Source organism: Myotis daubentonii, chromosome 3, assembly GCF_963259705.1.
Source record: "Myotis daubentonii chromosome 3, mMyoDau2.1, whole genome shotgun sequence".
In the NCBI taxonomy this organism is placed as follows: domain Eukaryota; kingdom Metazoa; phylum Chordata; class Mammalia; order Chiroptera; family Vespertilionidae; genus Myotis; species Myotis daubentonii.
In genome coordinates, this window is record NC_081842.1 from 136,210,906 (window position 1) to 136,499,263 (window position 288,358).

General features: G+C 45.4%; 3 protein-coding genes, 1 non-coding gene and 1 pseudogene across 11 annotated transcripts in view; 3 read left to right on the forward strand and 2 right to left on the reverse strand.

Moving 5' to 3' along the window:
• Nucleotides 1–18,273: 18,273 nt before the first annotated feature.
• TBC1D7 (TBC1 domain family member 7) lies at nucleotides 18,274–39,216 on the reverse strand. 2 transcript variants are annotated; one of them, XM_059688651.1, is made up of 8 exons: nucleotides 38,970–39,215; nucleotides 37,541–37,660; nucleotides 36,468–36,548; nucleotides 31,879–32,066; nucleotides 27,168–27,305; nucleotides 20,716–20,861; nucleotides 19,847–19,976; nucleotides 18,274–18,607 (listed from the first exon to the last, which is right to left on the reverse strand). In XM_059688651.1, exons 2-8 carry the CDS (start codon nucleotides 37,650–37,652, stop codon nucleotides 18,521–18,523), a joined length of 882 nt encoding a protein of 293 aa, XP_059544634.1. In that variant the 5' UTR covers nucleotides 37,653–37,660; nucleotides 38,970–39,215; the 3' UTR covers nucleotides 18,274–18,520. The 2 variants fall into 2 exon arrangements, with proteins under 2 accessions (XP_059544634.1, XP_059544635.1); XM_059688652.1 differs by lacking the exon at nucleotides 36,468–36,548 and having other exon boundaries at nucleotides 38,970–39,216.
• A 28,541-nt stretch (nucleotides 39,217–67,757) lies between these two features.
• Nucleotides 67,758–189,094, reverse strand: GFOD1 (Gfo/Idh/MocA-like oxidoreductase domain containing 1). 2 transcript variants are annotated; one of them, XM_059688653.1, is made up of 2 exons: nucleotides 188,049–189,094; nucleotides 67,758–73,920 (listed from the first exon to the last, which is right to left on the reverse strand). In XM_059688653.1, the coding sequence occupies exons 1-2, from the start codon at nucleotides 188,299–188,301 to the stop codon at nucleotides 73,001–73,003; spliced, it is 1,173 nt and encodes a 390-aa protein (XP_059544636.1). In that variant the 5' UTR covers nucleotides 188,302–189,094; the 3' UTR covers nucleotides 67,758–73,000. The 2 variants fall into 2 exon arrangements, with proteins under 2 accessions (XP_059544636.1, XP_059544637.1); XM_059688654.1 differs by lacking the exon at nucleotides 188,049–189,094 and adding an exon at nucleotides 182,510–182,527.
• On the forward strand, nucleotides 129,760–129,822 carry LOC132232125 (U7 small nuclear RNA). The gene has a single exon (XR_009452272.1). It is a non-coding gene; the product is annotated as a U7 small nuclear RNA (small nuclear RNA).
• Nucleotides 189,095–243,362: 54,268 nt separating the features above from the next.
• On the forward strand, nucleotides 243,363–244,135 carry LOC132229714 (dolichyl pyrophosphate Man9GlcNAc2 alpha-1,3-glucosyltransferase-like; annotated as a pseudogene).
• A 32,131-nt stretch (nucleotides 244,136–276,266) lies between these two features.
• SIRT5 (sirtuin 5) overlaps nucleotides 276,267–288,358 on the forward strand; it is a 42,619-nt gene continuing 30,527 nt past the window's right edge. For 2 of the 6 annotated variants that reach the window (XM_059688656.1, XM_059688658.1), the window contains exon 1: nucleotides 276,270–276,487. The gene's annotated coding sequence lies outside the window, so the exon portion shown is untranslated. Of the gene's footprint in view, nucleotides 276,488–276,758; nucleotides 276,904–277,199; nucleotides 277,265–288,358 lie in introns of those variants that run through there. The other 4 variants (XM_059688660.1, XM_059688661.1, XM_059688655.1 and 1 more) reach the window with 4 other exon arrangements.

Here is a 288,358-nt window from a genome sequence, read left to right on the forward strand (position 1 = left end):
CGAGTAATTTGAGTTATGAGCTCTGTCATGGAACAAATTAAACTCGTAAGTCAAGGCCCCACTGTATCCAAGTGAGTGAAAGGGCCAGAGAGAAAAGCCTTGGCAGAACCCCCAACAGGCCCTGCCTTGCGAGAGGGAAGGAAACTGGCCTCCAGCCAGAGGGAGCCCTTTCGGAAGGAGCGGGAGCTCGTGGCTTCACGTTCTCAGTAGGTAGAGGCGCTTGGTGTGTCCCTCGGACCTGTTTACAGTATCCTCGGGCAGAGGAGCGGGGTCCCGGTCGCGACATCTAACTGGACAACTTCGGCCAAGTCACTCAATTTCTCTGGGCCTCTATGGCCTGGTCTGGAACGTGGGGGCACTGAATTAGATGTCCTCTATTTCTAAGATTTGGGTTCATCCGAATTTTTAAGACACTAGACTTAGTGCTTAGGAAAGAGTAAGCTCTGGGTAAGTCCTGCCAAGGCAGCCTCCTCTCAAAGAACAGTTTGGGGTCCTCTCCAGACCACCTGCAGGTCTGCCGTGCCTGCCTGCACCCCTCCCGGCCCTGGGTTGGCCTCCTGGGGGGCTGGTTGGTACTGAGAGCTGCCTGCTCCCACACATCTTGGTGGGGGCTTGTTCTAAAGCTGCAGTTAACCAGGTAACTCTGCTTCGTCCTGCCTGTCCCTTCCTCTGAGCAAAGCACCCTGGAGGGGCCCATGGACCTGGAGGGTGATGCTCACACACAGCCTGTTGCCCTCTACCACACCCCAGTGAGGCGCTGCAGAGATGTGGTCTTTACGCCTGCTCGTTAGTCCAATGAACGCTCCCTGGCTGGCTCTCCATGGGTCCTGGGAACAATCCTGGACTCAGGTGACTCTAGCTACAGCTGCAGCTCAGCTCTGCCCTGAGCTCCTGACGCAGGGGCCAGCTGTCAGACGCAAAGAGCCGAAGAGGGTGCTGAGCCCACACGCCCCCGGAGTCAAATTGTGGCTTCGCCCCTTATGAGCTGTGTAACTGGTCAACTTAATCTCACTGTGCCTCAACTTCCTCATCTGTAAAATGGGACTGACCGCACCAATTTTATAGGGCTGGTAAAATGAAGCGATATATGTAAGGGGCTTAACATGTTAGCTCTTATGCTTCCTTCGCATGTATATCTCTCACAGGCACCTCAACTTGGTATGTCCTAGACCTAGATGATGGTTTCCGTATCTTCAAATCCCGTCCCTCTGCTCCTCCTGAGCCTCCTCTTACTCCCTTCTTCGAGGAAAAGCATTGCCCAGAAGTCGCCGCCTCTCCACTTCCACCTGAGAGTGTGACAGACACCTGCCACCCCGCTCTGGAGCCATTCCGCTGCCCTTTCATTGAGGCCTCTTCTCCACCCCGATGACAGTCGTCGTGCCTCCTCGCCTGCGGCGTCCACTCTCCCATCCGGCCGCCTGAGTCCTCTAGCACACAGACTCGCTCACACCACACTCCTGCCTGGCGTCTGCCATGGCCCCCACTGTCCTTCCCATAAAATCCAACTCCAGTGTGCACCCTGGTGTCAGTGTGGTCCGTCCAGCCACGTCCTCCTGCACAGGGTCCGGGCAGGCTGGACTTTGTGGCTCTGCAGCCCTGCGGGGGGCTGTGCTGTACCTATCACCACAGGAACAGCCAGGTCCGACAAGGGGCCTCAGAGACTGAGTGCCTAAGCTGCCCTGGACGGAGTCCGAGAGAGGCCTCGCTCAGGTGACCGTGGACTCCGGTGGGCGGCCAGGGTACTCGTGCGTGCCACAGAGACCAAATAGTACGAACAAACGCTGCCCCTGTGGAGCCTGATGCGTGCACCCTGATTTCTAGCTCTGGCTCTCTGGGCCCTCGGCTCCTGTTGACGCCACCACTGGCTGCTCCCACACAATAGACACTCGGTACACCCGGCTCTGTGCTACACCACTGTCATACGCGGTTTTACTTCATCTTTACAACGCCTGTGGCCTCCAAACCCAGGTCTGTTTGATGCTAAAGCATTGCTCCTCCTTTCCCTGCTAGGCCTCCACTCTGTTCACGCTCTCCAGCTTCTCTCCTGTTATCCCAGGGGCCCATCTTAAGCGATCACATCAGTTTCCGAGACTGAGAAGCCAGATCAGAGGAGAACCACTCTCACCAAGCCTGCAGGTCGCAGAAGCTGTTCCTTCACCCAGCTCCTCCCTCCCCTCCATGGGCAGGCTGCGGCTCCCTGCAGTGGGGACCGCCCACAACCTTGAGACAGTCAGCCAATATTTGTGACTTCCTGCGAGGAAAGTAATGTCACAGGAGGCACCTGCAGGGCATGGGGCCCACCTAGAGCTGCAGCGAAGGCGGAGAGAACAGCATGTGGCTGGTGCCAGATGGGAAGAGCACCTGTCAATCAACCGTAGGCACACAGCCAGTCCCCTTCCTAAATGCTACGTCTGGTAAGAAAGGGCCCTGCTCTTTAGGTGCCATTAATCAAAAAAACGCTCCTGACGTCATAAGAGAAAGTCATCCAATATTTTCGTGGCGCAACAAACACCCCAAGTGACGGCAAGGCGCCCTTGTTAAATGAACCTGTTTGCAGAAGAGGCAGGAAGAGTAAACCGCGAAAGCAGAAGTGGACCTACTCCCCTTCCAGGCTTGGCAGCCAGTGACGATGCAGGAGCTGAGCTGGACACCCAGATGCCAGTTCCCTCCTCCCTCATCGGGGACGGGGACTATCTCGCATGTACCCTCCGAGGTTAGGTGGTTCAGTCGCTCCTGCAGGGTAATGTCGCCACTGTTGTTTCTTTAATAAAAAACAAGAGACAAGTGGTGGAAGGGAGGGAAGTTCCTATCTGTTGTCACTGACACCTTGTCCGGCGGGGTCTCAGGGTCCAGGAGAGGCCATGTCTGTTCAAGCCTGTGATTCCAAGCACCCTCCCCACCTCCACCCACATACCTGTCTCTTCAGCTACGCAGGTAAAAATGCTTGACGCATCGGATGAGCTTACTGCCTCAGAAAGCTCCGCCATGGACTGGACCAGGGAAAAGGGCCGGGTCCCAGCATCCCTGTGGGCCTGCCCCGCTGTGCCACCTGGAGCAGCCTGGACAAGAGCGCTCCCAGGCCTGTTCACCTGGCACCTGTGCCCGCTGAAGTCCTCAGCCACCTCACAAAAGCTCCATGTGGATCTTGGCCGGTGGCTCGGTTGGTTGTGCATAGTCCTGTGTACCAAAAGGTTTTGAGTTCCATTTCCAGTCAGGGAACAAGCCTAGGTTGTGGGTTCTATCCCCCGTTGGGGTGCGTACCAGAGGCAATAGGTCAATGCTTCTCTCTCTTCCTCTCTCTCTCTCTCCCCCTCCCTTCCCCCCTCTCCTTTCCTTTCTCTCTAAAATCAATAGAAACATATCCTCAGGTGAGGATTTTTAAAAAGCTCCAGTGTGCTGGCTTTACAAGTCCCCGGGATTAAAATAGCGACAATATCATCTGGCAAGAGGCTAACCCAGGGGCGGGCAAACTTTTTGACTCGAGGGCCACAATGGGTTCTTAAACTGGATGGGAGGGCCGGAACAAAAGCATGGATGGAGTGTTTGTGTGAACTAATATAAATTCAAAGTAGACATCATTACATAAAAGGGTACGGTCTTTTTTTTCAATAGTTTTATTCATTTCAAACGGGCCGGATCCGGCCCGCGGGCCATAGTTTGCCCGCGGCTGGTAACCTCTTCACACTCGGTGCTGCCTTGCTGATGGGGTGAAGGGGACATTTTTCCTAGCCAGGGTTAAAATGCTCACTGTCACCTGCACCAGCCCCAGCCTCACCCCACTGCTAACACCCATCCAGCCGTAGCCACAAGAGCCCCTTGCTGCAGTTTAACTATCTCAGGTTTTCCTCGGTTCTCTCACAGCTCACTCACAACAGCCCCAAAATGGGCAGGATAAACCGCTGTGCTGCCCCTTCATCCTTCCTGGAAAGATACAAGCAGTACCACGTCCTCAGGCAGCCTAACAGACATGCCTCTGAGGAAGGGAACTTGGGCTAGGCTGTGAAGAGTTACCATTCATTGTAACCCTCTGGTCCTGGTTGCCTTATATATCTGTAGTAGGGGCCCAGTGCACAAATTCATGCACCTTGAAAGACACTGTGGGCCATGAGGCTGCAGTGGGCACAGGGGTGGGTCTCGGTCGATCCTCTGTGCCCCTGCCCAGCCCCTCCAGCCTCAACCCCCACCCCCACCCCCAGTCCCCTGTCTGCCGTCAGCCCTGCTCTCGCCGCCACCACTCCCATGCGCTGACGGCACAGAGCAATTGGGGCTGGTGCCAGCAGTGGGTGTGAGTGGGACTGGCACCGTCAGTAGGTGCAAGTGGTGGCTGCTGCCCTGATAGCCCCTCAGGAGCAGGGTGAGGTAGAGAAGCCCTGAGAGGCGATCGGGGCCAGCAGCTGCCACTCACACCCACTGAAGGCGCTTGGCCAAGCGATCGGGCACCAGCAGTGGGTGCAGGTGGTGGTTCCGGTGCCAGCAGTGGGTTCAAGTGCTGGGTGGGACCATGGCGCACAGGAGCAAAGAATTTTCAGTAACCACCAGAGGCTCACCCTGATGACAGTGACCGGCACCCCGCCTTGGTCTGGCACCCCTGCTCACCTGCTCTACCATCCCACTGCAGCTGACTCCTGCCATGTTCTGCGCTCTGCTGCCTGCTGCCGATGCCGACCATGTTCCACTTGCGCCCCCTGGTGGTCAGCGCACATCATAGCGACTGGTTATTCGTTTGTTCCACTGTTTGGTCTATTTGCATATTAGGGTTTATATATTTAAATTTTTTTATTAATTTCAGAGAGAAAGGGAGAGAGAGAGAGAGAAACATCAATGATGAGAGAGAATCATTGATTGACTGCCTCCTGCACACCCATACTGGGGATCGAGCCCGCAACCCGGGCATGTGACTGTGACTGGAATTGAACCCAGGACCTTTCAGTTCGCAGGCCAACACTCTGCTCACTGAGCAAGACTGGCTAGGGCCTTATATCCCCACATACACATATCCCTTTTCCATTAAAAACTTTAGTTATACGTTTAAAAAGCACATACAGTGCTGATTGCCTTTAGTCTCACTGAACAAGGACACTTACCTGTATATAAAATGCCTACTTGGAAAAACCTGTTTCAATCATACCAAATTTTAAAATCTAGGAACAGGCCACGACACAGAAAAGCATGCATTTTTCAGACCATCTACAGCTGGTCAGAATGGAGCCCCACAGGAAGCAGAGGTTCCCAGCAAGCAGTCCTATCGCAGGTCCCCGCCACCACCTGCTCACCAGAGATAAGTGCACCCTGGGTAGTTTCAGGTCATTGCACAGACAGGGATTTTGTCCTCCGGGGACCAGCTGGCTCTGCCTGAGTTGAAACAGGGCAAGGTGCTAAACAGAACTAATTGGGGTGAAGAAGAGGGAAGGACAAAATGGCTCCAGGCTTGGAGGATGGTTTTGCAAACTTGGAAGCAAAAAAGGTCTCTGATTTGGACAGAGGAGGTGTGGACCATTCTGCTGTGCTTGAAAACCTTTTGCTGTAGGTGCCAATCAGAAGAGAGAGAACACCACTCAACTGGCTCGGACACAAGGAGCTGGGGTAGAGTCCTTGGGTATCAGCAGCAAAGCAATGGGAGCAGTTGAGATGTTGCCTGAACGCCCCGCCCCCCTCCCCCGTCCACCTCTACCCCTAGGCCTCAGCTGGGAGCTCACAAGCTGGTGGACGGAAGATACTGAGGCGGGTTTCTCAAGACCCAAAGGAAGGCTACTTGTGCTCCCCCTCCCCCCTCCTCCCTTCCTCTGAACAAAACCGCATTCACAGAACATGAATGATAATGGGCTCTTAGTTCAACCCTCTTGGTTACAACAGGCAGCGGTGCTCTGCTGTCCCCGGCACACCAAGGTGGGCACCACGAGGGGAGCACCGAGAGGCGCATCGCTGCCTGTACCTAAGCATCACCCTGCAGGTCCCCTCACTGCTCACCTCAGCACCGTCACTGCTGCAGCTGGTCCTTATGTCCTCACACCATCTTCCTGAGCCACCCGCCCAACACCTGCAGAATGAGCTGTGCACGGGCTCAGTGCGGGCACTGCTTTCATCGTCACCCCCATCCTGCAGGGGAGGGGACTGACACCAGCAGCAGGATCACACTGCTAGTGATGGCAGAGCTGAGCTGAGCACCCGGGGCTTCTGACTCTCGACCCGTTCCCTTGCCCCCACATGACTAGGGAATCCCACAAAAGCCTCTCGGAAGAATGATGGTTTAAGACCCAGAGTTAAACCTGTGGCTGCCCTGCTAAGCTGCATCTGCTAACTGCTGTCAGTCAGCACTGGGTTCATCCACCTTTACGAGACAGGAAACCCAAGTGGTGGCTGAAACAACTGGGATTTTTTCGGTGAGTGTTTTGTTTGTTTGTTTGTTTTTTATGCAAAGGAAGTCTGGAGTTAAGCAGGGATGAGCTGTGACACCATCAATATGCCACAGCTCTGGTTTTCTGCCCCACTGTCCTTATCATGTAGCTTCTACCCTCGGAGTTGCCTCATGTTCCACAATGGCTGCTGGGGTTCCGGTCATTAATATGTGCTCCAAGCAGGAAGTAAGAGGAAAGGTTACCTGCTGGCTGAGAACACCATCTTTAAATAAACACCTTTTTTGGAAGTCCTACCGAATGACCTTGCCTTCCATCCTATTGTCCGTTCCTCTTTGCATGAGAGGCTGGGAAATAAAGTTTTCCTAACACATTCCTCCTTCAAATTGCATTTACGTCTGGTTAGTAAGGAAGGAGAGGGTGCATGTGATTGGTTAGCGGCCACAGAGCTATCCTTGGTAATGAGCGGACTTGGGATAAGGTTATAGTGAAACCACTTTCAGTGACCAAGTGGGAAGACAGCAACGAGTAGAGAACATCCATATCTCAGTACTGAGACTATCTTCTGATTTTGATGAAGTGCTTTATAAACTTAAGCAATATCCCTACCATCACCTAGAAATGAAGTCAGATGGCAGGTGGCATATTTCTTTCTTCGCAATCAGGGCTGAACCTGGTACTCGGTGAAATGTACAGTCCCTAGGTCAGGGGTGGGCAACCCCTGGCACGCGTGCCAAACATGGCATGCCAGTAACTTTTGCTGGCACACGAAACCCTCTCTTATAATCTTCCATTTACAATTTTTTTCTTAATATCAACTTTTTTATTTTTCAGATAAATTCAGTGTATGTGCATCTTAGATAAATACATAATTTTACATAAGTTATTTTAAAAATCATAGACATGGATTGACGAGAGAGGGGAAGAGCAATTTCAATAGTGTCGAAAACGAACTATTGAGGACTTGGAATGTCATTCCAGAAAATTTTTTTCTGTTTAAAAAACTTTGCAACAGCATTACTCTTCATGTTTTCATCCACATACGCTTGTGAATCTTTGTTCTCAGTGATGAATTTTGTTAAGTCTCATAATAGGAGTAGCCTGATGGATGAAAGTAGTAGCTCGTGCATATCTCTGAAGGTCACGAAATATAAACCTGATGTAAAATCTCTGTCACCAGTGATGCAGCAGCAAAAGTCCCACTGATAATATCAAACGGAGTCATAAAGTTTTCTGTCGGACTATCAGTGTACATGTATACATTAAACAATAAATGTATTTTTCATCATCATATACTGTGTTTTTGTTGCTTGAATGAATTTTATTATTTCTTCAAGGTTCTTCACATATGTACACCTTAAGAGATATTAAGTAGGCGTAACATGTTCTCAAAAAATTAGGTTTGGCACTCAGAAGAATTTTGAGTCAGAGATTTTGCTGGTTTTGGCACGCACTCACAAAAAGGTTGCCCACCCCTGCCCTAAGTCCTCGCAGCACTGGCAGCCTCAGGGAGACATGAGAAATGCAGAACCTGCCTCACCCAGAGCTGCTCATGGGATCTGAACTTTAACCAGGACCCCGGGGAGTCCTGTGCCCTTGAAGTTTCAGAAGGCCCTTTCTAATGCAGGACTGAAGAACCTGTAATGTGCCTCGCATGTCCTCAGACCTCTTCTCCCGAAGCAAACTCCTCTGAGACAGTCTTGGTGACCCTGTGAGCCACGCTGCCCCTCCCTGATAACACGCAATTATCATGTGTGACACAGTAAACCTAACGGCCACTGAGGGCTTGCTCCTGCCAGGCACTGAGCTAAGGGCTCTGTGTGTCCTCCTGCACTTCATACTCTAACAAGTCTGTGATGTGACTATTACAGTGCTTTGTCCAGGGGAAGGATTTTTATTTATTTTTTATTATTGTCAATTTTTAAAAAATTCGTTATTGTTTAACATATTACATAGGTCTCCTTCCCCCGCCCCCCCATTGACCTCTCCCCGGCCCCTCCCACCCCTCAGCACAGGCCCTCACCCCCCTAGTGTCTGTGCCCATTGGTGAGGCTCACATGCATGTGTACAAGTCCTTTGGTTGATCTCTTACCTCCTCCTCCCCCGCCTTCCCAGGTGGAGGGTTTTTAAGGCTTCGAGAACAGCCTGGGTAGTGTTTCAGCTTGAAGCAAAGTACGCCCTGGACAGGGAGCCGGAATGCCTGAGTTCTAGAGGCTGCGGGGCGACCCACGCGACCTGATGTAACCCCTGGTCCCCAGGAAGCTCACTCTTCTTACTTGTGTGCTGGGAGGGAGCAGCACGGTCTCCTCAGTTCCAACATTCCTCAGTCCAGGTGTGCCACCTGGGGTCTTAATCAGTCGGCCTTAGCAGCTGCTACCCTGGCTGACCTCCTTCAGGTTCACCCAACTGTCACCAGGTCTGGCCGGAGCCCAACTTGCTCTAGAGACCCAGATACTGGACACCCTGAGGGACCCATGAGCCCGCCCCAGCAACCAGAGGCAAATAAACACAGCTGCCGCCGGCCACTCATCCCGGGCCAGGGGAGGAGCGGGGCAAAGCGGACTTTGCGCAGACTTCCAGAATAAACTGGACTCGATGTGGGATGTTCACCAAAGGAAACACCTGCCATGTGAGACAGTTTCCCGGCACTGCCAGGGGGGTGCTCCCACTCTGCCCACCCCCATCGCAGGGCTGGTGTGCCACCCTCAGACTGGTTGACGGAAACCAGGAGTAAGTGATAAAGGACTTAGTTCAAGGCAGAAGCACTTTGCAGAGCACAGAGCAGTCAAGGGGCTTGCTAAATGGAGTGGAAAGCTTCTGAGAGTGTCCTTCCAATTCTCAGTGGACCCTGTGACAATGCCCCTCACTCAGCACCGCTACACTGCCATGGACACGGTGGGGGGGGGGGGGCCTGGTGTCTGTGTGTTTACTGTATGAGCCCTCTGTCTCCATGGCTGCGGATGACCCACACTGGACACAGCCTCTGCCCCTACGTCAGAGACTGGACCTGGACCATACAAGGTTCAGATCGGAGGATAAGGCATCTTTCACCAGAGCAATCTGGATTGAGGAGAGAGAGAGAGAGAGAGAGAGAGAGAGAGAGAGAGAGAGAGAGAGAGAGAGAGGAAGAGAGGGGGGAGGGGTCAAAGAGAAGAGCGTCCGAGGGCCGAGTCTCTTTAGTCTTGTCCCAGATCCCAGCCCTACTCCCTTGGGTCCTAGCCTCACCCTTGTACCCTATACTAAAGTCTCCTGTAAGCAAGCTGGCACCAGAATAATTCTATTACTTGTCACCAGAGAAGTCTTAACACTGAGCCAGGCACTCATGGATTCAGCTAATATTACGGAGAGCCCAGGCAGGCTGGGATGTGCTTGGCACTGAGGGAGTGAAAGAGAGAATAAGGCATGATCTCCACCCTCCAGGATCTCCACCCTCAAGGATCTTGCAGGCTAGTGTGGGACATAAATACACTGGTCACTCTGAACCAATGCATTAACTGTGGTGAAAAGGATACAGAGTGCCAAGGAAGGAAACAAGGAAAGGGCAGAGAGCCAGGAGAGCTTCCTGGAGGAGGGGGTGCTTGAGCTGATCCTTAGAGATAGGAGGATGTAGCCCCGCTGTGGGAAGAGGACGTTCCTGGCAGAGATGACAGTGTGCCCATGGAGGGGTGGGAGGCCTGGTTTCAGGGAGGAACTGTACGAGGCAACTCGGAGTGTGTGGGAGGGAACGAGACAGCCTCTGGCTGCAGAAGCCTGCCTCAGAGGGAGACCGCATGGGAAGGCTAATACAAGTTCAAGACCAAACGCGAGACTTCCAAACAACTCTCGCTACTTGAGGGGCCTGAAACGCTACAGAGGTCAGAGGAAGGAGGACGCACTTTCCGTGTGGAATGGACAGGAGACTTGCAGCGCCAGCCAGACTGAGTCAGGCCTGGGAGCACAGTGCAGATTCCACCCGGGGCCGTGCTGGCCACGCTCCGGCAAACCGTCTATTAAAATAGCCAGCATTCCATGGGGCTCCGCGTTTCTTAAGGTGCTTTCACATTAAACGCATTTGATGTTCAGAAGCACATTGAGGGGTAAGGAATGTAATAGAATTGCCACTTGACAGTGGGGAAACAGAGGCACAGGCTGAGTGGGCAGAGGCCCCACCCCCTCTTCCTCCAGCCAAGGTTCTTTCTGGGACCTCTTCCATTAATAAGGGCAGGGGACAAAGAAGCACGCATCTCAGTATTCTAACCTTCCCTGGAGCTTCTGGGCCAGCCCAGGTGACCTTCTCCCTGTGATGCAAGGTGCTTTACTGGAAGACTAAGAGGACGAAATATGGACTTGTTTAATGTAACACTTGTCTTCTCTGAGTGGTTACAAATTCCAAGAGGGCAGATAGCACACGACTTGGTCAGCAATTAAGCCCAGTACCCGTCCCATATCAAGGAGTGCATTCAAATTTATTTCATGATTGAATGAGAATATATACAAGAACAAATGAACCAAACAGAAGAGAAGAGGGACGAATGGGAGGTGGAGATGCAGGCTCACGGAGAACAGTGCAGCCTTCCGACATTTAGAAGCAAATCATCAAAGCTCTCCTCAGCTTTGCTGCCTCCCTCACACACCTTTGTGGCTCTATGCCCAGCGGGCAGGCAGAGGGAGGAGAGATGCTAAAGCTACCAACAAGGACCAGGAGGAGAGGGTGACAGAGAAGACTAGGGAGAGACTAGAAGTTAGCGAGAGTGCTAGTTATCCCCAGCGTGTGTGTGTGTGTGTGTGTGTGTGTGTGTGTGTGTGTGTGTGTGTGTGTGTGTGAGAGAGAGAGAGAGAGAGAGAGAGAGAGAGAGAGAGAGAGAGAGAGAGTGAGTTTTCTTGGTAAAGCACTAAGTAATGCCTAAACTTGAGGTGTGATTTTGGGGTTGAACACTAAGCGCCTGCTGTGATATTCTAGTTCAGTGATGGCGAACCTTTTGAGCTCGGCGTGTCAGCATTTTGAAAAACCCTAACTTAACTCTGGTGCCGTGTCACATATAGAAATTTTTTGATATTTGCAACCATAGTAAAACAAAGATTTATATTTTTGATATTTATTTTATATATTTAAATGCCATTTATTTCTTTATTTTTTTAAAAATAAATCTTTATTGTTTTTTAATTAAATCTTTATTGTTCAGATTATTACATTTGTTCCTCTTCCCCCCCCCCATAACTCCCCTCCTCCCAGTTCCCGCCCCACCCTCCGCCCTCACTCCCCACCCACTGTCCTCATCCATAGGTGCACGATTTTTGTCCAGTCTCTTCCCACATCTCCCACACCCCTTTCCCCCCAAAAAATAGTCAGACCATTCCCTTTCTATGTCCCTGATTCTATTATAATCACCAGTTCATTCTGTTCATCAGATTATTTATTCACTTGATTCTTAGATTCACTTGTTGATAGATGCATATTTGTTGTTCATAATTTGTATCTTTACCTTTTTCTTCCTCTTCCTCTTCCTCTTCTTAAAGGATACCTTTCAGCATTTCATATAATCCTGGTTTGGTGGTGATGAACTCCTTTAGCTTTTCCTTATCTGTGAAGCTCTTTATCTGACCTTCAATTCTGAATGATAGCTTTGCTGGATAAAGTAATCTTGGTTGTAGGTTCTTGGTATTCATCACTTTGAATATTTCTTGCCATTCCCTTCTGGCCTGCAAAGTTTCTGTTGAGAAATCAGCTGACAGTCGTATGGGTATTCCCTTGTAGGTAACTGAGTTACTTTCTCTTGCTGTTTTTAAGATTCTCTCTTTATCTTTTGCTCTTGGCATTTTAATTATGATGTGTCTTGGTGTGGTCCTCTTTGGATTCCTTTTGTTTGGGGTTCTCCACGCTTCTTGGACCTGTAAGTCCATTTCTTTCACCAGGTGGGGGAAGTTTTCTGTCATTATTTCTTCAAATAGGTTTTCAATATCTTGGTCTCTCTCATCTTCTGGCACCCCTATAATTCTGATGTTGGTACGCTTGAAGCTGTCCCAGAGGCTCCTTACACTATCCTCGCATTTTTGGATTCTTTTTTCATTTTGCTTTTCCCGTTGGGTGTTTTTTGCTTCCTCGCATTTCAAATCATTGACTTGATTCTTGCGCTCCTCTGGTCTGCTGTCGGGAGTCTGTATAATATTCGTTATTTCAGTCCGTGTATGCTTAATTTCTAGTTGGTTCCCCAATATAACATCGAGGGTCTCATTAGTTTTCTTGTAGATCTCATTAAGTTTATCGGCGGCTTCTAAACAGTTCTTGAGAGACCTTAAAAGTGTGGTTCTGAACTCTATATCTTCCATTGACAATTTTGTCCTGTTTCTTTGTCTCCGCATTTTGTTATGCTTCCTTGGTGCACCCCCTAGTGGTCTTTGTTCACAGTCTTATAGTTAAACCTTGATTGTTGTAGCTAATCCCAGGGAGGGTTTGACCTCCAGGCCAAGTGGCTATGAGAATCAGCTGTGTCAGCGGTGAGAGAACTTCTGTCCTCTAGGGAGGTGCTAATCTAGCCTTTGCCTGAGGCTATCCGGCAAATGCCTCTGTGCAGGGCTTGGGCGGGGCGGGTCGCACAGGATCAACAGGGTGGGCCGGAGAGAGCAGTTATGGCGGCTCTCAGTCCTGTCCCAAGGGGCTCTGCCTCTCTGAGTCCCAGCACCCGCTGCAAAGCTGGGAGAGAAAGCTGCACTCCCTCTGACCGAAGCCAGACAGTCCCGCTTCTCCCGTTTGAGTCTGGGTCCCTAAAGACTCGCCTGTATCTGGAGCTCAGAGTCTGCGACTCCCTCCCGATTGAAAACGCCAACCGTGCCCTCCGCCACCAGCCCGCTCCGCGCACTCCGCACCTCAGAATTTGACTTCAGCACTGCACCTCCTCTGAGTGTCCGTATGCGTTTCTCTTTCCTCCTAGTTGTAGGACTTCCACTCAGCCAGCGTTCCTGTGGTTCTGGGTGATGTCCCTTCCATCTTTTAGTTTTACTTTTGAAGTAGTTGTTCAAAGCAGCAAACTCCGGCGTTAACCTATGCCGCCATCTTGGTCTATTTTTTTAATTAAATCTTTATTGTTCAGATTATTACAGTTGTTCCTTTTTTCCCCCCATAGCTCCTCTCCACCCGGTTCCCGCCCCACCCTCTGCCCTTACCCCTGCCACCCAGTGTCCTCATCCATAGGTGTACGATTTTTATCCAGTCTCTTCCCACACCCCCCAAACCCCTTTTCCCCCCGAGAATAGTCAGTCCACTCCCTTTCTATGCCCCTGATTCTATTATATTCACCGGGTTATTCTGTTCATCAGATTATTTATTCACTTGAATTTTACATTCACTTGTTGATAGATGTGTATTTATTGTTCATAATTTGTATCTTTACCTTTTTCTTCTTCTTCCTCTTCTTAAAAAATACCTTTCAGCATTTCACATAATACTGGTTTGGTGGTGATGAACTCCTTTAGCTTTTTCTTATCTGTGAAGCTCTTTATCTGACCTTCAATTCTGAATGATAGCTTTGCTGGATAAAGTAGACTTGGTTGTAGGTTCTTGCTAATCATCACTTTCAATATTTTTTGCCACTCTCTTCTGGCCTGCAAAGTTTCTGTTGAGAAATCAGCTGACAGTCGTATGGGTACTCCCTTGTAGGTAACTGATTGTTTTTCTCTTGCTGCTTTTAAGATTCTCTCTTTGTCTTTTGCTCTTGGCATTTTAATTATGATGTGTCTTTTAGTTGTATTTTTGGAGTGGTTGTGGGAGGCAGCAATTTCTGGTGTTTACCTATGCCACCATCTTGGTTTCTCTCCTATTTAAATGCCATTTAACAAAGAAAAATCAACCAAAAAAAATGAGTTCGCGTGTCACCTCTGTTAGTTGGAGTTCCCCTCAGTCAGAACACACTTCCTGAAGGATTCTTTCCGAGGCCCTTCTCATATCACATTCTCCACTCCCCCTGTGGGTGCCCTACAATAAAACCAGTCCCCAGGAGTAAAGGGGGGAATGGTAACATCACCAGCAACTCACTGTCCACTTCATTTTTCACCTCCATCAGATATGGCTGAGAGAGAGACTGGAAAGGGAGGAAGTGCAGGGAAGCATGAAGGACAGCACCCACCCCCGCCATGGCCCTCCAGGAAAAGTCTCTCCTCCTCTGGTCTCATCACTCCCCCTCCCTTCACCCTTCCTCCTACTCCAATGGGCGCTGCTCTGGAGAAGCAACAGCTGATGCAGAGGCAGTTTCTGCCAAGAGCCACAAGCAGTTTCATTTGGCACAGGCTCTGAAGGAGAAACAGCCCTTTGTTCACCCACCAGAGGGAATGCCACCAACTCCTGCTACAAAAGTTCCCACGCTCCCATCAGGCAGAGCAGAACATGCCCTCCAGCCCTGCCAAAGCCAGCTGGAGACCAAGCCCTTCCCTGCCACGGGGCCAGATGCAATGCAGAGCTGGATGCCCTGCCAGCGCCCCCACCCCCAACTCCGCAAAGACTGCCTTTGACTAAAGAGCTCAGGACACCACTCCTGCTTGAAATCTCCCAGCCCCCGCAGAGGCTGTCACCTTCAGCAGACACTATTTTTATCCTCCTCATTCCCACAGACTTCCCTCCAGATTCTTCTCTCAGGGACAAAAAAGAAACCTCAAGTCACGGTAAGGAGGTGATGACCCACGCATGCCAGAGGCTGGTCAGAGCAAGGGAGGATTCTTAGCAATTCTCACCCCAGAGCAGCAGGGGATGGAGGCCTGCAGAGCGCTTTTTACATACCATGTGAGCTCAGTGTTGCCCACGATTTTCAGGCAAACTTTCCATAAACAAAAAAAAAGCACTTCGTGTGAATGAACCCTGACCTCATTTCTGAAGTAGCCTCACACATACACAAGCCTGTGTACATACAATTTACCAGGTCCACCTGTTATTGGGCAGAAGCTGCACACACATACACACACGCGCACACATGCACAGGCGCGCGTACACACACACACACACACACACACACACACACTCCCCTGGAGTCTCCTATCAGAGCAGATTTAGAGATTCTCTCACCTGTGTTTAAGAAGAAAACACTGTAGAAGGGAAGGACTAGAAAGTATATTTAATGATGTTAAATCCCGGTTTTCCAAGGGAGAACTCCACAAGTTTGGCTACAACAGCAACCCTGGGCTTTAACACAGAGGAATTCTGCAGAATCCTGACCAAAGTTTGCATAAAGGGAAGTAGGGGGTTACTTTATCAGGAGCTGTGCTTCTCACCAAAGGAAGTAGACAGAAACATTTTCAAAATACTTAGCTCTTAGCTAAAGAGAATTCTGGTATTAAAGTGAAATTGAATCCTCACAGTTCTATCACTGTCCTCACAGTATGTCTTAAAAGCCCTCCTACTGAGGTGAAGCGCTTAGTTTTCTAATAAAGAAAATTCTCTTGATGGCTTCAGAATGACTCATTTAAAAAATAATTCCCACCCGACACCCTGTAGCCAGAGAGGCTCTGCCGAAGGTGTGCAGGCCCACCTGCAGCACGCGGTGCTCGTGGTCCAATTCCTCAGCAGGACAGCAGCGGCCCCCCCTTCCAGCTCCCCCGGACCCTCCCCCGACTGTGCGGACCCACACTCAGCCCCTCAGCTTCCTCCCTACCAACAGCCCCAGGTTGGTCTCCCCTGCCTCCCACCCTTCCCCTCGGACACCCTAGTCTCCTCCCAGCATTTAGGCATAAACAGGATCAAAAATCTTGAAATTATCCCCTTGTTGAGAGATGGCTAATTCTTTTTTTCTCCTTTTTCTGTAATAGAGATTCACTAACATCACCTAACTTTCTAAACTCTATTTTACTAAATACTTATACAAATGATATCTGGTGCATAAATTAAACAGACATAAAGTTATTATTGCTTTATGACGTCTCTTTGAATTTCACATATTCTTTGGGGCAAGATCACCAGAGAGCAGACACTGGAGCAGGAATTCCCTCATGCTTTTTTCTTACATCCCCAACTGGACTGAAAGTTGTTCAGAGCGGAGGAATCAATGAATAAAGGGAAAGCATTAACTGTAGGCAGCAGTGGCTTTAAAAGGGTTTCTTCTGAGTGTATTTTTTTTTTAAATGAACTTTATAGTTTATTTAATTGTAATATAAAGGTAATCTATATATATAAAACCCTAATATGCAAATAGGCCAAACAGTGGAACAACCGAACAACCAGTCACTATAATGTGCGCTGAGCACCAGGGGGCGCACACAGAACATGGTGAGCGTCAGCAGCAGGTGGCAGAGCATGGAACATGGTGGGCACCAGCCATGGCAGGATGGTGGAGCAGGTGAGCGGGGATGCCAGACCAAGGCGGGGCACTGGTCTCTGTTATCAGGGCGAGCCACTGGTGGTTGCTAAAAATTCTTTGCTTCCGCACACTGTGGTCCCACCCACCACTCACACCTGCTGCCAGCACCCTGTGCCAGCCCCAATTGCTTGGCACCATCAGCGGGTGTGAGTGGTGGCTGCTGGCCCCAATTGCCCCTCAGGGCTTCTCCACCTCCCCCTGCTCCTGAGGGGCAATCGGGGCCAGCAGCCGCCTCTCAAACCCGCTGCTGGCACCGGCCCCAATCACTCTGCGCCGTCAGCAGGTGCGAGTGGGGCCAGTGCTGTCAGCGCATGGGAGCGGCAGTGGCAGGAGCAGGGCTGCTGGCAGACAGGGGACAGGGGAACACAGCAGGAGGGGCCAGGCGGGGGCGCGGAGGATGGGCCAAGACCCGCCCTTGTGCCTACCGCAGCTTCATGGACCACAGTTCAAGGTGCATGAATTTGTGCACTGGGCCCCTAGTGTAGGAATAACAATGTAAGTAAGCTCTATATTGTATCTATGTTATATCTAAGAAGGCATATTTCTTTTTTTAATTTAATTTTATTGTTGATATATTACAGATGTCCCTCAATCTGAGTGTATTTCTTTATTGTTGCTTTAAAAACTTAAATACTCTTAGGCCCTGGCCAGGTGGCTAAGTTGATTGGAGCATCATCCTATACACTGAAAGTCATGGGTTCGATTCCCAGGCAGGGCACATACACGGGTTTCAGGTTTGATCCCTGGTGGGAGTGTGTATGGGAGGCAACCAATCAATCTCTCTCTCTCTCTCTCTCTCTCTCTCTCTCTCTCATCAATAAAAACATATCCTCAGATGAAAGTTAAAAGAAAACCATCTTAAATACTCTTAGATATGCTCTATTCAGGAGGACATGCTGGTTAACAACTCAGGCTGCTATGAACTCATTTCTGTCAGTTATTTCACACATTTAAGAGGACTGACTGCTCAGATATATAACTCCATAAATGCATGTTCTCCCTCCTCTATTGGGTGGGGTGGGGTGAGGAATCCAGCTCCCCACTCAGGCTCCTGCATGTCTGATAGCTGAATGGGTCTTAAACACAGTCCCAGAGCCTGCCACTGTCCAGTGAGCAGCTACCATTATGTGGTACCACAGGGCCTGGGTCACCAGCTGTTAACCCGAACCTGCTGTTTCCCCCGCTCCTATTCTGCGTGACAGTGCTCCCAGAAGGCCACCCAACACTTAATGACCCACCAGGGAAAAGCATGAGGCCAACAAAATATCAACAAGTATTCTCTCTCCTGGGAGGTAAATTTAGACATATTCTGTTCAATATCTGTTTCATTACAAATGGGACAAAGAGAAAAAACATGCAAGTCCTTTATTTAAACCTACTTAGCAAAATGAAGCCTCAGAAAGCAGTCAGCTTATTTAAACAAGTGCTACATCAACAAAAGCCGACTCAGAGTTGTGAACAAAAGGAAGTTATTCTTTATTCCAGAAATAGACCTTAGCAAGCCACTGGCTTGGTGCTAATTAGAGAGAAGCAGGGCAGGGTGTGGTCATGCACTGCTTGTTAAAGCACCTACCCGAGCCGCCCCCCCCACCCCCACACACACACCATCCCCCCGCCTCCCCTGAACGGCTGTGGAAACTCCCCCCACCTCTAAATTGTATTCGGAGTGGAACTCTGTACATCTGTGTAACCGGAAGATGCTCCTCCACAGCACGCACCCCAGGCATCTTAATTCTGTAATTTTACCGGAGAAGCAATTACACGCTGAGCACAAAGCAGGAATCCTGTGTCAGTTGGCTTAGACCATCCCACAAAGAACACCTGGTGGGCCCGGCGGGCTGTCCACGGCACTCAGGCTGAGTGCACTGGGGTCCCACAGTGTTTGTGCCACAAGTCGATGGCCTTGCTCACAATTGCATCGGAGCTGTCCTGGGGAATCTGTGAATAAGCAAACCAGTTTCCGTGAGGTTTCGGTGCTTATAACTTCAGCATCTCCCTCTCTCATTGGGCATAAACCTTACTGCCACAGGAGTTCTCACCGGTTTCCAGAAAGTGATCGCATAAAAGGCTGCTGCCAGGGTCTCTGCTTCACAGGCCACCTGAGGACATGCTAAGGAACTCAGACAGCCTGGCTCAAATCCTGCACTGCCCACCGAGCCGTGTGCACCTGGGCAGGTTACCTAAGCTACGTGGGTTCAGATCCTATCTCTAAAATGGGGCAGATGGTAGGACCACTCCATAGGGCTGTTACAGGATTACATAAAATAATCCATAAAGAACACTTGCCACAGCCCTGGCACTATTAGCCATTAATTATTATAATGTGAGTAATTTATTCAACACAATGCATATGGTACTTATCAGTTATCGGACCAGTGTTCAAATGGTAATACTGACTGATAAAAATAAAAGAACAGATTTTGGATCCAGTGAAATTCCTCCAGGCATAAGCCTCCTCACTTCTGCCTCTTGCCTGGTTAAAGATATTCTGAGATACACAGAGGGAAAAGCTGACTCCTTTCCAGCGGTTCTCAACCTGTGGGTCCGACCCCTTTGGTGGTCGAACGATCCTTTCACAGGGGTCGCCTAAGACCATCCTGCATATCAGATATTTAGATTACGATTCATAACAGTAGCAACATTACAGTGATGAAGAAGCAATGAAAACAATTTTATGGTTGGGTCACAACATGAGGAACTGTATTTAAAGGGCCGAAAGGTTGAGAACCACTGCTTTAGACCTTTCTCAACATGCACTAAGTTTACACGTAAGCACATTAACAAACCCAACTGGGATTCCAACAGTGATGGTAACAGAAATGAAAGGGCTTACAAAATCCCCCAAACACCAGGACTCCTCTTCCATTAGCGAGGATGACTCATTCTAAAGCGACAGTCTCACCTCTCCCCCTTTCCTCGCAAGCCTCCCAGCAGCCCCACCAGGCAGAGTGTCACAGTGACAGTCTCGCTGCTCAGACCATTGTCCCCCAAACAGAGAATGCAAACTACAATCCACTGATCAAGTGTAAGCTACACGGTTTCAAGGGAAATCTGTTTCTTATAATGTAAAAATATACTGTGTTATATCCCTGAAATAATTTAATGAACAGGAAAATCCGGCTTGCTAAACGGACTTCCTTTCTGGATTCAAAATGAAATAAAATGAAGCATACTTACGTTTTCCAGAAACTTTGTTATCTTCTCTGAACTGTTCAGTGCCATTACTTTTAATTTAAAGGTTAATAAAATTTCCACTGCTACAAAAACTAGGATCTTACAGGATCCACTTACAACTTTATCCCAAACCCTACAAAAATGAAGAGATGTACAATCAAATTAGGTGAGGTTAAAATTGGTTTACCTAGACATCTCAAATTACAAAATTAAATCAAAACACTCTTTTTTAAGTATAAGCTTCACAGAAGAGCTATAAAATAATTACTCTGATAATTCCTACATCTCTTAAAGTTGGTACTGCACTCTATGCTTAGTTATGTATCGTCCTGTAACGCTCTCTGTATTGCCTCTTTGCAGCTACAGTATAACTAACACCTTGGAGAGGAAGGGCCAGGCCTCCAAAATAACCAGAACGACATGTCTGAAACTAGTGCTTTCATTAAACTAGGAACATTGTGTTTGAGTCTCTACTCTTGACTGCCTTCAGCCACTTTCACGATGTCATGATGAAACTAAAAAGTACCAATATTTTCTCTTGATTAGGACTCACCACACTCCTGGAAAAAAAGGCTGTGCCATGATAAACTCCTGGAGACGGTTTCAGATGTAAATATTATACGTCATCTGACATATTGAGGGCTCTCAATTTTTATAATTGTATATTCTAATATTTGTAATGTTTGTTACTATTAAATTAATATTAATATTATTGTATGTATAACAGAATAATGTGTTATGTTAGCTGCTAGAGAAGTTAGCTTTAAATTACTGTGTTGTTCTAGAGCTAATTTATATTGTGAGGGACGATCACATGAAAACCAGGATTCTTCTCCGACTCCAGCTTCAGTATGTTTGCAAGAAATACTTGCCTCTGTAAACTGGATTCGGGCAAGCACCCCGCGAAGCACCTCTTGAACCAGAGATCGTAAGGCAGTCTGGACACTGCAGAACACATCTTCAGGTGGCTCAGCAGCCTGCTATCCTCCAGATTCAAGTACTGTTCAAAAGCCTTTGGCTAGTGATGAAACAGGAAGAGATTACGCACTTCCCGTGACATAACATTACCCACTCTTACAGCCTATGAAGAAAAAATGTACATGATGAATGCAAGCAAGGACTAGGAACCAAAATTTCAGAATAATCCAAGTCACTGGTGATGCAGCGCTTCCCAAGTTAGCATATCCGGAGCCACTACCCATCGGACTGAGGGGTTTCCCAGGACTGTCCCAGGTGAAGTGAACAGCTGGTCACCCTAATGTTATTTGCCCTAACCAGATTCAACAGCCTAAGGCAAAAGTCCAAAGCAAATTTCAATTGTTCTGGGGAGCTTTGATAGGACCTTGATATTCCTGGCTGCTCTAGGAAAAGGGGGAGAAGGGGAGGGGAGGACCAGAGAAACAGAATGGGAATGAAGTGGGAGCGAGAACTAGGAAGAATCAGAAAGAGCTGGAGATGAAAAGGGCTCATGGGTCACTGACCACACACATGTGCTGAGTGCCACTGTGCACCATGCCAAGGAGGTCCACCCACCAGGAATGTCCAGAGGAGGAGCTCTGTACCCAACAAAATGTACGTTGAGAACTCTGTCATCAGAGGAATACCGCAGGGGGAACACAGTACCTGGATTGGTAGCCTCTCCTACATAAGGCTGAGCAGCAGCCAACTCTAGAAGATGGAGAGGCTAACACAGCCGCTCCCCAGGCCAGGCCCCATCCGCCTGGGGCACGCTGCTCTATTTAAGGTCCACTGGCTACGAATGGGCTGTAAGGGCTGAACCCTAAAGTCTATACTCCTTATCTGGAAAAGCACAACCTTTTCACCAAGTGCATGCAAATGTTTATTTTACTAAATACCTGCATCTCTATGCTTCTGCCAAAGAGGTGATTCAAAACCCCGCTGTGTCCATTATAACCAGACACTGCTACATACAGGGAATAAAAGAAAAGATAAGGTCATGTCCCTGCCTTCGAGGAGCTTACGGAGCCCAGGAAAGAGGTAACCAGAACACACTGTAATAAAGCTGTGATGGGGATCACCACAGGATGTGGGCACACCCAGCTGGGAATCCTGACCCAGGCTTTAGACGCCGAAAACAGTTTCCCTGGGAGCTGACATGTGAGCTGGCCCACAGAATGCACAGGAGTTCACCAAGCGGGCCCGCGTATTAATATCTGGTCCAGTTCTCCCCTTTCTCGTTCAGAGGATCTCTAACCTTTTCTGTTTATCCACCTTACCTCTCCTACTTAACATTTCCTAGACCTTCTCAAGAACACCCCACGCAGCTCCCCAAAACAGGAGCTTTTCTCTAAGTACAGATTGCCAGAGGGCTCCTGCTCTAGCCTTTCACCTCTGAAACTCTATTCTAGAATTTTGGTAGGTCCTGCCAATGGCGTGTAGGTGTGCTTTTCCCACAAAGTGACATGGGTGAAAATACACACAAACACATTTATAGATTATGTCTCACAGCAAAGAAAATTTCTTCCAAAAGGCAATACAAATAACAAAATATAGATGAGTGAAGATCTAAAACTATTTATTGTCTTTTTCCTTATCAGACTATAAGCTCAGTGAGGGTAGGGACTGTATCTGTTTTGCTCACTGCTAGTTCTCCAGTATCTAAAACATTACTTGGCATGGTAAGTACTCAATATATAACTATTCAATGAATAAATATTGGAATTAAATGAAATTTTGAAATGTATTAATCAACATCTTGATAATAACTCAATGTACATCTTTTAGCCAGTCTTAAATTCTTCTGAAGTATGTTTCCTGATTTATAATATGCTCATTACAAGAAATCTTGAACATATAGGAGAGAATAGCCCTAACCAGTTTGGCTCAGCAGTTAGAGCATCAGCCTGTGGACTGAAGGGTCCTGGGTTCAATTCCAGTCACGGGCAGGCTCAATCCAAGGCCCCAGTTGGGGCCTGTGTGGGAGGCAACCAATCGATGTGAGTCTCACATTGGTGTCTCTCTCTTTCTGTCTCTCCCCCTCCCTTCCACTCTCTCTAAAGATCAATGGAAAGAATATCCTTGGGTGGGGATTAATAAAACAAAACACAAAAAAAGGAAAATACAGGAAAGAATAAGGAAGGACATAAAGATCACCTATGGTCATGCTACCCAAAGATAACTAGTGATAATATTTAGGTTGTACAGCATTCATTTGTTTTCCTATATACATTACATACACACTTTTCTTTTATCAGTTGAGCTCACCCTGAATATATAACTCAGCATTTTGCTCTGTGTACTCAACATATTGTGGGCATTTTCCCAGATTAACAAACAACCTTAAAGGGTGAGTACCCTAAGTAAAGAGAACTTCTAAAAATAGAAAAGAAAAAAGCCACAAAATATATAGAAAAAAATGCAAATGGCTCTTACCCATATGAAAAGATGCTCCTGTTGTTAATAAAAGAAATGCAACCTAAAACTACACTGAGGTATTGTTTCTCACCTATCAGATTGGCAAAAATGGCATACAATGTTGGCAAGCTGTGGGAAACAGCCACGCTCATCCATTAGTCATGAGGATGCAAAAGAGTGTAAGCTTTATGAAGAGGAATATGAATATTTCTAGCGAAGTAACATATGATCAGTCAATCCATTTCTAGGGAATCTATCCCAAAAGTATACTGGCATATATATGAAAAGATGTACACATAAAACTATTATCTGTAACAGTGGTCGCCAACCTTCTGGACCTCACAGACCACCGGTTGCCAACCACTGATCTATAACATTGTATCATAGTAAAAGACAGGAAACACCCCAAATAGCCAGCAATAGAGGATGGGTTGAATAAACAAGCATATATACACACAATGGAGTAGTATGTAGCCATGAAAAGGAATAAGGAATGTCTCTCTATACTATTATGGCATGACTTCCAGTATATATCAAGTGAAAACAGCAGGATGAAGAAAAATGGGTAACATGTGCTACTGCTAATTCTAAGGAAGAGGGTGAACAGAAATTACATATATGCTTTTTTTTTTTTTTTTTTTAGTGGAAGGAGATAATGTTTATATTACCTGAAATTTTAGTACTTAGTAAATGGTAGATGTGATTATTATATTTTACATATAATAGGTTTAGGTTATTTACAATGTTTCTATGACCCTAAATTCTTACTTTATGGAGAAAATACAATATACCTCATCAATAGAAGGCAAAACCAAACCAAAAAGAAACTTAACTACCCTGAGAGGAATTTATATTAAACATAGATACCTACCCACCCATCTACCCAACCATGCATCCATCCACTCACCCCTTCATCTATTCATCTAGCAGCTACTCAGTGAGCCCCTACTGTATGCGTAGGGCCCATGTCAGGCACTTGGGTTGCAGTACAAGCAGGACAGTTTTCCCACTTTCGTTTGTGTGTGAATTTTGTAATATAATTGTGGAGACATAAAGCATTAAAGCAAGTCAAATGTTTCAGTGAACAAGTTTCAGCAGTTCAACTTTATAACAATATAAATAAACCTGTTAAATTTCTTTGTACAATGCTAGCATTTGGATTTGTTTTTTTTAAACAAGTAAATTTCTTACTGAGGTCAACTAAAATAACAAAACTGCTTTTTAATCTTCAGGTTAGAAAGAGCTTCCTAAATAAGATACAAAAAACAAGAGAGAGATATTGACAAATCCAATTGTATCAAAACTTAAAATCTTCGTACAACAGACAGTGAGAAAATATTTTCAACATGTATAACAGACAAAGGATAAACATCCAGAGTTATCGTTAACTCTTACAAATGAAAAAGGACTCAAACAATGTATTAAAAAGGTGGATAAGTAAAAATGACCAGTAGATATTTAAAGCTGCTCAACTTCACTAGAAAATGAGGATATGCAAATTAAAATGGGTACCATTTCACTATCAGATTAACAAAAATTTAGGAGATAGATACTATCAAGTACTGTCAATGGAGTGGAAAACAGGAAATCTCATAATCTCTTGGAGGAAGCAAAATTGGGTTGGTGAGCAACCTGGCAGTTAAAATTTTAAATGTGTCTCTCCTTCACGTGCACACTCCCCTTATAGGTGACCCATCCTAGAGAAACACGCACAGACATACACAAAGGAACATGGATAAGGGCATGTTGAAGGTCAGCATGGACCTACTATGTTAAATTATGGCAAATTCCTAACGAGAAATACTATGAGGAAATAAAAAAACGCTGGTTCTAAATGAGTAGCTCTCAACCTAAGCCAAGCTTCAGAATCACCTGGAGCTTTTGAAAAATTACAATTCTGGGGCCCCACCCCATTGAGTCTGGCTTAATTGGTCTGCATAGAGGAAATTTTTAAAAGCTCCCATATGGTACTAATAGGAATTCAGGGCTGAAAACTGCTGATCTATCTGTACTAACTTGAAAAGCCTCCAAGACATTAAATTAAAAATAAAGTGTAGGGCCTTGGCCCACATGTGGCTGAGTTGGCTGAGCGTCATCCCACACACCAAGAGATCGCAGGTTCAATTATCTGTCAGAGCACATGCCTGGGTTGAGGCCTCGATCCCCAGTAGGGGGCATGCAGGAGGCAGCTGACATGCTACCCCCTCACATCAATGTTTCTCTCTCTCTCTCTCTCTCTCTCTCTCTCTTCCATTCTCTATTGCCAAAAATCAGTAATAAAAACATATTTAAATAAATAAATAAATTGCAGGGTTATATGAGCAGTGTGGTAATACTTACATTTTTAAAAATATTTATACTAGTATATCTAAAAATATGTATCATTATATGTATGTATATGCACACATGCACACACACTCATCCATGCTAATGTACATAAAATAGTGTAGAAGAATACACATCAAACTGATAACAGGGTTTACTTCTTAGAAAATGGGGGATGAGGAGGTACTGTCACATATCTATGGGAACACAGGATTCATTTGGATTGTTTAATGCTTCAAGAATATATCTGTCTATTACCTGTTTTATCAAAAATAAAGGATGAATTTTTAAACAGAACCTTTCAAAATGTTACTGAATTTACTCCAATAATAAGAAAGAAGGCTAATTAAATCGTGGAATAATTTGGACATCTTGATTTAATGAGGCAACATTATATTTACAGATGCTCCAAAGCCATGCTTAAATTATTTTCATTGTAATAAACTAAATGAATTAAATTTTAAGATTCTAAAAATCATATTTTACTTAAATATTTAAAACCCTCTCTTGTACAGTACTCTCCAGAGCTGAAGGCTTGGCCAGCTGCCCTGCTGACTGACTCAGTTGGAGCAGTGAGCCACAGGGCTCATCCTTACTGCCCCTCCTCGGGCCCTGCAACCCAATGTCACAGTGGCTGCTTCAACAGAACTTTCAAATAAAACTCAATGATTTAAAAAAAAAAAAAAAGACGGATTCATTTTTATAATGAGAGAAATAAGGAAAGAAACGACAAAGAGAATGTCAAAGGCCCACTGGCTTATGCGGATGAAGTCAATGCCATCGGGTTCTCTGGATTCCCAAGTGAGAGTACAGCAGACAGAATCCTGTGTTAATGGGAGGTCCCAGTGGGTCCAGTTAAATGAAAGCACATTTCCCAGCCTCTGCTGCAGATGGGCGGCCAGGCAACACTGTCCTCCACTGACTGACATGCAGCAGGAAAGTCTGTTACAGAAGGACAGGCCTGACTACCTTGCACCTTGTGTTCCTGTGCTTTTTTCTTCAACTTGCCCTTGTTGCCTGCCTAGATGTCACCACTGTCTCTGCAGCATCCGCCTGGTGAGCCCAAGAAGGAGGATCACACCTGAGCACGCTGCCGCAGGCAGGAGCCTGGGTCCCTACGGAAACCGTGCTGCTGGGATGCAGCTCTGAAACGCCTTGCCTCTGCACTTCTCGTTTCAGGAAACACAACAATAAGGCTTCTGTTTTGCGGTCTTCCTATTATGTGCAGCCAAACTTAAACCTTACCTCATACACAGGGAAAATTCTAGATAAAGCCAGTGGATTCTAGACCAGCATTAAGTAATACTATAGGAGTGGACAAACTATGACCCGCAGCAGCCAACTCCAGCCATGGCCTTTCCTTTATGTGGTGCCCTCGGCTGCTTCTGTGTGACAACAGCAGAGCTGAATGACTGCAGTAGAGACACAGAGACCATCTGGCTCGCCAAGCTGGAAAGCATTACTACCTGGCCTTTTACAGAAAACACGTGCTGACTCCTACTCTAGGGGGTCTGCTCCTAATTGTAGCAGCACCAAGAGGTTAGAGCATTTCCCTAAGGTTCCCAGTACCACTGCTCACCCCCCTCTCCCTCCTCCCCACCAACAGCCAAAAAAAGTCCCTCACCAGCTGGGGTAAGGAGTCCCGGTACTTGTTGTTTAACTGGTTCACAAAGCATCGGGTGATCCAGTAACAGTCGACACTATCTTCCACCATCTCTTCCATGGCCTTAGCAATGGCAAGAAACACTTCATCTTCTGGCTTCTGAAAGATGAATAATAAATCTCAAGAGGGAGGTAGCAGAAGGGAGGAATAAATATTTCCTTGATAAAAATGAGAATTTACCCCCTAAACTTTGAAGAGGCGCATTAATAAGTCAAAGTGGAACCAAAAAGCACCCATCCTTCACTGAAGAGAGGAGCAAGGAGGAGGTGAGAATGAGCGACCACAGAAATAAGTCTATGGGAACGTGTGCTACTGATGAGCATCCAGGCTCGGGCTGCACTTGGAGGTTTTCCAGCTTCTACTGCAGTGATGGCGAACCTATGACACGCGTGTCAGAGGTGACACGCAAACTCATTTTTTTGGTTGATTTTTCTTTGTTAAATGGCATTTAAATATCCTATCTAATAAAAGAGAAACATGGTAATTAGCGTACGACCGTTACCCTTCCCATTGGCTAATCAGGGCAATATGCAAATTATCTGCCAGCCAAGATGGCGGCTGGCAGCCAGGCAGCTTGAAACTAACATGAGGCTTGCTTGTTTCAGTGACAGAGGAAACCAACGTTCCCCGCCTGCCTTGCCGGCCTCTGAGCTTGCAGTTTAAGAAACATTGTAACAAATATAGAAGCTAAACAAAACCCCAGAAACCTGCTTTCAGCGAGCCCAGGATCTCAGAGCTGGAGTTATATATTGTTTCGATTATAGAACCCAAACAAACCAGATACCTTCTTTCAGCAGCAGAGGCCTCAGAGCTGGAGCCAGAGCTAAAGCTGGCCCAGAATAACAAAAAAAAAAAAAAGAAAGAAAAGAAAAAAAGGAGCAGTTGGGAGCTTCAGTCGGCCTGAAAACAGCCCTCAGCCCCTCACCCAGACTGGCCAGGCACCCTAGTGGGGACCCCCACCCTGAAGGGTGTGTGACCAGCTGCAAATAGCCATCATCCCCTCACCCAGGCTGGCCAGGCACCCCAGTGGGGACCCCCACCCTGAAGGGTGTGTGACCAGCTGCAAACAGCCATCATCCCCTCACCCAGGCTGGCCAGGCATCCCAGTGGGGACCCCCACCCTGATCCAGGACACCCTTCAGGGCAAAGCAGCTAGCCCCACCCATGCACCAGGCCTCTATTCTATATAGTAAAAGGGTAATATGCCTCCCAGCACTGGGATCAGCGGAGCCGAGAGGCCTCCTGGCACCGGGATCAGCATGACAGGGGGCAGCGCTCAAACCCCCTGATCGCCTTGCGGCTCTGTGTGTGACAGGGGGGCGGGGCCATAACCTCCCTATCCGCCCTGCTCTGTTCGTGACAGGGGAAGGTGCCCCAACCCCCTGATCAGCCCTGCTCTGTGCCTGATAGGGGGGAGCTCCCCAACCCCCTGATCGCCCTGCGGCTCTGTGTGTGACAGGGTGCGGCGCCTCAACCCCCTGATCGGCCCTGCCTTGAGTGTGACAGGGGGCGGTGCCCCAACCCCCCAATCGGCCCTACCCTGAGCATGACTGAGGGTGGCATCGCAACCTCCCAATCTGCCCTGCTCTGTGCATGACAGGGGAAGGCACCCCAACTCCCTAATCGGCCCTGCTCTGAGCCCGACCAGGGGCTGCACCTAGGGATTGGGCCTGCCCTCTGCCACCTGGGAGCAGGCCTAAGCCAGCAGGTCCCAAGGGGTCCCAGACTGCGAGAGGGCACAGGCCGGGCCGGGCTGAGGGACCCCCCCTACCCCCCGAGTGCACAAATTTTTGTGCACCGGGCCTCTAGTATAAAATAAATATCAAAAATATAAGTCTTTGTTTTACTATGGTTGCAAATATCAAAAAATTTCTATATGTGACACGACACCAGAGTTAAGTTAGGGTTTTTCAAAATGCTCACACGCGGAGCTCAAAAGGTTCGTCATCACTGGTCTACCGCCAAGGCTGCCCATGAAAGCATCAGCGCACGCCAGCAGGCACTGCTTCTCTCCACCCAAAAACATTCTCAGTGCTGAGCAGCATTTCTTTCACAACAATGTGTTACACACACAGCACACATAATAACTGGAGACATTGTCAATAAGGTAATTTCCAAAAACTGACTGACTTGGAAAGGACTAAGAAAGCATTGTCTTTATTTCAAAGTGTTCACACAGACCTGCAGAATTTTGTTCTATCTTTAAGCACCTAAAACGTTAGAATGTCCCTCAAATCAGCATGTTAGGATTCAGAAGAATGGTACTTCTCAAACTTTCGTGTCAAGACTCAGAACATGAAAGTAAACCCTCAAGGAAACTTCAACAAAAAAAATCTTATAAAAAGTGAAATCTGTTGAAAATCTATTGTTTCCAAACACCGTATTTTACATGAAAATACATTTTCATCTAGGATTTAAGAGCTGAGTGATTTTAATGCTAAAAAAGAAACTAAAAGTATCTTTCTATTCTCCTAAGAAGTTCCAAGTTAAATCAAAATTCCTATTCTAATAAAACTTCATTTTAGGCCTTCTTTCAACCTATTAATATTCTACTAGTACACAGGTGTGTGTGAATATGTACGTGAATGTGTGTGTACACACATATTTCCTTGCACCTGCTGAGAGAGCCTAGAAGCAATGATACACTAGGAAGAATGACCGTATCTAGTGCCCTATTCTTGGTTTCTAAATACCACACTCCATGGGGGTGGGAGTGGCTGATTCCAGGTCCAACACAGGGAAAGCACAAGATGAACCTGGAATATCTCTTTGTATCAGAAAGTAAGAAAATGCTCAAAATGATGGGGATGCTCAAAAAGACATAAAAGTATACTGATATAAATAAATAAGCGAGGGAGAGGGGAAAACCTTCCTTATAAACGAATAAAGGAGTCAGAAAATCACTATTTGGCCATCAGCAAAATTGTTTCAAGCAAGAATCATAAGTGGTTGGATATTTACATAGTATGAAACTTTCTTCCCAGAAGTTACTTATTAATCATAATGGGAAAAATAGTAACTTTACATTGGAGAAAGCTGGCAGACACCACCTTAACCAAGTGAACAGAGTTAGCAGCAACAGTCCTAAGTATCATACTCCTGCCAAAAATGCAAAACCAGATTTTAATCATGAGGAAACATCAAACAAACCCAAACTGAGCAATGCTCTACTGCCCAGTCGTCTTAAAAAATGCCAGGGTTATGAAAGTTTGTACAAAGAAAGACAGAGGAACTGTCCCAGATTAAAGGGGACTAAGAAGACATGGAAATAAACATAAAGTGTGATCCCAGACTGGATCCAGGGTCAGAAGAAGGACATCAGTGGGACAACCAGCACAATGTCAGTAATGCCCACCAAGGAGTTGACAGTGTTGTGTCAATGCTGATTTTCTGGTTTTGATAATTATACTACAGTACGTGAGATGTAACATTTAAGGTGATAGACGAAGGTATATGGGAACACTAGACTATTTTTACAACTTTTTTCTATGTTTAAAATGATTTCCAAATGAATAGTTAAAACATTAAAAATTTTAAAATCAACAAATCATAAAATTAGTGGGTAAAAGTTTGATAGGAAAGTTTGAAAAGGTTCTGAATTAAAACTTTTACTGTTTGTTTTAATAAAGGGCATTATTGGAACACTGGGTCAAATGTGAATGAAGTGAGTAGATGTTTATATTGTATCAATGTCAACTTCTTGGTTAGCTAGGGGAGTGTTCTTATCTTTAGGAAGTATACACTGAAGAAATCTGAAGTAATGCAGTATCATGTTTGTATCTTATTCTCAAACTAGAAGCCCGGTGCACGAATTTGTGCATGGGTGGGGTCCAGCCTGCCCGCTCCGATCAGGGTTGGGGGAGGGGGGCTGATCAGGGGCAAGGCCAGCCAGGGGAGGGGCCGCAGGCAGTTGGCCAGCCAGCCCCGCCCCCTGGTTGAACTCCTGGTTAAACTCCCAGTCGAAGGAACAATTTGCATATTAGCCTTTTATTAGATAGGATGTTTTAGAAAAAATATCCTATCTAATAAAAGGCTAATATGCAAATCGACCAAATAGCAGAAAGACAGGTCACTATGACGCACAGTGACCACCAGGAAGCAGATGTTCAACTCAGGAGCTGTCCCCTGGTGGTCAGTGTGCTCCCACAAGGGGAATGCCACTCAGCCGGAAGCCCTGAGCCAGGCTCACAGCTGGTGAGCACAGTAGTGGTGGCGGGAGCCTCTCCCACCTCTGCTGCAGCGCTGAGTATGTCGGACTGCCCCCAAGGGCTCCTGGACTGCGAGAGGGCACAGGCTGGGCTGAGAGACCACCCCCTGCGAGTGCACAAATTTCGTGCACCGAGCCTCTAGTGTATACATATATGGGAAAAATGACAAAGCAAATGTTCAAAATTGTAGATGACTGGGGAACATGGGTAAAGAGTATATGGGAATTCTTGATAGTATTCTTGCAACTTCTCTATAAGTTTGAAATTACTTCAAAATAAAACATAGTATCTGAAATAATTAGGCAGATGGAGTCAGATGAATGTTGGGAAAAGATGTGTTGCTTTTAGTCTATAGACAAAGGGGACCCATTGAAAGTTTCTAAGGCAAAACATGATGCAATCAAAGGCTGGCAAGATGGGACAGTGTAGAGTCGAGCTAAGTGTCAAACAAAAGTATCACTAACCAGTGGGAAGGAGGGACTTCGAGGCAACTTTCCAGACTCCAGCTGATACATGCGGAGATAGACTTCAACCTGAGGTGTGGCATCACTGACAAAGCGAACGACTTTCAGGGCATGAAGAACATCCGAGTACTGCCCCTTACGATACATCATCACCTGGGTGTGTGACTCATGGTGTGGAGGCAGGATTCCTATACAGAGATCCAGGAAAAATAAAGGACAAAATATTGAGATACCAATCCAAATCCCTCCTCCATTAAAGAGAATCTTGGAAGAAGCCACCCATCACAATTAAACTAAAACTCACACAGGTATTTACCATATAGATTCGCTATTAGAAATTTTCACTATAAAAGAATTTTAAATACCCTCAATATTTGAATGGCAACTGTATAAAAGAGAAATGAAATGGCATCATAAAGCCCTTGAATAAGCGTGTCATCTAAATTCAAGATAATAACCATATCAATTACAAGATAATAACCGTCCTATATAATAAAAGCCTAGGTGGCATCGTGCGATGTTGTCACAAGATGGCCACCACAAGATGGCCAGCAGGAGAGGGCAGTTGGGGGCGAGATCAGGCCGGCACGGGAGGGCAGCTGGGGGCCATCAGGCCAGCAGGGGAGGGCAGTTGGGGGCAATCAGGCTGGCAGGGGAGCAGTTAGGGGGCGATCAAGGCTGGCAGGCAGGTGAGCAGTTAAGAGCCAGCAGTCCTGGATTGTGAGAAGGATGTTCGACTGCCAGTTTAGGACCGATCCCGCAGGGGGTCCCAGACTGGAGAGGGTACAGGCCGGACTGAGGGACACTGCCCCCCCCCACCCCACCATGCATGAATTTCATGCACCAGGCCTCTAGTATCAATTATAATAATGATTTAATTCAATTACAGCTGCCAGCCTAGGCAACTCTGAGCTCCTGGAGGCCCGTCCAGTTTTCCCACTTGGCCCATGCTATGGATTGGCTTGTGTCCCCTCAAATTCATATGTGAAAGCCCTAACCCCTAACGTGACTATATTTGGAAAGAGGGCCTATAAGAAGGTAAAGTTAAATGAGGTTACAAGGGTAGAGCCCTAATCCAATAGGGATAGCGCCTTCTAAGAAAAGGAAGAAGTACCAGAGCACTCTTATGCTCTGCCATGTGAAGACAGTGACATGGCATGAAACTTTCTCCCCGGTGTTCCATGTCACAGGTGGCCACTGGAAGCCAGGAAGTGAGCTTCACCAGGAATCAAACCAGTTAGCACCGTGGTCTTGGACTTCCAAGCCTCTAAAACCAGGAGAATATAAATTGTTTAAGCCACCCAGTCTGTAGCATTCTGTTATGGCAGCTCTAGCTGACCGTATAGCCCCCTTCATCTCAGAACCACCAATTACCCATCAAACACTTCTCTCCCCAACAACCAAAACTTGCTCACAATGTATCCTACCTTCAGGACCACAGAAATCTCTAATCTGCACTGACAATGCCACTATACATTATACATTCTGATGCCATTTTATACTTATTAACTCACTTAAAGATAGCTTTGGAGCAAGAACCATGTGTTTTTTTTAACAAACAAATGGCATGGAGAAAACAGAGTGGAAAGGACACAGAAGGTCTAGCCCCAGGTCTAACAGCAGGACTCTGAGGAACATCAGCCTGGGCCCTTGTTCCCTCACCTATCAGGGGTGGGCAATGGGAGGGGTAAGCATTTAACCAAACAAGCTTTGCAGGACACTAGCTCCTAGTCTTCATGAGAAAAGGGCGCCGTGATCAAATAGATTTGGAATGAATTTTCAAGGTTCTAAATTTTGCTCTAAAGAAAAACATGTTATTTTATTTATTCCAGCCCCATTAAACTTAACCAAATGGTCTAGCAGCACAGACTACAGAGTTAAAGTTTCTGGGTTTGAATTCTAGCTCTACAATTAACTGGTGGGTGACCATCAGCAACTCATTTGATCTCTTTTCGCTTTTTCAGCGGAAAAATGGGAATCATAATAGCTTTCTCAAACAGCTGTTGTGATGAATAAATGTATCTATATACATAAAGCACTTAGAAAGGTAGCAGAAGTGTTAGCTAGTACACCTAACTATGGATCACTCTTTGGTACAAAATGCCGCACATCCAGTATTCTAAAGAACATTCTGGGAAACAAAAGTTGGATGAGCTTTAAGGACTCTAGCTAGCATGATGCTATGTTAATTCTACTACCAAACTTGCTTAAATGTTCTTTTTCCTGACATAAACCTTTATTTACCTTAGCTATGGGCTCTGTGCCAGGCTTCCAGAAAAGCCAGAGAAATACACTAAAATGTCCTCCAAATCTGGACTAAAACAGTACAGATTAAATGGGTGTAATTAAATCCTTATCATACTAATAGAGGCAGCACAATGTTCTATGTCAAGCCTCACGTTTGTTTTCTAAGACCTAGTCCTAGAAAGTCTTTTTATGATATTTACCTAAAACAATATCATGTGTGGAGGGCTGCTGGCTAGCACACTCGGGCGTTTTTTAAATATCGTCGGCTGGACCCAGAGTACAGGCAGAGCCACGCCCTGGGGGCGGTCCTAGTCAAGAGGCTAGGTCGCCACTCAGTCTGACTTTCCCACCCAGGTGCTAAGGGGGATGGATCCTATTAACTCAAGGCCCACCCGGATGTGATGTAACTTCCTGTTACTTTGAATATATATATTAAATTTACTTCCGGTGCAGCACGTCTGTCTGTCTGTCCCTCCATCAGAGGGGAGACACCACACTCAGACCCAGCTTATTCTATTTTTGTATCCTGTCTCTTTCATTTCTAAATCCCCAGCGCCTCTACTTAAAAGAACCGGTTCATGTCTCTCTCTCTCCGTGCTGGACGTGGAGAAGGGAGCCCCCCGACAATCATGAAGTGGGCATGACAAGGTCCCTGAGTAATCCACAGCCTATGTAGGAGGAGTCAGCCTGTCTCTTACACAGCATGGCAGCCCTAAATCCCCAGGGCCTCTACCACAAAAATAACAACAAAGACTTGCCTGAGAAAGACAGGTGGGGAAACACAGGTGAGGAATAAGCCAGATAGCCTGGCACTTGGGAAGTGTCACAAAGTACAACTGTGCCTCTCCCATTAATCCACTGTCATTGTTCTATATAATAAAAGGCTAATATGCAAATAGACTGAATGGCAGAAGGACCAGTCGCTATGACATGCACTGACCACAGGGGGAGTGCCACTCAGCCAGAAGCCCAGCGGGCCTAAGCTGTCAGTCGGACATCCTCCGAGGGCTCCTGGAATGCGAGAGGGCACAGGCCGGGCTGAGGGACTCCCCCCACCGCCAACCTCAAGTGCACGAATTTCGTGCACCAGGCCTCTAGTTAGACACATAATATTTCCCAACAGAAATAGATAATATCTACACTGCCACCTAAAAAGCATCCTTATTTGGACTGGAAACACTAAGATTTAAGAAAAATAGCTGTCAACCATTTTCTAGATTTCAACTACACAGTGACCTACTAGAAATATAAGTACAAAGATGCACAACAAAAGTCATTATACAGTACTTTCTGAAGTGGTTTGTAGTCAGACTTGGGACTAAGAATTGCCAAGGCCTGAAAATACAGTACATTTTGTAAAGACAAGGTCTGAATCTATCCTACCTTCAAATGGGCTCTACACACCTGAGCTCAAAACCTAGCTTTGCCACTGAGAGGCTATAAGGCCTTAGACTAGTTATTTAGCCTCACAATCCTTTTCCCCAAGTGAAAAATGGGGATACTGATATTTAACTCACAGGGAAATTCTAGGATTACTCTAATTTTTTTTTTAAAGACTAGCCCGCCGATTTCCAGAGAGAGAGAGGAACATTGATGTGAGGGTGTGACACTGATCACTTGCCTCCCGCACACCCTGAACTGAGGATCCAGCCAGCAACCCATACATGTGCCCTGGCTAGGAATCAAACTTGCAACCTCCTGGTGCACAGGACAACACCTAACCAACTGAGCCACACAGGCCAGTCAATTTTTTTTTTTTAAGAAAGAAAAGGAGGGTGGTATATATTTCAGCAGGCTCAGCAATTAAAGAAAAAAAGACCTTGGCTAAAAGGGATAATGTCAGTCACTTGTGGAACCTGATATACTTTTCCTTCCACAGAAACTGAGCAAGGTTCCTTTTCCTTCTTTAGCCACTCATCACTGGAATTGAATTCCTTTGGGCTTCTAACAAGTATACATCTATGACTAGGAATCACAGAAATGACAAACTGAGTGCTAACACCTAAAAGTCAATTTAGCAAAAAATGAGGCCTAGCTAAGTCTTTCTCAAGGTTACCCAGTTGACAGCAAAGCCTAGGCCAGTTAGTTCTACCAGTACAGTGCTCTTCCCCCACCTTGTCTCAGGAACATACTTTACTTTCCCTTCTATCATTAATAAACTGACACTCAGGAGTAATATTTAATGTTTTCCCATTGAAGCCACCTCCTTACAGGCAATCATAGTGAGCAGGAACTCAGTCTCCTAAGATTAGGCCCAATATTCAGTAACTTTTCCTTTTTCTGACTGATTCAATGACAAATGAACATTTTTGAAGATAAATTTCTAATTCTTGGTCTCATACCTAGAAGCACCTTCCATACCAATGCACGGTACATAGACGGGAGAGGAAACCTTTGACTAAAAGTACAAAGTTTCTCAATATCTAAAGGAAGAAAAAACACAATAGTTAGAAGCTTTCTGTGCATTTCATTGTTTACACATTAAAGTATTGTAAGAAAGGGGTTCCACCAACTGTCTTACTATACTTTGTTTTTAATTACTTAAAACAATTAGTGTTTCACAGCATAGGAAATACATTTTGTATATATTACTACATTTACAATAACATTAGCAGTAGTTACTATTTATAGAATTTATTTCATTTAATTCACTTTGCAAGCTTGTTAGCTAGTTCTTGTTTTAAAGATGCAAAAAACTGAAGCTCAAAGCAGTTAAGCCACTTGACTGAGTTAACAGCAAGTGAGTGGCATAGTTAGCCCTCAGATCCCACATTTTCCCATAAAGCACACTCAACTGGTCCTGGATCTAAATTCCCCTGTTTGTCAAATGAGAATGACAATACCAGACATGCTTAAGGCACAGACTGTCTAGCCAGGATCAAAGATCAGGTGGGAAATGTTTTTGAAACTTTAAAAGCATGTAAAGTACTATTTTTAACTATGGTTCAGTTTATTTTACTTTAGTCAACCACAGAACAGACCTTATTATTACTGGCCTGGAAGAAATGAAAATGTTAATACATAATACAGTCTCAGTATTTCCATAAAGGAAAATCACGGCAAGAGTTGTTGTAAATTTACCCAGAAGCTATGATGACACCTCTGAAAATTGAGAAAAGAAAATATATGGGTCTAATGTGAGAAAAAAAAATATTGATTTCTTAGGAGGCCTTTCAAAACCATTTAACTCTGTCTCAGTAGAAATATAAACTTGAAAAATCCATAACTTCTTCATATATATATATACATATATATATTTATACACACACACACACACATAAAATTCTGCAGTCATCTTATCACTAAAAAATACATAAAGTAACAAATACCTCTGGATGCCCTTTGGGTAACATTTATTTCAGAACATTTGGGATGACTGAGAAGCAGTAGGCTTAATTTTACTTATAAAACTCACCCAAACGGTCATCTTTTAGGAGAATTTCTAATGATTTCTTTTCTTCAACTCCACGAAAACCCACTTTCTCATAATATACTGAACGAAAGTTTCTCTGAGAATCCTCAGTCATGTTTCATTCTTGGAGAAGGGGGGAGGGAGTGAGTTTAGAAACAAAGAAGGAAGAATTAAAAATTTTTCAACGATTTTCTCCAACTTTTCAGTGAATCTGATATAATAAACGGTCTGCCCTTGCACGGGACTTAATATTAAATCTTTCTTTTCACACAACTCTAACACCACCTCACCTATGCACCTTGGCCAAAAACCAAGACATAAAACCAGCATCCTCTGAGTTGCTAAAATAGATGGCACAAGGTTCAAGCCCTAGGAATCCTATTTTACTTATGAGAGCACCTAGCCATACCACATGTTCAAAGAAAAAAATGAAATAGGAAGACAAGATGTCATACAAAAGGTGTTACCAAACAGTATACACTATGATTCTGTTCTTGTTTTATAAAACTATGCATTTAAAAATTAGACTGTATTCTGAAATGTTAGCAATGGTTATCTTTAAGTAGTGGAATTCCAGATGATGTTAAATTTTCTTTTGCTTAGCTGTATTTTCTAAAATGGGCATTTTGTAAAATGGAAAAACTAAGTTATACAAAGTAAAAAGCTACAAGTCCCTCACTTAGTTTTCCTTTAAACACAATTCTACCAAAGGTAATTATCAAAATTCAAAACCCATAAAGCTTAACAGCATTAAATCATAAACCTGAAGAGGGGCAGGAATGTACCTGGGTGATAAATTATGGCATAAAGTTGGAGACGGAATAACAATTTATAATCTGTTTTCAGAACTCAAAAAGTTTAATAGCCTTAGGTTCTTTCACAATAACCTTCATAGGTTGATGACAAGTCATCAGGAAAAGGTCAAATTAGGTTGCTGTTTTAAGAATATAGTGGATGTAATGCATTTTCCAGAAAAGTATTGTACTGCCCAACCCAAATGCTTTAAGTGTGAGTGCAAAAAAGAATATAATCCTCAGGTTTCAGAAATTCTGGCACAGGAGGGTTGAGTTCCACACAGCCAAGGTCTTCCTTATAAACAAAATATGCTGAGTCGATGCAATCACAGGAAAGATTAGGATTCGCTTAAAATGAGAAAGAGGGTTCCGAGCTTTGGGGACCACATGTTCTTTTAAGGACAAAATTCCAAAGCATTAAAACCCTCATTGAACTGGGGGGTGTATTTAAAAGAAGCATCCAAACAGCTACACGGCGATACGTGTCTGCTGTCCACAGAAACCAGCCTCAGACTGCACCACGGCAAAGGCGTCCTCTTGGAGGAAATACTGCAAATCGCAAGCCTGCCCTCGGCCGTGCAGCCGACGGCCCGGGAGGCACCTGCCTAAGACCCCGCCCCATCTCCAAGGCGCTTCACCTCCGGTGGTGGAAACCCGGGTGCAGACCAGGCGGTCCGGGGCGGCCGCGGAAGCCAGGCCAGGGGCGCTGACCGGCGGGCGGGCAGGCAGGCGACGTGGGGGCCGGCCTGGGGACCCGGGCGGCGCTTGCGGGCCCGCGGGGCGGAGGGAAACCGCGGGGCATCAGCGCCCGGCGCGGCCCAACCAGAAAACAGCCCCCAGCCGCCGCCTTCGCCGCCGCCGCCGCCGCCGCCACCACCGCCCTCGGCGGACGTGACGTCACTCAGCCGACGGTCCGTGCGGAGAGTGCGCGTGCGCGGAGAGCGTGCGCAGAAGCTGCCCCCTGGCTGTGCGGGGGCTCAGAGACGCCCCGCGCCGGACACGTGGGAGAGCGAAGGTAGCCAGTGTTCCCCGCCCCGAACACCCGTCCTCCCGCTCCCCGGGGCCACTCGTAACCGGGGAATCTCGCGACCACCTGTCCTGGCCGTCCCAGCGGTGCGTGCCCGGGGTGCTCTCCCCGCCCTGGCCCCCCAGGTGCCTGCCTGGAGGGGACCGCCGCACCGCAGGACGGTACGCATCGAGCTAAGCTGTCTGGTGGAGGACCCGTTTTGTTTTGTTTTTGGTTTTTCTTTCCTTTTCTGTCTTTTCTTGTGGTGTGTGGAAATAAATGAAGACCAACCCCAAACGCAAAGGCACTTTATTCAGAGCTTGCCATCCCCTCGCCTGCATTTTGGCAGAGACTCAGAGGCTGGCAGAGGAGTGGGAGGGGCTGATAGTGGAAAGAAGGGAAGGCGCCCAGCCAGCCTGGCCCAGCGGTTGAGCTTGGACCTGTGAACCAGGAGGTCCCGGTTGCGAACCCCATCCCCAGTGTGGGGCGTGCAGGAGGCAGCTGATCGATGATTCTGTACCATCATTGATGTTTCTATCTCTCCCTCTCCCTTCCTTTCTGAAATCAATAGAAATATATTTTTTAAAAGAAAGAAAGGAGGAAGGGAAGGCTTCAGGCGTGCCTTCAGTGGAGGCTGTTGGCACAGGGAAGCTGTAGGCATAGAAGCAGGGCATCCTCTGTCATTGGCTAGCCATGTCTGGCTTTCTCTGGTTGGTTCTAAGCTGGAATCAGGGGCAACAATTCGGGCAGCTGTGCGTTCTTAATCTTGTTCTGGCCGTTTGGGGCCACCTGTCAGAGAAGTTACTGTTTAGCTTCCTGGGTTGGTACTAAAGCTGGCAATCTGGCTTTCTGAAAGTTGAAGGCTGCCTTCCCAGGCTGATTATCGTAGATAAGAGGTGGTTTTTCTAGGCGGGTTGCTGCTTCAGGCTGTGGGTCAGAGTTCTGTACATTCAGCCTCTCAAGTAAAACACTATAAAAAATAAGTTATATGAATAATGAAGTTTAAATACACAATATACTAAACACAAGCCCCAATTTATTAGCTTCAGCAGACATAAAATTACTCTTTAATGTGGCTATTAAAGTTTAGAAATACTTTTCAATTTTTTTTGTTTACCTTGTTACCAACTGGCACTAGTTCTGAAACATTCCTCCGAGCAGCACTGCCTGAGTGGGTTTTTAAATCACTGAGATTTAAGAGGAATCCCCTAGAGCAGCAGTTCTCAACCTGTGGGTCGCGACCCATTTGGGGGTTGAATGACCCTTTCACAGGGGTCTCCTAAGACCATCGGAAAACACATATTGAATATATAATTACATATTGTTCTTGTGATTAATCACTATGCTTTAATTACGTTCAGTTTGTAACAATGAAAATACCTCCTGCATATCAGATATTTACATTACGATTCATAACAGCAGAATTACAGTTATGAAGTAGCAATGAAAATGATTTTATGGTTGGGGGTCACCACAACATGAGGAACTGTATTAAAGGGTCGCGGCATTAGGGAGGTTGAGAACCACTGCCCTAGAGGAAAGTTGGTTCGGTGATGGATGCTGCCTCCTTAAAAGCCCAAGCATGTACAGAACAGACCACACAGAGGCCAGGCTCTGGAGCAGCGGTTCTCAACCTGTGGGTCGCGACCCCTTTGGGGGTGGAATGACCCTTTCACAGGGGTCGCCTGAGACCATCCTGCATATCAGATATTTACATTATGATTCATAACAGTAGCAACATTACAGTTGTGAAGTAGCAACGAAAATTTTATGGTTGGGTCACAACATGAGGAACTGTATTTAAAGGGCCAGAAGGTTGAGAACCACTGCTCTAGAGAGAAACTTAGAAATCAACGGTACAGAAGTCAGTCCAGTTGTTGGCAAGTTTGTGGTGTAATGGCTAGACGAAACTTGAAAATAACGAAGTGGTGGTTGAAATCAAACATCATGCCCTGCCCAGCTCCCCTACCACCACCTTCTTTGGTTCTCAGCACTAGGGCACTAAGCCGCAGGCTGTGTTTTTTCACATGTGTAACTGGAGCTCTTCAAGTTACAGCTTTTAAAAATTCCATGTACTAATCCAGACCGTGGACCAGTCACAAACTTAGCATCTCCTTTTTCTTGTCTTTAAAACAAAGCTAGTAGTGGTGACAGTATCATAGAGGTATTGGAAAGACTAAATGAGAAGGTTTGTAAAGCACTTGGCACAGTGAGGATATCTGAATTGACTGCTGTAAGCTAAATTGTGACAGAATATGGTTGCCTTTAACTGAAATTCTCTGCTTTTTTTTTTTAATTGAATTTATTAGGGTGACATTGGTAAATAAAATTGTGTTTCAGGTGTATAATTCTATAATACATCATCTGTATATTGTATTGTGTTCACCACCCCAAGTCAAATCTCCTCTCATCAACATGTATCCTCCCTTTACCCTCTCCTACCAAGCACCCCCCCCCCCATCCCTCTGGGTCTGTCTATGAATTTTGGTTTTTCTTTTTTGCTTAATCCCTTCACCTTTGTCACCCAGCCCTGCAAACTCCCCTCCCATCTGACAGCTATCAGTCTGTTCTCTGTGAGTCTGTCTCTATTTTGTTTGTTAATTTATTTTGTTCATTAGATTTGACATATGAGTGAAATAATATGGTACTTTGCCGGGGTTCTTGTCCCAGCATCAAGAAGGGTTCAGGAATCTGGAAAAGGCGCTGCGCGTAGATGGCATAGGAATCCAGAGACTAATAAAGAGTCCGGGACGAGATACAATTTTGAAAGGCATTGGGGGTCAGAGGACCTTCAGCTAAAGGAACTGAAGACTCCCTCCTTGTCTAGGACCCTTGCTTTTATTAACACAATTTGTCCTAAGGCAAGGTGAAGATAATACACTTCAAAGGGTTAGGTTTCAAAGGGTACAGAAGCATTGTCAGAATGGGGGAATTAGCCTATGGCTGTTCAGGTGTTTGGCCAGTAGGAGCAGTAACATGTAGATTAAGATGCCCTTTAACTGTCTGGCAGCCACAATCAATTTAATGTATCCTGTTCAGGTTTGGGGAAATGCCTTTAGCCATTCCACCAGGTGACTACATGTGTGACTCAACCCTGTTGAGTCCCCAAGTTTCATCAACTTTTGATGAAACTCTTGAAATTATGACATGCTGGAATTGGTCTACGGCAGTACTTGTCCTTCTTTAACTGGCTTATTTCACTTAGCATAATACTCTCCAGATCAGGGGTCCTCAAACTTTTTAAACAGGGGGCCAGTTCACTGTCCCTCAGACCGTTGGAGGGACGGACTATAGTTTAAAAAAAAACTATGAACACATTCCTATGCACACTGCACATATCTTATTTTGAAGTAAAAAAAAAACAAAACGGGAACAAATACAATATTTGTATTTGCATGTGGCCCGCGGGCCGTAGTTTGAGGACCCCTGCTCCAGATCCACCTATGCTGTTGCAAAAGGTAATATTTCCTTTTTTTTTACGGCCTAGTAGTCTGCTTTTTGGTGAGCTGTTAAATAGAATATTTGGAAGTTTCTGTAAGAGATAAGTCTCTTGGAGACTATTCCTAACACTGCAGCCAAGTGACCCTTTAAAAATGTTTCCTCTGCTCAGAATCCTGTGATGGTTCTGCATTTCACTCAGAGCAAAAAACAAAGTCTTTCTGTTCTCTGCCTCCTTTTACCTCAACCTCATCTACTACCAGGGATGCTCCTGTCTCATGTAAACTCTGCCTGAAATGCTGTTTACCCAGAGAGCCACATGGCCTATTCCCTCACCTCAATTTTGGTCAAAAGTCCCCTTTCTCCATACCTTGCTCTGTGCATCTCTCCCACTGGCACCTGGCTGTTCCTGAGTTATATCCTTTTATAATATGTTGGTAATCTAGTAGAAAAATGTTTCTCTGAGTTCAGTGAGCCATTCTAGCAAATTAATCAAACGTAAGGAAGTCATTGGAACCTATAGTCTATAGAGCGTGGGTTAGAAACCCAGGTGACAACCTGGACTTGCAGTTGGATTCTGAAGTGAGGGTTGGGGAGAAGTCTTGTAGGACAGAGCCCTTACTATATGGAATGTGATGGTCTGTCTGGTAGAAGAGTTGAGTTCAATTGTAGGACACCCAAACTGGTGTCTGAGAATTGCTCAGTGGTGTGGGGAAACATGCCCCCCGCCCCCCAGCATACACGAACACGTCAGAATTGGGTGACATAATCTTAGCTGAAATCATGAAACATTTTCATGAAATTTAATTGAAATAAGAATTTTAAAAGTCACAGTGATATCAAACCCAGGTTCAGCTTCCTGTTGCTTCAAAGCCAATACTCAAAACACAGGTGCTGATGTAAGGAAAGAGAGTTTATTCAAGTGCTGGCAGCTTAAGAATATGGGACCCTCATCCCAAAGACCACCTTAACATGTCCATGCGGGCAGAGATTTTTATAAGGACGGAGAAGGAAAAGAGAAATAGTGGCGGGGGGAGGGGGGGTGTTGAAAAATTCTCTGCAATTAAACCAGTAGAGTCTCTTCTGATAAGGACCTCGAAACTGGTCAAGCAGTGGTCTGGTGTGTGTCACCCTGGTTTTCGGCATCCTGGCTACTTCATCCTGGTTCTACTTCATCCTGGTTCTACACTTGAAGGTCAACAAATCTCCCAGAGCTGGAATGTCTGAAGGTTGGAGTCTGCATCCTTTGAAGTTAGTTCCTAGGATGCTTATACAACAAACATGCTCTTTATCTACAAGTTACATATTAGTCAGAGTCGCATTTACAGAAACATGTCAAAAGAATGGTGGGTGGGTTACAACAGGTGCACTTCATGTGAATGCACTTGCTGTCCATTTGTGGCTTGAGACACTCCTTACTACCTTGGAACCTGAGTGCCCTCTAGTGGTTAATTGTTCGTATTAAATTTGGAAATAGTTGTACTGCTAGTCAATCAAATCTCAAGGTCGAAAAGGATTCAAAGGTTAGCCATCCCATTAAGTCAGCAGTTCTCAACCTGTGGGTCGAGACCCCTTTGGCAGTCGAACGACCCTTTCACAGGGGTCGCCTAAGACCATCCTGCCTATCAGATATTTACATTACGATTCATAATAGTAGCAACATTATAATTATGAAGTAGCAACGAAAATAATTTTATGGTTGGTCACAACATGAGGAACTATATTTAAAGGGCCAGAAGGTTGAGAACCACTGCATTAAGTGCAGTGTAGGGAGCTAGATTTCATGGTATGAAAACAGAAGAATATATTTAGGAAATGGCATTACATCTTTTAATTACTAAATTTACTTGTGATAGGAAATTATCAAATAACATTAACCTCAATATCTTGTCCGTCCTTTTCCAAAAGATAAGGACATGGAGACCCAGTGAGGTTATAGCTAAGGCAACTGTCTTCATTTTTAGTAGTAACTAAAATTAATATAGTAAAAAAATTCATTACAGCATGATTGGCGAATAAGTATATAAATTCAGGGAATTGATGTATCAAATCATTTCTCGAAGACATCTGAAGAGAGACGAATCTGGGTTGTCCTGGATGCTCATTTTTTTTCTTCATTTTAGTCATTCGGCAGAGCACTGGCTCAGCAGGTGTGAACTGGCTCAGTCAATAGGCAGTTACCAGCCATGGGACTCTGGAGGCTCCAACTTTCTGATCAGGTGGCCTTCCTTTAGTGTCATAGCAGTTCTCTAACTTACAAGACCTCATCACTGTAAATACTCAAATAAGGGCACAGGGGCTTCGCTAGATTGGCATGTTGGCCACAGTGCATGCAGACTCTGTGCCTGGCCTAAGCTTGGGATGATTGGATTTGGGAGCTTGCCTGCACTCAACTACTTTCTACTTGTAAGTTTTTCCTCTAATAAACCCTACTTTATACCTACATCATTTGGCACTAGCGATGTGTTTTCATGATCCTTTTTTCAGGATGCATCACTGTATACAGGAATGTCCTAGTAGGGGCAAGGGACAAAACTGGTAGCATGTGTATTCTGTAGATGTGATTATGGACTTCCAATACAGCCCTGGTATATGGACACCTCTGGGTAGAGCCTCAGGTGCCTAGTGCATATGAAGTCATTTAACAAAGAATGAATCCATTAACCACTGATATTACTTGGCCTTGGCCCTATCTCATATCTTTCATGAATCTTGGACCGTCTGGTGTCAAGATGGCCTTTAAGGTCAGATGGGTAAAATGAAAACTCCATCTTCAGTGAAAGAATTATAAAATAGGTGAAGAAATTTCCAAACACGGTGGCGATCAAACAGGTACATGTGAGAGAGAGGGGCTCCGGGGCTGCAGGTCTCTGAAAGAGCCAGCAAAACGCACCTCTGGAAGGTGTTTTTAAAATCAGGAACAGATGTTGGAGTTTGCCAAATGATTTTTCGCATATGTAGAGAGATAATCACATGGCTTTTCATATGTACTTTGTTAATATGGTGAATTACATTGATTGATGTTTAGATGTTAAACAGATTGTGCATTCTTTGAATAAACTCCACTTAATCATGATATATTTTTATTTATTGGTGGATTTTATTTACTAAGATTTTGTTTATAAATTTTGCATCATTTTTATAAGGAATAATGTTTTGTAGTTTAACTTATAAAGTCTTTAGGGTTTTAAAAATTGATTTTGAGAGAGAGAAAGAAAGACAGAGAGAGAGAGAGAGAGAGAGAGAGAGAGAGAGAGAGAGAGAGAGACATCGATTTGTTGTTCTACTTATGTATGCATTTGTTGGTAGATTCCTGTATGTGCCCTGCCTGGAGAACCGAACCTGCAACCCTGGCTCCTCGGGATGACGCTCCAACAACCAAGCCCCCCGGCCAGGGCCTTTATTTGCTTTTAACATCAGAACAAGTTGGTTTTTGGTTTTGACTCAGAACAAGTTGGAAATGTTGCCTCCTCTTCTATTTTGTGGAACAGTCTGTGTAGAGTTGGTGTTATTTCTTCTTGAGTGTTTGGTAGAATACACCAGGGAAACCGTTTGGGCCTAGAGTTTTCTTTTTGAGGTTTTAAACTATATATGCAATGTCCTTAATAGATAAAGAGCATTCAGGGTATCTATTTCTTCTTGACTAAGCTTTGATAGTTTAGGTCTTTCAAAACATTTTTCCATTTCATTTAACTTTAAATTTATTGTCATAAAATTCTTTATAATGTACCCTTACTATCCTTTTAGTGACTGGGGATTTATAGTTATATGTCCTACACTGATGTCACTTCTTCCATTCATAATATTGGTAATTTGTATCTGCTCTTTTTTCTTAATCAGTCTGGCAGGAGGTTTATCAACTTAATTGATCGTCTCAAAGAACCAGCTTTTAATTTCATTGATTTTCTATATTATTTTTCTGTTTCCTATTTCATTGATTTCTACTCTGATCTTTATTCTTTCCTTTCTTTAGCTTTGTATAGTTTATTTTATTCTTCTTTTCTAGATTATAGAGTGGAAACTACTCAGAGACTTTTCTTCTTTACTAATATATGCATTTCGTACTATAAATTTCCCCCTAAGTATGATTGTAACAGCATGCCACAAATTTTAGTATGTTGTGTTTTCATTTTCACTCAGTTCAAAATACTTCCTAATTTCCCTTTGATTTCTTTATTGACCCATCAGTTATTAAAAAGTGGGTTATTTAATTTTCAAATACTTGAGGAATTTTGCAGAGATTCTCCTGTTTTTTATTTTATTTTTTTAATCCTCACCTGGAGATATGTTTTTATTGATTTTAGGGAGAGAGGTAAAGAGAAATATCAATGTGAGAGAGAAACATAAATTGGCTGCCTGCCATACGCACCCTCATAGCAGATTGAACCTGCGACCCGGTTATGTACCCTGACCAGGAATGGAAACAGCAACCGGGTACAGGATGAGGTTCCAACCAACTGAGCCACCCAGTCAGGGCCTGTTTTTGATTTTTAATTTAATTCCATTGTGGTTAGATAATATACTTCTTATGATTTGAATTCTTTTGAAGCTATTGAGAATTGTTTAATAGTTTATCTTATTAAATACTCCAGGTATTCTTAAAGTATATCCTGCTGTTATCAGGGGAGAATTTGATACACACTGATTCTATCATTTAAGTCTTCTGTATCCTTACTGATTTTGTCTACTTGTTCTATCATTTTTTCTCCACCTTTGTTGAAGTATAATTTTCAAATAAAATTGTATATATTTAAAGTGTGCAGTGTGTCTCAAACTAGGATTTCCAGTGTGGTCTTTTTTTATAACTTCCATGCCTCTAGCTTTTTAATGTAAGAAATAGTGTTATAATATCTGTATTAATGTCCTTGTCTGGTAATTTTATCATCTGTGTCAGTTCTGGGTCAGTTTCAATCGATCAAGTTTTCTTCTCATTATGGGTAATATTTTCTTCCATCTTTAAATGCCTGGTAATTTTTTATTGGATGCCAGACTTTGTGAAGTTTACTTTTTTGAGTGTTGAATATAATTGTACTAGAGGCCCGGTGCACAAAAATTTGTGCACTCGGGGGGGTCCCTCAGCCTGGCCTGTGCCCTCTTGCAGTCTGGGACCCCCTCGGGGGATGACCACCTGCTGGCTTAGGCCTGCTCCCTGGGGAATTGGGCCTAAGCTGGCAGTTAGACATCCCTCTGGCAGCCTGGGAGCCCTCAGGGGATGTCCACTTGCCAGCGGGGAGCAGGCCTAAGCTGCAGTTGGACATCCTTAGCACTGCTGAGGAGGTAGGATAGGCTCCCACCACCACTGCTGTACTGGCAGCCGTCAGCCTGGCTTGTGGCTGAGCAGAGCTCCCCCTGTGGGAGCGCACTGACCACCACGGGGCAGCTCCTTCATTGAGCATCTGCCCCCTGGTGGTCAGTGTGTGTCATAGTGACCAGTCATTCCCAGTCGTTCAGCTGTTAGGGTCAATGTGCATATTACCCTTTTATTATATAGGAATGCCTGGCCAGCCTGGGTGAGGGGCTGATGGCTGTTTTCAGGCTGGCCACACCCCCTTCAGTGTCGGGGGGTCCTGCTGGGGTGCCTGGCCAGTCTGGGTGAGTGGCTGATGACAGTTTGCAGGCTAGCTAAGCACCCCAGCGGGGACCCTCACCCCATGAGCATGTGGCCAGCCTGGGTGAGTGGCTGATGGCTGTTTGCAGGCTGGCCACAGCCCCTTCAGTGTGGGGGGTCCCCACTGGAATGCCTGGCCATCCTGGGTGAGTGGCTGAGGGCCATTTGCAGGCTGGCCACAGCCCCTTCAGGATGGGCGGTCTTGCTGGGGTGCCTGGCCAGTCTGGGTGAGGGGCTGAGGGACGTTTTCAGGCTGGCTAAGCCCCCTGGCAGGGACCCTTACCCCATGAGGGTGTGGCCAACCTGGGTGAGGGGCTGGTGGCTATTTGCAGGCTGGCCAAGCCCCCCAGTGGGTACCCTCACCCCATGAGGGTGTGGCCATCCTGGGTGAGGGGCTGATGGCTGTTTGCAGGCTGGCCGTGGCCCCCAGCCACCCAAGCTCCCAGTGGAGGCTGGCTGGAAGCAAGTATCTGGGGTTTACTTGTCTTCTATAATTGAAACTTTGTTGCCATGAGCAGAGGCCACAGCAGGCTCAGGGCAGGGGGGAAGCTTGGCTTCCTCCATCACCTGGGCAACCAAGCCTCCTGCTTGCTCCAGCTCCGTGGCTGCCGGCCGCAATCTTGGTTGGGTTAATTTGCATATAGTCGCTCTGATCGGCTGGTGGGCATGGCTTGGGGCATAGCGAAGGTATGGTCAATTAGCATCTTTGTCTTTTATTAGTGTAGATATCTGTAAATATTTGTGAGCCTTGTTCTGAAATGCTGCTCAGTTACTTGGAAACAGCTTGATGCTTTTGGGTCTTGCTTTTAAGATTTTCTAGATGGAACCAGAGACATGTTTATTTCAGGGCTGATTATTCCTCACTACTGAGGCAAGACCCTTCTCAGTGAGTACTCTACCTGGTGCTCCATGAACTACAAGGCTTCCCAGTCTGGATGGTGGGAAAGGCACTAATTTCCCCCCAACCCATTGGACAGAGTTCTCTCTGATCCTTTGGGTGATTCTTTCCCCAGCTTCAGGTTGTTTCCGGACCTGCATGCACTGACCAGCGCTCTGCTGAGGGGGGATCCTCTGCGTGTCTAGGTCTCGCCAGTACTCTGCCCATGAACTCCAGCCATCATCTCCCTGATCTCTCAGTTCCTTCTCCTCAGCTCAGGGAGTCTGCCAGGCTCCACATGGCGTCCCTGCAGCACAGTTAGAAACTCGCTGGAGGCCGAGAGCTAGAGGAGTCACAGGCATGCCTCGTTGTTTTCCATTCATGGAATCAGTCTTTTGTTGCCTGATATCCAGTGTCCTGAAAACCATTGTTTCACAGATTTTCTCCCGTTTTTTTTTGTTGTTGTTGTTTTAGGTGAGAGATAAGTCTGCCCTTGTTCTGCATCATGGTTAAAAGCAAAAAGCAAAAAAACTGTTTTTAATCTTATCATTATCTTTATTAATTCCAAGAATTTCAACAAAACATTTTGTCAGGAAAAAACTTAAAAAGGAATTTACTCGGGTCTGCATTTGACAAGGGCAACCTGAGGAATACCTAAGAAATGTTTAGACGTGGAGACACTGTTTCCTGGAGTGGTGAGAGAAGAGACTGTGGAGGAAACAGCATTTGAGCTGAGGAATAAAGGATTTTTGTAGAAAAGAGGGTATTTTTGACAAAAGAAGCAGCACCCACTAAACCATTAAGGAAATGCTATGTGTGTATGGAAGGGGAGCTGGCCTGCGCAGCTGTGTGGGTGTCATGAGAGAGAAGGTGCAGATCAGTGAAGGTCACATGTAGAAAGCCAATGGAGCTTGGACCAAGTGTGGGCAGTGGAGAGGTGACTCAGATCAGAGACCTGGACACGGGAGAGACTTGGAGGCAGGAGGGCCTCTTTGGAGGTGCTAGGAAGACCTTGCAGAGGGAGGAAGAGAAGAATTTGGGCAGCTGAGAGAATACGAGAGGTCACAGCTAACTTGGGCCCCGGGTTTGAACATCTTGGATATGGAGGAAGCAAGTATGGAGCAGGTTTGAGAACTTGCTGTTTTCAATTGCAGGTAGGCTGAGTTTGAGGTGACCAAGATCTGCGTATGATGGCAATGTCCAGAAGCAGTTATAGGTTGTGTGTCATGTACCATAAAAATACAAAGCTATGATGTTAGAGATACTGTGAAAAACAAATTCTAGGATATCCAATCAAATCCTGAATAAAGTACATAATGATAATTACCTCCACCTGAGGTTTAATTTTTGCCAGTCTTCCAGCAGTAGAAACTCAGTTCGGTGTAATTCTCAATGGCACCAGCAGAGGGCAACAAAAGTAGGTGGTTGGGATGTTCCTCTCACTAAGCTAAGGGAACTTCAGTCCTAAGGGGCACTTAGGATTTGGCCTCCACCAAGGGACAGCAGGTATTTCCAGATGATGGGGAAGAGAAGACTGGGCCCGGCTTGCCAGGTAAACCACAGGTCCATCTTCTTGCAGTTGGAAATGCTGAGCAAAGCAACAGGGATCTCTATTCCCTCAAGTAAAAAGAATAAGAACTAAATTTATTGAGTGCCTACTGTCCAAGAGCTGTGTGCATATTATGCCATTTAATTGTCCTAACAATTCAAAGAAGTAGCATTTTTACCATCCACATTTTATAGGAAATGGGTTCCAGTGGCTACAATGTGTCAATGTTGAGTCCACATACTTAATCATTACTTTCTGTTACCTCCCTGTGAAGTGGTATTGTTACTGGAGTGAGTGTAGGTGTGTGTGCAGGGCTGCTCTTGTTTAGTTTGTTTAGATGGAGAACTTACAGATGTCTTGATCTATTAAACCAGACTCTGTACGGCAGAAACAAGGTGCTGTGCTTGGCTGGCGCAGAGTACTTGAAGTGTGGCCCTCTGCCTAGTGCTGGTCAAGGGACTACTTGTTATGGGTCTGCGACGGTCAAGTACAGGAGTTCAGAGCAAGCATTAGGTACTTACGGCAGTGTGACAGTCATTCCATGCCTGTTGAACCTAGTAATAATAACTCTGGGCTTGTATGTTGTCTCTTTTATTTCATTTTTCTAGAAATTTATATTATATTTGAGAGAAGGTAAGTCCGCAGCTGATTAGAATTAAAAAATAAAAAGCTGGGGATTTTGCCACAAGATTGCTTGAGAAGCACTGCAGTCGAGTTCATGACACATACATAAAGGTCTGTAGGCTGTTAGATATGTTCTTTTAAAGAGCAAATGAACATCCAAGATAGCTATTAAAACACAGAGGAGCTACCCCTTTAAATCCTCCAACAGCGCCACTGATGAGCATGATTAAAATATAGTGAAGAGGGAGGAGGTGGAAGGGGAAGTGGGAGGTGGGAGGAGAGGAAATGGAAGGAGGAGAAGGAACAGGGAAAAAGGATGGAGAAACTTAATAAGACTTAAGAAACAGGATCCTCTTCGCTTCTTGGCCTTGGGCCAAATCACTGCACTGAGGGTAGGAAAAGCAGGGAGTATGAAGAAGGGGTGGCGTGTGGAATAATCTTGTGTGAAACCTGTGCTTAGGTATTGCGATGCATCTTTTGCATGTACATTTGATCCAGCAAAGGATTCTGAGATCATGTGGTAAACCAGGCTTCCACATTGATTTATTCCTCATCACTCACCATGAAAAATGCCTGATTTTCAGCTGAAAAACGAGTCCTTGCCCTCACTCCAGATTTGACATCAAAGAGTTGCTATTTAGAAATAAAGGGAGAAAGTTCTAGGAGAAGTGGCATTACTCGGAGAAAAACAAAAATCAAAAAGAACTTTTCAAGGCATAAGTAAAACTTAAAAATGGGGAGGGGGGAGTTTGTTAGAGTAAAAGAGAAAAAAAAATGAAACATTTTTGTTCACTTGCAGTTTTGTCCTTCTCTGGGGGAATGCTGAGCTCTGTCTTGATTCAGGAGTACCTGCTTAGCACAAACTCAGGGTAGATGTCCACACAATATGATTTGCCAGTAAGTTTTCCCCAGTTCCCCCCAAATCTTTCCTCCTCTGCCCTGCTCTGCATTGAAAAGCGATGTCTTTGGCTTAAGACTCTTTGCTATTAGAAAGGAGCATTCTCCTTTCTAATAGTAAAGAGCCCTGGAAAGAGCAGCACATTCAACCAAATCGATCATTTGTGTACTGGTATGTAAGAGCTTGTCAGATTCTCCCCAGAAAGCATGATGTGATAGAATTCGATAGAAATGGCTAGGGGCGGGGAGGCGGTGAGGGGGGACTGAAGCATTCATTCTTCTTCAACAAACAGTTTTTAATCCTCACCCGAGGATATGTTTATTGATTTGAGAGAGAGAGAGAGAGAGAGAGAAGGGAGGGGAGGGGAGAGGAAGGGAGAGGAGAGGAGAGGAGAGAGAGAAACATCCATTAGAGAGAAACATCGAACAGTTGCCTCCTATACACATCCGATCAGAGATTGAACCCACAACCTAGGTATGTATGTTCCCTGACCGGGAATCAAGCCCACAACCTTTTGGTGTATGAAACAACGCTTCCACCAACTGAACCACCCAGCCAGCAGCTTCAGCGAACATTTGAGTCCCCACTATGTGCCAAGCACTGGGAATACTTGTCCCTGCCCCCAAGGAGCTTACATTATAATTTACTGAGAGAGACACAGATGAATCCAAAAAACCACACAGATATCTGGTGCTTTAATGCATATACTAGGTCAGTGGTTCTCAACCTTCTGGCCCTTTAAATACAGTTCCTCATGTTGTGGTGACCCCCAACCATAAAATTATTTTCATTGCTACTTCATAACTGTAATGTTGCTACTGTTATGAATTGTAATGTAAATATCTGATATGCAGGATGGCCTTAGGCGATCCCTGTGAAAGGGTCGTTCGACCTGGAAGGGTGTCGCGACCCACAGGTTGAGAACCGCTGTACTAGGTGGTGTATAACGGCAATCGCCAACCTTTCGGACCACTGGTTGGCGACCGCTGGTGTATATGGGTCAGAGGAGAATTCATTCACACTGGGAGGGATCATAACAAGTGAAGAAATGGGGGATTTGCTCTAAGAGCAGTGGGAAGGCATTGGAGGGTAACGCCTAGAGGCGGCACAACTGGGATAGAAATGGGAGCCTGAGCTGATGTTCACCAGTCTTGGGGTAGCTCAGGAGGATGTCAGGCTGTTTTGGTTCCATGTGGGCCTATTAAGACTGATTAAGGATGGTAACTGGGATAGAAATGGGAGCCTGAGCTGATGTTCACCAGTCTTGGGGTAGCTCAGGAGGATGTCAGGCTGTTTTGGTTCCATGTGGGCCTATTAAGACTGATTAAGGATGGTGTACTTTGGAAAATCTCATTTGACTCCCATCTCTCTGTAATTCAGCTCAGAAACAATTTTTAATTCAAACCAGGTTTGGCTCCCTCCAAATCAGTAATTGTCATTTTCATGACACAACAGTCTCTGGCAACAGGGCACAGACACATTTTGGCTTCTCAGTTTGCTAGTTAGACAGATAACTCTTCAATGCCTCACTTGTCTCTTCTGTAAAATGGGGATAAAGAACCTCCCTCATTGGGCTGTCATGAGGGTTAAATAAATCTATAAACTGCTGTAATTAATTATGTGTGAGGTCACACCCAGTAGTTTGGTCAACTGAGTGTCCATGGGGGGAACCTCTTTTCTTACTGTGTGAATACAGTAGTCCCAGGGTTTGGGAAGAGGGGGTTGGGGTGAAGGAGTAGCGTGTGGACACCTGAAGGAATTCTCAGAGAGGCTGGAGCCATTGACAGGGCCAGAGATGTTCCCTAGATTAGAAGCTGACCCTGAAGAAGAGACTTGGCCCAGTTGGGTGGCTCAATTGGTTGAGTATTGTCCCGTTCGCAAAAAAAAAAAAAAAAAAAGAAGAAGGTTATGAGTTCAATTTCCAGTCAGGGTACATCCCTGGGTTTCAGGTTTAACCCTGTGTAGGGACGCATTCAGGAGGCAACCGAAGGATGTTTCTCTCACACATTGATGTCTCTCCCCCCTCCCCCCTCTCCCCTCTCCCTCTCCCTCTCCCCCCTCCCGCTTCTCTCCCTTCCTTTCTCCCTCTCCCTCCCTCCCTTCCCTTCTCTTTAAATAAAAAATATCCTCAAGTGAGGATTAAAAGAAGAAGAGACTTTGGTACAAGGACAAGCTTTTAACAGGAAAAGAAAGTGATTTTCTGCTGGCCGTGTAATGAGCTGAAGTCTGGCCACAGGACACAACTTTTTGTTGAGGACACGCACCAGATTTTTAATTTTCAACTAATGTTACTGAGTTCCTACTAAGTTCCAGGCACTTTTCTAAGTGCTTAGGGTATGTCCATGTACATAAATAAATAGATAAATAAATAATATATTTTTTAAAAATACCTATCCTTACAGAGCATTCATTCTAGTGGGGGTAAATGTACAATAAACAATATATATAGTTAATATATTATTTAACATATTAAATAATAAATTATATAAATAATAAGTGAATCATTTTTTAAAAAGGAGAACACTTAGATGAGGGTATTGGGGTGAGGCGGAGACTGCATGTCTGTTTACTTGAAGAATGACAAGGAGGCCAGTGTGTGTGGAGGGGAGTGACAGTGGGGCAGGGGCAGCGCGGTGATGGCAGTAGTCAGAAAGGTTAGTGGGGGGATGGTGGGGCCACACTGGTGACAGTGAGCACTCTGGCCTTTTCTCTGAGTGAAAGGGGGAGTGCCGAGCCGAGGAATGACACACTCTGACTCACTTGTCGCTTTGTGGACAACAGACTTCAGAGGGGTCTGGGTAGACACCCAGATACCTGTCTGGAACCTTTGCAGAAATTCAAGCAAGGGGTTCTATTAACCATGTTTCTAGCTCCAGTAAATGTGATGTTTTAAAATCTGCCCTACACACCCCATTCTGGACAACCCGAATATGCCTGAGTCACCGTGTGTCTCCTGTGGCCCTCACTGCCCCCTCCTCAGGAGGACTCCTCCTCCTGGGGGTGTGCTTTTCAAATACAAGCCCACCAATCTAGAGCCCGCACCTCAACCACCTCCCTCACTGAGCTCACACACTGGGCCCTGTTCCCAGCCCTGAGTATCCCAGGGCCTGGCATCTGACAACTAGGGGCAGCCCCTGTGCCCGGCGCCCCCTGAAACTGTTCACGCAATCCTAAGCCTGCTTATCTGCCTTGCCTGCTCCTGACCCAACAGGCCCCGGTGCTTCCCCGTGTGGCCTCCCGCAGGGTCGGCTGTGGCGTGCCTTCCCCTCTTGGGACGGAGTCTAACAGCCTGTCTCTTCAGTGGCAGTCATCTCCTGACCCCGTTGGCCTTATTATACCCCAACCCTTCTATTAATACACTGTAGTTTAGAACAGGGATGATGATGACTGGAACAGGGAAAGTAACAGTGGATAGGGTGACAAGTGGTCAGATTACAGAGCTGTTTTGAAGGCAGAGCCAAGAGGTTTTCCTCACCCGCTATATATGAGGAGTGAGAGAAAGCAAGTCAGCAGTGACTTGGAGTGTGGGGCCTGAGCAGCTGGAGGCTGGGAAGAGCACGGGGAGGGCAGCTTTGGGACACGAGTCCCGTTTTGGACACGGTAAGTTTGAGATGTCTATCAGACATCCTAGTGGAAATGTCAGGTAGGCGGTTGATCACAAGTCTGGAGTAGATCAGTTATCAGTTAATTGCCTCTCAGCCCCAAAGTCCACCAGCTCTGTGGTGATAGAGCCAGACATTGTGAATAATTTTACTTTGCCCTCTGGCGTGGTACTAAGTTCCTCAGCCCTAGCACTGGAGCGACACTGCAGGAGGAAGGGGTGCTCTTCCTAGTTCCTGTGAACTCTTCTTGACAGGCGCTACAATGTGCACAATGCCCACAGTGCCCAGCCCCTACAGTGGGTACAGTGTCTGCCATGCCCAGCCCCTGCAGTGGGTACAGTGTCTGCCATGCCCAGCCCCTGCAATGGGTACAGTGTCTGCAGTGCCCAGCCCATGCAATGGGTACTGTGTCTGCAGTGCCCAGCCCCTACAGTGGGTACAGTGTCCGCCGTGCCCAGCCCCTGCAGTGGGTACAGTGTCTGCCATGCCCAGCCCCTGCAATGGGTACAGTGTCTGCAGTGCCCAGCCCATGCAATGGGTACTGTGTCTGCAGTGCCCAGCCCCTACAGTGGGTACAGTGTCCACAGTGCCCAGCCCCTGCAGTGGGTACAGTGTCCGGGGTGCCCAGCCCCTGCAATGGGCACTGTGTCCGAAGTGCCCAGCCCCTGCAGTGGGTACAGTGTCCGGGGTGCCCAGCCCCTGCAATGGGCACTGTGTCCGAAGTGCCCAGCCCCTGCAGTGGGTACAGTGTCCGGGGTGCCCAGCCCCTGCAATGGGCACTGTGTCCGAAGTGCCCAGCCCCTGCAGTGGGTACAGTGTCTGCAGTGCCCAGCCCCTACAGTGGGTACAGTGTCCGCAGTGCCCAGCCCCTGCAGTGGGTACAGTGTCTGCAGTGCCCAGCCCCTGCAGTGGGTACAGTGTCTGCAGTGCCCAGCCCCTGCAGTGGGTACAGTGTCTGCAGTGCCCAGCCCCTGCAGTGGGTACTGTGCCCACCGTGCTCAGCCCCTGCAGTGGGTACAGTGTCCACAGTGCCCAGCCCCTGCAGTGGGTACAGTGTTCACAGTGCCCATCCCCTACAGTGGGTACAGTGTCCGCCGTGCCCAGCCCCTGCAGTGGGTACAGTGTTCGCCGTGCCCAGCCCCTGCAGTGGGTACAGTGTCCGTCGTGCCCAGCCACTGCAGTGGGTACAGTGTCCACAGTGCCCAGCCCCTGCAGTGGGTACAGTGTCCACAGTGCCCAGCCCCTGCAGTGGGTACAGTGTCCGGGGTGCCCAGCCCCTGCAGTGGGTACAGTGCAGTGCCCAGCCCCTGCAGTGGGTACAGTGTCCGGGGTGCCCAGCCCCTGCAGTGGGTACAGTGTCCGCAGTGCCCAGCCCCTGCAGTGGGTACAGTGTCTGCAGTGCCCAGCCCCTGCAGTGGGTACTATGTTCGCCGTGCCCAGCCCCTGCAATGGGTACAGTGTCCACAGTGCCCAGCCCCAGCAGTGGGTACAGTGTCTGCAGTGCCCAGCCCCTGCAGTGGGTACAGTGTCCACAGTGCCCAGCCCCTGCAGTGGGTACAGTGTCTGCCATGCCCAGCCCCTGCAATGGGTACAGTGCAGTGCCCAGCCCCTGCAGTGAGTACAGTGTCTGCAGTGCCCAGCCCCTGCAATGGGCACTGTGTACGCAGTGCCCAGCTCCTGCAGTGGGGCATAGTCGGCACCTGACAGCCAGCAGCATGAGATACCTCTTCATGGATGACTTCCCCAGTACCCTCTCATGCAGCTTTGCAGCAAGTTCCAGGGCGCAGCCCCAAGCAGCAGACAGCTTCCCCAGTGCCCAAGAGGAGCCCCACTGATGCAGCACCATCTTGTGAGCTATAGCTATACCCTCTCCAACTAGCTGCATCTCAGCCCTAGGGGAGTGGCTGTTCCCTATAGCTGCTATTCCTATATTTAGAGTTTTCTTTACTAATTGCTAGCCAATCCTCCGTACTCTAATCCCCTGTTACAATCATATTAAACTATCCATGATCAAATTACTGTGTGGTGTCTGGCTCCTGACTGAGCCCTGACTGATGGGTGGGGTTCAGCAGAGATGTCCAGGCAGAAGATAGAAACTTGGGATTTGTCAGCATTTTTTTCCCCATTGAGTGGAAGGGAGGGGGAGAGATAGGAAGAGAGAGAGAGAGAGAGAGAGAGAGAGAGAGAGAGAGAGAGAGAGAGAGAGAGAGCCCTAGCCAGTTTGGTTCAGTGGATAGAGCATCAGACTGCAGACTGAAGGGTCTCGAATTCGATTCCGGTCAAGGGCATGTGCCCGGGTTGTGGGCTTGATCCCCAGTAGGGGACGTGTAGGAGGCAGCCAATCAGTGATTCTCTCTCATCATTGATGTTTCTATCTCTCTCCCTCTCCCTTCCTCTCTGAAATCAATAAAAATATATATATTTTTTAAAATATGAGAGAGACACATAGATTGGTTGCCTCCCACATGTGCCCTGACCGGGCCGGGGATCCAGCCTACAACTGAGGTTTGTGCCCCTTCAGTCTGCGGGCCAATGCTCTAACCACTGAGCAACGAGCTAGGGCGAGTTGTCAGCATTTAAAGGCTACTTAGATCCATGAGATCGCCAAGGCAGATGGAGGAGAGAAGAAAAATAGATGACACTCCCACCTTTAAAGGACAAGAGAAAAGGATGAATTTGCATAAAAGATCAGGAAGGAACAACCACTTAGATAGGAAGAAAAGCAAGAGATTTTCCTGGAAACCATATTTAAAAAGTGTACCAAGGAGGGAGTGATCTGCTCTGTCAAATATTGCTGATAGGTCCAGTAAAAATAAGATCAGGGACCGACAGGGGAAAGAGGGTGTCATTGATGACATGGGCAATATGGATGAGGGCAAAGGCCTGACTGAAGTGGTTTGGGAGAGACTAGGAGAACTGGAGAGACAGCACATCCGCAGCCCTCTGAGAAGCTGTGTGGCAGAGAAGTAAAGAAATGGGCGATCGCCTAGGAAGTAAAGCCCAGATGAACAGCACGTTTGAATGGTTACAGAAGTGGTGTGGTAGCACAGGAGTAACTGCTGATTTGGTGAGAAGGGAGTTATATTTTGCACGTTTCTTAACCTTTCTGAGTTTGGAATATGTAAAAGAGGGTTAGCAATCGCTAGGGTGGTTGTGAGGATTAAATGAAGGCGCCCTCACACTTCCCCGGCTGAACAGAGCCCAGCTTTCCGTGGACAAAGTTCTTGCCACTTCTCCCCACTCCCGAAAACTCTCAAAAGGAAGCCATGTTGAAAAGGACCTGATAAGTATCATTCAGGAAAAATCAAAAAGCTGCTTTCTCCTGGGGTATTGGTACTTCAGGGTGTGTAAGTCACTAACCAGTAGGGTAAAGTTTTAGGTATGAATAAGATGGAAGAGAAATTTGGGCTCCAGCAGTTCCAGAACCCTCAGATCATACAAGCCAGACCAGCTTATTTCACCATCAGGCAGGTTCTAGTCATTGTAGAATTGTACAGCCAGCTTGTCACCTAAGTAGCCTTAAAAAGACGTCTTGTGACACGAATTATAAAAGCAGAAGGATGGAGAAGTCCTGGAGATGACTCTGCTTCTTCCGGATTTAACAGCAGTTAGAACTCAAAACAGCCCCTCAATTAGAAAATATCCCATTGGTCATGAGGCTGTAGGCACTCCAGGAATTCATGTGTAGAGTCTATACCTGTAAATACCTGCCTCCCTGAGAGACTTCTGGGGGCTGTGGGGGGACTGCAGACCTGGGGTCCAGAACACAAGTCTCAGCAGCAAGGGAACATGTGAAAGAGAATAAAGGGCACTCATCCTGATCAGAGCACCCAATAAAAAGCATGTGATCACTCTCGGCCAGCTGCACTCAGTCTCCCAAACTCCAGCTGGGAGCGCGCGGCTGGTTTAGAGCCTGTACAGCTCGCTGGCTGTGAGCGGCTTTTCCTGCACATCTCTGGGGAAGGGGGTCTCTGATTAAAGAAAGGGAGTAGGGATTGGGGTAAGAATTGAAGGTGGAACAACAGGGTATGGAACATAACACCGTTGTCCCCACAGTGACCTGGGCCACAGCTGGGAAGACCTGGCAGTGTTTTCTGGCCAACTTCCTGAGTTTCTTTTATAGTTTTTCTTTCTGAAGGATTCCTAGACATTACAGGTTTTCTTGGCTATTTACATAGTATGGTGGATACAATATCATCTTAAAGCGGATTACCACCTCCCTCAGCCTTCTAATCTCATTACTTACTGCTGGGAGAGGAATGCAAAACTATCAATTGACCTATTCACATCCTCCTTCCTGGCTGCGTGACTTCTTTCTCATGGGAGTCTGTACATTGGTGGGGTGGGGTGATGAGCTCCATGAAGACTCACCATAGGCTCATTATTGTACAGTTTTTTCAGGGTTAGAAAGAAAAACAAAAGAGGAATTGGGAGGAAAGGTGGGTAGCCAGCTGGAAGTGAAAGGTCGTGGGTGTCCTTGAACATGGAGGAGTCGGGCTGGGCATGGAAGTGTGCCCTCCTGAGAGAGGCTGCCAAGTGCCCACGGGGACACTTTAGGGGAGAGTAAGAATACAAACCATTGTAAGGTTTGCCTGAGTTCTAACTTCTTTTAGACTCAACATATTTATAAATACTGAAAAAGCACAAATTACCAGCTCACAATATTTTCTGCCCATCCTTGAGAGTGTAGAATCAATATTAGCAATTCTATGCTGAAGACAAGTTCTGACTTTGTAAAAGCTCTGTTACTCTAAGACAGTGGTTCTCAACCTTGGCTGCACATTAGAATCACCTGGGAATCTTTTTAAAATCCTGATTTCTGGGCCTCATCCTCCGGAAAATCTGTTTCTTTGTGACTAATGTTGTGGCCCCACCCCATAACAAAGAAACAGACTTTCCGGAGGATGAGGCCCAGAAATCAGGATTTTAAAGAGTCCCAGGTGATTCTCATGTGCAGCCAATGTTGAGAACCACTGCTCTAAGATTTTATTTTTCTGTTAGAAAAGACACCATGAGACTATCAACTAGCTCTCTCACTTGAAGAAAGGAAGTAATTATTAATATAATTTCTGTTTTAGAGATGAGGTAACCAAGGCATGGAAAGATGAGAGGACTTAATTTTCTCCAAGTCCTGCAGCCTGAAAGGGGGCGGGGAGGTAGAAACAGCATCCTGTAGTCTCTGGCTGATGAGTGATCATGATGAATCACAAGGAATAAATTACTTCTGTGCTGGAAGGAGGCAGTGGGAACAAACAGGTGGTTACTTACAAGGCTGCCAAAATCTGCAGCGAAGAGCGTGAGTCCATTAGAGTTGTCTGAACAGCTGCGATGGGGCCATTGGAGGATGAGTGAAATCAGAACCTCTGGAGGGGAGCCAGGCTGTCCCCATAGTTTGTGGAATCCGCAGGTGATTCTAAGATGCAGGGCTGAGCCACTGTTCCAGAACAGTGATTCTTAGAGGGTGATCGATGGAAGGCAGACTCAGCATAGAGCAGGGGGCAGTGAGCATGCGTCAGCCCATCCAGATGGCATGCTGGGCCGCCCCCAGAATTTCTGATTTGGTAGGTCTGGGCTGGGAATGAGGATTTGCCTCTCTCTCTCTCTCTCTCTCTCTCTCTCTCTCTCTCTCTCTCTCTCTTTCTTATTGTTAATCCCCACCTGAGGATATATTTTCATTGATTTTTACAGAGAGAGAGAAAGGAAAAGATAGATAAACATCCATGTGAGAGAGAAACCTCCATCAGTTGCCTCCCAGGTGCATCCCCACGAGGGATGCCTGCAACCGAGGTATGTGCCCTGACCCGGTAGTCAAACCTGCAACCTCCATCCATCCCACCCCACTGGGCCATCTGGCCAGGGTGAGGATTTGCATTTCTAACAAGCTTCCCAGGTGATGCTGGACAACACTTTGAGAACTGCTGACCTAGAGGCTACTTTTCAAACAAACTACCCCTGCCTGGTCTCCAGCCTAAAAGTCTGTTGACCCCGCCCCCTTAGAGTGGATTTGGGGTGCACAGGTAGGAAAGAGGGTAGATCTGATTAAGAATCCAATCAAAAGTGATTGCAGAGTAGGTAACTCCCACTGTAGTCTGTGCCATTTCTCAGGTGTCCTGGAGCAGGAAACAGTTACCAACTAGCAACTCAGAATAGAAAAACCAGAATTGATTATATTTTTTTAAATATATATATATATATATTATTGATTTCAGAGAGGAAGGGAGAGGAAGAAAGAGATAGAAACATCAATGAGAGTGAATCAATGATTGGCTGCTTCCTGCACGCCCCCTACTGGGGATCGAACCTACAACCCAGGCATGTGCCCTTGACTGGAATCGAACCTGGGACCCTTCAGTCCGCAGGCAGATGCTCTGCCCATTGAGCCAAACCAACTGGAGCAATTATATTTCTTTTATTACCTGAAAGTAAAGTCTCTTGAAACTTGTACTAGAACTAGTTAACATTTGGAAAACAGCTCTACAAAGACTATACGTGGCCTGTTCTCAGGCACCATGGCAAGCCAGCAACTGAGGGCAAGAGCTTTATCTCAAGAAAACCAGCCTGGCAGGAACGTGGGACCCGTTGTGGCCTCCATAGGGCTTGTCCTGCTACTTTACTTGACCTTATAGGGTCATTGCCAGGATGTCAGTCACAAAATGAGGTCTGAGGACACCCTGATTTCAGAGGAAAGGCAGCAGTGAATTGAATATACAATTGGTATGGTGGCCCACAGTTCTCTGAATATAGCAGCCAGGGCACTGCCGCTTCTGGATTCCATGTGTTGAATTGAACCATGCTTGGGCCAGGCAAGGCCATAATGGCTCAAAGGAATTGTGTGTGAGCAGATAAAAATCCAGTGGAGGGGGACAGTGTAATTGAGTTCACGAATGCACAAACAACAGGGCAGGGGCAGAGGGGTATACAGTGAGACACTCCAGAGAAGTGCTGTTAGTGACGATGTGGGAAGTAGAATATTGGGAAAAAATCACCGATGAACTAATGAGATAAATTCGTAGTCATTCCTTCCCAAACCAAAGACTCCTTCCGTGACCTGTTGGTGTCTGCAATGACGTGGGATAACACTTTAGGGAGTGACACGACATTGGGAAACGGATCTCCACCGTCACCTCACCTGCAGGACCCCACTGCTGAGGCTCAGACACACTCAGGGAGTCAAGCTGCTTGAACATTGATGGTGTTGAGACTTACAATTGAGATTATAAGTGATTCCTTAATATAATTTGGAGACAAGAATTGGGGTACATAGTAACTTTTCCAGGTTACTGAATGGATGGTGCCCTCAGTCTGCCATAGCCAAGGCAATACTTCCGTGGACTTCTCTGTGACACGGATGGACGAGGCGCTGGGAAGGCCTGCCTGGGGCGGAAGGTTTCACAGTGCTGCTCTCTGGACCAGCTTTTGTTCCCTCAGATCTGAGCCCCTCCAGAGGCCGTGAATGAGTGGAGTGCATCAGACCTTACAGACTTACCGTACGGCCTGACTTCCAGGGGATCTCACTTACCTGAGCAAGTCCCTGTGAAAAGACTTTCTCCAAGCCTTCTAGCTGGGTCAAGGACGCCGAAACACCGGTTCCAGAAAGTACAAGGAGCCTTTCGCCTAGACTTTCTGGTTGTTTGTGACCAGGCTTGCATTGTTGCACAAGCTCTGGCCTAATTTCCGCAAAGCTTTCAACACCGAGGATGAAAGGCATTCCAGGGCTGAAAAGGATTCTGTCCTCAGCCACACTAGGGCTGTCAGTGGTGATGCCAGCTGCCTGCCACTGCTGACAGGATTAGGGAAGAACCCTTTCATGCTACTAACACTGTTAACCGCCACCCGTGGAAAGGAGATCAGTTGTTTCCATAAAGAAATACAAATCGTCATTTTGCTTTCAGATTCCCCAGAATGAGAGGACTCGAAGGGTGGCAAAGAGGCAAAGGAGAGGAGGTGTCCCCTAAATGTCAGGCTGCTGCCCGAGGCAGAAGATGGGGGTTGGGTGAGGAACTACAGCTCAGTTACCTGCGGGGCTTTACAAAAAAAAAAGATCCAGGATTGACCTGAGGACTGAGCCAGCAAGTCCAAGAGCCAGCTAGAGGCAGAGGCCAGGGCCAGCTGTAGCTGGTGAGCGCCTGGCCTGCTGGCCTGGCCTGGTCCTCCTGGGATTGTCTTTAGAAATACTCAGGTGAAAGAGGAGAGAGGAGATGCAGCGAGGGCCGGAGAACAGGGCCTCTGAAAGCCGAGGAGGGGTAAGAGACCCTGTGTGTGCAAGGAAAGGTTAAATGTCCGATTCCTGAGTGCAGAGTTTGTACAGTGGCCCCAGGAATAGACTAATGGCCTTGAGGACTTCAGGTTTGAGGGAACTGCAAATAAGAAAGCAACAAGGAGGATGGGGTCCCAGGGGCCCTTGGGGTCAGGTGCTCAGGTAACACCATTTTTTGTATTAACTCTTTTCTAGCAAATGCAAACAGTTTGATAGCTTCAAATAGCTTTAGCAGTGAATCAGACAGGCTTTTTGAAGTTCCTGTAAGAATTCCTCCCTCATTCCTTCCCATCTGATCTCCTCCTCCTCACACAAGCTGTTCTTAGAGCACAGATAGGACTGTCAGCCACAGTGGGACCACATTTCAGATATCTTATGTAACATTTACTGATCTTCAGAACCTTCCGCTTCCTAAATGTATAGCTCTGACCTTTTCACCTGTTTCCCCCTTCATCTATATTTACCCTTGGCGTAAACTACCACTTTTGCTCCCGCCCTCTATCCTCTTGCTGCCCCCCCGCCCCCACCCTTTACTCCTAGGTCCTTCTCTTTTTTATCCCCATCCCTTCTCTCCTTCTTGCTTTCATGGTGCTGCATGTAGTTTTATATATATATATATATATATATATATATATATATATATATATATATATTTTATTATTGATTTTTTTTTACAGAGAGGAAGGGAGAGGGATAGAGAGTTAGAAACATCGATGAGAGAGAAACATCAATCAGCTGCCTCCTGCACACCCCCTACTGGGGATGTGCCCGCAACCAAGGCACATGCCCTTGACTGGAATCGAACCTGGAACCCTTAAGTCTACAGGCTGACACTCTATCCACTGAGCCAAACCCGTTAGGGTTGCATGTAGTTTTAGCACTCCACAGCCCATGATACACAGCTGTGCTTCTCAAGCTAACTCTCTTTGCCTTCATGGCAGGAAGTTGAATGTCAAGTCCAGGTCCCTTAGCCTGACACACTGAAGAGTGACTGGCTTCTCCAGGCTCACCTGTTCACCCCCACATCCCAACAAGCAGCCTCAGAAGGCCTGAAAAGACAGTGGGGACTCTCATCTTGTTCCCTCCCTTTAGTCTCACTGGCTATACCTTCTTGATCTTGGACTTTGAGGAGTCTGGAGTAATTCATCACTCCAAGTCAGCCTCATGCAGCCCTGGTCTGACTTCAGCCTGATTTAGACCCCTGGGAGTTAGTGGCCTGGGGGAGTTCAAGACTGAGGACTGCCTGAAACCTGTGGGCTTTGTGGACATGGTCTTCACATTCTCTGCAGCCAGTCAAGGCCCTCCTAGAGTTCCTCCTTCCCAGGTGTTCTTCCAAGGCACTGGTGGCCAATGGGGCTTACATACATGTAAGCTCCAGACCGTAATTCTGGGATTGAGCCCCATCAATGTACATATAATTGACCAAGAAATGAATGAATCTATACTTGCACAAGAAGTTTCACTCATGGCTAAAGGAAGAGTTTGGTTTGACCCAAGGCAATCAGAATCTGTAAAATCAGCAGAATCTGTGTAAAATTAAGTGAGAAAGGTGTTCCCATAATCAGGTTTTTTAGAGGAAGTCCAAAAACCAACTTAGATACGGTGAGCTCATCTTGCAGAGCTGTTGTTGGACTCCAGCAATGCTACAAAAGCTCAAGTCCTCACAGGAATTTACCCTGCAGACAGACTCAGAGATAGGATTTCAGAGGAAGCCTGCACTTGGATGAACAAAGCAAAGGATTTTGAATGTTTTGCATCAGCTTTTTTTTTTTTTTTTTTTTTTTAGAGAGTTTGGCTCAATCTGTAATGCCATTTACCTGGTTGTGACTTGGCTCAGAGTTCATAAGCAGGTGTCTTTTTCCATTTCTGTTGTGTACACTTCTTGGACAGCCTCCCAGCAGGGGGCACTGCTACAGCTGAGTGCATGTCAGGGCTGCCTAGGAACACTAACTAGCACAGGGATCTGTTCTGCGTAGGCAAGCTGAGGGTAAATATGGGTTAATAAAATGGGAGCCTACTACTTTGAGGTGAACTTATATATTTTTTTCATGTCTACACAAAATTCTGCAACTCTGTGTAATTCATTCTCATAACAATTATAGCAGTAATTTTATTTTTGGAGATTGAATCACCCTATCTTGTCACGACAGGAGCTACAAATGCCCAAGATAACCAAAGCAGGAGATTATCTGTGCTGGGGGTAGGGGGAAGAGGTAGTGAGCATAGGAAGATAAAGATTTTTCTTCGTTTGACTGGTAAACAATAACCTGAATGACTTCATTGCATCTGTTCTTTTTAAGCATCACTTCAGAGACCAAGGAAGCAACACTGATCATCTCCTTTGATTTAGTAGGAGGCAGTATAATCCCTGGTTTACAAAACAAGAAACGGGTTTAACATGAGAGAAACCAACATCAAAAAGAGACTCCAAATCCATGAAGGAACAACTAGCCCCTGGATTAAAAACGTACATAGATGCGCTGGAGAGCAGAGTCTTTCATCAGGGCCCCACTGCAACCACACCTTGGCACTCTCAGCTTTGACAAAGTGCACTCTCTCCTCTCACTTCCTTCTTCAGATCTGCTCTTAGGTTTATGACAGTATCATAAGGTGTTTACACAGCATCATGAGGTGGGAATGTTATGTGTGCACTACAATAATCCATATGAACGTAGGGATTGGCTGCAATTTACTATCTCACTTGATGGCTGTTCTGAATGCATTAGCATCAGAATCTGCTCCTGAAGGAATGAATAACAAGATCTCAGCTCTTGTATTATTCTTTCTCATTTTAACTGTTTTAAATGAAGAGAAAATATGACCAGAAGAATTACCTCTGTGTGTTCTCTAAAACAGCACAGGTGGGAAGGAGAGGTAGCCTGTCCATGTCATGCAGATTGGAAATTAGGCTGAGCTCAGTTCAAGATGCTTGCCATTGAATACTGCTAAGAACAAAGCAAGCGGTATTCAATGTAAATAGTCATCTGAGACTGTTAGAATGTGTCTTTTAGAGCTTAATGTTAGGTATTGGGTTAAGATAGTAAATTAATAGGGAATTCTAAAATTTGCTCTCCAACCTAAAATATTTGTTGTCCTCTTGTTTATCTTGACTAGTAGGCGCTCTCTCTCTCTCTCTCTCTCTCTCTCTCTCTCTCTCTCACACACACACACACACACACACACACACACACACACACACACTCACACTCACACACACACACATTCTCTCTCCCTGGATGCACCACCGTTGTTCCCAACCCCTTTCTTGCTTCACATTCCAGACTGGCCACGTAGCTAACTCATGAGCTAGAGTACTTGGATCTAATAAACAGAAAAACAGCTGGAACTGTTCTTCTCTTCAGTCTTTATTTGCTACTGTCATTCCTTTATCCATCAATGCAAATTGTGGAGGACAGCAGGCCACCCACGTGTGCAGTGGCACGTGCCAGCTGACTGAGTGATGCTAACCATGGCCCCACGTTAGCAGAGGTAACTGGGCATCAGCCCCTGGGCCTGGAGGGGAGGCCACCTCCCACAGCGGTTTGGCCAATAAAACATGAAGAACAGTTGCATTCTTTGTCCTTTTTATTTCTTTAATAACAAAAAAAGAAAACAAAAACCTATAATTTATAAGCTATTTTTGCTATCTACATTATATAGAAAATATAGACTCTGTTTACTTTATAACACACATCTTTTTCCCTTGATAAATAATTCTTTAAAATATCTAGTATACATGCCTTTTTATACATAAGTTTGGTTTTATACATATACATACATATATACTCAGCTTCTTTTAAAATCGACTTTCTAAGTTGATTCTGATTGTAGGTGATGCAGCAAACCAGAGTTGGGGATTTTCAAAATGTCATTGGCCGATTATTATAGATGGCCTTGGAGTGTGCTCCCGGTGGTTGAGTATAACATAGGAAAATGTCTTTTCTTAGGGAGTGGGCTTTCTAAGTTCATTTTTTTGTGACTCAAAATTTAGCAGTGCATTGCATTTTTACCTTTATACCCTCTTAACTCTCACCCTGTCTCATAGCCACAGCTGTTGAATTTGACCTGTGGTTGTAAATTAGGTTTCTGATTCCATTGTCTTTACTCTGGAGGTGGGGGTTGGGTGGGATTCGGCATTCTAGTGACATCCTTGGTGAAAGTAAATGCAGTTGCATCTGCAGGGACTTTATCTCCTATCCCCCAGAGGTTAAGTGATGGCCACACTGATTTTTAGTGGTAGACCCAGGACTAGACGCCACGTTTTCTGTCTAAGTCACATCCTGCTGCACACAGCACCTTCATAGCTCTCATGTGGGGAGAGGGGGCTCAGAGAGATGAAATGACTTGTCTGAGGTCCCATGGCTACTTAGTGGAAGAGTTTCAATTAGAACTCAGACCTGCAAATGGACTGTATTTCCTGAGTTGTTGCAGCTGAATCAATTTTCTAGAAACTCATTTATGTCTTGAAGGTACTCATAAAAACTAGCTGTTTAAGGTTTCCCACTGTGACTATAATGTGAACAGTTATCTCTAATTTGTATGGTACTTGGCAAGGCTGGAGACATAAGTCCAGATGTGGGCCTTTGGGATTTCCTGAGGCCAGTTCTACTAATACCCTCCCCCCCCCCCCCCCGCTTCCCCCAACACACACACACCCCCCTCCTAGATACAGATCTGGCTTAGGACTCCTGTTCCACCCACTGCCCATGTTTATTGGCCATCAAAGTCCTGAAGTTTATGGAACAGAGGCCATGACATTGGAGAGCTCATGATTAAAAAACGATCAAAGCCCCGCATTTCAATTCCCTTCTGAGAACAGGGAGGAGGACAACGGAAGGAAAGCTGTCTGCGTCTGCTCTGTGGCTTTGTCTTTACCAGCAGCAGGCACTCCCTCCCTAGCGGGCAAGTGTGCAGGTGGGAACGCTGGGTTTCAGGGGACAGCCCTGAGTCCAGCTTCCGGGACAAGTGAAGCTCCCTCCTCCCCCCACCCCCACCCCAATGCTGCTTTAAGAGGTGATGGGCTCAAGTGCTCTCATTTGAGTCTGGAGGTGCAGCCAGTACCATATCTGAGTGACCATATTAGTTAACAGTGGGAAGTGGGGGCCTACCAACCTTTTCCTTCCCCACATCACAGTCCCTGTATCTGGAGCCCTTGAGAGGACCACTGAAGTGTCTGGCTCTCAGGCTATTAAAGTGTCACACTGTTGCATCTTGACTCTTGCGCCCTTTTTTGTTTACACCAGCAGTGAGCAGAGGAATAATGAGACCATGTCCTGGGGGTGGCCCTATGCCTAGTGTGGCAATCACAAGCTTGCCTGGGCTGGCGGCCAGGGCTGACAGTAAAACCATGGGGTCACCCTGTCTCTGCTTCATAGTTGTGTGACTCTGGCAAGTTCCTCTTTCTTTCAGAGCCTTGATTACCTCATGTAAAATGGGAGTAACAATCCCCAATACTAACGGGTTGTTTTTGTGGACTAAATGAGATAATGAACTTAAAATCCCTGCACACAATGGATATCAAGAAATGGTGGAGCACAGGAAGTACTCGTTGGATCTGCAGAGGAAAAAGGCTCTGGGAGAAGTTCGTCATGAGCTGGAGTTGGCCAAGATTACCGCCAGGGGCCAGATACACCGACATAACGGTGTATTTGCTGCCAGGTAGGCTAAGGAGTTTCTGTGGATCCTGCTCCACCTCTCCCATTACAGGGAGCGTCATGAAGAAGCTGAGAGTGGTCATGGACTCTCTCTCCAGAGGAAAACAGAAAGAATCCGACAAGCCCAGAGCATGTCCACACACTGTGGATGCCATGTAGGAATGCCTGGCCTACCACCCTCTCAGAATTTGGAATTTGAGACATCAGCAGAGGCAACCGGTGGCATGAGCCAAAACTTCCAGCAGCAGAGGCATCCACACAAGGATGGGACTAAGTGTGATGACCCTAAAGTGGTGCCCCTATTACACCAGCTCCTTGAAACACTAAAGTGGAAAGAGCTGGATTATTGCTGGGACTTGTCCAGGGTCCAAGTCAGCTGATGGTACCCAGACCCCCAAGGGTGCTGTTCGATGCTGGGCTTTGTTTCAGCAAGCTCTGTTAAAAGCTTGAGATTTGAGCTTCATAGTGCAATTAAGTCTCTGCTAGTGGTAGGCCAGGTGCAAAAGGAGCACTAAAGAAGCAGCTTAACCCCATTTACTACAATTTTTGTATTTTAAAAAATTAACTATCTCAGTCCTTCCTCTCATTCCTGCATTTACCTACTACATGCATGTCAGTAGGTAACATTTGACTACATTTACTAAAATATTTTTCATGCTTTTAAAAAGTATATTCTTTCTATATACCCTAGCCTCAAAGAAGAATTTTTGTTTTAGACACTGAATGTTTTTTTGCAGAGCTCAGACACCTTCAGGGGAAAATAACTCCCAAGTGATTTGGTAAGTACAGAAACTTAAAACCCCAGGAAAATCCCTAGATTATAAATGACTTAGAAAAATGAGGCCCATAGAGTCATTTAGTTTCCTTTTCCTTCATCCTTAATCACAGCCTTTCAGGCTAGCTAGGACCCCACCACTCTCACCCACCCCACCCCCAAAAAACAAAAACAAAACAACAAAAAATACAGGGGAAAAACACACGCACAAAAAGTTCCATTCAGTTTCCACAAAAGCTGTCCAGAGGGCAATTCAGGAGAACCTGAACCAAAACAGCCCATGGCATGACCCTCTGCTCAAATTATTACTGCGAGACTTCCATTCTACCAAATCTCTAGTTTTGAACACGTCATCGTGAAGTCTGAAAACACATCAGGGACTAGAAGGTACCTGGAGAGTTTCGGCTGACTAACCTGACTGTGTTGTGGTGAGGCCCCCAAAGTAGAGAGATGTTTCCAGGGAGGCAGCCCTTGCTCCTCTGAGCTAGAAAATGACCACGATCCCCATGATGCTTGCACAGCCACACCACACCCATGGACAGCCTGGGCTGCACAGTAGATTGTCCTGGGAGAAGCATGGAGGCTGCAACTGATGACACTGTTTGTTTTCAGATTCTGCCTTGGCAGGGCCTGGGAGTGAACTCTTGACCCCTTAAGCTCCCTTCTAGCTCTACTGCCAGGCATAGGAAGAGAAGCCTGAGCCTCCGTTGTGTGAGCTGTGAACAAGTCCTAGCTTCTACCTCCAACCTTGACAAATGTCTGGCTGGGATGAAGGACTAAGACAAGATAAAAGGGTAATTCTGTTTTCAAAATGTATTCTACTTGGCCTTTCTTTCAAGACTTGTCCTGAGTTTTTAAGAGCGATTTTTGGTGACATTTGGTGGCAGCGAGCATTGACAAACCCAGATGTGTGTGTGTCAGCTTGTTCCCTTTTGGCTGCCTGTTCTGAGCCTGCAGTTCGCCATCTCCAGTGAAAGCTCTGTAAGCAGAGGGTGAGAAGAGAGACAAGAGACCAAGGAGTAGAAGAATATGTTTTTTCCAACATCAGCTTCTCAATCCTCCATGAAGATACACCTGAGAGGCCTCTACACCCCATTTTAGAAACATTGAAACTCATGTTCCTTGTTGTCCTTTTGTTTAACACCTGTTACATTTTGGGGGGGGGGGGGGGGGTACCAGAATCATGAAAACAAAGGTCAAAGCTAGAGAAAAGAGCCTTTACTTCTTTTTAAGGGAAGTGGATTATATCTGAGTGGAACTGAAGACTTGCCTTTTACATCCCTCCACAGAGCTGCGTGAAACTCCTAAAAGCCCTTCCCTGGCTTATAGGAGGCATGGGTGTTAGAACACAAATCCAGGGCTGGCTCCCTTTCCCTTCTGGGGGGAACCCCCAGTGCAACACTGGGGCACGCAGCTGCCCCACCTCTTGAGGGCAGCTATAAGCTTGCAGTCAGGCCCAAACCTCCTCCTGTCTCCTTGGCCTTAACTGGGGAGCCAGGTGAAAGGACAACCTCGATACTTCAGCATGGAATCCCTCTTACACTCAACTCTCCACCAGAAGTAGTGTTATAAGATGGCTTCTTGCAGTTTTTAAATTGCTGACGAGTTCAAAGGGATATGCTATTCTCTGCCCCGTCTGTTTCCTTGCGGGTTATGCTCTTGCTCTCTGATTTTGGCTTAAAGAAGCCCTGTCCCTGCTGGCATTCCCGGCACTCCCTTACCCCACCTCAGGCCAAGTGAAGGGCCGTGGGCCAATTGGGAAGACACTCCCTCCTGCTTCCTATGAGGAAGACCAATCAATCAAGAAAGCTGTACACTTTGTTGCCAAGTACTTTTGCCTCCAGACACTTAAAGTGGCTTCCTGGAATTTGAACTTTCTCAGTAGCCCATTGCACCCCCACCTTTCCCCAGGCCAACAGGCTTGTGTGGACATGGAAGGATGTGCCTTCCCCTGCGAGATTGTTTGTGGGGGGCAGAATAGGGAGGCCACACCAACTGAGCTTGACCTCACCGGAGCATTTGGCTTGCAAAGGAGGCCAAGGTATGGGGAGTGGATGAGGTGAAGGGGAAAGGCATCCCTCCTTGCTCCTCACAGTAAAGGGCAGCAGAGGCAGCTAAACCTCCTCCCTCTCATGCAAGTGCCCAGCAGGAATGATCTCAGGAAAGGCAGGTCCTCTGAACACTCCCGGGCTATTTACTCAGCATCCTGACAGTCTTGTTTGGGCCCCTCACCTGGGCTGCGGTTCACCTTCTCAGATACCACCAATTCCCATTGTCCCTCCACCTCCCCATCCCCACACTCCTGGACGCTACCTCTCTCCCACACCTTTCCCTCTGGGCCCCACGCAGAAGACCTAAGTCCCCTAGGTCCCCAGTCTGCGCTAACAGTACAAGGACATCCTGCTCCGGCGCATGGCCTCGCTGATCAGGTAGGCGGGGCTCAGCTCCGGCTCCTCCGTCATGACGGCAATGTTCTGCCACTCGCCCGTCTGGCTGGACCTCTTGATGGTGTCTACCACGCACAGGGCGTACAGGCAGTCGTCGAAGGTGGCAGCCATGGTGAGCGGCCGGCCATCCCAAGTGCGCCGGTCGTCCTGGTCCTGGAAGGCCTGGCGCACGGCCTGCATCATCTTGATGGTGCCCCGCAGGTAGGGCGAGGGGATGTCGCTGAAGGCCTTCTCCGGCAGCAGGGAGTTGCGGACAGGTGTGGAGTCCTGCAGCAGCAGCTCCTGCTCCGGGGCGCTATTGCGCTGCCCGTACAGGTCTGTGCCCACCGCCAGCAGGCGCCCGGCAGAGCCCACCACAGTCACGTCCTGCTTGAACTCTCCGGGCACGTTGAAGTTCAGGGTGACGGTGCAGCACACCCCGCCCTCCAGCACCATCTGGAAGGTGCAGAAGTCATCGCTGGTGATCTGGCGGATGCCCTTGATGTGGTCGGTCTGCTTCACGAAGGTCTTGAGCAGCCCGTGGACCTTGAGGGCCTTCTGGCCAGTGAGGAAGGTGAGCAGGTCGATGATGTAGGTGCCCACCGAGTGCAGGCCGCCTCCGCCCATCAGGTCGTCGCAGCTCCAGTTGTACTTCTTGCCCAGCAGGCTGCCGCTGTGCACCTGCACCTCGCACACCAGCAGCTCGCCCACGTAGCCCTCCTCGATGAGCTGCTTCATGCGCACGAAGGCCGGCAAGAAGCGCAGCACGTTGCCCATGATGCTCATGAGCTTGGGGTAGTAGTGGGCGGCCGACATCATGCGGAAGGCGTCCAGCGGCGTGGCCGTGCGGTCGCAGATGACATTCTTGCCTATGCCTGCGGGCGGGAGGAAAAACAGCAGATCAGGGCGCTGGATGCCGAGGGAGCAGAGAGTGGTAGGGGGTGCTATGCCCCCAAATGTTAATTCTTGGAATGGGAACCTGACCGAATCAGATATCCTTATTACAATGAAATATTTTATAACACCTTTTATTTATGCAAAAATAATATATTCTATATATCTCAATATTTTATATACAATTATTAAATAGCTAAGTTGATTTACTTAATTTTAGTAGAAACCATCAGCAATGATTTAAATATTGATTTATTGAAACATTTTAAATAGCCTTTATTTTGTTTAAAATATAAAATACCTCATTTAATATTTTATGTATATACAAATATGTTACTTATAAGGTATATTTAAAATATCTAAATATAGAACATGAGTTCTATTAAATTATACAATATAATCTTTTTACAAATATGAAATATGTTTTATTACAAGTATCTTACATAGGAAATGCTTTAAGTTTTATTTTTTATGTAAAATAAAATTTTATTTAAAATGCATTAGCCGAAACCGGTTTGGCTCAGTGGATAGAGCATCGGCTTGCAGACTGAAAGGTCCCAGGTTCGATTCCGGTCAAGGGCACGTACCTGGGTTGCGGGCACATCCCCAGTAGGAGATGTGCAGGAGGCAGCTGATCAATGTTTCTCTCTCATCGATGTTTCTAACTCTCTATCTCTCTCCCTTCCTCTCTGTAAAAAAATCAATAAAATATATATTTTTTTAAATAAATAAAATGCATTATTAAAAATATCATATGGAGAGAAAAGAATAGGTCTCTACCTGGACAAAACCAGAATAAATAAGCTTAAATCAAGGCCAAGGTCATTCTGATTAAGTATGAGGAAGAATTTCTTAATGATATCCTTCAAAAGCCTAAGCTTTTAGCTGCCTCCCCCACAACCACCAACAAAGGATTATATTTTGAGTGTTACCTTGCTTGTTTACTGTGCATTGTGGGTTAGGGCTGGCAGCGGTCACAGATGTGCTAGTTGAATGTTTTCTGCCTCCTTATGGGAAGAACAGATACTATCTGCCGGTGAGCAGTGACCAGTTCCTCCCTGACTGCCATCTGTCTCACAGTGAGGTTCAGTGCTTTTGGCCAAAGGAGCTGAGGCCCAATAAGAATTAGGCTTATGTCATGACTTGAATGAGTGCATAAATTGCAGGTGGACGCAAGCCCTTGAGGAGAATGGGTTCTGGGTGTAGAGAAAACAAAGGGCTAGAGGGAAGGAGAGTGACAGGGAAGGAGAAAGGGACTCATTCTGCAGAAGCCAAGAGTCAAGGAAGAAAAACAACTCAGCCGAACCTGGAGGAACAGCCAGCTGGAACTCAGAATAACACACCAACAATAACAGAATTATACAAATTTTGTTAGCAAGCCAGGAAGCTAGGTAAAAAGACTTAGGGAGCCCAGCCAGCATGGCTCAGTGGTTGAGCGTCAACCTATGAACCAGGAGGTCACAGTTCAATTCCCGGTCAGCACTCGATCCCCAGTGTGGGGCATAGAGAAGGCAGCCGATCAATGATTCTCTCTCATCACTGATGCTTCTCTCTCTCTCTCTCTCCCTCTCCATCTCCCTCTTCCTTACTCTCTGAAATCAGTAAAAACACATTTTTTAAAAATGACTTGGGGAGCTTCTGAGTCAAGACATGTGGCTACCCATGGTAGGGCCCTGTTGTCCAGTCATACTCTGCACATAGACCCTCTAATGGGGACCCGGGCACTCTTAACACAGACACGGGAGATACCACAGGACTGTGGGATGATGAGACACACACACCCATGCCTGTCCCGACTGTGTGCACCCGACTTGGCAAAATCCATGAAATCTCACCACAAGGTGAGCTGAGCTAGGGTTCTGTGGACACCTGGACAAGGCCACAGCCTGGAACATGGCTCTCTCTCCCCATTGGAAGAACTAGTCCAACAGCAGACACGGTCAGAACAGGGTGCAGAAAATAAATACAGTCAGTGGCTATGAATTTCCATGTGCACATCTCATTCTGGCCCTGAGTGGAAGGCCTGGAGCCTGCACAGCCACCTCTCCTTATTGGGAAAGCTGGTGGCTTCCTGATGGCCATGAGTGAGCAATGAGAAGCACCTTTAACTTTCGGCAACCAGGCTCCAGCAGCGGGATGAGGAAGCACTGGTTTAGCAACCAGAAATGCCATGCGCCTGCATAACCTCACGTCCCAATAATATGATTCTGTAGGCATCAGGCTCACGTAACACCAGCTCACGTTTGCAGGAGCGGCTTTACATGTAAGCGCATTGGTAGGCCACCGCAGGGGCAGGTGACAAAACTGCCCAAATCTGCCTCATACCAGCTGGGTACAGGCTGTGCTGTGGCCTCTCCTATATCCTATCTCAAGGTCCCCAAAACCAGGACCCCTGACTGCCATCCGCTAGTTACGCTCAATAGGTCAAATTAATGGCACATGAAAAAAAGTTTATCTTATTTCTGTTATAAAAACTATAAAATAGTAAAAGAAAAAATTAATTGGGAAATTTAACTCATGCCCCGCCCCCTCCTCCCCCGACCCCCCCCCCCTCCCCCGGCCCCAAACAATCATTGGATGGTTAATTCTTTGCAGCTCTCTAGATGAAAAGATTCTGATGAAAGTTAGACTCCCTCTCCAGAAAATGCAATATGAACATATATGCAGACCTCTGCCCCATTCTGAACTCATGCATGGCTCCCCCACAGTTCTGCAATACAGGCAACTCTTCCTTTAGGCTACTTATGTATGCTGTGGGCTCACACTGCACAGTAAGTTCCTGGGTCTTCCCCTGAGCCCACAGCACCTAGAGGCAAGGCGTGCGTTTCGCAGGAATCCAGTGATGCTTGGCCCCACCTCTCTGCCCACAGTCTTTTGCGACATCCCCGCTTTATGGATAGGTCTCAGCAACACCTTAACATACAGTATCATTAAAAATCAACAGAGACTTCTAGGAATCTATCATAAAGAAATAATCCAAAATGTAAGCACAGCTTCTTGCCAGAGATGCTTCTCATGCATTATTTATTAAAGTAAAAAGCCGGGAACAATGCAAATGCCCAACGCTAGAAGAAGGGGTAAGTACACTACAGTACAGCCATACAATAGAATATTGTGCAGCCACTGAAAATGATGCTTATAAAGACTTTTTAATGGAAGGCAAGATGATTATGATGTAATGTTAAGTGAAAAGGGTTCCATGCATAGACATACTATGATCTCAACTCTCTCTTATAAAGACAAAGGGAAAAAACCTGGATGGGGCTATCTCAAATGTTTACAATGATTCATTCGTTAGTGAGATTATGGTGGATTTTTATTTTCTCCACTACACTTTTCTACATTTCTAAATGTCTACTTTTATGGACAGAAAATAAAACATTTTCTTTTGTAAGCCCAAAAGAAACAAGCAAACCTTTGAAGGGCAGAGTTTGTGAAATGGCAGGAGGGCCCTCCACAGCTCGAATGGGCAGGCACATCCCAGAGCTAACAGACCTGTCCCTATACCTGTGCCCCAGCAAGCTGGTGAAAACGCCACAGACCCTGAACTTGGACTGTTCCAGAGGCTCAGACTATGTGGCCAGGTCTTCTGCTCCAATTCCTCAGGACCTCTTCATGATCCTGGTGAAAGCTATGGTCTCTCTCCAGAAGATGCATCTCAAACATACCTACAGAACTTTGCCCACATCCCAAGCCCATGCACAACCCTACCCCAGGTTCTGAGGAACAGGAATCTCTATCGAAAAGTGTTGGATCACTTCTTGAAACCTTTATGACATTGTTAAAAATAGGATAATGCTTCTAGTTTTAAAAGGAATCCAAAATGCAGAGCTAGCAGACCCTTCACAGATGTCTAAAACAAAGATTGCTTTCTCTCTCTTCTGGACAGTCTACCTCAACCCTACCTCTTGGTGAGACATCTGCAAAGCCCACTCTGGATCCCCAAGATTCTTAGGTTCTCCTTCCCAGCCTTTTCCCACCCAAATATGCCCTACCAAAATCCCAAGGTTCTCAGTGGCTTCACAGGAATCCAGGGCTTAGGCTAAAGTAATGTAATTCTATTTTTGTCATTGTTTGCTTGTTTTTGTTTTATTTTAGCTTTATTGAGGTATAATTGACATAAAATTATAAGACATTAGAAACGTACATCATGGTGACCTGATATTCATATATATTGTGAAAGGATTCCCACCATCTACTTAATTAACACTTCCATCACCCTTCATAGTTATCTTTTGTGTGCATGTGAGAACATTTAAGTTCTACCCTCTTAGCCAATTTCAATTATACAATACAGCGTTATCAACTACAATCACCATGTTTTTACCACCTAAGACCTTATTCATCTGATAGCTGGAAGTTTATACTTAAAGGAATGCAATTTTAATTGTAGGCTTCCAGTCATCAGACACTGTGTGTATGCAGGTTTGTGTGTGCGCAGGTGTGTGTGTGCAGGTGTGTGTATGCAGGTGTGTGTGTGTATGTATGTGCAGGTGTGTGTATGCATGTGTGTATGCAAATGTGTGTATGCAGGTGTGTGTGTGTGTGTACAGGTGTGTGTGTGTGTGTGTGTGTTCAGGTATGTGTATGCAGGGGTGTGTGTATGCAAATGTGTGTGTATGTATGCAGGTGTGTGGGTGCATTAGTGCCGTGCAGAGCATTTCCTTTACCCCTAAAATCACATGCAAGGTAACGGGAACTTGCATTGTCCAGGCAGAGGATAGACATAGCCCACAAGCCTGGGTGTGTTAGATGCTACTGGACATACACTGAATTTCTCCTAAAGAAAGCAGATAGATAATACCTGCCTTCAAGTTGCCTCTGTCAGCCTGAGCTTTGGGTTTAGCACTCTAGAAAGTTCAAGTCTTTGTTGTCTTCCTGATTTTCGGGTGTCTTACCACATTGCCTTTCTTGCCACCCCCAGAGAAAGTGCTGGAATGGGCTCCATAGAGAAAAGCATTCCCTGTCCATTTTGCCCTGGAAAGGAAATAGTAAGTAAGGGCAAAATCTTGTGCTCCCCACTAAGCACATGGGTGTGCCCCCCTCATACCCATGTGAAGGTAAATATATTCCACTCCAGACACAGAAAGTGGAGGGCTCGGTTTCTCAGGGAGAGACAGTCAGGGACAGGCAGAGCCCTTCATGAGCCTGCCTCTAACCCGGCCCAGGCTGATTCCTAACGGGAAGCCATGCGGGAAAATACAGCCCTGGTCTCTGCTCCGCATCCCCTGCGAGGAGAGCTGTGCTTTCTCACTTGAGGGCCACGTTTACAGCCCTGCATTCATGTACCTTTCAGAGGATCATGCAAAACACACGCCCCTTAGGTTTGGCTTCAGATTCTCTGGTAAGATGCCGTGTCTTTCTAAGGCAAAAGATAAAAAAACTCTGGGACCGCAGACAGTCTTACAGAAAATCATGCCGTGGAGAATCAGGCCAAGGACATGAACCATATGGACTCAATTTTACTCCAAATAAACAAGCAGTACAAAGGAAAGCAGGGAAAAAATACTAAACGCTTGAGAAAAAGTGGTTTGTGCTTTGCCAAGCCCCAACATTTCCCGAGCAGTTGGAGTTTGAGCAAAGCCCGCTGGTGCTCACAGTGATGTGAAGAGACAGAGGGAGCTTTCTGGGCACCTGGGGCTCTGGCAGACAGCGGCAGCCCTGCTGCTTCCCTCGCAGAGTGTGAGCCATCACCCCATCATGCTGAACTCAGCTCGCTCCACCGAGGGGGCTGTCCCTGACCCCAGAAAGGGATGTCTTAGAGTCTCGCCACATTGTCAAGGTTGCACAGTGGGACTGTGGGTGTGGCAGAGACCGTGTCAGCACTGGCCTGCACATTCTGGGGAAGTCTTCCCAGCCCACATCCACAGAGACCATTACCCTTTTGCATGAGAACAAAATGCTGGGTCTTTAGTGGGGCGGGGGGGGGGGTGCTTTGGGCTGGAACCAACTTTATTTTTCAAGATGAGTACCTCTCACCAGCAAATAAAGCAAGAGGCCCCTGCCTGGACACTGGTGGAACTGCAAATCTTTCACCTATGTCCTGGGGAGAAAATGAGCTGGATGGGAAGTTCTGGAGGGTCAAAGTGCAGTGTGCAAGGCAGAATGCCTGCTCTTTGTCAGAAGCATTCACATTAAATAATCTCAGAGGGAGCTTTACTGCGCTCCTGAGATCCCTCATGGGAAATGGAAATGTGGCTTCCTGCAAAGCCTGCTGAGTGTGCTCTCCGTAACAGAGTCCAAATACCCACAGCCCCTGTGGGGAGTTAGTGCTATCGGAAGGCCATTCCAACCAGTAGACTCCAAAGCCCCCCTCAAACAGCTGCTCCCCTCACACCCTCCAGGCTCAGGGTCTCCAAGCTGTGGCCGAGCATCCATCTGTATCTTTTCCAGGGACCAGGCACTGCTCCATCCAAATAGATCCCCCCAGGAGCCGGGACACAGGGCTTGCCATGGACACCTCTAGGGAAAGACATGCTCCAAGGTGCCCCGCAGAACAGCTGCCCTTCCCTGTCCTTGATCAGACAGGTTACCCCTGGGTACCTGGAGGATGGCTGCTACTGGGCACCAAGAGACCAGAGCCCATCCTTAGCATAACCAGCCTGGAACTTCAAAGCATCCCTCCCTGCCACACACTTCTAACGACACACTCCCTTATCTAATCAATGGTGGGAATCTAGAAGGCCAGTGCTACTTCCCACCAGTTCTTCTGGATTATTCCACTTGTGTTGACAGTCCTTTATCTTCTGAAAGCCAAAATAGATGCTGGTCTGCAGGTGGGCTTATAGCCCGTCCTGGCAGATTGGCAGAGCCCTCAAGAAGTGTCATCAGATACGGCTTTCTAACTTTTCCTCCCATTCACAGAAGGGAGGGAAGGCTTTCTCTGCATCCAAGCAGGGAACTCATTATCTTCATTTATATTCCATTCCTTCAACATTTCTGTGCTGGCCACTGGACCAAAAAATGAGTAAGGAAGATGAATAGGAGCTCACAGTCTAGTAGAGGAAATGAGTGATTATGAGGGTTAATAAATTACAGGAGCTAATAGATTATGAGACCTAATAGAGGGATGGGCAATGAGTGTATAAAGGAAAGGCTGCCCACTGATTTGGGCATGGTAGAAAGCTTTGCGGGAGAGGTGACATTTGAGCAGGGTTCTGAAGTATGTGTAAGAGTTTACCTGTTCCAGAAGCTTCAGGTCCCATTTAAAAAATGGTGTTTACCCCGTGACCTGAGAAACTGCTAAATTTGGACTTTTTACAAAAACTGCATGTATATTTTCTGATACTCAATTTTCTGAGGGTGAGGTTCATTTGAGTCTTAAAAGACTCTATGATTCAAAGCTGACAAAGCAGAACTGGAGTTTAGAGTGAAGAAAGAGCCGAGTATCTGAACAGACAAGGCTATTTATAACAGCTCCTTAGCTGCACCTGAGATGCAGGGCGTTTGATCAGTTTCACGCACTCACTGCAACACTCCACTTAGTTGGGGTCTCTCTCTTCCTTTATCCCTCCACGCCCTTCTGCATCTCCTCCCTTCCCCGCAACACATGTGTTTTCCTTCAGCTTAGAAAGTGCAAGAGGAATGGCAGCAAGAGTAGGTGACATGTCTGAACCCACTCTGTGCCCTCTGGGTCTCCTTCCATACACACTGGGAGGAAAGCCCCTTTGGAGAAATCCCTCATCCTAGTCCCCTGAGATTTCCTGATGAACAACTTCCCAACTCAAACCATGAATCTGAACTCTTCACAATAACAAGGACGTAACTTAAAATAGCAACAAACATTTTTTTGAAAACTTTACTTTGTGCCAGAAGACGCTGCGTATTTTACATGCACTTCCATTTCTTACGATACACAACCCCATGAGGCAGGGACAAATATGGTCCCCAGCCCACAGACGTGGAAACCGAGCCTCTGAGCGGGTAAGCAACTCGCCCACAATGAGACAACTCAGTGAGTCGTGCAGCTGGGATCGGACCCATGTTTCCAGAGCAAGCCTGGCCTTAACGTCTGCACTCCTACTGCCTTCTGGCCACCCTGGTCCTGAGACTGGTTAGGCTATTCTTTGTACCCACATCTAAATTGTATACACCACCCAGAGACGACAATCACTTCCCTGATATCGGCTACCATCCTTGCCAGCTACATGGACCTGTGCACAAGGCCCCACAGGCGGGCTCCGAGGAGAGCTGTGTAAGGAACTGTGAGGAGCTTCAGAAATGGGGGCACTGGGGGTGGGGATGCCTAATGCTCAGCTGCCGACAGCCAGAAGTCTCAGAGGAGCCTGATTAAGTTTCCATTCTCCTTTCAAACCTGAGATGGAATGGGTCGGGGTGACCCATATTCGGCTCCTTTCATCAAGGCCCCTGATGCCAGCTCTGAAAGAGGGGACAACCGCAGAAAGGAAGTCAGCGCCACTGGTCTGGATAGGACCTGATGCTGAACTGAATTAGACATTCGAGTGCTTTCTATATCCAACCCGCCCTTAAAGGCCCACCCCTCTCCCACCAAGCCTTTCCATGGGCTTTCCCCTGCTACTCAAGCCTGTGGTCTCAGCCCTCAGAAATTCATCAGGAGTTAAATGTTCTCAGATGGTTTCATGCACCTTAGTATCATCTAGTCATGGAGCCCATAACATCCATAACAGGAACAGGAATCCAGAAACATTTTTCATTGTTTATTTCCTCATTGGTACATCCCACACATCTCTACCACTATGGCTTCCATTTGTTGAGAATGAGAATTTGATGTTGGAAAGTCACTAGCCAGCTCCTCCCAGCCGGGGTATTCCCCAGGAGAGAGAAGAACGGCTCGCCACGTCTAGCCCAGGGAGACCATGAATAGGGGATCAGAAGCAGCAGGTAGGCATGTGGGAGCCAGAGACCCTCCAGACTAGAGGCCAAGGTAGGTGGTCTGAGGCAGCCCTGCCCTACCTGTAGGTGGCACCTCAAAACCCGAGTGTGAGGGGCAGGGAGGTGGTGAGTCCATGGGAGAACAGAGGCCTGGGGATGGATGCACTCACTACAGTGCTCAGGGACTTGGGGACAGAAAAAAACAGCCAGGACTGTAGGCCTTATCACTTGAGTCTGGCTACATTCGTCCCAAATAGCTAAATGACACCGTAGAGTCCTTATTTTGGGGAGTGGCCTGAAATAATTCCTCTCGAGCCTGTACCTCCATTCCACACCTGGGGGAGCCAGGATTCAGAGGACACCACCTGGACCTGGAGAACATAGCCAGCCACATAAGCCACAATTTCCCCATAGGAGCAGCCACCTTCTGCAGTGGAGGGGTGCAAAGGGCAGAATGCTGAACAGCTGGGCCACCAGAGTCATCTAAAAGAGACTGGGCTACCCAAAGAGAATGTAGATGACTGGGTTGGGTGTGATTACCAGGTCGGGCTATAATTCCATTCCCGCCCTACCCACCTAAAGATGGGGCCTAGAATGGTGATCAGATTGGCTGGAGAGAAATTTAAAAACCTGTACTTTCTCTTCCTAAGTGGAATGTGAATTCTCATCACACATCCAAAAAGGTGGGAGCCTTGTGTTATCTCCCAAAGCCCCCACATAGTCCCTGACAAAACCTCAGCACCTAACTGTCGATTGCAAGTCAACTTTTGGGATAAATACCACCCTCGCTGTGCATAGAGTATATAGAGTATGAAAGACAATGGAATTTAAACTAGGCAACTTCTCAAAAAAAGAGGGGGGGTAGGAAACTCTCCATTCAAGAGGGGATATGCTTCCCTGAAGGGATCACAGTATACTGACATAGCAGATGTGTGTGTTTTTTAAGTCAGGATACTTCACACAGTCTAAGTTTTGGCCTCTTAAAAAATGGGGAGATTCAGAAACATTGGGTTTCTTCCCCGAAAGCCTCCACATGACAACTATGGGTTGGAGTTGAATAGTGACATGTGCATCTCCAGTCCCCACCAGTCCCTACTGTCTGACTGTATCAGTTTTCTACTGCTGCCATAACAACTAGCACAAATGTAGCAGCTTAACACAACACCACCTATTATCTCTGAGTTTTCTAGATCAGAAGTTCAGTGGGCTCTGCTGGGTGTCTGCTTAGGGTTTCACGATGCCACTCTGGGAAAGAATGCGCTTCTAAGTTCACAATGTTGGTGGCTGAATTCAGGGCCCTGGGGCTGATGGCCTGAGGTCCCCTCTGGCTGTCTAGCTTCTGGAGGCACCTGCATTCCTCATGTGCCATTCCATCTCCAGGCCAGCAGCAGCATGTGGAAGTCAGTCTTTCTCGGGCTTGGAATCTTTCTGACTTCCTATTTTGCCACCAGCTAGAGAGAACTCTATCTTGAAAGGGCTCTGTGATTAGATTAGGCCCACCCAGGTCGTCTCCCTTTTGCCAAATAACTAATCAATGGAGTGATATGGGGGTGGTGGGGGGTTGGGGGAAAGGGTAGTGAAGGTTATCTTAAAATGATCCCGGCCCAGACCACTCATTTGGGCGTGCGCTTTAGAAAGCCCGCCAGGAGGAATACTCTCAAGCACCCTGCCAGTAAAATGCCTCAGACACGTGTGGACATTCCTTCCAAACCTCCCCTCGTTCCTATGTTCTTTCAGTAGCTTTTCCTCCATCAGAAAGAAAGAATCAGTGAGGTAGTCTAGACTTTCAAAAACCTATTAATAGTCTCCTTGTTACCACAGAGATTGTGTCCCCAGTTCAGGGCTCCCTGTAGGCCCTGCTAATAGGAACAGGGTGGGGCAGGGCGGGAGCCTCGTCTCCAGGGACACAAACAGCGCACCAGGAAGGGCTGAAGCCAGTGTATCCACCAGGTGCCGCCAGGGCTTGCTATGTGCTCAGCACCATTCTCCCCAATTGTCCAGATTAGGACGCTGAGGCCAAGAGAGGCTATGACTGCCAAGATCACCGAGATGTGGCAGGTCCTGCCGCAAATTTAGGTCTGTGATCCCAAAGCCCCACGTTTTCCGTTCTCCATCTAGGGAATTGCTACCAGCGGAAGGGAGGGAGCAAGATTCAATGACTGAGCTCAGCACTACCAGGCACGTTATTAAAAGAAGCCCCAAACATTATGCCCACTGGCCCCCAACCCTGAGTTGAGAAGTGACTGGGGGCAGAAAGCGGGAGGGCAGGCTAGTTAGTGCTTGCAAGGAGGAAGAGTTGGTGGGAAGTGGGTGGGAAGAGCCTCAGGTAGAAGAATCAGAGTGGCTGTTGTCCTTGGAAGGCAGGTGTCCAGTTGCCCCACAGCTATGGCTATAGACCAAGAGCAACTGAAAGAATCTTATCAGGAAGGAGAGTGGCTGGGGAAATGGCCACTGTGGGGGCTGGGTTCCCACGGATGAACAAAGGAAGTCCTGCGCCGATGGGCTCCAGCCTTCTGCTAGCGCATCTCCAGGCCCCACAAAAGGAACGGGCGACACTTCACCTCCAGTAAGCAGTGTGCCAGCCGCAGAACCACCGTGGGGCCACCCCTTGACCCCTTCCCCCGTGCTGCCCAGGAGAGCAGATTCTTGGAAGAATAAACACCTTGGTGTGATCAAAACCTGCCCAGGAAAGGAAAGCAGCCCAATGCTCCATGCTTCCTCACAAGGAAACAATGAAGCTCCCCGCACGCTCAGCCAGAAGCAGAAGGGAAAATCAGCTGTGAGACCATCTTCAATCTGAAAGCGAAAGCGCAGGGCTCTTGCTGATGAGCCAGACAACAGCAAGAAACCACAGGCAGCAGGCAACCAGGACCAGTGCTCCTGCCTGATCAGAGTCATTATTAACAAGCCATTTCCCAAGCACTTTTCATATACATCATCTCCACAACTTAGACAAAGTCTGCGATAAGGCTTGGGGAGTGGTGGGAAGGTGGTGATGGTGAGAAACAGAGATGTAACCTAGAATTAGGTGTTTGTGTGGGCTTGGGGGCGTGTAATGGAGACTGATAATTTTCCGGGGCTATGCAACACCTGAATCTGCTGGTTCTATGTGGGAAACTCCCTATTGTGTGAATTTCGGTGAGAGGAAGAGTTGTTCCACTGTGGCAGCCACACCAGGGGCTTGCTTTCCCAGCAGCCTTTGCAGAGAAGGCCTGGGTACACATCTGGGTTTGGCCAACCAGGGATACCATCTGGGCCTGGTACACAAGGAAGAAGGAAGGTGGAGAACCCAGTCTGGCAGTGGGGACAGCAACACCCAATTTCCCAGGGCTGGGGTGTGGGGATGCCAACAATGGAACCTACAGTCCACTGTCAGCACCACCGCAAGCAAAGGGGTCTGTTTACGTCAGCTGGGTTTCCTGGTGAGACACGGACTGTGATTCCAGCTGCTAAACCTTCCTTTATTCCTCTTGTTTTCCAAGTCGACTTCCCCAGCCTGTCTAACATCTCGTGATGAACTAATGTCCTTTCAAAAACTTTCACTCTGCTAAAATCAGCCAGGTAGTTTCTGTTGTTGGCCATTCAAATGCTTCGCTAGGACAAGAGGTTTACAAGCTCTGGGCCCTTTCTGAAAAGACTGATTCGGGCACTGAGAACCGCTGAGTGCCTTTTCATAAACAGCCCACGGTCCAGCAGCATTCACTGGAAAGGGAAGTGGGAGGAAGTTGGGGGAAGTGGATTGAAGTTCCGATTCCGGCATTGGGAACTGGGGGACCCACACCATCTGACGTGGAGGAAGCCTTGATCACGTATCTATACAATCGGAGTAACACCTTCAAAGGCTGCTTGGAGGATGAAATGACATATAGCCACTGTCCTGACGAATGAAACGTGCTCAGAAGTGTCTGCAGAAGTCAGTAACAATCCAATTAAAACCTGCTCACTTCAGCTCTCAGAGCTACAGCGTTCAAAACAAGTTGGGGGCTAGGGAGGGAAGAGCAAGGCAGCATGGTGAATGGGCAAGGTATCAAGACTTGAAATCGAAATGGGGTCTACTAGTAAGTCTGGCTTTGCCACTGATTCAATGTGCAAAATCCATCTGTGAAACAAGGCTGATCCTTGACCCTGCCCACTATAAAGACTGCTGAGAGGATGAAATGAGTAGAAAGTCTGCTGGAAGGCATAAGCCTATTAGAAGAATAAAGTCATTGTGAGATGCAACAGCAAAGAAGATAAACAAACAAACCTAAAAAGCCAAACCTACCACAGTGCTGTCTCGTGAATGAAAACAACACGCAGAGCCTGCAGGTGCAGGTCGGGGTGCCCATGCACGACACCACACACCCAGGCAGGGACTTCTGCTGGCATTATTGGTTGCACAGAGTGGCAACAGAGAGGCCAGGCTGGGCAAATGTGAGACAAAGGCGGTCTGGAGCAGTTAGCTGAGCACCGTATCAGCTGCTCCTAGTAAATACCTGAAGCTCAGCTCGTGATGAGACTGCAAATCAGAACCTCTTTCCTGAGAACCAACCTCACCGTTGGTTGCAGCTGATATTTTGACAGATCTGTGCTACCATTATCACTAGAATGAAGATCCTGTCACAGAGCTCAGAACCTCAGGAATGGGCCAGATGTGGGAGGTGACCGGGCAGGGGAGCTGTGTGAGCTGGAGGGGGAGCTTAGGAAGCACCTAACTGAACAGAGTCTGGGCTTCCCCTGGAAGCCAGGGATTCTTCCCTCCTCTAGCCTTCTCTCTTAAAGGCACAGTGCTCAGTTTTTCGTCTTGGAACCAGATGACAACAGCCTGTCCTCAGCAAGGTGAAGGCATCAGGGCTGAAAAGCTGAAGAACTGCTCACTGCTGGGTGCAGAGGAGTCGTACTGCCCCAGGCAATGGCTACGAAGAAATGTGAGACCTGAAGTTTTTGTTTGTTTGTTTGGGGAGGACAACAATTTGCAAACTCTTTTTCAAGGAAGAAACGTAGTTGATAGGACCTCCCAGAAAACCGGACACAGTGGGTCTGCAGCTGCCCCAGCAGCACCAGTTGAAAGCCCATGGCCTGCTTGATGAGGCCAGGCGGCAGCAGCCCCATTTCACAGATGAGGAAATGGGCTAGGGGTCATTTCCTCACTGTGCTGGGAGGCCCCAGGAAGCCAGGAGACTGGCACACAGGTGGTGGAAGCGCTGAAGGCACCAGGTCCTGGGGAAAGCGCCAGGGCAGGGCCGTACTGACTCCCCGCCCATCCTGAGGGTGCTCCTGCAGGGAAGGCACTGTCTGGGGCTCCCAGGAGAGGGCTCTGCCAGGGTCCAGCGCTGGAACAAATCCGGCCTGGGGCTCCTGAATACCTGGTCACTCATGGGACCTGCACAGGACTCCGGCAGAGCCTGTGGGGAGATGTCCAGATGTCTCTGACTCAGCAGGTGCCCAGATACAGACGGACAAGGACGGGAGCCAGGTGTGGTGTGCTCTGTTCCACAGGGGAGGCTGCTGGGCGCCTGGCTGTATGACTGGTCTCCGCCCTCAGTGAGCAGCTCTTCCTTCAGCCTTTCAGGCCCACACAGCAGAGAGGCCGGCCGCTGCGGAGGGGCCTCACTGTAGCTGGTCCCTTTCCCTTGGCAGGGTGCCACCTTCCACCTTACCCTCACCCTCCTGGAATTAACACCTCTTCCTGAGGAAAGCTCGTCGTGCTCCCGCACACTGACGTCTAAATGCCCACCCAGGAGAAAGAGAGTGGAACTAACACTACTGATCGAAGCACCTGGTCAAGTGCAGTTGCACGTTCGAATCCTCCCAAGATCCTGGGAGGTCCCTGTCATTCTTATGTCATAAGCCATGAGGCCAAACCCGCAAGAGTCCTGCCCCATTCAAACCCACATATTCTGGCTCCCTGTATCTGTGGCTCATCTTGAACTCGATGTTGCCATTCTAAACGCAGCTTGGCAGGCAGTAAACACGGTTGCAAAGGGATCAAGTTGCAATCACAGATGTTCATGTAACCTTTGATTTGTTCCACAGTCACTTATCAAGGGACCACTTGAGAGGAAATGGGATCTTGTATTCTCCACTACTGGTTTCCTCGCATAGAACCTGGGCTCCCAGCTGAATGCCTGGGCGCCTGAGGCATTCGAGGTCCCACAGGGAACTCACAGGGCACTGCAGTTATTTTATATTTTGGTGGAAACGCAGTGGTATTTAGCATCTATGGGCACTCCAGGAGCTACTAGCTGGAGAAAGTTCAGTTTCAATATTGGATTATACTACACTAGAGGCCTGATGCATGAAAATTCATGCACTAAGAGGGGGGGCTTCCTCAGCCCAGCCTGCACCCTCTCGCAGTCCGGGAGCCCTTAGGGGATGTCCGACTGACGGCTTAGGCCCACTTCCCCCAGGGGATGGACCTAAGCCATAGTCTGGCCTTCCTCTGCAGGAGGCGACCAACAGGCTGATCAGGGGATGGCACCAGCCTGCGAGTGCCCAGCCCCACCTCCTCCAATCACCGTCCCCTCCCTCTGCCCATTGGCACCCGCCTTGACTGGCCTGGTGCCACCCACTTGCCGGCCCCACTCCCCGCTGACGGGTCCTTCTGCCATTATGTAGGATTCCTTTCAATAACATCTTATCTCTGTGAAGCTTGATTTTTGGCAGTTGCTTGTGATAAAAACAAAACAAACTGAAAAAGTACCAGATAGAAATCAAGGTGGGATAGGAAATAAGGCTGGCTGTTCTCCATATGATTCCAAGGTCTGAGAAGCTGGGCAGTGCCCAACAGGCACACATATCCCATTATATGTGTGAAAAAGGTTATTGAAGAAGGAAACACACATATTTATATTCTTTCAGTTTATGTGTTTTCTCAAGCATCTGCTGTGTTGTTAGGACCTAACTACTTACTACTTCCTAAATGGAATTGCTAGCTCTTTCTTCTGGTCAGGAGCACCATGAGAAAATTACTGAGACTAACTGCACCATGAGAATATTTGGGAATCAGTGTTCTAGAATATTCTGTGTACTCCTTTCCCTCATCCATAAATTACAAGTTCTTTAAAGGCAGGAGTCCCATTATACTGGTAAGTACTTTGGTTTCCCCTTAACATAGTACTTGGTTTGCTATAGATGCTTTTTAGTACGTATTCCTTGTTTATAATAAAAGACTGAACCTGCCACGAGAAGCCCTGGCAGACCCACAGAGGTTCAGTGAGGTGTGAGTGACATGGGGACGACTCACACTGCAGCTCACAGGTCCCAGCTGGGGCCAGAGATGTATGGCACTTTCTTACCCCTAGAGAATGAATACACTTTTCTGGGCTCTCTGATGTCACCCAAAGATAAGCGTCATGCCCCCAGAAAGGAGAATAATGCATGTATAGAGTGTGATAACTGCCTGATGTTACCTGTTGACTCAGAAATGCATTGTTCTCTCCAGTGGTCTATGTGACTACCCACCGTATGGTTTTACTATTAACCCTTTATAAAAAGAGACCCTCTCCTGGGAGAGGTGTGTATTCTTCCTGGCCAGCCATCATTGGGAGCAACTGTCTTGCCTATGCAGATACGTTCCTCCTATTGAAGTCTTATGAATTTGAATAAGGCTACATGTCAGTTCTTTAGAATTGATCCTGAATTTAGACCGTTGGGGGCTTTCCCCCAACAGGTTTTGAATTCAAATGAGGATATAGAATTTAGGTATAAATCACTTTAAACTTCTCTAAAATTAGGAGATTTCTTTGACCATGATGAGATCCTGTGTTTTTTTTGTTTGTTTTTTTGTTTTTTTTTTTTGTTTTTTTTTACAGAGAGGAAGGGAGAGGGATAGAGAGTCAGAAACATCCATGAGAGAGAAACATCGATCAGCTGCCTCCTGCACATCTCCTACTGGGGATGTGCCCGCAACCCAGGCACATGCCCTTGGCCGGAATCGAACCCGGGACCCCTCAGTCCGCAGGCCGATGCTCTATCCACTGAGCCAAACCGGTTTCGGCGAGATCCTGTTTTATTTAAGCTGAATCTATTCTCATGTCCTTGATCTCCATCATTCTTTCCAGGCTGACCCTACCTCCAGGGCTCTCAGCATGCAGGGGAGGGTCAGAGATGGTGGGCAGCCTCAGAGTTCAAGTTCTAGCCCCTGGGGATCCCCAGCTGGACATCTCCAGGAGTTACAGGCTGCTTCTGTGTCTGCTGACCAGGAGAGCATTAGATTGCTTAGTAACAGCTGTACCCCACTGCCAGGGGAGAGCAGAGGAGGTATGTGTCAGTATGAGGCTGACATCTCAGGACCCACCCAGGCACCTGCTCCCATGCAGCTCCCGTTCTAATAAACTATAGACTACATCAGCAACCCCCAAAAGCCATTGGAAACCATGTTCATGGAACTATTTTTAAAACTGGCAAGTGGTGATGGTGGGACTGTTCTGTAAAGACCAAGAATTTTGCAACAAGGAATGGATGCACTGCTGCTTGGAGCTGGGGGTAGGAAGATAGGGATCCAGGGCCTAGAGAAAACTCCTATCCTGCATTTCTGCTGGGCCAGGAAAGGAAATAACAGAACGTTTTTTTGTTCTTTCGGTGCGTTATGATAAAGCAGTCATCAAGGTTTTATGAGTAGAACTGGCCAAATGGTTCTGATTAGCTCATTGAACCACTGAGTGCCTTTTGTCTACAGGTTAATTTCTTCTGGGGAAGGGAGAGCGAGGTAAGGATTACATCGAGTAGTACAGGTGAGGGGCGGGTAAAGCACAGCCCCCAAACCCTCTTCAAGGGCTTAAAGCCTGAAGAACGGACTTGATGAAAGTTAAAGCACTCAGAGTAGAAAAACAATAAATAAAAAATTTAACAATAAATAATAATGCACAAGAATAAAGTCACTAACTGTTCTCTCCTCAGTAACCTCTCTGTTCCACAGAAAAGGATTCAGGTCTTTGCAGCTCACCCCTCCCTTAGCTGTTTTCCTGCCCATTTCCCCTTTATAAGGCTTCTTATCCTTATCTTATCCCTTATCTTAGGCCAGTGAGTGTGGGCAATTACCCTTACTTTCTCAAACAATAGCTTTGGTGTTCATGGTCCTTTTTTCTCCTTTCTTTCCCAGACCCTGAACAATCATTACACTGAAAGTCCCAGGGAGTCTGCAGTTCGCCCCCAAACCACTTCTTAAACACAGGCAAACACATACACTGCATTTGTGCTGGACACATGCCCAGCAAGTCAGCAGCTCTAGAGCCACGGCCGGGAAAGCTGCCTCAAGGTGGTGCCCCTGGCCTGACTGCAGAGGAACCTCGTGTTCCTTGGGGGACACAGCTGTCCCCCACCATCCAAAGTCAGCAGAAGTGTCATTCACCTGGCAGACTCCGCTCTCAGCGGCCACCACCCACTGCCCCACCACTGCCCCACCAGTGAGCACCCAAATACCCCCATTCTGCAGCTCTCTGTGGTTGCTTCCAATGGCAGCATTCACCTCTACACAGACCTCTACTGGTATAAGTTGAGTATTCAGTGTATCTGGACATGAGGAAGGTGACAAGGATTGAGACCTTTTGTGACTCCTGTTCCTGCATTCCAGTCCCAGCTCTGCCACTACCCACTTTCTCATCTGCAAAGTGAGGGGACTGGGCTCAAGCAGCACCTCCCAATGTGCTTCTGAGGACCACCAGTTCTGGAGTGTTCACGGCTGTGTCAGACAGGAGGAGATTCCAGCCAAGCCAAGATGTTTGGAAAGTGCTTGTTAAAAATGTTAAAAGTTTCAACTCCATGTTCCATCCCCATTCCCAGCCTAGATCTCATTCCTCACAGTCCCAGGGGAGAACAGACGTGTTCATGACCGCCCTTGCCTCATATGAGTCTGTGTGCTTCTGTTTTGATCGTTTTTAAAGCTATTTTAAGGGCCCAGCTACGTAGGCACATGCACAATAAATTGAATTTGCAAGCACCTCTCCATAAGGAAATGGTAGTTCCTTGAGCCATCAACATTCACATAAATCTCCAAGGAATGATCCCCGAATTATCTGACCATTCCCTTTTAGATGAAAGCATGTTGAAGAAGAGGGAAAGCCTGTGTTTGGACCAGAATCTAGAGGGTGCCTCCAAGTATAACATCCCATGATTTATATTCTTTATATTGTGCCTTGCTAACTAAATAGCCAATATGCATTTATTTTGGGGGTGTAGAATCAGATTGGAGATGAGGGCTCAGAGGGGCTGTGATGCTAAGTCAGGGCTATCTATGGTGCCAAGCTGCCCCTCCACATGGCCTCAAGAGAGGAGCACTTTAGCAGTTCTAGAAGCTATTATTCATGGAAGGTAGGGATATGAAAGCACTTCACATGTTGGGGAGCACATGCTACCTACACTCCATCACATGCATACCTCTACGTTGATGAGTAGAAAAGAAAGAGGTATGATAAACTGCTCAGAAAATATCTCAGCAACTAGACATGTAAATAATTCGCTGCAGAATTCAAATAGAGGTGCTTTTGCCGAATGCTGATATGCAATCAATATTCTAAAGGTCCACACTGTGTGACTACTGTGTCTTTAAAAAATATCTAACACCCCTTTCCAGTCTATCTTACCATTAAACCTATATATATATGCACACACACACACACACACACACACACACACACACACACACACACCTCCTTTTTAGAAGTTATCAAATGCCTAGATAACTCAAGGCATTTGAGATTTCCATGCCTTGGTCACTACTTACCTCTCCAAAGGGATTCTCTACTTTCCTTCTGCTAACTCCTCAAGTGCAAACAGGTTCAGCCTCACTGGGCACTTTCCCACTCTCATACCTTTGCTCCTGCCTCCCTAGCCCTCATTGTGTCAACACCCTCTCCAAGGTCCAACTTTACTCCCACATGCCTGGGTTGTGAGCTCGATCCCCAGTAGGGGGTGTGCAGGAGGCAGCTGATCAATGATTCTCCCCTATTACTGATGTTTCTATCTCTCTCTTCCTCTCCCTTCCTCTCTGAAATCAATACAAATATGTATAAAAAAGAAATAGGAATGACCACTCCAATACTGCATTCATATCTACAGGTAGGGAAGCCAGACCAAGGACAGAGTCTGATCACAAAGCTCTACCACTTATTTGGATAAGTAACTTTACCTCTTTAAGCCTCAGTTTCTTTATGTATAAAATGGGACCACAGCAGAATCAACTTCATTGGAGAGTTGTGAGAACCATGTTAGCACATGCCCTGTCCAATTGGAACTGTGCAACTATATGCTCATTTGCATCTTTACAATTAGATTGGCTCCATAAAGACCAGTGTTTGAGTTTCAAAATTTTTAAAATGTTGATTCAAAATCACTTGTGTTGAAGTTCCCTTATATGATGGCAAAAGGGACTTTGCATTTATGATTAAGTTAAAGATCTAGAGATGGGGAGGTGATCCTGGTGGACCCGATGTAATCACAGGGTCCTTATAAAAAGGAGGCAGGAGATCAGCATGGATGTTTAGAATTTCGGAGTCTGTTTTAAAGATTTACTTTAATTGTCATTAAACATAATCTTTTTCATGATTTATATAAATTTTATATTTCACATAAAAAATAAGAATGCTCTTCATACATGACATGGAAAATTAAACAGAAAGGGCATGGTGCAGAATAAGACGTATGGTATAGAAAGAAGAGCATACATGTTTATTTGCTTGTATTTATGTAAAATACTCTGAGGAAACACTGCTAACAGTGACATTGGTTGCATCTGGGAAGAAAAGTGGGTGGCTGAAGGAGAGAGGATTTCCAGTATATCTGCTTTTGTACTCTTTGAATTAAGAATTGGGCAACTGCATTGGTAATTCAAAAATGAATAGATAAAACGACAATTTTTATTCAAAAAGGACAAAATAACCCTTATAATGCCTTTGGATGGACGTGGGGGCCTAGGTGTCAGGAGGGAGGGAGACGTTGGACAAAGAATGGGCTAAGCAGCAGCGTGACAGCTCTGGCCCGCTGCCAGCAGACACTGGGGATGCGATAAAGAGCCTATAAATCATCTGATAAAACACATAATCATGGCCTTGCCTCTGATAGGGGAGGCTTGTTTTCCCTTTCTTCTAATACAATAGATTGATGGATTGTCCAGAAATTCAGATACTGCAGTCTCACACAGGCTGGGTTGGCGTAGAAGTTGGACAGATGCCAGGGCTGCCCCTTAGTAGCTGTGCAAACTCAGATAAGGGAGTTAACCTCTCAAGGTTTTAGCTTCCTCATCATGAAAATGTGGGCAGTAATATCCTGAGAAGCGAATAAAGATAACTTATGTAAAGTAACTGCTGCCAGTTCTTACCCATACATGTTAGCCCCTCCACTTGAGATAAAGGTCCCAGGAGCCACCACAGGAGGAGGCATCATGAGTTCCCTGCTCTCTGCTCCCTGCAGTGGGTTTTAGAATTTGGGAGCCTGGGGAACAGCATTTATACATTTAGTTTGGTTTTCATAACCACAGAATTACCCATGAAGCCACCCAACATGCAAACTAAGCTAAAGAACAGTATCAGTCCTACCTCTACGTAGCTCACTAGAAATTCCCCAACTAATTACAAGCAGCATTTATTGAGCACCTACTGTTTGCTAGCCACATGCTAGATGCTTTAATATTCTCTGCAACGTTAGATTACTGTCTCCACTTTACAGATGAGGAAACTGAGGCTCAGAGATCATTCATTTTACCTATGAGCAAACAACTGAGTCAGAATTTGAATCCAAGTCTGAGTGCCCATGTGCTTTCGAATGCAGCTCTCAAAGTGAGTGCCACACTAAGTGTCTGAGAGCTACACCGGCTCACTGTCACCTACAGGACAGGCAGCTCTCCCAGCAATGGGTGTCTCCTGCTGTGATAGGCTGAATGTCAACATCCTAATCCCCGAACTGGTGAATGATTCCTAATACGATGGCAAAAGGGACTTAGCAGATGTGATTAAGTTAAGGATCTAGGAATGGGGAGATGATCCTGGATTATCCAGGTGGACCCGATATAATCACAGAGTCCTTATAAAAAGGAGGCAGGAGATCAGCATGGGTGTTAGGAGGTGTGGCATGTAAGCAAGAGGCTGGAGTGATAGGAGGAAATCACCAAGAAATACAGGCAAGGTGGTGTCTAGACGCTGGAAAGGGAAAGGAAATGGATTCTCCCCTAAAGCTCCTAGAAGGAATGCAACCCTACTAGCACCTTAAATCCAGACCTCTCAGCTCCAGAACTGTGAAGAGAATGAATCTGTATTGTTTCAAGCCACTAAGACTGATAATGTGTTACAGCAGCAACAGGAAATTCACATGCCCTGGGATGCTTTGTGTCAGAGGGAGATCAAGTTCCCTGCATGGCAGCTAGCACTGGCTCACGGGAGGACCCACTCCTGCAGAGCCACAGAGAGGCCTGGGTGGAGAAAAGTGCCCAGGGAAAGACAAGGACACCCACAACTGTCACTCAGTGAAGGCACAGCAGTGACTGGGGACGGTGGGGCCCCACAGAAGCCGGCCCTTGACGGAAAAGGGGAGGTCAGGCTTCAGGGCCCTCGCCTCTCCACCTACGGACAGCCAGCCTGCTGTGAGAAATTTCTCTGCACCCCCACTGCATGGCCTTTCACTTCCTCTTTCACTCCCAGACCCTGCATCCCTCTGGGGCAGCCTCAGCCATATCCAGAGGGGTGGGAGCCAGAGTTGTATCAGAAAACCCAGACGTGGACCGCAGGGGAGACCTGAGGGCCGTTACCTCCTGGCAAGGCAAACATTGCCTCCATCTGCTTCCATGCTACAAGACAACGCAAACCAGGAGGGTAGGTGGGAACAAGAAATGTATTTGGCCAAACACCATTCCATCTTAGGAGTTATGAGAAGATGGCGGCGTCCTTCAGCAGATGAGCCAGGAATGACACTTGGCTCACGTGGCAACTCTCTGGAGTGTCCTTTGACTTGACCACTGGGGGAGTGAACATTTTTATATTAAATACATTTTATATTAAAATAAACACAGGTCCATTTGAAACCAAATACAAATATTACATTAATTTTTAGAAGAAGAAATTTCTGACTATGGGCCACGTGCCCAGATACTCCCTCTGACTCCCAAAGTATGCATTCCCTTTCCTCTGTTCTTAGCAAGTATTTCAAAAGAAAGTCTGAGAAGCCTGGTTTAGGGAAAAGGGCCAACGCTGGAGCCTTCCCAACTGAGTTTTGTAGAGGGCTGCCTGGGAGGCACCTAGGCATTTTCTTATAATTATTGTCAATTGAACTCAGAGCACAGGCAGAGCCACGCCCTGGGAACATGCTTCCCCAATAAGGGTGGACATGTTAATCAGGCAGGGGCGGAACTAGATATGTAAATCTAGGCCTTTAAAATAAACCTGCTGTGTGGCTCAGGCCGCTTTTTGCCTCCTCTCCATCAGAGAGGATGGCGCCCACCTGGCCCCAGCTTAAAATATATTTCTGCGTCTTGGTCTTTCTTTAATTTCTTAATCCCCAGCTCCTCCACTCAGCAAATGGACTGTTTCCTTTTCCATGCGGGACATGGAGAAGAGAGAAACAGCCCCCCACATTTGGCGCCCCCGAACAGGGGCTGAGTACGGAGGCAAGAGAAGAAAGCGAGGGGGTCACTCCCAGAAGCGTGTGCACACAGATTCAAAGGAATAAGGTAAGGGGAGTGTATTGTTGTGAATTGATATGAAATAGCTAGGTGTAAAACGTGGGTAATCCTCCAAAAAATGCTTTAAACTATGCTCTGTTAATTATAGTCAAATTCTTGATTTCTTTCTTAAGCTTTGTTGATGAAACCTGTGAAAAGGTTAGAAAGCAGTTGTGTGACCAATACTCAGCAAAAAGTCCAGAGGAAATTCCTATTTTAATCGGTGATGGTCTTGATTCAGCACAGGAGAGTTTAAGAATGTCTAAGTGGGGTGCAGCCATGGCCTTACAGTCTGGAGTGGAATGGCGCGAGTCTCTAAGAATACCATCTGCACCTCCTCTGCCTCCACGTGTAAACTACTTGTAACCAAGTAGAAAAGGATTAAAGGAATTTCTCAGCAACTGCCAATGATTCTTTATCTTAAAAAATCTTTTCTTTCCTTAAAAAAAAAAATAAATAAAAATTGAAAAATAAAGTAAAAAGAGTAAATGCCAGACCATTACTGAGTCTTCCCCCTAAGAAACGAGGTGGGGGAAGCTCACGCGGTCATCCAATATGGACGTCACTCCCCAAGAAAGCCACTTCTTCGCCTCATCTTCGCCATCTTTATCCTTTTTTTCCAGCTAATGACTTAAAAGCTTTTACAAATTCATAAATGCATCTGGGATTTCTGTGCACATGTAAAGGGAAAAGGCCAGTTTAAAAACGAGCGCGCATAGTTTTGAGCTGGACTTGATTTTTTGCTGTGTACAGAATAAAAACCCGAGACTGTTTTGGTCTTAAAAATGGCAAAGATGAACCTGAGAAAGAAATACAGGCTGGTTTCCCAAGGCGATCTAAAGTAGCTCTTTTGAAATTTCTTGACTTCCCCAGCAGGAAAATTGTGACCATTTTGAAATTTAGCAGTTATGCAAGGCTTATTAGCTGGAAACTTAAAACTTTTAAGTTCAAATCATATAAAAGTATTGAGATTTATAATACTGAAATGTTGATCTGTGTATGCCTAGTATGAAGTCTAGATGATAGAAGTTAATCTATTAATTGAAAATGCTTTATATTTTATTTGAAATGTATCCTTAAATGTAAAAGTCTCTTTTCTTGCCATTGAAAAAGTTTAAAGCTACATACTTTTTTTAATGGAAGGAGGGGTAGACACGCCCTTCCCCTAGCATGTAGGTAATCCAATTCCTGCCAGCAGCCATCTTTAGGAATGTTAATTTGCATTTCAATGGCTACACCTTTTGCTAGAGACCTTCCAAGAAAAGGTCAAGCGGCCAAAAGGTGGCTCCTTTGAAATCAGCTTTCCGCCAGTAGTCATTTTGTTAATACCTACAAGTTCGCTTCTCAGTTTCCCCATGCAGAAAAAACATGGTTTAAAGTTAATTATTAGATTTTAAAATTTATTCTTAAAAATATAAAAGTGTAGTTAATCAAAGAACTGCTAATATTTGACTTGTAAGCTCTGAAAGTTTAAAGTGCAAATTTGAATCAGGAGAAATTAAATATCTAATGTATAACTTGTTTTTATAAAAATAAAATGTGTTTTCTCTTAAACGATTAGGAATTCAAAAAATGTTACTCATTGGTCTGTTTTAAAAAAAAGGATTAATTTTATGATCTCAACTGAAAAATTTTTAATACAAAAACCAGTTTAAATTTGATTGATATGCTTTAAGATAATTATAAAAGGTATAAACAGCTAATGGGATTTCTGCTTGTGTGAATATAATGTTGGTCATCTATCTTTCAGGGGTTTTGGTTTGCTCTGTCAAAGAACAGAGTAGACAGCCGCCACTTTGAGCTGCCTGACTTGGCAGCCGCCATGTTGGCCGCATGGCCTGCCGCTCCCCTGGGGGCCGCCATCTTGAAACAGCAAAGGCCCCGCCCACCCTCTGACTTAGCCAATCACAATAGGAGTGTCTGCTCACTGAGGCAGGGTGGAATTTCAGGGGTGGAGCTTTAAGGCGGAGTTTTACTACGGAAATGCGGATGGGGCAGAAAGTGTGCTTGCCTCGTGAATTTATTTAATACTATTTTTAAGAAAATATTTTTAATACTTAATAAATTAGCAATCACGGTCTTAATATAATTTCAGTGGTATGATAGACCAATGTTTTGAGCAGTTGGCTTTATAAAGGCCAACAATAGAGCTCGTATTCCTTAAAAAGGCTAAGTCATTTTTCTAGTCTCTTAAATCTAGAAAATCCGGCTTTCCTTAAACTAAGGACAATTAAAGGTTATATGTTCCCTCCCTAAACAAAAGTTAAGTAGCTTATGTCAAAGTATTTAAAAGGGACTGATAGCAGTGATCCAATTTCTGTGATCCCAGCCGAAATTTTAAAACCAGTTTAAATTTAATTGATATCTCTTAATAATTATAAGAAGTATATAATTTTTAAATCATATATACATATATATATAATTTGATGGTCTTTTCAAGTTGGATTTCAAAACTATAACCAAGGAATGACTTTGAGAAATTTCACGGGCCCTGAAATGTTTTCAAAGGTTTATTCTCTCTTTTTAAAGGATATTTTAATTTAGCCAAATTTAATATACTTGAAATCACATGGAAAGCTTTATCAAATAAAAATTAATAAATATATTTTAAGTTTTTGCCTCTGAAAAAGGGCAAAACAAGTTATTTTGTTTAATATTTCTTAGAATACAGCAGTGGAATTTTAAGATGTAATTTGAAATAACAAAAGCTACTTGCTGCTGCATTTTAAATTAGGCTGGAAGTGGTGCAGCGTTTGCCCCTTGTGAATCAGAAGTTTACTAAATACTAAATTTACTTGCTTTGCTTTTTAAAAAAAAATACTTACTTAAATTTACTAATCTTTGTAAGCAATTGAATCCTAGTAAAGTAAAAATCTTCTAAAAGGTTACTGAAGGCTTCCCATGATCCCTCTGTATATGCAAATAAGCCAAAAGGGAACGCTGTTTAAAAATATTATTTTAAATTTAATAAAAAGGAGAAATTTTAATATTTTGAAATATCTTCCACTAATATTTATAGGATAATCTAATGATTTGCTGTTAAAATACCAAATCTGAAAATAAGTACAGTCACCATAAATGTTTAATGACTTTGACTTGAAATACATGGCCTTGTGGCACTATCAGTCAAGATCTAAGAAGTAATCCTATAGGTTACTTGGTGTAAAAGAGAAAGATTTTTCTTTTTTAAGTTGAAGTTCTCCAAGTGTAATCCAGCAGGAAGAAGACAAACCAGACAATCAACAGCCCAGAGACCACCTGGGGCACAGTAAAGTGAAGTATGGTAACAATTAACTCAGGTAAAAATTGTAAGTTTCATATTGGTCTTAGAAGGCACATTTTTCCTTTACCTGGGAAGGACAGCACAACTATCCCAAGGTCAGAGGGCTCCAGTTAGTGTGTCAACTCAGTGTTCTGGAGACCCAAAATTGTAATTTAGATAACATGCCTAAGTTTAACCTAGGTTACCCAAGGACTCTAGATAATGTGTTTACCCAAAACTGTAGTTTGGATGGCATGCTGTCTCTGTTTCTGTAAATAGCCTTTTTTTGCAAACGATGTTCCTCATTCCAAACTTGAGACAGCCAATTTAAAATTGAATTGTCATGACCTAGCGCAAAGAATATTCTTACATGGTATTATTCTACAAGTTTCATTAATAATTTTGATGCTTTAAAACAGTATATTGTGCATTTATCCCAAACTTACAAATAATTCAATTAATATTTAAGGACATGAAGGGATTTATTCCCCCTGGGAAGGCACTTAAGCATTCTGTATTGACCTCTCTTGACCTTTTTGCCAAGAGGATTTCCTCTTCTCACAATCCAATTGTCTATAGCTGTTATCTGAGCTCTCCGTTCAAGCTGAGATCATGAAAAGCTGGTACCATGGATCTGTCTCTGGCCCAATGGCGTAAGTTGGGCCCTCTCTGGAGAAGAAACCCGGGTTCCCTGTGATCAATGCCGGGGTCCTGCCAGCAGGCGAGGGGATCCAAAGGTAGTTTCTGGGCATGGAGGCCAGAGGGACATAGGCTACCAAGGAGACAAAACTGAACCTCACATCACCCTACTTGGCCCAGAGATGGCTGGTAGTCAAAGACGGGTAAGACCCCACAGGGTGGGGCGACCTAAGACAGGCACAGTCGGGGGCCAATAGGAGAAAACTTGGGGTTCAACAGAGGTGGGGCACAGATCCTCACCCCCCCAATGGTGCAGGGGCTTGAACACTCGCCCCTTCTGAGGAAGGTCTCCTGTCCCCAAGGCTGCTTCTTGCTTCCCATGCCCAGCCCAGATCAGGAACCAAATAACAGAAGAGACTTGGTCCAGCAGAAAATGGTACCCAGAAAAATGAAGACTTAGTTAACAGACCCTAAATTTAAATCTAGCCTAACAACAGAAATGCTTAAGCCTCCTCAAGGATGTAAAGTGATCCTTTCAATTAATATTTACAGTGTAAATTAAGATTATTGTTAAAATATTAAATTTGACAGTAAAATAGTTGTTAAGTTTTCAAATTAATTAAATTTGGCTAACTTGAAATAAGTAATTATTCAAAAAGTATTAACCAAACTTCATTTCGTGGTAAAATTGCTTAACATGTAAAAAAGTTATCTAGACTGCATTATATATTTTCCAAAAAATCCTCCTAATTAAATAAAAAAAGGGGGGGGGGATAGTGGAAAAATATAGTGGAAAAATACCATGTAAAGAAAATTATCCTATAACTAAATTAAAATTTTTTCATTAGCAAGACACCCAGAAAAAACACATGATGTCAGGGAAAGCCAGGAGAAGATCATTTCAAAGAAAAAATCCCAAGTAAGTTTTTCTTTATTAACCTTTGGTCGAGAATATGTTTGTATATTTTCAGAAGAACAGCTCCGAGACCATGTAGATTCCTGCAACAACAGATCCCAACTGACCAGATTGCTCCAGCCACAAAGACAGGAAAGACAGTTCAAAGATAGAGATGGTGAAGACGCCTTGTCATGATAGCAGTCAGCACCTGTGCATTGCTGCAGGTTGCCCAGGACCAAGAGCAAGGAAGAAGGAGCAATGCAGCCAATTCAGGTGCCAGAGCATTACATCCGTTACCACAATGGACTCAGACATTCACTCAAAAGGACTAAGTACTGCCCTAATGACAGCAAAAGGGAAGAAAAAGAAAACTGAAAGATGCAAGGGACTGTTGTGCCAATATGGAGTCATCTGAAGAAGTTAACGACTGAAGCACAACAGATTGTGGAAAAGCAAGAAGTTGAAGCTACTTCTTCAACCATGTTCCTGCTCATGCTAGTATCTGTTAGCTTCCAGTCTATTGCAAAGTCTTGCGCAGCCAAGTCCAAGGACTCTGAGTAAATATACACCAGCAGCAAAAGCTACTGATTTTTTTCATTTAGTAGCAAAACTGTTAATATGTTTATAGTTCTGATTTCTCATATTGTTGTTTTGCATTGGCATTGTTTTGTTATTATTTAATAGCCAGTTTTGTTCTTAACGTTCACATTTTGAAAATGATAACATGTATGTAGTTTAGTTTTTGCATTTGCATTGTTTGCAATTGTTTTAATTCTAGAGCCCTACTATTAATGTTTAAAATTTTACTTTTATTATAGTAGCTTAAAAAACAAAAACGGGGGAGATGTAGAGGGCTGCCTGGGAGGCACCTAGGCATTTTCTTATAATTATTGTCAATTGAACTCAGAGCACAGGCAGAGCCACGCCCTGGGAACATGCTTCCCCAATAAGGGTGGACATGTTAATCAGGCAGGGGCGGAACTAGATATGTAAATCTAGGCCTTTAAAATAAACCTGCTGTGTGGCTCAGGCCGCTTTTTGCCTCCTCTCCATCAGAGAGGATGGCGCCCACCTGGCCCCAGCTTAAAATATATTTCTGCGTCTTGGTCTTTCTTTAATTTCTTAATCCCCAGCTCCTCCACTCAGCAAATGGACTGTTTCCTTTTCCATGCGGGACATGGAGAAGAGAGAAACAGCCCCCCACAGAGTTTAACTTCTAGCACAGCCGGCAAGTGACTAGCTGTATAATGTTAGTTACTATATTATCATATATTATGCTATATAATAACATATAAGTGAAATCATATGGTATTTGTAGCATATATAGTATATAAACATATATGATGTATTACATAATGTTATCTATAATAATAAAAGGTTACTATGCTAATTAGACCGGACGTCTTCTGGACGTCATTCCGAACATCCTTCTTGATGAAGCCGGGGCCAGAGGGAAGACAGCCCGGGTCCGGGTGCCTGTGGGCAGCTGGAGGAGGGAAGCCCGGGTCCCGGGTGCCGGAGGGAAACTGTGGCAGCAGCCCGGGTAAGGAAGGCCTACTCTTGCACAAATTTTCGTGCATCGGGCCTCTAGTGTAATATAAAGTTATATAAAATGACATGTACTTTGTACATGAATATTATGTTAGTCACTTCTCTGGGCCTCAGTTCCCTCATCTGGACAATGGACATGAGAACTAGTTTTGGTGAAAAGCTTCCTGCACTCAGAAAGGGTCATTCTGGATGCCAGGACCCAGAGGCAGAGCACACCTCGGGTGAGCAGTGTGCCCCCCTGAGGCAGCTGCCTGTTCAGTCTCCTCAAAGGACATTTGGGGGTTCCGAGTCATTTCTGGAAGCCTCTCTATTCATTTTTATTTTTTCAATTACAGTTCATATTTAATATTATTTTCTATTAGTTCCAGATGTACACCACAGTGAATAGACAATTATGTAATTTACAAAGCGATTTCCCAGATAATTCAGGTATCACCTGGCAACATACATAGTTGTTACAATAATATTGACTATATTCCCTATGCTGTACTTTATATTCCCATGACTACTTTGTAACTGCCCATTTGTACTTCTTAATCCCGTCACCTTTTTCACCCAGTCCCCCAAAGCCCCCTCTTCTCTGGCAACCCTTAGTCTGTCCTTGCATCTATGAGACTGTTTCTTTTTATTGATTTTATTTTTTAGATTCCACATATGAGTGAAATCGTATGGTATTTGTCTTTCTCTGTCTGATTTATTTCACCTAACATAATACCCTCAAGGTCCATCCATGTTGTCCCAGATGGTAAGATTTCATCCTCTTTTATGGCCGAGTATGCATGTAAGATGGCTTTTTTATGTGTTCATCTATTGATGAGCACTTGGGTTGCTTCCATATTAGCTATTGTAAATAATGCTGCAATGAACACGGGGGTGCATATATCCTTTCAAATTAGTGTTTTGGTTTTCTTCAGATATACACCTACAAATGGAATTGCTGGGTCATAGACAGTTCCATTTTTTTTTTGAGGAAACTCCATACTGTTTTCCACAGTGACTGCACCAATCTACATTCCCACCGACAGCACACAAAGCTTCCCTTTTTCTCAACTTCCTTGCCAACATCTGTCATTTGTGGGTTTATTGGAGAGAGATAATGAAGACTTGATGGGAGGTGGAACTCTAGAATAAACACCATACAAGCTATTACACTGAAATATGCACAGACCCTGGGCTGATATCCAGCCAGGACGCAGCCCATTCAGGCAATCACACTAGAGGTGGAAAACTATTAAAACATGCATTTCTCAGTTGGTAAATAGCTGCTACCCTGAGATTCCCGGGTATCTTCCCATTACTCAAGAACCCTCCCACCTCCCCGTGGTCCAGCACTTTAAGGGTTGGCAGCCACACAGTCAAGACCCTACTCCAGCTCCAAGGTGGCTTCTGTGCCCATGGGTTGGTGCCTGGCCATACTGGATGGGGAATTATTTTAATTTGCCCTCTCCCATCCCCCACTGCACACAAACTTAAATTAGGAGTAATCACGGCCTATAGTGTTTAAAAGAACCCACATTTTGTCAGAACTGAGTGCTTTCAATGGAAAAAAACAACACAAAAAGTGGGGTGTTGGTAGGTATGTACCATGTTGATCTGGAAGTGAGACATGAGTCTGTAATTAGGGTTAAAACAGATCAACGTTGAAAATGAAGGGGAAAGGGAAGAATCTTGGAAGAACAGAGGAAAGGCACATCTGGTGACTGGAGAGCAGGGATGAGGGGAGGGGGCACGAGAGGGTGAGGAACTCTTCTGTGGAACGCTCCACTCTATTAAGTAAAGTGAGATGCCCAAGAGCCCTCTTTGTCACTCCATACAGCAATCAGTCATTGACGCTCAAGTTCTAGGGGTGGGGACAGGAAACAACAATGTTCTGTCCAATATCTTCAGCAAGGATGCTCTCTCCTCAGCAGGTGCTTGAAGAGCCAACAACAGCATCACACACACTTGTGTAGACCAGTGGCTCCACTGCTTGAGGAAATAATTGTATGGTCCAAATGCCTTTATATAAAATGAGGTGAGGGGGAATCTGAGGTTCATTGAATGAGGACTGTCGACTATAGATGTTAGCCTTGTATGAAGTTGGAGACACAGTGTGCCTGAATAATTTACATGAAAAAGAAAAGAGGGGCCATTAGAAAATGCAGGAGACTTGAAAGATATCATTGCCACTTCTAAGAGAAGAACTGTTTGGATCCTGATTTGAGAAGGCCAACCATGAGAAGATATTTTACAGACAATCAAAGAAATCTGAATCTCGGCTGTACAGTGGATGGGAACAGAAAATTCTTGCTAATTGTTATGGGTCCAACTAAGTGGCACAGTGGCTGAGAAAGAAGAGAGAGGGGGAGGGAGGAAGGAAAGAAAGAAACTAACAGATGCTAGCTTGGGCATTTATGGGTAGAATCCTATATAATAAAAGGCTAATATGCAAATCGACCAAATGGTGAAATGACTGGTTGCTATGATCCTCACTGACCACCAGGGGGCAGTAGGTGAGCGCAGCGGCAGGAGCCTCTCCCGCCTCCGCAGCAACTCTAAGGCTGTCCGACTGCTGAATTAGGCCCGCTCCCTGAGGGCTCCTGGACTATGAGAGTGTGCAGGCTGGGCTGAGGGACACCCCCCACACACACACACACCTCCCATTGCATGAATCTCATGCACCAGGCCTCTAGTATCATATAAGTATTTTGAATGGTGAACACTATTTTAAATTTGCAGAAAAATAAACAACTGAAAATTAAATTAGGAAAATAAGTTATTTATAACCGCATCAAAAAGGAAAAATACTTAGAAATAAATTTAAGAAATGTAAAACTTGTACTCTAAAAACTAAACAACGTTGTTGAAAGAAATTAGAGAAGACTTACATATTGGAAAGACATCCTGTAGCCATGGACCAGCAGACTTAATACTGTTAAGATGAAGCACTGCAGGCACTCTCCCTCCAGGGAGCAAGCCTGTGCCACTCCCTTCCCCCTTCTCCTCTCCTTCCCCCACAGGCATGCATCCTAACCTCTAAGGGACCCCATAAGACTTGCAACCAGGGGAGCAATGGGCAGCAGAAGCTCATCCTGGCTTAACCCCCTGAACCTATCTCCAAAGCCCCCTTTTCTCTGACTTCCCAGTGAGCCAAAGCAGCCCAGCCTAAGTACATTTTTGCTGTGGTCAATAAATTCTTGCTTGCTTTTCTACACTTTGTCTCTTGAGTGAAATCTTTCCCACAAGAAAACAAGGACAAAAGTCTCCTTGTCTTGCTGGTAACAGTACCAGTAGGGCCTCCTTCTATTGCCATGGCAACCCAAAATGTTTCCAGATGTGGCTGCTGGGCGGGGGGGGGGGGGGGGGGGGGTGTCAAACTTATCACCTGCCTTGACTGTCCTGCCTCTACACACGTTTAGCTGCAAAATAATGTTATGTATGTTTGTGTGTTTTCCCAAATTTGCCTGGTGGTAGAGGTAATTGGCAGGTTCCAGCATCTTGGAGAGGGGTCAGTGGGGTAAAAAAAAAAAAAAAAAAGGAGAAGGAGAAGAAGAAGGAGGAGGAGGAGGAGGAGAAAAAGAAGAAGAGAAAAAAAAGATGCAGCACTACACAACTCTACACAAATTGATCTACAGATTCAGCATAATTCCTATCAAAATTCTAGCTGCCTTTTTTCATACAAATTGGCAAGCTGATCCTAAAATTCATATGGAAATGCAAGGCGCCTAGAATAGCAAAAACAATATTGAAAGGTAACAAAGTTGGAAAACTTACACTTCATAATTTCAAACTTACTACAAAACTACTATAATCAAGATGATGTGGTATTGAGACAAGAATAGACAAATATATCAATGAAATAGAATTGAGAATTCAGAAATAAGCCCTCACACTGATGGTTAATTGATTTTCAACAAAGCTGCCAAGACTTGGGAAAAGAATTCAATAGGGAAAGAGTATTTTTTTTCCAGCAAGTGATGATGCTGGAACAACTGGATATCCACATGCAAAAGAATGAAGTAGGAACTTTACCTAATGCCCTGTGTGAAAATTAACTCAAAATAGATCAAAGACCTAAAGCGATAAAACTTTTAGGAGAAAACAAAGTAAAACTTTGAGAACTGTTTTGGTAGATTATGACAGTGGCATCCAAAATACATGGGCTCGAACCTTAGTTCTGCCACTATCTTTCTTTCTCTTTTTTGAAATAAGCATATTCTTAAGATTTTATTGTCACGTAATAATACAAAATATGAAACTTAGAACTGGATCACTTGGCTCTTTCTCTTCTTATCTCCTCCCAGTTCAAAATGCTTACATCTCTTAATCACCAGCATTCTCTTAGATCTGCAGTTGGGCTCAATCCATGCAGGCCTCAGCAGTCTTTATGGCTTTAGCCTTTTTGCGGAAAATTGGCTTAGCCTGCCCACCATAGCCACTCCGCTTCCTGCCTTAACGCTGCTTTCCCTGTGCATACAGAGGACCCTTGCCCATCTTGTACTGTGTTACTCTGTGGGCCTGATGCTTGCCACACTTCCTACAGAAAGTCCGTGGACTTTAGGAACGTTCGCCATGTTTGTGAGAGCACTATTGGCACAGAGAGGTCTGCCACTTTCTTGCTGTGGCCAAGCAGATGGCGTACATTCCCTAAGCCTCAATGCAAATGAAGATACAACTAAACTCACAGGGTTGTTACAAGAGATATATGAGATGATACTATCATGGCATCTCCCAGAATATGAACTCATTCAATATGAGTTCATGGTTAGCCATGCTCTTAGTAAAAAGAATGTAGGCTACAGAGTGGAACCTATGTGTAAACTTGGGTGCAAAATTAAAAATAATGTCATTTCAAGATTCAAAAAGGAAATTCCAATTTACAAAGCTTGGTTTGAATAGTATGCAAAAGGTAATTTTCATGGGATCTGTAGTGTAAAACAGTTTGTTTTAAAGATTTGAAGGTTCCAAAGATAGCATGCTGGGCCAAATTCCATTGGAAGACATTGCTTATGGAGCACCCAGCATTTTGAACTTTTAAATTGGATGCCTTTATATAGGGCACCTCATCCCAGAGAACCACTAGCCCCACCATTCTCTCTCACATAACCCCAGGTGTACCTCCTTTGTTTACATCACTGTCTGGCTCCTGGCAGTGATTAAGTTTCTGGACTCTATCTCAAACTCTATGAAATCTCTTTGTTGGCTACCCAACTTTCTTCTTACAAAAGTGTGGAAAGTCTCTTCTTTTCTCTTAAAGACTTTCCAAGTTGTAGTACGTTTTTATTTATTTATTTTAAGATTATATATATATAATAATCTGGGCCAGCTTTAGCTCTGAGGCTTGGCTCCAGCTATGAGACCTCCGCTGCTGAAAGCAGGTTTCTGGCCTTTGTTTACCTTCTGTATTTGAAACAATGTTGCGATCCTGCTGGCTGAAGCCCGGCGGACTAAAGCAGGTTTCTGGGGTTTTGTTTAGCTTCTATATTTGTAACATAGTTGCTTAGAGTTGCAGCTCAGAGGCCAGCAGCGGCAGGCGGGGAACGTTGGAGTCCTTTGTCACTGAAGCAAGCAAGCCTCATGTTCGCTTTAAGATGCCTGGCTGCCGGCCACCATCTTGGCTGGCAGTTAATTTGCATATCGCCCTGATTAGCCAATGGGAAGGGTAGCGGACGTATGGGTAATTACCATGTTTCTCTTTTATTAGATAGGATATATATATATATATATATATATATATATATATATATATTTTTTTTTTTTTTCAGAGAGGAAGGGAGAGAGAGAGAGATAGAAACATCAATGATGAGAATAATTGATTAGCTGCCTCCTGCACGCCCCTACTGGGGATCGAGTCCATAACCCAGACATGTGTCCTTGACTAGAATCGATCCCAGGACCCTTCAGTCCACAGGCCGATGCTCTATCCACTGAGCCAAACCAGGTAGAGCAGTAGTAGGTTTTTTAAATCCTTTTAAAATATTCTAAATGATTTTAAAAATACAGCTTTATAGGATTTTAAGACATAACATAGACCAGCACTATCTCAACAGAAGCTAGAAATGCAAGCCACATGTGTGATTAAAAATTTTCTAATACCCACATGAAAAGAGTAAAAAAAAAAAAACAAAAAAAAAAACAGGTAGAATTATATCTAATAACACATTTCCTTTACACAAGATATATCCAAAATATTATTAACATGTGGTCAGTATAAGAAATTGAGATATTTTATATTATTCTTTCAAGCTAAGTCTTTGATATCCAGTGTGTATTGTGCACTTGCAGTACATACCAATTTGGAATGGCTACATTTCGAGTGCTTCCTAGTCGCATGTGGCTAGTGGCTCCCAAACTGGACAGTGAAGGTACAGCCAGCCAATGACAAACAAAGCAATTTAAGATTTTTTAAGGAAAGAGTGAGGTTATATAGGGAAAGAACATCTCCATTGGAAAGTACTGAAGTGGCAGAGTCTGAAGCATTGGTGGCTATGGTGGTGACAGTGGTCATTTTGAAGCTTGAGACTGGATAAAACTGAGATCACATTATAACAGGGCAGATGGGGAGGAGTAGATATTTGGGACTTTTTTTTCCTGCTGTTTCTATTTCTGTCTTTCCTACTCCACATGTATTAGGGTTGGAATTGGAGATGAATAAAAGGTGAACAAAGAAAAGTAGAAGGTAGGCTGAGAGATCACCATTCCTAATATTATCTCTGCTTCAAGCCCTGGCCCCAAGGGATCAGTGTCCCGCGGGCTCCCGGGGCCAGGAGGATGCTGGGGAGGATTTTTCTTGCTGCTCCCAACTTTCAGAGGAGGCAGCCTTCTCTATCTCCAAAGAACAGGCCTTCTGCTTCTGTTATTCAGCGAATATTATGTTCTCTCAACTGTGATATTTTGGGTCTGTTTGGCAGGAGGTAAGATGGGCAGGGGTGGAATAACTCACAAATGTTCTTTGAACAAGGAACCAGTAAAGTACAGACATCTGGCCCCGGGATTTTGCTGGCTCCAGGGACGTCACTGCAAACTCACTAACACTAATTGCTTTCACGTCTGCTCCCATTTCTAGTGGAAATAAAATGCCTCTCTGGCTAATGGAAAATGAAACGTCCATTTGCTGTCTGTTTACCACATTACATAAGAGCTCTCCATACACCACTCCTCCCCCCAACCCCCACCCTGAAACCCTTAAAGGACATTTGCACAAAGCCTGCAGGGGTTCCACAGGCGCAGGGCAACGAGGCTCAGAAAGGATGCCTGCATTCCCACTAGGACAGTGGGAACTCCTCAAGCCTAAAGGAGGGGAGAAGGCAGAAAGAAGAGAGAGCGACAGGAAAGGGAAGGAATCCTACCTGTTTTTAATAAATGCTTCCAGGAATATTTTGGAGCTCCCTCCTTGCCATTAAGTGCAAGATCTGAAACTCAACTTCTGATTTCAGTTTGACTGCCAAAGGGAAAATGGAGGTTCAGCTGAAATTGGGGTTTAAGAAAATGGACTCTCAACCCATTGGGCCTAATACGGTTGTTCTTTAGAATGATTTACAGAAGCTCACTGAGAAGGCTTCTTTGACTGTCCTGTTCTAGCTTGGCTGCCTGTGTTAACCCCCATGTTAGGACTTATTACACAATGTGATAGCAAGTACCCTATCTCCCCAATGACCACCGGGGCAGGACCACATCTGACACATCACATCCCAGTGCGCAGCACGGGTCTCAGCAAATCAGAGGTGTAGCATAGAATGCTGGCTGTCCCTTCCCTCACCCCAGTGGTTTTAGTAACAGAACCATTCATTTTTAGCTGGACCCATGGTTGGCAAGAGCTAAAACTACATTTCCCAGGATCCCTTGTAGTTAAATATGACCATGTGACTAAGTTCTGGCCAATCAGATGTGATGGAAGTGATACATAAACTTCTCATGGTGCAATTTTCCATTTCCCCCCTTCTTGTGTGAATTCTGGTGGGGTGAGGCCATAAAGGACCATGTAGGCAAGGACAACACCATAGGGATGGTGGAGCAGCAAGACAGAGGGTCCTGGATCCTAGACACTGTGGAGCTGCCAGACTGTTTTCAGGGGGGACTGTTATGTGAGAAAGAAATTCTTAATTTGGATCTGGTTTATAGTAACTAAAATTATATGCTTAGGATTTATTTGTTGAAGAGAAGACAGGAGGACACCCTTAAAAAAATAACCCCACTGTGATGGTTATTTTATGTGCCCAGACGTTAAGTCAAACATTATCTGGGGTGTACCTGGAGGGTGTTCCTGGATGAGAGTAACATTTGAATAGATAAACTGGACAAAGCAGACTGGCCCCCTAATGTGAGTGGGCCTCATCCAATCAGTTGAAAACCTAAAGAACAAAAATAAAGCTGAGAGGAGAGAACTCCTCCTGCCTGACTGTTGAGCTGGGACATCAGTCATTTCTGCCTTTGGACTCCAACTGAAATATCAGCACTTCTTGAGTCTCAGGCCTGCTGGCTTTCAGGCTAGAACTTATCCCATTGGCTCTTCTGGTTCTCAGGCCTGTGGACTTGGACGGGAATATACCATTGGCTCTCCTGGGCTCCCAACCTGCCAACTGCAGATATTGGGACTTCTCAGCTCCCATAATTGCATGACCTAACTCCTTACAATAACTCTCCTCTTTTATTCTTGGCAACCATAGGTCCAGCTAAAAGGTAATGGTTTTCTTACTAGAGAAGAAGGGGAGAACTGACTAAGGGGAGGGGAAAAACAGCTAGTGATCTGTGCTCCACCTACAATTTGCCAAAACCTGGCAAGGCGCTAGAGATAGAATGGTGTGTAGGATGCAACCCTGACAACAGTCAGTGAGAAGATAAATAAGGCATTGTATAATTACACCTTATATATAATTGGTTCTGTTTCTCTGGAGAACCCTGACTAACAATTCTGGAGCGCCAGCCTCCGACTCTTCCTGCCTCTTGTTGATAAAGAAGTTCACATCCCTAACTAGGCTACAGCTCTTGGACTACAGCACATCTTCTTCATCATCTTTCATCTCCACCTCCCTTTACGTGCTGCCTACTCCAGGGCTGGATGCAGAGCAGCACTCCTTGACCACACTAACTTAGACACTTGAATAAAGGATCATATTAAGAACAAAGCTTTTGTCATGTCTCTTTGGAGTACCTTTGAAACACCTGTTATAATGGCTGAGAAAACTGTCCAAAATGGCCAAGTTCAAAGGGTCTTTCTTAGAATCAAAACCTTTTACAAAGCAGACATTGGTTTTTGTGTAAATACCTGCTGGGTAGCAAACTTTGAGGGAAATTAAGATCAAACTGTTATAGGACAGTAAGAATCTAGGAAAATTCCTAGGCAGGAGAAAGAGGGGAACAGAGACAAAACTAAACACGGCCAAACAGTTTGGCAGCATGCAGCCAGCTTGCAAATAGCAAGTCCTTATCTTCCCCAGCCAAGGATGCTTGAGAGCAAATGGTTAATGTCTCTTCAAAGAATGGAGGAAGAGGAGGAGGAATCTTAATGCAACCAGGGAGTGGATAGCTTAAACCACCCTGGAACTCCTGAAAAACAGCAGAGAGGAGGGGGGAGGGGGACGGAAGAGTGCAGTCTTATTTCACCCCATTAAACAGAGAAGCCAGCAGTCTTGGGATTTAATTGGCAGGTGCTTCTCATAAATTCTGGGAAAGCCATAACTAAGTAAAAGGGAGAGAGACTTTTAGAGTTAACCTGTACCAGGATATCTAGCAGAGGAATTTTAAAATCTATAGACAGAAAAGTATATAAATGCTACCTAGACCTCCACCCAACTTGCTCTTCAGATTAGCTAAAAGCCCATGTGTGCATTATGCTGCTGGATGATAGATTTGTTTGCCTCGATTTTTTAAAAAAATATATATATTTTTTTTATTGATTTCATAGAGGAAGGGAAAGAGAGGGAGAGAGGGAGAGAGGGAGAAAGGGAGGGAGAGGGAGGGAGGGAGAGAGAGAGAGAGAGAGAAATATCAATGATGAGAAAGAATCATCAATCGGCTGCCTCCTGCACACCCCGTACTGGGGATCGAGCCCACAATCTGGGCATGTGCCCTGACCAGGAATCCAACTGTGATCGCCTGTTTCATAGGTCAATGCTCAACCACTGAGTCACACCGGCTGGGCTTGCCTTGCTTCTTTAATAAATTTGCATGCTTTAATTTTTTAGTGAATTGGCTTTATCACAATGCAATCATCTGGAGTCACCCATTTGAATTCATTCCTACAAGCACAAGAATTGAGGTGGGGACAGCCCTCTCCCTCTGACTCGGGGGCTTTCCAATAACACCTCTCTGGTGTCTGTGAGAGGTGCTTGTAACAAAAGGAGGCTCAGAAGATCAGCTACAACAACAGGATTTAGTCAGATGGTTTTTCCTGAGTCACTCAATTTCATCAGGAGAGGATTGCAAACACATACCCTTTGTTTAAGGTAGATGGGGGTGCAATAAATAGAATGACTCCAATTCAACCACCTCTCTCTCTCCTGATACCCAACCAACTCTCCGAAATTGCGCAACCAAGGTGCAGAAGTTCTCAGAATATCTCTCTTCTTGGGCCAGCTCCCAAAGGTTGGGGGCATTTGGCTTTGCTCCCAGAAAAAACTGTGATTTGGCAAAGGTATGTGAGCAATGTGCCCTTCCCTACGGAACGCTGCGGAAGAGAGTGGCCAAGAGCACTTGTTCTCTGTATAGAAAGTGTTTATGAACTGACACATGCTCTATCCAGCCCCGGAAATAGCCACCTGATCAGAACACAATTGAGCATGACCTTGGGCCCCAGCTATGACAGGCGGAGGTTAATTTCCTTTCCTCCTTAGGGCAGGACCCAGTTCCAATTGTCTCACTTTGCCTAATTAAATTTTCTGCACAATATAGCAAGTGCCTTATCTTGGGCCGTGAGGCAAAAGCTTCCCCTTGTTCCTCCCAGTGGTTTGAAGTGTGGAAGTTTGATAAGGGGCACATTTTGCTTTTAAAAAACAGCATTAATTGGGAACAGAAAGTACTTTTTCTACTGGTGGCTATTCCAGTAAAAGTAGGTGTTTGCCTGTAGGGACCTCCCCATGTGACCTGGCAGGGGGGGAAAAAATAAAGTAGGCAAGTAACGGAGCTCAGGCGAACAACTTAGGACCTGAAGGAAAGTAGGCCAGTGGGTCGAAATAAAATCCAGCCACAAGCAAACAAAGGTCTAACAAACAGGAGATAATCTGATGCTGCACAGTCCCTGGCCTCTACCTTCAGTGCTTCCATTGGCAACGGTGACCAGGGCTCACCTGGTTATCAGCTCTGTGAAGGTTATCTGTTGCGTAGATATCTTTGTTTACTTATATAGTCATTATTTCGGAATTACTTTATTGCTTTTTGGAGAAATTACATGTATTAGTTTTGTTTTGTTGGTTTTTTAAAATATATTTTTATTGATTTCAGAGAGGAAGGGAGAGGGAGAGAGAGATAGAAACATCAGTGATGAGAGAGAATCATGGATCAGCTGCCACTTGCACACTCCCTACTGGGGATCGAGCCCGCAACCCAGGCATATGTCCTCACCGGGAATTGAACTGTGACTTCCTGGTTCATAGGCTGGCACTCAACCCCTGAGCCACGCTGCCTTTTGTCTTGTTTTTTAATTAAGCAACTCAGAAAACTCTGAAGAGGAGAATGAAACTCTAAATCGTACTATCCATCCAGCATCTATCAGGTTACGTGACCTTAATCCAGTTATATTTTTATGCACATATACAGCTGGGATAATGGATAGATTTATAGGTAGAAATAATTTCAAAGGAATTTGCCACATACAAATTTTTAATAAAGAGGATTCCATTGTTTGAACTTAACAGGTAAGAAACTGAAATGAAATTAATCTGCTGTGTTTCTGAAAAGATACAGAGTTTTCATCTGGCAGGATTCTGAAGGCAGGTGAATGTAAATGACATCGCAAAGCAGGTAACTTAGGAAAATAAAACCCCAAACCTTAAGTCATCTGAAATGTTTTCCTTGGCTCTCTGGAGAGATGCCTGCAGATAAGGGTAGCGAGCTACTCTGGACTTGGCGTTCTGGGAGGCCCGGGCCCCACCTCTGACAGTGCGGCTGGCTAGCCCTGTGTTAGAATAGATTATCCACCCTCTTCAAGAGGGAGCATCTACCAATGGGTAAGTCTGGTGACAACAATGAAGGTGGAAAGAAGGGTGCTAATCACCCAATATAGTGGCAGGAGGAAAGTGGGGACTCATTTGAAAGCTCAGATGCCCCCGATGGACCAGTGGGGGTCTGATCAGTTTGGATCAAAGAAGAAAAAGAGAAGAGAAAGAGGAAGGGGGAGGAAAGTAGGAGAAAAATACATGTCTTGACACTGAGAAATAAAATCTTTACCTGGCCTCCAAAACCACTCCTCACTCTCCGCTGGGGTAACAAAGGCCACATAATTACTAACACTACAAAGCAGTTTAACATCAAGAAGTCAGTGGGAAACGCTTTGAAAGGATCCAGGATAATTGTATGGTAACGCCTTGAGTTCTCATTAGGACTGAGCCCAGGGCCTTACACACAGCCAAGCATCTAGGCATCCTGTGCGTCACAGCAGGATGGGAAGGAAGGCAGAGCAACAGGAGGAAGGCTCCAGGCAAAGGGACATCTGATTGGGAAGCCAGTGTGAAAACAGCGACTCCAAGCGCTGACAGATCAAACCTGTGGCTATGGGGCCTGTTGGGCATCAGCTGTCCATTTCCATCTAGCTTTCACTCGTGGCCTGTTTTCTCAGATGCAGTAAAGCGTGTCACCCGGAGGAGCGCCTTCCCACACAGAATGGCTGGTGGGTGGCCACAGGGATGGAGGCGTGTCACCCCAAGTATGGGACAGGAAGTAGTCATGAATGTGAAAGAGCAGCTCAATATTTTCTTTTCAATGAATTGAAATCGCACCCTTCCCCAAGCTGCTCAGGGACATACTCTCCAGTGAGGAACTCAGAGAAGGCCTCTGCTCCAGCGGTTGCAGGGGCCCAGCACATGGGTTCAGAGTGCCCAGGGCAAGCGCTAGCCGGCCGTGGGCAAACTACGGCCCGCGGGCCGGATCCGGCCCGTTTGAAATGAATAAAACTATTGAAAAAAAAGACCATACCCTTTTATGTAATGATGTTTACTTTGAATTTATATTAGTTCACACAAACACTCCATCCATGCTTTTGTTCCGGCCCTCCGGTCCAGTTTAAGAACCCATTGTGGCCCTCGAGTCAAAAAGTTTGCCCACCCCTGCGCTAGCCCCTGCTTCCTGGCTGCTGGACGCGAAGCACCCAAGTCCTCCGTTTCCTCCTCTGAACAGCAAGGGAAATGCTAGTCGCCACCTTAGAGCCAGTGCAGGTGTTGGGGGAAATGAGACATTTTGGGGGGGCTAGCAATCTGAATCTGTGCCAGTAACCTAATGCACATTCTTGTTTGCCTATCTAGTCACTGCCCCTTCTTTAATTATCTGGTCCTGCAAGACCTGTTTACCTAAGTACTACTCCCAATTTAGAGAGGCCATGAACCATGAACAATACACAACCCCCAGACAGAGTTATCAGCACTGGTGCCAGGCCTTTAGATGTGGTCTCATGGCCCCCACCCCAACACACAGGGCTTTTTGCAAAGCCTGCAAAAGGTCTGGAAGTCCCATCCCCTATTTGGGGGACAAAGAAACCAAAAAGTATAAAGGGAAATCTTCCTTCATATTGGCTTGCTCAGGATTTGGAGAGAAACAGTCTCCCCTGAGTCCTGTACTAGTACATGAGAAACATCTGAAAATAAGTGGGTTTTTCCTGTGCCTCCTAGTACTCCTGTGTGTTCTTCAGTCGCCTGGTAAATTCTGTAACACAGGGATCAGAGAAGAGGCTCACACAGAGACTGAGAGCAGTTCCAGGTCACAGGAAGGTGACCAGCGCCACCACCAAACACATAGGACGTGCTATTGGCTAAACTGTGTCCCTGAAAAATCATGTGTTGAAGTCCTAACCCCCAGTACCTCAGACTGTGACTGCATGTGGAGGCAGGGTCTTTAAAGAGGTCATTCGGTAAAAGAAGGCATGAGGGTAAACCCTCATCCACTCTAACTGGTGTTCTTGGAAGAAGAGATTAGGACACAGACAGGCACGGAGGGAAGACCATGTGAGGACACAGGGAGAAGACGGCCATCCACAAGCCAAGGAGAGAGGCCTCAGGAAAAACCAAGCCCACTGGCACCTTGACCTCAGACTTGCAGCCTCCAGAACTGGATGAAATAGATTCTGTTGTGTAAGCCCGTCAGTTTGTGGTGCTCAGTTACCGCAGCCCAGCACACTGACACACATACAGGGCAACTCTTATTTTAGCAGAGCTTAGGTTCACACAGTATGAACCAGTGTGGAAACAGAGTCTGGGGCACATCTGATTAATAATATCAGTTATAAAATATTTCAAAATTTTTTTAACATCTGTCCTCTCCCTACACTTACTAGTCTTATCCCAGTGGTGCTAACCCTTGGATGAGAGAATCAGCCTTCCGCTACAGAAATCGGCGAGAGGGTATCCACTCTCCATCCCCCTCATCTTGCCTTTCCTTCTGTGTGCTCTGAGCGCCTCTCCCTCCTTCCTTTCAAGCATGGAAGCTGCAGTGACCAAATACAGAGGCCGGTGAAGGGGGCTCCTCTGAGCAAAGCCATCACCAGATCTTCATTGTCTGCTTCAGAGAGTGTGTGCGTCTGAGGAAGGAATATGGCAGGGCTGCTCTGACAATACGCACGCTCACTCTTGGCTCAGCACAGGTCCGTCTTTCATGTGGTCTCCGCGGCATCCACTGTGCACACCAGAAGCCCAGAGAAAACTGAACTGGGAAAGAGACCCAGGCTGACGGCCCTGTCACTGAGTTAGCCTTTGCCAACATGCTCCCCTGGAATGCCTGCATCCAAGACTACGTGCCGTTTTTACCCAACAGTCTCTCTCTTTTGCAAGTTTGCTGGCTACACACTTTGGTGGAGTGTTTGCCCACGGTGCCCTGTTTCACATTCTCGTGGGTGGTAGCAGGAAGGGGCAGAGGTGAGCTGTCAGTCCTAAAAATCTGCCTGGTTCAGGCACCGTGGGGATGGGGTCATCGCTTGCAAGGGTTGTCTAGCCTGCCACTGGCTTCCATTCTCTCTCCTGCCACAAAGGTTCCTTAGCACAGCCAGCGTCGTCATGCATGATGGCAAGTATAAGCACACTTTCCTGGTCCAAGGAAAACCAAGAAAAGAGGTCAGATCCAAGAAAAACCAATAAAATCCTTTCTGATGGAAAAGATCCACAGGGCGTTCAGCTCCAAAAAGGCAGGGAGCGCTCCGATGGCTGTAATTGGCTCTTTCCTCTCCTCGTCCAAGGTAAGCCAAGGGTGACACAAGCTGAAAAGAATGTCTTAAGTTGGCCAAAACAGGGAAAAAATTAAAAACCACTCTGAAGCATGCATGGCCCCCCTTCCGTCCAAGGCTGCCCGAGGCCGGCTACCCGCTCTGACCCGTTGAGCAGCCTGTGCTCCTTCTCAAACGTGTGCAAATCAACTCACAGCAAAACCAAACGCAGACAACTGGCAGAGCAGACCCCAAGCTCTGCTGAGCAAATCAGGACCAATCTCGGGGCTCCATTTGGTTCTGCATTTGAACAGATCACTGAGAACAGCAGCGCCTCAGGAATAATACAGCACAGGGATGCCCAATATAAAGAGGCCAATATAAAATGCACAAGGTGGCCAGGCCCCTGAAACATTGTCGGAAAGCAGGTAGAGTCTCCAGGTGATGTGTTCCTCTGCCTGACAGTTGCCAAAGCAACACAACTGTTCTCCAGAGACGAGAGTGTGTTAATACCAGACTACTGCAAGTTTTAGCCACCTTAGGAGGCTGCCACGTAAGAGGAGGCTATTCTGTCCCCTAGTCATGCTAAGTGGCATTAAACCACTTACTTCTAAGCACCTGCTAACACAGTGGTCGGCAAACTGCGGCTCGCGAGCCACATGCAGCTCTTTGGCCCCTTGAGTGTGGCTCTTCCACAAAATACCACGTGCAGATGCACACGTACAGTGCGATTGAAACTTTGTGGCCCGTGCGCAGAAGTCGGTATTTTGTGGAAGAGCCACACTCATGAGGCCAGAGAGCCGCATGTGGCTCGCGAGCCGCAGTTTGCCGACCACTATGCTAACATGTCAGATGAGCTGGGGCAAACCAGAGAAAAACAAAGCATAGGCACTGTTCACAAACATCTCACAATCCAGATGGGGAGAAAAGATGTGCATATTTGGAAATGACTCGCGATGGCAGTATGGTCACACTGGACGGGTGCCCGGCTGTGTGACACACATCTGCTATAAGAATCTGCAGTGCCAGAGTTAGCCAGCCCCGCTGTGAATACCACCCACTGGCCAAAACTAGCCAGCAAAGACAGAAGAGACCAAAAGCTGAGCTGCTTGCCCTAAATGGGGAGGGCGATGCCTTTGGGAGCCCCGGGTTCTCACGGCTGCCTCTGGCAGGACCCACTGCCCAGCACAGAGCTGAAGAAATCAAGTCCAAGAGCCGCTCTTCTTAGCTTCAATTTCTGGCACCAACACTTGCTAGCTGTGTGACCTTGGGCCCCTCACATGATCTCTTTGAGCCCCACAGCCCCACCTGTAAAACAGCGACCAATACGTAGTACTGACATCACTGGTTGTTGTGGAAGGAGCTTGGCACAGTGCCTGGCATGTAGTAAGGCCGTGATGAATGTTAGCTGTCACTATCATGGGCCTGAATTTCTAAAGGGGTTCTCCTCACTTAACAGCAGGAATCAGGAAGTGCAGTCTAAATCATAGGACAGATTTGGTAGCAGAAAGTACTTTTAATTTTAAGCTAGATTGTCTTGGGTGAAGGAGGGGGAACCCCTAGATTCCTGTGAGTATGGTGTTAGTCAGAAGAAGCTATAACTCAGAATAAAGGCCGTGGTGATCCCAGCTACTGCAGTGGCCAGACAGAATGAGGCCAGCTGATCCTGCTGCTGATCAGCGAGAGGCTGCAGCATCTGAGTGGGAACAGAGGTGGCACTGAAGAGAAAGTGGTCAGTGAGGCAGTCCCAGAGCACCCAGCGCAGGGAGGGAGCCCAGCTACCCCCCACCCTCCAGTGCGTAGCCTCAGACCATTCCCAGCACTGTTCTCCTTTAGGTGAGAACACTTAAACCCAAGAACCCCACTTTTCTCACGTCCCCTTAAAGTCGGTCCCCTCCCCTCTTCCATCCTTTCCAGTGCTTGAACATACAGGTCTTCTCATGAGACATTTCTAGAATATGCTTGACTAGGGAAACATGACCTTTCTTTGCCAGCTAGTTTTTCCTGCCCTTCCCCACTGAGCCACTTCCTCACTGACATCCCATCTGAGGGAGGGCGTTATCTTTATTTTAATGAATGCAGTATTGCAGTATTGTTGAGTCACCCCTCGTCCTCCACCCGCCTTGTTTTGGCCACTCAAACGTAGAGCACAAAACAATGTTCTCAGAAAGTGGATGCTACTGGCTGGTGTAGGCCCCAGGTTAGCTGCACATGGCCAATGCCTCCCCACCCAATTTTTCCTCAAGGTGGGCATCTGTCCATGGCCTGGATCTGGAGAGAAGGGTTGTCTTGATCTCCACAGGGCATCAAGCCCCACAGCAGCCCTCTGTGGGTTTGGATGCCACAGTGAGGCAAGTCGGCTTATTTGATGGCTCGCTTCCTCATCAGAGGAGTATCTGTTTGGACTGTGGAGATGGCTAAGTGAGGTAATGAACACAAAGCACAAATTTAGATTCTGGCACATGATGGCCATTCTCCTAACCATTCATTAGCATTATTACTTATGGCTACTATGATAAGCATCCAGTTTTCCATTCATTCATTCAACAAACACTGAGCATGTTTTTCCAGCATCAGCCATGTGCCAGGCTCTCAGTGGGAAAACATGGCCATGGTCCCAGGCCTGATGGAATCCCAAGTCCCATGGGAGGACAGGCAATGAGCAGTAAACAAAGAGAGACAACATTTCAGGTTGTGGATCTATGAAGGAATCAAGTGGAGTTAGTGACAGAGAATAACAAGAGAGAACTTACTAGACAGAGTGGCCAGGGATGGCCTTACTGAAGTGGCATTTAAACTAACATCTAAAGGATGAGAAAAAGCCAGCCAGGTAGAAAAGAGGGGCGGGGCATTATGCGCAGATAGAACAGCATGTGTGAAGGCCATGGGGCACCGGGGAGTTTCATGGGGCTGAGAAATGAAAGAGTCAGTAAGACTGGTGTGCCGTCGCAAAAGGGAAAGTGTCATTGGTTAGGTGGTAGAGTTGGGTTAGGGGCTAAAGCTGCAGGTCCAGGAAGAAAATTTTATTTTTACCCTAATGGTGATAGGGAGTCTCTGAAATGTTTATATCAAGAAATGTTACCTCATATAGATGTATCACACTTTCTTCAATTCACAATAAACATTTTATGTCTACCCTTCATTGAGACTACAATGTGCCAGGCTCTGAGCTAAGAATTTTACGTGCATTGTCCAAGCGTGACATAGCAGCGATGGCCTAGGGCCGTGGTTGGCAAACTGCGGCTCACGAGCCACATTCGGCTCTTTGACCCCTTGAGTGTGGCTCTTCCTAAGCCTTAGGAGTACCCTAATTAAGTTAATAACAATGTACCTATCTATATAGTTTAAGCTTGAAAAATTTGGCTCTCAAAAGATATTTCAATCGTCGTACTGTTGATATTTGGCTCTGTTGACTAATGAGTTTGCCAACCACTGGCCTAGGGTAATGGCGATGGGGTCAGAGAAAAGTGGCAGATTTGAGAAGTATATACAAGATAAGTGTGTGAGCAGGCTTTGCTTATAGAATGAATGGGGCTCAGGGAAGAACCCAGCTCAGACACTGCCACTGGCTTCTCAAACTATTGCATTATCATCATCCTCATCACTTCTAAGTTACAATGATCATTTAACCAAAGAACAGGATTAAACCAAGTAGTCAGTTTCTTTATAGGGTACCTACTATACACATGCACTTTGAAAGACAACGTTCTCAATAAGAAGCACAACGTTCTCAATAAGAAGCACATGGTAGGTTGCTCTGTACTCTAGAGCAAGCATGTCAAACTCGTGGCCTGCGAGAATATTTTTGTGGCCCAGCCAATATAACAGTATGTAAGAAATGTGTTAATAAAATTTGATAACTTAATTTTTACAATATCCTGTTATACATAATTATTTTTTTTAAATATATTTTATTGATTTTTTAAGAGAGCAAGGGAGAGGGATAGAAAGTTAGAAACATCGATCAGCTGCCTCCTGCACACTCCCTACTGGGGATGTGCCCACAACCAAGGTACATGCCCTTGACCGGAATCGAACCTGGGACCCTTGAGTCTGCAGGCTGATGCTCTATCCACTGAGCCAAACCGATTAGGGCCTGTTATACATAATTATTAATAACGAATTACAATGTTCACTAATGACTGATTACTAGAATCGTGTTGCATTCATTTCCCTTATGCACCTTATGTGCAGGCGCACCATTTCTCTCCACTAATACCAGCAGTGAATATTTTAGCAGCCGATTCCCGCGTCATTAATCTTGTACTGACTTGTTTGGTGTGCGCAACAGGAAATATTTCGCTTTCGGAGAACAAGAAAAATAGGTTTATTTGCATTATGCTTATTAATTTGTGCAGCTATTCAGTGTCTGGTAAGTTAATGTTCAAGAAAAAATATTAATTTTTATTAAAATGTTCTATTATTTTATGCTAACGATTACCCATTTATTTCAGCACTTTGTATTCAGCATGTCTCTATCGAAATAAACCTAAGTTTCTATGAAAATTGAAGCTTTTGTTTTTTTGTGGCCCATATAAACTTAAACCTTGTTTATTTGGCTTGTGTTAGCCTTTGAGTTTGACATGCTTGCTCTAGTACTCCATGCTTGGGTACATTGTCTTATCTACTTCCCGTGGCTAAGTCTAGAAATAGTTCCCCAAAGAACCTGACAATTGCTGACTGGTCCAATTGATTTAACTCAGTTCCAAGAACAAAGCCAGAGAACTAACCTGAAAACACAAAGTACTAGTTCTGTTCACCAACGCAGCAATGCTGCCAGTGCAGACGGCGTCACCTAGCATGGAGCGTTCCCATTGCATCACGTAGCCTGTCAGACAAAGACCCAGAACAATGGCAGGCTCAAAACAGCAACAAAGCCCTGAGCCCAGGGACGGCTTCTCATAAAGGCAGCAGGAAAAGAATTGCCGGAACATGGGTTCTCTCAACCACAGCATGAATAACGCTATCAGTCACCACATCATCACTGAAATAATAATGCATGCCTGGATTGGAAACCTGCTGGGAAATGATTACGCTGAAATAGTATAATCCCTCCCTTCAGTGTAAAACACACCCACTCGTTCTAGTAAGAATGCATTCTGGAAAACAGGGGCCACTTTCATCAACATACAAATGAATTTCACACAACAGGCAGCAGTACTTAGAAAAGGAAAACACGGTAAGAGCTGAAAGGGACTTTCTTAGGGTGAATCCTTGTCTCCCACCTCCTATGCCTAGGAGAACATGTTGACTTGTAGGTAAGAAGAAAGAAAGGCATTGGGCCTACCTGGCCTGGCTTCAGCCTGGACTAAGACTGTCATGTCATCTTTGGAAGCCAGCCACTTGCCTACTTGGTAAAGCCTTACACCAAAGCCACTGCAGGGGACAGGCAAGCCTATAAATCATAACAACACAGGGAATGAGGGGCGGGGGAGAGAAGGCTGGAACTGGAGGAAACAGCCATCTCTTAGGTGGGTAATTGTCCTCTCATTAATTTCTCTTCTGAGATGCAAAAACTCAAGCCAGACTCACAGCCGGGTTGACACATGACTGATCAAATTAGCTTCTTGTGCAGAATACATAGCCATCAGAGATGATTCTCTGTGCGTGGAAGAAGATTTATGTCCAGTCTACAGTTTGCTCACCTTTCCTTAACAGAATGAATGAAGTCGTACAGCTTCTGATATCCTGCAAATAACGAATGTGGAGGCCCTACAGGGTGACACCCAGGAGCTTGCCACCTGGGCCACCACTTGAAAGAGTCTCTTTCCTAAAGCCCAGAGTAGTGGTTTCATCAGTCACCTCTGCTCCTTATTTCTCATTCATACTTAGAATTGTAAGATGTTAGAACTGAGAGGCATCTACGGATCAAGCTGTCTAGGACTCGTGTCAAAGATGAAGAAGCAGACTCAGCGGGGACGAACACCAGTAGGCACACATCTGGCAGGTAGAACAAACACCACGGTCTCCTGAGCACTGGTCTGGGAGGCCTTCCTGTGAGCCTGGGAAATGTTTCCAGCCCTGGTTTACTAATATTATCAATAATGCAAAGCCCTAGAAGGAAGTCAAACAGGTGCTGAAGCTGACAGACATTGAAACACATCCTGATGATTGTCTGTTCAGTGTTTCCTGGTCAGACAGTGTAGCTGGGGAACTCCAGCAGGTGGTTCCTGGTTTTGTGTTTGTTTGTGTGTGTTTTTAAGTCCCCCCACACCACCACCAAGCAGAAGGCTTGGCATGAAGGAAAAGAAACAGAAGGCTGTCACGTTGGACTGCCACTGCATTTCCTGTTGAAGAAAAAACTTGAAAGGAAAGATTGGTGCCAATTTGAGAGGTGAGCATATTTCCAAGAGGACATGGATGCGGGGATTGGTAAAAACTGTGACTGATACCTGGAGGTCAATGTTCCAAAGAGGGAACAGACTACTCTAGAGGCTCCAACTCTTCCCTGGGGAAGGAAGGGTACCAAGATGTCCAGACCTCCACCAGCCAGAGCTCTGCTCCCAAGGGACGGAGTGAAGGTGACTGGCATCTGACCTCCCTGCAGTGTGTGCTCCCAAATGGGCCACTGCTCACTCCCCCGGCTACCACCATCCTCCCCGACCTGGACAGTGGCAACAGCTGCTGTCTCCCTGCTTCCATCCCTGCCAAATGCAAACCAGAGCCAGAGCCAGAGCCAGCCTTTTCGAACAGGACTTCAGATCACATCACCTCCTATCAATCTTCCAAGGGCCCTCAGTACGTATGACATTGAACCCTGAGTCTGTCACAGTGCCTCCTCCTCCACAGCCCCGAGTCTCCCTCCTCGACTTCTCCCCCTTGCTCATGCCCTTCCTGCCCACAATCTCCTCACTGTCGCAGAACTTGCCAAACACTCTCCCATTCCTTGGGGCTTACTGTTGCCTCCACCTGGACCATGCATTCTGGGACTGCCCCAAAACATTCGTGTCTCACTCCCCAGCTTCCTTCAAATCTCTACTGAAACACTGAGACCCCTTCTTTGACTACCCAGGGAAGCCAGCACCTCCCTCACCCCACCACCCATCATTCTCCATCCTGCCCTGCTCTGCTTCTGGACACAGCCCCTATGGCCAGCTGTGAATGAGGGGCTGTAGTCATTCCTTTAGTATTTCTCTCTCCCCATGAAAGGTGTGTGAGCTCCATGAGGCAGCACTTGATGTGCTGCTGTCCTGTCTCCAGTGACTGGGACAATGGCTGGCACAGAGAAGGCACTCAGTACGTATGTTTTAGCTAGCATGGACTAAACCCATGCACCTAAACTAGGTCTGGATGGAGAAAACATGGTTTCCACTAGAAAACCAAAGGCCAGCTCAGCCACTGGCTTCTTTGTACACACAGATTTGTTTCCAAGTATATATCCTCCCATCTACCCACAAAGCCCTTCTACAAGGTGACAGCCAAGCTCAGGGCATGCCACAGAAGGCCAGGCAGGGAGACCGAGGGAGAGGGAACAGCAGTCAACCTGCCGAGGGAGAGGGCCTCAGACTGCTCAGGTCCCAAGCGTGGCCCAGGCCCTCAGGCCTCTCTCAGGGGAAGATCCACCCACCTCCTTCCAGCTTAAGAGCGGATTGCAAGGAAGCCGAGAGGAAGGGAAGGGCAGAGGGAAGAAGAGCTGCCATGGACCAAGACGGGCCCAGAGCCCTCCTGAAAACATCCGGCTCCATGGGAAGAAAGGCACGCTTCCCCTCTCCAAAGCAACGCCTCTAACTCGCAATGTATGGAAACCCAGGAAAAGGGCTGCTGTCTCTTTTCCTAAGTCCCTAGAATCAACTTTGTCAGGTATTTATCTTAACTTCTGGGACTTCTGTTGATGCAGCAGTCTGGTGCCCCTAGTTCAACAAAAGACTGATTTTTCAGAGTTTTGGGGAGGGAGTAGGCACAGGCATGCACCTCCTCACTTGTGGGAGTCTAAGGTGGCACCAACGCAATGCTGCGATGTGTTTCCAGAGTGTTTGTTTTAATTCCATGCCCTGTAACTGTGCTTACAGGAACCCACTCTAAACAGGATTCATAAATCAGGCAAAGAGTTATGTGCAAAGACATCCTAAGCACTATTTGTAAGAAAGAAAAGGCTGGATACAACCTAAATATCTAAAAATAGGAATGATAGCCCTGGCCTGGGTGGCTCAGATGGTTAGAACGTCAAACCGTGCACCAAAGAGTTGCAGGTTCGATTCCTGATCAGGGCACAAACCTAGGTTGTGGGTTTGATCCCCAGTCAGGGTGCATACGGGAGGCAACTGATCAAAGTTTCTCTCTCTCTCTCTCTCTCTCTCTCTCCCTCCCTCCCTCTTCCTTCCTTTCTCTCTAGAATCAATAAACATATCCTCCAGTGATGATTTTAAAAAAAAGAATCATAATGCATGTAAAACTCTTAGCCCAGTGCCTGGCACACAGCGAATGTTCAATAAGGGGTAGACAGAACATTTTTATTGTAATTAAAGAAAGTGTGGTACATCTATATAATGGATCATTTTCTAAGCTTTTTTCCCCATTGGTGTTATCACATGCATATAAAAATCTGAGTAAAAGAAATAATTACCTTTCAGCAGGAGACTGCATATCCACCCATATTTTCAGAAAAGCCTCATCAATCTTTTTTCCACCACCCCAACCCCTGTATTTGCCAATTGCACAAAAGGCACATGTCACCCATGAGCTCTGTTCTCTCCACACGAACTACTGCTGCATTAGCCTCCCCTCCGAGAGGCAGGTGGAAAAATCGTTCTGTGCTCCAGGCAGCATGTTTTAGCATCTACCATACTCCGAGCCCGGCAGGGGCTGCTCGGACCTGGGCTGGAAGCCCGTCCTGCCGAAGGAGGGTCTCTCATGAGAGTCCAAAAGGGTTTGCCGGGCAAATGTGGCCTTTCTCCAAGGCTGTCAATCAAACAGCAGCAGCATGTGATGGGCAGAGTGATAACTGGTTTCTTCCTCTGGGAATCACCAAGGGGCAAAATCTGAAGTGACTGACCTATAATTCATTTCAGGAGAAATATACCCAAGGACAGAACCAAAGAAATCAACAGGCTCTCTGAATACTGGAGATTGGTTGGGACCCCTCCCCCTTTACATCTCTCTACACACGTGTTCAGACACACACATACTCAGGCCTACTCACACACTCACATACATGCCAAACACACACATGCACAAACACACACAAACACACGTGTAAATGCATAAGGCACAAACACAATGCATGGATAGGTACAAACACACATAAACATACAGGCACAAACACTGGCAAACATACAGTCTCCCTTTCCTCTAATCATCCCCTTCTTTAATCAGGGCTGCAATCAACGCTAAGTTCTGGCAACATAAAAAGAACAAGTTCACTTTGATGGTCTGTGATGCGTGAAAACCCCAGTGGAAGCAGAGGCCCATGGAACACAGGCTGCCCAGCGAGGTTCTCAGGAAAGAAAAGGACTTGGCAGAAACCATATGGCTGTAAGGGACTTGGGAGAGGACTACCCGCAGAGGGGACCCTGAGGTTTACTAAGTGAGGCTTAGTGTCCCCATGTGCTAGCAGTGAGTCTCCATTCCCTCCACAGCTCTGATCCCAGTCGCTCCCCAATACATCCCTCCTTCATCCCCCCACTTTCCCACTTACTTGGCATCTATTTTAAATAATGCCTTCCGATACAGAAGTAGACACCTCCCAAAAAGCAGAGATGCTTCCATGTCTATACTTGACCCTTTGCAAGTAAGTCACTAGCTGTTTCAGGTGGAGAGAAGAAGGAAACAGGAGGAAGGAAAAGAAACCCACTGTCCCTTTGATTCGGATCATTTCCATCTCAGAAGGAAGCCTGTGTTCACCTGATACCAGTGGGCTGGGTCCTTTGTTTAAACTAAAAAGGCTTTCCTGGAAGCCACAGGGAACCAGGGGGCAGGGATTCCTAGCAAGAATTTTCTCCTAGAAAAAGCAGGAGGTGCTCTGGTGGGAATGCATAACCGAGGTTTGACAATTCTGGAAACTCAGCCAGCAGGGTAGACTCTGTGTGATTAGGAATAGCATCCAGGGAACTGTTTTAAATCCAGCTTGCTGTAACTGCCTATTTCTTCTACATCGAATGCCGTCCTAAATACATATCCTCCAGGAGGAAGAGTGTGCATGGGAATGAACTTGGCACTCACAAAGCGTCGTGTGTCCAGGGAGCTGATTGATGGTTCTCTCTTGTCATTGATGTTTCTCTCTCTCTCTCCCCCTCTCTCTTCCTCTCTGAAATCAATAAAAAATATTTTTTTAAAAGTGATAGATAAAATATTATTCAGCCTTAAAAAGAAATGAAATTCTGTTACATGCTACAGCATGAGTTGTCCTCATGGATGAACCTTGAGGATCTTATGTTAAGTGAATTAAGCCAGTCACAAAGGGTCACATATTATTTTATTCCACTTACATGAGGTACATAGTCAGAATCATAGGGAAAGTAGAATGGTGGCTACCAGGTACTGGAGAGAGAGGGAAATGGGGGGTTATTGTTTCTGGTTTGAGAGCCCCAGTTTTATGAGATGAAGGAGGTAGGCGATGGTAATGGTTGCACATCATTAAGAAGGTATTTAATATCACTGAACTTTGTACTCAAAAAAGTTAAGATGACAACTTTTATGTGCTGTGTCTTTTACCACAATAAAAATGTGGGGTGGGGGGTGCTTATAGTTCTTCTTGAATTTGTCTAGTAGGTCTTCTAGTTCTCACTGGAAGACACTCTCCAACTTCAAAATTTTTTTTTGGAAAAAAATTTGTTCATGAAAAAACAGAAAGATCGTGAGCTTGTTAAAGTCCCTTGTGGGGTTACTCAGAAAGGTAAACCAAAGTCACAGTCCTCGTTCAGGTCTAAAAGCTTCAAGGTCTCCACTCCATGCATGTTCTATTTTCATATATTAAATACAGACCTTTACTTTCTTAGTTAAGCCATAAAATTAGCTTCCCGACTTTTATGGAAATATGCACAGCCCAGTGAGAAGCACTTCTATTCAGAAAAAAAAAAAAACAAAAGCGCTAGTGAAATATTCTTGATCTAACTAAAAATATTAGATCAAATAAATTCTGAAATATGCAACTGAAAAGTAAAATTGCTGAAGCTGGTATGTGACTGATAAAAGTTCACCTGCCCTGAGGCGCTCCCATCGTGGCCCCTGTCAAATTCCACCAGAAAGCCAGCTGGAAGAAGTATACATGTGGCTCTTCTAGAAATTACAATTAAACGACAGCTATGGTCACCAGTGCTTTCCGGAAAGAGAACAGGGGCTGGGCCACTCTGCTCACAGTCGAGGCACAGACACATATCACCAGGTTTGATGGGAGCCGTACACTGTGGGAAGCAGATGAGTGAGCCGAGACTGGGTCTCCAGCTCTCTCCCCTGCCCCCTGGCTCCGCTGTGCCTCCCACAACAAAGTTCTGAGCCAAGAAGGTCACATACAAGGCAGGCCACGGCCCGGACTGCCTGGCCCTACAACACAGAAGACATGAGTGCCAGGAAGCCATGGAAACAGCCAATCCCGGGTTCATCCCACCCAGCCCTTACTGTGTCATCTGGTCACAAGGTGAAGTAGAAGCTCTACCTGGGTGAGACGCAGACCTGCCAGAAAACAACCACAATCTCTCCTCTGACTTCCTGAAGCCGGCCAAGGTCCCAGGTATATCGCCTGCCCCTTTGAAGCCTGGGATGCTGAATGAATACCTCACCGGTGTTCTGCAGGCACACAAGGAGGGCAGGTCACAGAGCCTGGGTTGAGCGGAAGCAGAGGGCTGCGTGGATTGATGAGGCTAGTCCCGAGCAAGGAGCAACTCGGGACCTAACATGCAGGATGGACACTGGGGACGAAGCTAGGACAGAGGACAGAGAGCCACTGCCAGAAGCCGCAAGTTCTCCGCAGCTCTCTCCTGCTCTGGGAGTGGCTGGCAGTGCCCACTGGGGACAGAAGGCGGCCCTAGTGCCCGAAGGCGGAGGTTCCAGTCTCGGCTTCTTCTCTTCTTACCTGTGTCTTAGGACAGGTTATTTAACACCGCCAGGTCTCCGTTTTTCCTCTGCAGAGCACGACTATAACAGTATTTACCTTATGTGGTTGCTGTGATGAGCAAACTATGGGAAAGCATTTATGAAAACCACAAGGAGGTTGGAAATGACCCCGATGTCATGTGTTGTGGGAGGCCATGGAACAAACTCGAGGTAACGGGCTCACTGCACACTGAATTTTTCCAGTTTGAGTGAATCATCTTGAAATTACATTCTCAAGGTCACGCAGTCTGCCCAGAACCCAGGGCCACGTGTCTTCTGTACGCTTCAAGCCTCTGAACAGAAAATGCTTCTATGAGGGCTTGACTTTCAGAAAATCCAGTAACTGCAAAAAATCCAAAATGACAAACGGAAGACTCAAGGGAGATAATAGACATGAGTGAGCTGTGAGCCATTAAAAACTCAGTTCTACAAAGTACTGCTTGTAGCAAACTTCTCCCATGTCTTTGGGACATTCCATTTCCAAAGGTCTGAGATACTCACATTTCACAAATGGCGCCATCATGTTAGGTAATAGAGCAGCGGTTCTCAACCTGTGGGTCGCAAACCCTTTGAGGGTCGAACAACCCTTTCACAGGGGTCGCCTAAGACCACCGGAAAACACATATATAATTACATATTGTTTTTGTGATTAATCACTATGCTTTAATTATGTTCAATTTGTAACAATGAAAATACATCCTGCATATCAGATATTTACATTATGATTCATAACAGTAGCAAAATTACAGTTATGAAGTAGCAACGAAAATAATTTTATGTTTGGGGGGGGTCACCACAACATGAGGAACTGTATTAAAGGGTCGCGGCATTAGGAAGGTTGAGAACCACTGTAATAGAGGAGGGTCTAGGCCACCCTCTGCTAGGCACGGAGCTCCCCTAGACTGTGCACGTGTCAGATGCCTGGGGCCCTGATGGGCACCTCTCCATCATTAGCAGGTCGCTGGACCCCAAACTGACCCTTGTGACATCGTGGCCCCCAAATGGGAAGGGACCACTAAACATTAAGGTCAACAATGCCAAAGAGTAAAATGGCCAGTCCCTGACAGTTCCCTTCCGAATGACTCCCAGCCGGCAGCCCACAGAGCCGGACGGCGCTCCCAGCCCCATCGCCTCAACATGCCAAGGCACACAGCCTGGGAGTCCTGGGCACCATAGACAGAGAAGCCCAGGAGGAAGCAGGCTGCCTCAGCCCTCAGCCACGTCTTCCTGGTGTTAGAGAAGGAAAGGAGACGCAGCCCGCTTCCGGCGTCTGTAGAAGGCGGTCCTCTCTGTCCTCGGCCCTGCAGCCCATGTGAAACTTCCCTTGCTCTGGCCCTGGCACCTCTTTTGACAAAATTTGAGCCTTACGCAGCCCAGGGTGGCACTAGTCACTGAGTGGTGAGAAAAGAGGGGGCTGGGGAGGAAGTGGGGAGGGTGTGTGAGCAGAGAGGGGAGGAGGTGCCACCGAAGCCTGTGGCCAGCAGTGGAAACGCAAATGTGATGTTTTCATTTTCCTGTCGCCTCCTGATCTCAGGCAGCCAGGTGACTGCGCCAGCATTTCGTTTCCACTCCCTTTTACGCCCAGCACTTTAAAGGCCGCCTCAAAAAAAACCCAAAGGCTTGAGGTTTTATATCAGGAAGCGGGCAGGGCCCACTGCTGATGACCTGCCCCTCTGCAAGGCGCTTTCCTCTCTCAACCCCTGGGCCCAGCACAGGAGCTGAGCACTTTCTGATTATTCCATTTTTCTAAAAACAAGGTATCCTACCTATCCCCTATGTACAGCTCCCTGCCTGCTTTTTCTCTGCCTGGCTAAAAAGCACCATGGTGGACGAGAAGGTTCCTGACACCCAAAAAGTGGGCCTAAATATCTTTTTTTCTTTTTTTTTTTTTTTAATATATTTTATTGATTTTTTACAGAGAGGAAGGGAGAGAGATAGAGAGCTAGAAACATCGATGAGAGAGAAACATCGATCAGCTGCCTCCTGCAAGTCCCCCACTGGGGAAGTGCCCGCAACTCAGGTACATGCCCTTGACCGGAATCGAACCTGGGACCTTTCAGTCCGCAGGCCGACGCTCTATCCGCTGAGCCAAACCGGCTTTGGCGGGCCTAAATATCTTGATTAGTACCAAAGTCCCTAAACATGCGAAGCTAGCTTGCTAGAAACCCAGACAAGCCCCCTAAGAAAGTGAGCCCAGGCTGCAGCCACAAAGATGCTCTCCCAAGAGAAATCAAGTTGGGCGGGGATCCGTCCATTTCACGAAAGAGAGAAAACTAAGGATATCAACCTGCTGAACCAGAGGCCCTGGCTGGCCACAGCACACCCCCCAGTCAGGGGCCTGGGTTCTTGCCGGGAAGCGACACAAGGGGTTGCAAGGAGGAGCTGGCTCCTGTGTAGCAGGCAGTGGCACCGCCAAGGGGCTGTGTGGCCCCAGCATGAAAGGGTGGCTGCACTCAGGAGTTGGTGCCGTGCACACCGTTAACCAGATAATCTGCCCACCGGTTGCTGTCTCAGAACTGCCCACTGCCTGGTTAATGCAAAGGAAGAGGACTTCTGAGAATGGGAGCTCCCTGGTCCTCTCGGGCAGGAGGCTTGAGTTTCCCCCTGGCCGGGAACTAGGAGTCCCTCAGGTGCTGCTGCTGCAGAAAGCTTGGCCAGAAACTTGGGTGCTGCCCTGGCCTCTGGGCATGGCTCAGACACTGCAGTTCTTAGAAACTGCTCTTGGCCCAGGGCTTCTGGAAGACCTAGACCAGAGCACAAGAGTGTGCTACGAAATTGATTGAGTGGACTGGTGAGGAACATCCTTCCTAAAAGAATAGAACAGAAAATAGAATATATCACGTGTAATAACGGCAGTATTATCTTGTAAAGCATTTATCTGTTTTATATATTCATATATTTATATATTATGAACCTATGTCATAGACACATTATTATACAAATATTATTATACACAAATGCATATATACACATGCACACACACATATATCTCGGTGTGGTAAATTCTGTTTTTCAAAAGTTTTTTTGTGGGTTTTTAAAAATTGGTTTTAGAGAGGAAGGAAGAGGAAGAGAAAGATAGAAGCATCAATGATGAGAGAGAATCACTGATCGGCCACCCCCCCACCGCGCCTCACTCCTCACCCCCCCTCCCCATCCCCGCATAGGCCCCCACCGGGAACGAGCCCACAGCCAATGGGTTCAGAGAGCTTCCAGGTGGCAAACACATCTGTACTGGGTACACGACACAGCCCAACTCCATGAAAACAACAGTTCCTGCACTTGGCTGCTCACCTGAACCCTTTATCAAACCCTTTAGTAAATCTAAGTAAGCATCCCTGAGTATTCCTAGTCTCATATATTCTTCCAGAGCCTTGCCACTTCCTGATGAAGAGGTAGAATCTATGGTCTTCCCCTTGAATTTGGATGGTTCTTTGTAACTGCTGCAATAATTTTTTTAAAATGCAGAGGAAATGGTGCTATGTGACTTCCAAGGGTCAGTCCTTTCTATTACCCAGTCATTGTGCTAAAACCTGGTATGTGCTTTACCTTGTTTAATATCCAAAACCCATTTATACTTAAGGAACCTGAAGCAAAGAGCAGGAGGTTAAGACATTTACGTAAGGTCAAACAGCTAATAGGTGCTGGGAGTGGGACTGAATCAGGGTCGTTGGGTTTTGAATCAGTGTTCATTTTGAATCACCATGCAATATCCCATGAAGAAAGGTGAATTGGAGAAGGGAGACTGAAATCTGTGGTGCCCGAGGGTGGTGATGCTGGTGACAATGGTGGCAGGTCCTGCTTTATCACTGTCTGTGCTGGGTGCTATGGGGTCATGGTTTCTAATCTTCACCAGTCTAGCCAAGGAAGGATTATTACTTTTACCTATTTTGCAGATGAGGATACTGAGGCTCAGAAATACTTAGCCAGAGTCAGGAGTGAACCCCAGACCTCTTAGTCTTTCCTCTCTGGCTCTCATATTCTCTCATCATCCGAAGACTGCATGGTCAACCCCACCTCGCTAGCTACACTTTCACATTACTTGTTTAGACTTTCATTTTCTCTTGCTCTTTCTTTAGTCACATGTCCTAACCCCTCTGTCCTGCCTTCATCTAGGCTGCAGTGAGATTATACACACAGGTTTCTCCCCTCACCCTCCCCTTATTGACACACAGATCCTAAAACCCTTGCAATCTCCTGGTGATAGAAGTGTCCTTTGCTCTAACGAGGTGGCTCTGGGTGGCTCCTGGATGAGGGCGGGTTGCCAGAAGGAGCAAACCATAATGAGAAGCTGGAATTTTTAGCCCTGCTCCCCATTTTCTTGAAGAAGGGGAAGTTAATTATCAGCCATGCCTACAAAAATCCCAAAAGATGGGTTCAGAGAGCTTCCATGTGGGCAAGCACATCTGTACTGGGTGCACAACACAGCCCGACTCCATGGAGACAACAGCTCCTGCACTTGGCTGCTCACCTGAACCCTTTATCAAATCCTTTGGTGAACCGGTAAACCTAAGTAAGCATCCCTGAGCTCTGAGCCTCTCTAGAAAATGAACTGAACCCAAGAAGAGGGTCACTGGAACCTCTAATCTGTAGCCCATTGGTCAGAAGCATAGGTGTCTGGCTCGTGAATGGCACCTGAAGTATGAGGGGGTGGAGGGGCGGGGGAGGGGGGAGGTGTCTTGTGGGACTAAACCCTTAACCTGTGGGATCTGATGTTATCTCCAGGAAGACAGCGTCAGAACTGAGTTAATTGTAGGACACCCAGATGGTGTTGCACAGAATTGCTTGGTGTGAAAGAAAAACACCTCCACATGTTTGGTGACCAGAAGGGTCAGAAGTAGTGTTCGGTATGAGCAGTAAAGAAGACTCACAGGGAGGAAACACACAGGAAGGAAGGACTGGGCTTTCCCCCACATCGGAAGGAAACTTTAGAAAAGGCAAAGTCAAAAAACTGTTTCCCCATCTAGTCCTTTGGCCTCATCTCATCCATTCAGGCTGCTATAACAAGATACTACAGACTGAGTGGCTTAACCAACCAACAGTTCTCACTGTTCTGCAGGCTGCAAGCCTGAGATCGGTGTGGTCACATTCTTGGTGAAGGCCCTCTTCCAGTTTGCAGACAGCCACTTTCTCTCTATACCCTCACATGGGGAGAGAGAGCATCTCTCTGGTGCCACCTCTAGAATTGCACTAATCCCATCATGGGGGCCTCCCTCTCCTCACCTCACATAAACCAAATCACCTCCCACAGTTCTCACCTGCAAATACCCTCACAAATCCGTTAAGGGCTCCAACGTAAGAATTTGAGGGAGACACAACATTCAGTCCAGAGCACCTTCCTCTTATCAAGACTCCCCTCCTACCTGGTTTTCCTTGGATTTCCATGACTGTCACAGGCCTGTGCATGATGGCACTTTGCCACTGTGGCTGCTCTGGGAGTGGGCAGCAAGGGGATTTTGCAGCCTCTACCTCCAGAGTACCTCTCTGTCCCACCCCTGACCATATCCACTACCAAACCTGGGTCAACACCGTGAAAGAAGGCAAAAGGCTTCAATGAACAACGTAGCAATCCGCCCACAAACCGACTTCCTCTCAAGCTCTCTGGTCATAAAACAGCCTGGAGAACAGCAGTTCTCAACCTGTGGGTCGCAACCCCTTTGGGGGTCGAATGACCCTTTCATAGGGGTCGCCTAAGACATATATAATTACATATTGTTTTGTGATTAATCACTATGCTTTAATTATGTTCAATTTGTAACATGAAATTGGGGGTCACCACAACATGAGGAACTGTATTAAAGGGTCGCGGCATTAGGAAGGTTGAGAACCACTGCTGTAGAATGTCAGTGGTCATATGTCCAGGTTAATTAGAAACATTCATCATTGACACATCCAGCCCTAGTCTATGCAGTCAACACGGGGCTAAGCCATGGTCCACTGTGCAGGATGCTTCAGTGTTGTGGGACTGGCTGACCTGGACTCCGCTCACTAGATGCTGGTAGCACCTCCCCAGCTGAGGGAACTAAAAATGTTCCACACAGTGTCAAATGTTCCCTCGGGGGCAAACTCTCCCAGATGAGGAGCGCTGGCTTGACCTGCAGGAGGGCTTCCATGGCAGAAAGCCTTCCAGGGAGCTTTCACGGGTGGCGTGCTCCCTTCTCTCCACCCCCACTTCACTCCACATCACGTTCTCTCTCTCTTCAGGGTGTCTCTACCACCATGATCCGGGTGCCTATGGCTTCCTCCCCATTCTCTCCTGAGGGTCAGCAGAGAACAGACCCTCCACTAAAGCTCTAAGGTTCTTCCAGTCCACACAGTATCACCTGCTCTGGTTCCTAAAGGTGCTTGTCTGCGGACCATTCATTCAACAAACATTTTCTGAGCCTTCCTGTACAGCTGCGCCAGCCCTTGAACACCACGGGGAGCCAGCACAGACCTGAACAGCATATGTCCTAGGAGAGCATGGAAGTCACAGGCAGACATTGTCGCTACAAGGTGCAGTGCAAGTGAAAGGCACTATGGACACTAGTGGGTTAAGTGCCAGACTCTGGGCTTGGGGGAGTTGAGGGAGGAATAAATGTCCCCCAGAGAGGTGATGTTCAACTACTTCTTAAAAGGCCAGTAGGAATCAGCGAGACAGACGGAGCAGGGAGGGCATTCCTTAAGGGCACGATGGAGGGGAGCCCACGTTCTCAGAAAAGCAGGCTGGAGGCCACTGTGCAGTGAAGGAAGCAGGAGGAACAAACAGCAAGGCAAATGTAGTTGGAAAGCCAGAAGCCTAGAGAATTCACCACATGCTCAGCTGGCATCTGACTCACTTCAACAGCCCACTCATAACAGCAAAAGGTCACTGCACCAACTCATACATCCTGAGGGGCACATGTCTCCCACCAAACACCCCCCTTCCTATAGCTTTCTCATTTGGGCCCCTCCAAGCACATGCTGTGCTGCACTCCTGACCAACCAACCCCCTGCCCTTCACGTAAGGGGCTGGGGGCCTGTAGCTAGGCTACAACTGCTATCTCTAGTTACCCACCTGGGGGGGGGGGGAGTTCTCCTAGAGAAAAAACAAGCACCTACCGCAAACATGGAGGGACAGAGAGCCCGTGAAGAAGGTTGTGGTAGTGGTGCTCAAATCTTCTGCTTCTGCTTATCAAATCATGATAAACCTACCATGTGAAGGCTTTATACATGCTGTTCCCTCTGCCTGGAATGCAGTTTGCTCCCCATTCCTACCTCTGCCCTCACTGCTTCTCCAAGTTAATTTCCTCCTCATCCTCTCCTTTCAAACAAGACTTTTTACTGATGACCTACTTCAGACCCCTGGTAGATGCTCTTGCTTTTCCTTCAGCTCCTTAGTATAATTGTAATTAAATAAGCAATTGTGTGTTGTCCTCCACCAGACTGTTATCTCCAAACAAACAAGCCTACAGCAGTCTTAGGCACCACATCTCCAGGTGGGTCTGCCCAGGCATCACTCCCAGTACAACCAAGCAGGTTACTAAACTGCTGTGATACTTCTGTGCTGGTTGGTAAACAGATATTGTGCCTAACCCACTGCATGCCTTCCCCAGGACCTAGACTCAGTCCAAACTTTGCAATGACTTTTCCTAAATGGGTTTCATTATACTTCCTGCGGACACAGTGCAGTAATGGGCTAACCTGAGGTTTTTGAACTGTTGTCTTTTATCTATGGTTTAATAGAATTGGAAAAGCTGTGGGGTTTGTTTTTTTTTCTACAACAAACTTTCTTTTTTTAAAACCTAATATTGTAAATACAGGAATGGGAGAGGGAGGGGAGCAATGGTCAGAGGGTTTTAACATGCATTCATGTTTACATGTCTAATTAGAAAATTGCTTTTAAAAACTTTTTTTGTAGCCCAGCTGGTGTGGCTCAATGATTGAGCATCAGCCCACAAACCAGGAAGTCACTGATTTGATTCCCAGTCAAGGCATATGCCCGAGTTTGGGGCTTGATCCCCAGTGGGGGATGTGTAGGAGGAAACCTATTGATGTTTCTCTCTCATAGATGTTTCTCTATATATCCATCTCCCTTTCTCTCTCTCAAATCAATAAAAATATATTTAAAAAACACTTTTTTATACATGCATGGAGTAGGTCGGGAAGAATAGACACAATATGGTAAAGTGGGTGCTCCAAGAAGCAGAGTTGGAGGATCAGGGGATGGAGAGAGAGGGAGATTAGCATCTTATAGTTTAATCTTTTGGACCTTTGAACTTTGAATCACACGCAAAAAATAAACAAATGAAACAAATTTTTAAAACTTAAATTTCAAAAGTATGTAAGTAAAATTTAATTGTAAAATGAAAGCAAAATACAGACATGTTCTTCTTAAAAAGTCTAACACTACAGTAGAATATAAAGTGAAAATAAGTTTTCCCCTCTCCAACCCCTGGCCATTCCCTAAATAAAATGATTGTAAACAGTTTCTTATGTAACTTTCAGGAATATCTTTTTAAAATAATTAACCCAAGTGGGGTCATGCTGTACATTCTATTTCACATCTATCTACGTTTTCCACTTAATATATCTTGGATATATTTCCATATCAGCATATGCAAATTCAAATGATAGTTTTACAAGTTGCATAAGATTACACTGTTATCATGGCACAATTCACACACCCACTCCCCTGTACATAGACGCTGGTGGTGTTTCCGGGAATTCAGTGTTATGACATGCTGTGGTAAACAGCTGTGCCACGAGGGCCCAATAAATCCCAGGTGTGGAGCTACAGGGGTGAAAGGTGGGTGTGATTTTCACTTCAGTTGCTCTTGCTGAATTGTTGGGCCATAATCATTCTGTGGTTTATTTTCTCCATTGGTCAATCAGGAACTATTGATAAGCTATCAGGTTACTTTTGTAAAAGGCTTGGCTAGCCTGAGGAATATAAAGCAGGATCATTTTAGGTGACATCCGGTCAAAGGCTTTGTGTTCATGCAAAGTTCCAATCCAGAACTGTGTCTGCCGTGTCCAGGAGGGTCTTGTATTTTCCTCCTAAAGTCACTTTGAGAGTAAAAGGGTGTTGTCACAAGTAGGCTGTGAGAGACAGAAGGCCAACCCACAGGCAACGGGTCTCTGTGAAGGCAGCAATGGAAAGTAAAAGAAAATTCCAGCTCCAAAGCCTGGACCTTTGGGAAAATCCAAGAAAGCTGGGATTTCTGCTGCTTTTCTCTTTACCCTGCTCTATCATGAGTTCCCATGATAACATGCCACGCCTCACTGCAGTTTTATCTTTGAAAACTTCCTTCCTCTAACCACGGCAAATGCAGGAGACAGGCTCGAAGAGGACCCTCTCCCCTCTCAAAGTCACTTTAGAACTTGCTTAGCACCCACCCCCTAATGAACATTGGCCACAGAACTCTCTGCAGTGAGGACATCACGCTCTGTGCTGTCCAGTGCGGGAGACACGGGCCACCTGTGACCACGAGCACTGGGAATGTGGCTAGTGCCACTGAGGGGCTGAGTTTCTCATTTTATTTTATTTTCAACACTTTAAACATAAGTAGTCACATGTGGCTGGTGTCCACTGTCTTCGGCAGAGCAGCTGTAATGGTTTAAAGTACAGATGACCCTTTAGTCCTGGTCCCTCTCAATCAGCCCATTTAAAAAGACAAACGAGAGGGGTGAGGGGAAGGGGACATCTGTAATACTTCAACAACAGACATAAATTAAAAATAATAAAATTACATAAAAATAAAAAGACAAATGATCACATCACAGATAAATGTACAGCAATGAATACTCCAGGGGCCAAAATGCTGACCGTGACCTTCGATAGGCATTGCTCCTGTCTGGCTGCATGCTGCTGCACCCCAGAAACCAGACAGGAGCACACCACTGTGTGCTGGGGTTGGGGAAGAAGGGACTCTCATTCCTCCTTGCATGAGATGCTGAGGGAGCACATGTGGAGAGGAGGAAGTCAGGGAGCCTCCAGGGCAGCAGTGAGTTGAGCTCTGCCTCAATCCAAAACTTGACCCTGTAGATTTAGTACAGATGGCCCCAGCACTGGACATGCCCTCACCCCACCCCGTCCACAGTTGTACTCCCTCTATGCAAACCTAGTCTCAGGAACCAGTGCATGTAGTGGTCACACACAAAGGAGCATAAATGAGTGTTAAAATGTTGAGGAACTGAGGATGCGATTACCTTTTTCACAAGGAGAACTGCTTGCAATCCCTCACAGACTTTTATCATATCTTGCAACTCCCTGAGACAAGTTCCCAAGCCTCAGAGAAAATTCAGTACCATCTATGAATATAAAATTATACCTTATCAAAAAGAAGGCGAAAAAATTTTAATTGTAAAACATGAATGACTTGTCTCTTAATGATAACATATTAATTATAATATATAACATTGTATATGAAATACATTATGCACGTTGGACATAATATTAACATATTAATCTACACTACTGAGCACTTAGCATGGACAAGACATATATATTACTTATATTATTTCAACCTTTGCCACATACCATCCTGGGAAATGAGCACCACTGTTACCATTTTACAGATGAGGAAACTGAGGCTCAGTGTCCAAGTACTGACCTAGGATCCTAACCCAGAGCTCCTGAGTTCTGAAGACCATGCATTCGTGGTTTCTCGCAGCCTCACGGAGGTGCTATAAACTCTATTTCACTCTGGGAATGAGCCCTCATCATTGCAGTGTCCCACACATACGTCAGCACAGTGGTGCACATCTGGCCTCGTACAGTTGTCAGCATAACCCCCTGAACCAGGCTCTGGGGTTACAGATGTGTGGGAATTGGTACTAAGGTGAAGTTGGGAGTGGTGATGTTCTGAGAGCAGAATTGCTAACCCAGATACAAGGTATTAATTTGTTATAATTAATATTTTTGGAGATGATACAGACACAGATTACTATCTCATAAGTAGACATGATTTCACATCAGTGAATGAGAACAGAATCATAGGCACAGAGGCCAGTCTGCATTCTTGACTTCTAGAGACACCATCTCAGCAATCGCTTGGGAATGAACTGTTCCAGATGTTTTAGGTCGGAGATTAGAGATAGATTACCCGAACTTTACCCATATTTTATTATCTGGACACTCTATAATCGGATCAATTCAAGCAGCAATACCTAGGCAAAGGAGAGGGAGGACCTCAGAATTAAAGATTGAAAATAAAAGATCACCTGTCTCTGTCGCTGCAAATGGAGTTGGGTGTGACTGCGTCTGAGGAAGTCAGACAGGGCGGCACGGCTGCCCTGAGCAGGCCTACCCAGCAGGGGCTCGGACTCTGAACCCTCTTCAGCAACACCACCGCAGGAGAGAGGACAGTCTGTCTGTCTGTCTCAGAAAAATGCAAAACTGCCCCCAGAGCCTTCTTTCATGGATGTGACAAATATCCCATCTGCATTTCAGGAGTTTCATTCATGGTGAAGCTGAGTACTGATGAGGGTGCTGTTTCTGGAGCATCTGCTATGTGCTGGGCACTGGACTGAGCACCTGGCATTTACTATCGCTTTTTATCTTCCCAGGAACAATACACTGAGTGGCCAGATTATTATGACCACCTGACTTTTGTAGGCAAATTAGCTATAAGCTCGCGCTGAAGTTGCTAGAGGGCCAGACCATTATAAATAGGGGGAAGCAGGTTGTTTACCACGACAGTAGAAGTGGTGATTTTTTTTCTGAAGATATGGGTAAATAACGCGATTTAACAGCCTTTGAACGTGTTAAATAATATTTCCTCACTTTACAGATGAGGAAGCACAGCTACTGAGCTAGTCAACTTCTCCATGGTCTCACCTGACCATTAATTCCCAATATGGCTATTCGTTCCTGGGGCAGGGGGGTACTTTCAAAAAATACCCACATCTGTGCTCTACTCCCAGCGATTATAAGCACTTGCTCTAGGATGCAGCCTGGGCGTGCAGAGTTTGAGAGCTCCCTGCGTGATTCTAACATACAGTCAAGATCGAGAACCTCTGAACTAAGACAAGTGGGGGACGTGGGATCTGAACCAGGTCTCTCTAATTCCGAGGCTATGATCTTAATTGATTACATATAGTTTCCTCCGTGCTGAAATGAAGAACGTTAGGAGCAAGCTAGCCATAATTATTATAGAGAATCCAAGCCAGGCCAACCCTTCCATTCCAAGCTGGCCAGGTCTCCCATGCAGTTCCAGGTCTTCCGAGTTAAGGGTTAACATGAGTTCCCTGTGAGCCACGCCCAGCTCCTGGACTGTAATGGGATCAATCTCCAGATGACTGCTCTCCAGGCCTGCCCTTGGGCAGCACTCCTCATTTCTAGAAAACCAAGAGCCCTACTTCCTTGCATTCCAGGACTGGCTTGGTCTCCTGGCAGCAATTTTGCTAACAAATACTTTCAGAAATCAAAACCAGATATGTTTCCCATTAAATCCGAGAACAGCTTTCTATGTAAACAGTGCTTGGGTTATTACCCAAACAACCTTAGTTCATTTTAAGAAACGCAGAACCCTTTAAATACTTTAACATAAGTGCTTATGTTGTTATCCTTCAGTGCTCCGTTCAGCTTTGCCAGAACTGCCCTGGTGTGCCCCTGTCCTGCTCTCAGTGCATTCTTTACTCTCTTCTCTCCCCTACTGCCTCCCCAGTGACAGAGGGGAGCCACTGCCAACTATCGGGGTTTTCAGATGGCCAGGAATAAAAAGGATAGGTGTGGCCTGTTACACTGATTACTTCATCTGCTAATCTAAAAGTAATCAGACCATTCCGAAGAAGTCATTCCACGATCCACATCTGCCAGGTTTGTATAATGTCATTATATTATAAGCATTTCACATCAAGTCCTGTCCTCCCCACCACCTCTCCCACCCCGGCTGCCTCCCCTACAGAGGCTGGGACAGGGCTGTGCCAGTGGCACCCTCAACAATGAGAGGGAAATGGGTTACAATCATGTCTGCGGCAAGCTCGGAGGTGCTCAGCAGACATCAGGAAATCTGGTCCTTTATGGAGACAAGCGTTGTGGAGGATCTGCAGGCTCTGGAGGATGCCAGCCAGAACGCCGCCGTTCCTCCCCCTACCCTAACCTTCTCCTCCTCCCCCCTCCTCCCTTCTCCCTCCTCCCCCCTCCCTCTCTCTCCTCTTCTTCCCCCTCCCTCCTCCCTCTCCTCCTCTTTGCCCTCTGATGGGGCTGAACTGTTTCTTTGGTGTGTTTAGCCCCCATCACTGTGAGCAGAAGCCGATGAGTCACTGTTACCGATAAGTGTGCTGTTCCAGGAGGACGGGTGTTCTTATTAATCAGGTTACCTTTGGGGGTGCACTTAATTAGAGGAGGTTGATCTTTACAATGGAGTCGAGCAATGATTACAAGATAAACTCTGCACAAAGTATGAAATTGAAGAAAACTCTAAATTCAAGTGTTTTCTCCTTGACTCTCAGATAAGTGTTTCTCCGTGGGATGTGTCACTTACATGTGCTGCATTTCATTTTAAAGACATCTGTTGTCGGTAAGGATCTCAGAGCTGTCGTTTTCCGGGAAGCTTTTCACCAAAAGCCCCGCCAGAAACCAGGGAAGACAGAGCCCATCTGTTTGTCTCCAAAAAGGACCAGATTTCCTGATGTCTGCTGAGCACCACTTCTCATATCACATTGAATATTCAAGAATTAATGTGCATCTCAATAGGTGCTGTGGCCATCATCTATTTGACCACATTAATCATGTGTGCACTTGTACTGGGCCCTTCATCTAAGAAGACCAAGATCCAACCCCATTTTTCCCTTTCAGAATATCCATAAAATTCCAATGATTTGGGAAAACGAGCTCTTTTCCAGAGGCAAAAGCAAATGGATCTTGTCCTCTGGCGATGCCTGGCTTTCTGCTCAGGGCTATGGTAGGAGAGAGGATTCCTAACGACAAAGAAGCAGAGGCAATGACAGCTGGGTCTGGCGTCGCTGCTCTTCCTAACAAGCTCGCTTTCAAAAGAGAGGTAACATTTCTCCCTTATTCCTGCAGAACCAAGAGAGGAACTCTATAAGAAGACAGCTTAATGCTGCCGCTAGAGCAAGGCGCAAACATAATAAAGTGCAGGTTGAATCTTGAAGGGGCCAGTAGCCTCAGGCCACATGTCACACAGCCCACCCTATGGGTTGCACAGTCCACATGTCCAACCTTTGGCCATCCTAAGCCTCCTGGGCTGGACCCCACAGCACAGGTCTGATCTCTTTAACAGAGCCTCATAGCTTTAAGGAGCAGCCTCGATTAAGGATGGTTGGGGGATGTCTGTCCAAGAGCAAAGGGGGAAAGTGATGCTGGCAGGGACCAAAACAGACTAGCCGAGGTGGAGGGGACCAAAAAGCCATCACGCTGGAGTTCAGACCTACCACTCTGTCCACTTTGCTAACAAGCACAGCCCCATACCTAGCATCATAACAAGACCATGAATTAAACGTTAACAAAGCTACAACTCTTGGGTCTGTCACACAACAGGGAGCAGGCTTTTGCAATACCCATATCATTAAATGAAATTTATTTCAAACCACCAAACACAGGTCTATTCCCCTGCAAGTCCCAAAATCAAATCCTAAGAACCAGCACTCCTGGGCTGCCCCAGGAGAACGAAGCCAAAACATCAAAGCAGAGGCCTGTATGTGTTATAGCTCAGCAAGCACGGTGGGGTGGTTACTTGTAGCACCTGGTCACCTTGATGGCTAAGCTGGAGGCTACAGCCCGGGGAGGACCATCCTTCTGAAAATCCATTCAGCCCAGAAAGAGCCTGGGTGTGCAGCCCTAGGAGAGGAGGGTGAAGCCAAGAGATTCTGGGTGACGTCCTGAGAGTCAATCCAGGCCTGTGGCCTCCTGCTAATCCCAGGGACAGTCTCCAGTAGTGTCAGAAGATACACGCCCCAAGCCTGGCAGCAAATCACACCTGTAGGCGGCATCTACTCCCCAAACGCATCTATGTAGGTGGCAGCCAGTTACAGCAGAGGAGGCCCTGCAAGGAAATGGGGGTCCTCAGAAGGAGGGTGAGGCCAACAGGACCCCACTAGCCCATCCTGCTGAGGGTGGCAAGTGCTGTTAGAGGCCGGAAGCACACATTTGAGCCTTTTCTCCTTTTACCGCTCGGCAGCAGCCTGTCCGTTATCCTCACCAGACCCTCCGCTGCCCACCTCCTAGGGGCCCAGTGCAGAAGTGGCTTTCCAAATTCTAGGCCTACCTGCTCTAGGTGTCAAAGTTTGTTGGCAAAAATTTGCTAATCTGAAAGGGAGTGTTGAAGGGATATTTGGGGAGCCTGTGTGCCCTCCTAGATACTAAAGTGAACAAAAGTCAAAGATTCGGTTAGGAGGTATAGCAGTCAGCTCAGGCTGCCATAACAAAGTACCACAGACAAGGCGGCTCAAATAACAGAAATGTTCTCTCTCAGGTCTGGAGGCTGGAAGTCCACGGTCAAAGTGTCAGCAGGGTTGGTTCCTCTGAGGGTTCTGAGGAAGTACCTGTTCCAGGCCCCTCTCTTTGGTGGTTTGCAGGCAATCTTTGGTGTTTCTTAGCTTGTAGATGTGTCACCCCAATCTCTGCCTTTATATTCACATGACGTTCTCCCTGCCCATGTGTCCGTCTCCACATTTCCCCTTTTTAAAAGGATGCCAGTCATACTGGACTAGGTCCTACCCAATGACCTCATTTTAACCTCATTTCCCAAATAAGGTCACATTCTGAGCTATTGGGGGTTAGGACTCCAACATATCTTTTTTGTAGAGAGACACAATTCAACAGAATGGATCTTAGAGATTTTAAAAGTGCTCTGCCCAAGGAAAATCCTTGCACAGGTATATACTTATCCCAAACTCATCAAGTTGTACGCACTAAAGATGTATAGCTTTTTAGATGTCAAACATCCCTCAATTAAGTGGTTTTTTAAAAATAAAATATGTCTAAAGTAAAAGAGGAAGAGAGAGAGAGAGAGAGAGAGAGAGAGAGAGAGAGAGAGAGAGAGAATGAACATCCGTTGGTCCAATAGGTTTGAGAAATGTTCCCCCTCTAGCCTAGAGATTCATTACTACAACACAAATTCACGAAGCACCTCCTCTCTGTCAGGCACTGAGCTCAGCTCTGAGACTCCAAAACAAAATAAAACCTGGTTGCTGCTGAGATAGTAGGTTCTTTTGAGTGGTGGGGGGAGAAGAGCACAACACTGTAAATGTCATTACTATGGCAGTGCTATGGCAGAGGTGTGCACAGATCCCTGGGAGCCCAGAAGAGAGAAACTTGCCTTAGCCTTGGAGAAGGGGAGGGTATAAGAGAAGGCTTTCTGGAGGAGAAAACTAGCTGGGTTTTAAAGAGTGCATAGGAGGTTGCCAGTCAAGGTCATAGGGTTAGACACTCTAATCAAGAGAGTAAAGAGAACTGGGGCATGAGACAGCATATATTTAAAGCAGCATCACAAGCTGACTCCTTGGTGACTGAGAACAAGGCAAGCGAGGTAGGAGGTGAAAGATGAAGAGGCACAGAGGACTAAGGAGGGCTTCAGCTTATCCTGAGTGTGAGAGGAAGCCACTGGAGGCATTTATGCAAGGAGGTGACAGAATCAGAACCACACCTGAACAGACTGGGGTGGAAAGGCAAGAAGAGAGGCAGGGAGGCCCACTGATAATGTATAACCTGAATTTCACCAGGAGGAAACCTGGACAAACCCAAAATGAGGGACATTCTATTTCTAAAAAGAAGAAAGAAACTATATTCATCTAAAATGTCATATAATAAAAAACAAAGGGAGGTTGGACAATGTTCCAGACATTGGTAGTGATACTGACTAAAGACACATGACAACCAAACGTAATGCCTGGCCCTGGACTGGATCCTGCTTAGAGGGGAAATGTTATAAAATGATGCACTCCTACTGGTCTCCTACCAAAATTGGAATAGGGGAGGTAGGCTGGAGAAAAGCATTGTATCGATGGTTAAATTTACTGAAGTTGGTAACTGCACTGTGGCTTCATAAGAGAACATCCCGGTTCTTAGGAAATAACATACTGAAGTATTTAGGAGTTAAGGGCGAGGAGGTAGGCAACTTATTCTCAAATAGTTAAAAAGGTTAGAGGGGTGTGTGTGTGTGTGTGTGTGTGTGTGTGTATACAGAGGGAGCATGCACAAAAGGAATACAATATTAACAAGAGGGGAATTTGGGTAAAGAGTAAATAGTGTTCTTTCTTATTCTTAATTCTTGCAACCTATTTGTAACCTTGAAATTAAATCCGAATAAAAAGTTTGCAGGGAGGATACTGAGGGCCCGAACTGAGGCTGCATTGGCAGCAATGGGGAATGAAGGGGGTAAAGTCTGGGAGACTGGTGAAATTTTGAGGGGACGAGGGAGGGGGACATCTGCAATAACTTCCAAGACTCTGGTGGGTGTGGTGTGGGTTGGGGCTCCTGGTGCCCTGAACAGAGGCAGAGAAGAAAGAGAGCAAGCTGACCTCTGGGGAAAAGGAGATGATTCTGGATAAAAGCTGGCTTTGATGATTCCTTCAGAAAACGTCTTCCTTAATAATGTCTCCAGTTGGCCGCCCCTGACTCTGGCTACAATCCACCCTACACAGGGATGCTCATGTTTGCAGGTATTTTCCATTAACTTACATTTTTGCTTTGCAAGTGCCCATCGGTCTTTTCTCCCAGGTGATGGCAGGGGCTGCAGTGCTGCCCCTCACCCAGCGCAGAGAGAAGCTTTAGAAGGGAGAGTAGAAGCCTCTTCTCCCAGGTGTCTGTCCTCCAGCCCCAGAAGGCACAGAGCACAGCACAGAGCATTCTCTGCACAAAGGACATGCTCAACCAAAGCAGGTGGCCAACGGCTTCCTTCTTACCATTTTAGCCCCAAGGAAAGGACGCGCTCTTACTGGTCTCCTACCAAATATGAATCTTGTGAACAATTTTGAAAAGAAAATGAAAGCTTCCATATGCTGTACCAACACTCAGACCTCTTCTCAAATGCCAACGGGCGGAATATCTGCCTACTCCGCGCACAGTACCGGCAGTGGCTTCCTGCGTGACTCAGTGCCTGGTCTCACTCTTCCAAGGATAAAGGCGACTGTGCTTAAGCCACATGTAGATAAAGCCACTGAGTGCCAGGGACGCACAGGCTCTCGGAACAGCCTCACAGCGCCGTGCTTCTCGCAGTCTGGCGGGCGGAGGTGTGGAGCGCCGCCTGAGGTGCTCTGCGCTTAACACTGCTGACTTCCAGCTCTCGCTCCAGAGGCAGGGCCCAAAGCCTCTCTGAAGCAGGGGCTAACTTTAAATGCTGGAACACGACGCATGATAGAGGGGTCCTCTGTCCTTGGAGAGCCAAATACTCAACCCTTGAGGCAACCCAGGCCCACTGCAAACGAAAGAACTGCTTAGAGAATGAAGTGCTGTGACTTGGTCCTTAAAGATATGCCAGCCAAACATCATAGCTCACGCTCTCTCTCCTTACTGGTGAGGGTGAAAGTCTCTACCTTCCCAGTGAGAACTCTGTTCTACACAGAAAGTTTCCCTGACGCATTCAGAAGAAGGTATGTGTTTCTATTCCAAGTTCACAGAAACAGACCAAACAGGCCAAGGTTAAGACCTTTATTTCCTTTCCAATGACCTTTCTTCCAATGATTTCTCCCTAATTCCCTAATTTATGTAAGGCTGCCTGGCTCTCCCAGCACGGTTCTGGAGAATCTAGAACCTTATTTATGAAGAAGCCTGAAGCTGCTTCCACAGAGGCCCTGGTGAGCAGGCACGCCAGCAGCTTCGGAACGTCCCCGCCACGTTCTGGCGCATCACACTGAGCCCAGAGGTCCTTGCTGAGTTTTACACGTGGATCACAAATGATCTGGCCTCTCAGTGGACAGTGCAACATCTGAATTTCACGGGGCCGGTGGGGATATTAATGCTTAGGACACAACGTTCAACAACGTTCACGAATTTTAACTAGGCTGCAGCTCCTCCTAGAACAGGCAGAGGAACCCAGCCTGCACCATGGATTAGCTGGGGACTTGGGCAGGGGTGTGAGGCTTGTCTTTACTTGCTCTCAGTCATTCTAAAGTCCATGAGTGGGGGGGCGGGGGGGGGGGTGGGCAGAGACTATTCCAGGCCTGTTAGGAGGTGAACTAGTAGAAGGATTCACAGGACTCAGTAGATAGTCATACCCACAGCTACCACCCATTACAGTAAAAGAATACAAAGCAAAACCAGCAGGAGAAAGGCTCGTGGGGCGAAGTCTAGGGGAACTGGTTTCTAAGACTCATCTCCCAGGGGAGTCACAGGACACACTTTACTCTTCTAGCATCAAGTGGTGACCCCAGGTGTGAGTGGCCCACCTGGGAAGTCCATTAGAGACTTCGTGTCCGGGGTTTTATTAGAGGCTGGTCCCGTAGGCACCCTCCGCCTGCCCTGTACCAGATTCCAGACTCCCAGAAGGAAGGCAGGTGTTCAGTAAGCCATACTGTCTGCACAAACAGTTTAGGCACAGTGAGCTGTGCTGGTCACTTAGGGAAAGCTTTACCTTGGAATAGGGGCCGCCTAATGCCTTGACATTAGCGAGGCTCTTGCCTGGAGGCTGGCCCGATCCAACATGCCTTCCCATTTCTCAGCCACAATGCTCGTTCTCTGTACACCCTTGGCAACTCCTGCCAAAGTTCTTAGCGGACAGCACAGAATTGCTCAGAACCAGAAGGGCCCTGGAAGAACATCTGGTCCTTTCCCCTGAGGACACAGATGAAGAAAGAGAGCCACTGGGAGGTTAAGTGACTTGCCCAGAGTAAGTCTGGATTTGAAAGCCTCTTTTCCTCTGCCAGACTCCCCTGGCCTCTGACACTGACCAGGCCCTGAGAGAAGGGGAACAGACCAGCAACATGAACGCCTGAGCAGCCTGGCTGTGTGACCATTCGGTCATGACAGACAAGAGGTCAGGGAGCATGCAGAGTCAAGCCCGGTCTATCTAAATAGTCACTCTGCAGGCATGCTGAGACCTCACAGCAAAGCCCTCCTGGTAGTTGTCAAGCAGGTGGCTCCAGGGGGTCTGAAATTTGAAGCCAATAGCTTGGGGAACAAGGACAGTCAAAGGCCACTCAGCTTGTCATGGCCCCGAGTAAACAGGCTGCACTGTCGTCCCAGGGCAGCAGGAAGTCCAATCAGCAAAGGGAACAGAAGGCATCGACTGAGGCAGTAAGAACCAAGGTCAGCGGAGCGTTCACCATGTGTACTAGGTTAAGGTCAGAAAGACTGAGCATCTTGGGTCAAATCTGGCCCCGGAGGGAGGGTGCCTACATGGCATGTTCTCTTTAACCGGCTCCCTCTCTCCCACCCAGCCCCCCAATTCTTGATCCTCACACACAGAAGGGAAGTAGACCTGTGGGATCTGGATTGGATTGAAGACTCCAGCTCAGTCTGGCTACTACCTTTAGGAGGTTAAAGCCATGTTTTGATGGTAGTCGCCGTTGTCTACAGTGTGGACTGGGAAGCAGGAGAAGTCAGCGGTCAAGGCCCAGATGGTAGGCAAAGGGAGAGCACTCCCTGGTTCCGAGCCTTCCCAAGGCCAGGCCACAGCTCTGTCAGAGGCTCCAGGTGACCCCATACTCTAGTCATACCCACCTGCCCCACCCATCTCCTTACACCTCCTCCTGGAGCGGGTTTCTGTGACTTGCAAGCAAAACAGGCTTACTGATCACCAGCAGCAGTGGCTGACCCAGCTTGCAGAGCCAGCCTCTGCACTCTTTATGACAAGAAAGCCTCTGGGAATGTTCCAGATCAAAGGAGGCTAAAGAGACAAGGGCCAGGGGTGGCAGGGACCAACGGGCAAGGTGTCTGCCCCCAGCACGTCCCCAGTCTGACCCGTGGGATCATACAGTGACGAAGCTGGGCCTTTGGAGCCTTGAGACCTGAGCAGGCGGTGTCACTCCTCGGGACCTCAGCGTGCCCGCCCCGTCTGTAAAATACCTAATGATGCAGGCCCATCATCTCTTTCCAAAATCTCTGGGCCAGATTCAGGTTAGAATTTCCCAGGTTTTAGAAAGGTAACATGGTACATTTACTCCCGGCATTTTACTGTGGAGAAATATGTGAGCATTCGCATGATGTCAGAAAACAAAAACAAAAAAACAATAAATTTCCTCACATCAGTTCAGCTCAGGTTCTGTAATCAAATGAGTTTGCAGCAAACCAAAGAAGAAATTCCATTTTCAGACTTGGGTTTTGGGATTTCTTTGTGTGTGCGCATGCAGGCGCGCGTGTGTTTGGGGGGGCGGGCGGAGCGGTGCAGTTTAGAATTGAGGATTAGGGAGCATGGTCCTCTCTCCCCTCAGGTTATTGTGAGGATTACATGGATTAAACCAGGAGCAGCGCTTTGCACAATGCCTGTTATCACCTGCGATTACATCACTCCATATCTGTCTCTCACCAGGCTGCAGACTTCTTAAATCCCAGAGATATTATCTTAGTCGGCCTTTCTTATAAATCCACCTTAGCACCTAAGGGGAATGTTTTGTGCACAGCAACGCTTGAATAAATGTTTGTTAAATGGTACTTTTTTTTTCAGTACTCAAAACACAATGATCTTTGCCCAATCTCTGGAGGAGATAATTATTCAGTCATTTGAAGATGTATATATCTGGAAATTCAGGTGGTAACATCCTTACTCCTTTCAATTCACCCTTTTTAAAGCATCCTTGATAATATGTACCATGTTCTCCTAACTTCAAACAAATGAGAGATATATAGTATAGGTAGTAGCAGCAGCAAGTTACGTTCAGTGAGAACTACAATATGCCAAGTGTTGTTTGAAGAACTTTATATGTATTAACTTATTTGAACCTGTCAGTCTTTCTTTTTTTTTTCACTCATTTTACTAACATGGAAGCAAGGTAGGCAACTTGCCCAAAGACACACAGCTAGCAAGCGGCAACTTTCAACCCCAGGCACGGGACCCCACCACCTATGCCCCCATGGCCTCTCACACAGGTGAGCACAAAAACCCCTTTACCCCGTTATGAGTTGAACTGCGTCACCCCTTTCCCCACACACGATGTTGAAGTCCTAACCCCTGGTACCTGTGACTTTATTTGGAAAGGAGGCCGTTGCAGATGATCAAGTTAAAGTGAGGTGACTGGGTAGCCCTAATCCAATGATTGGTAGCCTTATAAAAAGAGGACAGTTAGACCCAGAGACAGACACGCACACAAGTAGAACACCATTGGGCATGAAAGCGGAAATGGAGTGACCGGTGGCCAGCAAGCCACCAGAAGCAGGAGAGGCCTGGAGCACCCTCCCTCACAGCCTCAGGGGGAACCAGCCCGCCGACACCTCGATTCAGCCTCTGGTCTCCAGAACTGTGAGAAAACCAATTTCTGTGGCTTAAACCAGCCCGTTTGTGGTTCTTGGTAATGGCAGCCCTAGCAGACTACAGAGAGACCATCGAGCACTTAAAGGAACCAGGCTGGAACCAGCACGGCCAACGTCTCCTCACAGCAGCCCTGCCGAGGCGCACGTACTCCTGATGCAATAACGCACCCTCGCTGGAGCCGGAGCACGAGATCCAGGGCGCTGGGGCTTTCTGCTCCCGGGCACGTGCCCAAATCCTACTTCCTGGCCTTTCAGTGACTAATTATTTTAAGAAACCAAGAAACCATGAGAAGACACATTTCCACGCTACCCACTTGCTCCTTAGAATGAACAATAGCACAATTCCTGCCCATGAGCACATCCGTCCTCCCTCACGTCACCACACAAGGAAACTTCCCCCTCACTGCACAAGCCCACTGCTGGCATCCTCCACCTCCCACAGACCCAGGCCCCTTCATGAATCAGAGATGACAGCTGACAGCCTGAGACAGATGCCAACACTTCCTGTGGGCTGCAAGCGGGGGACAGAGGTGGCCCCACATGGGAGACCAGAGCCGGAGTCGGAGGTGGTGGTGGGGGCTTTTTCAGAGCCCCGGACCCTGGCTTCATCCTCTGGCTTCATCCTCTGGCTTTCCCTCATAGCAAACCTCTGGCTGCTGTGAAACGAAAAACCACAGATAGATTATAAATGCATCTGGATGAGATTTTATACCATCGGATACTGTGGCTCCTGCTAGAGTCTAGGGTTTAGTCATCTGAGGCCCTCTGATCTAAATCTCCCTGCATGTGTGCCTGTCACATTGGAGCCCTACACACACACACACACACACACACACACACACACACACACGCCCAGCCACCAAGGCTCCTGCCCCTGTAAGTGTCTAAGCAGAAGCGCACACCTCCTTAAACATTCTGAGAGCTTGGCAGTGAGCAGATGCACCCAGCGAGGTGTGCGGCGGTCAGGTTTCTGACCCGATCCAAACTGAGTTTTACGCTCAGGGTTAGTGCTTTCAGAAGTCCCTATCTCTAAATCACCTTGGTAATTCCAGACGCCCATCTGGGTTTTGTTTCCTGAGAGGGAGGCCACCCCAGCTCACAGAAGCCGTGGAGAACTGTCCAGGCAGGGAGGCTACCGCGAGTGAGAAATCCCCGTCTCTGCTCTGAATGTGGTTGCAGGAACCCCAGAGATGTGAACACGTTATTCTAAGGAGAAAATCCTCATGAGAGCTCACCAGAGACTGACAGAATGATGGGAAGTGTCTGAAACTGGAGGCAAGGGGGTGTCATTGAACCAAAACAGCAGCAAATCAGAAGTCCTGCCACTACCCGTCCACGGTGCCCTGCAGAGGCCGTCTGACAGTCTGCTTGGACCAAGGAAGCCCAGCAGAAGAGCAGTAAATGTCTAAGCCAAACCCAGCACAGACACCCATGCAAAGAGCCACATTAGATCAGCAAGAGCACAAAAGGTCAAACTGCCTGAATCCTTCCTGCACGTGTGTGTTCACACACCCACCTGCTGGCACCTGGTGTGGGAGGGGAGACTGACCAACTGACGCACCCTCACCGGGACGCCCAGGTGTAGTTTAAGATCTGCCTGGTCAGGCCTTTGTGGACAGCGCTGTCAGTAGGGAGTGTAGTAGAACCATCCTTCTAGTTTGACTACTGCTAATTATTCTTAAAATACTGCCAGGCATGGTCCTGATACAGCAGCCCTTAATGCTCAACCACTGAGCCACACTGGCCAGGCAGCTTTTTAAAACTTTTAATAAATATTGTCTTTTGCCCATTTAAATACAAGTTAACTTTAAACTACCCATTGTAGCCACCTCTAATAGTTTTAGAATAAAGCAAGAATCTAAATAAATATATGGACAGATCTTAACGGCTCTCTTGCTGCAGATGATCAATCCTAAACAGGAGATTAGGTCCTGACAGAGCTGCACTTCCTGGACTGGGCACTGCACCCCTCCCCACACACACCAGGCAGATGGGAGCCTCCTAGGAATAAATGCGTTCATATTCAGACAATCACAGGACTTTGCTGAATAGAATGAAAAGTTCACATGAATATTTAAAATGAGACTTCATTGTCCTGTAGGAGGGGCTGAGCTATTCTGGGTTACCTGAACAGAGGAGTTTGGGAACCCTTTGCAGGGGCACCCATTCAGCTAACACGTGGGGGAACATTCCCATTCCTCCTTGTTCCGATGACGAATAGGTGACTTTAGTGGCCCACACCGGAAAAGCAAAGATGAGCCTTTCCACCATACACAGGAGGCAAAGGGGCCACACTGCACAGCGGTGCAGATCAAAGCCATATCCACCAGGCACAGAGCATGCACGACTGCAAGGGGAGCGTAACCTTCCCCAACGCTCCCTCCTGTGGATCCTGAGTCAGAACTGCCAGAAGCAAATGGGCACCTGCCAGGAATTCGAGAGGTGACCTGGACTTGCTGTAATTTTCCAGAGTCTACAATAAGGAATAGCCTCTAAATGCTCTACCGTATGTAAAATTGTGCCTAACAGATAGCAGGTACTCAATAAATGTTTGGGAATGATGATTAATAAGCCTGCTACCTGCAGAGAGCCAGCCGAGGAACTTGGCTCACCTACCAGTAGCACCAATACTGCGGGGTAGTGCCCAGGAGTCTCCATTTCTAACAGGCCCCTTGTCCACCCCCAACCCAGGGGCCTCAGAAGCTCTTAGAGAAGTTGATGCATAGAAAAAGTTACATGCCCAGGCAATGATGGAGCTGGGACCAGAGCCTGGGCCTGGATAATGCCACACTAGATACTTCTGTGCTAGAGCATTACTGATTATTGATGGAGATCGGGTATTTCCTCTAAGCGTTAGCACCCATCTATAATTCCTGCAGCTGGTTCAGAGTAAGAAAGACATCCTCGGTGTACCTCTAAACTGGCCTCTAGCTTTTGTTCTTTGGAAGTGGCTGTCAGCCTGTTCTGGCAAAAAGTAAGTAAACATGGAGCTTGCACTGGCTCAGCTTTCAGAGCTCTGAAATCTTTCCCTTGGGCGACTCCAACGACAGCCTTCAGTTTAACCTTCTATCCAGGCAACAGCAGAGGTTCCAGATATGATTCCTGGAGCTCAGACGGGGGGTCAAATAACTTCTCTCCTTCTCATCAGCCCAGCCCATCCTACAAGCCTAGAGGTCTCAGCTCATCCACGAGGATGTCTACACTCGAGACAACTAAAACCCAAATCTAACTGATCTTTCCTAGTCTCTTGGCACTGTTTTCCTCATCCATATATTTAAAAACCTTCTTTGTATTATATGTTATCTTATAAGCCATTTCCAGACTCCTTTGAAATAGAGATGTAACCAATAATGCTCCCCAACTGAATTGGTAAGGTGGCCTGGTATGACGGAGAGATCAGACTGACCCTGACTTCAGTCCCAGACCCTCCTGATAGCTGTATGACCTTCCAGAAGTGACCTGAACCCTGAGCCCCATTTCCCACCTCTATAGAAGGTGCCGGTTCCTGCATTACAGCAGTGCTGTGAGGACAAAAAGAGATGACACGGGACTGCTGTGTGGGGGTGGTACGGCCCCAGTTGTTATTACTAAGGCAACCAGAAAAAGATCCCACTGACCCTCGGCAAAAGAAGTGAATTGAGAGAGAGGTGAGGGGGCATTTCTGGTGCGATTTCTTGTAAGAAGTGATGTGGAGTGGTGAGAAGAAAAGCCCGAGAGGCAGCCATGACAGTAACCAATGGGTGAGACCAATGCTTTGCTCCTCAAAGGCAAGATGGACAGGAAGAAGAAACGGACGTGTAGGAAAGACCCAGAGATTCTGTCCCATCTTTACCAATTGTCATGGACTGAATTGTGTCCCCCCCAAAAAAAGATGTGCCTCAGAATATAAACTTAAATAGGGTCTCTGCTGATGATCAAGTTAAGCTGAGGTCGTTAGGTTTGAACCCTAATCCAATTTGACCAGCATCCTTATAAAAAGGGCAAATTTGGAGACAGACACGTGCACAGGGAGAAGGTCACACGGAGATGAAGACAGAGATCTGAGTGATGCATCTACAAGCCAAGAACCTCGAGATGGCCAGCAACCACCAGAAGCAGGAGAGAGACCAGACTCTCTTCACAACTTGGTCTTGGACTTCCAGCCTCTAGGACTGTGAGACAACAGATTTCTGTTATTTAGGCCACCCGTTTTGTGGTATTTTGTTACAGCAGCCCAGGAAACAGAGACACCGATGGAGAGGAGGCCATTGTTATTATAGTCCATATTATTGTTGTTATATTTTAACACTTCTGGGCACTAGAGCAACGCTGAGTGTTGGCCTTAGCTCTGCCCTCGTCGCTGCCATAGGGACCACTGTTGTCCAGGTTTCTATAGCTCTCCTTATCAGTGCCTTCCCCCCACGCTGGAGCTCACACCAGGTCCCAAGTTAACACACCTGGACACGTCCTCACCACTCAGACTCAATTCTGAAACACTCCTCCACTGCATCCTATGCTAACTCTCTGAAGTACTGACTGGTCTGTTTGTCCCATTGGCCCCATCCTGGTGCCACCATTGCCAGCAATGCCCACAGATTCTGTCCCCTCTGAACTCTGACATGGAATCAGGCAACATGCTCCTTTGAGGGAACAAGTCAAGTTGGGATAACAATCGACTCTGGCAGTGACCCTCGTATCTCTAAAGAATATGCCGCCATCTCCAGTTGAGAGCTTCTCTCTTCACTTCCTCCTGCGATAGATGAGGGTTCAGTTCTCTACTTTATTTCTCTAAATAGGCTTCGGTATGTTTAATTATATGCATGTGGGGAAGGTTGGAAACACATCCACAAATTCCTTGATGCTCCTCTTATCAAGAGGGAGAATATAGAGACAACCAAGGTGGCGGCATAGGTAAACACCTGAACTTGCTGCCGCGTACAACCACATTAAAACTACAACTAAAACACAAAACGAATACCACCCAGAACCACAGGAAGGTTGGCTGAGTGGAAATTCTACAACTAGAAGGAAAGAGAAAAGCGCATTGAGTCTGGTAGGAGGTGCAGTGGTATGGAAGTGCAGAGGTACGGAGGCTCACGCGAAAGAGGCTGGCAGCTGGGTACGCTGTTGTCTTTTTCAGTCAGGAGGGAGAAACAAGCTCCTGACTGCTCTGAACTACAGTTCCAGGTGAGAATTTGGGGACCCAGACTCATATGGAGAGAAACTGGACTGTCTGGCATCAGGCCAGAATGTGAGGGCGGCTTTCTCGCAGAGATGCTTGCAGCGGTCATTGTTCCTGCACAGGGCCGTAGGACACAGACCCCAGGACCTCTCCGAGACAGAGCAGACTGGCAGCCATTGCGGTTTGCTCCGCCCTGGTGACTCCCTGAGACGCCGCCCCACCCAACTTACAACCCCACCCAAGCTGTACGCAGAGGCTTTGCATATGAATGGCCTAGTCTTTCTCCACCTAAAAACCTGGGCAGACTCAGTGAGCGCCAAAGCCCCACTGAAGCAAGTCCTGCCCCATAAGGGTGTCTCCAGCACAGAAGTTCTCCCATTGTAGACACAACTGGTCTTCACAGCCAATTGACCTGGAGGTCAATTCCACTCAGTGATACCAACAGCAATCAAGGCTTATCTACAAGACTGTGCGTGCACCCAGCCCACAAAGGGGTGCACCAAGAGTGTCCACCTCAGATGATTGGGAGGCTGATCCACTGGGCCCTACAGGACACCTAGCACACAAAGCCACTCTATCAACACAGGGAAGTAGCCAAAATGTGGAGACAAAGAAACAGGTCACAAATGAAAGATAAGGAGGAAAGCAAAGTACTGGATATAGAGTTCAAAACCACGGTTATAAGGTTTTTCAAGAATCTTCTAGAAACCTCCAAGAAATATAGTGAGACCCTCAAGGATATGAAAAAGGACCAATTAGAAATTAAGCATACACTGACTGAAATAAAGAATAATATACAGAGATCCAACAGCAGACTAGAGCAGTGATGGCGAACCTTTTGAGCTCGGCGTGTCAGCATTTTGAAAAACCCTAACTTAACTCTGGTGCCGTGTCACATATAGACATTTTTTGATATTTGCAACCATAGTAAAACAAAGACTTATATTTTTGATATTTATTTTATATATTTAAATGCCATTTAACAAAGAAAAATCAACCAAAAAAATGAGTTCGCCAGTCACCTCTGACACACGTGTCATAGGTTCGCCTTCACTGGACTAGAGGATCCTAAGAACCAATTCAAAGATTTGAAATACAAAGAAGCAAAAAACATCCAACCAGAAAAGCAAAAGGAAAAAAGAATACAAAAATATGAAGATAGTGCCAGGAGCCTCTGGGACAACTTCAAGCATACCAACATTGAATTATAGGGGTGCCAGAAGAAGAGAGAAAGCAAGATATTGAAAACCTATTTGAAGAAATAATGACAGAAAACTTCCCCTACCTGGTGAAAGAAATAGACTTACAAGTCCAGGAAGCACAGACAACCCCAAACAAAAGGAATCCAAAGAGGACCACACCAAGACACATCATAATTAAAATGCCAAGAGCAAAAGACAAAGAGAGAATCTTAAAAGCAGCAAGAGAAAAAAAGTCAGTTACCTACAAGGGAGTACCCATACGACTGTCAGCTGATTTCTCAACAGAAACTATGCAGGCCAGAAGGGAGTGGCAAGAAATATTCAAAGTGATGAATACCAAGAACCTACAACCAAGGTTACTCTGCCCAGCAAAGCTATCATTTAGAATTGAAAGTCAGATAAAGAGCTTCACAGATAAGAAAAAGCTAAAGGAGTTCATCACCACCAAACCAGTATTATATGAGATGCTGAAGGGTATTCTTTAAGAAGAGGAAGAAGAAGAAAAAGGTAAAGATGAAAATTATGAACAACTAAGTGACAACAAATACGTATCTATCAACAAGTGAATCTAAAAATCAAGTGAATAAAAAATCTGACGAACAAACTGGTGAACAGAATAGAATCAGGGGCATAGAAAGGGAGTGAACTGACAATTCTCAGGGGGAAGACGGTGTGGGGGTGCGGGAAGAGACTGGACAAAAATCGTACACCTATTGACGAGGACAGTGTGTGTGTGGGGGGGGGTAAGGGCAAGGGTGGGGTGGGAACGGGGTGGAGGGGAGCTATGGGGGGCAAAAAGAGGAACAACTGTAATAATCTGAACAATAAAGATTTATTAAAAAAGAAGAAAAAGGAGGATATATTCCCTTCTCCCTCCAGGCCCTTCTCCCTCCAGGCCCTTCTGCACTGCCACCCTAGGGGTCTTCTAACACAGCGCTGGTGGGTCACTCCTCACTCCCAGAGAACGGCTGCTCCTTGGGTAGTGTGAAAGCCCTTTGCTATGCTGTGCTGCGTCTCCCGCTTTGTTCCTGACCACAGCCTGAACGCAGGGCACCCTCCCTGAACCCACCGTGCTCCCTCCTGCTGCTGCCCATCGGCTCACACTGCTTCCTCACCAGGAAAGCTCTCCCACTAAAGCTCTGCTCATACATTACCGCTTCTGCAAAGTCCCCCTTTTGTGCCGCCACACCTGTCCCCTCCTCTGAGACCCCGTGGCAGTTACCCAAGGCCAGCACAGCCCTGTCACTCTGTCATAGCATCTCCCGAGGGACTGTATCCCCTGGAGGGCAGGGACCCCAATTCACTCTGCTTCTAACAGACTCAAGATAAGCAACTGCTGAATCGCATCTGAGCTGCCCTCAGGAATCCCAGGGGCCTCCCGGGAGCCACCAATTAGTGGTGTTGGATGGGAGTTTCTAAAGGAGAAAAGAAGGGAATTGGATCAATCTTCTGGCTGGCACCAGATCCTGCCTTAGTTTTCATTTCCCACCTCTCGCGGTGATGGGCACCAGCGATGCCCATGTCTATGGGTGCACACGGTGTGTCACCCATGCACCTGGGACACAGGGGTCACCTTGAGCTGGTCATGCCTGAGGTCGGGAGGCAGCAGAGCGGTGTAAGAGGCCAACAGCACGTTCGCATTGTGACTCTGACAGTCTGTTTTGTTGTGTTTTTGTATAATGTCTACCTTTGATCTCCTAACATGTCCCTTTGGAAGCAGGAAGTCCATGTCGACATGTATGGAGTCCCCGTTATAGCCCTGGCCGAGTGTCTTGTTCACAGTGGGCCCTCCATCAGCGCTGCTCTCGTGACCATCACGGGCAGCCCACAGGCCCCTGGTGTCACTGAGCCGGAGCCTCGCCAAGGGCCTCTGCCCTCCCCGTTCAGCCCCCACATTGTCATTGGGAACACCCTGGATCTCCGGAGTCCCGACCACAGCTGTGATTCCTCCAGCACAGCCTCAATGGCTAATGAGTCAGCGCAGCCTCCCCCCTTGTTTGTCCATCCATGGCCAGCTCACACCTTCCACCCTCCAGAGCAGGGCGGTACCACTCTGCCCTCACATTGCCCGTTCCTCCTTCAGCAGCTGTTTCCTGTCAGCCGAATCTGCGATGGTGTGCTGTTGATTTTCCCTTTATCTGGTATGTATGAGGTACACCCTTTCCCTCACCATAAATTCCTCCCTCTGACTTCAGAGAGAAGGATGCTCCTCCTCCATCATTCCATCCCACCCCACCTCCACCAAGGATGCCAGCAAGCACAGGGCTGTGTCCCACCTCTCGGAGTGATGGGCACTAAGGATGCCAATGAGTGCCTCACATTCCATCTGCGAGTACCAAGGACTGTGCAGTGAGTCACCAAACCCCTGGGGCACTGCAGGCCCCTCCCACTTGTCAGGCCTGACATTGAGAAGCAGCACAGCAGTTTAATGGCCTGAAGGGCAGGTGCAGGTTCTGATGCTGGCAGTTGCTAGCTGTGTACCCCTAGGTGAGTTATTTAACCTCTCTGTTTCTCCATCTGTAAATGAAGCTAATCACTTCCTCAGAGTGTGGTGGTAAGAATTAAGTGATATTCCTGGTACATGACACCTATTACACTTTTAACAAAAGAGGTTGCCTTTCTGTGTAGGAGGAGCTGACATGGCTCATCTTGAGTGCTCATTATCTAGTCACAGAAAAAAAACAGAAGTGAACGAGATAAATTCTTTTAGCAGCCTGGAGCCATTTATTCCAATGGGACCTGGTGATCTTGTTCCCATTTCTGAATGTCATGAATTAGGGCTCTTCCCAGACATAATTTCTGTCCCTCTGTTTACCCCTCCCATCAGAGCCAAAATGAATTGGCAGAACACCTCAGACCACTTGCTGGCTCAGCACAAATGAGCAGGCTGCGAGCTTCCCACCCATCTCACCTTCAGTCCTCTCAGCCATGAGGGCCTGGGAGAAGAAATCATTTTCTGACAAGTAAAATAAGCTGAGTTATGTGTTCTGCCAAAGCCCCTCAAGGTTGACTCTGACTACCAGAACTCTCTGAGACCCAGTGAGAAAAAAATCACACCCCTCCTTTCCTGAGCCCCTTCATATTTTCAGAAGGGCCTTGAGGTCAATGCCAACTCCTAGAAGTCTGTCCTCCAAACCTCAAATGTACGCATTAGCTTTGCAAACAACAAAAACGAACCAATGCACCCTGACGGTAACCTATGCGCCCAGTTTCCCACTGTCGGCTTCCTTTTGGCCAGTACATCTGCCTAGAGCCGTGGTCGGCAAACTGCGGCTCTCGAGCCACATGTGGCTCTTTGGCCTCTTGACTGTGGCTCTTCCTAAGCCTTAGGAGTACCCTAATTAAGTTAATAACCATGTACCTACCTATATAGTTTAAGTTTAAAAATTTGGCTCTCAAAAGAAATTTCAGTCGTTGTATTGTTGATATTTGGCTCTGTTGACTAATGGGTTTGCCGACCACTGGCCTAGAGGGAGGCGTCTAGAAGAAAGCAACTGAGGAAAGCGAAGCACCTCATGTTCAGGCTGCAAGTGCCATCCAAGGAGCTCAGCAAGTCGGTGAAGATGGGCTGCTAAGATTTCATTAGGCAGAAAGCATCTCTGTTTTCAAACTGTCAAGTCACACAGGTGAGCAATTAAGCCACTGAAACGGAAGAAGGGAAAGGTTTCTGAAGGATCATTTACAAATGCAAAGCACATTATCTGAACACCGCCCGGGGCATTTAATTAACTACATGCCCCAGGTAAGCATTAAGCCTGGTTTTCCTACCCACCAGGACCCGGAAAGGTGGAGCCGAGTCCAGCCTTCAGTTACAGGGCTGCACAGGAGGCCTGACGGTTAGGAACAGGACAGGACAGGGAGTGTGTGTGGTGGGGCTCGCTGCCATACAGTTAGAGGCAGAAGAAGGGCAGTATCCCAGATCCACCATAGGAGTCACTAGCCACATGCAGCTACTTATATTTAAATTAATGAAAACCAAACACAATTTAAGATTCAGCTTCGCATGAGCCACACGTGTGGCTACTTAAATTGAAATGCATTGAAATGGAATGAAATGTAAAATTCAGTTCTTCATTCGCACTAGCCACATCCTGCTCAACAGCCACCTGGGGCCAGCAGCTCCCACATTGGACAACAGTGCTGAACAGACGGTGCCCACCACCACGGGAGCTCTGCTGGGCATGCTGCTCCAGATCACAGCCCTCCGAGCTCTTTCCTCTCCACCAGGATTTGGGTCTCGTTTTTACCACAGGTATCGTCTAGTAAGCATTGTGAAATCGGTTCAGCGGGACAGGACCAGCTTTCCTCCTTCTTAATGAAACAGAAGAGAAACTATCATAGTGCATCACATGCCAATGAAATAAAAGTAAGTTCCAGGTCATAAAACTGTTTCAATTTTATGCCACTTTATTTACACACACACACACACACACACACACACACACACACACATACACACACACACACGTTATCTATAACTGTACATTTATAGTTATGTATCTACTGGGCCACGATATGTTTCTTCCTATGGCTCAAGGTCAAAAGAAGTTAGACCCCCCTGCTCTACAGCGTGCTCCTTGTCTACAGACATTTGGGTACTTTTGCCCCCACTCATCTTCCCCTTTTTGGGGTGACTCAAATCACAAGAGAGTGAGGCAGAGTGCCTGCTGCACAGCCCCGCACATGGGTTTTCCTCCAGACCTGATTTTCCCCATGTGCTCTGCCCTGTAATCATTTCGCCTGGGCATGCAGCCAGGCAACTGGAAGGTCCAGACACTAATCTGGGCTCCAGTGCCCACAGGGGCAGGGGCAGAGGAGAGGCAGACAGACCCACAGTGAAGCTCACACCAATTCTGTGCCTGTAAAGTCTGGCCCTTCTATATTGACAGCAGAACAAAGATGAGTCAGAGCATCATTCCCCCTTCCCCCAAAGGTTAAGAAGAGCCTAGAAGTCATTCTTGCTCCCTTAGCCCACAGCTCCATCCTCTCCAGCTTTAGTCCCCAAAGGCCAAAAGAAACTGGAAAACCACTCCCCTCATTGTGATGGTTAATTTTATGTTAGGTCCTGGAACCCAGATATTTGGTCAAATGATATTCTAGATCAGTGGTTCTCAACCTGTGGGTCGCGACTCCTTTGGGGATCAAATGACCCTTTCACAGGGGTTGCCTAAGACCATCGGAAAACACATATATAATTACATATTGTTTTGTAATTAATCACTATGCTTTAATTATGTTCAATTTGTAACAATGAAAATACATCCTGCATATCAGATATATACATTACAATTCATAACAGTAGCAAAATTACAGTTATGAAGTAGCAACAAAAATAATTTTATGGTTGGGGTTCACCACAACATGAGGAACTGTATTAAAGGGTCTCAGCATTAGGAAGGTTGAGAACCACTGTTCTACATGTTTCAGTGAAAGCAGTTTCTAGATGAGATTAAATCTAAATAGCAGACTGGAGTTAAGCAGGTTATTCTCCATAATCGGCGAGAGGCTCATCTAATCAGTTGAAAATCTTAATAAAAAAGAGAGTGATTTCCCCTAAAGAAGAGGGAATTCTGCCAGCAGACTGTCTTCAGACTTGAACTGCAACACTGACCTTTCCCTGGGTCTCCAGCCTGCTGTACGGCCCTGCAGATCTCAGACTTGCCAGTGTCCACAGTGCATAAGTCAATTTCTTAAAATTAATATTTTTAGACACACACATCCTATTGTTGTGTTTCTCTGGAGAACACAATCAGATTCTACCCAAAGAAAGCCCCCTCACTGTCCCAGGGGCTCTCCAACGCCACCTCCTCTGTGCAGCACTGCTGCTAGTTCTGTGCTCATTTCGTAGTACAGTGGCTGTGCCACATTTTTGCAAACAGAATTATTGTGCCTTGAACCACCGCTCCTATTTGGATCCTAAACCTTGTTACTAAAGCTTGGTCTGTAAGCCAGCTGCATCAGCAACCCTGGAAACTTGTTAGAAATGCAGAATCTCGGGCCCCACCCAGACCTAAGGACTCCGAGTCTGCATTTTAACAAGATGGTCAGATTATGTTAAAGTTTGAAAAGCACTCTTTTGTTTTATTTTTTAAATAAATTACCTTTTTATTTTTTAAATGCTCACCCAAGGATATTTTCCCATTGATTTTAGAGAGAGTGGAAGAAAGAGGAAAAGACAGAGAGAAATATCGATGTGAGAGAAACACACCGATTGGTTGCCTCCTGCACACGCAGGTACATGCCCTTGACCAAATCAAACCCAGGACCCTTGGTCCGAAGGCCAACGCTCTATCCACTGAACCAAACCAGCTAAAGCGAGAAGCACTCTTTTAAACAAAACTCCTTAACCTTGAGAAACATTTAAAAATACCATTGCCTAATTCCTACCCTCAGAGAGTCTTACGTAATTGCTCTGAAGTGCAGCCTGCATGTCAGTATGTTCGAAATCTTCCTGGGTGCCCGATGTGCAGCTGAGCTGAAGCACTGTAAATGAACCCCTCGTGTTTTTAAGAGGAATTGGGTCCAGCAATGTTAGGAAACTGTGTCAGGCCACAACGTAAGTTAGCATCAAGAAGAGGACCCCATCAAGGCTCCTTTCTCTCTAAAAATGTCAAGGCGAGAGAAAGAGATCCATATGCACTATTAGCAGATGTAAAACGAAACCGGGTCATCCAACACCCATCTGATGCAGGACACTGTCAGCACACCAAACGTCTCCTCAGCAAAGAACCCACAGGGCTCTCTATGAACACAAAGATCCTCTGAGTTTAGACTGGATCTCAGGAACCTTCCTATTGATGATGAGCCTCAAACCCGGAAACCGAGTGTAAATTAGTGCTGGGAAAGACATGAGCCACCCTCCACAACCATCCCCCCCGCCCCCTTCTAGGGCAACCCAAAACATCCCCCATGGACACAGATCCTGCCTCAATTGGCTTCTTCATTTTCTGCTGGCCCCTGAGTCTTTGCTCATGTAACTCTGTGGAAGCTACAGGATGATATTATCGTGCCTTCTTAGTGTTCCCAGATGGCGTGGGTTTTCCACCTGAGTTAGGAGGTAACAGGGAGAAAAGATGGGAGAAGTAAACAGTTACTTTCCTTTCAAGACCCTCCCTAGGGTTTGTCTTTATGCCAACCTGTGGGGTCTACTCACTCCTCTGCCAGGGGGATGATCAGTAACAACAAGCTTCCCACACACAATGCATGCATGTCACATCTCTACCTTTTATGGTGATGACACGCAGAGGGGGCCCGACTTGGACGGACACTGGCATGACAAGTGGCTGCACCTAGCCAATGACTCAAGTGTGACAGGGTGATTCTCTGTGGTCTCCCTCCCTCTGGTCTCCTATAGACTGTCCCCACTACAATTTCTGGTCTGGAGTGGCTTGGAATGAACCTCCCTTTGATCTGCTGCTGACAGTGCAGTAGTTCTTCTTGGGCAAAACGACATCTTTCCTTAGTGCAGTGGAGCACCATCTGCTTAATGGGGCACCTGCCGAAAAGCTAACCCCAACACCCACTGTGCCCAGAAGTTGTACCAAATACCACTGAACTCCTAGCTTGACAGCAGGTAGTAGCAACTACCTATACAGATGTGTTCTCAGCAGTGACATTAAAGGGGAAAAATCCACACCATCATGGGCACAGTGCACACCCACATACACACATACACACAGATGTACACACAAACTGCCGACTAAGCAGCTATCACACTAAGCCACACCATCCATGCCACTTTGTCCCCAGAATGCAAGCATCGCCTCCCTTGAAGATAAAGGAAAGACTTCTTCCTGCTATAAAGGAGACCTGTGTGTGTTTGTGTAACAGATTTAAATATATATATTATATATATATATATATATATATATATATATATATATATATATATACACACACACACACACACACACACCAAAAAAAAAAAAAAAAAAAAAGGCTGATCAACCAGTTGACAGCAATGGTAATAATACAGCACTTAAAAATATTTACCAAACCAGGGGAGAAACCAAGATGGCGGCATAGGTTAACGCAGGAGATCGCTGCCTCGAACAACCACTTCAGAGATATAACTAAAGGACAGAACAGACATCATCCAAAACCACAGGAAGGCTGGCTGACTGGAAATTCTACAACTAGGAGGAAAGAGAATATCATACCCAGACTCAGAGGAGGCGCAGTGCTGAAGTGAAATACTCAGGTGCGGAGTGCGCGCACGGAGCGGGCTGGTGGCGGAGGGCGCGGTTGTTGTTTTCAATCGGGAGGGAGTTTCAGACTCTGAGCTCCAGATCCGGGCGAGTCTCTGGGGAGCAAGACTCAAACGGGAGAAGCGGGACTGTCTGGCTTCGGTCGGAACTCGAAGGCAGCTTTCTGTCCGAGGTTTGCAGCCATTGCTGGGACTCTGAGAGGCAGAGCCCCTGGGGAAGGAACTGAGAGCAGCCATAACTGCTCGCTCCGGCCAGCCCTGTAGATCCCCTGGGACCCGCCCCGCCCAAGCCCTGCGCAGAACCATTTGCCGGATAGCCTCAGGCAAAGGCTAGATTAGCACCGCCTTAGAGATCCAGCACAGAAGCCCTCCCACTGCAGACCCAGCGGACTCTCATAGCCAGTTAGCCTGGAGGTCAACTCACCCCCGGTATTGCCGACATCAATCAAGGCTTAAAGGCAACAAGACTGCACACAAAGACCACTAGGGGGTGTACCAAGAAAGCATAAAAAATGCGGAGACAAAGAAACAGGACAAAACTGTCAATGGAGGATATTGAGTTCAGAACCACACTTTTAAGGTCTCTTAAGAACTGTCTAGAAGCTGCCGATAAACTTAGTAAGGCCCTCGAAAAGACTGGTGAGACCGCCGATAAATGTTGTGAGATCCTCAAGAAATCTAATGAGACCCTCGATGCTATATTGGGGAACCAACTAGAAATTAAGCATACACGGACTGAAATAATGAATATTATGCAGACTCCCGACAGCAGACCAGAGGAGCGCAAGAATCAAGTCAATGATTTGAAATGTGAGGAAGCAAAAAACACCCAATGGGAAAAGCAAAATGAAAAAAGAATCCAAAAATGCGAGAATAGTGTAAGGAGCCTCTGGGACAGCTTCAAGCGTACCAACATCAGAATTATAGGGGTGCCAGAAGATGAGAGAGACCAAGATATTGAAAACCTATTTGAAGAAATAATGACAGAAAACTTCCCCCACCTGGTGAAAGAAATGGACTTACAGGTCCAAGAAGCGCGGAGAACCCCAAACAAAAGGAATCCAAAGAGGACCACACCAAGACACATCATAATTAAAATGCCAAGAGCAAAAGACAAAGAGAGAATCTTAAAAGCAGCAAGAGAAAGAAACCCAGTTACCTACAAGGGAATACCCATACAACTGTCAGCTGATTTCTCAACAGAAACTTTGCAGGCCAGAAGGGAATGGCAAGAAATATTCAAAGTGATGAATACCAAGAACCTACAACCACGATTACTTTATCCAGCAAAGCTATCATTCAGAATTGAAGGTCAGATAAAGAGCTTCACAGATAAGGAAAAGCTAAAGGAGTTCATCACCACCAAACCAGGACTATATGAAATGCTGAAAGGTATCCTTTAAGAAGAGGAAGAGGAAGAAAAAGGTAAAGATACAAATTATGAACAACAAATATGCATCTATCAACAAGTGAATCTAAGAATCAAGTGAATAAATAATCTGATGAACAGAATGAACTGGTGATTATAATAGAATCAGGAACATAGAAAGGGAATGGACTGACTATTCTTGGGGGGGAAAGGGGTGTGGTAGATTCGGGAAGAGACTGGACAAAAATCGTGCACCTATGGATGAGGACAGTGGGTGGGGAGTGAGGGCGGAGGGTGGGGCGGGAACTGAGAGGAGGGGAATTATGGGGGGGGCAAAAGAGGAACAAATGTAATAATCTGAACAATAAAGATTATAAAAAAAAAAAAATATTTACCAAACCAAATCATTTTTCCCAGCCAGTGCCAAATCTTTAAAATGAGTTACTGGAAAGAGACCAAGGGTGTACACCAAGCATGTCAAACTCACAGCCGGCGGGCTGAGGCATGCGGCCCACCAGCTGCGAGTTTGACATGCTTGGTATACACACAGAGAGAAAGGACCATGTGAGGACATGGGGAAAAGATGGCCATCAGCAAGTCAAGGATACAGGCCTCAGAAAATTCCAAAATTGCCAGCATCTTGATCTTAGTCTTCCAGCCTGCAGAACTGTGAGAAAATAAATGTCTGTTGTTTAAGTTAAAAAATAAAAAATAAAGTAAAGTAAGTTATTGGACTACATGGATAAGGTGGGAACTGGCAGAGACTCATAAACCCACTCTGGCGCCTGCATTTTATGGGTAAGGAAATGAAAGTCTAGAGAGGTGAGGTCACTTGCCCAAGGCCACACAGCTAATTACTGTGGTGTCAGGACAAGAACAGCCTGTCCAGGCTCCCAGACCTACACCCTATGGCTGCCCCACATCGCCGTCCCAGACAGCAGTTCCGGCAGACGTGATGCATTTTCTCAGAACAAGGGTTCTGAAGCCACTCACCATCCACACTAGCACAGGTCTGGCTAAAAAGAAAAGTCCCTGCAAAGAAAAGGGGACATGAACGCTGGACGTGTTGCAATGCACCATTCCCGTTTCTTTGGAAGGCTGGAGCCAACAAGAGCTTTTCTTCCCACCCAGGAGGCAGGGGCCAGGCTGGGACCCCCCCAGCCCTTTCCAGCGGCATGTGGGTCTGGCTATACAAGGTTAGAATTACAAACAAATTACCCTACAACCAAGAGCCTACAGTTTGTCCCCAAATTCAGAGTCACATCCAATCATCCCCTGGAACAATAGCCAAGTCCTGGACCTTTAAACACCCACTTCCACTTCCTGGAGGACCCCCGTGCCCCTTGGCCACTGCTAGACTAACTTCTGCTCCACCATAACATCTGCAGGTGCCTGGGACAGCTGTCCCAAATTCATAGCATCACAGAATGCAAGAACTGGAGAGTCACCCCAGCCAAACAATTTGTCCCACGTTATCGTCTCTTTCTTTTGAAAAATACATTTTTTCCATTTAGATCACAGTTTCAAAAAATTGAAAATGTGGAGAAGAACAAAATCAAATCCCACAATCCCATAATAACCATCATTAGCATTTGGGCTTATTACCTATCAGATTTTAATTTTCTGGGCATGTGTGTTTTAAACAAGGCTACCATGATATACAAATATTTCTTTTTTCTTTTTCTTTACCTATAATTATATCATTTAAAAAATCCCTCTATTGGCTAGTCTTCCTTTATATCATTCCAATGGCTATTTAATATTTAATCAACTGTATTTACCATATTTTCCTAACCATTTCCCTACTGTGGACCATTCGTGTTTGTTTCTAGTGCTTCAGAAATATAAATAAGATTTCACTGAACACTCTTGTGTACACAGGTATTTTCACAGTTATTGTTTGAGGTAATTTCCATAAGAGAGCTTCCCAGAAGTCAGCCTCTCTGTTTCCCTCAGTGTTGGAGAAACGCACGCCCCAAGTGACTAAATATCTGAGAAGGGAAAAGGAACATTCTCTAAAGTCCAGAGTCCGGTCCTGACTCGGCTCTCGTGGATCGGCTGTGTGAACACCTACAAGCTACTCAACTCCTGAGACTCGGTTTCCCTCGGGCATTAGAGAAAGGTCCCTCCAGGCCTGTCTTGCTGTTCTGATTGCCAGGAGTATTCTCCCTCCACGATTCTCACCTGCTTCCATGAGATGCCCGATCATTCACTTTCTACTCTGTGGTTCACAACAGCTGCTTTTCAGCTCAGGAAAATGACTTTTCAAAGCCTGCCGGGGGGTGGGACTGTGTAGATGAAGCGTAGGGTACGCAAACCCTGGCAGCAGTCTCTCGTCCTGACACCGCTTTCTGAATCCAGGTCAGCTGTGGAATTCAACAGACCCTGCCTCATACCTGGGAGTGTTGACCACAGCATATTGTGACAATGATACACTCACAAAGGCCTGCACTTGAGGACCTCCCAGAATTGAGTCCTGCGGGGGAGGGAGCTGGTCTGTGTCTCCTATCATGGTGCTCTGGACAGTAAAGAGGCCTCTGTCACATCCCTAGCAGATCCCTGCAGGTACAAACACTGCAGAGCACACCGGAACAAAGGAAGGAATGCAGCAGTACTCTCCTTTCTATCTGAACCTCCCCACAGTTTGCCATTGATTGTTGGCCTTTAAAAAATGAGTTAGCCCTGGCCACGCGGTTCAGTTGGTTGGAGTGTCGTCCCATACACCAAAGGGTTGTGGGCTCGATTCCTAGTAAGAGCACATACCTAGATTGCAGGTTCAATTCCCAGTTGGGGTGCATACTGGAGGCAACTGACCGATGTTTCTCTCTCACATCGATGTTTCTCTCTCTCTCCCCCAACCCCTTCCTCTCTCGAAAAAATCAACAAAATCATATCCTTGGGTGAGGATTTTAAAACAAAGAGTTCTAATCAGTAGAGAAGGGAAGATAATTAAGTAACATTTTTCCCAATCTTTCAACATCCTGTTTGACACGTGCAGTTCCTCGTGCCACTGCCTCCTGGGTTATGGAATTCGATGGCGTGGCTCCAGTTCAGTCATTTCCCCCTTTTCATACGTCATCTGTGAAAAGCATACAGCCTTCGCACAGTGATAAAGAAGAGCAAACCAGGACCACGGACTCTGCAGCGTGTTGTGGGGACAAACACACAGCTTTACAGTCATACAAACCTATGTCGAATTCTGATTCCACTTCTTTTCAGCTGGGTGAATCTGACAAAATACACAATTTCTCAGAAACAAATATACCACTGCAAAGACCTACAATGATTTTACTGACTATCAAGAAAGAAAAGTCTCTGCCAATTAAATTATGACATGACTTTGACCGTAAGACAAATCGATTTTAGATTATAAAGTGTGAAAAAATGTCTTTGAATCAATGATATTTAACCTCTCTCCAGCTAAACTTCTCAGTTGTAAGATGGACATGCTAAATGCCCACCTTGAAGGCCGGTTGCGAGGTGGGAATGAGATGACACTGACCATGCCTGACTCTGCACCTGGTACGCAGTAAGTAGTTGTAAAATGTTAGTCCTTCTCATTTCCAAAGGGATGGGTGGGTTCTGGATAGATTACAAGGTCTTCCAGAGAAGATATCAGATTATACATCTTTGACCTCTTCTCACCTCCCATGATCTAAACAGCGGTCTCCAACCTTTCGGACCTCACGGACCACTGGTTGGCAACTGCTGATCTAGAATATTGCCATACACATTGTAAGCACTCAGTAAATGGGTGATGAATATAAATGAACTAGTTGACAACTGACAAATACCCAAGCAGGGGCCCCCTTTGGAGGATGGGCCCATGCAATCCCACTGGCCTCCCCAGCCCTGGAAGGGATGAGCACAGCTATCAGTATCATCCTGGCCGTGGGGGCTGCAAAGGAGAAAAGCAAATGCCAGCTGCTCGCTGCATATCCCCTGTGAACTCCCGGTGTGCGCAGCTGTGGACCACAGCCCACAGCACTTGGGTAAGCACAAGTAGCTACACCTCAGTCTCAGTTCCAGACAAATGCAGCATTGTGGTATCCCTGCGCCTCCCGGGGAAAGCCAGGCCGCCTCTGTGCCCTAGATGTGAAAGGCTGTGCATATCAAGTCAGACAGGCTACATCCCCATGGGCCCTAAACCTGAACCCCAGGACTCCCGGAGAGCATTATTGTGTGACATAAACCAATGTCCCACGTGGGTGGTGCTAGAAGGAGCAGACGTTCAGGCAAACAGAACCGTGAGGTGCTTTCCCCTCAGTGTCCATACCTGCTCTGTGTTCCCCTCTGGTGCCCTAGCTCTCCTGGAAAAGGGGAAGAGGCAGGGCCAGGGAAGGAATCTCATTTTCCACCGCCTACTTTTCATTATTCATAATCACGTAGGAGGTGAGACGAGCTGCCAATGACAAATTTTTTCTTCAGCTAAGACAGGAGAGATGATTTATTGTACACATGTTACATGCAGCCACAACTGAGAACAGAACAGTCCATAATGTCACTGGTCCAGGGCAAAGGACCAAAGAGGACTGTTTGTGTAAGAGCAGGTGTGTCTCTCAAAAGGTGGTCGCAGCAATCAGATGACATGTATGTTCTAGATCCATCGAGAAGTTCTATACAACAGGCATGCAGTCCAACAATTGGTACCCGTGTCCCTGGCCTCTGGCTGCCCTTATTTCTGCTCCTGTGGCTTCCATGGGTGCACAAGCTGGGCTTTACGTAGACCTCTCCCTCATCTTTCCTCTTTCGCGTTCCAGTCTGACATTCGTTTTTTCCTCCACTTGGCTCTCATGGCACTGAGGTTTCTAAGAAGATGGCGCTAAGGCCCAGAGACCAATGGCAAATTGAAATAACAAGTAGCACAAGACCCTTACTTTGACCTTGACTTCAGTCAAGAGACCTTCTGTGGAGACACACTCGGCTATGTGTCACACCCTCACACACACACATTCACTTCTCCCTCCAGGCTCCCATGTTACATGCAGCCACAACTGAGAACAGAACAGTCCATATGTCACTGGTCCAGGGCAAAGGACCACTAGCTGGAACTGCAGTCGTGAGTGTTCACACAAATGGATATTGCTCTCACAAAGTGGATGGGACTTGAAGGGGGGGGAAAGCAATAATAATTGGGAAAATAGTAATTGCCTATTCGTTGAGCCTTTCCCCTTGGATAAAGAGAAGGGGGAGCGGAGAGACGAGGAAGTCAGTAGGAGCCCTCCTTCCCCAGAGTCACACAGTGTTGGCAACGGGATAGAAAGCAACCGTCCTGTGAAGTCGGTCTTCCCTCAGGAACCGGCTTGTGAGTGTCCGCTCAGGTTCTCAAGGGACTCAGAGGCCTGCCTCTAGTCCCCTCCCACCACTGCACTCCTTTGCTTCTGTGCTTTTGGCAAAAGGAAGGAAAGCCTTTCAGCTTTGCTGAGAGGGCTGAGGAAAAATCTCTTAGGAGCAAAAGCTGCTCTGGTCACTCAGCCTCATCTGTGCCAGCTGCTACCTAAAGTACCTGTGATGGCCCCAAGGTGGGCAGGGGTGTCATTTATTCCCAACATGTAATGAGGATTTTAGGAAACTTCCCATACACATATCCTTCTTATTAATAATAAAGTAATGACCATCCCTTGTTAAACCTGTACTAAACACTTAGCGTGTAGATGCCCTATCATCCTATAACTGAGAGAAAACAAAACATATCCGAAAGTCTGAAATTCTCAAAAATCCATGTTCAGATTGAGCATAAGTAACCACTGTGCTCCCTGCTGAGTCTCCAGCCTCGAGATTAGTGCCATGAGATAGAACGTCCCGCGATGGTGGGAATGCCCTGTGCTGCTCTGTCCAGCATGGCAGCCACCAGCCCGCCACATGGGGCCTTTGAGCACTCGCAATGTGACTAGGGCTACTGAGAAACTGGGTTCTTTATTTTATTGTTTTAATTTATGTATGTTTAATGGCTACTGTATTGTAAAGCACAGATCTAGAGAGTGCCTGGTATATAGCTGGTGCTCAATAAATATTTGCTCAAGGGAAGAATGAATGGATGGATAGTAGCCGCTCACCATAATAAGTTCTGATTAAGCAGGATTCTCATGTTTATTGAGCTCTCACTCTAAACAAATCCCTGTTTAAGTCAGCAACCTTCGGAGCTAGGTACTTTCATTATCTCTGTTTTAAAAATAAAGAAACGAGGCTCAGAAAAGTAGAGAACCCACAGACATATAGAACATGGCAGGATTGAAGCCAGAATCCAAACAGAGGCAGCCTCTTAAAACTGGTCAACTTTTCCACTGATGAAAAAAGTGCCTCATTTTATTTTCTACAGGGTGACACCAAATTCAACAAGGAACTTTTCCTTTGGAATAGAGCAATAAAGATACACAGTGTGTCTTGTCTGGGAGCTTTTAGAAGCCTACCCAGCCCTAGCCGGTTTGGCTCAGTGGATAGAGCCATCGGCCTGTAGACTGAAGGGTCCTAGGTTCGATTCCAGTCAAGGGCACATGCCCGGGTTGCAGGCTCCATCCCCAGTGGCGGGGCATGCAGGAGGCAGCCAATCAATGATTCTCTCTCATCATTGATGTTTCTATCTTCTCTCTCCCTCTCCCTTCCTCTCTGAAATCAATAAGAATGTATATGTTAAAAATAAAAATATTTAGCAGCCTACCCAGGGCACTCACTCACTCATCATGCCGACGGACTATATGATGCCAAGTCAAGAACTATGTACTCCACCACCGTGACGTTTCCCTGAAACCACCTCCCAGGACAGCAGAGTACTCGGCAGCAGCCTCCCAATCTCCACGAGCTGCCACCTCCTGCTGTTGAACGGCAGGTCCACATGTCATGCACTGAGTGTCCCTGTCCCAGGAGAGCCTTTCATCCAGCACTGACCCTTGGACCATTAGGGACTCAACTATGTAACAAAGGGACATGAGTTTCCACCACCATCCGGCACAAACACAAAACCAGGAACTGAGCGAGGCCAGCACACCCTCTCCTCAGCTGACCCTCCTCGCCACCATAGCCTGCCCCGGACCCATCGCACAGGGAGCTTTTGTCTTTACAATGTTACTTGCTGACTCAATTTTTGCAGCTCTTTTCACACCCTTTAAGGTGGCCACTTGTGCCCCTGTCAGTGGGGTTCTTTCCAGCAATTTTGCAAGCTTTCTCCTTTGCCTGCCCCGGAGCTGTGTCATCTGTCACAGTCACCCTGGGATCTGAGGGGAGAGAAAGAAGCAAGTGGAACTATGGCTGATGGGGGCATGGGGCAGGGAATTGCTGGGAAAATAATCTTTTAAAATTCTCAGGAAAAGCAAAAAGTTTCCTTTTGTACATTCTTAAACCACTCTAACTTTGTCCAAAGTTGTCGGCCATAGGAAACAGTTTTCCTGTGTTGCTACAGAACCAGATGGTTCCTTGAAGGCGATTTTACATCACAGAGCCTTCTCTCGCTGAGTGTTCTTTCTCAATGTTTAAATTCTAACTCCTCTTCATCTAGTTTAAGTCCCACCTCCTCCAAAATGCTTCCTGGGCCATGCTAGCTCTCAGGAACTCCTCTGCGTCTAGTCCAGGCAGCACTATTCTCTGCAGGGCCACCTCCTCAGGGACCCATGCTGCCTCTCCTCACGGGTCCGCACATTTTATCTCTAACCTCAAACTCAAGTTCCCCACTTGCAAAACAAAAGCTCAGCAGCGACTAGATCCAGCCCTTCTGGACGGCAGCTTAGCAACAACTCCCCACCTATTAGACGCAGCCCTCGCTCTGCGGCAAGGCCCCCGTTCACACACAGATCACGCCTATCAGGGGAATTCTGTTCAAACCCTTTCTCTATTTTGTCCCTTTGTTTTAGGACCCTTTGTTGGTTGGCACTGGAAGTTACCCAGGTGGTTGACCCTTAATCCAATACTGATATTTTTGGGTTACTCAACTGTCTTAAGCAAACACTTCCTGGATTGCAGTATAACGATTCATTCTGTAGTTAATCATATATTTCATTGCATTGTTGTTGTGTTTGTGCAGGCTTATCTTCTCTGACGGACAAAAATCATATCTTACCCTGTGGGGTATTTCCCACCACAGCTAAGACAGTGCTACAGCATTCAAAGGCTTTATTAAATAAAAATAAGTGGGGGGAAAAGAGAAACACTGTCCAGACACTGTGCAAAACAAGTGACTGAAAGACCCTGGAGCATGTCCGGTAATCTTCAAATTGGAAATTTCCCTCAAAGAATCTTCCGTGCATTGTCAGGGCCGAGGCAACGCTGGGGCCCATCATGAGCATCCGCTCACATGGCTGTCTTGCTCTTCTAGATAATGAACCATTTCAATGAATATCTGGCAAAGCTAATTTCATTTGGCTTGGGGGATTATTTCAACTGTATCTGGTTCCAAAATCAAAAATAAAGGGAAGCATTTTAAAACCAAAAAATTCTACCCCTGACTTAACAAAATCACAAAACCAATGCATACAGCTCAATGAGAAGACAAACCACCCAATTTAAAAATGGTCAAGATGGCCCGAACCAATATGCTCAATTAATATTTGACAAAGGAGGCAAGAACATACAATGGAGCCAAGATAGTCTCTTCAATAAATGGTGTTGGGAAAATTGGACAGATATATGCAAGAAAATGAAACTAGATCACCAACTTACACCATACACAAAAATAAACTCAAAATGGATAAAGGACTTAAATGTACGACAGGAAACCATAAAAATTCTAGAAGAATCCAAAGGCAACAAAATCTCAGACATATGCCGAAGCAATTTCTTCACTGATACAGCTCCTAGGGCACTTGAAACTAAAGAGAAAATGAACAAATGGGACTACATCAAAATAAAAAGCTTCTGCACAGCAAAAGAAACCATCAACAAAACAACGAGAAAACCCACTGCGTGGGAAAACATATATGCCAATGTCATATCTGATAAGGGCCTAATCTCCAAAATTTATAGGGAACTCATACAACTTAACAAAAGGAAGATAAACAATCCAATCAAAAAAATGGGCAAAGGACCTAAATAGACACCTTTCAAAAGAGGACATTCAGAAAGACAAGAGACATATGAAAACATGCTCAAAGTCACTAATCATCCGAGAGATGCAAATCAAAACAACAATGAGGTACCATCTCACACCTGTCAGATTGGCTATCATCAACAAATCAACAAACGACAAGTGCTGGAGAGGATGTGGAGAAAAAGGAACACTCGTGCACTGCTGGTGGGAATGCAGACTGGTGCAGCCACTATGGAAGACAGTATGGAGTTTCCTCAAAAAACTACAAATGGAACTCCCATTTGACCCTGTGATCCCACTTCTAGGAATATATCCCAAGAAACCAGAAACCCCAATCAGAAAGGATATATGCACTCATATGTTCATAGCAGCACAATTCACCATAGCTAGGATCTGGAAACAGCCTAAGTGCCCATCAGTAGATGAATGGATTGGAAAACTGTGGTACATCTACACGATGGAATACTATGCTGCTGTAAAAAAGAAGGAACTCTTACCATTTGCAACGTCATGGATGGAACTGGAGAGCATTATGCTAAGTGAAATAAGCCAGGTAACGAAGGAAAAATACCACATGATCTCACTCATTCATGGATAATAGAAACCATTATAAACTTTTGAACAATAATAGATACAGAGGCAGAGCAGCCTCAAACAGATTGTCAAACTGCAGCGGGAAGGCCGGGGAGGGTTGGGGGGCAGGAGGGAGGGGGGTAAGAGATCAACCGAAGGACTTGTATGTATGCATATAAGCATAACCAATGGACATAAGACACTGGGGGGTGGGGGAGGCCAGGGGACTGTCAAGGGTGGGGAAAAAAAGGGACACATATGTAATACCCTTTGTAATACTATAAGCAATAAAAATAAAATAAAATAAAAATTATTAAAAAAATGGTCAAGAGATTTGAATAGACATTTCACCAAACATACACGACTGGCTAATAAGCACCTGGCTAATGATGCTCAACATCATTAATTGTTAGGGAAATGCAAATCAAAATCAGAATGAGATACCACTACACACTAACTAGAATGGCTATAATAAAAAAGACTGACAATACCAAGTGTCGGTAATGATGTAGATAAATTAGAATTCTCATGCATAGGTGGTTTGACTATAAAATGGGCAGCTGCTTTGGAAAACAGTTTGGCAGTTTCTAAAACAGTTAAATCTATACAGACCTTACAACTCAGCAATGTTAGTCCTAGATAACTATACAAGAAAAATTAAAAGATGGGTCTACAAAAAGACTTGTATGCAAATGTTCACAGCAGCATTATTCATAATAGCAAAAAACTGAAAACAATACAAACATCCATCAAATGGTGAATGGATAAATAAAATATGGTATATCCATACAATGGAATCTTGGAATATTACTCAGCGATAAAAAAGGAATAAGCTTATGATACATGAAACAACATGGATGAACATCAAAAACATGCTAAGTGAAAGATGCCAGACACAAAAGACTAAATATTATGATTTCACTTATATAAAATTTCTAAGAAAGGCAGAGACAGAAAACAGATCCATAGTTGCCTGGGGCTAGAGGTAAGAATGGGAATTAGCTGCCAATAGGCATGAGGAAACTTTTTGGGACATTGGAAGTGTTCTAAAACTTTTTGTATAGTTAGCTGCACAACTATATAGATTTACTAAAAAGCCACTAAATCACTTGGTAAATTTTATATATATAAAATATATCCCAATAAAGCTATTTTTTAAAAGCACTGTTAAAGTTGCAAACAAACTTAATTTGGTGCTTCAAAATTCTGCAGCTTCCGTTTCTGGATATTATGGTAACAGATCATCTCAATACCATAAGATCTATTACATTTGGAAATTAGAAACTTAAAAAAAACATATCATCCATATAATTTTAATGTAAAGTTCTTTTTAATGCTCTACGGGCCATTAACAATTCTTAAAGAAAGTCTAAAGCCTAAGGCATTCCAGACTTGCCTAAACTTGAGTGGCCAGCTCCCCAAAGCCCTGCTGACAGGTGTAGAACTGCTCAGGGTGAAGGGTCATTACGGCTCTCAGCAGTGAGGATGTGGAAGCCTTTTTCCCAGCATTCTTTTGACTTGAGTCTAAACCAGAAAGCACTTCTGCCTTCAAGGTCTTCCTGCATAGAGGACAATGCTCAGAGATGCTTTCCTAAAGGTGAATGCCCACCCCCACCAGCTGAACTCACTGGAACAGTTTCTCCACCGACAAGTCTTTCCAGCCTTACACTTGTGCGACACACCTGCCAGCTATCTCATCACCCAGCTTGTCTAGCCAGGTGGCCTTGGTCCAACCAAAATTTGTATCCATCAGAGATTTCCAGAGAAACAGAACCAATTGGATGTGTGTGTGTATATATAGGAAGAGAGATAGAGAAGTTGATTTTTAAGGAATTGGTTCATGCAATTATGGAAACTGACAAGTCCAAAATTTGCAGGGAAGAACAGCAGGCTGGAGACCTAGGAAAGAACTGATGCCGTAGCTTCCAGTGCAAAGGCAATCTGAAGGCTGAAATCCTTCTTTCTACAGGAAGCCTTTTCCTAATTCCTGCTCCTTCCAGGCCTTGTGCTGAGACTTGAGCACAAAGGTCTATGCCTCATCTCAGTCCCCTGCTGGCACACACCATGCAGTAGGTGCTCGGTAAAGGCTTATAAAACCAATAGGTAACCACAAAACTCCCTGTTTCTCTACTTTCCCATCACATACTTTAAAAATATATACATCCTAAATTTACTAATAAAAGCTATGACAAATGATTGCATCATTCCACTGTTTTACTGTGGCCATTATAAAAGCAGCAAAATACCAAATGTGTATTTCATAAAGTGGATAAAGAACCTACATAATCAAGAAATGTCTACATTTGCAAAATCTTCACCTAAGTCTGTGTTCTAATAATCAGCACCTTTGTGGAGGATGGCCCAGCGGGGAATGACCACTCTTAATCCCTCTATCCTACATTAATGGTTTCCTTGGCATTTTGTGATAAACTCCCCACATTATGAGATAACCTCCAAAAAGACTCAGTTGTCACCTGCCAACCTTTCCTTTCATTGGTTAGTCTTATGATTCACAACACCTTATACAATGAGGCTCTTTGCCAGGCCACAATTATCCTGAATCAAAATATATAACTAATTGCCTGTATGTAACCCTTAACCAGTTAACTACCACGATATTTTGAATTTAATTTAAAAAGGTCCACCACTTGCGTCTATAGACCCTTATGGCATATAAATGGTTAAACCATGCTATTTACTTCCACTTTTTTTTTTTTTGGTTCGTCCAGTTTCAGGTATCAAAATGTCCAACTTCTTCATTTGGCTTCATCTCACTTCAGTTTAAACTTCTGCACAACTGTACATTTTCAAAGCCAGGCACCATCAACAAAATTATCATTCAGCTGCACCTAATTTCAATTAGATGTGATGAGGGTGGTGAAGCTTCCCTTTTCCTAACAGTAAATAGAGTCTTTCTTTCATTTACATAATGCCTTGGGGCTTCCTCAACTCTGCAACAAATCATCAGACCAAAATCATTTCCCTCAGTGCTCAGGGGCAGAAATCGTCTTGCCCACACAGTCTTCAGATAGAAAGAGCTCAAGAAGAGACTTCAAGGAAGAGCCAGAAATGCAGGGTTTGCTGGGATTTCAGAAGGGTTACTCCCAAGTCCAAATGCGCCGTTTTATTATCTAACTGCAGCCGTATCTCTGCTAGTGTGGCAACCATGACCAGAGGGGCCCTGACTCAACCCAGTTTCCTCCTGCTCTCTCACCCCTGTTCCAGTGGCCCTCCTCAACCTTGAGCAATTGCTGATACTGTGAAGTAGGACAGGAAAGGGTGTACTGCTCCAGGTCCTCAGCTGATGGTGCCAAACAAGTTGGGGCAAGATCGATGTGCGGCCATATCAAAGCTCCGCGAAACCCTAAGCCTTATTCTCCCTCCCAAAGGAGCCTTCCATCCCACGGAGAGGCTTCCCCGAGAGCCTCTGCATTACTGTCTCCAAATATCAGGGCAGAGACCATGAAAACAGATGTGATCACATTACACACAAAGACAAGAGGCATTTTAGCACGCTTCCCCTGCCAGGTTCATTACTCACAGTAGAGAACTTCTTTTTCCAGAGGCGGAGAGCCAGCACATCTCTGTCTGGCTGCTGCAGCCTCCACATCGCCTGCGAGCTGGAGAGAAATTCTGAATCTCAGGTCCCACCTGGAATCTGCTCAACCTTTCGATAAGATCTCCAGGTGCTGTGACTGCGTGTTAATGTTTGAGAGGCACTGGGCTATTTGCATGCAGAACAAAAATGTTATGTACTGACTGACACATCCTGTTTAAAACCTTTTACCTTCCCCAAGCATTCACTCAGTGAAAAGGCATTCACCTGTCACTCAGCAAATATTTATGGAGTGTCTACGAGGTGACTGACTCAGTGCCCGGCACTGTCTGGGGAGATAAGGTCTCCCTGGTGAGCAAAGCGGACAAAGGCGCTGCGTCACAGTACTTACATTTTAGTTGGGGAGACAAATGGCAAGTAAGAGAAGAAGCAAACAAATGAAAGAGATCTTCACAAACTGTGATAGTGTCACCAGGAAGATAAAGAGGATGACAGGGGTATAAGTGACAGGTGGGGCGGAAAGATTTGGAAGGGGAGGATCCAGAAGAGCCTCTCTCCCAATAGAACATTTAAGCTGAAACTTGAAAGTGAGAATATGTGAAGGAGAAGCTTCAAAGGAGTGAGGGAGTACCTCCCAGACATGGGGATGAGCCGGTTTGTAAAGGCCCAGGGCTGGGAAAGGAGTTGGCGTGTTTGAGGAACAAAAAGAGGACAAAGTACCTGGAGGGTAGTGAGCCTGGGAGAATGTACTGTTGCCAAAGAGGTGGGAAAGAATACTAGGTAGGGCCATTTCAGACCAAGTAAGTCTGACAAAGAACTTGAATGTTGCGCCAAGTGCTACAGAAGCCACTGAAAGGTTCAGAACAGGGAATGATGCGGTGTCCTCCATTTGGTGTTCTAAAGAGAACAACCTGATTAAGAAACAAGAGTGAACATGAGGAGGCAGTTGGGCGGCTCACTGCATCGTCTAGGTGGAGTAGCCCACTGCAGGAGGAAAAACCGAGACATGTTTTGACTGACCCCAAAGGCTGGCTGGGGAGTTGAGCTGGACCCTGCACACCAGGCAGCTCTGGATACAAAGGTGAGGCACCAGGCAGTCAAGGGGCTTGAGGAGAGAGGCACACAAGGAAGTCTGAGATAGCCCTGTCATCTCAGGTGCCCCCTCATTTGGCACTGTCTTTGTTAAATGCAATGAGCACATGCTTTTTGACCAGCAGTTCACGTGTTTTCCTACAAGCGGATTGGTGTGCGTTCATTGCGATGTTTGTATAAGTAGAAGATTAGAAACAATGTTGAGTAATAGGGAAATGGTTAAATAAACATTGATTTAGCCATACAATAAAATATTATGCAGCCAAAAATGGAAACATTCTGAGTTTTTTGATGTACATATCTATCTATATAAAAGTCTAAGCAACCGTTATGACCGGTAGCTATGATGCGCACTGCCCACTAGGGGGCAGATGCTCAACGCAGGAGCTGCCCCCTGGTGGTCAGTGCTCTCCCACAGTCAACCTCCCACAGTCCCTCCCCATGGCCAGCCGGCCCTGATGGCCCTGATCGCCAGCCAGGCTGAGGGACCCCACCTGTGCACGAATTCATGTACTGGGCCTCTTGTTTTTGTATATGTGTGTATATATGTAATCTGTATATATAATAGGATGTTACCAATTGTACAAAAAATATTTTAAAATTCTCATGCATATATTTGCCAGTATACTCCTTGAACTTTCGAAAGGAAACATAAAAATGGCCTCTGTTGAGGACAGGCACTGAGGGACACATACTTCTTTCTTTCTCACTGTGTATTTTTATAGCATTTGAAATTTGTTTCATGTGAATATATAACCTATTTTAAATAGCTAAATAAAATTTAAACAATGCATTAAAATAGATGCAAAATAAGATGGGGGCCCATGGTGCTGAGACCACAGAGGATATGTAGGGGACAGGACTGAGGGGGAGAATTCTAGAGCAGGCAACACTGGGACTGAGTCTTGAAGAAAGAACAGGCATCCATCACCAACATAAGGTGGAACCATGATCTGACAAAGGCATGGACATAAAATCCAACAGGATCCATTCAAGCAGTAGTCCGGTTAGCTAAAGTTCATGGGGTTCCAGAAAAACCAGCAGTTCTTGCCGGTTATGTCAAAAAGTTGGGGCTTTTCCCAGAAGTGATGAAAGGGTGGAGCAGTGACATGATCAGGTCCACAGTTCCTTTTTTCCCCTTCATTTTTATTTATTGATTTTTAGAGAGAAAGGAGAGGGACACAGAGAAACATCAATTCGTTGTTCCAGTTATTCATACATTCATTGGTTGATTCTTGTATGTGCCCTAACTGGGGATGGAACTGGCAACCTTAGTGTATGGAGACAATGCTCTAGCCAATTGAGCTACCCAGCCAGGCCGGGTCCACAGTTCTTCAAGATAATTCTGGCAGCAGGGTGGAAAGTGGACAGAGGCACCGGTAGGGAGGAGCCAACTGGAACCTAATTCACAAACTAGTTAAGGGCCTAGTTCCTTTTATGGAAGAAGCAATGATGCAGAAGAGGGAACAGAGACAAGAGGGATTAAGGAGTTGCATCAACCAGATTTAGGAATTGATTCCATGGTGGGGGCGAGGGGAGGTAACAGGAGTAGAGGATAACTCCAAAAATCTCACTTGGCTACCGTTAACAAAGAGAAGAAACTGAGGCAAAGGAGCAAGTTTGGGGATAGGAGAGGAAGAAATAAGTTCCAGAGGAGGCAGAGTGATGGGTTCAAATCTCTAGGTACATGTAATTGAGCAGTTCGACTTAAGTCTCTGTATTTTAGTTGCTTCATTTGTAAAATGGAGCTAATATCTATCTGAGAGGATTATTTTAATCATGCAATGAAATGTTTTATATACAGGACCTACCACATTGCCTGGCCCATAGTAGGTACTTAACAAGAGGCAGCCCTGGACATGGTAGAAATTATACATTATAGAAAAGACTCTACAACAGAGAAATGCCTACTCCACTAAGATAGAGATTTCAAGGAAATTTTTTAAAATTAAATAATGTTGTTATTCAATTGATTCCAAGCTTTATTCATCTAGGATATCTAGACCAACCCCTCTCCTTGACAATTCTGGATATAGACAACAGATCTCTCACCATTGCTGCCCATGCTTTTGCCAAACAGACAATTCATCAGGACTAGTCAAGATTGGCTTGTTTCAGTCCAGACAAACTCTAGCATCTATAAACCCCCAACAGCCAGACCATTGTACAACTGTTCAGGGGTTTTCACTTCCTGTGTTGCCTGTGACAAACCTCTCACTATGACATCAAAGCAAACCCGGACTACTACCCCGCCTGGTACTCGCAAGCACAACTCAAAGGAGAGTGACCTCCACCTCCAGGGAATTTCCCGTGAAGATGAAGTCTGGAAAGAGACTAAACTCTTCCCTCTAAATCCGATGCCTCCCCAATTCTATGATCACAGATGACTTCAAATTACCTGCAAACTCAGAAATTTGTTTTTAAAAAGCCTATGACTTACCATGAAGACATGATCAAAGCCCTGTTCCGTAGCATGAGTATTAAACCAAGTCTACTAGTATTTCCTGTGCCTCTTATGCTTGGTTTTGAAGATGTTCCTCGCATTAGTCTTGTCAAGAAAAAAAAATCATAGGGACTTTTGAAAATAAATATCTAGACATATATAATTTGTGCTTCTCTTGAAACCAGTACCGCCACTCATGACCTAAGTACCCCCACTCATGACTCATGATGGTCAGAAAACAGAAACAGCCTTGTTCCCCAAATTGCCACTGTCCTAGAGACAAGCTCTAGGGCTGCTCCCTGGGTCTGACCTGCAGGGCTGTGCTGCCCTAGAGGGAAAAGTGATGTCAAACATGATCTTTCTGATATGACCAGTCATATGCCCTCTAGGAGACATGGGGCTCAATATGGACCTGTTTTATACTAATTGCCCAAACAGATTTATATTATAGGATGGCTATAATCTATTTGGCATGCATAGACCCACTGTAAGCACAGAGGTTAACTACCCAACACATACGTTATATGAAACAGAAACAAAATATTAGCCAAAATCCAGTGACATTCAATTCAAGACCAAAGAAACCAAGCAACAAAAGTCAGAAGCTTAATAAAAGGTAACCTGAAAACTGACAGCCTTGGGCAGCCTATTATAGCAGATGTCCCATGTGAGTTAATAGCAGAATGGCCTGATAAGAATGGTGTTTTAGGGAGATTTCTACATTCTGGTCATAGGTCTCTGAAGAAAGAATTAAAATATATGTTTCACCTACCCGAAACCCACACCTGTTTTTAAAAATAAAACATTCTGTCCAAGATTACATAAATTACCATTGCTTTCTGGGTGCCTTCCCAAATCTCCCTGTGTAATTTTTCTCTCATGTGACATCCTGTGCTTTGTCTCTTTCCTGGCTAATAAAATTCCGACACTTTTCCTGGGAGAGTGAGGACAAGCTCCCTGGGATTGTCTTAGGTCTGAGTGAGAACTGCTCATGGACAAAACAGTTGTTCCTCTGGGGATGGCAGGCATGCTGGTACCGTACTCTGAGATTGTTCAGACTGCCTGGGTTAGGCGGGGGGGACCGGCTGGTGAGGGGCGGTGAGCTCATGCCCAACCCGCTTGTCAACACCAGCCCTGACGGGAATTCAGGAGGGATTACTGCTTGCCTCCTCGTGAAATCGGCTGCGTGGGGCCTTTTCCCACACAAAGCCTCTGTGCCTCTGGAACTACCGCGCTCATGCCCTAAAAGCTGAAGGTCTATGACTCCTAATCTGCGCAGACTATTCTGGGGTGCAGCACTCGAAAGCTAAAACTCTCTGGTTTTATCCAACCAGTCTGTACTAACCTATGAACCTCCCAGATTCATAAGACGTCCCAGGAGATACCCCCAAACCCTGACATCCAACCACTCCCGCTATCCCTGCTTTCAGCGAAGACGAGATAATTGTCAGACGTCTAATTTCACACTAAACTAACTCACAGCAGAAAGTAGCAAACTACCCCTAGCAGGGAGCCACAGCTGCTAATCGTCAGGTCTACCGCCCCCAGGGAAACCAGAAAGGTGTGTGGGGCCCTTTATTCAGCGTTCTGGGGCGCGCACTCGCCTCTCGCAGGCGCGCGCGCACATACTCCGGTACTACACACACAGCTGGGGGCTTAGTTTTCTCTCCCTCAGAGCAGCCATCGGCAGTCCTCAACAGCTGATGCGCCTTCATCCCCATCCCCGGAGCAGGCGCCTCCTCCAGCCTCCGCGCCGCACACGTGGGGAAGCGCGTCCAGGTGGAGCCAGAAGGGCGGAGGGAAGCAAAGAGGCTTTGAGGGCCAGTGATGAGGAAGGAGGGCGCTGCGAACGGAATGTGGGGTCTCAGGCCCTCGGGTCAGCGTAGATGCCTCGTAAGCTTCTGGGAGGAAGAGAGGGAGAGAGGAGAAAAAGCAGCGGGAAAGGCGAGGAGAGGAGGCAGGAGAGGAGGTGGGGGAGGGGCCACTCACCCAGGGTTTTGACAGCGATCTGCCTGGTGAGGGGCGGCGGCAGGTTGATGCACACTAAGTCCACGTCCTGATGCAGCAGCACCTCGTCAATGCGACTCGTATAGAAGGGAACGCTCATCTCTTTGGCCAGCTCCTCCGCTTCCTCCTGTGTGCGGCCCCACAGCGCCTTCACCGCGAAACCCTCGTCTTTCAGCAGAGGGATGATGACTCGGGCGGTGAGGTTGGTGCCGAACACGCCCACCCCGGGAAGCATGGCTGCTCAGGTCCACCTGGTTCTGCTTTAGCTTGGCTGTCCAGTCCAACACGCGCGCACACACCCCTCTAGCCAGTCCCGCACCCGGCTCTCCACGGCGCGCCAGCCGCCGTGCCCTGGGCAAGGCGCCCGGGTGCCGAGAGCACACCCAGCTGCAGGGCAGAGCAGTCTCGGGGCGCTTCAGTGCAGTGACTGCTGCAGTGTCCGCCACGCGGGGCTCCCGTCCTTCCCGGAGGCGGCGGCAGAGACCCACCCAGGGCGCCCGAGGCTTCGAAGCACCGTGGAACCTCGGCTCAAGCGGCACCTCCGCCGCAGCGCCAGCCGGCTCCGTGCGCCCCACGGAGGCCGCTCCATGGCCGGCTCATCCCCGAACACACGCTGCTGCAGCCCGGGACTGACTCTCTCCCGCGTCTTTTCCGCAGCCGGCGAGTAGCGCACGCACAAGCCTCTACACGCTGCCAGCGCCCGGAACGGCTGGGCTGCGGGGTCCCTTTTCTCCCCCGCCCTCCGCCTAGAATGAAATAATTCAGCGGCCGCCAGGAGGCCGGTAAGCACGAGGCTCCCAGATCGTGGGGCGCGGATCTTAAACTGCAGCGCGGCGCTGGCAACGGCAGAGGCCACGACCCGGCGCCAGCCTTCTCATTCTGCTGCCATGTTCGCTCGCAGCGCGGCTCGGACGGCCCGGGCCCTGGCCGGCTAGGCTCCGGGATCCCGCGGGGACGAGGGCGGAGTTGGGGAGTTTGGCTGTCAGTGGCCGCGTGTTCCTGCACCGCCCCCGCCGCTGCGCCGCGCGCCATTGGCCGCCGCGCGCGGCCCCCGCCCCGCCGCCGCCGCGGGCTTCGGGTGCGCGCAGCGCCGGGCCCAGGAACCCAGCCCAGCTCCTCCCTGGCCCCGCCTTACTCGCCTCCGGCCCCTCGGTTTCTTCCTTTCTTTGCCCTCCACCACCTCCTCCCCCTCCTCGCCTCTTTCCAAACCCCGCCCCAAGCAAGCTAATAAATTTATCAAGACAGGGCGCGTCCGCACCGACGCTCCGCGGGTCGCAGAAAAGACCGCCGCTGGTTCCTGCCTGAGGAGGCCAGGGCATCCAAGGTGGTGTGAGCAGCGGGTAATGACAGCCTCTGTTCCGGGAGCTTTCTCTGCGTGCGGGGAACCGTGCAGGGAAGCTTTCCAGGCCTTCTCCTCTAAACCTCTCACCATTTAACCGATGATGTAACAGTCTTGGGAAGGTTTAGTGACTTGGACAAGGTCACACACAACAGGTAAGCAACTGGCCTGGGATTAGAATCCAGGCTCCAGAGGAGCGGAGAACTGGAGAGTTCTCTCCTTCTAAAAAAGCCCGCTCCAGTGGTGCGCCACCCCTCTGTTCGCGCACTCCTGGCCCAGCCGCCCTCCATCCAATCTATAGCTCCACAGGCTCCGCTTTCTTCCCGAGGCCGGCCCCCTGTCTAGACACTCGTATTCAGCGGCCACTACGGGGCAGGGGTCCCGGAAGCGGCTGCCGTGTCTGCATCTCTGTTTAGAGACCTAGGAGTCACTCTGACCAGATGCCACACTAGGCTCCACCCCCTTCCTAGTACCCGTTTTTTTTTTCTTCTTGGTTCCTTGCCAAAGTCCCCCCTGCACATGTCTGGTTTCCCGCCATTTTCTCAGCCCTTATCTCACTGCCTGCCTGACATGTAGTAGACAATAAACATTTGCTAAATAAATGAATGCATATTCATTGAATGCCTGCTTTGTGTCCACTTGGTGCTGGGAGGGGAACCCAAAAGTGAAAGGCGGGGGACCTGGAGTCCTGTAATGTTATCTCTTCGCCACTCAGCTCAGTATGGTACATGGTCTGCTTCAAATCATGAGTGGAAAACGTGATAAGTACTTGCAAGCCTTTAAAATAACTTGTAACAACTTGCATGAGGCAGGGCAGGCACATGGAGAGAGCAAAACACCAAATAAAAAAAAAAAAGCTTGTGTGTGGCAATGTGGGGAGGAGGCTGACCTCAGGCATGAGAAGAAAGGCACAGAGGACAGTCTGTGTTCTGGGTGGCTACCAGCGGCTTGGGGAGGTCTGAGACCAAAGGAGGTGTTGCCACCAACACTGACAGGCTTCTTTTGAGCAGTTTGCAAAAAAGCAATCAGGAATGCCTATTGGGGCAGGGCTGCAGGCAATAGAGTTAGACACGGGCACCTCCTCAACACACAAGAGGCAGGATCACATGTCAGCAATGACGCTGCTCACAGGGCCCAGGGAATGCGGAGCTTGGCATTGAGGTTGGAAGCAGAGCCAGGGCACCAGCGTTGACTCCTGGCTCTGCCATCTAGTAGCTGTGGGACCTTAAGTTTCTTCACCTCTCTGTGCCACAGTTTCACCTGTAAAATCGGGTAATGATGGTCTATACCCCAAATGATTTGAGAGAATTATGTGGGTTAATTTTTATAAAGACCTTAGAAGGGTCTGGCACATAGTAAACAGTATATAAGTGTTAAATAAGCGTGGAGAGCAGGTCTGTTACCAACATCATTTCTTGATCTGGGGACAGTTGTAGAAGGCCAGCAATATCTAGCCTATAAGAGGGAGTTTTGTGTTCTTTTAAAGGGAACCCTACTCCTAGCATCTGCCCCCTCGTGGTCAGTGCATGTCATAGCTACCAGTTGGACAGTCCAATGGTTGCTTATCCTTTTATATATATACTAGAGGCCCGGTGCACAAAAATTTGTGCACTCGGGGGGGAGGGGGCGTCCTTCAGCCCAGCCTGTGCCCTCTCGCAGTCTGGGACCCCTCGGGAGATAACGACCTGCTGGCTTAGGCCTGCTCCCGGGTGGCAGAGGGCAGGCCCAATCCCTAGGTGCAGCCCCTGGTCGGGCTCAGAGCAGGGCCGACTGGGGAGTTGGGGCACCACCCCGTCATGCACAGAGCAGGGCAGATTGGGAGGTTGTGATGCCACCCTCAGTCACGCTCAGGGTAAGGCCGATTGGGGGATTGGGGCACCGCCCCCTGTCACACTCAAGGCAGGGTCGATGGGGAGGTTGCGGCGCCACCCCCTGTCACGCACAGAGCAGGGCCCATCAGGGGGTTGGGGCACCGCCACTCTCACACTCAGGGCAGGGCCGATGGGGAGGTTATGACTCTACCCCATCACACACAGAGCAGAGCCCATGGGGGGAGGGGGGTTGGGGAGCTCCCCCTATCAGACACAGAGCAGGGCTGCTCAGGGGGTTGGGGCCCCGTCCCCTGTCACACACAGAGCCGCAGGGCGATCAGGGGGTTTGGGCGCTGTCCCCTGTCATGCTGATCCCGGTGCCGGGAGGCATATTACCCTTTTACTATATAGAGTAGAGGCCTGGTGCATGGGTGGGGCCGGCTGGTTTGCCATGAAGAATGTCCTGGATCAGGGTGGGGGTCCCCACTGGGGTGCCTGGCCAGTCTGGGTGAGGGGCTGAGGGCTGTTTTCAGGCTGGGAGTGACTGAAGTTCCCAACCACTCCTTTTTTCCTTTTTTTTTTTTTTTTATTCTGGGCCAGCTTTACCTTGAGTCTTGGCTCCAGCTCTTAGGCCTCTGCGTGGCTGAAAGTAGGTTTCTGGCCTTTGCTTACAATGTTGTGAATCTGCTGGCTGAAGTCCGGTGGTATTTGTTACAATGTTTCTTAAACTGCCCACTCAGAGGCCTGCAGCTGCAGGCGGGGAACTTTGGTTTCCTCCAAGGATCCTCCGTCACTGAGGCAACCAAGCCTCATGTTAGTTTCAAGCTGCCTGGCTGCCGGCCGCCATCTTGGCTGACAGTTAATTTGCATATCTCCCTGATTAGCCAATGAAAAGGGTAGCGGTCGTACACCAATTACCATGTTTCTCTTTTATTAATGTAGATAGACTAGTGGCCCCGTGCACAAAATTTGTGCACATTAAAAGGGAATTAATTAGAGGAAATATTTGAATATTGCTATTTGCCCTTTCTCTATAATAGAAGTGTGAGAGATGAAAGGAAATTAGTAAAATTATATGAAAATAATATATAAATTTATTAAATAAACAGTAACAAAAGGATATAACAACAGAGGCATGATATAAAAACAACAGTGATGCAAACAATGACTGATAAAGTGATTAAACTTATTCTAATATCTCCCTATACACCACATTAAGAGTGAAAACACTTTCAGAGTGCTTCACTAATTTCCCTTGTGCTGAAGTATTTAGAACTTTAACTTTAATGTCACATGCTCTTTGAACTCGAGAGAAAGCAACATATAACTGACCATGTGTGAAAACGGGTTCAGGTAGGAATATGTTTACTCTGTCTAGAGTTTGTCCTTGTGATTTATTAATAGTCATCGCAAATGTTGGCATCACGGGAAACTGTCGTCGAATTAATTTAAATGGGAGGCCAGTGTCAGATGGGGACAAATCAATTCTCGGAATCAGAACAACCTCTCCCTCTGCAGATCCTGTTAATACTTCAGCTTTGATAATGTTAGGCCGTAATCTTTTGATAATAAATCTGGTACCATTACAAAGACCCCATTTACTATTAAGATTTCTCAATAGCATGATGACTGCACCCACTTTCAATTTTAATTTATGACACGGCATTCCCAAAGGAGTAATACTATTAAGAAATTCGATGGGAAAATTTTCCTTTTCAGCATCATCAGTTGAGTAGATGGAATCATCACTCAAACATGTGTGAAAATCTCCATCGAGTATATCCAATATGTCTTCATTTAATTTTTGAACGTGCTCATTTTTTGGACAAAGAATTGCATGTTTACATATATTTTTAATATTATCTATAGATATACTATTTCTAAAGGTAGCTTCAATAATAGATCCATTACAAATGATTTCATGGGGGATTTCAATAATATCCATTCCTAAATGAAAACTGCTATCAAGTTTGCCATCTCCAAGTTTTACCTACCATCCACTATAAGCAGAGTCCTCTGATCTCATATTTGTTGTAAGAGACAGCTTTCTGAAACATCCCCAAACATTACAGTACTTTAAACTCATTTGTACTATGGCCAACCGCATAGCATGAGATACAATACTGAGACATTGTCGAAAATCCCCTCCAAGAAGGAGAACTTTCCCACCAAATACAACATTCAAATTCATAATTTCTCTTAGTAATCTGTCTATGGCGTTTATATAAAAACCCTGGGTGCCATGGTGCATTCATCAATAATGAGAAGTTGGGCCTTTTTAATAGTTTTAGCAACTTCACTGTTTATATCGAGTCTAGAAATTGAAGTTTCATTTAATGGGATTGGTAATTTATAATGGGAATGAAAGGTCCTTCCACCGAGAGGTAAATTTGCAGCAATTCCTGTAGATGCTATGGGTAAAACAGTACCACCACGACCTCTAATATAATGTATTAAAACTTTATAAAGATATGCCTCCATGCTCCGAGGGCCAGTTCCTGCCTCAAACCTCACCCTCGCTGGAAACAGCTCGGGGAGGGAGCAGCCCTTGGCAAGGTAACCCAGGACTCAGTGTGTCCATGCTCCGAGGGCTGGTTCCTACCTCAAACCTCGCCTTCACAAGAAACAGCTCAGGGAGGGCACAGCTGTTGCCAAGGCGACCACTGCAGGACTGACTTCCTTCCGGTTGGTCGAGCCTCAGATATGACGGGCGTTATACCCAGGGTTTTTATATAAATAGATACCTGTTATTTCTCATCCATTTGCCTTAACAGATTATAAACTCACTGACATCAAAGTGTGTGTGTCTTGTTCACTTCTGAATCCCCCGAGCTTAAAATAGTATTCAGCACATGCTGGATGCTCAATCTATATGTGTTCTTCTAATAACCGTGTATTACTATGAGAATTGTATGAATTAGTATTTATAAATTCCTTAAAACTCTGCCAAGTGCCATGTGCAAGAAAAGTTTAGGGCCTGGGAAGCAGGGCTAAGTATGACAGAGTCCCTGACCTCAGGTTGCTTCTGCCTGATGGCCTATTGTTTGGGTACTTGGGTTGACAATACAGGGTGGCAAATGCCAGAGTGGGGGCCTGCAGGGGAAGATTTGGGAGCAGAGGAAGGCTTTGAAATCAGTACAGGAAGCTTTTTAAGACTTGCAGAGAGAGGAGTGGGCTGGATCCAGGTTTTGAAAGACTTGCTGAAGTTAGCTAGAAGAAAGAGGGGAGAATATTTTAGACAGAAGGAAGCTAAAAACAGGCTAATCTAAGGTGGAAGGTGTATGTGGAGGAGGCCAGGATGTGATAGGGAACCCCTGAAAGACTAAAAGTAGGCAGTGAACAATCAGATCAGCATGTTAGGACCATCACTCAGGCTGCATTATGGAGGGTGTATTGCAAGAGCAAATTCAGCCCAGTCCTGTAAGGAGGCCACTGCAATAACCTAAGAGCAAAGCAAGGAGGATTGAACAAAGGCAGCAGGCATGGGGATGAAGATGCCGGGACAGGTATTTGAGATAATACAGGGCACTTGGTGCTATAACAAGAAGATGAAATTTCCCTGGCTTGGTAGTTCATTGGATGTAGCTCATTTTCCCTCCATCCAACCACTTCTATTTGCATTTGGGTGAAGACTTTCTGCCTGTTTTAATGTCATTGAAGATAATAATAAAAGGGTAATATGCAAATTGACCGAATGGCAGAACAACCAGTCACTGTGATGCGCACTGACCACAGGGAGCAGGCGCTCAATGCAGGAGCTGCCCCCTGGTGGTCAGTGTGCTCCCACAGGGGTTGCACCACTCAGCCACAAGCTGGGCTGATGGCTGGCGAGCACTGCGGCCCGCCTCCATGACAGCACTAAGGATGTCCAACTGACTGCTCCATGGGAAGCAGGCCTAAGCCGTCAGTCAGACATCCTCCAAGGGCTCCCAGATTGCGAAAGAGCGTAGGCCAGGCTGAGGGACTCCCACCCCCGAGTGCATGAATTGGATTTAAGTGAATGTCATGCAACGGGCCTCTATTTGAAGATAATTGTCATATGACTCTAAAAAGAACATTCTAAACCTTTTAGAAATAAAAATAGGAAGGATTCATTTTTTTATTCATAGCTTTAGGATGATGGTACAATGGAATTTCTTCTCATAATCATTTAGTTTAATGATGATTTAAAATATTTTTATTGTAAAAGTCACTTATACATATTACAGAAGTTTCAGAAAATAACTTGCCTTCTACCTTAATCTCTCCATTCTTACATAGCCACTGTAAATAATTTGGTTTATTTGCTTCCATAATTTTGGAAATATTTTAATATTTTAATGAAAAATAAAAGGGGAAGTCTTGCTATTTAGTTAGATTTGTTTATAGGTCTTTTTAATACAAATTAGTAACAGGTTTTAGTTATTTTTAGCTGAGTATAAATACACAATATCCTTATAAATATTAATAGTTGTGGAATGAAATATTCTTGGTCTTTTTTGAAATATAGCTTTGCCAAGTTAAAAAACTTGAATAGTTATGACTACTGAAGACCCTAGAGCAGTTCTACTGAACAGTTCTAATATGCATAGTGCTGAAATTTATTCTCGAAATGGTTTTCATTAGCAGAGTTTTAAAAAGTACCCATTAATCATTATCCTTTCAAAACAACAAGGGGTTTTCTTGTTGTTAATAATAGTTACCATGTCTTGTGTGCTTGCTACAGATGACGCACTAAGCTAAGCATTTTGTCTGCATTTCCTCCCCAGCTCTTTCAGACACGTGCAATCAACCTCATTATTACAAATAAAGACATTGCTACAGAAAAAAGTTAACTTGCCTGGGGTTGGTCATACAGGCAAGAATTTGAGTGAAATCACCTGACTCCAAAATCAGAGTATGTAACCACTGAGGCTGCTGCCCTTGAAGTTGTTTTAGATACCACAGCCCTGATTTGCCCCGACAACCGGGCACTTGGCCCTCTAGAGAAGAGAAGCACACTTGGTTTCTCTTCTATATCCTTCTCCCCCTCCCTTAACAAAGATCAACTGACTCCCTTGGGAGGGGTTCACCGGTGCTGCCATCCAGTCAGGAAAAGGCTGCTCTTGGGGTACAAGGGCATGAATGGGACCATATTGCCACCACTCTCTCCCTGGATGCCTACAGTAATTTCCTAACAGGTCTCAGCAGAGCTTTTAAAAGCCTTGCTGTGGCTCAGTGGTTGAGCATCGACCTATGAACCAGGAGGTCACCGCTCTATTCCTGGTCAGGGCACATGCCTGAGTTGCAGGCTCGATTGGGTTCTTTAACTTGGGATATTATCTGATTAGATCAGATTGGATTGAAGTGAATTAAAGTGAACTGAATATTCATTTAGCTTGGCTGAAGGTTGGTGTTATACCTAAGCGTGGCTAGGGAAGGTCTGGATCCTATAACCAGCCCTTCCTTCAGTTCCATTGAGTCCTTGTTGGGCTGGTTCTTTCCTTTAGCTAAGAGAACTGTCACAAGGAATTCACAGGGGCATGCAGGAAGCAGTCAATCGATGACTCTCGTCATTGATGTTTTTTATCTCTCTCCCTCTCCATTCCTCTCTAAAATCAATAAATTAAAATACAAAAACATTGGCCGAGCCAAGTCACTGACTTGTGTAAAACCCTCCACTGCTGTCCTCCTGCACTTGTCATGCAATCTAAACCCCTCAACATGCCCCAGGAGGTTCTCTTCTGTGTCCCCCACTCCTGTGTCCGATATCATTCACTCTTGAGTTGACTGTCAGTCCTTCTGTGCCAGGCACACTCACCTCCTCTTGATTCTGTGGTCTTGTCTGGTTCTCTCACAACAGTTGCCCTTTTTGTTCCCTCTGCCAGGAATGCTCCTCAGCCCTTCATGCACCTGCTGGCTTGTTCTCAGCCTTTAGGGCTCAACCTACATGTTGCATCCACCCCACCCTATAATGGTAGTGTTATGCCCAGATTTCAAGATCCCCCAAAGATCCACCAGGGTGCACCGAGTCCGATGCAAAAGCATAGAGTCTTTATTCGAGCTAGCTTGAGCTCCCCGTCCACCACACTCGCCGACGCAGCGGCAGGGGGCAGAGAGAGAGAGCTCTGTGGGGAGAGGGGTTTTATAGGGGGGTTGGAGTAAGGGAAGGAGAAAGGACTGTGGGCCCTGCCGATTGGCCAGGCGCAAGTCAGAGTCTTGTTACACAGGATGTGGTTGTGTCTATGGCGCGCACTTCCCTTGATTATCATTGGTTAGTTTAAAGAAATCCTAGGTGTGGCTAGCAAAGGCTTGGGCTTACGGGAAGAAGCTCCTTGCTGAGCACATGGCTAATGGCTGCTGCCCAAAAATGGAGGGTCCGGGGCAAGATGGAGGGCGTAGCCCTCGCCCTTTCAGTAGCTGTTCCTACCAAACCCCCTTTCCAACACCACCCTGTTAATTCCACTAACAGCACTCCACACAATCTTCTTGAGTTTGCTCCTCCGACTATTGCCTATCTCCCTGGCTGGAATATAAGCTCCATGGGTCCAGGGTTCTTGAGGGTCTCATTTATTGCTATCTCCCCACAGGCTAAAACAATACATGGTACTTCACTGATAACACATGGTAAATCTTTGCTGGATGAATATATTAACCACATAAGCATTAAAAATTTTTCTAATATGTAATGGCATGGAAAATGCTTATAGCATAATGTTATGTTTAAAAAGCCAAAACAGCCGAAACCGGTTTGGCTCAGTGGATAGAGCATCGCCCTGCGGACTGAAGGGTCCCAGGTTCGATTCCGGTCAAGGGCATGTACCTGGGTTGCGGGCATATCCCCAGTTGGAGATGTGCTGGAGGCAGCTGATCGATGTTTCTCTCTCATCGATGTTTCTAACTCTCTATCTCTCTCCCTTCCTCTCTGTGAAAAATCAATAAAATATATTTAAAAAAATAAATAAATAAATAAATAAATAAAAAGCCAAAACAATATTGCATTTACAGGGTGGGGCCCTGGGGTACCCTGAAGAAGGAGAGACCAGATCTCAATCAGGTCTCTAACCCACAGGAGAATGTTGGCCCCTCTGGCTGTGGGTTGGAAAGTTTGCTTCTACCCAACTGGAAGAATGTCAGCTAACAATGGAATAGCATTCGGGCATGTGCAAAATCACAGCCAAAGAAATAAAAGGAAGATAAACAAATGAGCCCCTGCCTCCTGAAGAACACAGCAACAATGCTTGAGGAAAGCCTCATCTATGAGTCCAAACAAAGAAAAGTAGAGAGAAGGCAACAAAAAGTCCCTGCCCTGTGAATTCCCTGTGACAGTTCTCTTAGCTAAAGGAAAGAACCAACCCAACAAGGACTCAATGGAACTGAAGGAAGGTCTGGTTATAGGACTCAGACCTTCCCTAGCCACGCTTAGTTGTAACACAACCTTCAGCCAAGCTAAATGAATATTCGGTTCACTTTATTTCACTCAATCCAATCTGATCTAATCAGATGATATCCCAAGTTAAAGAACCCAATCAGTTATTGACAAAGGAGAAATATCCAAAACAGGCAGGGCCCAATTAGCCAGTGGAACATAACTGTGCTGTCTGGGCAGACAGTACTTCGGCATCACCTGCCTGGTCACGGGGAGCACAGAGCATTCACACCATAAAGTGCTTTGGCATTTCCAAGGGCGGAAGTTTTACATTAGACCCCCAGAAAACGGAGTCAGAGGGGGGACTGGCTTTTCCAGGGCGAGGCGAGGGCTGAGGGCCCTGTTGTCAGGATCGTACTCAGGTTCTGCGTCTGGGGCCCTTCTTCTTCACCTGGTAAGAGGTTTCCTGAAAGACAGATTCTTTTTACTCCTCTTTCAAACAATGAAAACATTTACTATGAAAACAATACGTGATATTTACATATAATAATAGAGATTTCGAAACAAATCTTCACTGAATAGATCCTTTATAAGCCCACCCCAAACATTTACACACTTGACCATTTGTTTGTCCACAAAGAAAATTGCAACAAATTCCAAAGGAATGATGTCATACCAATTGTATTTTTTTTCACTACAATGCACCAAAAATAGAAACTAACAGTAGGAATGTAGTCCCCCATTCCATAAGTTTGACAATAAAAATATTCCAAATAATCTCTGGATTATAAAAGAAACCATGGTGAAGATAAAAAATATTTAGAAATGAAACACAATGAAAGAATGCATATAAAAGCATACGAGTTACAACTAAAATTGTATTCAAGGGGGAATTTAGAGCTTAAATGCATTTTTTAAACAAAAGAGATCTGAAAATTATTGGATTAAACACAACGATCTAGAAAGAAATATTTAAAAGGAGAAATTAATATAAAACTAATAGAATCTAAAACCAGGAATATAAAAATTATCAATGAAACCAAAATATTGTTAATTCAACAATAATAAAATAGGCCAGTCTGTGGAAAGTCTGATTAGAAAAAACAGAAAAATCAAAATAACTAATATTAGGGACAAAAATGCTATAAACAAATTTTTGTCTATAATTTTGAAAACTTTCATGAAGTGGACAACTTTATAGAAACATGTCAATTCGAAAAGTGACCCCAAGGAAATAGAACATCTGGATATGCCTGTAACTATTGAAATGAGTGAATGGGGCCCTGGCCGGTGTGGCTTAGTAGGACAGCCTCAGCCCCAGTACTGAAGGGTCTCAGGTTCCATTCCCAGTCAAAGGCACGTACCTGTACTTGGGTTGCAGGGTTGTTTCCTGGCTCTATTCAGGCTACATGCATGAGGCAACCAATCAATGTGTGTCTCTCACATTGATGTTTCCCCCTCTCCCTCTCTCTCTCTCTTTCTCTCTCTCTCTCTCTCAATCAATCAATCAATGGAGGGGGGAATATCCTCAGGTGAGGATTAACAAAAATAATAAATAAATAAATAAAATAAAATGAGTGAATGGGTAGTCAAATATCTCTCCTCAAGGAAAGCAACAGGTTCAGGCAAGTTTAACCAAATTTTCAAGAAACAGAAAGTTTATCTTAGCCAAATAATTCCAGACAGCAGGAAAAAAAGGGAAAAGCTACAGAGTTTATTTTATGAGGTTAATTTGAGTGGAAATGTTACCAGTGGGCATGGGATTCTTCCATGGAGTTGCAAGAAAGCTTTTCGGGGACCCACGTAGAGGAAGCTGAGGTATAGTGGTAAGATTTATTAGAGCTGGAGCAAACACTAAGGACTGTCCCCAGGTGCCCAGTGTCTTATCCAAGACCAGGTGGCTCAGCTCCATCCCGCTGTAGAAGTCCAGCTTTGTCTTTTCCAAGCCCAGAAGAAGGGCCGGGGTCCAGAGATGCTGAGTCATCACCGGGCACGGGCAGGGCCTAGGACACTGCTGTAGTTCAGTTCAGTTCATACCAAAGCTTAGTTCAGCTTAGTCTCTGTCCCTGGCTGCACTCCTGCGCTTGGAACCCACAGTTTGGCCGCTGTCAGGCCTGCAGGGCTGCTACAAAGGGAGATTGCCTGAAGGGGTAAGCGCAGAACTAATGCTTGTGCTACTGAGAGGAGCCTTTGTTAAACTCTGATTATAGTACCCTGGCTTGGGAAGGCATAAGCTTTCTTTCAAACTAACCAGTCTCTTTCCTGGCTGTTTGAGGGCTTGTGTTGGGTCCTCCCACTATACTGTCTCTATCCTAAATCTTCTGAGGTTTCATGTCCTCACCCAATCCATTCCTTTTCCCAGGCCAGACACCTCCCCTTTATGCCATGTTGGCTTCTACGGGGCATGTGCCCAGTAGAGGAATTTCCCCTTTATTGTTTATTCTTCCCCCCAGCCCCATAGTCCAGGCAAGTGGACCAGTTGAACCCTAGGGAAATTGGAAAGCCCATCCTTCCTCCCTACACAAGGTGTGTGGGGAAGGGGAGAGAGGAAGGGAAACAACAGAGGGGTGTTAATCCCGTTGGCAGGGATTCAGCTAGCCCCTGTGTGCCTGAAGCTATAATTTCCAGACTGAAGCCTGATAGCTTGATTAAGGGTAACTTCCAGGCTCAATCAGGCCCAGCCAGTCTAGTTCCCTTCTCTTTTGTTAAGTCCTAGCTGCCTACCTATAATAATAAAAGCATAATATGCTAATTGGACCTGAAGTCCTTCTGGACATCCTTTCAGACAACCTTCTGGATGAAGCTGGGGCTGCGAGGGAAGCCCGGGTCCCAGGTGCCTGCTGGCAGTGACCAAAGGGAAGCCCGGGTCCTGGGTGCCAGAGGGAAGCCAGTGCCAGCAGCCGGGGGAAGGAAGGCCTACTCTTGCACGAATTTCATGCATCAGGCCTCTAGTGGTAACAGAAAAGAATAGTAATTATTTTTAGAAGCAACAAAAGTTTAGTTAATTATCATTAATAATTATAAGAATTGAAATTATATAAATTCCAAATAAAAAACTACCAAATCTAATTTAGCATCATATAACTAAGGTTTATCCTGTTAAAATATATATATGACTCAACATGAGAAAAATATATCAAGTTACTATAAAATATGAAGATGTTAAAGTGAAGAAAACCACATGATTATTTCAACAAATATGGGGAAATTCAATACTAATTCATTTTTTTAAATAAAATTTTAAACAAACTTAGAATAGACAGAAACTTCTTTAACTTGGTAAAAATATTTCCTTCAAAAAACCCTATAATGGTATCATCCTATATAATAAAAGAGAAAGGTGGTAATTAGCCATATGTCCACTACCCTTCCCTAATTGGCTAATCAGGGCGATATGCAAATTAACTGCCAGCCAAGATGGCAGCTGGCAGCCAGGCAGCTTGATGCGAACATGAGGCTTGCTTGCTTCAGTGATGGCGGACTCCAACGTTCCCCGCCTGCCTTGCCGACCTCTGAGCTTGCAGTTTGAAACATTGTTACAAATATAGAAGCTAAACAAAACCCCAGAAACCTGCTTTCAGCCAGCCGGGATCTCAGAGCTGGAGTTGAAACAGTGTTTCGATTATAGAACCCAAACAAACCAGATACGTGCTTTCAGCAGCCGAGGCCTAAGAGCTGGAGCCAAGCCTCAGAACTAAAGCTGGCCCAGAATAAAAGAAAAAAAAGAAAAAAAGGAGTGGTTGGGAGCTTCAGTCACCCGCCAACCTGAAAACAGCCCGCAGCCCCTCACCCAGACTGGCCAGGCACCCCAGTGGGGAACCCCACCCTGAAGGGTGTGTGACCAGCTGCAAACAGCCATCATCCCCTCATCCGGGCTGGCCAGGCACCCCAGTGGGGACCCCACCCTGATCCAGGGCACCCTTCAGGGCAAACCAGCTGGCCCCCACCTGTGCACCAGTCCTCTATTCTATATAGTAAAAGGGTAATATGCCTCCCAGCACTGGGATCAGGGTGACAGGGGGCAGCGCCCAAACCCCCTGATCAGCCCTGTTCTGTGCCTGATAGGGGGGAGCTCCCCAACCCCCTGATCGCCCTGCGGCTCTGTGTGTGACAGGGTACGGCGCCCCAACCCCCTGATCGGCCCTGCTCTGTGGGTGATAGAGGGTGGCGCCCCAACCCCCCCACCCCCCCACGGGCCCTGCTCTGTGTGTGACGGGGTAGAGCCATAACCTCACCATCGGCTCTGCCCTGAGTGTGACTGGGTGCAGCACCCCAACCCCCTGATCCGCCCTGCTCTGTGCGTGACAGGGGGTGGTGCCCCAACTCCCCTATCGGCCCTGCTCTGTGCGTGACAGGGGGGAGCTCCCCAACCCCCCAATCGACCCTGCTCTGTGCATGACAGGGTATGGAGCCCCAACCCCCCTGATGGGCCCTGCTCTGTGAGTGACAGGGGGCAGCGTCCCAACCCCCTGATTGGCCCTGCTCTGTGCGTGACAGGGGGTGGCGGCGCAACCTCCCCATTGACCCTGCCTTGAGTGTGACAGGGGGCGGTGCCCCAATCCCCCAATCGGCCCTACCCTGAGCGTGACTGACGGTGGCATCACAACCTCCCAATCCACCCTGCTCTGTGCATGACAGGGGGCAGCGCCCCAACTCCCCAATCAGCCCTGCTCTGAGCCCGACCAGGGGCTGCACCTAGGGATTGGGCCTGCCCTCTGCCACCCGGGAGCAGGCCTAAGCCAGCAGGTCGTTATCTCCCGAGGGGTCTCAGACTGCGAGAGGGCACAGGCCGGGCTGAGGGACCCCCCCCCCCCCAGTGCACAAATTTTTGTGCACCGGGCCTCTAGTCTATATAATAAAAACCCAGTGGTTGTAATGCCGTAACAACCAATGACCAGTCACCAGGAGGTGCCTTGACATTTTGTCCTGTGACGCAGGCGGGACTTGACTCTGGGTCCCACAGCGTGCCGGGTCTGGGTCTCACACGATTTTACACGCTGGGCCCTTAGTACTTAGTAATAAAATTTTAAACACATACCTTATTGCTTTCAGGTACAAGCCAGGGTGCCCATTATTACCCTACTACCCAACACTGGACTGGAGGTCCTTCCTTACCAAGGAAAAGAAGAGACAAAAGAATCAGGGTGAATTTGTTTGCAAATTGTCTTCTTTGAAAATCCAAGAGATTCTTCAGACAAACTATTAAAATGAATAAGACAGTTCAGCAAGTTTGCTGCATACAAAGTCAACATAAAAATCATTAGCATTCCTTTATATCATCGATAACTGATCAGAAATGCAGTAGAAAAAAATAGCAACAAGCAATTATATTGAATCTAAGAATAAGTTAAGCAAATGATGTTTAGAACTTTATAGAAAAAATATAATGAGTTGTTGAAAAATAAAAAAGAAAAGTTGAATACATAGACACAAAGAAAGGCTCTATATTTCTTTCCCCAAATTCACCTAAGACTCCAATATAAGGTATTATTTTTTAAAAAGCAAGGATGTTTTAGTTCTCTATTGATGTATAACAAATCTCCCCAAAACCTAATGGCTTAAAACAATTACTGTTACTCTGGGGTCTGGGATGGGCTCAGCTAGGCATTATCTGCTGTCCTTGCAGGTAGTCACTCAGGTGCTGCACTCAGCTGGGGGCTCAGCTCTGGGCTGCATTCAGCCAGCTGCTAAGAAAATTGGGCTTCCTCTTTCTCTAGGGAGACTCAGGGCCCCTCCCCTTCCACATGGGTTTTTCTCCAGCAGAGCAAACACTTACATGGTTGCTCAGAGCTCCCAAGAGCACAAAACAAAAGCTTAAGGCCCAAGGGCTGCTAAGATAGACAGGCTTCTCTCTTTCTCTAGGGAGACTCAGGGCCCCTCCCCTTCCACGTGGGTTTTTCTCTGTGGGTCTCTCCAGCAGAGCAGTGACCACTTACATGGTGGCTCAGAGCTCCCAAGAGCACAAAACAAAAACTTACAGGCCCAAAGGTTAAGACCAGGAATTGGCATAGTATCACTTCTGTCTCATCTTAAGATTAAGAGGTATGGTCCTTGGGCTACCTACCACAAGGGACCTATCACACGTCAAGATTTGTAAAGTTAACCTACAGTGTTGGTGCAGGACCTGATAAATAAATCAAGGGGTCAGAGCTGAGAGCTCTTATAAACAACTAGAGGCCCGGTGGATGAATTTGTGCATGGGTGGGGTCCCTCGGCCTGGCCGGTGATCGGGGCCTATCGGGAGGGAAGGTTAGCCAAGGAAAGTTGGCAGGCTGGCACCCCAATCAGGGCTGATGTGGGGACTGGTTGGCAGAGGGGGAAGGGCCACGGGAGGTTGGCTGGCCCAGGGGGGGAGGGGGCAGAGGAGGGGCCATGGGATGTTGGCTGTGGGAGCACACTGACCACCAGCGGGCCGCTCCTATGTTGAGCTTCTGGGATGTCCTCTGGTGGTCAGAACATGTCAAAGTGACTGGTCGACTGGTCATTCCGGTCATTTGGTCGTAACAGTCGCTTAGACTTTTATATATATATACTAGAGGCCTGATGCATGAAATGTGTGCAAGAGTAGGCCTTCCTTCCCCTGGCTGCTGGCACCGGCTTCCCTCTGGCACCCAGGACCCAGGCTTCCCTCGCAGCCCTGGCTTCATCCAGAAGGTCGTCTGGAAGGATGCCTGATCTAATTAGTATATTATGCTTTTATTATTAAAGATAGATAGGAACCTGGTAAACGATAGAAGTGTCACTATAGATCAGTGAGAAAAGGTAGGCTTTTAAAAGTAAGTAGAGAAGAGGCAAATAACTTTTTATGCTTATGGTGGCTTTCAACTTCTTTGATATTCCTGCCTTGAAGATGCTCAGTGTCATTCCCCTCCTATTGAATGTGGGCTAGACTTAGTGAAGAGGCTCACTTCAAATGAATAAAATACAGTGGAAGTGACAGCATGTGACTATGTCATAAAAGGCATTTTAGCTTCCTGCTTGCACATACTTTCTCTCTCTTGAGTGGATCACTCATTCTGGAGGAAACTAGCTACCATGTCATCAGGACTGTCAGGCAGCCCTGTGGAGAGTCTCCATGGGGAGGAACCAAGGCCTCCTGCTGACAGCCATGTGAGTTAGCCATCTTGCAAGAACAGACTTCAGATGACTGCACCTTTGACCGACATCTAACTACAATCTCAGGAGAGATCCTAAGCCAAACCCACCCAGCTAGACTGTTCCCAGATTTCCAGCCACCTGAGATTGTGAAATAACAGATGTCTGTGGTTCTAAGCTGCCAATTGCTGGGGTAATTTGTTTTACAGATAACTAATACAATATCCCACCACCACCACTCCGCCAAAATAATAAAATAATAAAATTGGATCCTTCCTCATGCCTCACACACAAAACTTTAGAACTTTCCAGGAGATAATATTGGACAATATTTCTTATGATTATAGAAAATAGTTCTTAAATCAGACACATATACAGAGACACATGCCACAAAGGAAAAGATACTATAATCAAGGTTAAAAAATAAATGACAAACAGGGAGAAGATATTTGCAACATATAGTATACAGAATATACAAAGAACTCCATCAAATAAGGTAAAAGACAAACAGCTGAATAGAAAAAAAGTGATAAATAGGTAATTCATGGAAGAGGCAACCTAAATGACCATTATAACATCTCACGAGTAACAAGAGCAATGCAAAGTAAGCCAGAATGAGATTTTATTTCTGATCCATCAGAATGACAAAAATTAACAAATCTAAAAATATCAAGGTTTGACCAGCATGTGGGCAAATGGGAATTCTCATAAATAACTGGACAGTGTATGTAGCCATGTGGAAGCAATTTGGCAGTCTGTAGTAAAACTAAATATGTACATACACTGTGACCTGACAACTCCACTTTGAGCAATGCTAAAGTTTCCAGAGAGAATCCCTGGCACCATTCACAAGAAGACCCATACTATACTAGGCTAGTTATTGCTGAATTACTTGAGGTATAGAAATACCTAAAACAACAAAAATGTCCATTAATAAAATCTATAATAATAAAAGCATAATATGCTAATTAGACTGGACATCCTTCCAGATGAAGCCGGGGCTGTGAGGGAAGCCTGGGTCCCGGGTGCCAGAGGAAAGTTGGTACCAGCAGCTGGGGGAAGGAAGGCCTACTCTTGCACAAATTTTGTGCATCGAGCCTCTAGTGCAGTGGTTCTCAACCTTCTGGCCCTTCCTCATGTTGTGACCCAACCATAAAATTATTTTCATTGCTACTTCATAACTGTAATGTTGCTACTGTTATGAATCGTAATGTAAATATTTGATATGCAGGATGGTCTTAGGCGACCCTTGTGAAAGGGTCGTTCGACCGCCAAAGGGGTCATGACCCACAGGTTGAGAACCGCTGCTCTAGTGGATAAATAAAAGATGGTATATTTAAACCACATACCACACCAGGGTAAAGGAATAAACTGCAGTTTTTTGTTTTTGTTTTTAATTAATTAATGTATTTATTGTCTAAAGTTTTACCTATGTCTCCTTTTTCCCACCCCCCCAGCCATTCCCACCCCGGCAAGCCCCCACCACCCCAGTGTCTGTGTCCATTGGTTATGTGCAGTTTTTTTTGTTTGTTTGTTTTTAAATATATTTTATTGATTTTTTACAGAGAGGAAGGGAGAGAGACAGAGAGCTAGAAACATCGATGAAAGAGAAACATCAATCAGCTGCCTCCCGCACATCTCCTACTGGGGATGTGCCCGCAACCCAGGTACATGCCCTTGACCGGAATCGAACCTGGGACCCCTCAGTCCGCAGGCCGACACTCCATCCACTGAGCCAAACCGGTTTCGGCATGTGTGCAGTTTTTAATATCAATATTGATTGGCCTCAGAAACATAATGTTGATAAGAATATAATTACTTTTATATTGATAGTAAAATCACATGCAAACAATTCTCTCTATGTTTTATGGATATATATGTGGTTTGTGTGTGTTTAAAAGACATTGGGAGAACTCCTATGACTATACATTAAAACAGTATGCAAATTAAACTTCAATATGAGACTTTTCAAAATAGATTGGAAAGACTGTAATGATTAATTTATGTGTCAACTTGACTGAGCCTCAGGGTGTCCAAATATTTGGTGAAACATTATTCTGGGTGTTTTTGTGAGGGTGTTTTTGGATCAGATGAACATTTTAATTGGTGGACCAAGTAAAACAGATTATGCTCTCTAATATGGTGGGCCTCATCCAATCACTGGAAGGTCTGAATAGAACAAAAAGACCAACTCTCTCTCAAGTAAGAGAGAAGTCTTTCCTGCCAGACTGTCTTCAAACTGGGATCTCAACTTTTTCCTGCCTTTGGCCTTGAACTGAGACATCAGCTCTTCCTGAGTCTCCAGTTGCCGAATTATTCTGCAGATCTTGGGACTTCTCAGCCTCCATAGTCCCCTGAGCCATTTCCTTATAATAAATATCTCTCATATATATTCTATTGGTTCTGTTTCATATGTATGTGTGTTTGTGTGTATGTGCATCTCACATCTGTTTATCACCTCCCAGGTCCATAGAACATTCACACACACACTCACACACACACTCACACACACACACACACACACACACACACACACTTCTCTGAAAAACCCTGACATATTCAAGACAAACAATAAATACCTAATAGCGTTTGTTTCTACAAATAAGGTAAGGGGAGTGGGACTAGCAACTTTAACTTCAATGTTTTATTATACTTTTCCCTATTTTTGTAAAGTTCTTGAGAAATTTAAAAAACTGCCCTTATACAAAAAAATATTTAAAAGAAAGTAAAGTATAAAGAAGAAAATAAAAATTACTCATGATTCTACAATTATTGGCACTTGGGTGTACACTTAGGGTAGTCCTAAAGTCCCATTTCCACTTTAGACGAAGAGAATTTCCTTTTGTTTTAGAAGTCATATATATTTTATAAATTTCTAAAATATATTTGTGTTGATTTCAGAGAGGAAGGGAGAGAAAGAGATAGAAACATCAATGATGAGAGAGAATCATTGATCAGCTGCCTCCTGCACGCCCCCTACTGGGGATCGAGCCTGCAACCTGGGCATGTGCCCTGACTGGGAATCAACCATGACCTCCTGGATCATTGGTCAATGCTCAACCACTGAGCCACACCAGCCAGCAGAATTCATATATTTTAATTTCAAACACTCTTTGAAGGCTCCTAGAATTGCTAACCACATTCTGGTTCCTTTTTTAAATGAGACCTGCCTTCATAAAAGTCACAGGATATGCAGGTATCAGTGGCAGCATCCGTGTAAATGACTTGCTGTGCCCCTGCAAGGCGGTGGACCAGGGACTACTGAGCCTGAGATTGAAGACGGGCCATACCCCAGTGGCAGCATTGCCATGTTATCCAAAGGTCCCCTGTGCCATGCCCACATGGCCAAGGGTGAACCTGAGGAGGGGCGGTGAAAGATTAAAGAAGACAGACAAGAGAATACAGCTGGGGCTCCGTGGATCTCCAGTGCCTGGATGAGGACACAGAAAGACCCAGCCTGCAAGCTGAGGCTTTATTTTATAGTCACATCAAAACAAGGGTAGTGGTCAACGTGTTTACAATGTTCTTGTGAGTGTCACCTTGTTTTGGCAGCACTTGCTGCACCTCCCACAGCCCATTAGCTACCTAGGTAGGAACTAGGGAGGGCTATAAGGCTAAGCTTAATTATGCTAAGAGGGCTCTGCCCTCCAGAGGTGGAAACATCTGCTTCATTGTTATTCGTCCTTTAACTGCTCAGGATTTCTGCCTTCTATGGACAACTTTTGTTTTCAGTCATTTTCAACTCGCAAAGCACGCTGTCTGAGTGCCAAGCCCGTGACCTGTCTCTTCTTGCCAACATTGCAGAAACATAAATGAGGCTACCTTTTTATTTCATGTTGAAGAAAGAGTCAGTAGAATAGTTCAGGGCAGCAACTGGAGCATCTTGGGACCTGTCCAGCACTGAGGGGGAGACACTCAGGAGAATGGAGACAAGAGGGCCAATGGAAACCGCAGCGTTCGTTTAGAACGCAGTAGAGATAAGAGTGTAGGACTTCTATTGGAAACATCTGAGACAGCCACTTGAAAGCCAAGTTTTGGAAACAGGGGCTCAGGGTAGAGCCCTGGGGATGGAAGGATGAGGCGAGAAGTTTCTAAAGTAAGCTGTACTGTGTATGAGTGGGCACGGGGTAACAAGGACTGAGAAACCCTCTACTGTGGACTCTGATTCTCAGATAAGCATGTCTCTACCCAAATTTCTGCTAAGTAGAGCGACAGACAGCAGCCCTGTTCTACCTGCCAGAGGGGTGCGAGAGAGAAGTAAACAAGAAGGGGAACCTGCAGCCTCTCTCTGCCTCTGCTCTGGCCTGCAGGCTCTTTACCTGAAAAATGAAGGGATTGTGTTAGTAGGTGTCCAAGGTCCCACCCAGTTTTTATAAACCAATATCCACTGTCTTGTATCCACTCATTCCACACCCAGGCACTATTAACCATTCTGAGGTACCTTTGCCATGGGGAAAAGGAGAAGAGAAACTGAAAAAACAATGGATCCAATAGATTTTGTGTAATGAACACACAAATAAGTGGTTTGTGGTGTAACTACAGACCAGTCCAGGTCTTGAGCTAGAAGGGAGAAGGCTTCCTTTATTTTTTCTCCCTGTGATTCCCTCTAACCACAACATGTTCTTTATTATACCTGTGCATAGGTTGTGTGATGAAACAGAACACTTCTTGAAAACAAGCTCCGAAAATCAGTGACCACATTTTTTCTCTGAGAACAATGGAAGCACTTATTGCTATATGGACTGTGTGGAGACCTAACTACCCAAATATGCCTGTCCTGGACACTATGCCAACTCATTAACATTCATGAGCTACCAAACACATAGTGGCTTTGGAAGGAAATTTTGGGTGGTTGGTTTTAATCCTTCAGGAACTCAATAAATAGTTACTCTGAGCAGGAGCATGTAACTCATTGGTAAGCAAATTGAAATACACAGAAAACGTTTTATCATTTGACAACTTGAAAAGTTTCTATACATATGTTTGAGTTCCAATCCCACGTCAAGATTGTGTCAAGATTCAGAAAACCTTATTGCACTAGAAAAGAGTGGAATTATTCACTCTAAAGGTGAATTATGTGGGCTTTTCTTTAACTAATAGAGCAGTGCATATTTTTAATGAATTATAAGAAAACTGAATCTTATCTATAATAAGAGCTATAAGAATCTATAGCCAGGAGACCAATTTATTATTTTCTTATCTAAACTGTTATAGTGATGTCCATTCTGGGTATTCCAAATGATTCAAATACACAATTACATACTTTATAATGGAGGGTGCCTTAGAATTAGATGAAGCAAGAGGGATGAGATTTGGGGGAAAGAAATATATTTTCTCAGGTTTAGATTACACTCATAAAATATTAAAACTTATGAGGTTTAGAATGCATTTTTTTTTACTTTAAAAAAACTTGTTTGTTAAAAAGCTCACTAATCACCCAGCTGGTATGTGGCTCATTGGATGAGTGAAGAGCTATGAACCAGGAGATCTTGGTTCATTTCCTGGTCAGGGCACATGCCCAGGTTGCCGGGTCGACCCCCAGTAGGGGACATGGAGGAGGCAGCTGATCAATGATTCTCTCTCATCATTGATGTTTCTATCCCTCTTTGCTTTCCTCTCTGAAATCAATTAAAATATATTTAAAAAGCTCACTAATCAAAAGTGGATAGTGCATTATCACAAGGTTCTCACATTTGTGAAACCATTTCCCAGGTCAGTGAGCAGAATATTCCCAGTTCTGCAAAAGGCTCCCTAAGCCCCCTCTATCTATATTCCCTTTTCACTCCCCAAAGTTAACCACTATTCTCACCTCTAATAACAAAGATGAGTTTTTCTAAGACTTTAAACATTTGTATAAGTTGAATGATATAAAATGTATTCTTTTTTGTACCACTTCCTTTATTCAACATTACGTTTTGGAGATTTATCCAAGGTGTTATGTGTAACTATAGTTCACTCTTTTTAAAAAATATATGCGGTTTTTTTACTGATTTCAAAGAGGAAGGGAGAGGGAGAGATAGAAACATCAATGATGAGAGAGAAACATGGATCAGCTGCCTCTTCTATGCCCCGTACTGGAGGTCGAGCCACACCCCAGGCATGTGCCCTGACTGGGAATCAAATCGAGACCTCCTGGTTCATAGGTCAACACTCAACCACTGAGCAACACTGGCTGGGCTACAGCTCTCATTTGATTGCTATGTAATAGTCCATTGTGTGACTATACAACAGTTTATTCATTCATCCTGCTGTTCATGGATATTTGAGTTTGTTAGAAATTGTGCTGGTGTGACCATTCAGGTCCATGACTTGAGAGCACATCTCTGCGTGGATTTCTGTTGATGTATACTCAGGACTGAAATTGCTGGGTCAGAGGTTATACGAATGTTCGATTTTGAGAAAGAATGCCAAACAGTTTTACAAAGTGTTTGTGAAGCTTCTTTTATTCTTGGCAGTCACTCTTTTTCTACTTCTGGCAAGGGAAAGTAAAGTAGGGTTTTTAATGTCTTACAGGTTTCTTGGAACAAAATATCTTTTTACAAACACTGCTTGAATGGGTGTAGTTTAAAGCCATTGAGGCTATAGGGATTAAATGTCTAAACTACACGCTTAAAAAAGAAAAGTGAAAAAGCACTTGGGGCAGAATACATGGGGATTCCCTTGTTGCCAAAATATGTGAAAAGTAATCCCAGCTGCTCAGCTCCAATAATCCACAGCTGGGCTGGCCAACTTCTGACCTCATATCATCCTAAGATTTTCAATAAAATAAACAAACAAAATACAGAGAGAAGCTAGGATCCCCAATATCAAAGTAATGCCAGACGCAGCGGGGGGTCCTCTTCCCCACTGGGTGCTGCTGGGGACGGAGCTCGTACTATATCCCAAGAAAAAGAAACTTTCTGAGACTTGCACGGGAGAACGAGTGATTTTTATTTGTGTGGAATTAATTCCCTGTGTTTCTAAAGCCCATTTCCCTTAGTCCAGTTATAGAAGTGTGGCTGGGATTTCAGTAAAGCTAGAAGCAGAGCCAGTGTCCAGAGTTTCCTTTCCATGTTAGAGGCAGGTCCAGAACAGCTTCAGACTAGTTGCAGTCCATTAGTCCATTGTGTGTGGGGCCCACATGGCCATGGGCCACACACGAGGATGCCAGGAAGCCAAGCGTGAGCCATGAGCCAAGCATGCCAAGAGGAACCAAGAGAGCCCAAGAATTAAGTATCCCAAATCTTTAAAGGCTTGCAGTAGCCATGCCCATTCTGGCCAACCACTTCTGTCCCCAGGTGTGACTGACAGTAAGCACCTTCTCTAGTCATCTCCACTTTACTGGTCATGTGTCTATCTTCCCTTTGTCTAGTCCCCTTCCACCAATGTTTTGCAGGGAACATGCCTATAATGCCTGGCCTTCCCTTTGCTCTATTCCTATCTATATATATAAAAGCCTAGGCAACCAAACAGCCGAACGACCAAATGACCAAACGACCAGTCGACCGGTCGCTATGACATGCACTGGCCACCAGGGGGCACACGCTAAATGCAAGAGCTGTCCCCTGGTGGTCAGTGCACTCCCACAGCGGGAGCACTGCTCAGTCAGAAGTCAAGCCGTGCTCACGGCGGGTGAATGCTGCTGTGGCAGCGCGAGCCTCTCCCGCCTCCTCAGCAGTACTACCAAGCGGTGGCAGTGCCAGGCGCAGCGGGGCCAGGATGAGTGGGAGCGGCACCTGACCCCGGTTCAGGCTCCTCCCCAGCCACGTGCCGTTTCGCACAACTGCTACATCCCTGCAGATCAGAATGACATGCAGAGGTCAAAACCTGCAGTCCGACATTCCCCGAGGGGTCCCGGATTGTGAGAGGGCCCAGGCCAGGCTGAGGGACCACACCAGTGCATGAATCCATGCACCAGGCCTCTAGTTATTAATAATTAGCTAATTGCAACAGTATCAACAACAATGTCAGCCCTGTGAACTTAAGCAAAAAAACAAACATTTTCAATTTAGCCATAGTTCCACCAACAACTGGGGCAGGTTTGAAGATTGAAAAAGAAAAGAAAGTTTCTAAGATTAGATGTTTTCTTCTCTCTGATACGAAAGACAGGTAGAAACAAGCAATTGAGTGAGGGGAAGAAGCTTTGCAAAGGCTACTATAATGCGTGCTGGGCTGTCCCCTACCGCCTGGGTCCTTCAGTGTAGAGCTGTCTTTCCTCCCCAGCTAGACCAGGAATTCACCCTCTGGCAGGACTGTGAGGCATGGGCTCACCAGGGCCCCCTAGGTTTCTTAAGGGGCTTTGTGCCAAGATTAACAAAGTGTGAAAACTTAACCTTTGTGTGTGTGTACAAGCATAGAAAGGCTAAGTAGCAAGTTAAGAAAAGTGGCCAGGTACTCCACATTAAAAATGATTAAGTGTGTGTGATTAAAATGGATAAATTGCAGTATATTCACACAATGGAACACTGGGTAACAACGTGGATGAAAGAACTGCAACTACAAGGAACAACATAGGCACGGCTCACAGACATAATGTGGAATGAAAGAAGCCAGGCACAGAAGTTCAAAAACAGCCAAAATTAACTTATGCCTCCAGGACAGAATGATGTGCGGAGCTGGGATTCTGGTGTGCCGGTCAAGATCTATTTCTTGGTCTGAGTATTGGTTACATGGGTGAGCTCATTGGTAAACGTTTAACAAGCTGTGTGCTTATGATTTGTGTGCTTTTCTGTTATGTTCGTTATGGTTCAGGATTTTTTGAAAAATACGGTTGCTGTTGAGGGAAACGGTGGGCTGACCTCCACTGCGATTTTTTTCACAGTCTCAGGGCGGTGTTAAATAGCCACTCCTACAAAGCCTCCCCACATCTTTAGCGGTAATAATTACCATTTTATGGACTAACAACCATGTGCTAGGCTTTGTGTCAAGTCCTGTACATACATTATTTCCAAGCCTTAAAACAAACATTCAAAATGGGTAACATTGTCCCCAGACTCGGATAAGAAAATAAAGGTCAGAGATGTTTAACCTTATCCCCAGGTCACACAGCCCGTGGAGGCTGAGCCAGAGCTGAGTGCTGCCTTCTGCCTCATCATCCAGCCCTTTAGGAAGTCCTCCTGGCTCCCCACAGCGCAGGGCAGAGGGGAGTGTGGCTCTAGGTAAAATGAGGATGTGCTGTGCAGTAGAGGCTCGCCCCCCTGTAAGCTCATGAAGGGGCCACATCAGACAATGTCCATTCATAAGAGGTAAATCCAGGATTACTCTTTAGTGAATAAACCCTGATGAAACCCAGCTCTCTACCCAGGTTATCATCACCTTTTAGAGCATCCACTCCTCCTCTCCAAACCACGCACACCAGCCTCCTCCTCCATGAAGCCTTCCCAGATACATGAGGCCACAGGGCTCTCACTTTTTATTTTAGGAGTCCCTTCCACATACGCTGTTTCATTAAATCTCCACAAGAAGTAGCCAGTAAGTTCTACCTCCTTTCCTCAGATGAGAACCAAGGCTTAGAGGGGTTAAATGCTTTGCTCAAGGTCAAAACACTATAAAGTTGCACAGCTGGGATTCAAAGTTGGTTTTGTCTTCTAACCCCTCCCTGCCTTCTCTGACCTAAACCTCCATCCTCTGTTTCCTATAGTATATCTGAATTTATCACATCTTCCCACAATCATTGACTGTTTTTGTTGGGTTTTTTTGCTAGTTTACCTGAGCAGATGGTGAGGAGAACTTCAAGTGGTTTATTTGATTGTATTTCCCCCAACCTCAGCTAAGTACCTGATAAATAGTAAAGACTCAAAAAGGTTACTGAAAGAATGAAAGAATGAATCAATGCCTCTAGTCCTGCATCCCTCTTAGCTAGATTTATGTACAGTGACTGAGAGGCAAGGCAGCTGGGAGGAGTCAAAGCACAGGCTGTGGAAGCAGGGGCCAGGTTCAAATCCATTCCTCTGCTTGCTAGTTGTGTGCCTGTGGGTAGAACAGGCAACATCTCCGGGTTTCGTATTTATTAAAAGGATTTAAAAATTGTCCCCATTTCATAAGGTTGCTCGCCTATTTCAGGTTTCTAACAAAATACCAATAGATGGGGTGGCTTAAACAACAAGCTTTTATTTATTACAGTTCTGGGGGCTGGAAGACCAAGATCAAGAAACTGGCAGATTCAGCCTCTGGTGAGGCTTGCCGATGGCCACCTTCTTGCGGTAGCCTAACTTGGTGGAGCTCGGAGCTCTGGGCCCCTCCTCTTCTTACAAGGGCACTAATCCCATCATGAGGGCTCTACCCTCATGACCTCATCTAAACCCAAGTACCTCCCAAAGGCCCATCCTGCAAACAGCATCACATTAGGAGTCAGGCTTCACACGTGGGTTTTGGGAGGACACAGACTTTCAGTTCATATTAACTATGAGAATTAAATGAATTGAAATATGTCAAGCACTTTGAGCTACGCCTGAAATATAATAAAAGTAGGCATCCTAGTACAGGGCGAACTTAGCTAAGTTACCTGGGCAGCTTAACAACCAAGTCACGGTGGGCGTACAAAGGAAAGAAGGGTCACCTGTTGTTGGATGTACACTAGCTACCAGGAGCTGTCGTCTACAGGCACAGTCACCACCTCCATGCTGCACGGTAGGGTATTATCTCTGTTTCATGTATGAGAAAACAGAAACTTAGGGAGGTAAGAACACTCACCCAAAGTCCCCCAGCCAATCGTTTGTGCAGCTGGGATGTGAGCCCAGGTGTGTCTGCCTTTGCCGTCATGTCTTAGCAACAAGCCATAGTGAGGCTGACGGGGGCAACTGGGGAAGGCTTCAAGGGAGAGATGATATGTGAGGTGAATCTTGAAAAATGAGTCAAGCCCTAACCGGTTTGGCTCAGTAGATAGAGCGTCAGCCTGCGGACTCAAGGGTCCCAGGTTCGATTGCGGTCAAGAGCATGTACCTTGGTTGCAGGCACATCCCCAGTAGTGGGTGTGCAGGAGGCAGCTGATTGATGTTTCTCTCTCATTGATGTTTCTAACTCTCTATCCCTCTCCCTTCCTCTCTGTAAAAAATCAATAAAATATTTTTTTTAAAAAAAAAAAAGAAAAATGAGTCAAATGTTAAGCAGTGGTAATGTCTGTAGTCTTCATTTTGGCACTTGCTGTTCAGTATTATGCTTTGGCTGTGTCAGGGTTTCTCAGTGTCAATACTACGAACATTTGTTGTGGTGACTGTTCTATGCAGTACAGATGTTACCAGCAGCTTTCACCTCTACCACTAGATGCCAATAGCATACCCCTCTCCCCAGTTATGACAACAAAAAATCTCCAGCTTTCCCTTTGTTGGAGAGCAAAATCACCCCTGGTGAGAATCACTGCTTTAAATGTGGTCTCTTAACTCACTTGTCAGCAGTATGAAGCCCACAACAGGTTATGCCTTTTGCATTCTCCAAACTAATAATCCAAGTCTGGAAACAGCAGTTGCTCCATAAAATACCTGTTGAAATGAATTGAGTTGTCATCATAGCCACCTTACACCTTTGAAAAGGACTCCTATTTATCCTTCAAATGTCACCTCTCTAAGGATGTGGTCCCCAAATCTAGACTTGTCAGTTTCTTCTTCTTCACTTTCAGCAAAGTGCCGCTGGTCTGTCTTCTCTAATTAGTTCCCCAAGCACCCCTGCTCTCAGCCTATATTTTAATTAGGGAAACTAAGGCTCAGAGAGCTGGTGTGTTATGTTCAAGATCAAACAGAGAAGAAGTGACAGACTAAAACCCCCATCACATGATAGGAGCCGGTCCCCGGAAAGACAGGACAATGGACGATGAGAGGAGCATTAAGTGGCCTGGCATTTGGGCCAGGGTACCTGTCACAGAAGAAAACTGGAGTTTTAGGAGGCAAATTCGTCAGAAACCAGAGGCCAATATGGTGGGAGTAGAAGTCAGCATGAGCGAAGGTACCCCCGACATACAGTCGGTACTAGCTTACAGCATGAGACGAACTCAGGATAAAGGGTCAGCGCTGTGGATAAGCAGCCGCTGAAATGGAGCATGCTAATAATCTTTTCTGGCCGTGGCTGAGTCTGGAGGGGTGCTGAGCTGCAGGTGGAGAAAGGAAGACTCCAGATGAGGCAGAGTTTACCCAGGTGTGGGCACAGGTGTGTGGTCTCCTAGTAGGCAGCATTCACTGTCCTCTCCCAGCAAGATGTCAGGCATTCATTTAGTTACTGACATAAGTAATTGGCACCTATTGTTGTGCTGGGTCCTATGATAGGCACAGAATATGCCAAGGTGAGCACAACAGAGGTTGTCCCCATCTCTCAACCCTAACTAATTATCATGCAAATAAATGTTTAATTACAAACCGTGACAGGTGTTGGGAAGGTTGGGCACAGCATGGCATGAGAGCATAGAACAGAAGGACATCCCCTGGTCTGAGGGCTGGTTTCCCTGCAAAGGTGACAATTGAGCTGAGATCTGAAAAGTGAGTAGGAGGTTATTATGTTCATGTGTGGGGGGAGGTGGTAGATGGCTTCAGGCTGAAGAAACAGCAGGGCAAAGACTCAGTTGGACCCATGGAGGAAGGAGGCTGAAGACTGCAGGGCCGTGGAACATACAATTGAGCCCAAGAAAGAAGGTTAAGGTGATTAGAAACAAAGAAAATAAAGCTAAATGCACCATTCAATGTCCTAGATCAGTGATGGCGAACCTATGACACATGTGTCAGAGGTGACACGTGAACTCATTTTTCTGGTTGATTTTTCTTTGTTAAATGGCATTTAAACATATAAAATAAATATCAAAAATATAAGTCTTTGTTTTACTATGGTTGCAAATATCAAAAAATTTCTATATGTGACACAGCACCAGAGTTAAGTTAGGGTTTTTCAAAATGCTGACACGCTGAGCTCAGAAGGTTCGCCATCACTGTCCTAGATGGTGAGAGGTTCCCCTCCCAAGAAGACAAAAATAAATATAATACCTCAAAAAGAAAGGTAGGCTGGCTTTGCAGACAGGAACTGTCTCTTTTTTTTTTCTTTTTTTAAAAAAAATATATTTTATTGATTTTTTACAGAGAGGAAGGGAGAGAGATAGAGAGTTAGAAACATCGATGAGAGAGAAACATCGATCAGCTGCCTCCTGCACATCTCCCATTGGGGATGTGCCCGCAACCCAGGTACATGCCCTTGACCGGAATCGAACCTGGGACCCTTCAGTCCGCAGGCCGATGCTCTATCCCCTGAGCCAAACCGGTTTCGGCAGGAACTGTCTCTTGATGATGTAGACTATTGGTGTGGTCAATCCAGAATTTTATCTGAAAATGTCCAGTGATTCAGCTTTTCCAGTTTCTTCAGTCAATCAAATTCAGGGGATTGAGTCACATTGACCAAAGTCACAGAAAACAAATGTATAAATCAAAATGCCTGTGTATAAATTTGCCATAAGAAATACGACTGCCTGCAAACTGAAATGTTAATGCCTATTGGTCAATGCACTCCCTTCCCTATAAAGCAGCCTATAGGGGAAGACAGATGCCAATCAGAAGGTTAATGGGTGAGCAGAAATTGAGACAAGCCAGATATGACCATTTAATGCACCATTTTCCACTAGAGGTAAACATATTTTCTTAGCCCCAAATCAGAACACAGAGCTTAACAGAGAACTGTAACCTGATTTATTTGTTCATTCATTCATTTGTCTTTATTGGACCTTCACTAATACATAATAATATTACTTAATAACTATATAATAATATAATTGAATAACATAATTGTTATACCATATTATATATTAATATAATCCTATATAATAAAAGGTATTATGCAAATTGACCCTAACAGTAGAACGACCAAGAATGACCGGTCGCTATGACACACACTGACCACCAGGGGGCAGACTCTCAACACCAGAGCTGTCCCTTGGTGGTCAGTGCACTTCCACAGGGGGAGTGCTGCTCAGCCAGAAGCCAGCACAGTGGCAGTAGCAGGAGCCTCTCCCACCTCCACAACAGTGCTAAGGTTGTCCGACTAACGACTTAGGCCCACTCCCCATGGGCTCCCAGACTGCCAGAGGGATGTTTGACTGCCAGCTTAGGCCTGATCCCCCATGGAGCGGGCCTAAGCCAGCAGGTGGACATCCCCAGAGGGGTCCTGGACTGGGAGAGGGTGCAGGCTAGGCTGAGGGACTGCCCCAAGTGCAAGAATTTTTGTGTATAGGGCCTCTAGTTATAATAATAAAATTAATATTTTATTATGTTTGAATAAACCACCATTATTAGAAAGAATAAAATAATATGAAATACAACATTCAGCAAAATATATTTTTAATTGATTTTAGAGAGAGAGGAAGGGAGAGAGAAGAGAGAGAGAGAAAGAAACATTGATGTACAAGCCCCGACCAGAATCAAAACCTAAACCTTGGTATGTGCCCCGACCAGGAATCGAATCAGTAACCCTTCGGTGCACAGGATGACACCCAACCAACTGAGCCATATTGGCCATGGTAAAAATATATTACTTTTAGTTCAATATTTGTGTCATCATTTTTTAAAGAATAGTTTATTGATGTTTAGAGAGAGGAGAAGGGAGAGCGAAAGAAAGAGAGAAACATCAGTGTGAGAGTGCAACATTGATTGACTGCCTTCTGCCAGTGATGGAACCTGCAACCCAGAAATGTGCACTTGACCAGGAATTGAACCAGCAACCTCCTGATACACAAGACTATGCCCCAACCAACTGAGCAACACCGGCCAGGGCTGTGTCATCATTTTTATAAAACATTAATCTATCCAAGTTGATAAGTTTAATTTTCCAACTTATTTTCTACTAATACTGTTTTCTTAATTACTTTTCTCTTAATCATATAAAGCATCTTTTAAACAGTCTTTGAGTAATTTAAGAGAGAGTGCAGTTTCATTCATTATTGAAGACTTTTTCATTTCCTCAATGTTATTCATCAGACCAACAAGAACAACGCAGTGGCAGTAAGCAACTCTAGCACTGGATGTGGTTTCTAAATACATTCCTCACTAATAGAAACAAGGGATCCTTGGAGAAACAACCGATTCAAGCTCTGGGGTAGGAATTGTTAAGATGGGGCTCGAATATTTGTTATGTCTAAAATTGAAGCCACTATAAAAGACTCCTGGGATCATGGCAAAGGATACAGAAACTATCTTAAAGGGGCTCTCCCTGTCCACGGTTGAGTCAATTTGAACACCAATGAAAAATAATAATCATAATAGATGAAATACATCCAACATATAAAAACCCAATAGCTCACATATGATAGTTTAAAAACAAATTAGTGATATTCTCTGGAGGTTGCTAGTGTACCAACTCCTGACAGGTCTACACCACCTGTCAACTTAAAATCACTAAAGGTAGAAACACAAGACATCATATCTTTTGTCTGACGTGATGCAATAGGAATGCACAATGAACTGCCTTTAAAAAAATGCTTGCCAAAATGAACCTGAATCGACTCAAGACTCTAGGTTTAAATACCTGTTTTCAGGAGACGTGGGGATACAGGAACATGTAGATGACGCCAGGAAAATACAATCAGTCAAATCTGGAATGTGAGAAATTCTATAGGACAAATGACCCAGTGTCTTTGTCAAATAAATGGCATAAAAAGGGGGTCATCATGGGGGAATGTAAGAAACTTCGAAGTATATTCTATTAGTCAGCTCAGTCTGCCATAACAAAATACCATAAACTTCAAGAACAAAACTTTACTTTCTCGCAGTTCTGGAGGCTGGAAGTCTGAGGTCAGGGTGCCCACAGGGTTGGGTCTCACAAGAACACTTCCCGGGTTGCAGATGGCCACCTTCTTGCTGTGTGCTCACTTGGTCTTTCCTTGGTGTATGCGCCTGGATGGAGAGATTGAGGTTAGGGCTTCAACACAGGGACTTGGGAGCTGGGGGAAAGGACACAATTCAGCGCACAGTATATATCAACCAGATGTCATGTGTGAATCTTGTTTGAAATCTGATTGCAACAAACCAGTTGTCAAAAGACATTTATGGGACAATCAGGGAAATCTTAATATCACCTTTCAGAATACTAGATAATGTTAATTTTTGTAGACTTGACAAAGATGTTCTGGTTATTTTTTTTAAAAAAAAACACAAAACATTCCTGATCTCTTAGAGGTGCACACAGAAGGATTTACCAGCTCTGACTGGGTAGCTCAGTTGCTTAGGGTGTCTTACTGACTCACCAAGGTTGTGGGTTCCATCCCCAGTCAGGGCACATACAAGCATCAACTAATGAGTGCATAAATAAGTGGAACAATAAATTGATGTTTCTCTCTCTCTCTCCCCTCTCTCAAATCGATAAATTTTTTTAAAGCATTTACCTTTGAAATTATGTACAGTCTGGGACTTGTTTTAACACATTACATAGAGGTGCCGGTGGAGGTGAGGAAAGAGGTGTACAGGAAACGAGATCATCCATATACATATCAATCACTATTGAAGCTTGTGATGCACACTTGGGTCATGTGAGCACACAGACAAAGGGCAGCTACCTACAAGCCAACAGATGAGGCCTCAAAATGGGACCCAGCTTGCTGGCACCTCGGTCTTGGACCTCTCAGCCCTCAGAACTGTGAGAAATAAATATTTGTTGTTTAAACCAGTCTGTGGTATTGTGTTATGGCAGCCTGAGCAGACTAATACAATGGCCCAGCCCATTTGACACATAAAATTAACCATCACACAGGCATTTATATTGTCTTGAATTTGCTTTAAAATACTAAAACCCAGCAGCAACAACAAAAACAGGGCAGATAGATGAAACATGATTGGCAAAATGTTGATAATTGTTAAAACTGGGTGATGGATAAGTGGAGTTTCATCACATTATTATGTGAAATTTTCTGTCATAATCGATTTAAAAGAAATATTCCAGAGACTATCATGTTCCAATCCAATAATGACAGGGAGAATTCGCACACCCTCTTTATACTTGGAATATGAATGTTTTAATAATGAAATTCTTTACTTTTGTCCAGCTCTGATCTGCAGCTTCCCTTTTTCTATTCAGCCAGCAAGTTCTCATTAAGATATGACTCAAGGACATAGAGTTCATTAAAATGATCATCATATCACATAGTGGGAGGAACACTGTCAAAAAATTCCGCCCCCTGCAGAGAGTGTCATTCAGGGTTTTCTGCAACTGAAACCGAATAGCTAATAGGGATGAAGACCTAGATAATGGGCCACATTAACATATAAATCCCTGTATGCATTTGTTATACTTCTCACACTTTGCCCAGTAAAAGAATATTTTCTCCTAAAATTGTATGTAAATGCAGGTATTTATATACAACTTCCTGCTGCTACCTTTCTGTTTTAGCTAAGTGAATGCTAACGGTGTCAGCAGTAAGAAAACAACCAGAACCAAAGCTGTTACTTAGGATCTTTGATTTTTTCCCCTTAAGTGTAACAGGAACCTTTTCATCTAATAAAAAATGCCCTTTGAAGGTTGAGCACTTTTATTATTTGAAGAATAGACATGTTCAGAAACCTCATACTCTACGTTAAAATTTGCAAATAAAACATCGTTACAGTTTCTCAGCACAGGCAGAACTGGGGCAGAGAGCATCATCCCCAAAAGGGGGAGTCTTCCACCTGCTCTGTCCCCCCACCACTCCATGGGTGTGGCCCAGACAGGCTGGAAAATGGGACTCAGCATAACTGCTTCTGAGTGAAAGTGGAAATTGGGATTTGGGGGGAGTTGTTTGGTAGGAAATCTTGACCCATATAATAAGAGCTTTGCCGTCCAAGGGCCCTGATTTGACATTTCAGCCCAAGATTCCGACCTCTGATTGTCCTTTTCTGTTCTGAGAGGCGTGGACTGGGAAAGGCGAGAGCCAAGCCTCTCCTGCAGGTCACGTCCGGTCAGCCTGCCCGGGCTCCGGGTCTTGCAGGCCTGACAGCAGCGCGTCTGAAACAGCGTTGAGTGGCTGGGGCTGCGTGACAGGCGAGGCAGACGACTCCCAGCACCTGCAGGTGTCCCTGCAGCTGAATAAAACAAAAACAATACAAGGGAAGGGGGGGGGGGGCGTCTATCATCTGAAAATACCATCCGAGAGGCACAGAAACTTCCCAGCCCCAGGCGGCTGAGCAGAAGCCACAGAAGGGTACTACCTGGAAAAGGAAGTGGGCACCAGGAGAGCAGATGAGCCTGGAGACGGAGAAACATGTATTTGGGTCAAACGCGGGCACGGCAGCCCTTAGGAGACAGGTGCTGGCAGAGCCTCATAAATAGCCTTTGGCTCACTGCCAGGGGAGCAGCATGTGTGCCAGGCCTACGAGGCCCGGCTGTGAGCACTGGGGTCGCCTGGGCCTGGCCACGCTGTGAGAAACCAGCAGGTTCTGAGAGGAGCCCGTGGGCACTGCCTGTGCGGAGCAGGCGGGATTCCCAGAAACCACGAGAGCAAGGGGAACTGGGCATATTCCCTTGGAAGGCTGGAGCCAGAGCTCCAGGGAGAAGCTGAGACAAAGTAGCGGCAATCCTCATTCTGCACCTTTTTACCACGAGTGCCCCTGAAGGAAGGGCCACTTCGGGGTGGGAGGGGAGGAAGAGCTACCCACCGTGCAGCAGCCAAAACACTGACTGGTGGAGAGAGGCCCACCTGAGGGGAAATGCAAGCACCGCTATCCGGGCAGCCTTAGGCTGGCACAGGGCTCAGGTTAGATGGCCTGACATCGCACAGCGCTTTCAAGTTGGCAAAGACCTTCCCCACACGGCAGCACATTTTGGTCTGACAACCACAGACTGGGGCAAGTTTTATTAATCCCCTGCTGTGAATGCAGAAACATCACTCAAAGAGTTTAAATGACAGTTACAATGTCACCCAGTTACCCAGTGACAGAGCTGGAATTCAAACCTCATCAATGGATTCCAAGTAAAATCCTTTCTCCAATAATCTATAATAATAAAAGCATAAGCCCTAAACGGTTTGGCTCAGTGGATGGAGTGTCAGCCTGCGGACCTGAGGGTCCCAGGTTCTATTCCAGTCAAGGGCATGTGCCTTGGTTGCAGGCACGTCCCCAGTGGGGAGTGTGCAGGGGGCAGCTGATCGATGTTTCTCTCTCACCAATCTTTCTAGCTCTCTATCCCTCTCCCTTCCTCTCTGTGAAAAATCAATAAAATATATTTTTTTAAAAAAATAAAAGCATAATATGCTAATTAGACCAGACGTCCTTCTAGATGTCCTGCCAGATGACCTTCTGTATGAAGCCAGGGCTGTGAGGGAAGCCCAAGTCCCAGGTGCCAGAGGGAAGCCAGTGCCAGCAGCCGGGGGAAGGAAGGCCTACTCTTGCATGATTTCATACACTGGGCCTCTAGTAAAATAATAATAATGGCTACTATTTATGGAGATTTCCTACCTATGTGCCATGCCCTATCCTACATGCTTTACACACTTAAATTTAGTTAACCCTCATGAAAACCCTATAAGGTCATGATATTATTATCCCCATTTTGGACCCAAGGAAAGCTGAGGCACAAGGAAGCTAAGTAATTGCCAAGGTCACACAGCTAGATCATGCTATTCAGTGCCTGCCTAAAACCTTGCTATTCATACTTCATTGCAAATCACAAACTCAAGCAGAAACAATGTACTAGGCAAATAAGGACCCAATTTAAATGTTTGGGAAATTCAGCATCAACAGTCATTTACCCTGAGGAGGGCACTGGTCCAGAGGCTCAGCCCACACCAGTGAGCTGCAGGTGTTTGCTGCTAGATCTGGGGACAGGCTCCACCAACACATTTTAATCTAAATGAGAAGGTTTGGTGAGAGTATCAGCCAGGGCCCTGGCAGGAAGCAGATGGCATACTCCAAAGTGTTTGAAAATCCTATATAATAAAAGCCTAATATGCAAATTTTCCTCTTGACAGAGAGTTCGACCAGGGGGCAGGGCTGGTGGCAGTGGCAGCAGGTGGCCGGGGAAGGGAGCCCCCCCACCCCCCCCCACCCCGGCTGGCAGCCAGCAGCTGCTAGGGACCCTCTAGTTCAGTGATAGCGAACCTTTTGAGCTTGGCGTGCCAGCATTTTGAAAAACCCTAACTTAACTCAGGTGCCATGTCACATATAGAAATTTTTTGATATTTGCAACCATAGTAAAACAAAAACATTTATTTTTGATATTTATTTTATATATTTAATTGCCATTTAACAAAGAAAAATCAACCAAAATAATGAGTTCGAGTGTCACCTCTGACATGCGTGTCATAGGTTCGCCATCACTGCTCTAGTAAGTTAATAAAGGGACTATTTACATAAGGGTGGGCAGGATTACAGGAAGTGACGAGGGGTGCTGAGACACCCAGAACCACCGAATGCCGGAAGCTGTTACCACCAGGACGGTAGAAGTAAAGGGAGGGAATGTGTTACCAAACGCAGTGAGCAGCTCCATCTCCCGGAGGTGCCCTCCGTTAGCACAGAGCCCCGCTTAGTGAGGCTGTCCAGAGGCAGCTCCCGGGCCACCATCAGGGCGAAGGACAGAGAATAAAGGGGTGGAGCAGGCAAGTGGAGAACACCCGGCAGGTGACCACCACCTCTCGTCCTGGGCCTGTCCACACCCAGCCGGCATTAACCGAAGCCAGACAGCGTTTGAGCTCCAATGGCCTCGAACAGAGCCAACGTGCTCTGGCTCGTGCTTCCTCCCCAAATGCAGCTGTTTGACGTAGACCAGATAGTTCAGGGAGCATCAGATCTCGTCTGTCTCTTTCCCAGGGACTGCCCTGGGTTCAATCAGCACCGCGGAGCCTGCCAGCCCAGTGACATACAGAGGCGAGTTCTTTCCCCCTTCATCAAGGATGAGTGAGCAGAATCCCAGAGCTGTCTCTCTTCTCTGCACCTGTCTTTTAACCCTAAGTGCTCTAACTTTTTACAACATTTTACTTCAAGGGGAAGGCAGCAACAAAGAGCAAATGACTTTCCAGGCCGGTTGTGCCCACCTAGGCGTGGGGCGGAGCGCGCTGTGGTTGTGTCTGCAGGTAGGTGGCAGGGAGGGGCTCCTGTGCCTCCCAAGCATCTTCGCCCAGGAAAGAGGGAAGGAAAGGGTGGGAGTCACAGGCAGAGCTCAGCGTGTTACCGTGGAAAGAGGAGAGGAAGGGTTTTCTCCTGAGAACCAGGAGAACTTGAAGAGAAGATGTACGGTAAGCTTCAAAACAAAAGCAGCCTCCAAGGCCTGAAACAAATACCCACACCGGAGGGACTCCTGTGTCAAGCACAGGCCGCAGCAGCCTGCCGGGGGGCGGGGGGAGGGGGTGGGCCTCCCCGCCCTTGGCCCGGCCTTTAGAAGATCCAGGATCTCACAACTCAAGTGACAGCTGCCCTGCAACCTCTAGGTGGGCAAAGGAGGGGGCAGGCTGGAAGAGGAGTGTTCATGCTGTATCCCTTTCTTAGTGGTAAAGTGGATTTTATTTAAATTGTGGGAAGAAGGGGGGCTTTCCTCCCCTGTTAGACTTGTCACTCAGCTTCATCTCCCAAGGCACCTGGAAGATCAGAATCTTAATAATGTTTGACAAGAACTGCTCTCAAGTGGAGAACAATTATACAACATGGCAAGTTAGGATGAAGCCCATATTGAAAGATGAGCAAGTCACAAATACACTGGAGTGTGGGGGAGGGTGGGGTGCGGAATCGTAAGTGGCCCAACCATGTTTCCTAGTCTGGTTCTTAAGGGTCCCAGGTGTTTCCCTTTACTCATTGTTTACACAAAGGATCCATGATAGTGATAATAAACAAACGAATGAATGAATGAACAAATGGATAGATGAATGAATGAATGAATGGAGCCACTTTAAAATGGAGCAGAGCTGCCATGCCAGAGGAACTGCATTACATGTCTTATGCCTCAAATCTTTGACATGTTAAACAGGGCAAAATAACCTTTGGATTGGGACCAAAGCAGCACTGTTTGTAAAGATAATAAGAAAGCAGTCATTATGACTACTGAACCTATGTCTACTGAACTGAAAAGTTTTTAATTGCTTAGAATTAACATCACTATGTTACATTATCTGCACACACGGAAATGCCTTCCTTCTATTGATGTAATTGTCCCCCTTCCCTTTCTCATAAATACCATTGTTTGTGTCTCCTAATTGGAACACTGCTATTTGGGTTTCTGCCTGAATCAGTACATTCTGAGTAGCTATTCTTATTGATCTTAAATAAATGCTTGTTGCCTCTTTCTTTGAAAGTCCTTTTATGTTTAGGTTAACACAAAAAGGTCACTATAAAATGCCCAGTGGCCATAGTCTGGGCTGCCCCACCTCCAGTATTGCTCTATTAATGACATGCCTATCAGCCTCATCACTCGGACCCTAAACCAGGAAGTCATCTTGGACTCTTCCCTTTCCTCCAACATGCAATATTCCACCAGTCATCAAGTCTGACTGAAAAGGCAAATAAAACATACTTATTGTGCAGCTATGATGTGCCGAGCACAATCAAGGTAGTGAGGGATTATAGGCCTAAGGCCCTCACAGCCCAGGAGTTTGCAATCTTATCAGATAGGACAATAATCAATATATAAACAAATAAAATAATCTCAGGTTATGTGTGAAGCTGCTTTTGTCTGTTAGGCAAAAGAAACTGGCTTAATTGTAGTTGTGGAGAAGACTTCAGAGGTTCATGATTAGTGGCTGAGACTGTCATCAAGGACCCAGGTTCTTCCCATCTCTCTGCTCTGCCTTCTTGTTTTGCTTTGTACTAAGGCCAGAAGCAAGGTGGCTGCAGCAGCTCCCGGCACCGCCTTCAGACATTACCAAGGCCAGCGGGAGCAGAGGGGCCCTCTCTTCCTGTGGCTCTCCAAGGAGGGCGGCACTAACTTCCTGTCATGTTTCATTAGCTACAATTGGGTCACCTGCCCATTCCAGAACCAAAGACTAGCAGAGGGACTGGGATTGCCTTTAGAACAAACAGGATGGAGTCTCTCCCCCAAGGGGGTGTGGGGGAAGGTGATATCTGAACAAAACTAAGGTTCTTTTAAGGAGGAAGAAGAGGGGAACAAATTCTGGGCTGGCAGTCAACAGTGTTGACAATAATTTTAAAAGGGCATTAAAAATAAGATGGGGGCTGGCCGGTGTTGCTCAGTGGTTGAGCATCAACCCATGAATCAGGAGGTCAAGATTCAATTTCCTGTCAGGCACATGCCTGGGGTGCAGGCTCAATCCCCAGTGGGGGGCGTGCAGGAGGCAGCCAATGGATGATTCTCTCTCATCATCAATGTTTCTATCTCTCTCTCTCTCTCCCTTCCTCTCTGAAAAGCTGCCAGCCTTCCCGCCCTCAGTCCATGAAACCATTTTTCATATTGCCCCAATGAATCTGCTGAAAATGCAGCTCTGCTCATGTCATTTTCTTCCTGTAGCTCCTATTTCATATGGGATAAAAAGACAAACTTTTTGGCATGATGTGATAATTGAGTACTTATAATTGAGTACTTACTGCATGCAAAGTAGTATTCTACGCACTTTCTATTGTGTTTTTACTTCACCTCTCAGGATAGCCCTGTGATGATAATGCTTTTATAGCTCCATGTGTAGACAGGTGATCAGGCACTGGGATGTTAAATAGCGTGTCCCTATTTACTACTCCAACACGTGATCACAAACGTATTACCAGCACAAATTGATTATCTTACCGTTTTGAAGGTCAGAAGTCTGAAGTCCATTTCCAGTCAAGATGCCTGCTGAGCGGCGTTCCTGCTGGAGGCTCTGCATTTTTTTGCCTCTTGTACCTTCCAGGGCAGCGGTTCTCAACCTTCCTAATGCCGCGACCCTTTAATACAGTTCCTCATGTTGAGGTGACCCCCAACCATAAAATTATTTTCGTTGCTACTTCATAACTGTAATTTTGCTACTGTTATGAATCATAATGTAAATATCTGATATGCAGGATGTATTTTCATTTTACAAATTGAACATAATTAAAGCATAGTGATTAATCACAAAAACAATATGTAATTATATATGTGTTTTCCAATGGTCTTAGGCGACCCCTGTGAAAGGGTCGTTCGACCCCCAAAAGGGTCGCGACCCACAGGTTGAGAACCGCTGTTCTAGAGGCTGCCTGTATTCCTTGCCACGTGGCCGTGTCGCTCGACCTGTTTCCATCCTCACGTTTCCTTCCCTCCTTTCTGGTTTCCTGCCTCCTCCCATAAGGACTGTTGTGATTACATTGGGCTCACTCAGATAATCCAGGATAATACCCCCAGCTCAAGACCCTTAATCACATCTGCAAAGTCCCCTTTGGCGTGTAAGGTAACATAGTCACAGGATACAGAGAGTAAGAGAGGGACATCTGTAGGAAGCCTTATTTATTCTGTCTACCACTCCCAAGGTCAGATGGCAAGGAAGTAGTAGAACCAAGGTTTGAATTCAGGCTCTGCAGCTCCCAGAAGAGGCCAGGCCCTGCCTCCAAATCTGACCGTCTTGTCTTCTACCCGGAAGACCTCTTCTGCGTATCCCAGCCCCTCACATGCTAATTACCGCTGAACCTCAGGACCCAGCTCACAGGGATCTCTCTGGGAAGCTTTCCTTGACAGCATTTTCCCTATCCTCCACCCCTGCACCCCTCCTCTGGCTGGATGTCCCTCCTCTGTGCTCCCGCGTGCCAGAGCTCACTACTAAAATAACACACAACTCTGAATGTGAATTGGCTTCGCATAGAGTGCATGGAGCTCAGGCAAACTGGTTGGTGGTTGGTTGGTTGGTTGGTTGGTTGGTTGAATAAATTGGCTGAAGGTAAGACATTTGAAAGAAGATAAAATATTTTAAAAGCTAATATGTATTAGGGAAGAAGGCTTTTTGGGCAATAGTCTTTTGTAATCTGTTTGAGGATTGAAGTACATTTTGGGGTTTGGAATACCTTATAATTTTTAAATTCATTGATTGACAAGAGAGAGAGAGAGAGAGAGAGAGAAACATCAATTTGTTGTTCTGCTTATTTATTTCTTCATTTATTGGTTCATTCTTGTATGTGCCCTGACTGGAGATGGAACCCAAAACCTTGGTGTATCAGGATGAGGCTCTAAGCAACTGAGTTACCCGGCCAGGGCTGGGATACCTTATACTTTTAAGAACCAAAGGGATCGGTGTAGGGCTCAGAGAAAGAGGCAGGTAAGTGGCCCTCTCCTGTTGCTCTAGCTTTCTAGCTCAGTCATCAGGTGGGATAGGAAATGAGGAAATGAGTTTCAGGACAGGAGATGGATTCTAGTCTAAAGAGTGCGCACGTGGTTGTGGGTCTCTCTCAGGGACAGCGGTGTGATGGATGAGGCACAGGGTGAGTGTCAACCCTTTAACCACTCCCTGATTTGTGGATGTCCAGTTCATTAGAGCTTAGAATCTGAAGCCCACATCACACACACACACACACACACACACACACACTGGGGGGAATAAAATTAAATGTGTAGCCACAGTCACAAATCTAGTAAGTACTAGAACCAGGTTTGGAACCCACACTGTCTGGGTTCAATAATGTGTGCTTAACACTGCATCATGCCATCCGTCAAATACCAATTGTGCTTTACGTATCTATTTTAAGTTTTCTTTTTAAAAAAATGTATCTTTATTGTTGAAAGTATTACAGATGCTCCCTTTCCCCCCCCATTGACCCCCTCCACCCCGTACCTCCCCTTAAAACTTCACAACACTATTATCTGTTTCCATGGGTGATGCATATATGCATATAACTTCTTTGTTTAATCTCTCCCCACCCACCCACCCACGTCTTCCCTCTGAGATTTGACAGTCTGTTCCATGCTTCTATGTCTCTGGATCTATTTTGTTCATCAGTTTATTTTGTTCATTAGATTCCACATATGAGTGAGATCATGTGATACTTGTCTTTCTCTGACTGGTCTTTAATGAAATTACTTTGGAAAAGAAAGCAAATATTTGGAGACTTTGGAGCCTGGCCTAGTGGGCAGCCATGTCACAGAAAGAAATAAAGTCTAGGAGAAGAGAGGGTGAAAGAAGGGGTGAGAATGAATTTCAAAGGGCATGTCTCAAAACCAGATGTCAGGAGGGTGAGCGTAGCACTAGGCCAATGAGCCATTGTCAGGACCATTTGTTTTCTAAATGACTTTGCTTCTCAAAATCTGCAATGATCATTCACTGAGGATTATGATTTTTACCAAGGAAAAAGGAATCTTAAATGTAAAAGAAATTTTATGTTATAACTCAAACTAATTCAATGCTGTGCACAAGACACAGAATGACTTCTCACCCAAAAGGGCATATTTATTTCAAGTGTGCCATTTGCTAATGAATCAGTCAGGGGTCCTAAAAGGCCCTGCCTAATATTCTGAATTGTGTTTTTATCTAATAAAAAAAATATAAAACCCTTCTGTTTCCCTGTTTCTAGGGAAGCTAAAATGCCAACATAGCTCAATATAAACCATGCTCCCCTAAGCAAACCAACATACACTTTTGTTGAATAATAAATGGACTAGGGATTTAATTCTTATTTCCCCAAAAGAGGTATTAATATATATTGACTAGCATGTGTGCACAGTTCAACTCTGCTTACCCAGCCATAGGCAGGTCCCTGAGATAAGCCAAAGCCTTAGCATGGTGGAGAGTATTGGCAATTTTCCAAGGGTAGCCTTTTTCTACCAACATGAAGCTCTGCATTCATAACATTTTTGCTATGTCTTGCTTAAACATAACAATAACACCTAAAACATTGAGGGTCCAGCCCATCATTTTACAGATGAGGAAGTTAGGGTGAGGGAGATGCATAACTTGAGGTCCTTGAGTTTGGGGCAGAGACCCAGGCTGGGGGGGTGGGTTTGGCAAGCTTCAAGATAATAAAGAGAGGAGGCAACCAGAAACAGCAACGTTGAAGGGTAAACAGAGGAGAGAACAGTAAAGAGGCTCTGGGAGTGCTCCTAAACATCGAAGGAGAGAGAGAGAGAGAGAGAGAGAGAGAGAGAGAGAGAGAGAGAGAGAGAGAGAGACCAAGGTCTGGGAACCAGATGAAGAAAACAGTCAAAGCAGCAGTCATCCTGTCACAAAGCTGCACAGGAGTCAAGAAGGAGAAGAGCTGAAAAATCCCATGGATGTGGCGACTGGAGGCCATCGGTGACCTTTGGCAGAGCTTTCAGCTGAGTTTTGGGGACAGAATCAGATTTCAGGCGCTCCATGAGGGGTGGGAGGTGAGTGGAGACACACTTGGGGGCTTCCTTTGGGAAGTTGGCTGTAAGAAGAGAGGAGAGAGGGTGCTGTAGCTGGGCAGGTCTCAGGTGGGGGGAGACATGTCTTCATGCTCCTGACCTTTGGAGACAGGCAGTGAAGAGGGAAGACTAGAAGTATGGGAGAGATGAGGACTAACCATCAGAGCCACGGAAGGAGACAGGAAGAGTTCCCTCCTCATTAGACACCCAGCTTGGCATACCAGCCAGAGGGACCTGGTGTGGAACGTCCCACTTCCAATGACAGGAGAATTCACTAAAATCTCAGTTGATTGAAATGCCCAGAGAGGACTAACTTAGTGCTCCCCCAGTTTGTGATCTGAAAGGCTAGGGAGACCCCATGTCTCCCTAAACTACCCTGGCCAAGGTGCCCTGGTGCTGGCAATTTTCATTTTTCTGTGTCAGAAAAACACTACAGGTATGAGGAAATTTTTTCTAAACCAAGTCTATCAAAGAATACATTCTGGTCCTAATAAATGACCACAGAGGCGTCCCTAATGGTTCTTAATTTGGCATTTTGATCACAACCACTAATCTATTTGGAGGTAATTTATTCTCTCTGGAAACTGGCTGAAGTCATTGATTCAGCCATTATTCAATGGTTGTTATCGTTGTTTTACATGAAGATGGTTAATAGGCCCTGCCTGTTACCCCAAAACTACAATAACTGGATGTTCTTTCTTGGTCCAGAAGGGAATAAAATCCAGCACACTGGAGGGAGCGGGGGCAGGTCAGAAGGTTCCCAGGTGTCTCCAAAGTGGCTCACAGACTTAGCGCCCTGAATATAGAGTCACTTGGAGAAAAAATATTTTTTTTTTTAAATTAAGGGAGAAAAGTAGAGATAGAAACATCATTGAGAGAGGAACATCGATTAGCTGCCTCCTGCACGCCCCCTATTGGGGATTGAGCCTGCAACCCAGGCATGTGCCCTGTCAGGGAATCAAACCAGTGACCTCTTGCTTTATGGGTTGCCGCTCAATCACTGAGCCACACCAGCTGGACTGGAGAGATTTTTAAAAACAGTGGTGCCTGGGCACCCTCTCCAGAGATTCTGACCCAAGTGATCAACAGAGGACCTGAGCAGTTTATTAAGGTGTCCAGGTGAGTCTACTATGCAGCCAGGATGGAGAATCTGTGGCCTAAACCTGGTCCCTTCATTAAATCAGTCCAGGCCAATGAACCAACCTTGAGTCTTACCTCTTCCACATCCTCCAATTTTCTACCGTGGCCTTCTGCCGCCAATGATTATAGGGTGAGGAGAAACTCCACTTTGTTTCCCTGCTAATTTACCTGGGAAGTAAAACCAGCACCACCCTTTTCCCCCTTCTATTGAATGTATTGGGGTGACACTGGTTAACAAAATTATACAGGTTTCAGGTGCACAATGCTACAAGACATCTTCTGTACACTGTATTGTGTGTTCACCACCCAAGTCAAGTCTTTGTCTATCACCATTTATCCCACCCACAACCTCCTCCGTCTCTCCACCGCCCCCACCCCCCCCCCCACCCCCGCCGCCCCAACGCCTGCAATCACCAAGCTTTTGTCCGTGTCCACGAAACCAGCACTACCTTAAACCATCAGCCATTTATAACTTTGTGCTTTGACCCCTTCCTTACCTTTAGGGCACCAACCCTTTGGGAAGGTAACTGGTCAGATTTCTGATGGCAAGAGAAGTGCAGAAAAAGGTAAGGAACAACAGAAAATCAACTCAATTCCTTCATCTGAACCATTGTCCCAATTCTCTGAATTCCACAGAAAGTTCCCATTCTGCTCATACGCCATCCTCTGTGGTACAGTTAGCTAAGCCTGCAGTGGGAGAGGGGCCTTGAACAACTCAGGCATGTAGCGGTCTCCAAAAATGGGAGGCTGTCAGGGAGGGCGAATGAAGAGAAAGATACATTTGTTGGGGTGGTGAGGCGTGCAGAAATTTGAGGAAGTTCACACCCTAGGCAGTAAATCAATCCTCTGTCAGCCACATGAACCTTAAGAGAAGTTAAATAGCTTTCCCGAGGCTTCAAAGTGGATGCCAGGTGTCTGTGAATCTACAGTTGGTTTATTTTCTCTGAGTGGTGTTGGCATCATGTTGAAATAGGCCCACAGTTGCTTATTTGAAACCGCTGGGGCCAGAGTGGCTTGGAATTTAAATTTTGGGGGGGGATTTTAAAAAAGTAAAACATTAATATGTCTGCAGCAAAACTTACTAATATTTTTACCAAAGAGGTCACGAAAGCTCAGATCAGCTTTTATCAATCAGGCCAGGTTGTACCACCAAATTTAGGATTCAGAGCTGTTTGGAATTTGGTAATTGCAGATAAAGGACTGTGGAGATGAATGTCAAGGGAAAGAATTGTATGTAGCAACAAACATTTATTGGAGAGTACATATTTGCCAGACATTCTGCAATGCTCTAGACAGGCATAACCTTCACAATAACCTTGTGAGATAAGTACTATTTCTATACTTATTCTAAAAATCAGGAAACTGAGGCATGGAAGTGTGGATGAAAAATGGCTCTAGGAAAGTGACCTCACCGGGTGGCGATCTGATCATAAATCCTGAGCGAGGCAGGTCATGCGGGTGGTCACCCCAGGCATATAACTTCTTTAGTAAAAGGTTTATCTTTGCCTTAAGCAAGGCCTGCCCATTATTTTTTGTGCATCTAAGCTAACACATCTTTGAAATAACATCTCAAGAGGATGTTACCATTATAATAAACCTGGTTATTATTTAACTGGGAAGGAACAAAGGGACTGGATATTAGATGCATGACCAGTCAGGCCTGAGTGACATGAGAATAAAAACTATTAATTCTCCTGGGGGGACCTCTGGAAATGCTGATTCTAGGGGTACCCCAATCTTGTTAACTATCTTGTAATCCAATCCTTGCCTTTCTTTCTCCCACCTTCCTGTACTCTACCTTACGTCCTCGCCTTAATTCCAAATGCATAAAAGAAACTGCAAGCTGCCATTCTCTGGAGCATTTGAGATCTTGCTTCCCAGCCACTGTGGTCAGTTCAGCTCAAATAAAATCTTATTAAAAATTGTGGAACTGTACACTTGAAACCTATGTAATTTTATTGACCAATGTAACCCCAATAAATTCAATACAAAAATTCATTACATGTTTGAATGTTCTTACATTGACAGATGGGTTGAGTAACTTGCCTAGTCACCTGTCTAATAAATGCATTCATTTGTTCAGTCCCCGTTTAAATTAACATCTTATAGAGAAAAATTTTTAGAGAATATATATTTTTTTTATTTTAGTGAATGGTAGACTATTTCCAGAATGACTGGCTGAGCACTGGGCCCTGGTCTGAAAGTGTAACAGAGTGAAATGCTCTCTCTGACTCTATCTCAATTCCAGCCTGCATTTCTCCCATGGTCTTCAGGAAGTAGCTCCTGCTATAGATGTGCTATTACAGGAATTATGCTTGAGGCTTGAGCTTTTGGCAAGGATTTGAAGGAGCCTCAAAACCAGTCTCAGATCAGCAGGGCTCAAGAGACTTGGGAACCAAGAGATTTGGAGATTTCATGCTCTTCCTTGGATCCTTGTTGATGCCTAGATGTCACACACCTCTTGCCTTACCCGTTTTCCCTTCCCTTGACATAAAAGAAGCCTGAATTCTGGGCTCTCTTAAAATGGATTTGTGGAAGCTGTAAGTGCCCCCACTCCACCCCACCCCACCCCACCCTCATCTTCTTAAGCAGGCGCCTTCTCGATTAATAAAACTTTACTTACTCCAAACTCAGACATTTTCAATATTGGCCTTTTGAAGCATCTGCACACGAACCTTAAGCCTGTAACAAAATGCATTCATTTGCTGCTTGTTGAACACCCACAAAGTTCTGGCATGTTATCAGCATTAGATCCACTTCTGATAAAGCAGAACAGTGTGTGAACTTCCACGAATGCAGTGTTGTAAAATGAAGGGTGGACAGTTGAGGAAGGCTCTTCCTTGGTGATGAGACTCCACGTGTCCATGGCAGAACCTGCCATGCACAGTGTGTTCTGCCTCATGTACAACTCAGCTTCCTCTGGAATGATAACCTTTGCCTTCCTAAGTAAGCTACTAAAACTCATGCGTGGTCCTACTGCTGTTCCCACTACTGTTTTTTCAGGATACACTTTACTGTCAAAGATTTATCAGAAAAGTATCAATGTTCTAATAATTATTGAACTAGAGAGTCTTGAACTTTACACAACCATTTAAAATTCTGAAAGAAAAATGTACTTTGTTACCCTGAATGGTTTGGCTCAGTGGATAGAGCGTCGGCCTGCAGACTGAAGGGTCCCAGGTTCGATTCTGGTCAAGGATATGTATCTTGGTTGCGAGCACATCCCCAGTAGGGGGTGAGCAGAAGGCAGCTGGTCGATGTTTCTCTCTCATTGATGTTTCTAACTCTCTGTCCCTCTCCCTTCCTCTCTGTAAAAAATCAATAAAATATGTTTTTAAAAATGTACTTTGTTAATCTTTTTTTTTCCTTTTAGAACTGAAAATTATTGTGCAAATAGTATAAATAAAATAGAGCATATAAATAATGCCAGGTACCATGCATGTATTTTGTGATTAACTGAATTTTTTTATTTCAGAAAAGTAGAAAATTGTCCTTTTTCCATAAATGTGTTTTTTTTTAATATTGGTTGTTATCTTAAGAGTTATTTTATTAGGCTTAGGTAATAAAATTATCCAGATAACAAGATCCAAAGGGAAGAAAGGTTTATTCATGAAAAAAATCTATGGGCAACTTTGAACAAATTTATTCTTAAAAAAATAATGATGCGTCCTTATGCTGAGTTGGCTTGCCCTACAATATGGTCTACTACTTCTTCACAAGGCTCCCTCTGGTGCTTAATAAAATCCAACTTTCCCCAGCTCTTTTCTAATTATCCTAAAAAGTTATCTATTGACGCCTCACAAATTATTTAAAAAGCTAGAACATTTGACCACACTTTGAAAAATATTGAGTACATAGTACTTTCTCAACAAATGTTTGTGGAATGCATTGGGATATTCCTATCAACCTCACATCATAAACCAAGCAATGAAGGCAGGCAGACGTAATTTAACTTTCATCTACTGGCTATGCGACCTTGGACAAGTCACATTACTTTCTTTATTCATTCAACAAATATTCGTTGACTGTTAATCCATGTCAGGCACCATCCCTTTCCCCTCCCATATTGGTGCAGGGGACACAATAGTTGGGAGGCAGGTATGGTTCTTGCCTTCATGAATCTCACAAACTGAGAGGTCCTCCAACTTGGTGTGCATCAGAATCACCCAGGAGACTTGCTTAAAAAGAAAAAGGTTGCTGGGCCCAATGGGCAGAGTTTCTGATTCAGTGGGGTAGGGATGAAGAATTTGCATTTCTAACAAGTTTTCAGGGGATGGTGCTGCAGCAAGCCTGGGGCGCCACTGCCAGAGCCACTCCTCTAAGAGGAATACAGCCCCAGGAGCATAAGGGCTATGAGAAGCAGTCCATGGGGATAGAGGAAGCTTCCCCAGACACAGCATATTTAACCAATTCAAAGACCTTAACATCTCTGAGATTGGGATACAGTAATCATTGACCATTCTTTTCACTCTTTAAAATCTCCAAAATCAAAATCATTTGCTGAAATACTGCCACAACATTTAGTTAGACAGAACCTCATGTATGAAGTTCTGGAAAACATGAAGCATGTAAAAAAAAACACACACACACAAAAGAATTTCGATATGGTTGGCAGATATTCTCCTTGAGGGAGAGAAGACTGAGAATTAAGAAGAGTGGGGCCGGGCCACAAAGCTTTCCTGTTCTTCCTGCTTACACTGCAGGCCAGTGGTTCCCAAAGTATGTCCCAGACCTGAGAACTTGTTAGAAATGGGAATTCCCTGGGCCCCACCCCAGGCCTCCTTGATCAGAGACTCTAGGGGTGGGATCCAGCAATGTGGGAGTTAACAAGCCCTCCAGCTGATGACACTGAAGTTTGTCTTCTTAAGTATCTGACTTGGGAACAGAAACCAGTGTATGTAGAACAGTATAACTCTAGTCTCAGCACTCCCTTGCTTAAAATCCTCTAACATTCCCCAGTAACTGCTTAGTAGGCAGAGGGCTGACCCTTGTGCGTTCAAGTCTAAAGTTCAAATTCCTTAGAATAATTTAAAAAGAAATTACAGTCTTCCCCAATTTCTTCTATTCAGTTTCAATTGGAGGGGTTCTTGGTGCCTGGGTAGATGGAGGAGCTCCTGGACTAATTGTGTTCCTTCATGATGTGAAAGAAAAGTGGGCTTTGCAATAAAACTGACAAGCTGGTGGGGGGAGGGCAGGGAGGGAGAGGGAGACACATGGCGAGCCTGACAGGTTCGGTGACCAAAGGTAACCACATAGGATGGTCTGATCATAAATTCCTAACTACACAGCCCATGGTGGGTCGTCACATCTCAGGCCTATAGCTTCCTTAGCAAAGGTCTATCTTTAAGTGAGCTCTGTCCATTGTTCTTATGCATCTAGGATAACATGCCTTTGAAATGTCAGAGTGATTTTCTTTTCTAGACCTCTCAAAGGCGCAACTGCAGGCAACAGAGCACAGAACCCTTCATTGTTATCTCCCATCTCCATGTGCTGCCATTGTTAATTATTAACTATTCTGTACCCATCAATGTAAAAGAAATATGTGTTCCTCCATTTGGCTTATCACCTAATCCTAGAAATTTCCCCGATATGCTTTCTCCCACCTCCTTAACCTATCACCCATGGATTTCATGAACCTTCCTAACGTCTTCTCCTTTGATTCTAACATATAAAAGGAACTGCAAAATTGCCATTCTCCAGACCATTTCTCAATCTGTTAAGATCTTGCTTTCAGGCATGCACTCAAAATTTGGCTCAAACAAACTCTTATAAAATTTTTTCTATATTTGAATGTTCATGAGGTCCAAAATGTCACCCATCACACCACTTTTCAGAAAATTCAAGGTGTTCACTGAGGTAAACTGCCGGGGTTGACCGGCAGACCCTGAACGATGGATGAATTATTACCCTGACACATGTTTCTGTGAAAGAGAAGCTAAGGGGCTAGTTGGCATAAGGAGCCAAAAAAGCCCTGATTGCCTGCCTCCTTAGGCTTTTATTGTAACAACAGCTTGACCTAAAATTAACCTCTAGATACAATCAGCAGGGTAAGTATCCTTGAGAAAGCACATGCTTCTACAAGCTCAGGTCTAAAAGACTAAACAGAGACCTTGGCAAAACACCCAGGGCTCAGACTTGTTTGGAAAAGTCAAGGTAGGGGCTGCTGCCTTTGGCAAGGTCTCCCCAAAGGCCTCCAACCTTTCAGAGAATCCTCCTTACAGACATTCCAACCAAGTCCCATGCTTCCCCACAGTAAACCTGGCCCCACAGCTACTCATTGGCAAAACGAAACCACCACCACCAACAACAACAACAACAAAAGCCAAACTCTGGCCTTTAGAGCAGTTACTCAGGCAAATATTATGTTCCAGACACCAGTACCTTGATGATGCTAAAGATGACAATAGCTGAGAGAGGACAGAGGAACTGTGGTGTCCGCTTCACCAGGGAAAAACTAGTCAGGCCCGGTTATCCAGAATCTACAATTTGCATACTCATGGTTCTTCCAGAGACTATTCCTACCAAGAAATTAATTACAGCACTCTGTTTACCATTGCAGGGGCGTGGGTGGAGGGTTCTCCTGTGTGCCTACTGTTTCCCTTCAAAGAGTAGTGTAGGGGTTCAGAATAAGCTGCCCCACTATGTGCCTCCATGGTATGCAGATTACTTTGAGCTAAAGGCAGCCAAGACCCTACAGGCTCAAAAGAAACTTCTGCTCCACACTTAACTCTCTAGAATAATTAAATTAAGAGCCTGGCCCACAATAAGAGTTATCACCAGCAGCCACATTTTACCTATCCGTATGGCAGGGCAAACTCCTGATTACTGAACATGTGCTCTTCCTGCAATTACCTTCTGAGCCCCAAGGTGCCTTAGCTCATCCCTAATTTAGAATGTCTTATAGACCTTATTTTCTCTTTCTGTCTCTGAACCTCTTATACCTGGAGTCTCTGGCTCTCTCATGTATTCATGTAATGGGGTGACCTGTGGAGACAACCACCAGGGACTCAGATCAAAATTTAAGAGCCTTTATTAAGCTGGCCAGCAACTACAGTTACAGCACCCTGCAGAAGCAGAGGCTGAACTGCAGTCTCGACTACAGGAGTTACAGCGTTTTTATTTGCAAAAACCACAAAGTTAGTTACAAAGCCTTGTTTACACAATTTGTTCCCGGCACAGTACAGTATCAGTACAGTGACTACCTTCCTATTTATGTGTTCTAGGACAGCGTGCCCTGCCTGGCCAAAGCGCCAGATATGCAGCCCAGCACCTCCGGGCCTTCTGAGAAAGAAGGCCTGTGTGCTGGGAAGGGGCCATGAGACCACATCCCAAGGCCTGGCCTGGTGTCAGCACTAACAACTCAATTTAGGACATAGTTTACGGCCTCTCTGGAATGGGAGTAGTCCTATTTTCCTTATTATTTAAGACAGAAGCCAGAATAGCAGGGTTAAAATTTCAAACAGCAGTTTTTATATAAGATGGATACTTCATGCAGAGTTCCCATACTTATGTATGTAATTAAATTTGGTTGTTTTCTCCTGTTAAGTTGCCTCACATCTATTTGAGGATTAGAACAGAACCTGGAGGGCAGAGGAGTCTTCTTCCCCATAGGAGCATTGAAGACATCCCTACTTTCTTCCCAAGTTTAGAAATTTGCAGCAGCCTAATCATTACATCCTATTCATATCTCTTTTTTTTTGGTTTCTTTCTGGTTTATTGAAGAATTCTAAACTGTGATTTCGCCCTTTGAGTCTTGATCATTTAAAGCTAGAAGTGAATACACAAATGCTCTGTACACATGGGACCTGCCTGTATTTTAAAGCTCTGACTTGCAGACCTGGCTGAAAAACACCATGACAGCAGCAAATGATTGTTACAGCCATAATGATTAAAAGTTCTTTTCTTCATAATTCGGTGCTTTTCACCTTTAGTGCACAATAGAATCACCTGGGAAGCTTAAAAAGAAAAAAGAAAAAAAACAATACCTGGGCTCCACTCCAGATAAATTAAATTCAATCAAAATTTGGGGGATGAGGGTGGGTGAGGAGTCGAAGGATCTGGGCATCTGTTTAATACGTTTCCCCAGGCAGATTTAGTGTGCTGCCAGGGTTAAGAACCATGTGACTTGCTGACGCCTTGTGCAGTCACTGGTTCCTCTACGCATCACTATTCCTTGGTTTACCTCCTCATTTTGATTAAATACATCCTCCAGCAGCCTTTTAGGAAAGGTGTACAGGATGTAAGTTTTCTGAGTCTTAAAATGTCTGAAATGTCTTTTATTTGGTTCTCACCCTTCACTAAAGTATGATGAACGAATAGTTAACTATATGAGCTAATACACTAAGAGTTTGCCTGTGCACAGAAGTTTATGTTACCATAATGATCCCTCAGAATTTTGAAAAACTGCTCAGGGACCCTGAGTTTTTCTTGGAGATTCTTAGAGTATCCTATAAAGCTATTGAGGAGCCTCCTGCTTTTCTAATTCTCATTCAGTCAACTGGGATCTATTATTTTTCTCTGGAAAGTTTAATCTTCTTTATCTGTGGTGTTTAGAAATTAAGCCTGAGGAAGGGAAGGGAGAGGAAAAAAGAGAGGGAGAGAGATTATGTTTATATATTGTATTGGAATATACTGGGCCATTTCAGTGAGGAGACTCATGTCAAATGTTTTAAAAATTATTTTCTTAATAATTCCCTTCTCTCCATTTTCTCTATGTTCATTTTCTGGACTCCTACTTGTTGATCACTTGACCTCCGGATTTGATATTTCAGACATTTTTTTCACTCTCAAATTTTCCGTCCCCCCCACCCCCAAGATATCTTTGACTGTTTTCCAACCATATCACCAAATTTCTTATTTCAGACAACACAATTTCTTTTTGATGCTATTTAAATAAACACAACAAAAATTTTTCTAGAACCCCGCCGCGGGGGCGAGCGCGGAGGCGCCTTCTAGGAACCCGCTGCACGCGCGAATCTTCACTGTTGTGGGCGGCGGGGCTACTTCTTCATAGACATAAAAAAATCAGTATTTGTTTGGAAACGAAGCATCACTTAAAATCCTCTCCAACTCCTAATTCCAAAGAATTGATAACATCCTCTGATCAAGAAGAGAAGTGACTGACTGTGTTAAAAGTATTCTGGCACTGGTCCCGTTTTTTCCCTCCCTACATTTGAAGAAACATGGAGAAATGGTACTTGATGACAACTGTGGTCTTAATAGGACTAACAGTACGGTGGACAGTATCTCTTAATTCTTATTCAGGGTAGAGAAGGCATGTTATTAGATTGAAAGGAAGAGCTCAGTGGAGAAGAAGATTGGGAGTGATGTGAGAGAAAGGGAGGGAGAATTGATGGAGTGTGGACCAGGAGATTGGAGATGGGATTAAATTTAACCCTGTGCTAAAAAAAAAAAACCCTATGTTTGGTGATTATGAAGCTCAGAGACACTGGCAAGAAATCACTTTTAATTGACCAATCAAACAATGGTATTTTAACAGCAGTGATAACAATTTACTGTATTGGGGATTGGACTATCCACCTCTTACAGCTTATCATAGTCTTTTATGTGCATATGTGGCAAAGGTTATAAATCCAGATTGGATTGCTCTCCATACCTCACGTGGATATGAGAGTCAGGCACACAAGCTCTTCATGCGTGCAACAGTGTTAATTGCTGATTTGCTGATTTACATACCTGCAGTGGTTTTGTACTGATGTTGTTTAAAAGAAATGTCAACTAAGAAAAAGGTTGCTAATGCATTATGCATATTGCTTATCCAGGCCTTATTCTTACTGACTATGGACATTTTCATATAATTCTGTTCGTGCTGTTAGTTAAGCTGGCGTGCACTGTTGTGATTTCCTTCGTTCCCTGCTGGCTGCCGTTTGTTACAGAAACGGAGCAAACCCTGCAGGTTCTAAGGAGGCTCTTCCCAGTGGATCGTGGATTATTTGAGGATAAAGGAGCCAATATTTGGTGTAGCCTAAGCGTCTTTCTGAAGATCAAGAATATTTTGCCACATCATACCCAGATAAAAATCAGTTTTTGTTTTACATTTTTGAGTCTGCTTCCTGCATGTATAAAATTAATACTTCAGCCCTCTCCCAAAGGATTCAGATATACTCTGGTTACCTGTGCATTATCATTCTTTTTCTTTTCTCTCCAAGTACATGAAAAGTCCATTCTCTAAAAAAAAAAAGAAAGAAAGAAAGAAAATTTTTTTCTGGAAATATTCAAGCGTATTTTGACATTTATCTGGGAAAATAAACAACAAAAGCCCTTAATGTTCTAAGAGGTGATACATTGAGAGGGGACAAGCCTTGTCAGATATTAAAACATACACAAAGCCTTAGTAATAAAAACAATGTGGTATTATGCACAAAAAGACAAATAGAGCCTTGTAGCAGAATAGGAAGTCCAAAAACAGGTTCAATCTTATAAATAAATTTAATTCATGAAAAAGGTAACATTTCCAATCAGTATAGTAAAAATAGGCTTTTTAGAAAAAGATATTGCAGTAACTGGGAAGCTATTTGGAATAAGCTACAGTTGGATTCATACTTCACACCAGACTCAAAATGGACCAAAGTTTTAATGTAAAGAATTAAACTGTATAGCATACAAATATCTAATAGAAGAAAATAGGGGTGATGTTTTAAAACTAAGAAATAGAGAAGGCCTTCCTAATTATGACTAAAAATTCACAAATCTCCACAGAAAAGATTGATACATTTAACTACATAGAAAACAAGGAAACAAACAAAAATTTACATGGCAAAAATACCAAAAGAAAAATCAAAAGATAGAGTGGGAAAATATTTGTAAATTATATCACAAAGGGCTAATTTTTCTAATGCATATCAATGACCCTTACACATATGAAAATATGAACAACTTCACTTATAAAAAGAAAAATATAAATGTAAACTGCACCAGGATGCCATTTTTAACCTATCAGATTGGACCCCCCCCCCAAAAAAAAAACACCCTAAAAATTTGCTATCACACTTTGTTAGAAAGGCTGGGGAGAAATAGGCACTCCCATATTTTGCTGGTGCAAAATCATACAACTGCTTTTTGAGGGAAATCTGGCAATTCTACCAGGAATACATATATATCTTCCTGTTGACCCAGCAATCTCTCTTCTGAGGATATAGCTTACACATCTTTTCCGTAAGTAAGATTTAACATATGTACAAGTTTATTGATTGTGGCATAATTTTTAAAATTTAGAGATTATAAACAACTCCTATATTCAGTGGTTAAATACTAGTTAAATAAGTGAAGGCACGCCCATTTGATGGAATACTATGCAGCCGTAAAAAGGAGTGTGGAAGACCCCTACTGATGTGAAGAGATCTATCTACAAGGCTGTATCATTAAGTAAGGAAATGAAGGTACAAAATAGTGTATATAGAATGTATAGAATATGCTACTTATAGTGAAATAAGAATATCTATTATATTCATCTTTATTTATACTTATTTACATTAAGAAACAGTAAGAAACTAAGAAAATATATTCTCTTTAGGAGGAATGATTAATCAATATTCAATTCCTCTGAGGATATGAAATGGATTTGAGTGAATTGTGGAGGCTTTATTTGTTTTTCTGTTTCCTGAATTATTTACTTTGGTCTCTATATCAGTTAGAAATGTTTTCAGCCACAAGTCACAAAAAGCTTAAATAAACAAGAAATACGGTGTTAGGCAGATGCTGGGCATTGGTTAGGGCTGGTATCTCACAGTTCTCTTTTTGCATTTTAAAAATCTTTATTGTTGAGAGCATTACAGATGTCCTCTTTTTTCTCCCCATTGCCACCATCCATTTCTTCACCACCCTATTGTCTGTGTCCAAGGGCAATGCATATATGCGTATGTTTTTGGTTAATCTCTTCCCCCCGCCTCCCTTCCCTCTGAAATTCGTCAGTCTGTTCCGTGTTTTCATGCCACTGGTTCTATTTTATTCGTCAGTTTATTAGACCACATATAAGTGCGGCCCCAAGCCTGAAGACTGTCCTGGCTCCTGGTCTCTTTAAGGCAGTGGTTTTCAAATGAGGTGCGATTTTGTTCCCCAGATAGAGTTGCCAAATTCAGCAAATAAATATACAACGAATGATTTGTTTGTATAAGTGTGTTTCAAACATTGCATGATTTATCTGAAATTCTCATTTAACTGGACAGCCTATATTTTATCTGGCAGCCCTATTCCCAGGGGATATTTGGCAATGTCTGGAGACATGTTTGGTTGTCACGACTCCAAGGGTGGGTAGAGGCCAGGGATGCTGTTACACATCCACAATGCCCAGTGCAGTCTCCCACCACGAAGAATTATTTGATCCAAAAAGGCAAGAGTGTCAAGATTGAGAAACCCTGCTCTAAGGCAAAGCTGTTTCCTTTCAGCTTCTGAGAATAAAGATCCAAGCTCCTGCCTGACATTTTGTGCCTAGGGTGGGGCACACTCATTTATTTTTTAAATCTCAGCATAATTTATTTTCCACGGTCATAGCAAAAATCAAACATTCTTCTTAGTGTTCTTCTATCGCTAATAGGCAGGCCACAGAAACCCTGGCCAAGAGAAGACAGCATCTGCATTAAGTCCCTGGCACTAGGGCCAGCCTGCACATGCTCCTTGAGCCTTTCCTTGGTAAAGCCAGCCTCACAAGCAGCCCTGAGCTGGGGGTGGGTTTGGAGGGAGCCTTCCCTTCACATTCAGGCGGGGAGTCCCACCTTCCTGGTGGCAAGGAGAGGGACGTGGCCGGCCACACACAGCTGCACTGCTCATGAAGAGAGGCTTTCTTTGCAGGCCCGGGGTGGGAGGGAGAGGCAGCAGAAGGTGGGGATGGTATGCATGGCTGTTGGAGGACGACGTTTAAAAGAACCGGAGAGGAAGGAAGCAAAGGGGCGGGGAAGGTTTTCTGGTTGGAGATGTGTATAAATTCATGGGAGGTTATTAGAGGATATTTACCCCAAGCCCTATTCACAGTTGTCCTTGACATGAATGCCGGAACATTAGAATTCAGGGTCATCGCTCCTTTTCTGCAATTTCCTTCCCTCCCAGCAGACCCCTGGTTATAGCAGAAACGCAAACCCTCACACATGCTGGTGTGTATGCAAACAGAATGAACACGGATCCTCATTCACCCAGTTTGTAGGCTTTGATGTTCCTGGGGGAAAATTACTGGTAGGTTTTTTTTCTCCCCTTTATTTTATTAATTTTAAAAATAAAGACTTTTTTTTTTTAAATCACTAACTGCTGACTCAAGGATAGAGACCAGGGGTTTTTTCGTTTTTGTTTCTGAAAATTTAAAAACTAAAAATTCATCAGGAAGTCAAGCATGATGAATCAGGCTGTTAGCTATATAAAAGCCTGGCTTTTTCTGGAAAATCTGTCTTAGCAGTTCTCTGCTTGCTGGAGAAAAGAATGCAAGAAGCATAAAAAGCCAGACTGTGCACACAGCTTTATAAACACTGGGAAAACCCCTTTTAGGCTCAGCTGTGGTCTAGCACAGCCTAGATAACAAAACCTATGAGTGAGGGGTAGAGCTTGGGGAGTGGGCACTCATGACTGTTCATTGTTTGTCTGCAGTAAGGTCCTGAATTGACTGCCAGATAGTGTTTGTAATTTTTGTCTGAACTTTAGTGACTTCATCTATTTCTATTGGAAAGTATTGTAAACTATACTAAATCATATATGTCTAGATATTTTTAAAATAGTCTGATCTATTTGTGCATTGTAAAAGTAGTAGAGATGTGTTAGGGGAAAGAATCGGAAAAATTTAAAATAGAGAAAATAATACTTGAGCCATATTTGAACCCATAGTTGTTTACCCACAGAGACAATCCTTTCCTTTGACATATGTCTTTCCAGGTTTTCTCTAAGGCTTAGTTTTTAGATTGAAATCTTATAATGACTCTTTAGATGTAAGGTTCTAGCTCACTCAAAAAAAAATAAACAAAACAAACACAAGAAATAAGAACTATCATTTATTGTGCAATTACTGTTTGCCAGACATATTCCTAACACTTTATTTACGTAAATCCACTTATTAATCAAAACAACCTGATGGAGAAGAGACTGTTGTTACTTCCCATTTTATAGATGAAAAACTGAGTCTCTTACTAGCCACAGAGTAAGTGGCAAAACTAAGCATACCCTACTGTTTTCACACTTAATTTTGAACATGACCTTTTCCCTGTTATAACTCTAAACATAATTTTAATTGTGGTCAATATATTGAGTTGTTATTATTTATGAAACATTTATTTATCATTGGACATTTGGGTTACTTCCAATTTCTTGTGGGTAATGTTAAACTTTTATCTGTGATTGTGGATAATGTAACAAATATCTTTGAGCAAAACTATTTTTAGATTTAGATATTTTAGGAATAGATGGAATTTCTCTGGCCAGGTAGTTCAGTTGTTTAAAGCATCGTCCTGACATGCCAAGGTTTGGGGTTCAATCCCTGGTCAGGGCACATACAAGAATCAGCCAATGAGTGCATGAATAAGTGAAACAACAAATCGATGTTTCTCTCTCTCTCTCTCTCTCTCTCTCTCTCTCTCTTTCTCAAAATCAATCAATAAATAAAAAAAGAATAGATAGAATTTCTAAAAATATGTTTAAGGAGTGCTACATATAGAGAATTACACTAATGTCCAAATAGGCCCCTTTCTCTGTATCTTTATGAGCAATGGAAATTATTATTGAAAAATAATTTAGTTGACTTTTTAGAAAGAAATTTATACTAAGTGGTTGAATTTAATTTTGCTTTATAAGTAGCCAGATCAAAATATTTTTAATTTATTTTTTGGCCAGAAATAAATCTCCTTTTATGAAGTTTTTCATCCAGCTATTTATTGGGGCTTTAATGTTTTTCCAACCAAATTCAATGAATAATTAGATAGTAAATATTTTGTCATTTGTCATGGTCTCAGTATTGTCCTCAGGTTTCTATTTTTCTTTTACATTTGATTACTTTTGTCATAACATTTAGAAATGTTTATTTTAAACCTCCCGGTGTTTTCCATTGTGCTGTCTCTCATGTAGAGTTCAGACACTCCTTTTTTTCTCCAAGTAAACTGTTTTTAATACTTCTGAGAAATTTCTCAGTAGTATTTATATAAATTAAGGTTCAAAATAACAGAGAAAAACAACATACCCCTACCTCAACCCCAGCTTTACTTGAAAAATTTGATTGCTGTGAGCTGTGGATTTCAAACCAACCAGAACTGATTTGTGCCAGCCAGCCCCGGGCACAGTTCTGGCTCCTGCATTCCCCTGGCAAGCCAACCCAGGGTTTAACAGCTCGCATTATGTGAGGTCAAAAATTCTCCAGTACAGCTCGTTTGAAACTCTTCTTCTGCCACGCAGATCCATTTGCCTTTGTTCCATTCTCAGCACAGCCAGAACAGCTAGGCATTGTCCCCTGGGGAACACTTGCCCAGTGCATGGTAGGCTCTCAATAAATAGTTTTTGATTAAAATTTATATTTAAAACCTCTAAATAGAGCATTCTCAGGCTCCCTCTCTCTAAGTTAAATGAGCTAATAACTTTTTTTTTTAACCCTTTCGATCATCTCTGTGTTTCTCTCTAACTTACTTCCAGGCACTCCCAATCTCTTCAGGCATTGTCTCCAAGCTGAGAGAGAGAAGTCTGTGTCCTCGCGTACCCCCACCCCAGAACCTCAGGGTTGGGCTGAGAGTCACTTAGCACCCTCACCTACAGTTTGGCTCACCCGGAGATGTGATGTAGGTGACCTTTATTCTCCCTGGAATAGATACAGGCTGACACAAAGATGCAAGGCCAGAAGAGGTAAGATTGGCTGGGAACGGAACTGAGCTCTCAGGCCCAGGAGTGCCAGGCACAGGCAATAGCTAGCTGAGGCTCACAAGCTGGCATTGAACTGAAGATCATCCTGTTTCAAAAATAACCCTCATTAGCAGTGAAAATATTTGGCATTAATGTAAGTTGATACATTAATGTCATCAGATAGTCCCATATGCTCTTTACTAGAGGCCCAGTGCACGAAATTTGTGCACTGGGCGGGGGGTGCGGAGGGAGGAATCCCTCAGCCTGGCCTACGTCTTCTCGCAGTTCGGGAGCCCTCGGGGGATGTCTGACTGATGGCTTAGGCCCGCTCCCCTTGAGCCAGCAGTCAGACATCCTTAGCGCTGCTGCAGAGGTGGGAGAGGCTCCTGCCACCACCACTGTGCTTGTCAGCCGTGAGCCCGGCTTTTGGCTGAGCAGCACTCCCCCTGTGGGAGTGCACTGACCACCAGGAGGCAGCTCCTGCATTGAGCGTCTGCCCCCGGGTGGTCAGTGCACGTCATAGCAACCCATTGTTCCGCCGTTCGGTTGCTTTGCATATTAACCTTTTATTATATAGAACTAGGGGCCCGGTGCACGAAATTCGTGCACTGGGTGTGGGGGGAGGGGGCGGGGGGGAGTGTCCCTCAGCCCAGCCTGCCCCCTCTCACATACTGGGAGCCCTCAGGCGTTGACCCCCATCACCCTCCAATCGCAGGATCGGCCCCTTGCCCAGGCCTGACGCCTCTGGCCTAGGCGTCCGGCCCGGGCAGCGGGGACCTGCAGTGGCAGCGGGGGGCACCGCGATTGGAGGGCTCCGCCCCTGCCCCTGCAGGACGCCTCTGGCTGAGGCGTCCGGCCCGGGGAAGCGGGGACCCGCAGCTGCAGCGGCTCCACCCCTACTTCCTGCTATCACTGGCCAGGGTGGAAAAGGCACCTGATTCTCCGATCATGGCTGGGGGGCAGGGCAAAGGCGGCCTCAGGGCCGCCTTTGCCCTGCCCCCCATCTCTTAGCTCCCCCCTGGGTTTCCGATCACTGTCAGTGGCAGGGGGCTTCTTCCTGCTTTCCCTTTCGCCTCCCTGCATTGTGCCTACATATGCAAATTAACCGCCATCTTGTTGGCAGTTAACTGCCAATCTTAGTTGGCAGTTAATTTGCATATAGCCCTGATTAGCCAATGAAAAGGGTAGCTCGTACGCCAATTACCATTTTTCTCTTTTATTAGTGTTGATAGTAAGCTAACTCTCAAAATATTTAAGATATTGTCCGAGAACAGCATGCATGCCCCCATCCTTAAAATATCCTCAGGAAAGATCAGACTAATACAAATAATAGCGCTATAAGCCTTGTTCCTATGTCACTCTATATTTGATGCAGTGGTCACCATTATTACTTTTGAAAATAATAATAAAGGAGCTAGAAACTGGAAAATGGAGGGGCTTTGATAGCTGCTGTTTTACCTGAAAATGGTGTGTAGTTTTTATTTTAAATTATCAGAAGTTTCTCTTCCCAGTACTTGATAACCTTAGTTGTTACTAAAATCAAATTAAGAATGGGTGACATGAGAGCTCAAATGCTGTGCAAAAACCTTGCTCAGAGGTGAAAGCCATTTTCAACATAAGCCAAAAAGAGGTCAGTACCTTAACCTGCTTAGGGAAAGAAAAGGAAGACCCTAGTTTTTAAAAAGATTTAAAAGTGGGATAGGGAGAAATATAACATTATAGCCACTACCAGCAGCTTACTAAGTGCCACACGTCTTAACAAATGCTTTATGTATGATTTTATTCAATTCTGTGAAACAGGTATTATTTCCATTTTACAGATAAAGAAACCAAAGCTCAGAGAAATTAATTTAGTCAAGTCCATACAGCCAGTGAGCAGGGGACCATGATTTCAATTAAAACCTGTCTGATACCAAAGCTTAGACTTTTAAAAAAACATATTTTTTTATTGATTTCAGAGAGGAAGAGATAGAAACATCAATGATGAGAGAGAATCATTGATCGGCTGCTTCCTGCACGCTTCTACTGGGAATCAAGCCTGCAACCGGAACCGGGACCCTTCAGTCCACAGGCGACACTCTATCCACTGAGCCAAACCAGCTAGGGCAAAGCTCAGACTCTTAATCCTTACTCAGAGCTGTTTGAAACCTAGCTTAACCACTACTGTATGGCCTTAACTAAGCTACTTAACATCCGGAGCCTTAGTGTCCTCATACATCAAATGAACTTCTGTAGTGACATCTGTCATTTTTGGCTGCCCAACATCTATTTCCCAGGGGACTTCTAACAGTATATTGATTTTCTCTTGGGTGATCACTCTCTTCCATTCTTATTTAGTGCATGTGGCTCAGATGCAGCTGACCTACCTCTCCACTCCTTGGGGGATTTGGAACCCACGTCTGGCCAATCATCATCTTCCAGCCTCCTGGCCTCAGTGATTACTTTTAGGGTGGTCACATGACCCAAGCTAAGCCAATGAGATTCAGCCCCTGTCTGGTAGCCTCACTGGCGCCGAGACATTCTCTTCCTACCGGTGTAAACCTTTTGTGGCCACCTTTACCACTACCTAGAAAGAGCATGAGAATAAAACCAAAAAGAAGCAAAAACTGCATGTCTCTGCACTTTATCGTTTCTGAAAATTCTCACACACAAAACCACAACTAGATGACAAAAACGCTCTGTTCCTTAAGCCAGTTTGAAGTAGGTCTCTGCCTCTTGCAATGGAAGTTTCCATTAAAGCATTATGTAAAATGCTTAGCATCGTGTTTGGCACCTATGAAACCTTCAACAAATAATAGTTATTATTTTTTAGGACATCTTCCCCAAAGTGCATGCACTATTTAAAAATTAAAAATAAAAAAGGAACTTTTGCTTTGTTTTAAAAAGAAACTGCTAAAAAAGAACTACATTCCCATCTCCCCCCCTGTCCCCATTTTAATATTTGTCAGGGGGAAAGGAGTTAATGTGGCTTACTTAAATGTCTCATGTCACCTTCATTGGATACTAAATATAGTTCCCAAAAAAGAGGATTTCACCAACCAGGAAATATGTCCATGAGCTTGGCGATGCTCAGCTCAGACTTCCAGTTAAGTGTTCTTTCCAACATCCATACCTGCTTCCCTGGTTCATGATCTGGACACTGAAATGTGGCAGAACCCCAAAGTAATTGGTTGTTTTGTTGGTTTTGTTGGTTTGTTTTTTGAGCCAGCAGCAGAATTACTGGATGGTCGATTTGGAAAATTACCTTTCAATAGTTTAGCTGCTGGGTTTTGTTTCTCCACACTGAACAGGCTCTGTTCCCACCTGCCCTGGGTCAAATGACCCTATACCACTTGCCTTCTCTAGAATAATGCTTTCCGCTGCCTAAGAAATAAACAACTGACAGCTAAGAGGTTAATTGGTATCCAGAGGATAGAATGCAAGAGTGAACCAAGAAGTTGATGTAGGCCCAAGCTTTTTCTACTGACCCTGCAGAAGGTTCATTTTCTTCGGTTCTCTCATTAAGTCACTATTGCTTAATTACAGGGTTCTCTGAAAGGCAAAGGAAACCAAGTTTGAATTCCCTTCCGAAGGTTTTCTTCAGCCTCTCTGAGGAGCGTAAGAAGGAAAACTGGAAGACAAGCACTGTTCTGATGCTTGTCCGGAGGTAGCACCTATTGATTTTGTATGGCAGGGCCCTGGGTTGCCTGTGAGTGCTTTTAACCTTCCCTTGCTTGAGAGTCCTACAAAAACATATTGCATTTTTTGCCAAATACGTTTTAAATGGACCCTGCTACTAAGCAAAGAATAATAGAATATTAATTTCTAATCACACTTAAGAAATGACTCCTTAGCTTAAGCTAAAATTCTCTCTTTTTTAAATGATTTTTGAGAAAGTGTGAGAGAGAAACGTTGACTTGTTCCACTTATTTATGCATTCATTGGTTGCCTCTTGGATATGCCTTGACCAAGGATCAAACCTGAAACCTTAGTGTATCTATGGGGGACATACTAAGCAACTGAGCTACCCAACCAGGGCTAAAATTCTCTCTTTTTAATATCAATTTTAGTGACCCAAGCTCTAAGTCACCTCTTCCATTAGCCCCTCAGAAGGTCATTTTTAGAACATGAGTGTGAATGTATAAAAACACAGGGAGAAATGTCTGAAGTGGCAGTTTCAGTGTCTAAGCTTAAGGCCTTGAACCGCACTGATTTACAAGTCCTATCACAGCATGATTATCAGCCCTTCTTGGCTAACACTCCTCCAAGCCAAGTTTTAAACAGCTCATCACTTAATTTCTCTCTTTCCTTTGAGTGGCCTGGCTCAAGAGCAGCCTTCTTCCAATGAATGATATAGTGTTGGACTCTTCTTTTTGTATTGAATTACACTATACAATCCCAGGTTTGACAGTGCCTCACCACCAGACCTTGGGCCAGTCACTTAACCTCCATGTCCAAGTGGCTGCACTTAAAGTGGAAGATGTTAACACTGACCTGAAAATTCAGGAAAGAATAACTTATTAATGATTTGAAAGCACTTAAGACCCATAAAGCACTATAAAAATCTCTCTTGCAATAATATGCAACTAGCATTAAATGAAGCATGATAGCCAATTGCCATAGTGGAAGCGAACCACTTAAGCACCGTTTTGGCATCCTGTGAATTCAAGCAAAGGAGGATATATATCCCTTTTCCACCACAAGGTTTTTGCCAAAGGACAAATCCATCAAAGTAAGTGGACACTTGTGAATTTTCCTTCTGCTCATTTCCCTGTGGTTGTACTGTAACAATTTGATGTAATTCAATCTCTCTTTATGTGTCAAAAAGTCTGGGGTCTCCTCATTGCCGTTGTTTGTTTTATTATTTTTTTTCTTGACCAAGAAGATAGAAAGCAAAGCTTGTACTATTCAACAAGTTGGAACAGAAAATGCTAGTTGGTTTGGTGTGTGTAAGAGTCTTGTCTCAAAACTGCAGTGGAATATGTGGAAGAGCGATGGACAGGCAAGTGGGTCCTTGTCAACCATCTCAGTGTTTTGCAAGAGGTATAGATGTGCTATTGTAATGCGAGTCATTTCTGGACCCAAAGAGGCCAATTTTAGACAACACTTTAAAGAGACAGTGTTTACTGTCACAGTGGATATTGTCCCCTTGCTGTACCTGCTTCCACTGTTGGAGAATTCTCCCATCTTAGGAATTTTGATAGGAGGCAGAGTCTGCCTTGGATTCAAGAAGGTGAAAATGCAATATTCTCACTTTCCTAGGACACAGCCACAGGACAGTGCCCAACAAAGGCACCTGCCCTGGACTTTGAAGACAGAGCTAGGAAGGGGCCAGAAGGAACTCTCTCTCTGACAGTGGTGAAGGATGTGGAAGCTCAACTCCCTGGGCAGGAGAGAAAGCGATGCTGTGGCAGCATCCATATCCAGAGTGAACAGAGTCCACAGCTCAAGTTCAGATGTGGTTCCCAGTGGGGCTGGCTATAAAGGTGTTCTTTCTATAGCAGCTCTACAGTGGGATTTTGAACATTGCTCCTGATAGGAGATCTCAAACTTGCTCCCAGTGATTCTGTGAAATACCTGGTACCCTTTTGCTGTTGTTTACCTTTAAATGTGAAATTTCCAAACATACACAAAAATAGAGGGAACAGTCTAACAAACACTCCTTACCTATCTGCTATCTCCCCACCCTCCACTCCTTCAGGTATAATAGAGCTGCTAGCCAAGATCTTTTTTTATGTTTTAAAAAATATTTTTCATTTTGAAACAATTAAAAACTTACAGAAAAGTTGGGAGTACCATACAATTAACTTTCTGAACCATTTGTCAATAATTGCTGATCTGATGTTCCATTATTTCCAAGTACTCTAGCATATATTTTCTACAAACAAGAGCATTCTCCTACATAACCACAGGACAACAATTAAAATCAGGAAATTAACTTTGACACATCACTACCACCTAATCCTCAGACCCATTAAAGTTTATTCATTTGATCCAATAATGAATTTCACAGCCAAAGCATGCAGGTCATGATCATGTGAAGCATTTGGCTGTCATGTTTCTTTAGTCTCCTTCTGTCTGGGACAGTTCCTTAGTCTTTCAGTGGCTTTCATGACCATGACCTCGATACTTTTCAAAGATAAGAGCCAAGTTATTTTGTAGAATATCCTTCAACTGGGTTTGTCTGATGTCTCCTCACTATTAGATTAAGTTACCATTTTTGGAAGTGATAGCATCCTATAAGTTCTGATTGTCCCATTACTGATGATGTCTACTTTCAACCCTTTGATTTAGGTGATGTATACCAGGCATAATAAGTATTTTCTGGCATGGTACTTGGAAAATATCTAAATATCCTGTTCTGCATCAAAGTTTATATATAGACAGTGTTATATATATTACATTCCTATGGTTTTCTTTTTATTTCATGGGTTATAATCCTTTATTTTTTTTTTTCATGTTTAAATTGTCCCAGATTTGGCCAGTTGGGAGCCCCTTCACACTGGCACCTGTTACCTTCTGATGTTCACATTGTTCCTGGAGCATGTTCTTGCTTTCTGACACTACAAGATGTTCCGGCATCATTTCGTTCTTTCCCTGTGCCAGGCATGCTAATTGATAGTAGGGTATTGCTGCTCCCAGTCTTTCAGTAGACGGAACTAGGACTATATATAAGCATATGCATATACACACATACACATTCACATTACATCTACATTTCTATCTACCTATCTATCTATCATCTATCTAATGAAAACTGTAAGTTTACACTGATACCTCCAATTCCAAAACACTAGAGTTTATTTTAGTTTTTCTTCTTTCTTTTGACTGCCAGTGAGACACATCGTTCATATTATTGCTGAATCATATGGCAGTTCTAATTTTAATTTTATTAGGAAACTCCATACTGTTTTCCATAGCAGTTGTGCCATTTACATTCCCACCAACAGTGCACGAGGGTTCCCTCTTCTCTATATTCTCCCCAACACTTGTAATTTCTTGTCTTTTTCATAGTAGTCATTATAATAAATATGATGTGATATCTCATTGTGGTTTTGACTTGCATTTCCCTGGTGATTAGTGATGTGGACTACCTTTTCATGCATCTGTTGGACATCTGTATGTCTTCTTTGAATAAATGTCTATTCGGTTCCTCTGCCCCTTTTAAAATCAGATTGGGGTTGTTCAGGGCTATTTTGCTATTGAGTTGTATAAGTTCTTTATTTTAGATAGTAATCCCTTGACACATATATAATTAACAAGTATTTTCTTTGATTCCGGAGGTTGCCTTTTTATTTGTTGATAGTTTCCTTTGCTGTTCAGGAGCCTTTTAGCTTAATGTGATCCCACCTGTTTATTTTTGCGTTTGTTGCCTTTGCTTTTGGTGCCAAACCCCCAAAATCACCAGCAAGACCAATGTCAAGGAGCTCACTCCCTATGTTTTCTAGGACAGTGATGGCGAACCTATGACACGCGTGTCAGAGGTGACACGCGAACTCATTTTTTTGGTTGATTTTTCTTTGTTAAATGGCATTTAAATATATAAAATAAATATCAAAAATATAAGTCTTTGGTTGCAATATAAGTACTATGGTTGCAAATATCAAAACATTTCTATATGTGACACGGCACCAGAGTTAAGTTCGGGTTTTTCAAAATGCTGACACGCCGAGCTCAAAAGGTTCACCATCACTGTCCTAGGAGTTCTGTGGCTTCAGATCTTATGTTCAAGTCTTTAGTCCATTTTAAGGTGACTTTTGTTGTAGTGTTGTGGAGGTCGGACTGCTCTAAGACATAACCTCTGCCTGATGCATGAGCTGGACCCAGATCAGGGGATAGAAATTGCTTCTCACAAACACCTCTTGGAGACTGTCCGATTGCAATCAGTGTTTGTTGTGACATAAACCAAGACCCCTCTCCTGCCTCCCACTATATGCTGGTTCCTAGAACAGGCTGTTATCCTGACCTGGTCAAACATGTGAAGTAATTTTCTCTACCTTGTAGCATTCACATACTAGTACCCATGACTACCCTCCCACCCCCATATAATTCTTTGGCACCTGCCAAGTGGGGCAGGAATCCATATTGTCTTTAAGTCACTCAAGACATACCTCATATGTAACTTTCCCTTAATAAATTCTATTAATTACCATAGTGGAATGACCAGCCTCTTTCTTCGGTCTTTCCCTGCCCTCCGCTTGGGTTATAGATTTTCAGTTTGGGGACCTTTCCTTAGGTCTGTGAGTACTAACAGGTATAAGATAGAGGTACAGTTTCATTCCTTTTCATATAGCTGTCAAGTTTTCCTGACATGATTTATTGAAGATTATCCTTCCCCATTGTATAGTCTTGACTGCTTTGTCATATATAATTGACCAGATACACATGGGATTATTTCTGGGCTTCCTATTCTGTTCCATTGGTGTGTGCATCTGTTTTTATGCCAATGCCATACTATTTTCAGTACTATAGCTTTGTGATATAGTTAAAAATCAGGAAGTGTAATACCTTAGCATTCTTCTTTCTCAAGATTTCTTTGGATACTCAGGGTTTTTTGTGGTTCCACACAAATTTTAGGACTGTTTGTTCTATTTCTCTGAAAAATGCCATGGGAATTTTAATAGGGATTATATTGTTTCTATAGATTGCTTTAGGTAGTATGGGCATTTTTAACAATGTTCATTCTTCCAATCCATGAACATGGAATATCTTTCCATTTATTTGTGTCTTTCTCAATTTCTTTCATCAGTGTACAGGTCTTTCCTCTTCCGTGTTAAAATTATTCCTACGAGGGAGGGGGGTAAGAGATCAACCGAAGGACTTGTATGCATGCATATAAGCATAACCAATGGACATAAGACACTGGGGGGTAGGGGAGGCCAGGGGATTGTCAAGGGCGGGGAAAAAAAAGGACACATAGTTAATACCCTTTGTAATACTTTAAGCAATAAAACAATAAAAAAAATTATTCCTAGGTATTTTGTTCTCTTGATGAAATTATAAATGGGATTGTTTTTCAAATTTCTCTGCCTAATCATTTGTTATTAGTGTATACAAATACAGCGGAGTTTTGTATGTTGATTTTGTATCCTGCAACTTTACTGAATTATTTATTGTTCTGACAGTTTTTTGATGGAGTCTTTAGGGTTTTCTATATATGATACCATGTCACCTTTAAATAGAGACAGTTTTACTTCTTCCATTCTAATTTGAATACCTTTTATTCTTATTTCTTGCTTAATTATTCCAACTAAGACTTCCAATACTATGTTGAATAAAAGTGGCAAAAGTGTGAATCCTTCCTTATTCCCTATCTTAGAGAAAAATGGACAGAACCTAGACACAGAACCTACACAGAACCTAGAGACAGAAGAACTTCGCTGGAGAGAACATGGCAAAAGATCCTGGACACAAATCCTGGTCTGCAGAGCTCAGGCGGAGAACCAAGATGGCGGCAATATAGGCAGACGCGTCCCAGGTCGTGTCCCGGAGCAAATGGAATGAGCAGCTGAAACTAGTAACACCCACACCGAATTGGCGAAATTGCTCAGCTGGTGAGAGGGTTTGCAGCCGGGAAGAGCAGAACTCCCCTGGAAAGGTAAAAAAAAACCAGGGATTTGGGCAGGAAAGTTTGCCAGACCTCTGAGCCCAGAGAGTCGGAGGGAGACCGCGTGGCAGACAGCCGCGTCCCCTGGGACAGGCACAGCCCCTGACGGGGGAAAGGAGAACCGCAGGATTCCTGGCGCTGCCAGGGAAATTGAGAGCTGGGTTCTGTGACCGCGGAGGACTGAGCCTAAAGGGGGCAGCCTGAAGAGCTGACCTGACCATACAGTCCCGGTAAGAGAAGAAGCTTACAGAAACCAAGCCTTCCCCGTTTCCGCGGCTGGCGTTTGTTTGTCTGTTTTCACTGAATCCTGTTCATGGGACATTTCGGATACAGACACTCACCTGTGCTGAAGAGAGGGAGAGTGTGCGGAGGAGTGGAATCTGGGGAGAGACCGGGGAGAGAGGGGGAGCTGGGAGAGGTGGCAGCGAATTGAGTGCTGAGACACCCCTGAGCCCAAGACTGGGGCAGCCATTCTCTCCAGAGAGTGAGACTCCTCCCCCTGGCCCCCAGGCAAGGAGCACAGCCACACCCAGATTCCACCCTGTACGAGATCAAGGATTAAAATAACCTTATCAGTCCCTGGGAGTTAACAGGGTCTGGCCTATAGAGGGATTTTCAATCCCAGCAACAACATAGCACCGGTAACTAACTATTACGCAGTCAGCTCTGGGCAGTGAACTTCCACTGGAAAGAGAGGCCCTATAGCCTCAGAGGCCAACCCCAGAACACTGCCACCCAGAGGCTGACCCACAAACTGACTCTTTGCTAAACACAAAATAAGGCAGTCTGGGAAATAAATGCGACCTGCTTTAAAATAAGGACTGTGGTTCACAACACAGAGGAACAGTATATCGCAGGGAAACTCAACACTCTCCTGAATACCTGGAAGGTCTAAGGCGAGCCACACTGAAGAATAGAAGAACCGAAGGACCTTCACTACTGCATTTTTTTTTTCTTTTTTCACTTTTTAACTAAGAAATCAATTTTTTTTTCTGTTCTTTTTTTTTTTTCTCAACAGAAACACATCAGGCCAGAAAAGAATGGACTGAAATTTACAAAGTGATGCAAAGCAAAGGACTGAATCCAAGAATACTCTATCCAGCAAGGCTATCATTCAAACTTGAAGAGGAAATAAGAAGCTTCACAGACAAAAAAAGGCTAAGGGAGTTTGTCACCACCAAGCCAGCAATGCAAGGAATGCTAAAGGGACTGGTATAAAAAGAAGAAATAAAAAGCTCAGAAAGAAAACAGCCACACACACACACAAAAAGAAATGGCTACAAACAAGTACCTTTCAATAATAACTTTAAACGTAAACGGACTAAATGCTCCAACCAAAAGACATAGAGTGGCTGAATGGATAAAAAAACATGACCCATACATCTGCTGTCTACAAGAAACCCACCTCATTAGAAGGGACTCACACAGACTGAAAGTGAAAGGATGGAAAAATATCTTTCAGGCAAATGGAAAGGAAAAGAAAGCTGGGGTAGCAATACTTATATCGGACAAAATAGACCTCAAAGTGAAGGCCTTAACAAGAGATAAGGAAGGCCACTTCATAATACTAAAGGGATCAATACAACAAGAAGATATAACCCTGGTAAACATATATGCACCCAATGTAGGAGCACCCAAATTCATAAAAAAACTCCTGGAAGATATCAAAGGAGAGATCGACAACAATACAATCATAGTAGGGGACTTTAATACACCATTCACAGCACTGGATAAGTCCTATAGACAAACAATCAGCAAAGATACAGCAATCCTAAATGACTCACTAGATCAGATGGACTTAATAGACATCTTCAGAACACTTCACCCCAAAGCCAGGGAATATACGTTCTTCTCAGGTGCTCATGGTACATCTTTAAAAATAGACCACATATTGGGTCACAAGCAAAGTATCCCCAAATTCAAGAAGATTGAAATCATAAAAAGCATCTTCGCAGACCACGATGGCATAATACTAGAAATAAACTACAATAAAAACAACCCAAAATACTCAAACACCTGGAAGCTGAATAGCATGCTATTAAATATTGATTGGGTTACCAATGAGATCAAAGAAGAAATTAAAAACATCCTGGAAACTAATGACAATGAAAACACAACAATCCAAAACCTATGGGACACAATGAAAGCAGTCCTGAGAGGGAAGTTTATAGCTCTACAGGCCTATCTCAAAAAACAAGAAAAAATGGTAGTAAATCATCTAACTCTACAACTCAAAGAATTAGAAAGAGAGCAACAAGAAAACCCCAGAGTGAGCAGAAGGAAGGAGATAATAAAGATTAGAGCAGAAATAAATGACATAGAGACCAAAAAAACAATACAGAAAATCAATGAAACCAAGAGCTGGTTCTTTGAAAGGATAAACAAGATTGACAAACCTCTAGCCAGACTCACCAAGAAGCAGAGAGAGAGGACCCAAATAAATAAAATCAGAAACGATAGAGGTGAAATAACAACAGACCCCACAGAAATACAAATGATTGTTAAAAAATACTATGGACAGCTCTACTCCAACAAACTAGACAACATGGAGGAAATGGACAAATTCCTAGAAAAATACAACATTCCAAAACTCAATCAGGAAGAATCTAAAAATCTCAACAGGCCAATAACTATGGAAGAAATTGAAGCAGTCATCAAAAAGCTTCCATCAAACAAAAGCCCAGGACCAGACGGCTTCACAGGGGAGTTTTACCAAACATTCAAGGAAGAACTAAAACCTATCCTCCTCAGACTACTACAAAAAATTCAAGAGGAAGGAACACTTCCAAGCTCATTCTATGAAGCCAGCATCACCCTAATACCAAAACCAGGTAAAGACAACACAATGAAAGAGAATTACAGGCCAATATCCCTCATGAACATAGATGCCAAAATCCTCAACAAAATCTTAGCAAATCGGATCCAGCAGTACATCAGAAAGATCATACACCATGACCAAGTAGGATTTATCCCAGGGATGCAAGGATGGTACAATATCCGCAAATCAATAAACGTGATACATCACATAAACAAATTGAAAGAAAAAAACCACATGGTCATATCAATTGATGCAGAAAAAGCATTTGACAAAATTCAACACCCATTTTTGATAAAAACTCTCAGCAAGGTGGGAGTAGAAGGATCATACCTCAACATAATAAAAGCCATATATGACAGGCCCACAGCCAACATCATACTCAATGGACAAAAACTAACACCATTTCCCCTAAGAACAGGAACAAGACAGGGATGCCCCCTCTCACCACTCCTGTTCAACATAGTACTGGAAGTGTTAGCCATTGCAATTCGGCAAGAAGAAGAAATAAAAGGCATCCAAATTGGAAAAGAGGAAGTAAAACTGTCCTTATTTGCAGACGACATGATATTATACATACAAAACCCTAGAGATTCCATCAAAAAGCTACTAGACTTAATACATGAATTTGGCAATGTAGCAGGATACAAAATTAACCCCAAGAAATCTGAGGCATTTCTATACACCAATAGTGAACTTTCAGAAAGAGAGATTATAAAAACAATCCCGTTTACCATCGCACCAAAAAAATTAAGCTACCTAGGAATAAACTTAACTAAAGAGGTAAAAGACCTCTACTCAGAAAACTACAGGACGTTGAAAAAAGATATAGAGGAAGACATAAACAGATGGAAGAACATACCGTGTTCATGGATTGGTAGAATCAACATCATTAAAATGTCCATACTACCCAAAGCAATCTATAAATTCAACGCACTTCCCATTAAAATACCAACGGCATACTTCAGAGATCTAGAACGAACTCTCCAAAAATTCATCTGGAATAAAAAAAGACCCCGAATAGCTGCAGCAATCCTGAAAAAGAACAAAGTAGGTGGGATCTCAATACCAGATATCAAGTTGTATTACAAAGCCACTGTTCTCAAAACTGCCTGGTACTGGCACAAGAATAGGCATATAGATCAATGGAATAGAATAGAGAGCCCAGAAATCGGCCCGAACCAATATGCTCAATTAATATTTGACAAAGGAGGCAAGAACATACAATGGAGCCAAGATAGTCTCTTCAATAAATGGTGCTGGGAAAATTGGACAGATATATGCAAGAAAATGAAACTAGACCACCAACTTACACCATACACAAAAATAAACTCAAAATGGATAAAGGACTTAAATGTACGACAGGAAACCATAAAAATTCTAGAAGAATCCAAAGGCAACAAAATCTCAGACATATGCCGAAGCAATTTCTTCACTGATACAGCTCCTAGGGCACTTGGAACTAAAGAAAAAATGAACAAATGGGACTACATCAAAATAAAAAGCTTCTGCACAGCAAAAGAAACCATCAACAAAACAACGAGAAAACCCACTGTGTGGGAAAACATATTTGCCAATGACATATCTGATAAGGGCCTAATCTCCAAAATTTATAGGGAACTCATACAACTTAACAAAAGGAAGATAAACAATCCAATCAAAAAATGGGCAAAGGACCTAAATAGACACCTTTCAAAAGAGGACATTCAGAAAGCCAAGAGACATATGAAAACATGCTCAAAGTCACTAATCATCCGAGAGATGCAAATCAAAACAACAATGAGGTACCATCTCACACCTGGCAGACTGGCTATCATCAACAAATCAACAAACGACAAGTGCTGGAGAGGATGTGGAGAAAAAGGAACACTTGTGCACTGCTGGTGGGAATGCAGACTGGTGCAGCCACTATGGAAGACAGTATGGAGTTTCCTTAAAAAACTGAAAATGGAACTCCCATTTGACCCTGTGATCCCACTTCTAGGAATATATCCCAAGAAACCAGAAACACCAATCAGAAAGGATATATGCACCCCTATGTTCATAGCAGCACAATTCACCATAGCTAAGATCTGGAAACAGCCTAAGTGCCCATCAGTAGATGAATGGATTAGAAAACTGTGGTACATCTACACGATGGAATACTATGCTGCTGTAAAAAGGAAGGAACTCTTACCATTTGCAACGGCATGGATGGAACTGGAGAGCATTATGCTAAGTGAAATAAGCCAGTCAATAAAGGAAAAATACCACATGATCTCACTCATTCATGGACAATAGAGACCATTATAAACTTTTGAACAATAATAGATACAGAGGCAGAACTGCCTCAAACAGATTGTCAAACTGCAGCGGGAAGGCCGGGGAGGGTTGGGGGGCAGGAGGTAGGGGGGTAAGAGATCAACTAAAGGAATTGTATGCATGCATATAAGCATAACCAATGGACATAAGACACTGGGGGATAGGGGAGGCTAGGGGACTGTCTAGGGCGGGGGGATAAAATGAATACATATGTAATACCCTTTGTAATACTTTAAGCAATAAAAAAAAAATATTTACAGGCAAAAAAAAAAAATCCTGGATAGAAACTGGAGACAGAACCTAGAGACAGAACCTAGCAAGAGAACATGGCAAAAGATCCTGGACAGAAACTGGAGAGAACAGAACCTAGAGACAGAACCTAGCGAGAGAACCTGGCTGAAGAACCTAGAGACAGAACCTGGCTACACAACCTGGATAGAACATGGCATGGAGAACCTGGAGAACCTGGCTGGAGAACCTAGCAAGAAAACATGGACACAGAACCTGGCTGGAAATCCTAACCAGAACTTCGCTGGAGATCCTGACCAGAACCTGGCTAGAGATCCTGGCTACGCTGCTGATCAACTGAACGCTGCCTCTGTGTCATTCCTTCTTCGCTGACTCCATCTACACCTTTGGGGACCCCTGGACCTGCTGGGGTTGGACCCCAGCAGATTAACAACAACAAAAAATTAGCAATGTTAGACTTAATTTTAACCACCTGATTTTCTCTGCAATACATGATTTTATTTGCCCAAACAATTCCAATAAGTTTGTCATGCATAAACATGCAGCTATCATATTAAAGTGCAAAAAAAAAAAAAAGAGAGAAAAATCTTTCAACTTTTTACTGATAGATATGATGTTAGTTGTGGGTATTATTATGTGGAGGTACACTCCCTCTTTACCCACTTTATTAAGAGTTTTTATCATGAATTGATGTTGAAGATTGACAAAAGCCTTTTCTGCATTTATTGAAAAGATCATATGATTTTTTATCCTTCATGTTGTTAATGAGGTATGTCACATTGAAAGTTGATTGATTTGTGCATATTGAACCATCCTTGCATCCATGGAATAAATCCCACTTCACCATTGTGTATGATCATTTAACATGTTGTTGAATTAGGTTTTTAAAAGGACTTTTGCATCTGTGTTCTTCAGGGATATTGGCCTGTAATTTTCTTTTATTGTAATGTCCTTGTCTTATTTTGGTATCAGGGTAATGCCGGTCTCACAAAATGAATTTGAAAGTATTCCCTTCTCTTCTATTTTTTGGAAGAGTTTGAGAAGGATTGGTATCTACACTAATAAAAGAGAAACATGGTAATTGGCGTACGACCGCTACCCTTCCCATAAGCTAATCAGGGCAATATGCAAATTAACTGTCAGCCAAGATGGCGGCCGGCAGCCAGGCAGCTTGAAACTAACATGAGGCTTGCTTGCCTCAGTGACGGAGGACCCTTGGAGGAAACCAACGTTCCCCACCTGCCTTGCAGGCCTCTGAGCCTTCAGTTTCAAACATTGTAACAAATATAGAAGCTAAACAAAACTCCAGAAACCAGCTTTCAGCCAGCTGGGATCTCAGAGCTGGAGTTGATACAGAGTTTCGAGAACCTGAAACAAACCAGATACCTGCTTTCAGGAGCGGAGGCCTAAGAGCTGGAGCCTCAGAGCTAAAGCTGGCCCAGAATAAAAAAAGAAAAAAGAAAAAAAGGAGCAGTTGGGAGCTTCAGTCCCAGCCTGAAAACAGCCCTCAGCCCCTCACCCAGACTGGCCAGGAACCCCAGTGGGGACCCCCACCCTGAAGGGTGTGTGACCAGCTGCAAACAGCCATCATCCCCTCATCCAGGCTGGCCAGGCACCCCAGTGGGGACCCCCACCCTGATCCAGGACACCCTTCAGGGCAAACCAGCCGGCTCCCACCTGTGCACCAGTCCTCTATTCTATATAGTAAAAGGGTAATATGCCTCCCAGCACTGGGTTCAGTGGAGCTGAGAGGCCTCCCGGCACCGGGATCAGCGTGACAGGGGGCAGTGCCCAAACCCCCTGATCGCCCTGCAGCTCTGTGTGTGACAGGGGGTGGGGCCCAAACCCCCTGATTGCCTGCAGCTCTGTGTGTGACAGGGGGCAGGGCCACAACCTCCCTATCGGCCCTGCTCTGTTTGTGACAGGTGAAGGCGCCCCAACCCCCTGATTGGCCCTGCTCTGTGGGTGATAGAGGGCGGCACCCCAACCCTTCCCCTCCCCATGGGCCCTGCTCTGTGTGTGATGGGGTACAGCCATAATCTCCCCATCGACCCTGCCCTGAGTGTGACAGTGGCAGTGCCCCAACCCCCTAATCGGCCCTGCTCTGTGGGTGATAGAGGGTGGCGCCCCAACCCCCTGATCCGCCCTGCTCTGTGTGTGACAGGGGGTGGTGTGCCAACTCCCCTATTGGCCCTACTCTGTGAGTGACAGGGGGGAGCTCCTTAACCCCCTGATGGGCCCTGCTCTATGCGTGACAGGGGGGAGCTCCCCAACCCCCTGATTGACCCTGCTCTGTGCGTGACATGGGGCAGCGCCCCAACCCCATGATTGGCCCTGCTCTGTGCGTGACAGGGGGGAGCTCCCCAACCCTCCTGATTGACCCTGCTCTGTGCGTGACAGGGGCTGGCGCCGCAACCTCCCCATCGACCCTGCCTTGAGTGTGACAGGGGACAGTGCCCCAACCCCCCAATCAGCCCTATCCTGAGCGTGACTGAGGGTGGCATCGCAACCTCCCAATCCGCCCTGCTCTGTGCATGACAGGGGGCGGCGCCCGAACTCCCCAATTGGCCCTGCTCTGAGCCCAACCAGGGGCTGCACCTAGGGATTGGGTCTGCCCTCTGCCACCCAGGAGCAGGCCTAAGCCAGCAGGTCGTTATCTCCCGAGGGGTCCCAGACTGCGAGAGGGCACAGGCCGGGCTGAGGGACCCCGCCTCCCCCCCGAGTGCACAAATTTTTGTGCACCGGGCCTCTAGTTAATTATAATTTAAATGTTTGGTAAAAAGCACCAGTGAATCCATCTGGTCCCGTACTTTTGTTTGTTGAGAGGTTTTTAATTAGTGATTCAACCTCTTTACTAGTAATTGGTCTGTTCAGATTTTCAATTTCTTTATGATTCTGCAGGTTGGTAGGTTGTACATTTCTAGGAATTTATCCATTTCTTCTAAGTTATTCAATTTGTTGATGTATAATTATTCATAGTAGCCTCATGATCCTTTGTATTTCTGTGGTATCAGTTGCAACATCTCATTTCTGATTTTATTTATTTCAGTTCTTTTCTTGGTAAGACTGTCTAAAGATTTATCTATATTTGTTTATCTTTAAAAAGAACAGCTCTTAATTTCATTGATCTTTCTATTGTCTTTTTAGCCTGTATTTCATTTATTTCCACTCTGATATTTGGTATTTCCTTTCTTTTACTAAGTTTGGGCTTAGTCTGTTCTTCTAATTCCTTTAGGTATAAAATTAAGGGGGTTTTTTTTGGAGATCTTTCTTATTTACTAATGTAGGCATTTATCACTATGAAATTCCCTTTTTCTTTGCTCTTGCCGCATCCCATAAGTTTTGGTATGTTGGTCTCCATTTTCATTTGTATCAAGACAGTTTTTGATTTCTCTTTTTGTTCCTTCTTTGACCCACTGGTTGTTAGCAGCATGTTGTTTAATCACCACATGTTTGAATTGTCTAGTTTTCTTCTTGTAATCCTATATAATAAAAGCCTAATATGCTAAGTGTCCGACCTTTGGACTGTTCGACCAGTCGCTATGACACTGACCACCAGGGGGCAGATGCTCCAACCGGTAGGTTAGCTTGCTGCTGGGGTCCCACAGATTGGGACTGGGCGAGATGGGCCGGACATGCCCTGGAGCCCTCCCGCGGTCCCTTCCCAGGCCCGATTGTGCAACGGTGGGGTTCCTCGGCCTGGGCTGTGCCCTCTTGCAATCCAGGACCCCTTGGGGGATGTCAGTGAGCCAGTTTTGGCCCAATACCCACAGGCCAGGCTGAGGGACCCCACTGGTACATGAATCTGTGCACCGAGCCTCTAATTGATTTATAATTTCATACCATTGTGGTGAGACAAGATGTTTGATAATGATTTCAATCTTCTGAAATTTATTAAAATATCGATCATAAGATTTATTATGAAAAATCTTCTGTGTGCACTTGAGAGAAGTGTGTATTCTGCTTCTTTTAAATGAAATGTTCTGCATATGTCTATTAAGTCCATCTGGTTTAACATGTTGTTTAAGTCTAATGCTTCCTTATCGATTTTCTGTCCAGGTGACCTATCCACTGATGAAAGTGGGGTATTAAAGTCCTCTAATATTATTGTAGTGCTGTCTATCTCTCCCTTTAGGTGTGTTAATATTTTCTTTATATATTTGGGTGCTTTTATTTTGGGTGCTTAATCTTTATAAATATTATATCCTCTTGTTGGAGTGATCTCTTTATCCTATATAATAAAAGCCTAATATGCAAATCAACTGAACAGCAGAACAACCGGTGGAATGACTGGTCACTATGATGCGCACTGACTACCAGGGGACAGATGCTCAATGCAGGAGCTGCCCCAGCCCACAGGCCCCAGGCCAGCCAAGGCAGGTGCCAGCGGGGGCCCCCAATCACCCCACTGGTTGCCCCACAGATTGGCCCTGATGGCGGCCAGGCCTAGGGACCCTACCCATGCATGAATTTTGTGCATTGGGCCTCTTGTCATTATATAATGCTCTTCTTTGTCTCTTACTACAGTCTTTGATTTAAAGTCTATTTTGTCTGATATTAGTAAAGCTACTGCAGCTATTTTTTGGTTTCCATTTGCACGGACTATCTTCTCCACCCCTTCACTGTCAATCTGTGCATATGTGCCCTTAAACCTGAAGTGTGTTGCTTAGAGGCAGCAAATAGTCAGGTCTTCTTTTTTTTCTTGTGTGTTTTTTTTTTTCCTTCATTCAACTACTCTGTCTTTTGATTGGAGCATTTAGTTCATTTACATTTAAAGTACATATTGATTGGAATGAAAGTATTATTATTTTAGCAAGTGTTTATGGCTGTTTTAGAATTCCTTTTTTATTTTCTTCTTCTCTTGCTCTTTTTTGTAATTGATGATTTTCTATAGTGGTATGCTTAGATTCCTTTCTCTTTATTTTTTATGTACTACCATAGGGTCTTGTTTTGTTGTCACCATGAGGCTCACTTAAAACAACTTATATTTATAACAGTGCATTTTAAGTTAATAACAGCTTGTTTGAATGCATTATAAAGCTCTACATTTTTATTCTACCTCTCCCCATGCTTTATCTTGTTATCAATTAACAAATTATTTAAAGTTATTTATCCAATATCTTTAAAAATACATTCATTTTTTTTTCTAATTAAATCAGCCAGAATTACTTTCTGTTGCTGCAATTAAGAACCAGACTGCTGCCCTGGCTGCTGTGGTTCAGTTGGTTGGGCATCATCCTGTGCACCAAAAACTTAGGGGCTTAAAACAACAAACATTTTCACTATCTTACAGGAAACAGAAGTAGCTTAGCATGAAGATCCCTCAGCACCAGTCAAGCCTTCAGATGATAGCAGCTCTTAGCTGACATCTTAGCTGCACCTTCATGAGCGATCCTGAGCACCGTCACACGGCTAAGCTGCTCCCAAATTCCTGACACAGCAACTGTGAGATAATAAGTGTTTATTGTTTGGAGCTGCCAAGTTTTGCCATAATTGGTTACATAGCAATAGATAATTCTAAACCTATACCCTCGTTTTCTGTTTATAACCCTTTTTTCCTTTCAAAACATGTTTTTATTGATTTTAGAGAGAGGAATGGAGAGAGAGAGAAACATTGATGTAAAAGAGAAACATCCATTGGTTGTCTCCCGCACGTACCCTGATCAGGGATCGAACCTACAATCCAGGAATCAAACCAGCAACCCTTGGGTGCACAGGACAATGCTCAACCAACTAAGGTACACAGACCAGGGCTACAGTTCTTATTTTTTAAAGTCAGGTTGTTGAGATATAATTTATATACAGTAAAATTCATCATTTTTAGGGGTACAATTTTATGAGGTTTGACAAATATATGTATAGTCATATAATCCCCTCTACAAAGAAGAGATACAATATTTCTATCTCATGCTTTTTTGTAATCAATCCTTTACTCCACCCACATCACTGTCATCTAATCTGATTTTTATGCCTATAGTTTGCATTTTCTAGAATGTGATATAAATTAAGCAAATTTTGAGTTTGGTTTTTTTCACTTAACATGATGCTTTTGAGAGTTGTCCATACTGCTGCATAGGTTATTCATTTCTCCCTTGTTATTCCTTAGTAGTATCTCTTTGTAAGGCTCTACCACAATTTGGTTATCCATTCACAATTGATGGACATTTGGGTTACTGCCAGGTTTTGGTGATTTAAAATACAGCTGCTATATACATTAGTTTTGAGATGTTTCTGTGCACATGTTTCCATTTTAATTGAAATACCCACGACTGAGATTTCTGGATCAAATGGATCACAAACCTAAATGTAAAACCTAAATCTATTAAACTTCTGCAGCTACATTTTCCAATATAACTTTCTGTAGTGATAGAAATATCTTATTATTCTGCCCCCCTATCTCCTGTTCACCATTCCTTACAATTCAGTTCAGTTATTTGTGTCAATTTTATTTTTTTAAGTGTGGGTTGTGTGTATTGTTGCTGTATTAGATGCAGACCTGTTATATACAGACTAGAGGCCTGGTGCAGGAAATTGTGCACTCGCGGGGAAGGGGGGGGCAGGGTCTCTCAGCCCTGCCTGTGCCCTCTCACAGTCTGGGAGCCGTTGGGGTATGTCAGGTTCAGGGGTTCTGGCTGAGTGGCACTCCCCCTGTGGGAGCACACTGACCACCAGGGGGCAGCTCCTGCATTGAGTGTCTGCCCCTGGTGGTCAGTGTGCATCATAGTGACCAGTCATTCCACCATTCAGTCGATTTGCATATTAGCCTTTTATTATATAGGATGTGATGACTGACTGATGGAGGTGAAAGCCACACACCTTGGATGCTGTGTATGGGATCCGGCTTAGGGCAGGCAGGTCATTCTTAGTGTCAGCTGCTTCTCTGGCCTCACACTGGAACCTAAAGAACCCGAGGAGCTGTGCAGACAGGACCTTGCTCTCTTGCTTTTCTCCACAAAGATCCCAAGACCAGTGCGTGATGATGTTACATTGTGGAAATAGACTGGAGCTGGGAAATACAGAATCTAGTGGGGCTGGGACTTAGCAAAATTTCTGGATTGTGTTTATGTTTCTTGCAGTTTTGCAATCTTGAGGTTTATTTTCTTGTTGTTCTCCCTTTTAAAGTAAAAGCCTTAGAAAATTTCAGCTTTCTCCTAGTGAGTCAAAGTCAATCAACCAAAAGGCAGCAAGCACAAGTGTTCATGTCCATATTTATATTTGTACCAGAGTCCACCTCTGAAGGGCAGCATGATAATCAGTAAAGTTAGTGACCTTGAGAGGATATAAAGTTCAGGAGGCAGGTAAAGGGTGGTATGTCTGAATTTCACTTAAGAAAGGAAATAGTACTATCTTGCCAGGATATGCACTGCTAACTTATGCACCTACCTGGTTATCCCAGGAAAACCTCCATTAATAGCATGAGTTCTTGATCCAGTGCTATTTTTTATTAGTTTTGAGAGAGGGAGTAAGAGAGAGAGAGAAAGAGAAACACTGATCAGTTGCCTCCTGCGGTATGTGTCCTGACCTAGAATTGAACCCAACATCTTTTGGTGTATGGGACAGCACTCCAACCAACTGAGCCTTACCGCACACTGGCCGGGCGATCTACTTTTTTTTTGCTAATTTTTTGTGTGTGTGCTGCTAGGCACTTATAAACAACTAGAGACCCAGTGCATGAAATTTGTACATGGGTAGGGTCCCTGGCGGCTGCCTGCTGCCAGCTGGGGCCTGCCTTCCTGCAGTTGACTGGCCCCAGCCGTGGGCAAACTATGGCCCGCGGGCCGGATCTGGCCCGTTTGAAATGAATAAAACTAAAAAAAAAAGACTGTACCCTTTTATGTAATGATGTTTACTTTGGATTTATATTAGTTCACACAAACACTCCATCCATGCTTTTGTTCCGGCCCTCCGGTCCAGTTTAAGAACCCATTGTGGCCCTCGAGTCAAAAAGTTTGCCCACCCCTGGTGGAACTCCCGGTCAAACTCCAGGTCAAGGGGACAATTTGCATATTAGGCTTTTATTATATAGGACTAGAGGCCTGGTGCACAAGATTCATGCACAGCGGGTGTGGTCCCCTCAGTGAGCCTGCACCCTCTCCAATCTGGGACCCCTTGGGGGATGTCCGACTGCCGGTTTAGGCCCGATCCTGGGGATCGGGCCTAAACCGGCAGTCAAACATCCCTCTCACAATCCAGGACCACTGGCTCCTAACTGCTCACTTGCCTATCTGCCTGATCGCCCCTAACTGCCTCCCCTGCCAGCCTGGTCGCCCCTAACTGCCACCCCCCACCAGCCTGGTCACCCCCAACTGCCTTCCTTGCCAGCCTGGTCACCCCTCACTGCCCTCCCTGCTGGCCTGGTCGCCCCACACAGCCTGCTATTTGGTTGCCCCTCACTGCCCCCCCTGCCGGACTGGTCACCCCACACAGCCTGTTGTTCAATCGTTTGGTTGTCCCTCACTAACACTCCTGCTGGCCTTGTCGCCCCACTCAGCCTGTTCGGTCGTCTGTTTGGTTGTTTTGGATGTGATGGCCCCTGGCTCTTTATATATATAGATAAGAAGGAGAAAGTAATTTGCTTCTCAATTTTAATAAAGATAGCCAAACCATTAACCTGAGTTCTGGGCGCTTTTCCTGTGAGGCTGTTCATTCATTTAATACATATTACACCAATAAATTGAGCATCAGGCACTGAAGGGCTGGAAATATCATGGTGAGAAATAGAAACAAAAGTGTCACCTTCTATGTTCATAGCAGCACAATTCACCATAGCTAGGATCTGGAAACAGCCTAAGTGCCCATCAGTAGATGAATGGATTAGAAAACTGTGGCACATCTACACGATGGAATACTATGCTGCTGTAAAAAAGAAGGAACTCTTACTATTTGCAATGGCATGGATGGAGCTGGAGAGCATTATGCTAAGTGAAATAAGCCAGTCAATGAAGGAAAAATACCACATGATCTCACTCATTCATGGATAATAGTGACCATTATAAACTTTTGAACAATAATAGATACAGAGGCAGTGCAGCCTCAAACAGATTGTCAAACTGTAGCCGGAAGGCCAGGGAGGGGTGGGGGGCAGGATGGAGGGGTGTAAGAGATCAACCAAAGGACTTGTATGCATGCATATAAGCATAACCAATGGACATAAGACACTGGGGGGTAGGGGAGGCCAGGGGATTGTCAAGGGAGGGGGAAAAAAAGGGACACATATGTAATACCCTTTGTAAGACTGTAAGCAATAAAATAAAATTTAAAAAAAAAAGTGTCACCTTCAGTGAGCTTATAGTGGAGAGAAAATGTGATCAAATAAACAGAAATACATTTGAAATTTGATGGGATAACTGCTGTGGTACAGTAAAAGCCTTCATTAAAGACAAAGGACCTCACTTAGTGGGGCAGGGGAGGCTGGCTTCAGACAAGGCTTTCTTGAGGAAGTGACAATGAGCTAAGACTGGAAGGGAGAGAGGAGTTATTATGGAGTGAATGGGAAAAGAACATTCCTGGAAGAGGGAACAGCTTCTTGTTTTGGAAGGACAAGAACATCAAAAAGTTAAGCTGAAGCCCAGCTGCTGTGGCTCAGTGGTTGAGCACTGGCCCATGAACCAGGAGGTCAGGGGTTTGATTCCCAGTCAGGACACACACCTGGGTTGCAGGCTTGATCCCTAGTTGAGGGCATGTAGGAGGCAGCCAATCAATGATTCTCTCTCATCATTGATGTTTCTATTCTTCTTTCTCTCTCCCTTCCTTTCTGAAATTAATTTAAACATTTTTTAAAAAATTAACCTGGACTTGCTTGAAAGGTGGAAAGAATGGTGGCTGATGTTTCAAGAAGAGGATGTAGCCTGAAACTTGTGAGGAAGATTCAGCTCTCCCAAGCCTGGAAGAAAGGATGGGGTTGAAGGGTGATATGGAGGGTAGCTGGGGGTGGTAGACTCCTGGACCTTGATGGGATGCAATGTCTCAGAGGTGGCCCAACTATGGGTGGTAACAAAGGGCTACATATTGGCCCTTCAGACCATGGAAGGCTGCAATGAGGGCACTGGCCTCTCCCTTCTCTACCTCCCCCCCCCCCCCATGTCTAGATGAAGGCAAGGATTAACACTTGATGGCTAATTCATAAGCACAAAAAGCAATGCAACAATAATACCTGAATGAGAGGCAATATGTGTGGTGGCAGGCTAAGTTCAAATCCCAGCTATACTACTCAACAGATTTTCTGCCTGGGCAGTTACTTGACTTCCCTGGGCCTCAGCTGCCTCACCTGTAAAGCAGAGATAACAAAATCTGTTATACCACGTGGTGGGGGGATTTTAATTGGCTAATACATGTGAAGTTCTTAGAAGTGTCTGTCACAAAGTAAGTTCCACATACAAGTTAGGGGGGAAATGGCAGCCAGATGTGAGGTCCTCCTCCAATGATCTTGGAACCTGTACGATCCTGAGGGGCCTGTAGGGGCCAGAGGGGCTCCAAAGTGGGCTGAATTCCCAGCTAAACTGTGGGAAATGGTTGAAGTTTGGGAAAAACAAATGTTAATGTAACTTTTTTTTTTTTTTGCACCGGAGTTCTCAGACCACTGCTCTTTCGGATCCATTGGCACGCTCCAAAGCAATTACATACATTCTAGGAAAAGCAGTCCTGGAGGTAAACTGGATTAAAGAAAAAGAAAGAGCCCTAACCGGTTTGGCTCAGTGGATAGAGCATCGGCCTGCGAACTGAAAGGTCCCAGGTTCGATTACGGTCCAGGGCATGTACCTTGGTTTCGGGCACATCCCCAGTAGGAGATGTGCAGGAGGCAGCTGATCAATGTTTTTCTGTCATTGATGTTTCTAACTCTCTATCCCTCTCCCGTCCTCTCTGTAAAAAATCAGTAAAATATATTTTAAAAGGAAAAGAAAGATGCCGGATTTTAAGTCACCAGTCCTCGAAGCCCTGAAATTGTTTCCTTCCCACGGGCAGGGGTAAGGACCCCGGCACCAGCACTCGGGTTTGGTGGGCTAGCCTGGGAACCCAATGAACCACCACTGGAAATTGATGTTCCGGGGAAAGCCCCGACATCTGAAACGCTCTGTCCTGATTTGTGTGATGCAGCTGCGGCTCAAGAGGGAAACAGGGAGTAATTCACGACATCACGACATATCTGGGAAGCTCTCAGAGGCCAGGCTCGGCGCGGTCTCCTGCCTCGCTCCGCCGTCACCCAAATAGGAAAGCAAAGAAACGAACGTTAATGATGAACAAGACCCGGGACCGGCCCCCACCGCTCGGGAGCCGGGCAGGTGTGGGTCTCAGGCAGGGGCCGCGGCAGCCCGCGCAGTTGGCCGCTCCGCCCCGCCCGGCCCCGCCCCACGCCGCGGCCTCCTGCCCGCCCCTGCGCCCGGGAGCCGCCGCCGCAGCCTCCTGCAGGTGCGTGTCCGGGGCCGGGTCCCGGGGCCTCTCTCAGCTCCCGCCCGGGTCCCGCCGACGACGCGCTCCCGCGGGCCGCGCGCAGCTTCCCGTGGCGGACCCGGGCCGGGGTCGGAGCGCGCATGCGCAGCCAGTCTCTTCCCGCCCTCTCCCAGCCGCATCCCCGCCCCCGCCCCCGCGCTCGGGGCTCCCGGCGTCGGCGGTTGGGCGGGGGAGGACGGGCGGATGCGGGGAGGGGAGCGGCCCGGCCTCTGCGGGAGGGCCTAGGCTCCTCGGCCCGGTGTCCTCTGGCCCCGCACCGGGGCGGCGGCTGCACGCGAGACCAGGGCGGGGGCAGGAAGCCAGGCTGCAAAGTAACGCGGCCCGAGCAGGTGGGCTGGTGGGCCGCTCGAGGGGGGCCCGGGAGCCCCTGCGCGGAGCGGAGCGCCCCCTCGGAGCAGTCACCCTGGTCACCGCAGCGTCCGGGTGGCAGAGGGTGGGGGCCTGGGGCAGCGCGGTGGCCGTGGGCCTGGGAGGCGGGTGGGGTCGGGCAGAGTGTAAGGTGCAGCTGTCAGGACAGTGACCAGCCTGGCCGCGGGGTGTGAGAGGGGAGAAGCTGGCCGAGGAAGGTGATGCCCTAGGCCTAGGCTGTGCGGGTTGCAGGTCCGGGGACAGTTCGGAGCTTGGTCCTGTGGGTGGGAGCCGTCCGTCTGGAGCCCTGTCTGGAGCCCGGGGAGGAGGGGCCTCGGAGAGTTTGGTGGGAAACCAGGCGAGGGCGTCCCGGGAGCCAGGAGAAGCAGGAGGAGAGGTGAGCAGATGGGTGGGAGACTGGACTTCATTGAGGTTTGACCTGGCGGAGGTCGCCAGTGACCTTGTCGGGAGCACGTGGTAGAGGAGGGCGGGGAAGGAGCCTGCTGGTGTTGACAGCCTAGGACTGGTGCGTTGCATAAGTTTAGCTCGTGGGTGTTCAAAGTATTTATTGAACGCCTGTGTAAGTTTTGGGAGTTTCTTTGCAGTATACTTCTCATGTGCTTTCATTTTTTTTGCGTGAAATATTTTTCTCTTGCATTCCTGATATAACCTTTCATTTATTATATTTTTCAGAATTAGTAGGTTGCCCCCTTTTTTCCACAGGGAACATACATTTTTCTTTTTTCCTACTTCCATAGGTGAGTTTCAGGTTTCAGAAGAAAGCCTGGTTACACTGGGGACTGCCATTCCAGTGGTTCTCAACCTTCCTAATGCCGCGGCCCTTTAATACAGTTCCTCATGTTGTGGTGACCCCCAACCATAAAATTATTTTCGTTGCTACTTCATAACTGTAATTTTGCTACTGTTATGAATCGTAATGTAAATATCTGATATGCAGGATGTATTTTCATTGTTACAAATTGAACATAATTAAAGCATAGTGATTAATCACAAAAACTATATGTAATTATATATGTGTTTTCCGATGGCCTTAGGCGACTGCTATGAAAGGCTCCTTCGACCCGCAAAGGGGTCGCTACTCACAGGTTGAGAACCTCTGCATTAGACTAATGCCAGTGTTTGGGAGCCGGTACCACCTCCAGAAAGCCTGTTTCATGAATGAGTTTATTTCCTCCCCGGCTTGTCTTCTCCCCCTGAAGATACAATCAAGGCAGAATAATTGGTAGTTTCAGCCAGGGCAGTGTTCACCCTGGGGGTTTCTGAAGGGGATAACCGGAGTTCTCATTGCCCTGTGGCCTTTCCCTTTTCTTCTGGGAACTTGCTTTTACACTTGAACAGGGCTGTGAGCGTGTGGAAGGTAGGACCACTGCTCACTCGCACTCCCCCCAGGAAAGCAGATATATGTTGGCACTCAGACAATAAATATTTTGTGGTAGCCTCTTTAAAACAGCCTTATGATCTGAGCATTTCTGATCTTGGAAATAAATTTCTGGTGGCACTGACCAGAAAAGATGCGAACATTTTGTTTTCATTCTCTACTTTGCTTTCCCATTTACTGAGAGATTTGCAGACCATCTTGTAAATTAACCGGAAATTTGGCAAAACAATTACCACATTTATTTAAAAAAACAACAACATGTGAAATGTTGACTAATAAAACTGGTAGTAGAATGGATTTTGTAACCTGGCAGATCAAAATTTTTTCACTGGTTCATTATGTCAGCTATACATTAGATTTTCAGTAATAATTAGTATGATAAAAGATTTGAAATTCAAAAATACACACTGAGAGCATTTTTAATTTTATGCAATTCTTGAGTGTGTGTATACATGTATGTGTGTATATATAATACATGTACGTCATTAAACATAATTCACACGAGAACTAAAGCTATCTTTACAAAATACTTGCTGATTGCATTGCCTAGGCCAGTGGTCGGCAAACTGCGGCTTGGCAAACCACGGCTCGCGAGCCACATGCGGCTCTTTGGCCCCTTGAGTGTGGCTCTTCCACAAAATACCGACTTCTGCACATGGGCCACAAAGTTTCAATCGCACTGTGCATGCGTGCCCGCACGTGGTATTTTGTGGAAGAGCCACACTCAAGGGGCCAAAGAGCCGCATGTAGCTCATGAGCCGCGGTTTGCCGACCACAGGCCTAGGCAAAGGAGTGATTTTTTGGAAATGTTGAAACATGAGCAAGTATTTTTTCTATTTTTTTACTTTGAGTTGAGTGCTCTGGTGAAAGTAATTATTATTACTTAATAATAAAAACATTTGAGTAAAGAAACTTAGATGAAAAATAGTAACATTTTAACCAGATAATACAAGTCCTAATGTTGTCAATCCTACAATTAAAAATTCCTTAATATTCTCTGACAACGCAACAAATTCAAACTCATGTTCAGAGTAGAATGAAGACTTGTCTTCATTGCACAGCTACTCAGCAGATGACCCATCCTTAGATCCTCATGTAGAAGAGTTACACTGATAGCAGCATAGTCAACTGGTTTATGTTGCTGCCTCTGCCTTGTAAAAGCATCCAAACCTGTAGTGAATTTTTATAAGAATTTATTGGAGCCCAAACTGATGACATTGCCAGAAAGCAAGTTCTCAGTTCTCTGGAGAATGAGATTAGCAGTTTCTTTTTCTTCTTTTTATTTATTGATTCTAGACACAGAGGGCGAGAGGGGAAGCGAGAGAGAAGCATTGATTTGTTGCTTCACTTATTTATACATTCACTGGTTGATTCTTATATGTACCCTGACTGTGGATTTGAACCCTCAACCTTGGTATATGGGGATGATGCTCTAACCAACTGAGCTATCCAGCCAGAGCCTGAAGTGTCTTTTTTTTAAAACTTCACCCCAGGATATGTTTAAATTGATTTTTTATTTTTTTTAGAGAGGGGAAGGAAGAGAGAAATAGAAACTTCGATGTGAGAGAGAAAAATTGTCTGGTTGCCTCCTGTATGCACCCCTCAAGGATCAAACCTGCAACCTTTTGGTGTATGGGATGACACTCCAACCGACTGAGCTACCTGGCCAGGGCTGCAGTTTCTTTTATGTATTGAAATTAAAGAGGTAACTAAGGAAGATTACATGAACAAGATTATATGCTTTCTTGAGGGTGATTATGCTTATTTCAAAGGTGTGTTAACCTAGATGCACAAAAACAATGGACAGGTCTTGTTTAAGGCAGAGATAAACCTCTTAACTAAAAAGTTATAGGTCTGCAGTGTGACTACCCACCATGACATGCGTAGTAAAAATTTATGATGATCAGATCACCCTGTGAGGCTCCTTTCCTAGAACCCATTTTTCATCCATACCTCTATTGATTATCTGTTATTTTTTATTCTCACCAGAAGATATTTTTTCCATTGATTTTTTAAAATATATTTTATTGATTTTTTACAGAGCGGAAGGGAGAGAGATAGAGAGTTAGAAACATTGATCAGCCGCCTCCTGCACATCCCCTACCGGGGACGTGCCCGCAGCCCAGGTACATGCCCTTGACCGGAATCGAACCTGGGACCCCTCAGTCCACAGGCCGATGCTCTATCCACTGAGCCAAACCGGTTTTGGCTCCATTGATTTTTTAAAGTGGTTACCAGTTTTCTCATTTTTAAAAAATATATTTTTAATAATTTCAGAGAGGAAGGGAGAGGGAGAGAGAGACAGAAGCATCAATGATGAGAGATAATCACCTCCTGCATGCCCCACACTAGAAATTGAGCCCGCAACCCGGCATGTTCCCCGACCGGAAATCGAACTGTGACCTAGTTCATAGATCGATGCCCAACCAGAGCCACGCCAGCTGGGCCATTGATTTTTTTTTTATTATTATTATTTTTTAGAGAGAGTGGAAGGGGGGCAGGCAAGACAGAAGAGAGGGAGAGAGAGACATCAATGTGAGAGAAACACATCCATTAGTTGCCTCCTGCACATGCCCTGATTGGGGATGGGGATGAACCTACAACCCAGGTATGTGCCCTTGACTGGGAATTAAACCTGTAACCCCCTTTGATGCACAGGCTGACACTGTAACCACTGAGCACACCAACCAGAGAATTGTTGATTGGTTTTTAAATCTTTAGGTTCTTTAAAAAAATAATAATAAAATAATATATATATATTGATTTCAGAGAAGAAGGGAGAGGGAGAGATAGAAACATCAATGATGAGAGAAAATCATTGATCAGCTACCTCCTGCTTGGCTCCCACTGAGGATCAAGCCTGCAACCTGGGCATGTGCCCTGACTGGGAATCAAACCATGACCTCCTGGTTCATAGCTCCATGTTCAACCACTGAGCCACTCCAGCTGGGCTTTAGGATCTTTTGAATTATTTTTCTTCTGGTTATTTCTCCATTGATATTTAAAGAGAATGGAAGGGAGAGAGAGAGCGACACATCGATTGGTTGCCTCTAGCACAGCCCTGACTGGGGCTGGGGATGGAGTCTGCAAAGAAGGTACATGCCCTTGACCAGAATTGAACCCATGACTCTTCAGTCCGTGGGCCCACATTCAATTCACTGAGCCCAACCAGCTAGCCCTAAATTCTTTTTATTTTTTAATTTTTTTTAAATTAAATGTTTATTGTTCAGATTATTACATTTGTTCCTCTTTTTTCCCCCCATAACTCCCCTCCTCCCAGTTCCTACCCCACCCTCCACCCTCACTCCCCACCCACTGTCCTCATTCATAGGTGCATGATTTTTGTCCAGTCTCTTCCCGCATCTCCCACACCCCTTTCCCCCCCAAGAATAGTCAGTCCATTCCCTTTCTATGCCCCTGATTCTATTATAATCACCAGTTCATTCTGTTCATCAGATTATTTATTCACTTGATTCTTAGATTCACTTGTTGATAGATGCGTATTTGTTGTTCATAATTTGTATCTTTACCTTTTTCTTCTTCTTCCTCTTCTTAAAGGATACCTTTCAGCATTTCATATAATACTGGTTTGGTGGTGATGAACTCCTTTAGCTTCTTCTTGTCTGTGAAGCTCTTTATCTGACCTTCAATTCTGAATGATAGCTTTGCTGGATAAAGTAATCTTGGTTGTAGGTTCTTGGCATTCATCACTTTGAATATTTCTTGCCACTCCCTTCTGGCCTGCAAAGTTTCTGTTGAGAAATCCGCTGACAGTCGTATGGGTACTCCCTTGTAGGTAACTGAGTTTCTTTCTCTTGCTGCTTTTAAGATTCTCTCTTTGTCTTCTGCTCTTGGCATTTTAATTATGATGTGTCTTGGTGTGGTCCTCTTTGGATTCCTTTTGTTGGGGGTTCTCTGCGCTTCCTGGACTTGTAAGTCTATTTCTTTCACCAGGTAGGGGAAGTTTTCTGTCATTATTTCTTCAAATAGGTTTTCAATATCTTGCTCTCTCTCATCTTCTGGCACCCCTATAATTCTGATGTTGGTACGCTTGAATCTGTCCCAGAGGCTCCTTACACTATCTTCGTATTTTTGGATTCTTTTTTCCTTTTGCTTTTCCGGTTGGGTGTTTTTTGCTTCTTCGTAATTCAAATCTTTGACTTGATTCTTGCGCTCCTCTGGTCTGCTGTTGGGAGTCTGTATAATATTCTTTATTTCAGTCAGTGTATGCTTAATTTCTAGTTGGTCCTTTATCACAACATCAAGGGTCTCATTAGATTTCTTGTAGATCTCATTAAGTTTATCGGCGGTCTCTAGAAGACTCTTGAAAGACCTCAAAAGTGTGGTTTTGAATTCTATATCCAGCAGCCTGCTTTCCTCCAGTTCTGTCATTTGTGTCCTATTTCTTTGTCTTGGCATTTTTTATGCTTCTCTGTGTCGATAGAGTGGCTTTCTGTGCTAAGTGTCCCAATTACCTGAGGTAGACACTCTTGGTGCACCCCCTTGTGGTCTTTGTGCACAGTCTTGTTGTAGCCAAGCCTGATTGTTGTAGGTAACACTGGGAGGGATTTGACCTCCAGGCCAATTGGCTGTGAGAATCAGCTGTGTCTGCAGTGGGAGAACTTCTCTCCTGGCTCTCTAGGGCGGCACTAATCTAGCCTCTGCCTGAGGCTAACCAGCAAATGCCTCCGTGCAAGGCTTGGGCGGGGCGGATCCCAGGGGATCAACAGGGTGGGCGGAGCGAGCAGTTATGGCTGCTCTCAGTCCCGAACCCAGAGGCTCTGCCTCTCAGTGTCCCAGTATCCGCTGCAAACCCCTCAGAGAGAAAGCTGCCCTCAAGTTCCGACCGATGCCAGACAGTCCCACTTCTCCCATTTGAGTCTGGATCCCCAGAGACTCGCCCCAAATTGGAGCTCAGAGCCTGAGACTCCCTCCCAATTGAAACAGACCACCCCACCCTCAGCTGCCAGCCCGCTCCGCACTCACCTCCGCACCTTTGTATTTTCTGCACTGCACCTCCTCTGAGCCTCGGTATGCTTTTCTCTTTCCTTCTAGTTGTAGAATTTCCCCTCAGCCAGCCTTCCTGTGGTTCTGGGTGATGTCCATTCTGTCTTTTAGTTGTATTTTTGAAGTGGTTGTGCGAGGCAGCAATCTCCGGTGTTTACCTATGCCGCCATCTTGGTTTCTCCCTAAATTCTTTTTTAAACAATTTATCTTTATTGTTGAAAGTAATACAGATGTACCCTTCCCCCCCCCCCCCCATTTACCCCTTCCAGCCTCCACCCCGCCCCCCCCCCGCCCCCTGCCCAGGCCTTCACCACACTATTGTCTGTTTCCATGGATGGTGCATATCCTATATAATAAAAGTCTAATATGTAAGTGTCCGGTCAGTCAGCCTTTCAACCAATTAAAACATAATATGCTAATGATATGCTAAGACCGCTCAACCACTCGTTATGACATGCACTGACCACCAGGGGGCAGATGCTCTGACTGGTAGATTAGCTTGCTGCTGGAGCCTTCCTGTAGTCCCTCCCTGGCTGGCCAACCTTCCGCATCCCTCCCCAGCCCAATCATGCACCGGTGGGGTCCTTTGGCCTGCCTGCGCCCTCTCACAATTGGGGACCCCTCAGGGAATGTGGGAGAGCCGGTTTCCGCCCAATGGCAGAACAACTGGTCACTATGATGCACACTGACCACCAGGGGGCAGCCACTCAAAGGAGCTGCTCCCTGGTGGTCAGTGTGCTCCCACAGGGGGAACGCCACTTAGCCAGAGGTCTGCTCAAGGCTGGCGAGCACAGCAGTGGTGGTGGGAGCCTCTCCCGCCTCAGTGGCAGCGCTAAGGATGTCCAACTGCCAGCTTAGGCCCTCCATCAGTCGGACATCCCCAGAGGGCTCCTGGACTGCTAGAGGGCATAGGCCGTGCTGAGGGAACCCCCGCCCCTTGTGAGTGCACTGGGCCTCTAGTATGCATATAAGTTCTTTGGTTAATCTCTCTCCATCCTACCCCCTCACCTCTGCCTTCCCTCTGAGATTTGACAGTCTGTTTCATGCTTCTATGTCTGTGGATCTATTTTGTTCATCAGTTTATTTTGTTCTTTAGATTCCACGTATGAGTGAGATCATATTATACTTGTCTGACTGGCTTATTTTGTTTAGCATAATGCTTTCCTGGTCCCTCCATGCTATCTCAAAGGTTAAGAGATCCTTTAAATTCTTAATGACTTTTAAAATCTTACCTTCATGTCTGCCCTCGCCAGTGTGGCTCAGCTGGTTGGTCATTGTCCCAACCACTAAAAGGTTGCCAGTTCCATTGCCGGGGCACATTTCCTGGGTTGTGACTCCATCTCCCATAGGGGACATTCAGGAAGCACCTGATCAATGCTTTGCACTCACACTGATGTTTTGGCCTCTCTCTCTCCCTCTCCTTTTCTCTCTCTAAAAATCAATAAAAAACGCCCCCAGTGTGGCTCTGTTGCTCGAGCATGGTCTCATGAACCAAGAGGTCACCAGTTAGGCCTGGCTGGTGTTGCTCAGTGGTTGAGTGTTGACCTTTGAACCAGGAGGTTACAGTTCAATTCCAGGTCTGGGCACATGCCCAGGTTGTGGGCTCGATCTCCAGTGTGAGGAATGCAGGAGGCAGCCAATTGTTGTTTATCTCCCTCTCCCTTCCTCTCTCTAAAAAAGTAAAAAAAACAAACAAACAAAATACACATTTAAAATATCAATAAAATATTTTTTAAATATAATTTAAAAAACAAAATAAAATCCTACCTTCATGTCTGAGAAAAAAATATGACAATTTATTCAGGAGTTATTCAGAATTCTTTGACCATAAATGGGAATGTTTGCTAACATTTAAAATTAACAGAAGAAGAAAAATTTTCTAGATCAAATTAATGTCTCCTAATTAAAATATTATAAAGCAACAGTGGAATCAAACATCTTTGGGAGAAATAACTAAAGACATATATTAAGCTCAAAATGATAACGTAGTAACTTCATGCAACATGTAAGGAGCTTTTAGTAAAGTTAGACAGTATTGAGTACTTTAACCTTCACAGTTTTCAAGATGTGCAAGTTTAACAATATCATCTATGACAATATCTTAAAGCCTCAAATGGATCTGAAAAAACTGCTTTTTTTAAAATTTAACGTTATTGTTGAAAGTATTACAGATGTCCCCCTTTTTCCCCCATTGGCCTACTTCATCCCACTCCACACACCCCCTCCCCAGGCCTTCCCAGCACTAGTGTCTGTCCATGGGCTATGTGTATATGTTCTTTGGGAAAACGTATGCATATAAGTTCTTAGGGAAAAAAAACTTTTCTTGATAATTATTGAAGCTAGGTGATAGAACAATAACTCCTATTTTTATAGATGTTTAAATCTTTCCATAATTAAAAAAATAAACTGTAGTAACACCTTACTTATCCATTACTAATGTATTCCGATAATTAATTTTTCCAACCAAATTGAAGCTTGCCAAAGCTTATCATGCCCCTGCTGGTTGAAAATCATGCCAAGCTATTTTCTCCCATGGGATGATTTTCATGACGTTTGGGCATTCCATTGTTAGAGTCTACAAGCTGCTCACCAGAGTGGCCTTCTTGGTGGTGGTGTCTGAGTCTGCACACCTTCTCCCCTGGTAACCAGTCAGCCAAGCGCCTTTTCTGACTCTGACCTAAATTCCCTGAGAAAATGGCTCCAGGCAGCCAGAGGCTCTTGTCTCCTGAAGTGTTCTGGAAACCAGCACTACCCCATTTTCTCTTCAGTATTCCAATCTTCTCATTTAGTTTTTTGTTTTGTTTTGTTTTTTAAATTACAGCAGAGACAGGTTACAATGAAAATTTGTTGACATGCTTTCTTCTTGTCATTAAGTGAGGTTTATTGAAATACAATTTGTATACTATAAAATTCACTCTATTATAAAGTTCTATGAGATTTGAAAAACAAGCAAAAAATACACAGAAAATACATAGAATTTTTCATTGCTTTTTTTATTGATTAAGGTATTACATATGTGTCTTTATCCCCCCATTGCTCTCCTCCCCCCTCCCCCACTCATGCCCTCACCCCCCTGGTGTCTGTGTCCATTGGTTAGGCTTATATGCATGCATACAAGTCCTTTGGTTGATCTCTCCCCCTTACCCCCACCCTCCCCTACCTTCCCTCTGAGTTGTGACTGTCTGATCAATGCTACTGTGTCACTGGATCTATTTTTGTTCATCAGTTTATGTTGTTCATTATATTCCACAAATGAGTGAGATCATGTGATATTTATCGTTCTCTGACTGGCTTATTTCACTTAGCATAATGCTCTCCAGTTCCATCCATGCTGTTGCAAATGGTAAGAATTCCTTCTTTTTTTACCACAGCATAATTCCATTGTGTAGATGTACCACAGTTTTTTAATCCACTCATCTGCTGATGGGCACTTAGGCTGTTTCCAAGTCTTAGCTATGGTGAATTGTGCTGCTGTGAACATAGGGATGCATATATCCTTTCTGATTGGTGTTTCTAGTTTCATTTTTTTGCATGTCTCTGTCCAATTTTCCCAACACCATTTATTGAAGAAACTGTCTTGACTCCACTGTCTTGTCTCCTTTGTCAAATATTAATTGAGCATAGTGGTTTGGGTCGATTTCTGGGTTCTCTGTTCTATTCCACTGGCCTATATGTCTGTGTTTGTGCCAGTACCAGGCAGTTTTGAGAACAGTGGCTTTGTAATACAGCTTGATATCTGGTATTGTGATCCCTCCTACTTTGTTGTTCTTTCTCAGAATTGCTACAGCTATTCGGGGTCTTTTTTTATTCCAGATGAATATTTGGAGAAATTGTTCTATGTCTGTGAAATATGCCGTTGGTATTTTAATGGAGAGTGCATTGAATCTATAGATTGCTTTGGGTAGTATGGACATTTTAATGATGTTGATTCTACCAATCCATGAACACGGTATGTTCTTCCATCTGTTTATGCCTTCCTCTATCGCTTTTTTCAGTGTCCTGTAGTTTTCCGGGTACAGGTCTTTTACCTCCTTAGTTAAGTTTATTCCTAGGTATCTTAATTTTTTTGGTGCGATGGTAAATGGGATTGTTTTTTTAACCTCTCTTTCTGTAAGTTCACTATTGGTGTATAAAAATACCATAGATTTCTTGGCGTTAATTTTGTATCCTGCTACATTGCTAAATTCATTTATTAAGTTTAATAATTTTTTGATGGCATCTTTAGAGTTTTCTATGTACAGTATCATGTCATCTGCGAATAATGACAGTTTTACGTCTTTTCCAATTTGGATGCCTTTTTTTTCTTCTTCTTGTCTAATTGCTATGGCTAGCACTTCCAATACTATGTCGAAAAGGAGTGGTGAAAGTGGGTATCCCTGTCTCGTTCCTGTTCTTAGGTGAAATGGTTTTAGTTTTTGCATATTGAGTATGATGTTAGCTGTAGGTTTGTCATATAAGGCTTTTATTATGTTGAGGCATGATCCCTCTATTCCCATTTTGCTGAGAGTTTTTATCAAGAAAGGGTGTTAGATTTTGTCAAATGCTTTTTTTGCATCAATTGATATGACTGTGATTTTTATCTCTCAATTGTTTATGTGATGTTTCACATTTATTGTTTTGCAGATATTGTACCATCCTTGCATCTCTGGGATAAATCCTATTTGGTCATGGTGTAGGACAGTAATGGCGAACCTTTTGAGCTCGGCGTGTCAGCGTTTTGAAAAACCCTAACTTAACTCTGGTGCCGTGTCACATATAGAAATTTTTTGATATTTGCAACCATAGTAAAACAAAGACTTATATTTTTGATATTTATTTTATTTATTTAAATGCCATTTAACAAAGAAAAATCAACCAAAAAAATGAGTTTGCGTGGCACCTCTGACACGCGTATCATAGATTCGCAATCACTGGTGTAGGATCTTTCTGATGTAATGCTGGATCCAATTTGCTAGAATTTTGTTAAGAATTTTGGCATCTGTGTTCATGAGGCATATTGGCCTGTAATTCTCTTTCATTGTGTTGTCTTTATCTGGTTTTGGCATTAGGGTAATGGTGGCTTCATAGAATGAGCTTGGAAGTGTTCCTTCTTTTTGAATTTTTTTTGAATAGTCTGAGAATAGGTTTTAGTTCTTCTTTGAATGTTTGGTAAAACTCCCCTGTGAAGCCACCTGGCTCAGGCTTTTGTTTGCTGGAAGCTTTTTGATGACTGCTTCAGTTTCCTTCATAGTTATTGGCCTATTGAGATTTTTAGATTCTTCCTGATTGAGTTTTAGAAGGTTGTACTTTTCTAGGAATATGTCCATTTCATCTAGGTTGTCTAGTTTGTTGGAATAGAGTTTTCATAGTATTTTTTAACAATCCTTTGTATGTCTGTAGGTCTCTTGTTATTTCTCCTCTTTCATTTCTGATTTTGTTTATTTGGGTCCTCTCTCTTTGCTTCTTG

Coding starts and splice junctions, on each gene's coding strand:
- TBC1D7 (XM_059688651.1), bottom strand. CDS start 37,652: ATGACTGAGGATTCTCAGAGAAACTTTCGTTCAGTATATTATGAGAAA. Junction 19,977..20,715: donor CCCGAATCCAGTTTACAGAG/GCAAGTATTTCT, acceptor TCATTTTTGTAG/GGTTTGGGATAAAGTTGTAA. Junction 18,608..19,846: donor TAACAAAGTTTCTGGAAAAC/GTAAGTATGCTT, acceptor GCTTATTCACAG/ATTCCCCAGGACAGCTCCGA.
- GFOD1 (XM_059688653.1), bottom strand. CDS start 188,301: ATGCTTCCCGGGGTGGGCGTGTTCGGCACCAACCTCACCGCCCGAGTC. Junction 73,921..188,048: donor GATCGCTGTCAAAACCCTGG/GTGAGTGGCCCC, acceptor TCCCGCCCGCAG/GCATAGGCAAGAATGTCATC.